The sequence below is a fragment of the Staurois parvus genome, unplaced genomic scaffold, assembly GCF_062004578.1.
Source record: "Staurois parvus isolate SC_StPar_1 unplaced genomic scaffold, SC_StPar_1.0 ptg000232l, whole genome shotgun sequence".
In the NCBI taxonomy this organism is placed as follows: Eukaryota; Metazoa; Chordata; class Amphibia; order Anura; family Ranidae; genus Staurois; species Staurois parvus.
Window position 1 is genome coordinate 6,184,198 of NW_028318028.1, and position 285,733 is coordinate 6,469,930.

The following is a 285,733-nucleotide window of genomic DNA, read 5'->3' on the forward strand; positions in this document are numbered from 1 at the left end:
TTCACAGGTAATGGCACCTCAAACGCAGTAAGCAGACATGTTTCTGAATGTGGAAAAGTGCACAACAATCCTGTCAAAACGCACAAAGTTCAATGCTGAAAAAGCTACACAAACTACTTTGGCGCGTGGGTTGTGCGTAGGGAAGCCCATTGAAGTGAATGGGCTGCCCTATGAGTGTAGTACAAAAATACGCACAAAAAAGGGCTCTTTTTACATGCGTCCGCAAAATGCAGTTTATAGATACAGGATAAAAAAAAATTACAAAGGAAAAAAATCTTTTGCAATTATGAGGGTGGCCACTGGGGTGCAGTATGTTTCATTATTTCTCTGTACTACACTCCCAGCTGCCCACACTATACATGGCAGGAAGGGGGCACTTTACCAGGATAAAGAGATGTGGACTGCTCAGCTCCGCCCACTCACATGCTGGTTTAGCTGCTAATGACAGCTTTGAAACTGCACCCAAAATCGCCATTCACACATGTATTATCAGCCCAGAAGCCATTGGCTGTCCCTCTGGGGTGTTCTGTGGCTACTACTGCTTTGAATTACATCCCCAGCTGCCCACACTGCACCTAGAAGGGAATAGCGAGTAATGACAGCTTTAAAACTGGAAACAAAATCAGCATTCGTACATAAATAATCAGTCCAAAAGCCATGAGATGTCCCTCTGGGGTGTGCGGGTCTGCTCTGATTTACATTCCCGGCTGCCCACACTGTACATAGAAAGGAATGAGTTACTTTACCATAACAAAGATGGCCAGCGGAGTCCTCAGTTCCGCCCACTCAGATGCTGGGTTAGCAACTAATGACAGCTTTGAAACTTGAATCAAAATCAGCATTAAAACATGAATAAACATCACAAAATGCATGAGCTGTCCCTCCAGAGAATACTGTGGCTATTACTACTCTGAATGACATTCACGGCTGCCCACACTGTATATAGAGGAGAATGGGTCACTGTACCATAATAAAGATGGCCATCGCAGTACTCGTCTCCGCCTCTCCTTGGCTCCACCTCTCATATAGCCGAGTCTGTTGTCTCTTCATAACTGCCGGAGGAGGAGCTTCAGCCCAGCAGTCCTCTCCTCTCTAAGAAAAGGCAGTGAATGAATAGTTGCTAGGGACTCCAGAGTGCTTAGCAACCGAGGTTTGCTCCGCCCCCTGCTGTGTGTAACTCCTCCCACTTCCTGGCCCCTGATTGGCTGAAATCTGGGACTTGTCAGGTATAATGGGGGCTGTGATAGGAGCTGTGTTGATCTATGGGGAGGGGGACTGTGATCTCTGGGGGACCTCAGAGGGGATCTAGCTCTGTATACACAAGCATTGCTATAGAATGTCATCTCCTGTACAGGTGATCATGACATCACACTCTGCTTTCTATGGACACTCTGCTACTTTGTTGTCAGAGGTTTTCTATAAAGTGACCCTCCCCCCACTTTGTATCATTGCACTCCTCCCCCTCTGCTGTCACAGATGGACATTTTATTTCATTAATGTATTTATTATTCTAATTTTTTTGGCATTTTTTTTTAACCACTTCCAGACCGGACACTTTTACCCCCTTCCTGACCAGGGCAATTTTCAGCTTTCAGCGCTATCACACTTTGAATGACAATTGCGCGGTCATGCAACACTGTACCCACATGAATTTTTTACCATTTTTTGGAGACAGATAAAGCTTTATTTTGGTGGCATTTATTCACCGCTGGGATTTTTATTTTTTTTGCAATGTAAATGATAAAGTCCAAAAATTTTTTAAAAAGTGTTTTTTTTTTAATTTTGAAAATAAATAATATTTCATCATAAATCTTGGCCAAAATTTATTTCGTTATCTTTTTAGTAAAAAGAAAAAAATCCAAATTAGTTTATAACCAAAAATTATCATTTTTAAACATTTTTTTTTACATTTTATTATATTTTTTTATATTATTATTTTTTATTTTTATTTTTTCTTTCTACATACTGTCACCCTAGCACAGTGGTGGCGAACCTATGGCACGCGTGCCGCAGCTGGCACGCAGGGCCCTCACTGTTGGCACGCCAGAGCCAAGTCACCCCAGCAGCCAAGCATCTGATAATGGCATCATTGAGCATGCTTGGAAAGGAGAAGGACTCCTATAGGACCGTGTATGACTGCAGGGAGGGGCGATCAGTTACAGCGGAGAGAGTGGAGAGCACAAAGCTTGGACCAGAGGGACCATCATCCATCTGATCAGGGGAAGAGGGTCCGGTGATCGGTGACAGTCTGGTAAGTCCTCCTCACCCGGCAGGGCCGCTGATAAGGGGGTACCACCGGGCCTCCTGTAGGGAGCACGGGCCCTGTCACCTAGCAGGGGGGCCCAGGGGAGGGGCTGTGCTCTGACCAACAGTGCACCCATGGATGAGCACATCGGGCCAGCTCCGTCCTTGGGGGGCACTGCTGCCATCACTCGGTATGGTGTATGGTTATCAGATGATAGAAGTCCCTGTATGCAGCCCAGCGGGAAGAGTCTGACAGCTGACCCCCACTCCTGCTCCTGTCTTCTGTCACTATGCAGCGCTGCCACCATCCTCCCCTGCCTCTGTGAAATACACTGCCTCTGTACCTCTGTATCTGTTTTGTCCTACCTCATTGCTCCTTCATCCTGCCACAACTCTTTTTTCCACCACTGCCAGTGCATGCCATCAGGGGGACGGCTACAAGAAGACACAGCGGCCCCTCGATGTAAGTAAACAAGATGGAGGCATGGTGAACAGCTTTCAGCGGAATGCAGCTGGAGAGGCGGTATCATTAGAAAACCCCTCTGCAGTGTAAAGAGCAGGCTCTATGGCAATCCGCATCAAGTGTCTTGGAGCTGCAGCGGCTGGGCTGTAGCCATCAAGTGAACATACAAAAAAACAGCGCAAATAAACACTTTACTTCAAATACAAATGTGAAAGTGATAAAATCAATAAAATGTCCAAATCAAAAAACTTTTGAAAAATTATATATAAAAAAACATAATAAAAAGTCCTTAATTCCCAAGTGATAAAAAAGATAAAAAATCATATGTGAAAAAAATCAGATAGTCCAAACTGGAAAATTGCTTCCACCATTCACCAGTGAGAAAACCAATAACAACCGCACTCACCAGATATAGGTGAGTATTACACCTTTTGGGATATACAGGGATCCCAAGCCCCCTCTAAACCTTCTGGACTCTTTTCCACCATATAAGATATTGGGAAGAAATCTTTCCTGGCTCCAGCAGTGCAAAGGAAAGAAATATAAAATAGTGTAATCCTGCTACTGATATATATTGCTAAAAATCATAGCCAGACCACTCACATTTGTTTGATGAAAAAACAGCCCTTTTTATTGCCTCCATAGGCTCACATAAATTCCAGTGTTTCCAAGCTCCATAGTAGAAACCTCACAGCCTGATCAGCAGGGAATGACAGGATAATCTTCAGACAGTAAACAAAAATGGCCGCTTGGATCGCACCGCACGGCGTGCGTTCCACTCATCGGATGTGACACGGGACGTCAAGACAGCAGAACGGAAGTGCGTCGATGCGTTTCGCCCCACCCACAGGGCGTTCTCAAGACACACACCCACAGCCTCAAGCCGCTTAAATACCAACACCCGATCCCTCCCCTTCTCTCCCATACGTTAATACAGCCAAAAAGGTAAATTAACTAACTGTCAAACCCTGCTGCCATCACGTGAGATTCCTTCACAGACTCAAATAGCACAGATCTCTATCTATTCGTTAGTCACCATACAAACTTTATTGAAATCCTGAACTAACAATAACACATCCCTAAACTACTTTGCGATCTGAGCCATACAGAATAGTGACATTAAGATACATCCATAAATTATATCCATAAAAGAAAAACTCTAAAAAAGATGAAAATCAAAAAAGATATTTAAAAAAAGTATTTTTATAGTAAAACAATATACTATATATATAAATAAATAAATAAATAAAAATACAAATTATATATATATAGAGCAATTCATATCCCAAATGTCTTTTGTTAAAATTAGAAATCCAATCTAATTTGTGCATGTTCCTAGATTGTAAACTCGAAAGAGCAGGGCCCTCAATCCCCTCATGTTTTGCATTGTATTGGTATTGTCCTGTCACATGTTCTGTCCCCCTTTGTAATGTACAGCGCTGAGCGAACCATTGGCGCTTTATAAATACTGTATAATAATAATAATGTATATATACATCCCAATGCAACCAGTAATCAAAAAAAAAAAAGGAAAAAAGTTTGGAAATAAAAAAATTTAAAAAATACGAAAAAATGAAAAAAAAATATATAAATATAAAATTATAAAAAATGAAAAAAATATAAAAAATAAATAGAATCATCATTTCTAAATATATATATATATATATATATATATATATATATATATATAAAACAAATATAAATAAATAGATAAGTAGTTCGCATCTCACATATATACTCTGAATGACATTCACGGCTGCCCACACTGTATATAGAGGAGAATGGGTCACTGTACCATAATAAAGATGGCCATCGCAGTACTCGTCTCCGCCTCTCCTTGGCTCCACCTCTCATATAGCCGAGTCTGTGGTCTCTTCATAACTGCCGGAGGAGGAGCTTCAGCCCAGCAGTCCTCTCCTCTCTAAGAAAAGGCAGTGAATGAATAGTTGCTAGGGACTCCAGAGTGCTTAGCAACCGAGGTTTGCTCCGCCCCCTGCTGTGTGTAACTCCTCCCACTTCCTGGCCCCTGATTGGCTGAAATCTGGGACTTGTCAGGTATAATGGGGGCTGTGATAGGAGCTGTGTTGATCTATGGGGAGGGGGACTGTGATCTCTGGGGGACCTCAGAGGGGATCTAGCTCTGTATACACAAGCATTGCTATAGAATGTCATCTCCTGTACAGGTGATCATGACATCACACTCTGCTTTCTATGGACACTCTGCTACTTTGTTGTCAGAGGTTTTCTATAAAGTGACCCTCCCCCCACTTTGTATCATTGCACTCCTCCCCCTCTGCTGTCACAGATGGACATTTTATTTCATTAATGTATTTATTATTCTAATTTTTTTGGCATTTTTTTTTAACCACTTCCAGACCGGACACTTTTACCCCCTTCCTGACCAGGGCAATTTTCAGCTTTCAGCGCTATCACACTTTGAATGACAATTGCGCGGTCATGCAACACTGTACCCACATGAATTTTTTACCATTTTTTGGAGACAGATAAAGCTTTATTTTGGTGGCATTTATTCACCGCTGGGATTTTTATTTTTTTTGCAATGTAAATGATAAAGTCCAAAAATTTTTTAAAAAGTGTTTTTTTTTTAATTTTGAAAATAAATAATATTTCATCATAAATCTTGGCCAAAATTTATTTCGTTATCTTTTTAGTAAAAAGAAAAAAATCCAAATTAGTTTATAACCAAAAATTATCATTTTTAAACATTTTTTTTTACATTTTATTATATTTTTTTATATTATTATTTTTTATTTTTATTTTTTCTTTCTACATACTGTCACCCTAGCACAGTGGTGGCGAACCTATGGCACGCGTGCCGCAGCTGGCACGCAGGGCCCTCACTGTTGGCACGCCAGAGCCAAGTCACCCCAGCAGCCAAGCATCTGATAATGGCATCATTGAGCATGCTTGGAAAGGAGAAGGACTCCTATAGGACCGTGTATGACTGCAGGGAGGGGCGATCAGTTACAGCGGAGAGAGTGGAGAGCACAAAGCTTGGACCAGAGGGACCATCATCCATCTGATCAGGGGAAGAGGGTCCGGTGATCGGTGACAGTCTGGTAAGTCCTCCTCACCCGGCAGGGCCGCTGATAAGGGGGTACCACCGGGCCTCCTGTAGGGAGCACGGGCCCTGTCACCTAGCAGGGGGGCCCAGGGGAGAGGCTGTGCTCTGACCAACAGTGCACCCATGGATGAGCACATCGGGCCAGCTCCGTCCTTGGGGGGCACTGCTGCCATCACTCGGTATGGTGTATGGTTATCAGATGATAGAAGTCCCTGTATGCAGCCCAGCGGGAAGAGTCTAACAGCTGACCCCCACTCCTGCTCCTGTCTTCTGTCACTATGCAGCGCTGCCACCATCCTCCCCTGCCTCTGTGAAATACACTGCCTCTGTACCTCTGTATCTGTTTTGTCCTACCTCATTGCTCCTTCATCCTGCCACAACTCTTTTTTCCACCACTGCCAGTGTTCGAGCTCACCACTCAACTGCTCATCCCACTCTCTTTTCCCCCTTCTGCTTCTTGTCTCTGCACCCCCATTTCCATCATCACCTTCCATTGCAGCACTTTATGTAATAGTAATAATATATGTTGCTTTCCTAATTTCTTACAGCTGGTACTACCACCAACTGCTCATGTACACTCCGTACCCCTTTTCTGTACATACCACCCACCACCATACACTCCACACTCCTCTCCTGCACATAGTACCCACTGCCATACACTATGTACCCCTCTCCTATACATACTGCCCACCATCATACACTCCGTACCCCTCTCCTGCACATACTATCCACTGCCATATACTATGTACCCCTCTCCTGTACATATCACCCACCACCATACATTACACACTCCTCTCCTGTACATACTGCCCACCATCATACACTCCGTACCCCTCTCCTGCACATACTACCCACAGCTATACACTATGTACCCCTCTCCTGTACATACTGTCCACCACCATACACTGTCCTGTACATATCATCCACCGCCATACTTTTCATACCTCTTTCTTGCACATACTACCCATCGCCATACACTCCGTACCCTTCTCCTGTACATATTGCCCATCACCATACACTCCATATCCCTCTCCTGCACATACTTCCCACTACTATACACTCCTTACTTCTCTCCTGTACATACCATCCACCGCAATGCACTCCATATTGGTGATTAGGTGTACAATAATTGTGCAAAAGAACCCCAAATGCAAAATTTTACCTTTCAATAAAAAGCAGTTTGTATCATTGAAAGCTCTGTTATTGTGTTTTTCTTTTAAAACAAAAGATGGTAGCCTCCCTAGCAGTTTGATTATGTCAGTATTTCTGTGCTCAAAGCGGTACATTTTTGTGCATGGAAATATGTTGTTTTTTTATTGTAGGCCTGTAATTTTTAGGAATAACTCACTGAAATCTGTCCGAACAAGAATCTAGTAAACATTCCGGGTATGATAAAATTTGAAACACGAAATCATAAATTATAATTTAATAAATAATCATAAAAAATAATAAATTTAATTCGATAATGTAATCAAACCAAAAACCCTGAAATTTGAAATACAGCGCCAAGTTCGCACGTCGCTGAGCAAAGTCGCAAAATCGTTTTCAGTGTCTGATGACGAATTTCCCCACAAATCATCACTCAATTCTGCAAGTGGTTCTAATTTTCTATCGCTGTTCTCTAGTCGGTCTAAAACCGATTTTGACCTAAAGGGACGCTTTTGGACGCCATGGACGTTTCTTAGTTTCCAGGCAGAAAGAACAGTATACATGCAGGCAGGGCACAGGACAAAGCACTCGGGACAAAATGTATGTGAAATGCTTTGATACAGGAATGGAATACTATGTGATTTTAGTGTATTTAGCGAATGTCACTTTTTGACATTTTTAAATTTCCCGCCGTTCCGTCCCCCGTACGTCGCAGGGAACCCAGAGGAGATGGCCGGTGACGCTGCAGGGGGGACATTGCGGGAGAAAAGGACAAGGTAAGCGTAGAAGGGATCCCTGAGAAACGCTGCAAGGTATTCCCGAGTGTAGCTCGGGGTTACCGCTTGTGGTGCTGAAACTTTACCCCGAGCTACACTCGGGAATACTGCCAGGGAGGTTAATGTATGAGTATTTTTTTCTAAACTAAAACCTCAGTATTCAGGTTTAATTGCAATGTTGGCACTTCGCGATAAATAAGTGAGTTTTGGGTTGCACTTTGGGCACTCGGTCTCTAAAAGGTTCGCCATCACTGCCCTAGCAGTACAGTGTCACCATGGTGACACTGTACTACTTGTGGGGGGTGATGAAGATGTTTTTTTTTTTTTACACTGATTGCTTTTACACCCATATAGGATGTAAAAGCAATCATTTCTCTTTCTCTCTGTCTGCATTCTTGCAGTCATTGAGAAGTACTGAGTGAGCTGTGATTGGTCACACCTTGTCACATGGTACAAGGCTGTTGTGAATAGCCTTGTACCATGTGACCTCTGTGATCATTCACAGATTTCACACGTAGTAAGCAATGATGTCACAAGTGACATCTTGCTTACTACTTTGCATGTGATCACTGATTGGCCAATCAGTGATCACATGATCGGGACCTCGCACAGAGGTCCCGTCCGACGATCAGCGTTTCACTGTGACCGGAGGACACAGCGGGCTCCGGATCGCGGTGCTGCGCGCTCCCAGGGAGCGCGCACAAGCAGGGTGCGGGGAGGCCATTTATAAGCGGCCACCTGACCCTGCACTGCCACCGTCCCGCCGTTTATATACAACGGCCAGTCGGGAAGTGGTTAAATTTGTTTATTGCTGTAATATCTTTTTTTCTTGTCCCCACCCCTCACTTTTACAGGTGATCATGACATCACACTCTACGTTCTATGGACACTTTGCTACTTTTGTTTGTCAGTTTTCTTTTAAAGTGACCCTCCCCCCTCCCCCCTCCCCCACACACACTTTGTATCATTGCACTCCCCCCCCTCCGCTGTCACAGATGGACATTTCTTTGTATTTCTTTTATGGATTATTCGCCTTTTTTGCATTTCTTTATTGATTTTTGTAATACCATTTTCCTTGTCCCCTCCCACCACTGGCAGGACTCTCCGACAACCTCCTGGAATACTGATGTCATGCATCCCAGGAAGCCTCGGGGTCCTGTACAACGCATGCGCTGCTGTGCATCATCAGGGCTCTGGCTGTCTGTCAAGGATCACCCTGTCACGTATCCACCCACACGCCATGCCTACAGCGACTAGCTAACAGAAGCACGCACGTGCGGCCGCGACAGGGAGGTCAAGAGGGGATAAAGAGGACTTAACTCCAATCCAGCTGGCTGATCACACACACTGGCAGATACGAATCTTACATACAACCTGGTGCACTGATTAGAGTTGAGGAACAGTTTAGTAATTACACACCCTTCTAAGGTCCCGCCAGCTACCTACAGCTTGAACCCCGGGGTTAATCACCCTTCCACTGTCCACATTCCCCCGCACCAGACACACCACAAAGGGTAGCCTGCCACCACCCAACAGTTTATCCGCAGAACGGTCTGTTGAGACTCCACACACACAAAGATTTCCATCTGGCAGATCTTTTACCTTTGCAATCTGTGTACAATCTGCCCACTCGCAGTGCAGCTGCATGCAGATTGGCAATGAGCTTGACCGAGCATTTTAAAGGCACTAAAATACAATCTAATCTCTCTGATCTAGTCTCTCCAATCTAGTCTCTCCAAAGATATGAGCACGTGCTTAAATACACAGAAGTCACTAATTCATTTTAAGATTTAACCAAGTCGGGGATTGGATTTCCGACACCAGCCCAATCGCGACAGTACCAAACACCATCCTGGCTTCCTCCCCAAGCCACAAATATGATTTTTATATGCAAATGCAGCGAACAGCGTGCCCTACAAAAAGGGAGCATGTTCATATCTCTCCAACTAATTTTCCAGCTTTTATGAGAAATTAAACATACTTCTTTGATGAATGAATGAATGAATGAATGAATATACCTATAGGACTTTCCACATCAGGTAGCTGCCCTGTCTGCTGTAATTAGTTCCCAAACTGGTTTTCCCAGCAGGTGATAATCTTATTAACACAAAGGTGTCACCTCCAGGAGGCCTGGCTATAGACTAATTAATGCTAATTGATGCTAAATGATGACCACTGTCTGTAATGTCTATTGAGTTATTTCCCTAATGGACTCAATACACATTCTTAATGAAAAGGGCTGTTCCTGAATACACATTTGTAATGAAAAGGCCTGATCTACAAATAATCTACTCAAACCTGCTATGGCTATGATTCTATATTTCCACCGATCAAATCTTTATCCACTCAAATCTTACATGTCCGTTACATCTCCCCTCTTCCAGAGGACGCATAGCTGAGCCTAAACGGGTCAGATAACATGTCTGCCAGGAAGGTTCCCTAGGTTTGGAGGGGGGGGGAGTTCTCCCAACTAAAGCTTGACACCACTGACAGCTCAGCCCGTCCCCCTGCTGATGGGGAATGGCTTCTGCCCAGCTCTCTGACTGATCCTAAAGGGTTTGGGTCACCACTGGCCAGCAGATCCCCCCGCGGATCCATTTCATCCACTGGCCACTGACTATCGACTGGACGGGTACTGGCAAACCTGTCATTGTGTGCTGTCAGCATTTTCAGCCACTGGCCAGGGTCATCTGGTGGTTCGCCATTGGCTGCGACACCCAGATGCCTGAGCCTGGCATAAGGTTGTTCCTGGGTGATCTGGACCTGGTTCCATGGCTTGGATTCCAGAACCTCTACTCTGACCTGTCTCCCACACTTCTGCTCTTTCTGCTTCAGCCAGAGACTGGTCAGCACAACCCCTGAGTTCCTCCAGCCTGACATCAAACCTATCAGCCGCCAAGAATACAGTGTTGTCAGATACAGTCTCAAACAGCAGATTCTGAGGGGATCAGTGTTCCCCCATCATCCTGTGATCCTTCCTTTGATGTACACAGCAATGAATCCTCATTCATGATACTCATAGCTGTGGGGCCAAAGGATACATCCACAGAAGACTTTATTCCACCAGGGGTCATCCTCTGACCCGTGCCACACCCTTCTACTCTGTCCTCCTCAGTAGAACATCCATCAGCACAACACCTGAGCTCCTCTGGGCCAACCTCAAACCTATCAGCGTTGAAGGACTCAGTGAGGTCAGCTGCAGCTGCTGAGGTGGAAGACACTGCTTGGGCTGAATTTGCTCCACCATCCTGCAGACTTCCCTCTGCAACACACAGAAATGAGTCTGCACTGGCAGCACCCGTGACTGTGGTGACAGAGGGGAAAGTTACAGGAGAAAGGATTTCACTAGGGTTTGTCCTCTGACCCACGTCACACATTTCTACCCCGTCCTCAGCAGAGCATCTGTCGGCACACCTGAGTTCCTCTGGGCTGGCATCAAATGTAACAGCCTCCAGGAACCTCAGTGCCATCAGCCCCAGCTACTGAGGGGGTAGAGTCAGATTGAATCAGACTTAACCCCTTACCCTGTGGTCCCTCCTCTGTGCTCCACAGCCCAGGATTCAAAATGGCATGACTGGTATCTGTGGGGACAGGGGAGCAGAAAAAGAAAACTTCATCCCACAAGGGGATAGAGGCACACAGCACTGGTCTTTACCAAGACTTCCTGAAACACAATGTGCCTTCTCCCCAGGAACTTCAGAAGAACATTCTGTTTCTTTACACATGGGTACAAAACCAAATTCCTCTTGCCCATACAACCCCATCCTGCTATCCACCGCTGGCGGTCCTTCAGCCAGACCCCCGAGATCCTCTGGGCTGCCATCAATTCTCACAGCTCCAGGGGACTCCAAGCTATCTGCCACAGGCGCCAGGTGGACAACAGTCTGAGGAGACCTTAGACCAGCAATGGGCAAACTACGGCCCGGCGGACCTTTTAATCCGGCCCACGGAGCGTGCTAAAAAAAAACACAGCCGGGGCAGGCAAACATTGCCTGTCAGAATGTGTGTAGGCGGGGCAGCATGACGAACGTGAAGGGAGGTAGGCTCCTTTCACAGTCCGCCCTGAAGACCGGAAAGGCGCGGGAACACGGCGAGAGGAACGCGCGGAGCAAAGGTAAGTGAATTGACACAGGGGGGACTTGGCTTACTACTTGGGGGGGAATAGTACTGTGGGGGATGAAATACTATATGAGGGATGAATTAATATGGGGGATGAATTAATATGGGGAATTAATTACTATATGGGGGATGAATTACTATATGGGGGATGAATTACTATGGGGGATGAATTACTATATGGGGGATGAATTACTATATGGGGGATGAATTACTATAGGGGGGATGAATTACTATGGGGGATGAATTACTATATGGGGGATGAATTACTATGGGGGATGAATTACTATATGGGGGATGAATTACTATAGGGGGGATGAATTACTATGGGGGATGAATTACTATGTGGTGGATGAATTACTATGGGGGATGAATTACTATATGGGGGATGAATTACTATGGGGGATGAATTACTATATGAGGGATGAATTACTATGGGGGATGAATTACTATGGGGGATGAATTACTATATGTTGATGTATTTTCAGTTTTAAAAATGTGGCTCTCAAAATAAATTTCAATCGTGGTTTTGGCGAGATTTGGCTCAGTAGAAAAAAAATGTTGCCCACCACTGACCTAAGGCTATGATTGTGATTATGACGATACACTGTGGCCCTGATTAACCCTTTGCTTACTGGGCCCTTAAACCCCCTTCATGACCAGAGCGCTTTTTGCAATATATGCAGTGTCGGATTTGTTTTAAATGTTGCAATGGTTTTGCGGCTCCCAGTCTTTTTTTCCCTCTCGGAAACGGGTCCAAGTGGCTCTTTATGTCTTAAAGGTTGAGAACCCTGGCTTAGGGTGTCTAATTTCCGAAAAGGGGTCATTTGGGGGTGTTTGTACTATCCTGGTATTTTAGCACCTCAAGAAATGTGATGGGCAGTCAGAAAGTAAAAGCTGTGTAAATTCCATTATCTATACCATAGTTTGTAGACGCTATAACTTTCACAAAAAGCAATCAATATACACTTCTTGGGATTTTTTAACCAAAAACATGTAGCAGAATACATTTTGGCCTAAATTTATGATGAAATTTTATTTTTTTAGATATTTTTTTTCAAAAAAAAAATTTTTCCTTTAAAACTATTTCTGGTTATAGCGCCAAAAATAAGTGCACAGGTGATCAAATACCACCAAAAGAATGCTCTATTTGTGTTAAAAAAGGACATAAATTTCATTTATGTGCCATATTGCATGACCGCGCAATTGTCCGTTACATTAGCGCAGCGCTGTATAGCAAAAAAATGGCTTAAATTGCAGTATCTATACCATAGTTTGTCGACGCTATAACTTGCACAAAAAGCAATCAATATACACTTCTTGGGATTTTTTAACCAAAAACATGTAGCAGAATACATTTTGGCCTAAATTTATAACTAACTTTGAGTTAGTAAAAAATATCGTTTTTCTTCAAAATATTTGGTCTTTTTTTGTTTACAGCGTGAAAAATAAAAAGCGCACAGGTGATCAAATACCACCGAAAGAAAGCTCTATTTGTATGAAAAAAGGATGTAAATTTCATTTAGGTGCAGCATTGCATGACTGCGAAATTATCAGTTGAATTAGTGCAGCGCCGAGTAGCAAAAAGAGGCCTTGTCATTAAGGGGGGTAAATCCTCAGGAGCTCAAGTGGTTAAGGATGATGGCAACAGCCATTAGGGGTCCCTCTGGGGTGTATTGCGGCTATTACTGCTCTGTACTACATTCCCTGCTGCCAACACCTGACATTGGAGCAGGGGCGGACTGACAACTCATGGGGCCCCCGGGCAATAGGGGATCATGGGGCCCCTGTGTCCTTGCCCAAACTCAAAAAAGCCTATGAAAAAGGTACCAGGGGCATCTCATGGGGCCCCCTACTGACCCCGGGCCCTTGGGCAGTACCCGAGTTTCCAAATGATCAGTCCGCCCCTGCATCTGAGTGAAAGGGTCACTTTACCATAAAAGAGATGGCCGCTGGAGTGCTCAGCTCCACCTCCCATCATTGGCTCCACCTCTCATCCTTGGCTCCACCTCTCAGGCTCTGTAATCCTTCAAATTTACTGAAAGCTCTTTAGGAAATGGCAGACCTGGATTGTCAGCCCACCAGTCTGCAGCGCTGGATCCCCCCTAACGCCAGCGTACTTAGCAACTTCTTAGCAACCAATGATGTCATGTGTATGCCTTGTCCCCTGTAGCACACCTCCTCCCAGTTCCCGTCAACCCTGTCTGCCCTTCTTCAGGGACATATTGATCAGGCACTGGGCACTGTGATGAGCTTTGCTCATCTATGGGGCTACTCTTATCTATGAGGGAACTCTGATCTATGGGGGGTATTCTGATGACGCAAATGATCTGTGGGGGTACTCTGATGTATGTGGGCACTCTAATCTATGGGGGTCCTCTGATTGGGGCACCTGATCTGTGGGTCTGCTCAGATCTGTAGAGGCACTCTATGGGGGTACTCTGATTGGGGTACCTGATCTGTGGGGGTACTCTGATCTGTAGAGGCACTCTATGGGGGTACTCTGATTGGGGCACTTGATCTGTGGTGGTACTCTGATGAGGGCAACTGATCTGTGGGGGTACTCTGATCTATGGGGGTGCTCTTAATGGGGCACCTACAATTCTGCAGCATAGAGGTGGGTATGTTTTTTTTAGTAACCCCATACATATCAGACTGATGCTGCAGTGTGGCGGGGAGTATGGATGTTTGTTTTTTGAGAACCGCAAAATTATCCTTTAATTGACCTCCTATTTGATGGTGCCTATTTAGTTCCATGTGTGACACCAGACTACAGCATGACATTAGGTAAGGGGTGCATTCTTCCTACTGACCACCAATGTGAGGAACACTTTTGCAATTGACCCCGATTAAACTCGTACGTTGTCCTTGGCTCCACCTGTCACTCAGGCTCCGTTGACCAATACATTTCCTGAAGATTCTTCAATAAAGGGAGACCTAGACTGTCAGCCCGCCAATCAGCAGCAACGGATTCCCGCTAAGCAGCAGTGAATGGTTGCTAGGGGTTTCTTTAGCAATTGATGGTGCCACATTTGCTCCAACCCCTGCGGCGTGCATCTCTCCTCCAGTTCCCGCCCCCCGCCTGGCTGGCTACAGGGACTTGTCAGGTATAATGGGTGCTGTGATAGGAGCTGTGCTGATCTATGGGGAGGGGGACTCTGATCTATGGGGGAACTCAGAGGGAATCTAGCTCTGTATACACAAGCATTTACATGTGATAATGATAATAAATTCTGCTTTCTATGAACAATTTGAAACTTTTTTTAAAAAAAGTTCTGTTTAAAGGGAACCTTCACCCTCCCCAGCCACTTTGTATCATTGCACTCCTAACCCCTCCACTGTCACAATTGAATATTTTTTAATTTCTTCTACTTTTTTTGCATTTTGTATGAACATTTTTTTTGGTAATACCTTTTTCTTGTCCTTTCCCGCCACTGCCAGGTTTCTCCCGCAGCATTCCAGGAACCTTTGGGGTCCTGTACAACGCATGCGCTGCTGCGCATCACCGGGGCTCTGGCTGTCTCTTCCTGGTTCTTGCAGCTGTATCCCTGATGTTACACTGGGGCGAGTGCATGCCATCAGGGGGACGGCTACAAGAACCCGGAAGACACAGCGGCCCCTCGATGTAAGTAAACAAGATGGAGGCATGGTGAACAGCTTTCAGCGGAATGCAGCTGGAGAGGCGGTATCATTAGAAAACCCCTCTGCAGTGTAAAGAGCAGGCTCTATGGCAATCCGCATCAAGTGTCTTGGAGCTGCAGCGGCTGGGCTGTAGCCATCAAGTGAACATACAAAAAAACAGCGCAAATAAACACCTTACTTCAAATACAAATGTGAAAGTGATAAAATCAATAAAATGTCCAAATCAAAAAACTTTTGAAAAATTATATATAAAAAAACATAATAAAAAGTCCTTAATTCCCAAGTGATAAAAAAGATAAAAAATCATATGTGAAAAAAATCAGATAGTCCAAACTGGAAAATTGCTTCCACCATTCACCAGTGAGAAAACCAATAACAACCGCACTCACCAGATATAGGTGAGTATTACACCTTTTGGGATATACAGGGATCCCAAGCCCCCTCTAAACCTTCTGGACTCTTTTCCACCATATAAGATATTGGGAAGAAATCTTTCCTGGCTCCAGCAGTGCAAAGGAAAGAAATAGTGTAATCCTGCTACTGATATATATTGCTAAAAATCATAGCCAGACCACTCACATTTGTTTGATGAAAAAACAGCCCTTTTTATTGCCTCCATAGGCTCACATAAATTCCAGTGTTTCCAAGCTCCATAGTGGAAACCTCACAGCCTGATCAGCAGGGAATGACAGGATAATCTTCAGACAGTAAACAAAAATGGCCGCTTGGATCGCACCGCACGGCGTGCGTTCCACTCATCGGATGTGACACGGGACGTCAAGACAGCAGAACGGAAGTGCGTCGATGCGTTTTGCCCCACCCACAGGGCGTTCTCAAGACACACACCCACAGCCTCAAGCCGCTTAAATACCAACACCCGATCCCTCCCCTTCTCTCCCATACGTTAATACAGCCAAAAAGGTAAATTAACTAACTGTCAAACCCTGCTGCCATCACGTGAGATTCCTTCACAGACTCAAATAGCACAGATCTCTATCTATTCGTTAGTCACCATACAAACTTTATTGAAATCCTGAACTAACAATAACACATCCCTAAACTACTTTGCGATCTGAGCCATACAGAATAGTGACATTAAGATACATCCATAAATTATATCCATAAAAGAAAAACTCTAAAAAAGATGAAAATCAAAAAAGATATTTAAAAAAAGTATTTTTATAGTAAAACAATATACTATATATATAAATAAATAAAAATACAAATTATATATATATAGAGCAATTCATATCCCAAATGTCTTTTGTTAAAATTAGAAATCCAATCTAATTTGTGCATGTTCCTAGATTGTAAACTCGAAAGAGCAGGGCCCTCAATCCCCTCATGTTTTGCATTGTATTGGTATTGTTCTGTCAAATGTTCTGTCCCCCTTTGTAATGTACAGCGCTGAGCGAACCATTGGCGCTTTATAAATACTGTATAATAATAATAATGTATATATACATCCCAATGCAACCAGTAATCAAAAAAAAAAAAGGAAAAAAGTTTGGAAATAAAAAATTAAAAAAATACGAAAAAATGAAAAAAAAAATATATAAATAAAAAATTAAAAAAAAATAAAAAATAAATAGAATCATAATTTCTAAATATATATATATATATATATAAAAAACAAATATAAGTAAATAGATAAGTAGTTCGCATCTCACATATATATACACATGCACATACATGACACTTGCACCCGAACCAAAACTACCAGTTTGATAAGAAACAATTAATGTCAATTTCTGCATTTAACCCTTTTGGGATCAAAGTCCCCATTTGATATATCCACTTAGTTTCACAGCATTGCTAATCATTTTTAATGGCACCTCCATGCGTCACGCTAATGCGTGTACATTAATGTGTGCCAAAACGTATGGTACTTTATTACATTTTAGTGTGGTGCGATTTTTAATAGAGGCCAGGGAATTATTTTGTGCATTTATTGTGCATAGCGCAGTCCATTGAAATTAATGGGCTGCCCAAACATGACACGCAGACTGCGGCCGGCCAGTTCTGGGAGGACGTCATATGACATGCTCTCAGAACGTGTCCTCCCTCACGCCCCCAGGGGCGCGCACTCGGCGATCTACAATCTCAAACTAGATTCACTCATGGCAACCGATACAGAATGGGTTGCCCAAACATGACGCGCAGAAACACACAGAAAGCACAAGTTTCTGTTTAAAATCTATGTATTATACTAATGATGGAGTGGAATCACCACTCTCTTCCAGGGTTACAGAGCCATTAGGATCTTCAGTATCCAGCATATTCAGTAGGCCCCATTCACAACTGAGCGTTTTGTAAACGCACAGAAAATCCCAAGTATGTACGTGCATTTACAAAATGCACATAACATGCATGTTACACTTGTGGTGCCATTCACAGGTAATGGCACCTCAAACGCAGTAAGCAGACATGTTTCTGAATGTGGAAAAGTGCACAACAATCCTGTCAAAACACACAAAGTTCAATGCTGAAAAAGCTACACAAACTACTTTGGCGCGTGGGTTGTGCATAGGGAAGCCCATTGAAGTGAATGGGCTGCCCTATGAGTGTAGTACAAAAATACGCACAAAAAAGTGCTCTTTTTACATGCGTCCGCAAAATGCAGTTTATGGATACAGGATAAAAAAAAATTACAAAGGAAAAAATCTTTTGCAATTATGAGGGTGGCCACTGGGGTGCAGTATGTGTCATTATTTCTCTGTACTGCTCAGCTCTGGCTCCAGTCACTCACATGCTGGCTTAGCTGCTAATGACAGCTGATGACAGCTTTGAAACTGCACCCAAAATCGCCATTCACACATGTATTATCAGCCCAGAAGCCATTGGCTGTCCCTCTGGGGTGTTCTGTGGCTACTACTGCTTTGAATTACATCCCCAGCTGCCCACACTGCACCTAGAAGGGAATAGCGAGTAATGACAGCTTTAAAACTGGAAACAAAATCAGCATTCGTACATAAATAATCAGTGCAAAAGCCATGAGATGTCCCTCTGGGGTGTGTGAGTCTGCTCTGAATTACATTCCCGGCTGCCCACACTGTACATAGAAAGGAATGAGTTACTTTACCATAACAAAGATGGCCAGCGGAGTCCTCAGTTCCGCCCACTCAGATACTGGGTTAGCAACTAATGACAGCTTTGAAACTTGAATCAAAATCAGCATTAAAACATGAATAAACATCACAAAATGCATGAGCTGTCCCTCCAGAGAATACTGTGGCTATTACTACTCTGAATGACATTCACGGCTGCCCACACTGTATATAGAGGAGAATGGGTCACTGTACCATAATAAAGATGGCCATCGCAGTACTCGTCTCCGCCTCTCCTTGGCTCCACCTCTCATATAGCCGAGTCTGTGGTCTCTTCATAACTGACGGAGGAGGAGCTTCAGCCCAGCAGTCCTCTCCTCTCTAAGAAAAGGCAGTGAATGAATAGTTGCTAGGGACTCCAGAGTGCTTAGCAACCGAGGTTTGCTCCGCCCCCTGCTGCTTGTAACTCCTCCCACTTCCTGGCCCCTGATTGGCTGACATCTGGGACTTGTCAGGTATAATGGGGGCTGTGATAGGAGCTGTGTTGATCTATGGGGAGGGGGACTGTGATCTCTGGGGGACCTCAGAGGGGATCTAGCTCTGTATACACAAGCATTGCTATAGAATGTCATCTCCTGTACAGGTGATCATGACATCACACTCTGCTTTCTATGGACACTCTGCTACTTTGTTGTCAGAGGTTTTCTATAAAGTGACCCTTCCCCCTCCCCCCACTTTGTATCATTGCACTCCTCCCCCTCCGCTGTCACAGATGGACATTTTATTTCATTAATGTATTTATTATTCTAATTTTTTTGGCATTTTTTTTTTAACCACTTCCAGACCGGACACTTTTACCCCCTTCCTGACCAGGGCAATTTTCAGCTTTCAGCGCTATCACACTTTGAATGACAATTGCGCGGTCATGCAACACTGTACCCATATGAATTTTTTACCATTTTTTTGAGACAGATAAAGCTTTATTTTGGTGGTATTTATTCACCGCTGGGATTTTTATTTTTTTTGCTATGTAAATGAAAATGTCCAAAAAATTTTTAAAAAGTGTTTTTTTTTTTTTAATTTTGAAAATAAATAATATTTCATCATAAATCTTGTCCAAAATTTATTTCGTTATCTTTTTAGTAAAAAGAAAAAAATCCAAATTAGTTTATAACCAAAAATTATCATTTTTAAACATTTTCTTTTACATTTTATTATATTTTTTTATATTATTATTTTTTAATTTTATTTTTTTTTCTACATACTGTCACCCTAGCAGTACAGTGTCACCATGGTGACACTGTACTACTTGTGGGGGGTGATGAAGATTTTTTTTTTTTTTTTACACTGATTGCTTTTACACCCATATAGGATGTAAAAGCAATCATTTCTCTTTCTCTCTGTCTGCATTCTTGCAGTCATTGAGAAGTACTGAGTGAGCTGTGATTGGTCACACCTTGTCACATGGTACAAGGCTGTTGTGAATAGCCTTGTACCATGTGACCTCTGTGATCATTCACAGATTTCACACGTAGTAAGCAATGATGTCACAAGTGACATCTTGCTTACTACTTTGCATGTGATCACTGATTGGCCAATCAGTGATCACATGATTGGGACCTCGCACAGAGGTCCCGCCCGACGATCAGCGTTTCACTGTGACCGGAGGATCATTGCACTCCTCATTGCACTCCTCCCCCTCTGCTGTCACAGATGGACATTTCTTTGTATTTCTTTTATGGATTATTCGCCTTTTTTGCATTTCTTTATTGATTTTTGTAATACCATTTTCCTTGTCCCCTCCCACCACTGGCAGGACTCTCCGACAACCTCCTGGAATACTGATGTCATTCATCCCAGGAAGCCTCGGGGTCCTGTACAACGCATGCGCTGCTGTGCATCATCAGGGCTCTGGCTGTCTGTCAAGGATCACCCTGTCACGTATCCACCCACATGCCATGCCTACAGCGACTAGCTAACAGAAGCACGCACGTGCGGCCGCGACAGGGAGGTCAAGAGGGGATAAAGGGGAGTTAACTTGAATATCTAAAAACCGTATGTAAGATCAGCCATGATACCTTTTCACAGCCCGCACTACCTGTGGCCACCAGCAGATGGAGACTCCACTCCAATCCAGCTGGCTGATCACACACACTGGCAGATAGGAATCTTACATACAACCTGGTGCACTGATTAGAGTTGAGGAACAGTTTAGTAATTACACACCCTTCTAAGGTCCCGCCAGCTACCTACAGCTTGAACCCCGGGGTTAATCACCCTTCCACTGTCCACATTCCCCCGCACCAGACACACCACAAAGGGTAGCCTGCCACCACCCAACAGTTTATCCGCAGAACGGTCTGTTGAGACTCCACACACACATAGATTTCCATCTGGCAGATATGTTACCTTTGCAATCTGCGTACAATCTGCCCACTCGCAGTGCAGCTGCATGCAGATTGGCAATGAGCTTGACCGAGCATTTTAAAGGCACTAAAATACAATCTAATCTCTCTGATCTAGTCTCTCCAATCTATTCTCTCTGAAGATATGAGCACGTGCTTAAATACACAGAAGTCACTAAATAATTTTAAGATTTAATTTCCCAAAGTGGGCAGTGCATAAAATATGTACAAAATATAAAAAGTTTCAGAAATACAAAAGAAATAAGAAGACACACAAATTACTAATTATTATATAATAAAAAGGGAATAAAAGACAGAATAACACTTTTCCCTACGACTGGAGCAAGCCAGAAAATTAGCAATCCGTTGGTCAATCGAACCAGCTCTGTACGAATCACAAATGTCCGTGTACTCAATTTATTGGGATATGGACGTAGGCGGGACATTAGTCCTCGGCCAATCGACCATGGGGGGCTGCTCCTGCACCCGCTCACAGGATGCTGTGGATGCTGACCGGCCTAAGTTCAATCGGGCCAAGGCCGGCCCGAACACCAAGTCGGGGATTGGATTTCCGACACCAGCCCCATCGCGACAGTACCAAACACCATCCGACTGTCGCAACCCAGCGCCACCTAACCATTCCCTGCATTTTCCTGGCTTCTTCCCCAAGCCACAAATATGATTTTTATATGCAAATGCAGCGAACAGCGTGCCCTACAAAAAGGGAGCATGTTCATATCTCTCCAACTAATTTTCCAGCCTTTATGAGAGATTAAACATACTGCTTTGATGAATGAATGAATGAATGAATGAATATACCTATAGGGCTTTCCACATCAGGTAGCTGCCCTGTCTGCTGTAATTATTTCCCAAACTGGTTTTCCCAGCAGGTGATAATCTTATTAACACAAAGGTGTCACCTCCAGGAGGCCTGGCTATAGACTAATTAATGCTAATTGATGCTAAATGATGACCACTGTCTGTAATGTCTATTGAGTAATTTCCCTAATGGACTCAATACACATTCTTAATGAAAAGGGCTGTTCCTGAATACACATTTGTAATGAAAAGGCCTGATCTACAAATAATCTACTCAAACCTGCTATGGCTATGATTCTATATTTCCACCGATCAAATCTTTATCCACTCAAATCTTACATGTCCGTTACATATCCCCTCTTCCAGACGACGCATAGCTGAGCCTAAACGGGTCGGCTAACATGTCTGCCAGGAAAGTTCCCTAGGTTGGGAGGGGGGGAGTTCTCCCAACTAAAGCTTGACACCACTGACAGCTCAGCCTGTCCCCCTGCCGATGGGGAATGACTTCTGCCCTGCTCTCTGACTGATCCTAAAGGTTTTGGGTCACCACTGGTCAGCAGATACCCCCGCGGATCCATTTCATCCACTGGCCACTAACTATCGACTGGACGGGTACTGGCAAACCTGTCATTGTGTGCTGTCAGCATTTTCAGCCCCTGGCCAGGGTCATCTGGTGGTTCGCCATTGGTTGCGACACCCAGATGCCTGAGCCTGGCATAAGGTTGTTCCTGGGTGATCTGGACCTGGTTCCATGGCTTGGATTTCAGAACCTCTACTCTGACCTGTCTCCCACACTTCTGCTCTTTCTGCTTCAGCCAGAGACTGGTCAGCACAACCCCTGAGTTCCTCCAGCCTGACATCAAACCTATCAGCCGCCGAGAATACAGTGTTGTCAGATACAGTCTCTGAGACAGCAGATTCTGAGGGGGTCAGTGTTCCCCCATCATCCTGTGCTCCTTCCTTTGCTGTACACAGCAATGAATCCTCATTCATGATACTCATAGCTGTGGGGCCAAAGGTTACATCCACAGAAGACTTTATTCCACCAGGGGTCATCCTCTGACCCGTGCCACAAGGGGATAGAGGCACACAGCACTGGTCTTTACCAAGACTTCCTGAAACACAATGTGCCTTCTCCCCAGGAACTTCAGAAGAACATTCTGTTTCTTTACACATGGGTACAAAACCAAATTCCTCTTGCCCATACAACCCCATCCTGCTATCCACCGCTGGCGGTCCTTCAGCCAGACCCCCGAGATCCTCTGGGCTGCCATCAATTCTCACAGCTCCAGGGGACTCCAAGCTATCTGCCACAGGCGCCAGGTGGACAACAGTCTGAGGAGACCTTAGGCCCTCTGGTCCGGGTTCACAAGGATCCAACCCAGCTAGATTGGGCCCTTCCACAGACAGTTCCTCTGTAGCAGTGGGCCATGACTGGTCCAGGGCCACCTGCTGGGCACCCCGAGTCACCACTGCAGCAGAGGGAAGGTCTGCCTTGCACATGTCATTACATTTGTCATCACATAAAACATTATCAGTTGCAGAGTCCTCTGTGACATTAAACTCTTCTCCTGGCCTTGTCTCCAGACATTCACTAGAGCCAGGCCTTAGCACACAATCCTTCACCCCCTGACTCTCCCCAGAATTCCCAGTGTGCACTGAGTCACTCAACAGTACATTACGTGAATCCGAGGCCTCAGGTGGAAATGTAGACTTCAGAGGTGTTGACTTGTTCTGGGTTACCAACCGCCCCAGGTCAGTACCCGATAGTATGTTAGTGGTAGCTGCTACGCCTACTTCTCTTACTTTGCTTATGGATCCTTGGGGCAAAGCAACACAAGCTGCAGGTAGTATGGGGGTAACTCCTCCAACCCCTACAATAACTGTGGATTTCTTTGGGACCACATCCTCATGACTCCTCCATCCGGGAAGAGCTAGGACATCCTTGGGTACCTTGTCTCGGAGTCCAACTGAAACATTGTTGCTTGCGGTAACTGGCTGCAGGCTATCCACATGGCCTCCTTCATTAGTGGGATCTGCTCTGCCCACTTCTTTCACTTGACTTCCAGACTCCTGGTTCAACAAAACACAAGCCATAAGCACAGCAGGGATGGCTCCTCCAACCCCTGTAACAGCCATGGCTTCCACTGGGATCACATCCTCACAGCTCCTCAATTCTGAAAGAGCTATGACATTCTCTGATTCCCGTACCTTGTAGTCTAACTGTAACGCTGTTACTTGCAGTAAATGGTGGCCTCCTCCATTTTCTCCAACAAGAAACACAGTAGAGGGTACATTTTCCACTTTTGCTGGTGGGCTAGATATCCAAAGGTTTGGACAGGAGTAATGTCCCACTTGGTTACAGATAACACACTTCCAGGTCTCCTTGTAGGTCTGGCTCTTGTAGTTCTTGATGCAGATGGAGGAAACAATGCATTACCCTGCTGGATTTGGACCGTCTTGGGTTAGCGCCTTCTCTCAATTTGCTCCATCTCCTGTAGGTACTTTCTCTCAATTTGTATTAACTTGGAAATGAGCCGAAACTGCCCCTCGGGGTCATCACCTCCCAAAAGCTCTAGGTTTGTTCCCAGATCAAGGTTCTGTGTGAGTGCTGATTTCTTGTGCAGAGAGGGTTTGAGAACAGAGTCACACCGATACACGCAGTCATCTGGAGTGGCACAGTTGCAGGGTTCCACCGACATGGTGCGCCTTTCTAACTCCATCTCTATCAGAGCACCTAGGACAGCAATGGGCAAACTAGGGCCCGGCGGACCTTTTAATCCGGCCCGCGGAGCGTGATAAAAAAAAAACACAGCTAGGGCAGGCAAACATTGGCTGTCAGGATGTGTGTAGGCGGGGCAGCGTGACAAACGTGAAGGGAGCTAGGCTCCTCTCACAGTCCGCCCTGAAGACCGGAACGGCGCGGGAACACGGCGAGAGAAACGCGCGGAGCAAAGGTAAGTGAATTGACACAGGGGGGACTTGGCTTACTACTTGGGGGGGAATAGTACTGTGGGGGATGAAATACTATATGAGGGATGAATTAATATGGGGGATGAATTAATATGGGGAATGAATTACTATAGGGGGAATGAATTACTATGGGGGATGAATTACTATATGGGGGATGAATTACTATATGGGGGATTAATTACTATGGGGGATGAATTACTATGGGGGATGAATTACTATATGGGGGATTAATTACTATGGGGGATGAATTACTATGGGGGATGAATTACTATATAGGGGATTAATTACTATGGGGGATGAATTACTATATGGGGGATGAATTACTATGGGGGAGGAATTACTATGGGGGATGAATTACTATATGGGGGATTAATTACTATGGGGGATGAATTACTATGGGGGATGAATTACTATATGGGGGATTAATTACTATGGGGGATGAATTACTATGGGGGATGAATTACTATATGGGGGATGGATTACAATGGGGGATGAATTACTATCTACTCTTGGTCCGGCTCCCGGGTCCAATATATGAACCCATTGCGGCCCTCAAGTCAAAAAGTTTGCCCACCCCTGACCTAGGAGCTGGTACCTCATCTTGCCAACTGTATTGATGTCCTTTAGATCACAGAGGTCAATCACAGTCTCATCGGATTGTCTCAGGTACCAGCGTAATAAATTATCTTCCTGGGATTACCATCTTCACGTTTTGCCAAAATAAAAGATAGAAAAGAAAAACAAAGAAGGGAGGGGGAGCAAATAGCCAAGTATGTCTTCTACAAAACAAAAATTATGCACTGATGAGCTTCTGTAGGTCAGTCACATCTACCAAGCTTCCAACCTTTAGTACACGGGTTAAATGAATAAACCATGCACTAATGTATTAAGCAGATCCCACCACTGCCACCAACTGTCAAGGATCACCTTGTCACGGATCCACCCACACGTCACGCCTACGGTGACTAGCTAACAGAAGCATGCACATGTGGCCGCGACAGGGGGTCAAGAGGGGATAAATATAATATAATGGAAAACCATAAATGAGCACAATAATCACTATGCGAAGGTAACTCAGAATAGAGTTCTATACCACTAGAATGGAATTAACTCATAAAACAGCCAAGTCAGCAATTAGCAGTGCATATAACTATAAACTGCAGTGTGGATAATAATACTACAACTAGTCTAGTGTGTACTGTAGGAAAATGGCTAGGACAGGTTCAATGTCTCCTGAGAAGTACCCCTTAGCATAAGCATATGTAAAGGTCTCTGGTTAGTAGCTGTAAAGGAGCAGTCTTTAGTCTAGCTCCTGAGCAGGCTAGCATTGGGGCCCAGTTGCACAAATATTTCTCCACCTCCCAGCAATCTCCTTTCTGGGTAATGTAGTTCAAAAGCTTTTGATTACACAGTACAGTCTTTCCTCAGGACTACAGTTCCCACAGTGCATTGCTGCATGACTCCGTCTAATGAATTCTTCCAGATCAGCAGCTCCCTCCTGTCATTCTTAGACAAGCACCTGGCTACAGGCTCCCCATTCCAGAAATCTTTGATCTCCAAACAAGGGCAGAGTCCAATGGCATATAATGTCTATAACTTTAGATTAACTGAAATGAACAGCTAGCAGAAAACATCAAAGTTAGCATTTACACAAAACCAAATGATTCACATTAGCATAGGAATTTGAACCTCCCGCCATTTGTCAGAAGAAGTGAAGTTATGTCCATAATTATTATTATTATTATACAGGATTTACATTTACAAAATGGAAGCAGAGAGCCCTACTCGTTAGCTCTTACAATCTAGGAGGAAGGGTTGAGTGATACAAAAGGTAATAGCTTTTGGGGAGATGAGCTGATGGAAGAAATAAATGGCAGTTTACTTGGTAGAAGCAAAGAGGTTTTCAGGGATAGTCTAAAGGTGGATAGATTAGGAGACAGCCGGACAGATTAGGGTAGGGAGTTCCATAGGATGGGAGAAGTTCAGAAGAAGTCCTGGAGGTGAGCATCGGAGGAGGTGACATGGGTACTAGAGAGCAGAAGGTCTTGGGAGAATCGAAGAGAGCGGTTTGGTTGATATTTTGAGACCAGGTTGGTGATGTAGCTGGGGGCAAAGTTGTGGATGGCTTTGTAAGTTGTTAGTATTTTGAATTTTATTCGTTGGGCGAGTGGAAGCCAGTGGAGGGATTGGCAGAGAAGGGTAGCAGACACTGAACGGTTGGCAAGGTGGATGAGCCTGGCAGCAGTATTCATGATGTATATATAAGTAAAGAACCAGCGCCACGGAAATTGTATAAGACAACAGTAAGCTACAAAACCTAGCCTATAAACATATAGGATATACAAAACTTCAAAAAAAATAGGTTGCGCTTAAATACATACAAAAGTGTAACAAAAAAAATAACAAAACAATAAGAAACAATATTTTAAATCAAAATAAAATCCAGCAAAAACGAAAAACTCCAAAAGTTCAAATAATCAAATAATTATTTGAACTTTTGGACTTTTTCATTTTTGCTGGATTTTATTTTGATTTAAAATATTGTTTCTTATTGTTTTGTTATTTTTTTTTTGTTATGTATTTAAACGCAACCTATTTTTTTTTAAGTATTCATGATGGACTGGAGGGAGGATAGCCTATTTAAAGGTAAGCCAATGAGGAGGGAGATGCAGTAGTTGAGGTGAGAGATAACCAGGGAGTGTATTAGGAGCTTTGTGGTATCATTGGTTAAAAAGGGGTGTATTCTGGAGATGTTGCGGATGTCTCACTTAGATGTGCAAGGGGGTGACAAAGACTGATATCTGGTCACTGGACGTTGTCTTTGAGATACAACCTGGGTAGGCCGTGAATGTGGTTGCTGAGGCACACAAACTGCTTCTGCAAGTGGCAATAGCTGATTATAGTGCCAAGTCTTTTATGGACCTGTTCTTCCTTCCAGGTGAATCTGGTATACCGGCAATTTGGGCAACTGACATGGGGCTGAGACTTCCACTTATAAGCTAGTTTATGATTCCCAGGGATACCCAGATTCCTCAACAGCACTCTATTACTAGGCAGTAGGTCCTGCATCCTTACTTTCACATCATTATCTTTTGTTTTGCTGCCCTCAGATGTCTGAGGCAGCCTGGGCTTTCTCGTATGTTGTTTTCAGATTCTTCCTTACACTGTCATTGAAGTTTGGTCTGAGGATGTGCCAAATGCTGGGTCAACTGGCAGTTAGGCATCCCTCCTGAACATGAACTTATAGGAGGAGTACCTTTTGGCATTGTTCTCTATTATACAGTAGGCATGTACGACTTCTAAAATATACTGGCTCCTGTCTTGTTTCATCTCTTCAGGAGTATCCTGAGCATCTACTGAGCATATCTAAAAGCATGTGATCAAATCATTCTGAATGTGGGTTTTCTTGCAGGTGGTAAGGAGTTGTTCTGGACTTCTGAATGTCTAATAGGTCTAACAGTCTCTCAGACATTATTTCTAAGCCCAAGGCAGAGCAGCTTCTACCTCACAGGCCAAATAAGTGTGCAATTGATTTAATTCCTTGTGCTATTGTCTCTGTAGATGGATATACCCCCTCAGCTTTCCTGAGACCAAGGCCATGTCATATTGTGGAAAACCTTGAGAAGGGATTTATCTACAAAATCCACATGCCCCGCCAAAGTGGGGTTCTTCTTTGTTGGGAAGAAAGGTGGTTGGCTTTGCCCCTGCATAGACTATCGAGACCTGATTGCTATCACAATAAAGAATTGTTACATATTGCAACTCACTTCTGAATTGTTTGACTGTCTCTGTGGGGCTCAAATCTTTATGAAATTTGATTTGCAAGGATGGACTCTCCATGGATCCTGAAGAGGTTGCTGCTATGAACAACTGGCCCTTGCCTAGCAGCTTCAAGGCTACCCAGCGCTTCCTAAGTTTCACCAACTGTTATCAGCAGTTTATTCACTTCTGCTTCAATTCATGGCCCCAAGCATAGCTCTTATTTGGAAGAACACCAATACCAAGAACTGGCTACCCGAAGCAGTAGAAGTGTTTCTCGTGTTAAAACAAGCTTTCCTTTATGGCCTGTTCTTTTGAGGCTGGACATTACCAAGCCTTTCTCTATTGAAGTTCTGTAGGAGCTACTTTCTGTAGGAGTTGGAGCAGTCCTTTTTTAGTCCCCTAATGGACTTAAGCACCCATGTGGCTTTTTTCTCGAAGAAGTTTGCCCCAGTAGAGAAAAATGACTTGGCCTGGAAGAATGGCAATATCACTTGGAAGGTTTGCATCAGCAAATCACAATCTATAAGATCATAAGAACCTGCAAACACCTTCAATCTGCACATCACTTCAATCATAGATAGGCCTGTTGGTGCTTATTATTTTTCTGGTTTGATAGTCTCATTACCTTCATGTGCAGGTGCTCTTTCCGTTTATTTGACATGCAAGATTCTGAAACTTTTTTTGAGCCAAAGTTTATTGCTCCATCTATTTGAATCCTATATATGATACTCAACCATAACCTCTATATAACCTCTATATGAGACTCAACCATTCCTCCTGGCAAAACCTTTATACCTGTGGATATACACACCAAACTTTTTTTTTGCTGGGCCCATGTTTCTAAGTTTTCCTAACATCCCAGAGTTCATAGAATATTTATTCTCCTATCTAGTACTGGTGGCCTGGGCTCTGAAAGGATATAGAACAGTATTTTAAAGCTTGTCTGGTCTGTGCCCAGGCCAAATTTTCTCAAGCTCCTGCAGGACCCCTTCTGCCACTGCCTTTTCCAGAAGAACCCTGGTGCCGTATAATCATTTGGGTAGTGGTAAATTCTCCAAGATGGTCCATTTCCCACCTATCCTATCTCTACCTTTTGGCAGCTGCTTTGGTGCCAATATTTATTTGAGATATCTTCAAACTTCATGGGATGCCAACTTCTATAGTGTTTGACTGTGGGGTCCAGTTCACCTTGCACTTCTGTAATCCTTCTGTCTCTGTAAATCCTTGGAGCTACTGTTTCCTTCAGTTTATCATCTGCAATCCAGTGGGCAGACTGAAAGAACAAATCAGTTTCTGGAACAATCCTTCAGAGCTTTTTGTGTCTTCCCATCAGGACAACTGGGTTGGCCTTCTGCCATGGGCATAGTTCATCCATGATAATCATAATACCAGTAATCAAGATTCTTCATTTTTTCATTGTTTATAAAAAAACACCCAAATATCCCTTTGTCCATCCCTTGTGCTCTGGAAGTTCCTGTCCTGGATGCTTTATAGAAGAATACAAATCAGATATATTATCAAGTCCAGAGTCAACTTCCATTATCTACTCCGAGAAACAAAACTGACTGACATCTACAAAAGGATACAGTTATTAAACCCAGGTACATGGTTTGGCTTGCAACAAAACATTTCTGACTTAAAGCTCCCTCTATGAAATTTGGCCTTATGTTATTACCACAAGGATCAATCCAGTTTGTTACAAGCTCCATTTACTTCCAAATTTCAATATTCCCACCTACTTTCATATTTAGCTTCTTACAGTAAATTGTTATTCTTGAACAAGTTTTCCTGTCCTTCATCTCTGATCACTCCTCCTGTAAATCCATCCCAGGAATAAGAAGTCCACCAGATCCTGGATTCCAATCTCCCCTGGGGGAAACTCCTTTACCTCATAGACTGGAAGGCCTTCTGATGAATCCCAGCTTCTGATAACTCTGCTCCCCTCCTGGTCAAAATAATTAATCTCCATTTTCCTTTGAAACCTGGATTTTTGCCAGTGGGGAGGTCCCATAAAAGAGGGGGGGGGGGTAATTTCATGCTCCCCTGTTCCAGGCTACAGTATCAGGTCTTTCCTTCTGGGTGCAGCTGCCTGCATCCTACCAATTTCCCCTTTAGAACCTTCACAGACATTTGCGTTGATTATTCTGATTACTGATATTGCACTGAAATATGGTTGCTTCCATGTTGCCATTACAAAAGATAGAGCTAAAGATAATTTTGCTCTTTTAGGGACTCGCTCTGTTAAGACGTCTGAATGCTATTAGCTAGTCAGATAGAGAATTTGTACTTATACTGTAATGTACTAAAGCTTATAAACAGGAACAGTACTGTGATATTTGCATTACAATGTTACATGTATATAGCCGTTTGTATTTCTTGAGAAGCAAAAGCATTGCTAATTTCACAAACAGAAGACATATTATGAATTCAAAGGGGGAAAGGACCTTAGTATTTCATGCAACTCCTCTGTTGATTGTTTGGAACTATCAGTGCCTTTATGGGACATATGATCATCAATACTACAGTAGATGGACATCATTTCTGTTACACAATTTCATCACTGCTAGATGGACCCTTTTGTTATCCTTGTGATCTTAAAATTGTTGTGAGCTGAATGATGAATATATGAATATACAGATTATATACAGTAAATTATCCTCTCTTAATGTGAGAGTCAAGGTAATAATCTTAGGGAGCTATAGGCAAAGCATAATAACTTAGGCTATGGTTTGTTGACTTTTTAAGGTACTGATGTCATAGTATGATGTTATTCTTGCAGTTCCCCTGCCTTTGCAAATTACATGAGGTAAAATATATTCCCATGTGCAGTTCCAATCTGTATCATATCTTCCTTTCAGTTCCTCCAGAGGTGAACGTGTGGGGTCGTACTCAGTTCGATGAGGTTACAAGACTTTACTGTCTGGCGTACGGATTTGACCCCAGACCTGTGGATGTGAAGTGGATGAGGAATGAGGTAGACCATGTTCCTTCAGATGAAATGAGTCCAATTCTCCCCCATCCTGATGGCATCTATCAGCTCAGAGTCGGCGTGGAAGTGCCAATGAGGAAAGGAAACACTTACTCCTGTCATGTGAACCACAGCAGTCTGGGGACTGAAACTCTCAGTGTGAAATGGGGTGAGTAAAACAGAAAAAACTAACAACATAGCTTTTTCAGTACCTTCTTACTTTTTTATGTATACTGTGATGATTTGGAGTAATTTAGGTTATTGCTAGCACAACAACAGTGAGTTTACTACACATGTTTTCAGGGCCTTTTCTGCTGACTTTTATTTAAAAGTAACACAAAAGCTCACATGCACATTTTCCCACGCAGGGGGTTCTCACCATCAAACCTATAAAGAAAAATTACATTCAGCCAAGGGCTCTTCTTGGCAGCTTTAGTGCTTCAAGTACCTCTTGGTCCTTCTGACCATCAAACACATCCCAGTGTTCATGTACAGACTCTGCACCTCAGTTCTGCATCTTTACTTGCAGCTTCCCAGCTGTTCTGTTCCTCATGGACTCTCTTTCAGGCTCGGGCCTTGGTCTGTCCTGACCTGGACAGTATGGTGCATGCCAGCACCTCTCATGACTCCCTTCGCACACTGACCTCCTTGGGAAGGTGGGGCCCTAAGCTCTGATCCCAGAGTCCAACTCTTCCAACCAGTCCATCCCCCACAGTTACTACCCTTTGTACCACTAGCCCCTCCCTCCTAGATTGTAAGCTCCCAGGGCCCTCAAATCCCTCTTGTATTGAACTGTATTGTTACTGTATTGTCTCCCGTTATATTGTAAAGCGCTGAGCAAACTGTTGGTGCTATAGAAATCCTGTATAATATAATAATAATAAATGTGCTTGCTGCCTACAAAAACTGGCTCAAACTGCCTAATCGCGTGGCATGCCCTTGCCCTACCACAATACTTTGAAATAAACGTTACTGATTTTTTTTTTTTTTTTTATATGAACCTCTGCAGGTTTATGCCATCTTGACAGATTTACCTTTTAAATGAAGCCATCCAGCACTGAGCTGTCATCCCTCCTGGTCCTCCTATTTTCACCCAGTCTTGGGTTCATGCTCTCTGGCCATTTTAATGGCTGAGCCATGATGATGCACACGGAAGTCACGATCACGACATGGCATTCTCTGCATTCAGGGCAAGCTCAGTGTGCCCTGGATACAGAGCACAATGCACATTTGCAGTGATGTCATCAGCTGGAGCAATGTGAATATCTACTAAATGGCACAAGTTTTAGAGATATTCATAATACCTACAGGTAAGACTTATTATAAACTTACCTGCAGGTACAAGTTTTAAGTTACAGTTTACTAACACTTTAAAGTTATCTTTCTGTAAAGGACTTGCTTATACTAATCATATAAATATCTCTCACTTTAGATCATTTGGATTGTATTTATATTTGCTTTGAACTTTTGGCCAAGTGTTGAAGATGCTGTAATGGCTTACAAACATAGTGGATCATTAACCTTTTTTGTTTAAAGTAACTTTTCAGAGAATTTTTTTTTTTTGTGTGTGTGTGTGTGGAATCCTCATACAAGACCAATAGACAGGCCTGGGACAGGCAGCAGGTGTGTGCCCCCCCCCCCCCCCCCAGAACCATACCGGACCACATACTTGAACATCTTGTGGGATTGTAGGAGCAGGTATCTGGTTTTGACAGGTACACCTGCTCTCACGTCCAGTCAGATGTGCCATGGCGATCTGAGCAAAAAAGTTCAGCCCCCTCCTTCCCCCGCTGCCTTCTGGGACTCTTCAAACTTTCCAACACACTGATCATTCACAAAGTGCACTGTGGTTTGCCCATGTGCAGTAGGAAACTGGCTGTTGAGCCACAAGGCTTCACTGTCAATTTCCAGTACTTAAGATGCCAACACCTGCACCCAAAGCCAATTGAAGAATCAGCTTGGGTGAGGACACTGCTGGATCCCTGGACAGGTAAGTGTCCTTATATTAAAAGTCAGCAGCTGCAGGATTTGTTACAAAAACTGTAGCTGCGGACTTTTAATAAACACACACTTACCTGTCCCGGGGTCCAGCAATGTACTCACCCGCGCCATGCCTTCTCTCCTTCTGTCTTCAACGGCTCCGGCATCTCTACTGTAGGCACCAGGCTGCGACAGCTTGCGGCTTCACCCTGGTGCCCACCACGCATGTACGTGCTGGAACTCCACTTTAAGGGATTTCTACATGCTTTGGGAAGGATCTCCAACTCAGTGTCCATGTCTTGGTGAAGAACAGCAGGGTGTGTGTCCAGGCACTCACAGCCTTTTTAATAATCTTAGGCATAGCTCAGGGCTCCCATTCAGAACCTGGTGTTCTCCACTCAGGAGACAGGTCTGCCATGTTGAGGGTACAGGTAAGCTCCACCCAAGAGCCAGGAGGTGTCAGGCTGGGAGACAAGGACAAAGAGTGAGCCCCTGCCGCAGGGTGCTGCAACTAAAAGCTGAGAGCCAGGAGAACCCAGGGAGCCAGGAAAGCTGGGTGAGATGGTCTGAGGGACCAATCAAAAGCCAAAGAGCAAGGTTTGGGGCCTAAGCAGTGGTACTGCTGGAGAGAGAGAGACAGGTGGCTCCATATTATTTTAACTTTGTCTGTTTGATAGTGAATAATCCTGTGTGGTAAACTCCAATGTAATGGCTTTATTTGTAATAGAAGCGGGCCTACAAGTCCTAAAACCACAGTTCACTAAAACTGCTTCTACCATTGAGCTGAATTCCCCACAATATCAATATATAATATATACTATTTAAGAGTACACCAGCTAAATAAAATCAGGATATGCTATTCCTGTACATGTTAATAAAGGGAGCCTGGGGAGTTACCAGGTTGAGCCAGAGAACATTCATTAAAATACCAGCCAACAAGTACGTGTGTGCTACACTACTATATATAACTGTTTACCCAGATTTAACGCCAAGAAAATCTGTTCACTTAAAATGTTTAGTGGAAGGGTGCTGAATGTTCTTTATTTCCATATGAGTCATATTTCCCAGTAATAATTATGTTATCATTTGATTAGAATACCCGTAAGTGTCTTAAGATGTTCCATTCTACTGTGTTTCTGTCTCAGAACCCAACATGAGACCATGGACCATTGTGATTGTTCCTGCCATCATCTGTCTTGTTGTTGCAGCTGTTATTTGTGGAGTATTTGTATACAAGAGTAAAGGGGGCCATAGAGTTGCGAAAAATCCTGCGATTTTTCTGACGACTTTCAACTCCGCCAATAATCTAGTCGTGTATTGGCAATTTTGTCTGCTTTTTTTGTGTTTTTTTGTCTTTTTGAAAATCGTTGTAGCTGGAAATTTTTTAGAAAATGACCGAATTTCCTCCATTGATGGCAATATCCCCCGATTTTCTAAACGACAAATTAATGCGCATGTGCGATGACCTGGAAGTTTCTTAAGGAATTAATTTTCTTATCCGGGAGAAAGGTCAAAAGTTTTAGTGTGTAACCAGAACAGTATGTCATGTCATGTCATGTATTTCTGTGCAGTAAACTTTGTGTTTTATAAACAGAATAACATGCATCCACTATGCTTATTGTGTAGTGCTTAAATACCCCGTAATTAATGTTATGTATTGCATAATTAACACTTATAACACTTTCTGTAAATATATATATAAATATATATATATTTACAGTGAGGAACAGAAGTATGTTCTTTTTTCAAATACAGTGAGCAACAGAAGTATTTGAACACCCTGCGATTTTGCAAGTTCTCCCACTTAGAAATCATGGAGGGGTCTGAAATTCACATTGTAGGTGCATTCCCACTCTGAGAGACAGAATAAAAAAAAAAAATTCAGGAAATCACATTGTATGATTTTTAAAGAATTTATTTGTCTTGCATTGCTGAACATAAGTATTTGAACACCTAAGAAACAGCAAGAATTCTGGCTCTCAAAGACCTGTTACTGTGCCTTTAAAAAGTCCACCTCTACTCCACTCATTAATCTAACTTAGTAACACCTGTCTGAGCTCTTTAAAGACACCTGTCCACCCCACAGTCAGTCAGATGCCAACTACTACCATGGGCAAGAGCAAAGAGCTGTCAAAAGACACCAGAGACAAAATTGTGGACCTCCACAAGGTTGGAAAGGGCTACGGGGCAATTGCCAAGCAGCTTGGTGAAAATAGATCAACTGTTGGAGCAATTGTTAGAAAATGGTAGAGGCTAAAGACGACTGTCAGTCTCCCTCGGACTGGGGCTCCATGCAAGATCTCACCTTGTGGGGTATCACTGATGATAAGAAAGGTGAGGAATCAGCCCAGAACTACAAGGGAGGAGCTGGTCAATGACGGGAAGAGAGCTGGGACCACAGTTTCAAAGGTCACTGTCAGTAGAACATTACGCAGAACGTTTTGGTCTAAACTTCACTCGTCGTGTTTGGAGGAAAAAGAAGGATGAGTTGCATCCCAAGAACACCATCCCTACTGTGAAGCATGGGGGTGGTAACATCATGCTTTGGGGGTGCTTTTCTGCAAAGGGGACAGGACGACTGCACTGTGTTAAGGAGAGGATGAATGGGGCCATTTATTGTGAGATTTTGAGCAACAACCTCCTTCCCTCAGTCAGAGCATTGAAGATGGGTCGTGGCTGGGTCTTCCAACATGACAACGACCCGAAGCACACAGCCAGGATAACCAAGGAGTGGCTCCGTAAGAAGCATATCAAGGTTCTGGAGTGGCCTAGCCAGTCTCCAGACCTAAATCCAATAGAACATCTTTGGAGGGAGCTGAAACTCCGTGTTGCTCAGCGACAGCCCCGAAACCTGACAGATCTAGAGGAGATCTGTGTGGAGGAGTAGGCCAAAATCCCTGTTGCAGTGTGTGCAAACCTGGTCAAGAACTACAGGAAACCTTTGACCTCTGTAATTGCAAACAAAGGCTTCTGTACCAAATATTAACACTGATTTTCTCAGGTGTTCAAATACTTATGTTCAGCAGTGCAAGACAAATACATTCTTTAAAAATCATACAATGTGAATTCCTGAATTTTTTTTTTAATTCTGTCTCTCGGAGTGGGAATACACCTACAATGTGAATTTCAGACCCCTCCATGATTTCTAAGTGGGAGAACGTGCAAAATCGCAGGGTGTTCAAATACTTCTGTTGCTCACTGTATTTGAAAAAAGAACAGCAATATACTTTTAAACCAGCAAAGCTTTATTGACACATGTAGATAGACAGTATCAATAGCATTATTTTTTATTCAGTATGAAAATACCAAAAATTTTAAACTTTTTTTTTTGGAAACAAAAGTGCACTGTACATCTTGTACATTAATGACAATACAAGTATTGTTAATGCTTCCAACCTTCACAAAAGAAGTCATAATAAACCAAACCAATAAAATAAATAATAAAATAAACCAAAAAATTAAAACACAAATGAAAAAAACACATTTTCTTTCACACATATATTTATATAATATCTACCTTCAAATACTCTGTCTTTAGCACGCGTGATATTTTTCTGGGATATGTTTCGGGGATTATACAACCCAAGGACTGTGCGGATATACCAGTTGAAAACTTGAGGTCCTCATAGGATCTTCCGGTTGATAGGTAGTGGAGGGTTGCAATGAGTCTTTCTTCTGCACTGATGGGTTTGTGCATGTAAGTGAATTTTTTCGCAATGTGCGGTGCAACCATGTTTAGGAGCAGCTCAAAAGACTGCTGGGACATTCGCAGATAATTTTTGAAGTCGTTAGGATTATTTTCTTTCAAATTACAAAGCAGGTTCATGTGTGAAAAATGTGCACGTTTAAGAAGCCAGTCTTTGCACCATACTCTGCTCTTCCTTGCTTTCTTTTTTTGTTTGTTTTCCTTCTCCTCCAGTGCTTACACAGCAAGTGCTATAAGGGCCAGTTTTTTTTTGTGGTTCAATTTGGGCATTTTAATACAATAAACAAAGAAAATTCGTAGGATTGAAACGTTGCTGATGTCATGCCAGCAGATTACGAAAAGAGGGAGGGACGAAAAGGTCACCAAACTACATCATTTCTAACGACAAAACTACAGCATTTCCTCCCAAAACACAACAGCATTTCCGCCCAAAAAACGACATCATTTCCTGTAGAGGTGAAAATTACAAAGAATTTATCTGCCGATTTCCGTTCAAATTGGTGTTCTAATTGGCTTTACGACCAACCGATTTTTTGTTTATCGGAAGAAAAATTGAGATTTTTTACAAATCTATGGCCTGCAGAAGTGTAAGAACTGAGCAATCTTTATGATTTTAGAACTGCTTATCTCAGGCCTCCCTATCTATTGGGCATTAATTTTGTCGAACTAGATTTTACCCCAAAATGATCAATTGCACCTTTACTGTAATCTAGCTATAATCGGCCTCTAATTATGCCTTGCGATCAGTTTAGGTGACATTAACCTTATGTAGCACCCTCCTAGGTAGCTAGCGGGATCTAGCTGAATATTTTTAGCTAAAGGCTGAGTAGCACCCTGCAATCAGAGAGGGTAAACGTTTGATCAGGGATGATCTGCAGACCAGCTTTCTGGAACTTTCCCCTTCTTTAAAATTTTGGAGAAAGTTCTAGAAGCAGTGGGAGGGGGTGAGGAGTGGCTGGTCTGCACTATCAAGGGATCCTGGCCAGTCTCCAAACAGGAGGCTTGGCATGGGGTCAGTACAGCCCTTAAGAGTGTTTGAGCCTGCTCAGTAGCAGGAGAGTTTGGATGGAAGATAGAGAGAGAAGGCTGAGAAGCAGGAGCCAGGGAGAGGGCCCAGTTGGAAAGGGACTCACCTCCTGGCAGTGGTGCTGGAGAGGAAGAAAGTTCAGACCTCATTGGCCCCCAGAGCGAGGACCAAATATGCAGCAGGGAAGGAGACAGCCTAAGGGAAGGCCTGAAAGCAGCTACCAACCCACCAGCTCATAGGAACAGGACTGAGTGTACACGCCCTGGAACAGTTAAGGGGAAAGATCATTCTGGTGGAAATCTGAATTATCTCCTTCCCCAGGACTGTTCACCTTAAAGTGGCAGGCACTGGATCCCCTGTCCAGGGATTCCTTCAGACAGCTGGATAGAGGAGGATTATCTGGGTTCTGGGGTGGTACACCAGGAGGGGCTGGATAGCTCTCCAAGAAGAGAATTTTGCTGTGTAAAGACTTGTACATAGTTGCTAGGAAGTTGACCTCAGTTTGCAGTTCCTTTGAGCATCCCATACACCCCTTACCCCATCCAATTTTATTTCCCCTAATAAAACTTACAAACCAAGCTCAAGGACTGTTTTACCATCTCTGGCATGCACGTCTGTGAAAAACGCATGTTGCCTGGCTGTGTAGGACTATAGGATGACCTAAATCTCTAGTGACTCCTAAATGCTACATGTACATCACAGCATATGCAAAATAGGTGATATTACTCTCAGAGAGTCTTAGAGAGTTTCTACAGCTCGGTAAATTTCATGGGTCCTCAGTATGTAATGACAACCTGGGCCAGGAGCCAACCAGCTCTAAAGAAAATTTGTTTTGCTTGTAGCAGCTATGCAGGTATAAAGTGACACTCAACAAGACTCATAATGAACCTTTCTTATCAATGTTGCTTCAATGTTTCTTCACTGCCCGAGGGCCCAGGGTCAGTAGGGGGCCCCATGAGATGCCCCTGGTACCTTTTTCATAGGCTTTTTTGAGTTTGGGCAAGGACACAGGGGCCCCATGATCCCCTATTGCCCGGGGGCCCCATGAGTTGTCAGTCCACCCCTGGCACCAACAGTTTGCTCAACACTTTACAATATAACGGGAGACAATACTGCAACAATACAGTTCAATACAAGAGGGTTAGGAAGGCTCTGCTCCTTGGAGCTTACAATCTAAGAGGGAATTCCCATAGACACACTCGTAAACCTTGTAGACAGGCTCTCCAGAAGAGTTGAAGCTGTTATAGCTGTAAAGGGCGGGCCAACTCAATATTGAACCCTATGAACTAAGACTGGGATGCCATTAAAGCATCCCAATACTTTTGGCAATATAGTGTATGTAGCACTACCCCATTAGGGGTCGCTGAGTTTTGGGTCCCCCTACAGCTCTGCAAAGCCAGGCAACACACAATTTATTTCACATTTGGATGCGGTTGAAGGATGTATGGGATGCCCAAGGGAACTGTGAGCTTTGAGGATGAACTCCTTAGCAACTATATACAAGACTTTAGACAAAAATAGTCTCCTTTAGGAGCATTTCAGCTATCTGATGTACCTCCTCAGACCCCAAATGCATCCTCCTCTCCACTCAGCTGCAGCTGCGGTATTCCCTGGGCAAGGGGGCCCGGAAGCCGCTAATTTAGCCCAGGCAGTCCCAGATGAGGAGCTAGTTGGGTTTCCCATCTGACTGCCCTCTCCCCTTATCCAGCCCAGGGGAAGTAAGAGTACTCACACTGTCCTTCCTGTCAGCTTGGTGGGTTGGTGGCTGCCTTCAGACCTTTTGCTGGGCTGGCTTCTTCCTTGCTGCCTGGGATGTCTTTCCTGGAAGACAGTGGTACAGTGGAGACTCTCATTTCCAGCACCTGCCTGTAGGTAGGCTTCTTCCCTGGCCCCCTCCCAGGCTCCACACTCCAATCTCTCACTCCATCTTCCACCCAACACTGACCACCTTCCTCCCAGGCTCTGCAACACTTAAGGGTTGTCTTGATCACCATGCCCAGCATCCTGCCAGGGGATTAGCCAAGGTCCCTCAAGCATGCATGTCCATACATACATTATTGGACAGGCCAGTGATAAGTCTATTTTACACATCAAATGTCTTTTATTTTCAATAATTTTTATTAGGAATTTTTGAAACATACAAACAACTGAGAACTATGATATAAAGAGGTTCACATTAATACATGTAAAATATGCATAAAAAAGGTTAGTTGACGGCGCCTCACCATCCGGTCGAGGCACAATGCAGAGTCTTGCTTTAGTTACATGAGAGGTATGCTACCTTTGTGAACCAATTGGAACTTTAGGAGGTATATTAAGGGGGAGTGGAAGGGGTAGAGGAAGGGGAGGGGGGGAGGGGAAGGTAATGGCACCGAGTCTTCAAAGTCAGGTAGTATGGAAGAGAGCTATAAAATCATTTTATGGAACATTTGGGATTTTGTAACCATCGAGTCCACTGGGTCTCAAATTTATGATACGAGGAATTGTAGAGCGCCGTTCTTCTCTCCATCTCGCAAAGGAAGTTAAGGTCGGTCAGTAGTCGGGACATAGAAGGAGTGTCAATAGAACGCCACAACCTGGTGATATTTATTTTTGCAGCAGACAAGACGTGAATGGTAATAGTGCGTGAAGCCAGTGGAATTTTGTCTATGCCAATGTGAAGGAGCGCTAAAGCAGGGTTTGGGTAAATTGGGGTTTTCACTATCGAGGATAGTAATTGGAAAACCTGGTTCCAATAGGAAGTGAGGGATTTGCACGCCCACATCAAGTGGAAAAGGGAGCCTCTTTCTCCACAATGTCTCCAGCAAGTTTGGGAATGTTGGGGATAAAACAAAGACAGCTTGACTGGTGTTAAGTACCATTGATGGAGTATTTTCAAGTATGATTCCCAATGCGAGCTGCACTTTGAGGCTTTGAAGGTAATGGTGAAAATTCTCTCCCAGGTGGAGGGAGATATCGGTTGTTGAGTTACGTTTTCCCAGTTTGCTAGGGATGATGTATATGTGGTAAACTGCGAGTCAACCAGCATCGTGTAAAAAGTTGATATACCTTTTTTTGGATAAGTAGATTTTTGAAAGAAGTGATGTGCTGTCGCAGGGATTTTATGCTAAATGGTACATTTGCCTTACGGAGGGCGTGGGTTAAACGTATATAGGTAAAATATTCAGTTGCCGGAATTCGGTATTTGTCCCGAATGGCTTGAAAGGAGTGAAATTTGTTGTTAGTATATAGGTCTTGTATATGGCGTAATCCATGTTCTATCCATAGGTTTAGGTTTAAGTGAGGAGAAAGGAAGTGTAGAGCTGAGAGCGGAGTGGTAATGTGGAGGTTGTCTGTTCGTAATTTGGTATGAGTAAGAAAGTCTTCCCAAGCTGCTAGGGAAGCTCATATGCAGGGATTATATTGCGGGTTTGTAGGTTGTTCCCCGCGGGGTATGAATAGTAAGTCGGACAGGGTGTGCGGTAGGAATAGGGAGGTTTCCATAATAGTCCAGGTCTTGCTAATTGTGGGCTGTCTCCAGAAGAAGAGCTGGTCAAGTATTGCAGCAAGGTAGTATGACTTCACATGTGGGAGACCCGCTCCGCCTCTGGAGGGAGGACGGATTAAAAGATTCGTGACACATCTAGGTTTTTTTGAGTTCCATAGGAACCGATTCAGAATTGTCTGGAGTTTTGTGAAAAAGATATGGGGAACTGGAATAGGGAGTGTTCTAAAGATGTAGAGTATCTTGGGTAAAATACACATTTTGACTGTCGCCGTTCTGCCTAACGTCGAGAGGGTAGTGGTGCGTAGACCTTTAATTTCTTGTGGGATAGTTTCAAGTAATGGTATAAAGTTAGCATTGTATAATTGGCTAGTCCTTGTAGTGAGTCTGATTCCTAGGTAGGGAATGCTAACTTTTTCCCAATGAAAGGGGAAATGCTTAGAGATGAGATTTTGGCTATTTTCAGGTATATGTAGATTCAGTATGGAAGATTTCGGTTCATTAAGCTTGTAGTAAGATACGGATGTGTAGTTTTGGATTTGTTTTCGTATCGCGTTAAGGGAATTATATGGGTTGGTGACCATTAGGATAATGTCATCTGCAAATAGGCTGATCTTGTGTTCTGATTTTAGGAATTTAAATCCCGTAAATTTAGGGTCATTTCTAAGGTTGGTTGCCAGTGGTTCAATAAGAAGAGCAAAAATTATGGGGGATAAAGGGCAACCTTGTCTAGTTCCGTTAGAAATGGAAAAAGGATGAGATAGCGTACCATTGGTTAGCACTCTGGCTGAGGGTCTAGAGTAAAGGAACAATATGGCTGATAACATCCAACCAGATATCCCAAATTTTTGTAGTGTATGCGTCATAAATTGCCAGTGGATTCGGTCAAACGCCTTTTCTGCATCGAGCGATAATAGAAGCGAGGGTTGGGGGTTTAATTCAAGGTGGTGTATCAGGGATAAGATTTGTCTAGTGGCGTCAGGCGCCTGTCTACCAGGAATAAACCCTACTTGGTCTGGATGAATTAGAGTCGGTAGGTAGGGGAGTAGTCTCAGAGCTATTATTTTAGCATAAATCTTCTTTATGTCTGTGTTGAGAAGTGAGATTGGTCTGTAATTTTGTACCAATTGGGGGTCTTTGCCAGGTTTCGGAATGGTGGTAATTATCGATTGTAGCATTTCTTGGGGAAATTCTCCACAAGTAGCTGCATGATTGTATAGGAGTGCTAGGTGTGGAGTAAGGTTGGGAGCAAGTGCTTTATAATATTCATTGGTGAAACCATCATTCCCTGGGGACTTGTTCAGTGGGAGGGTACATATGATTTTCTCTATCTCAGGAGGGGCAATCGGTACAGAAATAGATTCAAGTTGGGTCTGAGTTATGCGTGGAAGATTAGTGCTACTCAAAAAATGTTCGATTGATTGTGTTGTTGGTTGGATTGTATCAGCGTCATCCTTCAAGTTATAAAGTGTCTGGTAGTAGGCCGCAAAAGCATTGGCAATGTCTTGTGGGTTTGTCAGGGTGTCATGTAACGTAGGATGTTGGATTGTGGATATTTTGGTTTTCAGTCGTTTTTGTCTGATAGTCTTGCTAAGGAGCGAGTTTGCTTTGTTACCTAGTGCATAAAATCTAGCTTTTGTTTTTTGCAGATTAGCGTCGTATGTATGTAACAAAATGGTACGTAATTTATTTCTGTCGGAGTTTAGAGTCGCTGTCGTGGTTGGATTTGGGTGTTGTTTATTCAGTATTTCATTTAAGCGGATGGAGGTCATGAGTTGGTCAATTTGTTGAGAACGTTGTCTCTTAACACGGGAATTTAATTGGATGAGGATACCTCTCATGTAGGCCTTGTAAGCTGGCCAAAGCGTGGTAATGGATATATCCGAGGTGGAATTGGTATCAAAAAAAAGTTTATGGGCTTCTTGAATATGCTTCAGGTTTTCCGGTGCTGTTAAAAGTGCAGAGTTAAGTCTCCAGATGGGTGGTAGTGCTGTATTTTGATCATCGACCAAGGATATTTGGATCGGAGCGTGGTTGGACCAGGTTATGGTCCCTATTTTGGATGACGTCACCTGTTGCAGCGTCCACTTATCTGTTATGAACATGTCTATTCGGGAGTATGAAAGATGCGGAGCGGAGTAATAGGTATAATCCCGTTCAGAGCCATGTTGACATCTCCAGATGTCATAGAGGTCGTTGTTATGGAGAAATTGGTTAAAAGTAGGTTTGGTGTATTTGGAAGTGGAGGATGAGTCTATGTCCGATTTCCTATAATGTTGAAATCGCCACCGACGATGAGTTTCCCTTGTTTAAGTCGGGAAATGGTTTTGAAAAGTTTACGGTAGAAACTTATCTGTTTACAATTTGGGCCGTAGATATTCACTAAAGTGTGGGTCTTGTCATTTATTTGGCATACTAATATATGGAAGCGTCCTTATGGGTCCGCTGTCTGTGATAAAATACGGAATGAGAGAGAGTCATTGATGGCCGTGATCACTCCATTCTTCTTTTTGGTGTTGGTTGCCATGAATATTTGAGAAAAGCGATGAAGATATAATTTAGGTGACTTATTAGTAGCGAAATGTGTTTCCTGTATGAAGAGTATGTCTGCTCTTGATTTCCGTGCTTCTTTAGATAGTAGTGATCGTTTATAAGGTGAATTTAAGCCTCGGACGTTTAAGGATGTAAAATTGATCATTGGTATTTATAATTCCAGGATTTTCCGTTGGTTGGAGTGTTATTTGGGAGAATCGTAAGATTATGTACACTTTCAAGAGGATGAGCGTTTGAGCGTAGGTGGGAAGTCTGTGACTCAATTGAAGCGGTAGAGGGAGTATTCCAAGATGTGTCGCAGTAGAAGACGTTGAAGTATTGGGTGGGTGTCCAATGGTGCCAGGGTAAGAAGGGGAAGAGGGTATGGTGAACAATAAAAAACCATTTGCGAAAAATGCAAATATCACGTGTAGCCAACATTGCTACCTCTAAACTTGGGGGTTCAGGAGGGCTTGACCGTTGGATAATGGTCAGGCCAATTGTAAAGAGAACTTTGAGCGAAATTCAAGGGTTTAGGCCAAACGCCAGACAAATTAAGTAAATGATTGGCTCCTGGGAGAGCGTGTGAGTATGCTGTTTAATATAGAAAGGGTATGTCCCGCGGAGGCTATGTTGCCTCCATAGAACTATGCGCAGATTCTTGTGGTTCGGCGGGTATAATATTCCAGGATTTTAGTAGATCCAGTCCAGCTTCCAATGTTTTAATGGTGAAAATCCTACCATGCTGTCTCACCGTTAACTTAGTGGGGAACCCCCATTGGTAGGCTATGCCGTGATTTCTGAGGGCCTTGGTGATTGATATCATACGTTTCCTGTTAAGGAGGGTAGCCTTAGATAAATCCGCATAGAGGCGAAGATTTGTGTGTGATGGTGGGAGAGGAGGCGGGTTTCGGGCCGCTGACATGATTCTGTCTTTCACGTGGTAAAAATGTATGCGTGCTAAGACATCTCTAGGAATAGATGTTGGTAGAAAGGAGGGTTTGGGTAGGCGGTGTGCGCGGTCAATTGCGAGTTCTAAGTCGGATATTGATGGTAGAATGAGTTTGATGTATTGCTGTATGTATGGGAGTAGGTCCTCGTTCGTAACAGATTCGGGGATTCCTCTGAATTTAATATTATTGCGACGTGATCTGTCTTCTAAATATTATTGCTCTATGTCTGATGAGTGAGTTACATGAGCATCGATTAAGTTGTTGTGCGCCGTAATGATGTCTCCCATGTTGTTCTCAATGTGGGTTATTCTGCGTTCCTGTTGTTGTACTATATTTGACAATTGGTTAAGTGATGTGAAAATATCATTATGTAGCGATTGGCGCAAGGATGTGAGCATGCTTCTCATGCATATTTCTGTGAGAGGTACATCTGACGCAGGGAATGCGTCTATATCAGGCATGGCTGAGTGGGGTACATGTGATGCAGGTTCTGAGGCCTGGAGTAATGTGCTGGGGTCCTGCTCTAGCCTAGGTCTGGACTTAGCTGGGCTTAGTGATGTGGGGGACAGTGGGGGTGATGACTCACCAGGGTCCCCGGGGTAGAGCGAGTGCTGCAGCCTGAGATCTCTTTGCTGGGACCTGTAGTCCTCCTGCTGGTCACTGCTCCCCTCTCCCTGCGTGCAGCCGCGGGCGCCATCTTGGATTCCCGGCCCGACGGCCGGGAAGAATTGAGTTAGTTTTCCTGGTTGATCCACCAGTTTCTTTCTTCGTGGCATAGCGGTGGAGGATCGGGCACCTTATAGGAACGGTGCGGTGTCAGTGCTGTGTCCCAGGGCCGGTTTGTGCCGCAGTGAGTCTGGCGGGTGGACGGAGCTGTCTTACTGCACGTCCACCTTCAGAGCCGGCCGCGCATGCGCCCCCCATCAAATGTCTTTTAGCTATGTCAGTTTTATGCAACAGGCAGAAACCTTAGGTCATCTACAAGGGGTTGTATAATGCAGATAAGTCTGGTTAAGCATTTCAGAGTATATTGTTTACATACTTAAGGATAATAAATAATGTGATTTGACTATACAAGATGTATTTATTGATGGTAATTAAACTTGAAGGGGTATTTATGGGAAATGATATAAGGGCGACTTGTTAAACACTTTAGTAACTTATATTGCTATTTACAGTAATGACAAGTGAAGTCTTTTCATGTTAAGATCAAAAGCGTTTTTTTACGGACAATCAGAATCCTTCCTGTTTTGATTACGGGTAGTAAACTGTATATGAAGGAAAGTTTAGCTGTTAAGACTAGATTCATTTATTTATTCAATGTGGAAGCACAGGTATAGATTAGAAAACACATTATCGCATGTATGTAAGCTAGCTAGGTGCATATTACAGACTGGACATGTGCTGGATTGTGTAGTGTCTCTATGCGTGGTATGAAGTATTTTAACCACATGCCGCCCAGCCACCGCATATAAACGGTGGCAAGGCGGCGCTCGTAGGCAAAAGCACGTTTTAAAACGGCTGCCTTTCAAACAGGTAGGGGGCGCGCGCGAGGCGCGCACCCGCCCTGCCTGTCCCGCAGGTGTCAGCAGCGGGTCTCCGCGCCGGGTCACGGCCGGTTTTTACCGGCCGTTTTCCCGCGATGAGCGGTAATCACTGACACAGAGCAGGGCTGCATTGTTTACACACAGCCTGCCGACAAGCTGCAGAGGGAGAGAAGAGTTTCTCTCCCTCGATCAGCTCCCCCCTCCCTCCCCCCGTCTAGTACACACCCCTGCCCCCTAGTAAAACACTCCCCTTACACAGCAAATTCTAAAAATGTTAACCCCTTCCTCCCCAGTGACATTAGTACAGTTTCAGTGTTTTTTTTTCACTGATCACTGTATTGGTGTCACTGGGGATGTCAGTGACCCCAAGTCAGTTCCCCCCCAGTGTCAAAATGTCCGCCGCAGTCCCGCCATAAGTCGCTGGTCGCCGCCATATGTCGCTGATTGCCGCTATATGTCGCTATTCGACGCCATTATTAGTATAAATAAAAATTAAAAATCCCAGTATCTTTCCCGCCATTTGTAAATGCTATAACTTTCACGTAAACCAATTAATTTACACGTATTGTTTTTTTTTTTTAGCAAAGACATGTCGCAGAATGCATTTTGGCAGACATTTATGACTAAATTTGATTTTTGCATTTTTTTTTTACTGGACATGTTTTATAGCAAAAAGTCCAAAATATTGTTTTTTTTTCCTCAAAATTGTCAGCCTTTTTTTTTATAGCGCAAAAAATAAAAACCGCACAGGCGATCAAATACCCCCAAAAGAAAGCTTAATTTGTGGGGAAAAAAAGGATGTAAATTTCATTTATGTACCTATTGCATGACCGCGCAATTGTCCGTTAAACTAGCGCAGCGCTGTATAGCAGAAAAATGGCGTAAATTGCAGTATTTATACCATAGATTGTAGACGCTATAACTTCCACACAAAGCAATCAATATATGGTTGGGATATTGGGATTTTTTTTACCAAAAACATGGAGCAGAATACATTTTGGCCAAAATTTATAACCAACTTTGAGTTTACTATATATTTTTTATAGCAGAAAGTAAAAAATATTGTTTTTCTTCAAAATATTTGGCCTTTTTTTGTTTATAGCGTCAAAAATAAAAAGCGCACAGATGATCAAATTACACCGAAAGAAAGATCTATTTGTGTGAAAAAAAGGACATAAATTTCATTTGGGTGCAGCATTGCATGACCGCGCAATTATCAATTGAATTAGTGCAGCGCCGAGTAGCAAAAAGAGGCCTGGTCATTAAGGGGGGTAAATCCTCAGGAGCTCAAGTGGTTAAATGGGATTCTGAGGGATGCCATTCATTGTAATAATTACAAATATTCTGCTGCATTTTGTCGTCTCTTGCAAGTATCTTGTGGACTGGTCCGTAACCTAATAAATGCAAAGGACAGTCCTGGATTCTGCTATTAAAGAAAAAGTAGGGCCAGAACTTTTGCTCACAAGAGTGCACTTTGTTTCAGCCGATCCAGTCTCTGGAAAGATTCTGACCATATTGTCAGGATTCACCCAGGTGAATGACTAACAGCTGGCTAAATCTCTTAGCATGCCCCTGAGAGCCTGAGCCAGCCATTCCCACTCCCTCCACAGCCTGGAACTGCAATGCCTCCCAGGGGGAGCAGAACAGAGAAGAACAAGCAAATGCTTGTACTCCAGCGCTGGACGATGGACTCCGAAGTGACTGAAACCATGCATGGATAGCCTATGGAATGCACGCCTTGCTGCCCTCAACGGACCAGGGAAATCCAAATGAACTACATGTAAAAAGACAGAGAGAGGGTGCAAAGGCCTAGTGCATTACCTTAATGCATTTTTTTTCTTTTGTGAGTATATCACATTTTATACAATAAACCAACTTTTTAAGGTAATGCACTAGGCCTTTGCACCCTCTCTCTGTCTTTTTGCATGTGGGGCAGAACAGAGAGCCAGAGGCTGACAGTCCATGGCTCTCTACTCACTGTCCAAGAACTGAATGGTCTTGATCACTCAGTTCTCTTATCTGGCTGATGCTACATCCACCTATGGGTCAAGGCACGGCAGAGGAAGACAGCCTGTGGATGATTGCTTCTATTCACTTATTTCCTCTAAAGTTGTTGAAGCATTGTGGATTGATGGAGGGCAATTTCTAAAACTTCTTTTTAATGGCTCATGTGAGCTGATGGGGTCCGGAATGAGTATCGCATGTGTAACTGGTTTTGCATGGGATGGTGGAGCGCAAATAAGTAGAACAAGAAATATCGCTCATATCCGCATCTCAGACAGAGATCAAACATCTTATTTAAAGAGATCAAACATCTTATGTGTAACAAATTTGTGTGTTTTGTGCCACGTGTGATGCTTGATCTTTCTAAGCTGGCTGAGATGTGGGAGTGAACAATATTTCTTTTGCTACTTATTTGCAGCTTATTTCATATAACGAGTGGATAAGCTACAAATTTTATGATCTGTTCAGTCAAGTTGACAGGAAAATCCCAGATGTGCAGGGATGGGTTAGTGGAAGACAAGAAGAAATGCTGGGAACAAGTGTTGCTGCACTGAAAAAGCAGTTGAACTTTAAATAAAACCACACGTAGAAATAAAAACATATAGCTTGACCTACAAACCTGCATGTGTGCTTCTTGTTTTGCTCTGTGATCTTACCTTTGATGCTTATATCAGACCACCAACCAAGACAAGCCAGCAGTTAAAGTATATGTGAACCCTCACCTTGTAAAGCAACCCATTCAGGTTAAAATAGGAATGAGCACCAAAACATTTGTGTGTATGTATATATATATATGTATATATATATACATACACCGTATTTTTCGTTCCATAAGACACACCTAGGTTTTGGAGGAGGAAAACAAGAAAAAAAAATTCTGAACCAATAGACTGCAGACATAGTACAGGAGATCAGGAGATGACCAGAGACTGCAGACATAGTACAGGAGATGACCAGAGACTGCGGACATATTACAGGAGATGACCAGAGACTGCGGACAGTACAGGGGATGACCAGAGACTGCGGACACAGTACAGGAGATGACCAGAGACTGCGGACACAGTACAGGAGACTGTCAGAGACTGCGGACACAGTACAGGAGACTGTCAGAGACTGCGGACAGTACAGGAGATGACCAGAGACTGCGGACACAGTACAGGAGATGACCAGAGACTGCGGACACAGTACAGGAGATGACCAGAGACTGCAGACACAGTACAGGAAATGAACAGAGACTGCGGACATAGTACAGGGGATGACCAGAGACTGTGGATCTTTAGGAAGGGGGGAGCGGTTACCCAAATTTGACAGGTATCCGCTCCCACTTCCTCCCTCCCTGTCTTCTGGGACACATGACAGGTCCCAGAAGACTGCCGGACCATTCACAAAGCGCAACGCTTCTTGCGCATGCGAATTGGGCACCCGGCTGTGAAGCGGCAAGCTGTCACATCCGGGTGCCCACACTAAAGATGCCGGAGAGAAGAAAGTGAGGACAGCGCTGGACCGAGGAACAGGTAAGGTTCTGCTGCAGACAACAACCGAGCGGCTGGCCTGGTATCATGACACAGCGACAGTGGGAATACTGGGCCAGCCACTCCATATTCACTCCATAAGATGCACAGACATTTTCCCCCATTTTTTGGGGAAAAAGTGCATCTTATGGAGTGAAAAATATGGTGTGTGTGTGTGTATATATATATATATATATATATAAATATTTTTCTTTTTTTAGAAGTGATCACATGAACTCTGTTCTCATTTGTGTAAGGGGCTTATAGAGGTGGGGCTGGAGAAACAGCAGTACACTAATCTTCCCAGAGAATGGCTATGCAGGGGGCTCAGGAGCTTCGTGCACGGAGCGCGCTCAGGAGCCTCTGAGTTCCCTGGCTGACTCTTACCAGCCGCCCCCCCCCCCCTCGTCCCCAACACCTCAGAAACCCCACGGAGAGCTGAGACTAACCGTCACTACCGGGACCCGCCGAGTTCCCCCGTGGGGGTAGGGGAAGGGGAATGAAGACGAGCCCGCCTTGCCAGGGCCGAAAGACGCTTCTCGACACCATCGCCTGAATGGTGTGAGGCGGCGGCTTCTCCTCGACAGCACAGCAGCCCACGCCACCATTCGCAGCCTCGGCTGTCAATCACTGGGTCCCGGCCGGTGATTACTTGCCGGCATCCTGTGATTGCCAAGCATCTGCGACGGGGAAGGCGGGGGGGAGAACTGTTAGTAAACAATACAGTTCTCTCCCCTGTCAGCTCCTGACAAATAAATATGTGAATAAATCTATAGATAAAAGAGTGACTTTTAGTGTTTGATGAAATAATCTGACATATAATCAGCAACGTAAATTAAAGTCCAAAATTCTGTGGAATCCGTGCTAGTGATATCCCTGATAGGAACTGGTAATATGATTGCACTCACCAGAAGCGCAATATTAACCACTTGCCGCCCAGCCACCGCATATAAACGGCGGCAAGGCGGCACTCGTAGGCAAAACCACGTTTTAAAAGGTGGCTCTGCAAAACAGGTAGGGGCCGCGGGTGTCAGCAGCGGGTCTCCGCCGCCGGGTCACAGCCGGTTTTTACCGGCCGTTTTCCCTTGATGAGCTGTGATCGCTGACACAGAGCAGAGCTACATTGTTTACACACAGCCCTGCTCTGTGACAGTTCCCCGACAAGCTGAAGAGGGAGAGAAGAGTTTCTCTCCCTCGATCAGCTCCCCCCTTCCTCCCCCCCAGTACACACCCCTGCCCCCTAGTAAAACACTCCCCTCACACAGTGAACACTAAATATGTTAAACCCTTCCTCCCCAGTGACATTAGTACAGTGTCAGTGGGGTTTTTTTGCACTGATCACTGTATTGGTGTCACTGGGGATGTCAGTGACCCCAAGTCAGTTCCCCCCCAGTGTCAAAATGTCCGCCGCAGTCCCACCATAAGTCGCTGATCGCCGCCATATGTTGCTTATTAAGTAATCAAAGGTCCTCCTGCGCTATAAATGGAAATAAAGACTAACTTAAAGCTGCCAACACTCACCAACTGATACCTAAAACAGTGTAAATAACATAAATAAATAGTGTGGCGCTCATAAAAAAAAAATATACTAAAAAATACGTGACCAGTCAATAAATACTAAAAAATATATCAGTGACCAATTCATATAATGATCCAGGGTGATCCTGCAAGCCTGTTGGCCCCTAGGGGTCACTGGGAGGAGGTGAGGAGGCAATCTAGCCACCAATAGGAGAAGATTTTGGCACAATCACGAATTGGTCAATTACCACTACACATTGCATGATTATGTTTATCACTAAAAGGACATATTTTTGATCGAATTTTGAAAGAGTGGTCACTTTTTTGCACTGTTTTGGCACTAGCACTTTAAGATTTATTACAATCTTGTTATTAGCTCATTCAGTAGGAGAGTGAGTATGGTATTTAATTTTTTAGACACTTGGTACCGTATTTTCCGGCATATAAGACGACCCCCTACTTTTCCTGTTAAAATATAGGGTTTGAGCTATACTCGCCGTATAAGACTACCCCTCTTCCAACGCACACCAAATAAAAATGAAAAAACATCAGATTTGATTTCAAGATGGTATGGTATTTCAGTATGGTATTCCAATGATGGGGTGCTATTCCTCCCACTGACACCAATGATGAGGCACTACTCCTCCCACTGACACCAATGATGGGGCACTATTTCATCCACTGACACCAATGATGGGGCACTATTCCTCCCACTGATACCAATGATGGGACACTATTCCTCCCACTGACACCAATGATGGTGCCCCATCATTAGTGTCAGTGTGTGAGGAATAGTGCCCCATCATTAGTCAGTGGGAGGAATAGTGCCCCATCATTAGTCAGTGGGAGGAATAGTGCCCCATCATTGGTGTCAGTGGGAAGACTCGTGCCCCATCATTGGTGTCAGTGGGAGGAATAGTGTCCCATCATTGGTGTCAGTGGGAGGAATAGTGCTCCATCATTGGTGTCAGTGGGAGGAATAGCACCCCATCATTGGTATCAGTGGGAGGAATAGCACCCCATCATTGGTATCAGTGGAAGGAATAGAACCCCATCATTGGTGTCAGTGGGAGGAATAGCACCCCATCATTGGTGTCAGTGGGAGGAATAGCGCCCCATCATTGGTATCAGTGGCAGGAATTGCGCCCCATCATTGGTGTCAGTGGGAGGAATAGCACCCCATCATTCGTATCAGTGGCAGGAATTGCGCCCCATCATTGGTGTCAGTGGCAGGAATTGCGCCCCATCATTGGTGTCAGTGGGAGGAATTGCGCCCCATCATTGGTGTCAGTGGGAGGAATTGCGCCCCATCATTGGTGTCAGTGGGAGGAATTGCGCCCCATCATTGGTATCAGTGGGGAGAATAGTGCCCCATCATTGGTGTCAGTGGGGAGAATAGTGCCCCATCGTTGGTGTCAGTGGGGAGAATAGTGCCCCATCGTTGGTGTCAGTGGGGGAAAAATAGTGCCCCATCGTTGGTGTCAGTGGGGAGAATAGTGCCCCATCGTTGGTGTCAGTGGGGGTGGAATAGTGCCCCATCCTTGGTACCAGTGGAAGGAATAGTGCCCCATCGTTGGTGTCAGTGGGGGAGGAATAGTGCCCCATCGTTGGTATCAGTGGGGAGAACAGTGCCTCATCGTTGGTGTCAGTGGGGGAGGAACAGTGCTTCATCGTTGGTGTCAGTGGGGGAGGAACAGTGCCTCATCGTTGGTGTCAGTGGGGGAGGAACAGTGCCTCATCGTTAGTGTCAGTGGGGGAGGAACAGTGCCTCATCGTTGGTGTCAGTGGGAGAGGAATAGTGCCCCATCGTTAGTGTCAGTGGGGGAGAGGAGCGGCTGCTCCTTCTTCCAGTGCGGCCACTCAATTTTCGCGGGGCCGCTTGGCTCCGCCTCCTCGCCGGTGATTGGTCGCCTGTGTGCCTTTCCAGTGCTGGCGCCCAATCACCGGTGAGGAGGCGGAGCCGAGCGGCCGCGTGACCATCGAGCGGCCGAACTGAAAGAAGGAGCAACCGCGCTTCCTGGACCAGATCGTCGTGGGACCGGAGCCAGGTAAGGTACAGCAGCCCCTCTGTCCACCCCTGTACTTAGTGTCCGTTGGAGGAGGAGGGGGGGCGGCGCCGCGCCGCCCCTCAAAAAAGTGCCGCACTGACACTGGCTCGCACCGGCGTATAAGACGACCCACGACTTTTCAGAAGATTTTCAGGGGTTGAAAAGTCGTCTTATACGCCGGAAAATACGGTATATTAATTTATTTAGAGTGTGAACACGCATGTTCAATATGGAACACATTTATTTATTATAAGTTTGACACTATATATATATTTTTCACTATTGTTATAAAGTATTTGATTGTATGAATTTAGATCATTATATGAATTGGTCACTGATATATTTTTTAGTATTTATTGATTTGTCACGTATTTTTTAGTATTTTTTCTTTTTTATGAGCGCCACACTATTTATTTATGATATGTCGCTGATCGCCACCATTATTAGTATAAAAAAAATTTAAAATCGCAGTATCTTTCCCGCCATTTGTAAACGCTATAACTTTCACGTAAACCAATTAATTTACACGTATTGGTTTTTTTTTAGCAAAGACATGTCGCAGAATGCATTTTGGCAGAAATTTATGACTAAATTTGATTTTTGCATTTTTTTTTACTGGACATGTTTTATAGCAAAAAGTCCAAAATATTGTTTTTTTTTCCTCAAAATTGTCAGCCTTTTTATTTATAGCGCAAAAAATAAAAACCGCACAGGCGATCAAATACCACCAAAAGAAAGCTCAATTTGTGGGAAAAAAAGGATGTAAATTTCATTTATGTACCGTATTGCATGACCGCGCAATTGTCCGTTAAACTAGTGCAGCGCTGTATAGCAGAAAAATGGCGTAAATTGCAGTATCTATACCAGGGGTGGGCAAACTTTTTGACTTGAGGGCCGCAATGGGTTCATATATTGGACCCGGGGGCCGGACCAAGAGTAGATGAATGATGTGTATGTGTCATCCATAGTAAGTATAGTAATATTCCCCCATAGTAAGCATAGTAATTAATCCCCCATATAGTAATTCATCCCCCATATAGTAATTCATCCCCCATAGTAATTCATCCCCCATATAGTAATTCATCCCCCATAGTAAGTCATCCCCCATATAGTAATTCATCCCCCATAGTAATTCATCCCCCATAGTAATTCATCCCCCATATAGTAATTCATCCCCCATAGTAATTCATCCCCCATATAGTAATTCATCCCCCATATAGTAATTCATCCCCCATAGTAATTCATCCCCCATATAGTAATTCATCCCCCATAGTAATTCATCCCCCATATAGTAATTCATCCCCCATATAGTAATTCATCCCCCATAGTAATTCATCCCCCATATAGTAATTCATCCCCCATAATAATTCATCCCCCATATAGTAATTCATCCCCCATATAGTAATTCATCCCCCATATAGTAATTCATCCCCCATAGTAATTAATCCCCCATATAGTAATTCATCCCCCATATAGTAATTCATCCCCCATATAGTAATTCATCCCCCATAGTAATTCATCCCCCATATAGTAATTCATCCCCCATAATAATTCATCCCCCATATAGTAATTCATCCCCCATAGTAATTCATCCCCCATATAGTAATTCATCCCCCATAATAATACATCCCCCATATAGTAATTCATCCCCCATAGTAATTCATCCCCCATAGTAATTCATCCCCCATAGTAATTCATCCCCCATGTTTTGTTATATATCCCCCACGGTACTATTCCCCCCCAAGTAGTAAGCCAAGTCCCCCCTGTGTCAATTCACTTACCTTTGCTCCGCGCGTTCCTCTCGCCGTGTTCCCGTGCCGTTCCGGTCTTCAGGGCGGACTGTGAGAGGAGCCTAGCTCCCCTCACGTTCGTCACGCTGCCCCGCCTACACACATCCTGACAGCCAATGTATCACGCTCCGCGGGCCGAATTAAAAGGTCCGCCGGGCCGTATACAGCCCGCGGGCCATAGTTTGCCCATTGCTGATCTATACCATAGTTTGTAGACGCTATAACTTTCACACAAAGCAATCAATATACACTTATTGGGATTTTTTTTAACAAAAACATGTAGCAGAATACATTTTGGCCTAAATTTATAACCAACTTTGAATTTACTATATATTTTTTATAGCTGAAAGTAAAAAATATTGTTTTTCTTCAAAATTTTTGGTATTTTTTTGTTTACGGCGTGAAAAATAAAAAGCGCACAGGTGATCAAATTACACCAAAAGAAAGCTCTATTTGTGTGAAAAAAAGGACGCAAAATTATCAGTTGAATTAGCGCAGCGCCGAGTAGCAAAAAGAGGCCTGGTCATTGGGGGGGTAAATCCTCTGGAGCTCAAGTGGTTAAAGCGCATGTATACATTTTGGCCTAAATTTATGACGAAATGTGATTTTTAATTTTTTTTTACTGGATTTGTCTTATAGCAAAAATATTGTTTTTTTTCTCAAAATTGTCAGTCTTTTTTTTTTTATAGAGCAAAAAATAAAAAACGCACAGGTGATCAAATACCACCGAACGAAAGTTCAATTTGTGGGAAAGAAACAACGTAAATTTCATTTGGGTGCAGTGTTGCATGACTGCGCAATTGTCAGTTAAAATAACGCAGCGCCGTATCACAAAAAAAAGGCCTGGTCAGGAAGTGGGGGAATCCTCTGGAGGGCAAGGGGTTAAAAAATATGATGATACATCAGCTGCAGGTCTGAACTACTCACTTGTCTGACAACTGCTGATTATTTTTAGCAATGTTTTTCAATTGGACAGAGACTAAGATCTCATCCAATCAGCACAGAGATCTGTTATACTTATCTATCGTGTTTGTGATTTTCTGAGACACGCTTACTTTCGATTTATACTTTTCTAAAGTTTTGGGTGTTTTTTTTCTTGTCATCCACAAGATATCTCACCAGGAAGATGAAAATACCAGCTTTTATTCTTCTCTTTCTGGATTTGTCAGGAGTGTGTCCTGGTAAGTAAATTGGTGAAATATTATTTACTAGCAAAACCTGTTTACTTTGTTCCAGAGCGTTATCTGCTTTCGCCCTGGTTCACACTGATGAAAACTGTCATGTGATTTGACCGTTCAAATAACATCCAATGATTGGCAGTGGAACTGTTCTAATAAGTGCGACTCTGACTAAGGCTGGCCATACATTATACAATTTTCTTGAGATTTTTGGTTTAGATTTACCAAAAACCATATAGTAGGAGGTCAAACCTAAACAACATTTTCAATTGTATCCAATTAAGCAGGCTCTTGCACTACATAGTTGAAGGCAAATCTAAAGGAAATTGGGCAGAAAATTGTAGTGTATGGCCCGCCTTAGTCAGAGTCTCACTGATTTGAAAAGTGGTTCCTGCACTACTCCCACAGAAGCAGGAGGAGAAAACACTGGGGGCCTTGTGATTAGTGACTAGGATCAGAAAGAAAGGACGCTGGGGGGGGGTCGTATAATCAGTTAGGGAAACAACTAATGTTCAGAACATAAAAAGTTAGGAAGATTAAGAATACAATATATAAAATATAATTTATAATATTGTGTTCCTGTATTATCCCCAATTACGATAGTGGTTAACAACAGGAGTACCGGCAGGCAACTCGTTGCACATCTTGCGCCATGTACACATTCCTTGAACAACCATTTGTAGGTGAATACTGCTGCACAAAGTGTGAGCAGGTTGTTTCCCTGAAAACCCAGATCCTGAATCTAGGACAACAACTGGCAACACTTCATAGCACTGTCAACCTGAAAGAGAGTTTAGACCAGCAATGGGCAAACTACGGCCCGCGGGTCGGCCGATCGGCCGATTTTCGCGGCAATTAGTGGGCAAATCGGCCGATTTTTTGCCAATAAAAAATCTGCGCATGAGCAGTGACCTGCAAGAGGAAGACAAAAAGAAGAAAAAGAAGAAGAGGAAGAGGATGAAGAAGAGGATGAAGAAGAAGAAGAAGAAGAGGAAGAAGAAGAGGATGAAGAAGAGGATGAGGAAGAAGAAGAAGAGGAGGATGAGGAGGAAGAAGAAGAAGAAGAAGAGGATGAGGATGAAGAAGAAGAAGAAGAAGAGGATGATGAAGAAGAAGAAGAAGAAGAAGAGGATGAGGATGAGGAAGAAGAACAAGAAGAACAAGAAGAGGATGAGGATGTAGAAGAAGAGGATGAGGATGAAGAAGAAGAAGAAGAAGAGGATGAGGAAGAAGAAGAAGAAGAAGAAGAAGAGGATGAGGATGAAGAAGAAGAAGAGGATGAGGATGAAGAAGAAGAAGAGGATGAGGATGAAGAGGATGAGGATGAAGAAGAGGATGAGGATGAAGAAGAAGAAGAGGATGAGGATGATGATGATGATGAAGAAGAGGATGAGGATGATGAAGAAGAAGAAGAAGAAGAATGAAAATAAGAAGAATTCCAGTCTAGCAAAAAGTGTCTCTGCAGAGAGCTCCGCTATTTCTGACAGTTCTCTGACAGTTCTTTGACATTTACAGCGGTTGCAACAATGTATCTATTTGTTTCCGAATAAAAACATCTGTATCCTAAATGGAAACAAATAGATACAATGTTTCAACCGCTGTAAATGTGAAGGAACTGTCAGAGAACTGTCAGAAATAGCGGAGCTCTCTGCAGGGACACTTTTTGCCGGCTGTAGAAGGGATGAAAATCGGCCGTTTTTTTTTACCATTGATGGTAACGTCGGCTGCTTGAACGACTGAATTTTCGTTTTTTAAAAGAAAAATCTGCCGTTTTTCTCCCCATCTATGGCCTGCATTAGTCTTAAAATATAAGCACAGCTTAGTGACCGCAATGGTACCAGATGACTAGCAAAAAGCTAACATGATACCCATATTCAAAAAAGGACTAAGATATACAGTGGGGCAAAAAAGTATTTAGTCAGCCACCAATTGTGCAATTTTCCCACTTAAAAAGATGAGAGAGGCCTGTAATTGGCATCATAGGTAGACCTCAACTATGAGAGACAAAATGAGAAAACAAATCCAGACAATCACATTGGCTGATTTGGAAAGAATTTATTTGCAAATTATGGTGGAAAATAAGTATTTGGTCACCTACAAACAAGCAAGATTTCTGGCTCTCACAGACCTGTACCTTCTTCTTTAAGAGGCTCCTCTGTCCTGCACTCATTACCTGTATCAATGCCACCTGTTTCAACTTGTTATCAGTATAAAAGACACCTGTCCACAACCTCAAACAGTCACACTCCAAACTCCACTATGGTGAAGACCAAAGAGGTGTTGAAGGAGACCAGAAACAAAATTGTAGATCTGCACCAGGCTGGGAAGACTGAATCTGCAATAGGCAAGCAGCTTGGTGTGAACAAATCAACTGTGGGAGCAATAATTAGAAAATGGAAGACATACAAGACCACTGATAATCTCCCTCGATCTGGGGCTCCACACAATATCTTACCCCGTGGGGTCAAAATTATCACAAAAACGGTGAACAAAAATCCCAGGACCACACGGGGAGACTTAGTGAATGATCTACAGAGAGCTGGGACCAAGGTAAAAAAAAGGCTACCATCAGTAACACACTACGCCGCCAGGGACTCAGATCCTGCGGTGCCAGACGTGTCCCCCTGCTTAAGCCAGTACATGTCCGGGCCCGTCTGAAGTTTGCTAGAGAGCATTTGGATGATCCAGAAGAGGATTGGGAGAATGTCATATGGTCAGATGAAACCATAATAGAACTGTTTGGTAGAAACACAACTCGTCGTGTTTGGAGGAGAGAGAATGCTGAGTTGCATCCAAAGAACACCATACCTACTGTGAAGCATGGGGGTGGCAACATCATGCTTTGGGGCTGTTTCTCCGCAAAGGGACCAGGATGACTGATCCATGTACAGGACAGAATGAATGAGGCCATGTATCGTGAGATTTTGAGTGCAAACCTCCTTCCATCAGCAAGGGCATTGAAGATGAAACATGGCTCGGTCTTCCAACATGACAATGATCCCAAACATACCGCCCGGGCAACGAAGGAGTGGCTTCGTAAGAAGCATTTCAAGGTCTTGGAGTGGCCTAGCCAGTCTCCAGATCTCAACCCCATAGAAAACCTTTGGAGGGAGTTGAAAGTCCGTGTTGCCCAGCGACAGCCCCAAAACATCACTGCTCTAGAGGAGATCTGCATGGAGGAATGGGCCAACATACCAGCAACAGTGTGTGCCAACCTTGTGAAGACTTACAGGAAACGTTTGACCTCTGTCATTGCCAACAAAGGATATATAACAAAGTATTGAGATGAACTTTTCATATTGACCAAATACTTATTTTCCACCATAATTTGCAAATAAATTCTTTCCAAATCAGCCAATGTGATTGTCTGGATTTTTTTTCTCATTTTGTCTCTCATAGTTGAGGTCTACCTATGATGCCAATTACAGGCCTCTCTCATCTTTTTAAGTGGGAGAACTTGCACAATTGGTGGCTGACTAAATACTTTTTTGCACCACTGTAGTATACCTTTACTTTTTTCAGGCTACTCTAACATTTGAGGGCATTACTGAACAGCATATATGGATAAATATTTTATTTTCTTATTTTGTACATTGAAATTAAACCATAAAACAAACACTGAATAAATTGTAACTTATAACTTTTTGGATGTGGAGGCTGCATTGGTTTTCCTTTTTTTTCACCTGGTGATTAACCAGTAAGTCAGTTATTTTTCAGCTTCCTTTACTATACCAAGCTGCCCAGACAAAGTGGCGGTTACAGAGTTGAGACAAACCATTTACTACTGACAGGAGTGCTTACAACTGTCAGTTTTTTGTATGTATTTTTGTAAAACCTTTAGGGCCAGGTCACACTATAGAAATGCAGTCCAGATGTGTTCAGGTGCATTTTTTTGACATTTTTTGTACTTCAATGTTTTTATTAATTTATAAACAGTTTAACCACTTTTACCCCCTTCCTGTCCAGGCCAATTTTCAGCTTTCAGTGCTATCACACTTTGAATGACAATTGCGCTGTCATGCAATATGAATTTTTTAGCACTTTTTTTAGACAGGTAAAGCTTTATTTTGGTGGTATTTATTCGCCACTGGGATTTTTATTTTTTTTGCTATGTAAATGAAAAAGTCAAAAAAATTTGAAAAAAAGTGTTTTTCTTATAAAAGTTTGCAAATAAATAATATTTCATCATAAATCTTGGCCAAAATGTATTCTGTTATCTTTTTAGTAAAAAAAAAACCCCAAATTAGTTTATAACCAAAAATTATAATTTTTAAACATTTTTTTTATTTTTTTAAATCATTTGTTTTTTTTATTTTTTTTTACATACTGTCAGCCTAGCAGTACAGTGACACTGTACTACTTGTGGGGGGTGATGAAGATTTTTTTTTTTTTTACACTGATTGCTTTTATACCCTTAAAGGCGGTCATTTAAAAGCAATCATTTCTCCTTCTTTCTGGCTGCATTTTTGCAGGCATTGAGAACTACTGTGTGAGCTGTGATTAGTCACAGCTTTTCACATGGTACAAGGCTGTTGTGAATAGCCTTGTACCATGTGATCTCTGTGATTTCACATGTAGTAAGCAATGATGTCACAAGTGACATCTTGCTTACTACTCTGCATGTGATCACTGATTGGCCAATCAGTGATCACATGATCGGGACCTCGCACAGAGGTCCCGTCCGACGATCGGTGTTCCACTGTGTCCCAGGGAGCGCGCATAAGCAGGGTGCAGGGAGGCCGTTTATGCGCCGTGGCTAGGCCCACCTTTCCCTGACATTCAGGCCCTCCTAACCCTCTTGTATCCTTGCTATATTGTCTCCCTTTATATTGTAAAGCGCTGAGCAAACTGTTGGCGCTATATAAATCCTGTATTATTATACAGTAATAATAATAATAGGTGTTTTTTTGGCAGGGGCGTTTTTGGGGCTGGAAAAAAAACTCAGAACTAGTGGGTTTCTAGAGGAGTTTTTTAGTTGTAAAAACACAACGCTGAAAAAAGTAATAAAACGCGGAAAACCGGCATTTTTGGACTTTTTTGAGCAAAGAAAAAACATTTTTTTAATTAAAAAAATCAAACATGGAAAAATGCGCCTAAATGCTAATACAAACAAGCTAAAAATCGCTCAAAAACCTGCGTTTTTAACTTGACTTTACACAGCTAATGCTACCAGCATTATTACAAATGCCCCGTGTGCATGGAGCTTAAGAATTAGTAAGCTGCAATATAAAAAATTTTAGCTTTTTGGGTTTAATACCACGTTAATGTGTCAGAATAGTAAAGCTCAAACATTTTGTGTTTTACTGCAGGAGAGCTTTATTCCTCTTTTATATCAGCATTTTGTAACACGTAATGACGTGGCTCTGTTCTCTGTGGAATTCTCCTGTGAACCCAGGATGGGGAGGGGGGGGGGGGTGAAGTCTGGAAATGCCAGGCTCACAGGAAGCTGGCTGGTGCTGGGTGTAACCAGGTAGGGGATGGTGCCACCTCTCTGGATTGGTGAGTAGGTGAGTATGAGGATGACAGAATTGAATATCAGATGATTATACTGTATTATTACTGTATGGATTGTTTTATTTAAATGGTCATTGTAGTTAGGTGAACTAATGCAGGCCATACATGGTTCGAATTCTGAACAATTTTCGTACAAAAATTGGTCGATTTTCGCTCTATTAGTGGGGCAATGGCATCTGCCAATTTTCGTGGCATTTATTGGGCATGCTGGAAAATTCGTGAAAAATGACCTATTTTCGAAATAATTTGTGGCATCATTGGATTACAGAACGAAGGACGTTTCAATTTTCGAACGAAAAATCATTTGGAATTCGAACCATGTATGGCCTACATTAGCCTTATTATTTGTTAAAACAATGTTCTATATGAATTGGAAAACCAGAATCAACATAGCACAAGTAATGTCGCTCACAGTGTGCGGTGATATGTAACAGTCTGCATTTCTCACGCAGAGAGTCACACTTTGCGGTATTATCACACAGTACTCTCACATAAAAGATCAGCTCAGCCAGAATTCTTTGTATCTGGATACCTGGATGATAAAGAAATTGTAAATTACAACAGTGAGTCTCATATGGCTCTTCCTGTGGCTCTGTGGATGGAGGAGAATGAAGGACCCGAATACTGGGAAAGAGAGACACTGGATTTTAAAGGCATGGAACCTGTATGTAAGTACAGTGTGAAGGCTACAATGAGTCACCTGAACCAGACCCGAGGTGAGAATCTGGCTAAATATGATGATATATTCATATAACCCTGTGCTATTGTATGTTTTATCGTTTTGTTTATGTGCTTGTGATTTAGAAACAGAGCACAGGAGATATGCCTGGTGCTTTCAAACTGTATATTCATTATTCAACAGAACTAACATGGACCCAGTCCCCCCTAAGTGACAACTATAATAGTGAATTCAAATAGGAATGGAGAGCTGTTGGAGCGATGTACTACTCCAGCAGCTGTCCATTCCTCCTCTGATGAAGTGCGTGCGCATGTAACGCATAAGGAGGGGTCAGGACGTCGTGACGCTACGCCGCCGGAGCCATGTGGAGGCCCGGGGCCATCTTTGATTTCCTACGGTTAGTTTCACTTCTATACCCTGATGCTTTTTTTAGCTCCTGCTTGTTTGCAAACATACTCTTAACCAATAAACATAATATTTTCAATACTACACTATGGGCATCCTTCCCTGACTCCCGGAGAGGAGTATTTATTCACAGAGTCCTTGCCAAGAGGAGGAAGACTCTCTGTTAGTAAACAGCTTCATCCATCCTATAAATAGGGACCTCTTACTACTTGGATCTGAATAATCCTGACTTCTGGGCACCTGACGATGACTACTCTGAGGGAGGATTACCAGATTAGACCAGACCTATACCTGATGAGGATACCTCTGGATATAATACATAATGCGTATTATTATACTTCTGGTGAGTGCGCAATTCAACTATTACTCACGGAGCACCACCATTGAGTCTACCAGTCACTTGGCACTTTACAACTGCACAGACTGTTCATATTGTATCATATTTCAGTCATTGCAAATACTTATTGTCAGTTTTTAGCGCTGCTCTATTTTATTCTAGCTGTCCATTCCTGGCTGCAGTAGGGAGCAGTGTGGTGTGCAATTCAATGCATCACATGGCTTCTTTTTTTTTTTCAGTTGTGTACAAACTTTATTTGAAGTGTATGTAGTGCTCACCCCCTTGAGGACCGCTGGATTTTGTTTGGGCAAAACACATTTTCCACATGTTTGCATGGAGTCAGTAAAACAGTCCGTGAGCTTGTTTTTGTTGTTTTTATTAACCCCTTCCCGCCGGCGCCTCCCGGCCCTTTAAGAGTTTCAGAAGCCGGGAGGCAGGACGAGCGGGGTGAGGTTTGGGTATCTTGTGACCGCCGTGATGCGTCGTCATGGCGGTCACATTATCGGGAAAGGTCCTGATCGAAACAGCAGACCGGGACCTTTCCGTGAGTACCAGACATGTGTGCTGGGAGTGAGCAGGGTGCGCGCTCTCAGAATGTATGTTTTTTGTTAAATGCATGCAAATGTGCGGCTGCTCGGCGTCTAGGCCCAGACGCCGGGAGGCCGCACATTTGTGTGCGGCCGGCGTGAAGGGGTTAAGGGTTAATAACTTGTATGGGTCTAGGGGTATATGGGATGCCCAAGGAACTGTAAAACTTGAGCACAACGTCTTATCAAACACTTTACAAAATGATCTCTGGAATGGCCCGCAACATCTGTTCCACCTATCAGTAATAGGACACACTTTCCACTTACTAATGCATGCTAGCAGTCCTTTTTATACCTATAAAATTAAAAGTCCCAGTTTGACTTGAACATCCCTCGTATAATCAATCATGGTATCCAGCAATGCAGAGGCACGTTAATCAAGATTCCTGACCCCCGCAAAAAGGAAAAAAAAAGCATTGATTTTGATTTCTGGAACTTTGTTGAACTTTCTTTTAATAAAAGTGGGCAGGAAAAGGCCTAAAATGAAGATTACGGAAGTGGCTGTGCCCTTAAAGCTCTATCGCTTGAAACTAGTTCCAACATAAGGTGAAGAATTGTATCAGGTAGAATTGGAGGTCCCGCAAAGAAGTGAGTTCATTTGTTAAATGAACTGTGTTTCTGTCCATGTGCTTGCATGAGCTGCTTTCCATGGCGAGGAGAATCTGCAAGAGGAAAGAAGTTTTTAAAGAGACAGTGCTCCATTTTACTGAACTGTGCAACAGTGCTGTGGAGTGATTGTGAAGATGAGGCAAGTGCGCTGTCCGAGATGCAGTGAGCCAAGGCATGTGGTATTCAAGTTTCCATTTGACCCTGCTTACAGTGCAGAGTAGCATGGTCAAGCAGAGATATGTGCCTACAGTTGAGAAGTCCATTCTGAGTGCCAAGAGGGAGCAAGAGGCTGACCAAGAGCACATGTGGAGTGCAATTGCCTGTAGGAATGACATCAGGCCTGTGGACTGTATGAGAAGGGGGATGCCTACAGAAGATTGCAACACCACAAGGATATGAGCTGGGAGAGTGCCATCTCCTCCAGCAATGGGAGAAAGTGTGTCAACAGGAAGGAGGAGCTGCAGGAAAGATGTGGTTGAGCTTCACCGTCAGTGAGCTTCTGAGTCACCAGGAAGGAAACTCCCTGGAAAAAAATTGTCCAGTACCATGTTTAGAATGTGGTCATTTGGTGCATGGTATGATGACTTGTCCCAGGTTCTGGAATACCATTGGAGTTAACATTGATGGGCAAAAGACTTTACCTGAAAGCCCATTTGCCATTTTAAAAGTGTTTACAGTCAACCCTGGCAACAGTAAAGAAGTTCCTGTTGAGCCTGCTGAGGGTGCTAAAAAGATGGAGATGCCTGTTGTAAGTTCATCCAATGTCCACGGGAGGTAGTGGGTCAGTAAAAGTCCAACAGAGGAGATTCAACATACTCAAGTGAAGATGGCAACACCTAGGGTTGCCACCTCATCCCTTTAAAATCGAACACATATTAATTACACAGGTTCTGTGGCTGATTAAGGTGGCAATTAAACTCACTTAGGCTCAGTTCACACCTATGCAGTTTGTGTTTGATCCATTTCTGCAGTGATTTTTTTGTGTTTTTGCACATGTGTTTTTGATGCATTTTGGGGGGTTTTTTCAGCTTTTTGCTGGGCAGAAAAAAAGTGTCAAAATGCATCAAAACCACACTACATACTTTTCTGTAGTGTCTCCATTGAATTCTATAGAATCAAAAACGCAACGTTAGCATTTCAAACAGTCCCTGACCCTTTCCAAAAAAATGCACCGGGTGAACACACAGAGGTGAGGATGAAGAAGAAGAAGAGGATGAAGAAGAAGAGGATGAGGATGAAGAAGAGGATGAAGAAGATGAAGAAGAGGATGAAGAAGAGGAAGAAGAAGAAGAAGAGGATGAAGAAGGGGATGAAGAAGAGGATGAGGATGAAGAAGAGGATGGTGAAGAAGAGGATGAAGAAGAGGATGATGAAGAAGAGATTGAAGAAGATGAAGAAGAGGATGAAGAAGAGGAAGAAGAAAAAGAGGATGAAGAAGGGGGTGAAGAGGATGAAGAAGAGGAAGAAGTAGAAGAAGAGGATGAAGAAGGGGATGAAGAAGAAGAAGAAGAGGATGAAGAAGAGGACGAGGAAGAGGAAGAAAAAGAGGATGAGGATGAAGAAGAGGATGAGGATGAAGAAGAGGATGAAGAGGAAGAAGAGGATGAGGATGAAGAAGAGGATGAAGAAGAAAAAGAAGATGATGAAGAAGAGGATGAAGAAGAGGAAGAAGAGGATGAAGAAGGGGATGAAGAGGAAGAAGAAGAGGATGAGGATGAAGAAGAACAAGAGGATGATGAAGAAGAGGATGATGAAGAAGAGATTGAAGAAGAGGATGAAGAAGAGGAAGAAGAAAGAGGATGAAGAAGGGGGTGAAGAAGAAGAGGATGAAGAAGAGGAAGAAGAAGAGGATGAAGAAGGGGATGATGAAGAAGAAGAGGATGAGGGTGATGAAGAAGAAAAAGATGAAGAAGAAGAGGATGAAGAAGAGGATGAGGACGAAGAAGAGGATGATGAAGAAGAAAAAGATGAAGAAGAAGAGGATGAAGAAGAGGAAGAAGAAGAAGAGGATGAAGAACCGGATGAGGATGAAGAAGAGGATGAGGATGAAGAAGAGGATGAAGAAGAAGAGGAAGAAGAAGAGGATGAAGAAGAAGAGGATGAAGAAGAGGAAGAAGAAGAAGAGGATGAAGAAGAAGAGGAATTCCAGTCCGGAAAAAAGTGTCCCTGCAGAGAGCACCACTATTTCTTTGACATTTATAGCGGTTGCAACAATGTATCTATTTGTTTCCGAAAAAAACATCTGCATCCGAAATGGATACAAATAAACACATTGTTGCAACCGCTATAAATGTCAAAGCACTGTCAAAGAAATAGCAGAGCTCTCTGCAGGGACACTTTTTGCCGACTGTAGACGGGATGAAAATCAGCCGATTTTTTTTTACCATTGCTGGTAACGTCGGCCGCTTGAATGACCAATGCATGTGTCCCTTCTTCCATCCCTTCTTCTGAGGGGCAGTGCTGCCCCCCCCCCTGAAAAATGCCGCCCTAGGCAAATGCCTTGTTTGCCTTGTGGTAAATACACCTCTGGTGCCCTGTCCAAGGGGAGGGCAAGTGTTAAAACTGAATGTGATGCTTACTAAGGAATATGACAATACTCTATTGTGTTGGCTAATGATGATGGTGACGTTGGTAATGGGCTAGTGCAACTCACTAGAGATAAAAAATGTTGCTATGAATATAGTTAAAAATGCATTAAAGATCTCCCTTAGCAATGGTATCAAAGGTCATAGAGGTGTCCCTAGAAACCTCCGGGGAGTTCTGTGTGTTGAAGCTGGAGGTTGCCCAGGACCACTGTGAAGCCCCTCTGGTGAGACAAGGGGGCTTACACTTTATAATAAGAGTGTATTGGTACAGTCTGCTGACACTGAAAATACTCTTGGTAATAATGCCAAGGCTGAACATGCAAAGGTTTATGTGGTAAATGAAGCGCCTCCAGTTAAGGATGGTGAGAGTGTGAAATTGCAACCTAATGTCTCACAGTATGATATGGATAAAGGTGACATGTAATGATCAATAGTGTCACAAGACTAGGCCCTGTACAGGTTAAGGAGCATAGTTTGGGGAAAGATTTTCCACAGTTCAAGAATCGCCAGGGAGTGGAAACTTTGAATAGCTTATCTGCCCAGAAAGAAAGTTTGGAAAAAAGGCTGAAATCTTTAACAGTGGCACCTGACTTAAAAACCTCTGAATGGTAAGACAATCTGTCTGTCCTTCAGAAAGAGACGAGTATGTTCCTGCAGTCATATGGGAATGTTTGTGATGAAACTGACAGAATGAAACAAGCAAGTGTACAAAAAAAGAGAAGCGAAGCAGGTCACAAAATTGGAGAGTAAAAGGGTTCCCATACATAGACTGCAAAGAGAGATCAGTGTAACCCCAATAATAGAGCTCACACATATTTTGTTCAAAAACATGAGCCCCTCAAAGGTAAAGAGAAAAGGGTTAGAGAAAACTCAATGGGATTGATTTACTAAAGGCAAATAGACTGTGCACTTTGCAATGTGGACAAGCCCTCTGCAAGTGCAGTTACTCCAGAGCTTAGTAAATGAGATAAGGCTTCACTTTTCAAAGGATACCCAATCACGTGCAAGGAAAATTAAAAAAAAACATTTTTCTTGCACACAATTGGCTGATGAATGTCAGCAGGGCTTCTGCTCATTAACTAAACTGTGGAGCAACTGCTCTTGCAAAGTGCAACTGTACTTTGCAAAGTACACAGTCTATTTGCCTTTAGTATATCAACTCTAATGAGTACTTGGTAACTTTAATGGTAAAATGATTAGAGTGATCCCAAGAAAAGGAAGCAGATAGCACTTTTGGAAACACGCCCATAAAAAGTTATGGGGTGCCTTTATAGATCCAAACTCAATGTAGCAGGGGTGCACAGGGAAAGCCATCTGATGAGATAGGAAGTAGTTTCCCTTTGATGAAAGTGATGAGAGACCTGAGTGAGCCCATGTGAGCGATGGCTAGCACAAAGTTACCAAACTGAGGAGCTTAGGCTTGTGTGTTCTCTCTCCTTCTTGCCCACTTTGTTTTAATAACAGAGGGCAAGAAAAGTCCTAAAAAGAATATTAAGAGAATGGCTGGGTCCTTCAAAACATTGTCATTTATTAGTTCACTCATATATAGTATATACTGTATTTATTTATTTCAGGTACTTATATAGCGCTGTCCATTTACGCAGCTCTTTACACATACAGGTGAAACTCGAAAAATTAGAATATCGTGCAAAAGTTCATTTATTTCAATAATGCAACTTAAAAGGTGAAACTAATATATGAGATAGACTCATTACATGCAAAGCAAGATAGTTCAAGCCGTGATTTGTCATCATTGTGATGATTATGGCTTACAGCTCATGAAAACCCCAAATCCACAATCTCAGAAAATGAGAATATTGTGAAAAGGTGCAATATTCTCGGCTCAAAGTGTCCCACTCTAATCAGCTAATTAAGCCATAACACCTGCAAAGGGTTCCTGAGTTTTTAAATGGTCTCTCAGTCTGGTTCAGTAGGAATCACAATCATGGGAAAGACTGCTGACCTGACAGTTGTGCAGAAAACCATTATTGACACCCTCCATAAAGGAGGGAAAGCTTTAAAAGGTAATTGCAAAAGAAGTTGGATGTTCCCAAAGTGCTGTATCAAAGCACATTAATAGAAAGCTATGTGGAAGGGAAAAGTGTGGAAGAAAAAGGTGCACAAGCAGCAGGGATGACCGCAGCCTGGAGAGGATTGTCAGGAAAAGGCCATTCAAAAGTGTTGGGGACTTTCACAAGGAGTGGACTGAGGCTGGAGTCAGTGCATCAAGAGCCACCACACACAGACGGATCCTGGACATGGGCTTCAAATGTTGTATTCCTCTTGTCAAGCCGCTCCTGAATAACAAACAACGTCAGAAGCGTCTTACCTGGGCTAAAGAAAACCAGACCTGGTCTGCTGCTCAGTGGTCCAAAGTCCTCTTTTCTGATGAGGGCAACTTTTGCATCTCATTTGGAAACCAAGGACCCCGAGTATGGAGGAAGAATGGAGAGGCACACACTGCAAGATGCTTAAAGTCCAGTGTGAAGTTTCCACAGTCTGTGTTGATTTGGGGAGCCATGTCATCTGCTGGTGTTGGTCCACTGTCTACCAGGAGATTTTGGAGCACTTCATGCTTCCTCCCGCAGATGAACTTTATGGGGATGCTGATTTCATTTTCCAGCAGGACTTGGCACCTGCCCACACTGCCAAAAACACCAAAACCTGGTTCAATGACCGTGGGATTACTGTGCTTGATTGGCCAGCAAACTTGCCTGACCTGAACCCCATAGAGAATCTATGGGGCACTGCCAAGAGAAAGATGAGAGACATGAGACCAAACAATGCAGAAGAGCTGAAGGCCGCTATTGAAGCATCCTGGTCTTCCATAACACCTCAGCAGTGCCACAGGCTGATTGCTTCCATGCCACGCCGCATTGAGGCAGTAATTGCTGCAAAAGGGGCCCAAACCAAGTACTGAGTACATATGCATGCTTATACTTTTCAGAGGTCCGATATTGTTCTATGTACAATCCTTGTTTTATTGATTGCATGTAACATTCTCATTTTCTGAGATTGTGGATTTGGGGTTTTCATGAGCTGTAAGCCATAATCATCACAATTATGACAAATCACAGCTTGAACTATCTTACTTTGCATGTAATGAGTCTATCTCATATATTAGTTTCACCTTTTAAGTTGCATTACTGAAATAAATGAACTTTTGCACGATATTCTAATTTTTCGAGTTTCACCTGAATATATTGAACATTCAAATCAGTCCCTAACCCTCAAGGAGTGTACAATCTAAGGTCCCTAACTTACATTCGTACATACACATATTAGGGCCAATTTAGACAGGATCCAATTAACCTACCAGCATGTCTTTGGAATGTGGGAGGAAACCGGACCACCCGGAGGAAACCCACGCAAGCACAGGGAGAACATGCAAACTCCATGCAGGAGGCGCCATGGTCGAGAATTGAAACCATGACCCATTTACTGCAAGGCAGACGTGCTAACCACTAAGCCACTGTGCCGCCCATACTGTATAAATATGTATGTAAAATAAAATAAAAATATACAGTATATAAATGAAACAAGTATACATTAAAATCTAATAGGCAAAATTATCAGTCCTCTAAACCAGAGATCCTAAAAAAAGGTAAATAGTGATACAATAAACTCAAAAAACCTACAGAAGATAAAATAGGTTTGTGACCACACATAAAAATATTTAAAGTAGTAACAAAATGAAACATCAATATCTCTTTACAACATGGGGGAAAATAGAATGATTGGCAGCTATCCACATAACTAAATAGATGCAAAACAAAATTTGGGATTAAATAATCATGGTGAGCACCTACTTATAACACAATTACAAATGAAACACTAATAATAATAATAATAATAATAATAATAAAATAAAACAAAAATAGCTAGTAAAATACCAAAAGGACTATAGTATTTCATAAATAAATTAACCCACCTAAAAAAAAAAATCTACCCAGAATAGCAATAACATAACCTGACAATATACCTTAGCCCCACCTATTTTAGAAATTGCTGATAAAAAAACAATTCAGGTCAAAATTGATATTCAACTCAGGGTTTAGTATGACAATTCCACCAATTTAGATACATTTAAAGCAGAGGCCCTAGAGCAGGGGTGTCATACTCAATTTCATCACGGGCCCCATCCCGATTACGGTTGCCTCCAAAGGGCCATTTGTATCTGTAAGACCAGATGTCCTGGGCACCCCACCCTCCATTACATCAGATGTCAAGAGTGCCCCACCCTCCCTTACATCATAGTTACTTTGTCCAGCTGCCAGGAAGAAGCCGGGGGACAAGCTGGGAGGGAGAAAGTCCAGGGTCTGGAGGAGGACCAGAGGAGGTCTGGCGTCAGCTGCTAGAGTTTGCTGAATGCAACGTGGGGCGCTGAGGCTGCACAGAGAAGCACAGGATCTGACGTGGGAAGTTCTGTTCTCTCTCCTTCTGAATGCTGATGAGGCAGAGACGAGTGGGGTACAGCTGCAGGAGAGGTGCAAGAGCCAAATTTAATAGAGAATAAATTGGGAGTTTTGCACTCTTATGAATTTTATTGAAAAAGAACACAATACATAACCCATTTTTTATTTACGCCATGTAAATGGATACCAAACATCTCACACATTAAAATTGGGCACGCCTGCGCAATAGCGACAAACATGTAAAATTTAACTATTAATTAGCGACACTTTAAAGCCTTTACAGGTCACCACTTTAGATTTAGTGCCTGATCATACCAGTGTGATTTTGAGTGCAATTTGAGAATCGCATCTAATGGATGTGAATGTCAGTGTCTTAACATGTGCAATTTGCTGCGATTTCTAAAGTAGTTCTTGCATGTCTTTTTCTGCAGTTTTGTTGCGATTTCACATATATAGAATATAATGGAAATCACACTGCAAATTGCAGGAAATCATTGTAAATCTGCACAAGCAGCAATGAAGTCTTCAGAAATCGCACCTTTGTGCGTGAGCACAGGGGGGAAGGGTCAGTTAAATTTTCTTTCCTTAAATATTAATTTTTTTTTTACACTGTCACTTTAATTTTTTAATCACTTTTTTTACTGTCACAAGGAACTTAACCACTTCCTGTCCGGACACTTTTACCCCCTTCCTATCCAGGGCAATTTTCAGCTTTCAGCGCTATCGCACTTTGAATGACAATTGCACGGTCATGCAACACTGTACCATTTTTTTGAGACAGATAAAGCTTTATTTTGGTGGTATTTATTCACCACTGGGATTTTTATTTTTTTTGCTATGTAAATGAAAAAGTCCAAAGATTTGAAAAAAGTGTTTTTGTTATAACATTTTGCAAATAAATAATATTTCATCATAAATCTAGGCCAACATTTATTCTGTTATCTTTTAAGTAAAAAAAAAATAAGCCAAGTTAGTTTATAACCAAAAATGATAATTTTTAAACTTTTTTTTACATTTTTACTTTATTTTTTTAATATTATTATTTTTTTTTTTACATACTGTCATCCTAGCAGTACAGTGTCACAATGGTGACACTGTACTACTTGTGGGGGGTGATGAGGATTTTTTTTTTTTACACTGATTGCTTTTACACCTATAGGATGTAAAATCAATCATTTCTCTTTCTCTCTGTCTGCATTCTTGCAGCCATTGAAAACTACTGAGCGAGCTGTGATTGGTCACAGCTTGTCACATGGTAAAAGGCTGTTGTGAATAGCCTTGTACCATGTGACCTCTATGATCATTCACAGATTTCACACGTAGTAAGCAATGATGTCACAAGTGACATCTTGCTTACTACTTTGCATGTGATCACTGACTGGCCAATCAGTGATCACATAATAGGGATCTCGTACAGAGGTCCCGTCCGACGATTGGTGTTCCACTGTGTCCGAAGGATTGCGCGCACAAGCAGGGTGCAGGGAGGCCGTTTATAAACAGCCACTCGACCCTGCAGTGCCACCGTCCGGCCGTTTATATACAACGGCCGGGCGGGAGGTGGTTAAACATCCCTATGACAGCAATAGACACCTGACAAGTATTTTCTGTGGAAAAATCTGGGGCCTATAAAACCCCAAATCCTTCCTCTGCATTTGAAAGCATTCAAAACACCAAGATCAGTGTTTCTAAGTGCTTTCAAATTTTTAAAAATGGTGCCAAAAGTTTCCAAGTAAACTGGAAGTGATACCAGGCCATCGCTTCTGGTTTACAATAAAGGAGAGCCAATCAAGGCCGCTTCCTGCTTCGTTCGGCTGTCAGGCAATATTTATGGCAATATTTTATTTTGAGATATTGAGGTCAGTAAATGAACTTTTAGGAATGTCGGTGGGTGTATGATGGCACCACATCCCTACACATACTCAAGAAATAATATAAGAAGGTATAAGAAGGTATAAGGAACTTTCTAGGTGCCATACAACAATCTCAAAGTAATAAATCATATAAAAGTTATATTTATTGCATATAAAAAAATCATATGATAAAATAGTTACATAGTTAGTCTGGCTGAAAAAAGACAAAAGTCCATCCAGTTTAACCATAGAAAAAAGTTGATCCAGAGGAAGGAAAAAAAAAACCCATCGAAGCACGATCCAATTTGCTCCTGCTGGGAAAAAAATTCCTTCCTTAAATCACCACTTAAATCACACAATAACATAAACACAAATGGGGCTTATATCGCATATATAAAGATGATTGTGGCTTTCTCCTGTGGACAGTGTAGGAAGGCAAGGAACTAGACATCTTAGCAGAGGATAACTACTTAAAGTGTTACTAAACCCAGGACCCTGCATTCACTATGTCTGGTCTCCCCGGACCCTGCATTCACTATATCCGGTCTCCCTGGACGCTGCATTCACTATGTCTGGTCTCCCCGGACCCTGCATTCACTATATCCGGTCTCCCCGGACCCGGCATTCACTATATCTGGTCTCCCCGGAACGTGCATTCACTATATCTGGTCTCCCCGGACCCGGCATTCACTATATCTGGTCTCCCCGGAACCTGCATTCACTATATCTGGTCTCCCCGAACCCTGCATTCACTATATCTGGTCTCCCCGGACCCTGCATTCACTATATCCAGTCTCCCCGGACCCTGGATTCACTATGTCTGGTCTCCCCGGACCCTGCATTCACTATATCCGGTCTCTCCGGACCCGGCATTCACTATATCTGGTCTCCCACAGTACACAAAAGATGGATCTGCAATTATTTTAGTAAATATAAACTGCTAAATACCTTTTTTCATCAGCAGTTAGAGCAGTCTTGTGACTTTTATCAGTGTTCAGCAGAGCACTGGTTAAAGCTTGTAAGAGGAGTTTTCATTCTACTCTAGGAGGTTGCAGAACCCCTGACCTCTGTCTGAACAGTGCTGATTAACCCAGTGCTGATCACATTCACCTTCCCAAGAAAAAAAAGCTTCTATAGCAATACACACCAAATTGAGCATGTGCAGAAGGGCTTCGGGTTCAGTCTGTCTTATCAGCTAGGACATTTGAACAAGAGGAGGGGCAGAGAAGAAACGATCAAATAGCCTTTTCACACAGTGCAGAGGATTAACCCCTTGCGTTCACAGTGAGTATAACAAGCATGCTTTACTGCATATACAGACTGATTTTTACTGTTGTGGGTTTAGTAACACTTTAAGTTTGACTTACATATTGTCTGTAGCATTGGCTTAATAAATCTTTGTTGGGGCACATATTATATTATACTACTCTGGGTGCGATCTATGGCATGTGTTCAATTTCTTGCTTAATTAATGTATTTGTTGACACTTGTATATTGGGAACACAGTGACCATTTTTAAAGGACACATGAAGCAGCACCCCCAGGTTATTTGGGTTGGATGGGCAGAACATAGATATGGCCTGTCCATCTACTATGGGAACTTTTCATTTGTGATCTATATTATTGGTGTCATTCTTTCCTGAACTAGCCAATTAAATATGAAGATTTTTTTGTCTCCACTGGGTGATTGAAAATCAGTTATGTTGGTTTATGTTATATTTTATTAGTTACTATTTACAGGCTACCTCTTTCTTGCAAAGGGGTGCCTGCAATCTTGATTTATACCATGTGACAGAATGGTGGTTTGATTCCTGTGGCATATCAAAGTACAATTAAGTTGATGTTCAGTAAGTTAAAATAGTTAAAGGTCCAGCAAATAAATACAAGTTTTATATGATATTTTGTGTTGCTGATTATTGGATGTCATCAAGAAAGTCCTTTGTATCATCTCGTAGTATCTACTGAGGTCTGTAAGCAACAGTCTTTTACAACAGAGAGGCAAATCGATAGACATGGGAAAAGGAACCTAAAGATCATCTTGCTGACCCAAAATGAGAATACAAAATGTAATATGTGTAATATGTAACATTTTATTTATTTATTTATTTTTTTTTTTTTTTTAATCAAGTTTTATTTTATTGTGAAATATTGGATTTAGAAAAAAATATACAAAATGCCAACAGTAAGATGTGCAAGTATAGTATCCCAATAATCTATACAGGTGAAAAAGCTGACTGCGTCATGTTGACACTGCATATCTGGACAAATATACATAATGTAGGTAGGAACAAAGCATATTCACAAACTCTGAATGCACAAACAGATCTCACTGGGTAATATCACTAAACATCTGAAAATATCCCGGGAGTAAAGCACAATACAGTACATCTTATCTGAGCCACATGAAAAGAAAATTCATTCATTTCACTACAGACCCAAGACCAAGAATATCATTCAAATAGTTTTTTTTCATTCTTTTTTTATACATTTTTTAAGTTAGAAAATGAGGTTAATATAGTCATATTTAATGTGGACTAATACTGTGAAGCCCCTAAAACAAAAGCAAACAAGATATTAAAGCCTTACTCCACCTTTTTTTTTTTTGGACATTAAACAGTGTAAAAGCAGGACAGCAAAATCAACTTTGTGAATAGCATACATCAGTTATCCTGGTCAGTTATGTTTGTACTGGCTTTTGTATTTTCTACTGTTCAAAAAAAAATTTTTTTGTTTGCAGAAATGGAGGCAGTTGTAGACCTATGTGCCATGACAACAAGCAAAACTGAGCAATTCTCACTGTATACAAAAGGAAAATTCCCGACACCATACAGACAGAACTAACCAGGTGAGCTAACACAATTTATTACGTTGGTTTCACTCTCCTATCTACCAATATCAAGACATAAAAAGATGGAGTAATGCAATAAAATCAATAGATACCTGATGAAAATATATATTTAGAAAAGGTCTTTTTTTTTTTTTTTTTAAACCTTCCTTTACCCTCTTGACCTACAGATCATTATCCAACCACCAAGTGATAAAGGAAACACATAGAAAAAAAAATCTAACATCTTAAGTTAGTCTTCAATAAAATATACATATGTATATAGAATATACACATTTAAAATGTACTGCAGTTTTGAATTCTCTTAAATAAGCTAAATATAATAATAATTCAGACAAATCCAGTTTACCACTAAGATTAATAACCGCATAAAATGGCAGATTTGCTTCCAAGGTTGCAATCAAAATATACTTTGATTTTGACTCTGGCTTTACTAACATAAATGTGAAGTAAAGGCTAAAATCAGGCAATATTAAAGGGATTAGTTAGAAGAGAAAAAAAAGAAAAGAAAAAAAAAGACAAAAGCTAAAATGGAAATGGCTGCTGGCAGTTGATTTGGGTGGGCGTGTTGCAATGAAAATATAGCAGGTTTTCATCTGGATAATCAGATCGATTCAAGCCAAGTGATTCAATATTTAAAGAATGCAACTCCAAACTATTCAAGTCAAGGAAGAAGGACAGGTTGGATTTTACGCAGCACAAAATACTGCAACATGCTGTGGAGCAGAGCTGAAAGTCATTTTGTGACATTTCAATAAAGTTGGAAGGAAAAAAAACAACCGTAAACAGTACAAAGCTTTGTACTTTATAGCTTTGGATATAAATATCAGGGCTTTCAAGATAAATCATTTTATACACAACTTAACGATCACCCTCTACCCAATACAAATGTAACAGGTTTGCTTTGCAGGAAACAAGAACAAACGGAGGAAAAGTTTTGAATATTGTTCCGTCATGAACGATTTTGCAGAAAAGGTTGGGGTTAAAAAGATGTTCTATAAAATAAACGTCATTAAAATACAGGGGAGGAGGGGAAAGTGTCTTTTTCAGACCCTCACTGTCTACTCTGTGAATCTCTTCAGTGATCATCACTGTACATATGGCACAATCAAAAGCATCAGGGACTGTAGGGGGGGCACCTACAGAAGTGATCCCTCAGGTTGACATCTTCTAAGAGGAAGCATAGCTCCTAGAAGATTCAGAGGAAAGCCAGGACCACTGAACCCTACTACAGGGGAACAGACCACCAATGTGTTCTCAACTAGCAGACGTGAAAGCTTAGTGAATGACAAGTTCAAGGGTAATGATTATTGGAAAGTCAATGATATTCCTCCATCTATGGTCAGCTTTATATTCATATATGGCTTTATGACCAATTCTACTCGGTACAAAAGATATAGTGTAGGATCTTTTTTTTTTTTTTATAACCCTTCTGAAAGTCCCAAGGAGATGAGAAATGTCAGGACACATTTACCAGTGTTGAGTTATTAATACAAAATGCTGCTAACATCATTAATCTTGGCAAGTGGAGAAAAGCTCTTTACGTAACATTAAAACATTTGACCTAACTTGTCTGCAAAAAAACCTAAAAATATCCCTGTTTTTGTCAAAGTAAACCGTACTGATCAGTCATGAGAAATGTACGAGGGGCCCAGAGGAACCTGCATGAAGGTATACCGCTCAAAGAACTCTCTGAAGAGCAAGTTTCAGCCAGCTTTTGAGATAGATAGCTAGGACCCATCTGCTCCCACTTTTCATTGGTCATCTCCACCCATTGCTTTAAAGCAGGGTTTCTGAACCAGGGTTCTATGGAACCCTAGGGCAGGGTTAGACAGCTACCTGTAAGGGGGCAATCCTTCCCAACGACAAGTGTAAGGAGCATTCTTCCCACTGACCATCAAAACGAATGCATCATGAGTTGTAGATATAGGAATTATCAGACGGGAAAGAAATTTCAAGTGTTCTTCTGTTAAAAAGGTTGAGAAACGCTGGTTAAAAGTGTATGCATGGTCAAAACTTAAAATCATATATTCATGTCCACACTGAACTTCAATTATTTCTCCTCTTGCCAATCTGAAATATCTTGAAGTTTGTAAACCTATTTTCTGAAAATTCACACATTTACAGTGACACATGTTCGCTATGCCCAGAGAATCTGTACTGCTGTGTCTCACATTTCAACTACAGAGATTCTGAGACCTTTCAGAAGGCAGAGTCAATGCAGGAAAGAGAACCAACCAATGACTGCAGCAACAAGGTACCCTGGGATATCTAGTCCTTAGAAGTGGAAAGTGAACTAAAGGAACGAACAGAGAAGCTTCTGAAAAACATGCAGAGAATCCAGCAGTTGTGGAAAGAGATGACCAGCAGACAGGCAGCACTCAAGGCAAGAAAAGAGAATTTCTTATGATGGACTGTCAAAATACCTATTGTTTGTATTGCTATTACAATGCTGAGGTTATACCCAACGCAAGTATATGTCGTGACCACAGATTTCCTGCAAGGTTCGTACATCTCTTGTTTTAGCATTTCTGGGAACCCTCTTATAAACTATGTGACTAATCATCCAGCTACCTCTGATTGCCTGCTGTACATGTCCAGTGACAGCTTAGAATGGTTGAAGCAAACACAGGTTATAGCTTTTCAACAGTCTCTCATGATTTGCATATGTCGTCATGTGAGAAGCTGTCTATAGTGATAGGATAATCAACACCATGCTAAATGAAAAAAAAATAAAAAATTCTGCAACAGTAAACAGGTAATACCTTTGTTGGGTCAGTCACCATGCTATTACCCTAGAAGAAAAAAAAAAAAACACACAAAGAATTCTCAGTCTAGGTTCACACCTGTGTGGCCATGCGAGACGTGATTTGCGCGGACACAAGAGCCCATTCATTTGAATGGGCTGCTGTGCCCAGGGAACACACAGAAAAGAAGTCCCAGCACTATTTTTTTTAAATTGCAGGCTGCACGGGAAAAGAATTTCCCAGAACAGCTGCGATATCCAGTGCGGGCGGCGTTAGGATTAATGGCACCCACCTGCGGGTCCGCATTCCTCTGTGGGGGTGTAACATTTTATTTTGAGAAAAATTAAACATATACTTTTTTGTTTTTAGTCTCGACCATAATAATAATAAGAAAGAAAATGTACATTAAACCACAATGTATTCCCTTTAAATGTGGAAATTTACTGGTACCTCTCCATGTCTGAACTAGAACACATTACATGTGTATACATGTGTATACATGCAGTGGTGTATTTATGTTTCATGCTGCCCTAGGCAACACAAAAATTGGCGCCCCCCCCACAGAGAGAGCCTGACATTGACCAACAACACCCCTGCCTCCCACCTGAGAGAGTCTTCAACTACAACTGCCCTCCATAAACCAGCCACCATCCCCCTTGGCGAGAGACAGAAAGACACTCACCTTCACAGCTCCGGACATCCCCGGGAATGAGAGTCGGGCTGTGCATACACCGTCATGAACACCACAGCCTCTCTCGAAACCCACCAGGTTCCCTATGCCGAGTGTGTCCCTTCTTCTGAGGGGCAGTGCTGCCCCCCCTGAAAAATGTTGCCCTAGGCAAATGCCTTGTTTGCTTTGTGGTAAATACACCCCTGTATACATGTCATGTCAGTCATTACGCAACCTATTCTGTGCCTGTGTAACATTTTTTTTTATTGAATTATGCAGGAGTCCATTGCTTCCAGGTGACTTTTGGCTGTGAGCTGAATGATGATGGCAGCACTAATGGGTATTGCCACATTGGGTATGATGGGAGAGATTTTGCCTACCTGGACACACAGAGATGGATCTATATCCCGACCATGCCCAAGGCTGAGATCACTACACAAGAATGGAACAGCCCTGGAAGCAGAGCTGGGGAGAGAAGGAAGAATTATCTGGAGAATATCTGTATTCCAAAGTTGAGACAATATATCCAATATGGAAGAAAAGAGCTGGAGAAAAAAGGTAATTATACATTATATTCACAATAAAACACAACCCCTCTGTGAAGTGTCTTTGACCCATTCTGAAAAGTACAGTATATCTGTAGAAACAACAAATTCAGATTTCAGTCTGTGAACACAATCTGGCATTACCTAGATTAGAACCTGGCCCACTACAAAGACAACAAGCCTGCTAAATTCTTCCTGATTCCAGTATAACTCCATTTATTTTGAAAACTCAACTCAAAAAGAAAAAACTAAAATATTGCAACTTATAGTCTGTGTAGTGGTGTGGTGTCTGCATTAGGTTTTTTTCAAGCTAAGAACATTTTCAGCAAATACATAAAATACCTGTTGATCTTCCCAAGGAATGCAGTGTTCTTGTCACTTCCTGTGAGCTTAATCAAAGAATATCCTTCTTTCTAGCTACACTATATTGCCAAAAGTATTGGGCCAGCTCTCCATATCATTGGATTCAGATGTTCCAATCACCTCCACGGCCACAGGTAAATAAAATCAAGCACCTAGGCATGCAGACTGCTTCTACAAACCTTTTGTGAAAGAATGGGTCGCTCTCAGGAGCTCAGTGAATTCCAGCGTGGTACCGTGATAGGTTGCCCCCTGTGCAATAAGTCCATCCGTGACATTTCCTGGCTACTAAATATTCCACGCTCAACTGTTAGTGGTGTTATAACAAAGTGGAAGCACCTGGGAGCAGCAACTTAGCCACGAAGTGGTAGGCCAAGTAAAATGACAGAGTGGGGTCAGCACATACTGAAGCACACAGTACGCAGAAGTCACCAACTGTCTACAGAGTCAGTAGCTAAAGAACTCCAAACTTTGTGTGGCCTTCAGATTAGCACAACAACAGTGAGCTTCATGGAATGGGTTTCCATGGCCGGGCAGCTGCATCCAAGCCTTATATCACCAAGTTCAATGCACCTTTGTGGGAACAGTTTGGGTTGGCCCCTTCCTGTGCACAAAGCAAAGTCCATAAAGACATGGATGAGTGAGTTTGGGGTGGAGGAACTTGACTGGCCTGTACCTCAACCAGACAGAACACCTTTGGGATAAATTAAAGCGGAGACTGCGAGCCAGGCCTTCTCGTCAGACATCAGTACCTGACCTCACAAATGCACTTCTGGAAGAATGGTCAAACCTTCCCATAGACACCCTCCTAAACCTTGTGGAAAGCTTTCCCATAAGAATTGAAGCTGTTATAGCTGCAAAGGGTGGGACAACTCAATGTTGAAACATACTAAGACTGAGGTGCCATTAAAGTTCATGTGTGTGTAAAGGCAGGCGTCCCAATACTTTTGCCAATTTAATGAATCTAGCTAAAACTACCAATTACCATGGTCTCCATGTAGAGGAAATTAAGAGATAGACATGTTTGCAGTTTATATCAGGAGTGCAGCATAGGGTGATAATCATAGCATCCCCCATAGTTACAGTAAATGAGTGATATAATTGCCAAGTAAAAATAAAGCAAAGAATCTTGAAAAAAAGAAAACAAATGTAGCCATCACATCTAAGACTAGTAGTCTGCAGCATAATACATTTTTGGTTTTGGGTTTAGATATACTTCAAAGGATAAGTTTCCCTTTAACAAAAAAATAAGAACTGCACATTTTTTTTGTGGAGCCAGTGAAGCCAGGTGTTTGAGATCCCTCATGGTGTGGAACATCTGATAACCAAATGAGCTGTGGCCCCTAGGGGTCGAGTTAAGGAGGCACTCTAGTCACTTAAGGATAGATACACTAGAGTGTCACCAGAGCACATATCAAGCTTGGAGTGGAGAAGTGAAGCACTTTATTTGCATATTTGCACACCAATATTATTTGCACACATTGGTTTGCACTTTATTGTGGACGGCATCTCTGTGAATATATTTATGCTGTATATCTTGAGCACTTGTCACTTTGTTTTGAATTAGATTTAGTAACACACCACTGGTTTATCCCACAAATTGGTCTGGTTAGTCGTTTGATTGGCATATCAGTTATATAATTGATTAAGTGTTTACACATTATCACAAGTGTGGGTTTATCAACACTTTATCACTGTGATATTATATTCATCTATTACCTCTGTGTTATTTATTTATTCTTATTGCACTTGTTTATATCATGATTTAATTCATTTTTACAATATATTTATATGAATTATTTTCTATTTTTATCTGATCTGGTCTGAGGTATGTGGACCTTAGTCTAGTCAGTACTGTGAGTGGCACATTATTTATGGAATTGGGAACAGCAGTTTTTGCACATTATCAATAGTGTGGGATTATCAGCAATATATACATTTTCGATATTTATTTATTCATTTATTGCACTTTATTATCACATTTTTTGTTTATGATCATTTCCAAGCATAGCGCTTCACCATTATGATTTTTTTAACATATTTTTTGCAGCTTAAAAAAATTAGCATTTTTTTTTTAAACTGGAGTTTGTAAAGTATTTCACCTATGATCAGCATATTACAGGTGCACTTTCAGGCTCCTGCACCCCTTCCCTCCAGCTTTCAGCCTGTACCGCTGTACGGTCTGTCAGTTTGCAATCTGGAGGGAGTGTGAATGGACTACGAGGGAGCTCATCAATGCCCTCACAATTCAATGAAAACTACAAGTCATCTGCTGCAGTGACAGACTTGTAGTTTTCTCATTCACAAGTTTCTGTGAATGACTGACGAAGCTATGTGGGTGGAGCCCTGCACATCCACATTGATTTTAAAATGTTCCAGCGGGTGCAGGGTTAAAAGACCCCTGTCACAGGGAAGGGGGGTTGGGGGTGCAGGGGGAGGTTGCTGAACATGTTACACCCTAAACATGGGTGGGACATCTAACGTGTTCAGAAGGTGAACTTAGCCTTTAAGCCAGAACTTTAGAAAGTGGCTATGAGTTTTGCACCACTGACAGGATTTGATTTTTTCTGAGAACGTCAGTCTATTTTCATTCATCCAAACCTTTGTTGATTAGTATTGGTCTGTGTATGACATTGTTCTTCTTCTGTGTAGGTGTGGTTTGTCTTATTATAAGGAAAAATTTAAACAAAAAACAAAATGGAAGAGAAGCCTAAACATAGATATTTTTTTAAAAACTCCCTCCCCCTCCTCCTACCTATCCTGCCCACCATGTATTAAAAAAAGATCTATATACTTCCCTATTTTTAATCCAGTCTGGTCATGTGATCCCTAAGCTTTGGCTTCCCTGTGTAAGTGAGCAGCTGCTATAGGGGAGAGGAGGGAGCGCCAACAACAGCTGGGTCATGTGAGCCTATGGGTGACATCACAGATCCCAGGAATTTAGAGCCATTGTAAAGACCACCTTACACAGATCTGCAGGATCACATGACTGGACCCAATACAGTATACAGATCCTTTTTATACAGGATAGGCAGAAGGAGGGAATATGTTTAATGATAGGTATAGTCAGCTGGGGCGGCAGATTAAATCAAACTAAGCAACCTATTTGTAAAAAAGATTGTGGACGGGGCCACACAACTGGTACTTGAGGTGGAGGAAAGACACTCAGAGACCAAGTAATTGGCGCGGTTGTGATTAGATCAACAGAACAGCAATTACATGTGCCAAGGAAATGGCAGAAGCTTACTCAGCAATCCCAGAATTGTGGCAGCAGAACCTTATTCATACGCAGTTCACTTATATCAGGACTAGGGGTAATGTGATAGAGCCAACTATTGGTATCTAACTTACTGCTGCTTACTGAACCGGCAATAGCCTCTGAATGAAGAGGGTGGCTGTTACTCAAAGTAGCGGTGCGGCACATCTGCAGACTGGCAGAAGTCTTCAGGTCACTCAAGTCCCAGATCAGTGGAGCAGCAGCAGATCTCCTACTTTGTCTCTCCTCCACAGGATACTTTCCCTAGCGCTGCTGCACTCTCCCTATCCAGTGATGAACCTGTCCCTACACTATCTACCTCGCAACTGCATGCAAAGTGAGCCAGTGCTATTCATTGCCCTCAATAAAGATGGCATCCAAGGTTGCAGCATCCAATCAGACAGCTCGTTTCGCCCCTGCATAGACTATTGAGGACTGAACGCCATCACAATAAAGAGCCATCACCAATTGCCCCTCATTTCTGAATTGTTTGACTATCTCCATGGGGCTCAAATGTTATTAAAATAAATTTGCAGGGTTCTCACAGTCTGATTCACATAAAAGAAGGAGATGAGTGGAAAACTGCATTCAACACTAGGGACAATCACTTTGAATATCTTGTATTGCCCTTTGTGCAAAACCCCTGCAGTTTTCCAGCATTTTGTGAATGAGTTCTTTCAGGACTTTCTATTTGTGTGGCCATCTATTTGGATGATATACTCTTTTGTTTTCTCCAAATCTTTCTGTGCACAGACAGCATGTCCACCTCACACCCAGCATCTTCAGGACAAATGGGCTCTATGTTAAAGAAGAAGAGTGTTCCCTTAAACTCACTCAAGTGCCCTTTTTAGTTGTCTTCAAGGATGGACTCTTCGTGGACCCTGAAATGGCTGCCACTATTACCAACTGACCCTTGCCTAGCAACCTAAATGCTATCTAGAACTCCTTGGGCTTCACCAACTAATATAAGCAGCTTCTTGACCTCTACTTCATGCCATGACCCCAATAAAAGCCCATACTTGGAAAAACAATGATCCCAAGAACTGGTTGCACAAATCAGTAGAAGCATTTTACTCACTAAAACAAGCTTTCCTTTCTGGCCCTGCTATATCTGTGTGCTATCAGACATTACCAAACCTTTCCCCACTGAAGATGATGCCTCCTCTGCAGGAGTTGGAGCAGTCCTTTTTCAGTACCTTAGTGGAACTAGGCAGCCACCTGCTGTTTTTCTCAAAGTTATTTTCCCCAGCAGAGAAAAACTACTTCATCAGAAATTGAGAATTGCTGTAAAACTGGACCTAGAAGAATAGCAATGCATCCTTGAAGGTTCACCTGATTAAATCACAATATATACGAACTATAAGAACCTGCAATACCTTCAGTCTACACCTTGCTTGTATCCTAGACAGGCTTGTTAGTCCTTATTCCTTTTTCAGTTTGGTTTTGCCTTTTCTGTCAAACCATGGACAGCCAATTCTCATGCAGATAGTCTTTCCTGTTCATTTGACATGCAAGATTAGAAACCTTTAATTAAGCCAGAGTTTATTATTCTACCTACTTGAGTCCTGGCCCAGACCTCTATCCCAGCCATTTCCCAGCCATTTCTCCTGGCAAAACTTTTGTACCCGTTGAGTACACACCAAAATTTTATGCTGGGCCCATGTTTCTAAGTTTTCTGGACACCCCGTGATCCATAGAACCTTTTTACTCCTCTCTCTCACGTGGCCTGGTAGCCTGGACACAGACCAAATCTGTGCACAGACCAAGTCTCCTACTCAAGCTTCTGCAGGGACATTTCTACCACTGCCTTTTCCAGAATAACCTTGGTGCTATATGGCTATGGACTTTATTACAGATCTGTCTCCATCTGAGGATTGTACCATAATTTGGATAGACGTAGATAGATTCGCCATCTTGGAGAATCATACCACTTCATACATCTTCTATTTCTTCCTTTGGCAGCTGCTTTTAGTGCTAATCCTTATTCGAGAGATTTTAAAACTTCATGGAATGCCAACTACCCTAGTGTCCGACCATGGGGTCCAACTCACCTTGCGCTTTTGGAGAGGTCTCTGTGAATCCCTGGGGGTAATCATACATTTCCTTCAGCTTCATATGCAATCCAATGCAGAGATTGAAAGAACAAATTAGGCAAACCTAAAGAGGTGGAGATCTATCTGAAAAACATGGGAGAAGATCACTGGGCACAGTGTTGACCAATGTCACCTACTCACACCTGATTTAAGTCTCTAATTGCCGTACTACCGTGCCGCATTGCACGGCAGTCATGGGTTTAAATTAGGTGCTGAGGAGGCAACATATCGCCTCCTCACCACCTGTCAAACACATTCATATCACTTCACAGAGGAGCAGCAGTGCCTGCTGCACTTGTGAATGAGCCCTTAGTTGCATTTGGCAGTAGCACCCTTAGGGCTTGTTAACATGTAAAGTTGGGAGTGGGCAACCCTGCAGTTGAGTCACAGTTTTGCTGCCCCCAATCCCTACTCCCTTTAGCTGCTGAGCCAGCAGCCACAGGTGTACACATGCTGCAGCAGTAATTACACCCCCTGTTGCTTTTGGTGGGTGCTAACGCCTGTCAATTGAGACCTATACAGTGTAATGGGGCCACTCTGCAAGTGCGCCGCAACTGCATGCTTCTGTGGGGTTCAAGGGGTGAAAGCAGGTGGTAAGAAAGCAACACACCACTGCCTGTTTAAACCCCTTGTTTGCTGTACTGTACAAGGTAGCAGGGCACTTGCGGATTGGCCTCATTCACTTGAATGGGTCATGCTTGGCAGGTGCTACGCCCACCAAGACAGGGCATAGGATCCAGCACTACGGAGGAGATCTCAACTTATGTGGCTCTTGCTCCCTACTACAAATCCAGCTTTACAAGTAGTCCCCCTGCATTGCACTCTGTTTGATGCTTTGGGATGGCAGGTCAGCAAGTCCTGACCGTGATCTACCAGTCACCTGACCAAGATCTACAGGTAGATCACAATCTACTGGTTGCTGACCCCCTGGTTTATGGTAAACAGCCACATATCCTCTTGCTGATACCTTGTGCTCTGGAAGTTCCTGCACTGGATGATTTGCAGAAGAATATGAAGCAGATCTGGTCTCAAGTTCAGAGTGATCTTAAATTATCAGCTGCAAAACACAAAAGATTCACTTATCAGCACTGATGAAAGGCTCCACTTCTTCAACTGAAGGACAAGGTTTGGCATGCAACAAAACATATCCAAAATGTATTACTTTGTGATTCCTGTGCTACTAGTTTCTCTTGTGATCCCTAATGTTTGCATTGCCTTTGTGCTCCTCCTCATCTAGTCTTGTGTACCCCTTCTTGTGATCCTATGCTTGTGTATCTTGTGTACCTTTGTTTCCTACCTTGTTACCCTGTGCAGTCCTCACAGCATCTTGTCTTTCTTTCCCTTTTTTCACTTCACTTGCTTCTGTTTGTCTACACCAGTCTGTATGTTCTCTTGTTATGCGGTGTACCCACTAACCCAGCACTGCAACAGTGTCTTACATACTCTCAGTTTCGACTTGCTTGGGTGAGTTGGAGGACCACAACCTGGACATTATCTGCAGCAGAACATCTCCACCTCTAGGAGCTCTTGTGAAGACCAGGCAGTGTATTTAATTGTCTCCTCCTCTAAGTGAGCAGCTGGCCAAGCACTCTGTGTCCTCCCCGTGGCTTTCATCAATATAAGCTCGACTGCCACACAAAATCCTGGTCAGCCTCTCTACCCCTAGTGGGAGTGGGTTTTCTAATCCATGACAATAACACAGAATCATAAAGCAAAGAGAGAAGCAAAACACACAGAGTAATATAGTCATTCCAATGTAGCTGGAGTTTTGAAAAAAAAATGAGGATCTTTAGAGTGTTACCAAACCCACAACAGGAAAATCGGCCTGTATATGCAGTAAACCATGCTTGTTATACTCACTGTGGAACCTAAGGGGTTAATCCTTTGCATTGTGTAAAAAAAAAAACGGATCCTGTCTTCTCTGATCCTCCCCTTCTTCCACAGTCCCCAATCCATCTGCTGATAGTACAGAGTCCTAGTAGTCACTCTGCACATGCTCATTTTGGTGTGTATTGCCAGATAGTTTTTTTCCCCCCTTTGGGAGAGTGCATGTGATTAGCAAAGGGCCAATCAGCACTGTCCAGAGAGAGGGTCAAGGGACATGCAGCCTCTAGGGCAGTCGAAGGAGAATGAAAACTCCCTCTTACATCTTACAAGCTTTAGCCAGTGCTCAGCTGGACACTGATAGAATCACAAGACTACCATATACTACTGATGAGGAAAGGTATTTAGCAGTCTATATTTACTAAAATGATTATGTTTACATGTTCTGTGTACTGTGGGAGACCAGATATAGTGAATACTGGGTTCAGTAACACTTTAACAAACATCACATCTCTGAGTCTTTCAATCTCAGGAATAGAAAGAGACAGGAACTTGTACTTTCAAAAGACCCAACACCCAAACACAAGCAAAGTAACTTTGTATATGCAGTGCAGTGCAGTGAGGAATGCAAATAATTTTCCTGACACTCATTAGAACTGAAGAATTGGCTTGGATAAGCTACAAAATGTCTTTAACATTACAGAACATGTCCAGTTAAATATAACTAACAAACAATGTGATTAGCAATGGTCAGCTCAAATATAAAAAATGACTCTTCTGGATGACTGTGATACTTAAATTGTCGAAACCCAGGAAAAAAATAAAATTTCCCTAATGGAACCTTCAGACATTTGGGTTGGCAATTCTAAAATCACATTGATATATGTGTAGCACCCTCCTAGTTATCTAGGGGGAGCTATAGTTCCATTGTAAGCTAGTAAGGCTGAGTAGCAGCCTGGGTGTGATAGCTAGCAGGGGTCAAATTTGGGTCATAGCTGAGAAGCTCTGAAGACAAGTCCTTTGGAATTTCCACGTTCTAGAACTTTGGAGAAAGATCTAGAAGCAGTAGTTAGATTTGAGGAGTGGCTGGTCTATACTCTTATAGGATCCTGGCCAATCCCCAACAGGAGGCTTGGCAGGGGGCCAGGACAGCTTTTAGGAGTAACTGAGTCTGCTCAACTGCAGGAGAGTTGGAGGAGAGTTCAGATCAGGGGCAGACTGACAACTCATGGGGCCCCCGGGCAATAGGGGATCATGGGGCCCCTGTGTCCTTGCCCAAACTCAAAAAAGCCTATCAAAAGGGTACCAGGCAGTGCCCGAGTTTCCAAATAGTCCGTCCTCCCCTGGTTCAGATAGAAGATAGAGAGGATGTGAGGTTAGAGGCAGGAGCCTATGAGGGGGCCCAGATGGAGAGGGGCTCACTAAAAGCAGAGGAAATTAGAAGGGGGAAAGTGTGGGACTTCACCAGCCCCCTGAGAGAGAACCACCTGTGAGGCAGGGAAGGAACGGCCCAGCTAAAAGGCCTGGTAGCAGCCACCAACCCATTAGCAACACTCGAGAAGGACTGAGTGAGTAGACCTGCACCCCATGGGCCACATAGGGGAAGGAGCACTCTAGTGGGAAACCAGATTAGCCACCACCCGGGACTGTCTTGTTAATTAAAGTGACAGCTACTGGATCCCCTGCTCAGGGATTCCTCTATGCAGCCAGAGGAACATTGGGGTCAGGGGTGGTACTACAGGAGATGCTGGCTAGCTCTCCAGAAAAGACTGTGCTGCACTCACTTGTACAAAGATCAGGGAGTTGTCCCAGTCCCTCAGTTCTTTTGGGCATCCCGTACACCCCTTACCCCATCCAAGTTCAATTCTCCTAATAACATTACAAAAATAAACCTCAAGGACTGATTACTGACTCCTGGATGCACGTTTGTGAAAATGCATGTTGCCTGGCTGTGCAGGACTGTAGGGAGATCCAAAAATTCAGCATATCCTAAGGGAGTAGTGCTACATTTGGTTGCTTCCCTGTTGCCATTACAAAGGATAGAGCTACATATCATATATTTTTGATATTTTAGAGATTTGCTCTACTAAAAGACTTTTGCACGCTAATAGCAAGTCAAATTGAGAAATTGTACTTACTGTACACTGTACTGTACTAAAGCTTCTAACTAGGAACAGTAGTGTGGTATTTCCAATACAATGTTACATATATACAGCCACAGTTTTTTTTTTTTTTTTTCTTGAGAAGCATAACCATTGCTAATTCCACAAACTGATGACATACAGTATCTCACAGAAGTGAGTACATCCCTCACATTTTTGTAAATATTTTATTATATCTTTTCATGTGACAACACTGAAGAAATGACACTTTGCTACAATGTGACGTAGTCAGTGTACAGCTTGTATAACAGTGTAAATTTGCTTTCCCCTCAAAATAACTCAACACACAGCCATTAATGTCTAATCCGCTGGCAACAAAAGTGAGTACACCCCTAAGTGAAAATGTCCAAATTGGGCCCATTTAGCCATTTTCCCTCCCCGGTGTCATGTGATTCATTAGTGTTAAAAGGTCTCAGGTGTGAATGGGGAGCAGTTGTGTTAAATTTTGTGTTTTCACTCTCACTCTCTCATACTGGTCACTGGAAGTTCAGCATGGCACCTCATGGCAAATAACTCTCTGAGTATCTGAAAAAAAGAATTGTTGCTCTACATAAAGATGACCTAGGCTATAAAAAGACTGCCAAGACCCTGAAACTGAGCTGCAGCACAGTGGCCAAGACCATAGAGCGGTGTAACAGGACAGGTTCCGTTCAGAACAGGCTTCGCCATGGTCAACCAAAGAAGTTGAGTGCTCAGCGTCATATCCAGAAGTTGTCTTTGAGAATAGACGTATGAGTGCTGCCAGCATTGCTGCAGAGGTTGAAGGGGTGGGGGAGTCAGACTGTCAGTGCTCAGACCGTACACCGCACACTGCATCAAATTGGTCTTCATGGCTGTCGTCCCAGAAGGAAGCCTCTTCTAAAGATGATGCACAAGAAAGCCCACAGTTTGCTGAAGACAAGCAGACTAAGGACATGGATTACTGGAACCATGTCCTGTGGTCTGATGAGACCAAGATAAACTGATTTGGTTCAGATGGTAGCAAGCATGTGTAATGGCAATCAGGTGAGGAGTACAAAGACAAGTGTGTCTTGCCTACAGTCAAGCATGGTGGTGGGAGTGTCATGGTCTGGCACTGCATGAGTGCTGCCAGCATTGTAGGAACCATGAATGCCAACATGTACTGTGATATACTGAAGCAGAGCATGATCCCCTCAGGGCTGCAGGGCAGTATTCCAACATAACGATCCCAAACACACCTCCAAGACGACCACTGCCTTGCTAAAGAAGCTGAGGGTAAAGGTGATGGACTGGCCAAGCATTTCTCCAGACCTAAACCCTATTGAGCATCTGTGGGTCATACTCAAACGGAATGCGGAGGAGTGCAAGGTCTCTAACATCCACCAGCTCCGTGATGAAGTCATGGAGGAGTGGAAGAGGACTCCAGTGGCAACCTGTGAAGCTCTGGTGAACTCCATGCCCAAGAGGGTTAAGGCAGTGCTGGAAAATAATGGTGGCCACACAAAATATTGACACTTTGGGCCCAATTTGGACCTTGTCACTTAGGGGTGGACTCACTTTTGTTGCCAGCGGTTTAGACATTAATGGCTGTGTGTTGAGTTATTTTGAGGGGACAGCAAATTTACATGTTATACAAGCTGTACACTCACTGCTTTACATTGTAGCAAATTGTAATTTCTTCAGTGTTGTCACATGAAAAGATATAAAATATTTTCAAAAATGTGAGAGGTGTACTCACTTCCTTGAGATACTGTATTATGGATTCAAAGGGGGGAAAGGAACGTGTAGCACTACCCTCTTAGGATTTGCTGAAGTTTTGGGTCCTCCTATAGTTCTGCACAGTCAGGCAAAATGCATCTTCCACACAGACATGCATCCAGGAGACAGCAATCAGTCCTTGAGCTTGTTTTTTTTTTATTTTTTATTAGGGGATGAATAACTTGAATGGGGTAAGGGGTGTATGGAATGCCCAAGAGAACAGCAGCTGAGAACATTCTTCCTGGAACCATGTACAAATCTCTTTAAACAGCAAAGTTCTCTTCTGGAGAGCTAGCAAAGTTCTTCTAGTGTATCACCCCAGATACTCCTCTATCCAGCTGTCTGAAGGATTTCCTGGGCAGGGGATCCAGTGCATGCCACTTTAAATGTAAGCTAGTCCTGGGTAGAAAGTTAATACAGTTTCCCATTAGAGTGCTCTTACCCCTTAATGGACCAGGGGGTGTAGGGCTACTCACTCAGTCCTCCTGAGCAGCTGGGTCGGTGGCTGCTTCCAGGCCGTCCTCTGGGCAGCTCCTTCCTTGGTATATAGGTGGTCCTCGCTCTGAGAACCGATGAGGTCCTGAGCTTTCTTCTTTTCCAGCTCCACTGCCTGGAGGTGAGCCCCTTCTCAACTGGTCACATTCCCAGGCTCCTGCTCTTCAGCCTCTCTCTCACTTCATCTTCCACTCAAACTCTCCTACTACTGAGCAGGCTCCACCACATGTGAAGGCTGCCCTGACCTCATGCCAAGCCTCCTGCTTGGGGATTAGCTAAGGTCCTCCAAGTGTGCAGGCCAGCCCTTCCTCACCCCTGCCCACTGATTCTAGAATCTTCTCCAAGATTCAAGAGCAGGGGGAGGTATCTAGGAACTGACCTGCAGAGCCTCTCAGCTTTGACCAAAACTCGACCCGACTAACCATCACTCCCAGGCTGCTATTCAGCCCTCTTAACTGAAAATTGAACTTCCCCTGACTATCTAGAGGGGCGCTACACATGGTATTTCATACAACCTCTTTGCTGATTATTTTTATAATAACAATGTCTTTATGGGACATATGATCATCAATAGTGGATGGACGGTGCTTTCTGTTCCATTTTTTCATCACTGCTAGATGGACCCTTTTTGTTGTCCTTAATGAGAACATTTTCTTTTGTGATCTTGAAATTGTTGTGTGCTGAGAGATGAATATTCGGATGAATATATGAATACACAGATAATACAAATCTTCCTCTCTCAATGTGTGAACCAAAGGAATAATATTAAGGAGCTATAGTATGATGTTATTCCTTCATTTGCCTGTCTTTGAGAATCTGCAAATTAGATTAGACAAAATATATGTCCATGTATTGTTTTCTTATATTTCTCTATCATACCTTATTTCTCTCTCTCAGTGCGCCCAGAGGTGAAGGTGTGGGGCCGTCGTCAGTCCGATGGTGTGACCAGACTTCAGTGCCTGGTGTACGGGTTTCACCCCCGACCTGTGGATGTGAAGTGGAAGAGGAATGGGGAGGACCATGTTCCTTCAGATGAAATGACTCCAATTCTCCCCCATCCTGATGGCACCTATCAGATCAGAGTCAGTGTGGAAGTGCCAACCAAGGAGGGAGAGACTTACTCCTGTCATGTGGACCACAGCAGTCTGGGGGATGAGACTCTCAGTGTGAAATGGGGTAAGTGAAACAGAAAAAGCTAACAACATAGCATTTCAAGTAGCTCTTTGCCTTTCTGATGCATACATTGAAATGACTTAAAGTTACTTTTCTGTGAATGAGTTACTTATAATATAAAAATGCTTTGAAGTTTTGGCTAAGTGTTGTAGATGAGCTTCAATGACTTACATACCTGGTGAACTATTACCCTTTTCCTGACAGACTCCATTGCAGCAGACATACAGATGAAACTCAAAAAATTAGAATATCATGCAAAAGTTCATTTATTTCAGTAATGCAACTTAAAAGGTGAAACTAATATATGAGATAGACTCATTACATGCAAAGCAAGATAATTCAAGTCGTGATTTGTCATAATTGTGATGATTATGGCTTACAGCTCATGAAAACCCCAAATCCACTATCTCAGAAAATTAGAATATTACATGCAATCAATAAAACAAGGATTGTACATAGAACAATATCAGACCTCTGAAAAGTAGAAGCATGCATATGTACTCGGTACTGGGTTTGGGCCCTTTTTGCAGCAATTACTGCCTCAATGCGGCGTGGTATGGAAGCTATCAGCCTGTGGCACTGCTGAGGTGTTATGGAAGACCAGAATGCTTCAATAGCGGCCTTCAGCTCTTCTGCATTGTTCGGTCTCAGTGGGTTTTTTTTTCACTGATCACTGTATTAGTGTCACTGGGGATGTCAGTGACCCCAAGTCAGTTTCCCCCCAGTGTCAGAATATCCACCGCAGTCCCGCATTCCCACCACAAGTCGCTGATTGCCGCCATAAGTCACTGATCGCCGCCATAAGTCGCTGCTCGCTGCCATTATTAGTATAAATTTTTTTTTTAAATCCCAGTATCTTTCCCGCCATTTGTAAACACTGTAACTTTCACGTAAACCAATTAATTTACAAGTAAAATTTTACAAGAAATTTATGACTGAATTTTATTTTTTTATTTTTTTTTTACTGGACATGTTTTATAGCAAAAAGTCCAAAATATTGTTTTTTTTCCTCAAAATTGTCAGCCATTTTTTTTATAGCGAAAAAAATAAAAACGCACAGGAGATCAAATACCACCGAAAAAAGGATGTAAATTTCATTTATGTACCGTATTGCATGACCGCGCAATTGTCCGTTAAACTAGCGCAGCGCTGTATAGCAAAAAAATGGCGTAAATTGCAGTATCTATACCATAGTTTGTAGACGCTATAACGTTCACAAAAAGCAATCAATATACACTTATTGGGATTTTTTTTACCAAAAACATGGAGCAGAATACATTTTGGCCTAAATTTATAACTAACTTTGAGTTTACTATATATTTTTTATAGCTGAAAGTAAAAAATATAGTTTTTCTTCAAAATTTTTGGTCTTTTTTTGTTTATAACGTGAAAACTAAAAAGCGCACAGGTGATCAAATACCACCAAAAGAAAGCTCAATTTGTGTGAAAAAAAGGACATAAATTTCGTTTGGGTGCAGCATTGCATGACCGCGCAATTATCAGTTGAATTAGTGCAGTGCCGAGCAGCAAAAAGAGGCCTGGTCATTAAGGGGGGTAAATCCTCAGGAGGGCAAGTGGTTAATATTGTTTTTATATGTGAGTGTAATGGGCACATATTAAAGGTAGTCATTTTTAAAAGGATAAGACACTATGTCTTTATTTCTTCTTATACTGAGGGATATACCAAGGAGGAGTGCTCCAGTGTATTAAGAGAGCGAGAGATCTTTGTGGGGATAGTGGCAGGAGAGGAGAGCCACGATTGAAGGAGTAACCACCATTACTGCTCCGCTGTTCAGGAGCAACCACCATTTCTGCTACAGTGCAATTCAAGGATATAGTCCCATTTGGGGAACACAAGCGTTTTTAGCCTATTCATAGGCTTTGTATGAGGTGAGTGCATAATAAAATCATTATTCAAGTCACTGGGAATTGAAGTTCACATCACCTGGGATTTTTCACGAGTATCACCAGAGACTGATTTATTTATCACTCATTTATCATCAATCATGCTTATATTTATTTTTTTGCACATTGAATATTGATTGTTATTTTCACTGTATTATCACTTTATGGGTGCACTTCATTTTTTATATATATATTGTGTTTACACTATTATATGGATTTAATTTAACTACTTGAGCTCCTGAGGATTTACCCCCCTTAATAACCAGGCCTCTTTTTGCTACTCGGCGCTGCACTAATTCAACTGATAATTGCGCGGTCATGCAATGCTGCACCCAAACAAAATTTACGCCCTTTTTTTCACACAAATAGAGCTTTCTTTTGGTGTAATTTGATCACCTGTGTGCTTTTTATTTTTCACGCTATAAACAAAAAAAGGCCAAAACTTTTGAAGAAAAACAATATTTTTTACTTTCAGCTATAAAAAATATATAGTAAACTCAAAGTTGGTTATAAATTTAGGCCAAAATGTATTCTGCTCCATGTTTTTGGTAAAAAAAATCCCAATAAGTGTATATTGATTGCGCTTGCGTGGAAGTTATAGCATCTACAAACTATGGTATAAATACTGCAATTTACGCCATTTTTCTGCTATACAGCGCTGCGCTAGTTTAACGGACAATTGCGCGGTCATGCAATACGGTACATAAATGAAATTTACATCCTTTTTTTCCCCACAAATTGAGCTTTCTTTCGGTGGTATTTGATTGCCTGTGTGTTTATTTTTTGCGCTATAAAAAAAAAGGCTGACAATTTTGAGGAAAAAAAAACAATATTTTGGACTTTTTGCTATAAAACATGTCCAGTAAAAAAAAAATGCAGAAATCAAATTTAGTCATAAATTTCTGCCAAAATGCATTCTGCAGCATGTCTTTGCTAAAAAAAATCCCAATACATGTAAATTAATTGGTTTACGTGAAAGTTATAGCATTTACAAATGGCGGGAAAGATACTGGGATTTTTAATTTTTATTTATACTAATAATGGCGCCGATCAGCGGCATATGGCGGCAATCAGCGACATATGGCGGCGACCAGCGACTTATGGCGGGACTGCGGGACTGCGGCAGACATTTTGACACTGGGGGGGGAACTGACTTGGGGTCACTGACATCCCCAGTGACACCAATGCAGTGATCAGTGAAAAAACCACTGAAACTGTACTAATGTCACTGGGGAGGAAGGGGTTAACATTTTTAGAATTTGCTGTGTAAGGAGAGTGTTTTACTAGGGGGCGGGGGTGTGTACTGGACGGGGGGAGGGAGGGGGGAGCTGATCGAGGGAGAGAAACTCTGCAGCTTGTCACGAGCTGTCAGAGAACTGACACAGAACAGGGCTGTGTGTAAACAATGCAGCCCTGCTCTGTGTCAGCGATCACCGTCAATCGCGGGAAAAATCGCGTGACCCGGCGGCTGATACCCGCTGCTGACACCCGCGGTACAGTTAGGGCGCCCCCTACCTGTTTTGCAGAACCACGTTTTAAAACGTGGTTTTGCCTACGAGTCCCGCCCTGCCGCCGTTTATATGCGGTGGTTGGGTGGCAAGTGGTTAAAATAATTTTTTATGATATTTAATTAATAACAATTAAGAGCGCGGCACCATTGTGATATTTATTGGTAGGAATTGTGCCCCAACATTGGTGTTAGAGATGAGCGAATCGAAGTATCCGAAGTGGAATTCGAGTCGAATATCGGAAAAATTTCGATTCGTGCCGAATCCGAAAAATAGCCTAATTCGGACGCGCGAATCGAAATTTTTCAGAAAATGGCGGCTGACATGTGCGGCGACGGAGCGGGGATGTCTGGGAAGGCGCGCAGACAAGGCGCGCTGACCCATAATGCATTCCTCAACTACATGTGATCGCATCAGCCAATCAGCAGCCAGCCAGCCAGCACTGTGTAATGGTCGAGCTATAAATAGCGGCCATTTTGGAATTCTTCATTTGCCTGCAGTTATTGAACAGAGGCAGACCGCTCTGTACTAGGGACAGGGACAGAGTTAGGGCCACAGAAACGATAATTGGGGACAGAGAAAAGTTACTTAGGGACAGAGAACCATTACTCAGGGACACAGACTTGTTAATGAGGGCCACAGAATCGTTATTTAGGGACAAAGAAACGCTAGTTAGGGCCACAGAATTCATAATCAGGGACAGACAGAATTGTTACTCAGTGCCAGAGAATTGTTACTTAGGGCCACAGAAACGTTATTAGGGCCACAGAATTTTTACTCAGGGACAGACAGAATTGTTACTGAGTGCCAGAGAATTGTTACTCAGGGACAGACAGAATTGTTACTGAGTGCCAGAGAATTGTTACTTAGGGCCACAGAAACTTTAATTAGGGCCACAGAATTTTTACTCAGGGACAGACAGAATTGTTACTGAGTGCCAGAGAATTGTTACTCAGGGACAGACAGAATTGTTACTGAGTGCCAGAGAATTGTTACTTAGGGCCACAGAAACTTTACTTAGGGCCACAGAATTTTTACTCAGGGACAGACAGAATTGTTACTGAGTGCCAGAGAATTGTTACTCAGGGACAGACAGAATTGTTACTGAGTGCCAGAGAATTGTTACTCAGGGCCCCAGAAACTTTACTTAGGGCCACAGAATTTTTACTCAGGGACAGACAGAATTGTTACTGAGTGCCAGAGAATTGTTACTCAGGGACAGACAGAATTGTTACTGAGTGCCAGAGAATTGTTACTTAGGGCCACAGAAACTTTACTTAGGGCCACAGAATTGTTACTCGCACAGACACAGAATTGTTACTCGCACAGACACAGAATTGTTACTGAAGGCCACAGAACTGTTACTTAGGGCCACAGAATTGTTACTCGCACAGACACAGAATTGTTACTCGCACAGACACAGAACTGTTACTGAGGGCCACAGAACTGTTACTTAGGGCCACAGAATTGTTACTCGCACAGACACAGAATTGTTACTCAGGGCCACAGAACTGTTACTTAGGGACAAAGAAACGCTAGTTAGGGCCACAGAATTCATACTCAGGGACAGACAGAATTGTTACGGAGTGCCAGAGAATTGTTACTCTGGGCCACAGAAACTTTACTTAGGGCCACAGAATTTTTACTCAGGGACAGACAGAATTGTTACTGAGTGCCAGAGAATTGTTACTCAGGGACAGACAGAATTGTTACGGAGTGCCAGAGAATTGTTACTCAGGGCCACAGAAACTTTACTTAGGGCCACAGAATTTTTACTCAGGGACAGACAGAATTGTTACTGAGTGCCAGAGAATTGTTACTCAGGGACAGACAGAATTGTTACTGATTGCCAGAGAATTGTTACTTAGGGCCACAGAAACTTTACTTAGGGCCACAGAATTGTTACTCGCACAGACACAGAATTGTTACTCGCACAGACACAGAACTGTTACTGAGGGCCACAGAAACTTTACTTAGGGCCACAGAATTGTTACTCGCACAGACACAGAATTGTTACTCGCACAGACACAGAACTGTTACTGAGGGCCACAGAACTGTTACTTAGGGCCACAGAATTGTTACTCGCACAGACACAGAATTGTTACTCAGGGCCACAGAACTGTTACTTAGGGACAAAGAAACGCTAGTTAGGGCCACAGAATTCATACTCAGGGACAGACAGAATTGTTACGGAGTGCCAGAGAATTGTTACTCAGGGCCACAGAAACTTTACTTAGGGCCACAGAATTTTTACTCAGGGACAGACAGAATTGTTACTGAGTGCCAGAGAATTGTTACTCAGGGACAGACAGAATTGTTACGGAGTGCCAGAGAATTGTTACTCAGGGACAGACAGAATTGTTACTGAGTGCCAGAGAATTGTTACTTAGGGCCACAGAAACTTTAATTAGGGCCACAGAATTTTTACTCAGGGACAGACAGAATTGTTACTGAGTGCCAGAGAATTGTTACTCAGGGACAGACAGAATTGTTACGGAGTGCCAGAGAATTGTTACTCAGGGCCACAGAAACTTTACTTAGGGCCACAGAATTTTTACTCAGGGACAGACAGAATTGTTACTGAGTGCCAGAGAATTGTTACTCAGGGACAGACAGAATTGTTACGGAGTGCCAGAGAATTGTTACTCACGGCCACAGAAACTTTACTTAGGGCCACAGAATTTTTACTCAGGGACAGACAGAATTGTTACTGAGTGCCAGAGAATTGTTACTCAGGGACAGACAGAATTGTTACGGAGTGCCAGAGAATTGTTACTCAGGGACAGACAGAATTGTTACTGAGTGCCAGAGAATTGTTACTTAGGGCCACAGAAACGTTATTAGGGCCACAGAATTGTTACTCAGGGACAGACAGAATTGTTACTGAGTGCCAGAGAATTGTTACTTAGGGCCACAGAAACTTTAGTTAGGGCCACAGAATTGTTACTCAGGGACAGACACAGAATTGTTACTGAGGGCCACAGAACTGTTACTTAGGGCCACAGAATTGTTACTCGCACAGACACAGAATTGTTACTGAGGACCACAGAACTGTTACTTAGGGCCACAGAATTGTTACTCGCACAGACACAGAATTGTTACTCAGGGCCACAGAACTGTTACTTAGGGACAAAGAAACGCTAGTTAGGGCCACAGAATTCATACTCAGGGACAGACAGAATTGTTACGGAGTGCCAGAGAATTGTTACTCAGGGCCACAGAAACTTTACTTAGGGCCACAGAATTTTTACTCAGGGACAGACAGAATTGTTACTGAGTGCCAGAGAATTGTTACTCAGGGACAGACAGAATTGTTACGGAGTGCCAGAGAATTGTTACTCAGGGACAGACAGAATTGTTACTGAGTGCCAGAGAATTGTTACTTAGGGCCACAGAAACTTTAATTAGGGCCACAGAATTTTTACTCAGGGACAGACAGAATTGTTACTGAGTGCCAGAGAATTGTTACTCAGGGACAGACAGAATTGTTACGGAGTGCCAGAGAATTGTTACTCAGGGCCACAGAAACTTTACTTAGGGCCACAGAATTTTTACTCAGGGACAGACAGAATTGTTACTGAGTGCCAGAGAATTGTTACTCAGGGACAGACAGAATTGTTACGGAGTGCCAGAGAATTGTTACTCACGGCCACAGAAACTTTACTTAGGGCCACAGAATTTTTACTCAGGGACAGACAGAATTGTTACTGAGTGCCAGAGAATTGTTACTCAGGGACAGACAGAATTGTTACGGAGTGCCAGAGAATTGTTACTCAGGGACAGACAGAATTGTTACTGAGTGCCAGAGAATTGTTACTTAGGGCCACAGAAACGTTATTAGGGCCACAGAATTGTTACTCAGGGACAGACAGAATTGTTACTGAGTGCCAGAGAATTGTTACTTAGGGCCACAGAAACTTTAGTTAGGGCCACAGAATTGTTACTCAGGGACAGACACAGAATTGTTACTGAGGGCCACAGAACTGTTACTTAGGGCCACAGAATTGTTACTCGCACAGACACAGAATTGTTACTGAGGACCACAGAACTGTTACTTAGGGCCACAGAATTGTTACTCGCACAGACACAGAATTGTTACACAGGGACACAGAACTGTTACTGAGGGCCACAGAACCGTTACTTAGGGCCACAGAATTGTTACTCGCACAGACACAGAATTGTTACTCAGGGACACAGAATTGTTACTCAGGGACACATAATCGTTTAATTAAAGAGTATGTCAGACAACATGCAGAGGAGTGGCAGAGGAGGCAATGTTTTAGGAGCAAGCAGACGTGGCAGCAGAGGAAGGGGTCGAGGCAGCACTATTCGCAGCCAGAGGCCAGTGCTCCCGGTGTCATCCAGCGGTCGTGTCTCCACCGACAACCCTGCCGTCATCGATTGGTTGGCTCGGTCGTCTTCCTCTTCCCAGGTCACCTCTGACACCTACAGCCAACGGTCGGTGGGTACGTCAGACACAACCGTTAGTTGGCATGGCCCGGGACCAAGCCCACTGAAATCACGTGTCCTCTACCTGCCCCTGTCCTTTGGTGTTCCCTCACCAAGCGAAGTATCGCCCCACTGTACAGTGAGGAAGAGCTAACAGAGGGCGGTCAGGAACGGGGGGAGACATCCGCCTTTTCAGCAGCTAGGCGAAGAAGTAGTGGCGAGGAGAGTGGCCCGGTAGCCGGTCTAGAGACAGGTCTGTCTCCTGACCCAGACGCAGCCGAGGGGGCTAGTAGTGAGGCGGAGACCCTACTTGATGATGAGGAGGTTGATCGCACTTGGCAGCCTCGTCGTCATCAGGCAATTTCTTCCGCATCATCAGGAGAAGAGGGTGGCAGCTTGGCAGTGAGCGAAACAGTCGGTGGGTTGCCCAGGAGACAGCAGCAGGATCGCAGCAGTGTCAGTGGAAGCAGTGTCAGTGGAGCCAAACGGCCACGGAGTAGAGCACCAGCTCCACTGCAGCCTACCACCACGGCCAGTAGTGGTGCCGGTGTGCACGGAGGAAGCAGCAGTCAGCCAGTGAGGAGTATCGGGGGCAAAGTTTCCTACTCGGCGGTGTGGCAATTTTTCGTCAAGCCGCCCGAGGAAGTAAACGTAGCCGTATGTCGACTATGTGGCCAGAAAGTCAAGCGTGGCCAGGGGGCCCATGTTGGGACTATTTGGGCCATGTTGGGACAATGGGAGACCTCCCATTGCTGCTGTCTCCATCGCCACACTCTGCCATGTGCCACTTTCAGGTCTCCTCACACACTGCTGGTGTGTTGAATTTTTTGACATAGGGTGCTGGCAGATTACGGGCCTCCCATAGCTGCTGCCAGGCCCCTAATCTGCCATAGGCCCCTATATACCGCCTCCTCATGCTGCTGCCAGGTCCAGAGTCTCTCATGGGTCCCTGTACGGCCTCCCATTGCTGCTGTCTCCATCGCCACACTCTGCCATGTGCCACTTTCAGGTCTCCTCACACTGCTGGTGTGTAGAATTTTTTGACATAGGGTGCTGGCAGATTACGGGCCTCCCATAGCTGCTGCCAGGCCCCTAATCTGCCATAGGCCCCTATATACCGCCTCCTCATGCTGCTGCCAAGTCCAGAGTCTGTCATGGGTCCCTGTACGGCCTCCCATTGCTGCTGTCTCCATCGCCACACTCTGCCATGTGCCACTTTCAGGTCTCCTCACACACTGCTGGTGTGTTGAATTTTTTGACATAGGGTGCTGGCAGATTACGGGCCTCCCATAGCTGCTGCCAGGCCCCTAATCTGCCATGAGCCCCTATATACCGCCTCCTCATGCTGCTGCCAGGTCCACAGTGTCTCATGCCATGTGCCACTTTCAGGTCTCCTCACACTGCTGGTGTGTTGAATTTTTTGACATAGGGTGCTGGCAGATTATGGGCCTCCTATAGCTGCTGCCAGGCCCCTAATCTGCCATAGGCCCCTATATACCGCCTCCTCATGCTGCTGCCAGGTCCAGAGTCTCTCATGGGTCCCTGTACGGCCTCCCATTGCTGCTGTCTCCATCGCCACACTCTGCCATGTGCCACTTTCAGGTCTCCTCACACACTGCTGGTGTGTAGAATTTTTTGACATAGGGTGCTGGCAGATTACGGGCCTCCTATAGCTGCTGCCAGGCCCCTAATCTGCCATAGGCCCCTATATACCGCCTCCTCATGCTGCTGCCAGGTCCAGAGTCTCTCATGGGTCCCTGTACGGCCTCCCATTGCTGCTGTCTCCATCGCCACACTCTGCCATGTGCCACTTTCAGGTCTCCTCACACTGTTGGTGTGTAGAATTTTTTGACATAGGGTGCTGGCAGATTACGGGCCTCCCATAGCTGCTGCCAGGCCCCTAATCTGCCATAGGCCCCTATATACCGCCTCCTCATGCTGCTGCCAGGTCCAGAGTCTCTCATGGGTCCCTGTACGGCCTCCCATTGCTGCTGTCTCCATCGCCACACTCTGCCATGTGCCACTTTCAGGTCTCCTCACACTGCTGGTGTGTAGAATTTTTTGACATAGGGTGCTGGCAGATTACGGGCCTCCCATAGCTGCTGCCAGGCCCCTAATCTGCCATAGGCCCCTATATACCGCCTCCTCATGCTGCTGCCAGGACCAGAGTCTCTCATGGGTCCCTGTACGGCCTCCCATTGCTGCTGTCTCCATCGCCACACTCTGCCATGTGCCACTTTCAGGTCTCCTCACACACTGCTGGTGTGTAGAATTTTTTGACATAGGGTGCTGGCAGATTACGGGCCTCCCATAGCTGCTGCCAGGCCCCTAATCTGCCATAGGCCCCTATATACCGCCTCCTCATGCTGCTGCCAAGTCCAGAGTCTGTCATGGGTCCCTGTACGGCCTCCCATTGCTGCTGTCTCCATCGCCACACTCTGCCATGTGCCACTTTCAGGTCTCCTCACACACTGCTGGTGTGTTGAATTTTTTGACATAGGGTGCTGGCAGATTATGGGCCTCCTATAGCTGCTGCCAGGCCCCTAATCTGCCATAGGCCCCTATATACCGCCTCCTCATGCTGCTGCCAGGTCCAGAGTCTCTCATGGGTCCCTGTACGGCCTCCCATTGCTGCTGTCTCCATCGCCACACTCTGCCATGTGCCACTTTCAGGTCTCCTCACACACTGCTGGTGTGTAGAATTTTTTGACATAGGGTGCTGGCAGATTACGGGCCTCCTATAGCTGCTGCCAGGCCCCTAATCTGCCATAGGCCTCTATATACCGCCTCCTCATGCTGCTGCCAGGTCCAGAGTCTGTCATGGGTCCCTGTACGGCCTCCCATTGCTGCTGTCTCCATCGCCACACTCTGCCATGTGCCACTTTCAGGTCTCCTCACACTGCTGGTGTGTTGAATTTTTTGACATAGGGTGCTGGCAGATTACGGGCCTCCCATAGCTGCTGCCAGGCCCCTAATCTGCCATAGGCCCCTATATACCGCCTCCTCATGCTGCTGCCAGGTCCAGAGTCTCTCATGGGTCCCTGTACGGCCTCCCATTGCTGCTGTCTCCATCGCCACACTCTGCCATGTGCCACTTTCAGGTCTCCTCACACTGCTGGTGTGTAGAATTTTTTGACATAGGGTGCTGGCAGATTACGGGCCTCCCATAGCTGCTGCCAGGCCCCTAATCTGCCATAGGCCCCTATATACCGCCTTCTCATGCTGCTGCCAGGTCCAGAGTCTGTCATGGGTCCCTGTACGGCCTCCCATTGCTGCTGTCTCCATCGCCACACTCTGCCATGTGCCACTTTCAGGTCTCCTCACACTGCTGGTGTGTAGAATTTTTTGACATAGGGTGCTGGCAGATTACGGGCCTCCCATAGCTGCTGCCAGGCCCCTAATCTGCCATAGGCCCCTATATACCGCCTCCTCATGCTGCTGCCAGGTCCAGAGTCTCTCATGGGTCCCTGTACGGCCTCCCATTGCTGCTGTCTCCATCGCCACACTCTGCCATGTGCCACTTTCAGGTCTCCTCACACTGCTGGTGTGTAGAATTTTTTGACATAGGGTGCTGGCAGATTACGGGCCTCCCATAGCTGCTGCCAGGCCCCTAATCTGCCATAGGCCCCTATATACCGCCTCCTCATGCTGCTGCCAGGTCCAGAGTCTCTCATGGGTCCCTGTACGGCCTCCCATTGCTGCTGTCTCCATCGCCACACTCTGCCATGTGCCACTTTCAGGTCTCCTCACACTGCTGGTGTGTAGAATTTTTTGACATAGGGTGCTGGCAGATTACGGGCCTCCCATAGCTGCTGCCAGGCCCCTAATCTGCCATAGGCCCCTATATACCGCCTCCTCATGCTGCTGCCAGGTCCAGAGTCTCTCATGGGTCCCTGTACGGCCTCCCATTGCTGCTGTCTCCATCGCCACACTCTGCCATGTGCCACTTTCAGGTCTCCTCACACACTGCTGGTGTGTAGAATTTTTTGACATAGGGTGCTGGCAGATTACGGGCCTCCCATAGCTGCTGCCAGGCCCCTAATCTGCCATAGGCCCCTATATACCGCCTCCTCATGCTGCTGCCAGGTCCAGAGTCTCTCATGGGTCCCTTTACGGCCTCCCATTGCTGCTGTCTCCATCGCCACACTCTGCCATGTGCCACTTTCAGGTCTCCTCACACTGCTGGTGTGTAGAATTTTTTGACATAGGGTGCTGGCAGATTACGGGCCTCCCATTGCTGCTGCCAGGCCCCTAATCTGCCATGGGCCCCTATACCGCCTCCTCATGCTGCTGCCAAGTCCAGAGTGTGTCATGGGTCCCTGTACGGCCTCCCATTGCTGCTGTCTCCATAGCCACACTCTGCCATGTGCCACTTTCAGGTCTCCTCACACTGCTGGTGTGTTGAATTTTTTGACATAGGGTGCTGGCAGATTACGGGCCTCCCATTGCTGCTGCCAGGCGCGTAATCTGCCATGGGCCCCCGTACCGACTCCTCATGCTGTGACGTTGCAACAAGGTGGAATTCAACCCTACATATGTTAGACCGCCTTTACGAACAGCGAAAGGCCATCACCGATTTCCTGATGTTAAAAGCGGATAAAGGTACTCCCTGTGTAACTTAGATGTCAGCCATTGGCAGCTCATGCGTGACACCTGCGCTTGCTCAGGCCCTTTGAGGAGGCCACGCTATTCGTGAGTCGCCAGGACTATGGGATGAACGACGTCATTCCTCTGTTGCACGTCCTGGAACAAATGCTGTTAACAATGGCTGGTCAGGGTGCGGTAGACGTGGCGCACAGATCTCAACGCCACATGACCCCTGTGGGGGCAGGACAGGAAGAAGAGGAGGAGGTAGAGGAGGACATTGGTGCTCAGGAATTATTGAGTGAAATGGGTGGTTTTTCCACTCAGCGGACAGGAGTGGAGGAGCAGGAGCATCTGGTAGAGGAGGAGGAGGAGGAGGAGACAGAGGACCCAGACGCACCGTGGCAGTATGCTGTGGAGATGGAGGCAGGGAGTCCCTCGCATTCCTTGGCACAAATGGCCCATAGCATGCTCGGTTGCTTGCGTAGCGACAGCCGAATAATAACCATCAGACAGAGGGATGACTTTTGGCTGTCCACCTTGTTGGACCCTCGCTACCGTTCAAAAATGGTGGCCTTTTTCACACCTGCTGAGAGGGAGGCCAAAATAACGTACTATAAAAACCACCTATGTAGTCAGCTGGTCTCTGCCTGTCTGCGCCAACGTCCATCCTCAGACACTGTGGGCCCTGTGCGCTCGCGTTCCGCTGCCATGGCAGCAGGGGAGGGGTGGGGTGGTAGGAGCAGTGGCAGCTCCACCAGCAGAGGCTGCCTCAGTCTGCAGTCGATGATGAGTAGCTTTCTTCACCAGCGCAGTGAGGAAACTACTAACCAGGCGCAGCAGCAGCAGCAGCAGCAGCATCAGGTGGACCTGGAGCAGGACCTCAAACAACAGGCTTGGGCCTACTTGGACAGCACCCTGCCAACCGAGGTAGACAATCCCCTTGACTACTGGGCAACGAAACTTGACCTTTGGCCCCAACTAGCTGAATTTGCCCTTGAAAGGCTGTCATGCCCGGCCAGTAGCGTGGCATCGGAGCGCGTGTTTAGTGCGGCAGGAGGTATTGCAACTCCGCGGAGGACACGACTGTCCACCCAAAGTGTGGAGAGACTGACGTTTGTGAAAATGAATCAGGCGTGGATTAGTCTGGATTTCAAACCACCAGTTCCTGACACAACTGACTAAATCCGCCATGAATCATGCCCCAAACATGTTCCACTTTCAGGTCTCCTCACACTGCTGGTGTGTTCCATTTTTTGTCATAGGGTGCTGGCAGATTACGGGCCTCCCATAGCTGCTGCCAGGCCCCTAATCTGCCATGGGCCCCTATACCGCCTCCTCATGCTGCTGCCAAGTCCAGAGTCTCTCATGGGTCCCTGTACGGCCTCCCATTGCTGCTGTCTCCATCGCCACACTCTGCCATGTGCCACTTTCAGGTCTCCTCACACTGCTGGTGTATTCCATTTTTTGTCATAGGGTGCTGGCAGATTACGGGCCTCCCATAGCTGCTGCCAGGCCCCTAATCTGCCATGGGCCCCTATACCGCCTCCTCATGCTGCTGCCAGGTCCAGAGTCTGTCATGGGTCCCTGTACGGCCTCCCATTGCTGCTGTCTCCATCGCCACACTCTGCCATGTGCCACTTTCAGGTCTCCTCACACTGCTGGTGGGTTCCATTTTTTGTCATAGGGTGCTGGCAGATTACGGGCCTCCCATAGCTGCTGCCAGGCCCCTAATCTGCCATGGGCCCCCGTACCGACTCCTCATGCTGCTGCCAGGCCCGTAATCTGTCATGGGCCCCTGTTGTCGCTTGTTGGCATATTCCGCTCGTTCAGATGCTCCTTCTCCTGCTACTCCTCTTCACGTATTCCGTCAGCAGTCTTTCTTGGAATCCGTTTCCAAGAGACAACAGTTTGCGAGCACGCACCAGACGGTGCAGAAACTGAACGTCCTCCTGTCCAAGTTGCTGCTGCCAGGCTCGTAATCTGTCATGCGCCCCTGTACCGCCTCCTCATGCTGCTGCCAGGTCCAGAGTGTGTCATGGGCCCCCGTACCGACTCCAAATGCTGCTGCCAGGCCCGTAATCTGTCATGGGCCCCTGTACCGCCTCCCCATGCTGCTGCCAGGTCCAGATTGTGTCATGGGTCCCTGTACGGCCTCCCATTGCTGCTGCCAGGCCTGTAATCTGCCATGGGCCCCCGTACCGACTCCTCATGCTGCTGCCAGGCCCGTAATCTGCCATGGGCCCCTGTACTGCCTCCTCATGCTGCTGCCAGGTCCAGAGTGTGTCATGGGTCCCTGTACGGCCTCCCATTGCTGCTGTCTCTATCGCCACACTCTGCCATGTGCCACTTTCAGGTCTCCTCACACTGCTGGTGGTTTCCATTTTTGTCATAGGGTGCTGTATGGCCTCCCATTGCTGCTGCCTCCACCGCCACACTGTGGCTCCACACTCTGGTTTTGGCCCCGTGACTGGCCAAATGAGTGAAGTGTGCGGTGATTCTAAGATCGACGGCACTCATCTGCATGTCATACTGCCTGACAGTATTATTTCTCTTCCCCAGCAGACTCCAAGGGCATTTAAATTAAAGGTACAGTGTTCAGCACTAATATTAAGTCTCTCTGAAGCCTAGAAACACCCTTTTTTAAGTTAAATTCACAGCGAATATATTCGACTCGAATCGAAATTTTTCCACGAATTCGCCGAATCAGTCGAATCGAATTTTTGAATACTTCGCTCATCTCTAATTGGTGTCATTGGGCACCATTGTTGGTGTCAATGTGAGGAATTGTGCCCCATCACTAGTGCCATTGGAAAGAATATGCCCCGTCTCTGGTGTTATTGGGCCTCATTGTTGTGTCATTGGGAGGAACTGTGCCCCATCTTTGGTGTCATTGGGAGGAATTGTATCCCATCGTTGTTGTCATTGGGAGCAATTGTGCCCCTACGTTGGTGTCAGTGAATGAAGTAGTGCTCCAAGGGCCAGATAAAAGCAAGCAAAAGGCCATCCGCAGTTTGGAGACCACTGCACTAGAGAGACAGCATTCTGTGAATGAAGGCACACTAAAGCTGGATACACTTGGGTAAAATATAGCCAGGACAGAAGGGACCAGGCAAATTTCAATTTGTATGTAGCCCTTCTTGTTTGACAGAAGCCAATCAGATTCTGATCAGATTCTGCTGAACAGTCCTGACGAAAAACCTTCTTCGATCAGCAGCTTGCAGCCAATTGGCTGCGGTGTTGATCAGTGTATTTTGACAGTGGCGTGGGGGATTCCTGTATCTATCTTGCTGGTGTGGGTGCAGGAATCTGTTGTCTTTTGTCCGTTTAGCCCACTGGCTGAATGAAAAAAAAACTGCCAGTGTGAACCCAGTTTTAGGCCTCTTTCAGATGCTAGCACCCGTTCTGCATGCAGGAGATGTGTGTTTTATCTGCTCCCGGCTGTGTGCTAGCAACCAATGGAAGCCTCAGGGGCATATCAAAATTCAACAGCTGTGTAGAGCACAGCCCCCATAGGACTGCAATATAGAAGACACCATGGGGTTTATTTACTAAAGCTGGAGAGTCCAAAATCAGACTCCCTTCTGCATAGAAACCAATCAGCTTCCAAGTTTCATTGCCAAATCTTCATTGAACAAGCTGAGGTTAGAAGCTGATTGGTTTCTATGCAGAAGGGAGTCTGATTTTGGACTCTCCAGCTTTAGTAAATAAACCCCCATGTGTGCATAACCACTAGCAGTTTTGCATGCAATGCATTTTCTGTAATGCTATGGGCTAAAATACACTGCAGCTGTGGCTCCCAGACACCAAAACAGATGTATAAGGAGCATTCAAGTCAGATCAGGACTTTCCATTTTACAGGTATAAAAAGGGATGCTAGCGTAGCGGTACTACATGCAGTAATAAGTGGAAAGTGTGTCCTATTACTGATACATGCCGCAGGCCAGTCCAGAGACCATTAATCAAGATGGCAGACAACAGTGTTGGTGCGTGCATGGAACAGCATGTGGTGATGAAGTTTCTTGTGAACGAAGGTGTAAAACCGACAGATATCTACAGAAGACTTCAAGCACAGTACAGTGATGAGACGCTCAGCTGCAGTACAGGGGCGGACGTACCATTTGGAAACTGGGGCACTGCCTGAGGGCCCGGGGTCAGTAGGGGGCCCCATTAGATGCCCCTGGTATCTTTTTCATAGGCTTTTTTGAGTGTGGGCAAGGACACAGGGGCCCCATGATCCCCTATTACCCGGGGGCCCCATGAGTTGTCAGTCCGCCCCTGCTGCAGTAATACATTTAAATGGTGTAAATGTTTCAAGGATGGCCGTATGTCTGTCAGTGAGGATCCCAGGCCGTGATGGTTCCCAGCCCACAGCAGTCATTCCTGTGAACATTCAGCATGTGGAACACCTGATCCAATTATATGGATATACAACGCATAGCCTGTCGTGAAATTGCACAAGAGACAAATCTTTCTGTGGGAACGGTAAACACAATGATGACGAAGTGAAGCCGGCTGTCCTAGGATGGTTCAGGCATACTGTCAAATATTTCTATGTAAAAGATTTCCAGGCATTAGTTAACCATTTCAATACCGTGCAATTTTACACCTTCCTGCCCAGGCCATTTTTCAGGTTTCAGCGCTCTCACACTTTGAATGACAATTGTGCGGTCATACAACACTGTACCCAAACTAAAATTTTATCATTTTCTTCACACAACTAGAGCTTTCTTTTGGTGGTATTTAATCACCGCTGGGGTTTTTATTTTTTGCTAACGTAACAAAAAAAGTCCAAAAATTTTGAAAAAAAAACACATTTTTCTTTGTTTCTGTTATAAAAGTTTACAAATAAATAATTGTTCTTCATAAATTTAGGCCGAGATGTATTCTGCTACATGTCTTTGGTGAAAATAACTCAAATTAGGATGTATTATTTAGTTTGTAGGAAAGTTATAGAGTTCACAAACTATGGTATAGATCTGAATATTGATCAATCCTGATTCATGCCATCCATTGTATACTAGTGCCTAGCTGTGAATGGTCACAGCGATCACATGCACATGTCATGTGATTAGCTGTGGCCAAATCACAGCTAAGCACCAAAAAAAAAAAAAAACCTGAATGAATCGATGTCATTCCCCAAAGTAGTACAATGTTACTATGGTAACATTGTACTACATTGGTCATAGTGAAATATGAAAAAAAAATCTTAAAAAAAGAAAAAAAATTTAATAAAAAATAATAAAAAAATGAAAAAAAAATATTTTTTTTTCATACTGTCACCAGTCAGTGTCCCTGATCACCGCCATGCCAGTTATATGATGACGCTGTACTGCACTGGTGACAGTATGTAAAAAAAAAATAGTGAAACTAATTTCTTTAATTTTTTCATTTTCCGAAAAATTATGACAAAAAAAAATACAACTTCAAAAAACTCGCCATGCCTCTTATGAAGTACATCGGACTGTCTACTCTGCAAAAAGGGGTCATTTGGGGGATATCTGTACTGTTCTGACATTCGTGGACCTCAAGATATTAGATTGGCTGTCAGTACTTCAGGATTGATCAATATTCAGATCTATACCATAGTTTGTGAACTCTATAACCTTCCTACAAACTAAAAAATACATCCTAATTTGGGTTATTTTCACCAAAGACATGTAGCAGAATACATCTTGGCCTAAATGTATGAAGAACAATTATTTATTTGCAAACTTTTATAACAGAAACAAAGAAAAACGTGTTTTTTTTCAAAATTTTTGGTCTTTTTTTGTTAATTTAGCAAAAAATAAAAACCCCAGCGGTGATTAAATACCACCAAAAGAAAGCTCTAGTTGTGTGAAGAAAATGATAAAATTTTAGTTTGGGTACAATGTTGTATGACCGCGCAATTGTCATTCAAAGTATGAGAGCGCTGAAACCTGAAAACTGGCCTGGGCAGGAAGTTGTAAAATTGCCCGGTATTGAAATGGTTAAATAAGGCATGTTTTTGTAGAAACAGACTACTTGTGAGATAAAAATCACATGAGATATTTTGCAACAAAAATTCATACACTATTTATCTCTTAATGAATTTACCCTCACAGACACAATTGGAAGAGTTCTTTATAAAAAAAATATATTGTTCCCTGATGTAAATGTAATATTAATTACACGATCCAGAGATGTAGATACACCACGAAGATCCTCTCCCACTGATACTGTACCCATTCTACAAATCAAAACAAAATACCAAAAGTAAAACATAAAATTATATTATAATTATATATATTATATATATATATATAATTATATTAAATTACTTTTGCACAGTAACATCCTACAGGTGCATGTTTGCTGTGTCTCCCACGTGGCTTCTCGCGAAATGCAAACAGGACTTTCTTATGGCTTTCTTCCAACAATGGCTTTCTTCTTGCCACTCTTCCATAAAGGCCAGATTTGTGGAGCACGACTAATAGTTGTCCTGTGGACAGATTCTCCCACCTGAGCTGTGGATCTCTGCAGCTCCTCCAGAGTTACCATGGACCTCTTGGCTGCTTCTCTGATTAATGCTCTCCTTGCCCGGGCTGTCAGTTTAGGTGGACGGCCATGTCTTGGTAGGTTTGCAGTTGTGCCATACTCTTTCCATTTTCGGATGATGGATTGAACAGTGCTCCGTGAGATGTTCAAAGCTTGGCATATTTTTTTATAACCTAACCCTAAACTTCTCCACAGCTTTATCCCTGACCTGTCTGATGTGTTCCTTCATGATGCCATTTGTTTACTAATGTTCTCTAACAAACCTCTGAGGGCTTCACAGAACAGCTGTATTTATACTGAGATTAAATTACACACAGGTGGACTCTATTTACTAATTAGGTGACTTCTGAAGGCAATTGGTTCCACTAGATTTTTGTTAGGGGTATCAGAGTAGAGGGGACTGAATACAAATGCACGCCACACTTTTCAGATATTTGTAAAAAAAATTTAAAAACTTTTATCATTTTCATTCCACTTCACAATTATGTGCCACTTTGTGTTGGTCTATCACATATAATTCCAATAAAATAAATTTACGTTTTTGGTTGTAACATGACAAAATGTGGAGAATTTCAAGGGGTATGAATACTTTTTCAAGACACTATATATCCATATTATTAACTGATGGAGTGCTGTAATTTTGTTCACATAGTTATCAAATGTTAATGCCTTTTCTGGAAAACAAAGCATGTTTACTGAGCTCAGTAGCTCAAGCTCCAATTCACACACAGCTAAATGATTCAGGGGAGTGGTTCTCTAACCCTGCATTCTCTCCCTGCCATCCCTGTAACTGACAGCTGCACCATGTATGATATGTTTATTTGTAACATAAAGATTATATATACATTGATAAAAGATAAATAAAATATCAGTTTAAAACATACCATAGAAATTTTTTTTTAAACGACCTGAAACCATTACATTTTGCTTTATATATTTGAATATTTGCTAAGGGATAATGATATCATAAGGGATTGTTGCTTTGTAATTAAACCAGTTAAGATAAATATGTATTTCATGTGAAAACTTTTACCATAAATGGCCAGCCTTAATTTTTAATTTTTTTTGTAATATATGAGATGCTGTATTAAAAATATGTATTCTCTGTGCAACCTTGATAATTATAACTTTTGTTGTGTTAATCCTTCCAGTGTTTTAAAGTTGCTGCAGTGCACGGAAGGTGACCTCACAAACAAAAAACTTAATAAAAAAAACAGTGCTGCGCTTTATTAATGTATCAAAAATTATAATAAATAACATATCCTAAACCAGTGACACTAGTATAGTGAGAAACATTCAACATGTGCATAGCTGAATCTTAAATTACATATATATCATATGACCGAATTAAAAAAAAACAATTAACTTTTAGAGACTGTCACCACCCCTGTGATGTTGCTACGTAATGAAAAATTAGACTACAGAATCATCAAAACATATGTATAATGTGATTGTGTCTATATTGTGACACACAAAATTTGCAAAATAAACTATAGTTTATTCAAAAGACATGCTTGTAAGTTAATTGGATCCTGTCTAAATTGGCCCTAATATGTGTATGTATGAATGTGAGTTAGGGACCTTAGATTGTACACCCCTTGAGGTGGTTAGGGACTGATGTGAATGTATAATATATATGTGTAAAGTGCTGTGTAAATTGACAGTGCTATATAACTACCAGAAATAAATAAATAAATAAAAATAAATAAATAGTGCTGCCACTAGAGGGTTCCACCACCTCTGTGATAATAACCATGTCTAGTGTTAGACTAAGAATTCACCCAGTCCAAGTCCACATCTTCAAATATAACAGTCCCAATGTGTATACAAATACAAATGATGTTTCTTCAGTGATGCCCACCACCGTTCACTCTTTGCTCTCACCTTAATTTAAAACCTACAGTGAGGAACAGAAGTATTTGAACACCCTGCGATTTTGCAAGTTCTCCCACTTAGAAATCATGGAGGGGTCTGAAATTCACATTGTAGGTGCATTCCCACTCTGAGACAGAATTAAAAAAAATTCAGGAAATCACATTGTATGATTTTTAAAGAATTTATTTGTCTTGCATTGCTGAACATAAGTATTTGAACACCTGAGAAAATCCGTGTTAATATTTGGTACAGAAGCCTTTGTTTGCAATTACAGAGGTCAAACGTTTCCTGTAGTTCTTTACCAGGTTTGCACACACTGCAACAGGGATTTTGGCCCACTCCTACACACAGATCTCCTCTAGATCTGTCAGGTTTCGGGGCTATCGCTGAGCAACACGGAGTTTCAGCTCCCTCCAAAGATGTTCTATTGGATTTAGGTCTGGGGACTGGCTAGGCCACTCCAGAACCTTGATATGCTTCTTACGAAGCCACTCCTTGGTTATCCTGGCTGTGTGCTTTGGGTCGTTGTCATGTTGGAAGACCCAGCCACGACCCATCTTCAATGCTTTGACTGAGGGAAGGAGGTTGTTGCTCAAAATCTCACAATAAATGGCCCCATTCATCCTCTCCTTAATACAGTGCAGTTGTCCTGTCCCCTTCGCAGAAAAGCACCCCCAAAGTATGATGTTACCACCCCCATGCTTCACAGTAGGGATGGTGTTCTTGGGATGCAACTCATCCTTCTTTATCCTCCAAACACGACGAGTGAAGTTTAGACCAAAAAAATCTAATTTGGTCTCATCTGAACACATGACTTTCTCCCATGCCTCCTCTGGATCATCCAGATGGTCATTGGCAAACTTCAGACGGGCCTGGACATGTGATGACTTGAGCAGGGGAACCTTCCGTGCAATGCATGATTTGAAACCATGACGGCGTAGTGTTCTACCGACAGTGACCTTTGAAACTGTGGTCCCAGCTCTCTTCATTTCATTGACCAGCTCCTCCCTTGTAGTACTGGGCTGATTTCTCACCTTTCTTATCATCAGTGATACCCCACGAGGTGACATCTTGCATGGAGCCCCAGTCTGAGGGAGACTGACAGTCATCTTTAGCCTCTTCCATTTTCTAACAGTTGCTCCAACAGTTGATCTATTTTCACCAAGCAGCTTGGCAATTGCCCCATAGCCCTTTCCAGCCTTGTGGAGATGCACAATTTTGTCTCTGGTGTCTTTTGACAGCTCATTGGTCTTGCCCATGGTAGTAGTTGGCGTTTGACTGACTGTGGGGTGGACAGGTGTCTTTAAAGAGCTCAGACAGATGCTACTAAATTAGATTAATGAGTGGAGTAGAGGTGGACTTTTTAAAGGCACAGTAACAGGTCTTTGAGAGCCAGAATTCTTGCTGTTTCTTAGGTGTTCAAATACTTATGTTCAGCAGTGCAAGACAAATAAATTCTTTAAAAATCATACAATGTGATTTCCTGAATTTTTTTTTAAATTCTGTCTCTCAGAGTGGGAATGCACCTACAATGTGAATTTCAGACCCCTCCATGATTTCTAAGTGGGAGAACTTGCAAAATCGCAGGGTGTTCAAATACTTCTGTTCCTCTCTGTATATGAAGGTCACTAAGCTCTAAATAGTTGCGCAAAATATCCTTCCTTCAATTCTTCCTTGCAGGTACATCCATGGAACCAGACCGCCCAGAATATATCTCTCCACCATAGTCACAGATAAGACAAAAACTGCACATACTGTTTTACCATGTAGAAGCACCATAAACCATTTATTAAACCAATGAAAATGCGCTCACAAAACAAATGGACTATTAAACAGTAGTGCATCACTTTAAGAAGGGAATAGCTGTATAATCAAATAGTATCCCCTTTAAGAATAAGATAGTAGGATCACCAAGCCCTCATCTCTGTGTAAAACACTCTTCCTAGTAGCGTGATGGCTCCACCCTGATGTGTTTAGTCGCTTCTTGTGACTTCTTCCAAATGGAAAAAAACTTGAGGAAAACTTCAATGAGGAAGGAAAGCCATACACCACACAAAACCCTCATGTAAGTGGAAGTAGCCTCAGTCTAGACTCTGTCCAGGCCACACCCCTAATACGTTTCACTCCGCCCATGTGGCTTAGCCATGGGAATAGAGATTCGACCAATGGAGAGATAAACACCTCATTGACTGCTGCTCAACTGAGAAAAAGACCAATATCTGGTGAATGTTGGCAGATATGCGGCTCCTGGGACTTCTTTCCTTCCTGATGTTGGTAATCCCTTGCAAAAGCAAAAAAAGTGAATCCCAAAAAAAATTTAATAGTACAGTGTTAAAAAAATTAAAGAAAGTAAATAATAAAATAAAAAAAAGTTTTAAAGTGCTCTCATTCCCCTGTGCTCACGCACAAAGGTGAACACGAGCATCAGTCAAACATGCATGTGTAAATGGCGATTGCACCACACATATGAGGTATTTCTGAAAACATAAGAGTTAGAGCAATAACTCTAGCTACAGACCTCCTGTGAAATTCTAAACCTGTTACCTGTAAAGGCTTTTAAAGCATTGCCTATGGAGATTTTTAGGTACTGCAATTTAGTGCCATTCCACGGGCATATACAAATGTAAAGCGTGACATGTTAGGTATCTATGTACTTGGCCTAACATCATCTTGTTTGTTTTACCAAAAAATTGGGTATTATATTGTTTTTGTGTTCACTGTGACTCAGTAAAGTGTATTAATTCATGAAAATTTGAGTTTGATAAACCGCTGCTCAAGTATCCTGCAACATAAAAAAAAACTGCAACAACAACCAAACAGCCAGTTTATTCTCTAGGGCAGTGGTTCTTAACCTGGGTTCGATCGAACCCCAGGGGTTCGGTGAGTCAGTCTCGCGGGTTCGGCGGAGGTGAAGACCCACACCCGACTCATATGATTCGTGCAGTAAATATTCATTATTATGTTTTTGTTTTTGTGTGAAAATCATGTTTTAATGGTTTTGTTCTTTGTTCTTAACGGTTTTGTTCATTTTGTGCACCTATGTATAAATATATACCTAAATATATACCTATGTTTTGAATTTTAAAAATCATATTTTATTTTTCCAATTAAGAAGGGTTCGGTGAATGCACAATTGAAACTGGTGGGGTTCAGTACCTCCAACAAGGTTAAGAACCACTGCTCTAGGGTCTTTGTTTAAAAAAAAAAAAAAAAAAAAAAAATATATATATATATATATATATATATATATATATATATATATATATATTTTATAAATGTTTGGGGGTTTTAAGTCATTTTCTAGCAAAAGCGCTACTTTTTCCATGTATGAGAGAAATGTCAAAATTAGCCTGGATGGGAACTAGTCAAATAAAATGCTACAGTTTTTCATTTTAATTTGCATTCTGTTTGCATTCTATTTTGCATTCAGGGTATGCTATATCCCCCATTAGTTGTACACTTCTATAATATATCTTGATCTCAACTTTTTTTTTACAGATGGGAAGCTTAGCATCGTCTGGAGACATTGTAGTTATATCATGGGAAAATCTCTCAAGTTTGATCATCCATCTTTTTGCATCATCTATGTTGCAGCAAATTTATACGTCCTATGGATGCTCTGTACTGGCAACTGTTACTACATTTTACATACGACCAGTATACAACTATAAGTATCAGAGCTTATGTATCCATTTGTGGAGGAAAGCCTATGGGGCATGATTATACCTTTCTATGGCATGCATTTAATTTTTATCAAACTTAATTATTTATCATTTATAATTATTTATTATATATAATTTTTATTATTGTCCGTAAATACTTATCATGATTTCTGCCCTACTAATCACATATTGTTAGCTATTGATTATAAATGGATGGCAATTTAAATTACATTGTTAACCATTTTGAAGGTGAACTCCAGGCAGATATAAAACTTTTTATATGAGGTGCACTGCTGCATATACAGTATATGACTGCTTGCCTGGATTTGACTTACATTTAAATCAGTTTACATAAAGTTGATGGTGGAAGGGTCCTGTGTGTTCTTAGGTTTACATCACCGGGGGCTGCGTTCTGTGTGTAACACAGCTCATTAACTTCAGTGGGCTGCCCTACCTGCAGAAACACAGGGAAAAAAAAGTCCTTGACCCATTTTTTGTGGTTTTGCGCACAAAAATTTGTGTGTTTTGCCAATGCTTGGAGGAGCCATTAAAGGCTAAGCTCACCTTTAGTAACGTGTTACATGTTATACCCATATTTAGGGTATAACATCTTACCAGGCTGCGCCCCCCTGCTCAGCCCTCCATCCCACACTGTGACAACGTGCAGGGGTCCTTCTCCCCACACCCACTGTCACCCTGACAGATGGACTTGTAGTCTGAACTGCGAGCGCACCGATCAGCATGCCCATACTTCAGTCACACTGCCTACAGCTCAGGAACCATCTGCCTGTACAGAGGTATGGGCAGAGAGTTCTAGGCAGGAGCCTGATAGTGCACCCATGATCCAATGATGGCAAGTGCAGTGCTCTGCAGGCTTCTAAGAAGAAAAAGTTAAAGCGGAGTTCTACTCACTCTGTAAAAAAATAAAAGTCAGCAGCTACAAAAACTGTAGCTGCTGACTTTTAAAAAACAGCCACTCACCTGTCCCACGATCCTGCAAGCCCATTTCACTGACCGTCCTGTATTCCAGATGCCGGCATCTTCAGTGTGTGCACCAGGCTGTGCCAGCTTGTGGCTTCACAGCCGGGTGCCCAACGGGTGCCCCGTTGTCTTCTGGGACCTGTCACGTTTCCTACTAGATTTCGGGAAGGGAGTGTAGAAGGGCAACTTCCGTTTCCGATCGCCTAGGCATTCGCAGCGGAAGTGGGTACTTGTCAAATTCGGGTTCCCGTTCCCCTGCTCCACAAAGGTGCCAATTCTTAATGGGGAGTGGGGGACCAACCTTTAAAGCAGAACTTCCCCTTTTGGGTGGAGCTCCACTTTACATGCACCTTTTTTCACCTGCTAAATGATATACATTTATATTTTTTTTTCAAAAGGTAAACTTAGCCTTTAAAAATGCCCCCCCCCCCCGTACATTTGCTAAAGAGCAGCACAAGTTCTTGTGAACTTAGGCTAATAGCATATCAATCAAATTTTCCATTAATGAGCATGTTATCATTTGATTAGAATGTCTGTAGGTGTCTTATGATCTTTTCCTTACATTGCCTTTTTCTTTCAGAACCCGACATGAGACCATGGACCATTGTGATTGTTCCTGCCATCATCTGTCTTCTTGTTGCTGTAGCTGTTATTTGTGGAGTATTTCTGTACAAGAGTAAGTGTTAGAACTGAACAATCTTTGCTTTTAGAACTGATTATCTCAGGCCTTACTGTCTACTGTGGACAAATTTTGTCAAACTTGTTTTTGTCTTTCTTTAGTAAGGGATCATCTTCTCTCTGTTCTCAGCTGTATAAGAAGCTCAGGGAGGAGACACAGCAGCACACTGGTCTTCCCAGTGAATGGCTGTGCAGGAGGGGTGTCAGCACAAGTCTGATTATTGGAGGAGAGAAGGGTGAGATCTCAGCACAGCTAGAGAACTGACCACGCTGTGCTCTTGTGCCTAGTGTGGTCCATTTTTAATAGGAAAGCAAAGGGACTTGCAGGAACACCAGGGATTTCACACAAAGGAAGCAATACAAAATACGAGTTTATGGTACAGCAGGCACATATCAAGAATATAAAATGTTGGGTTTAAATATTTTTCAATTTTCAAGCCATATGATACCATATAAGCCACTCCTAGCCATGGATCAGTGAATGGCCATCCTTCTCCCCTTATTTTGTATAGTTACTGGCTTCATTCACTAGGCTCCAAGTATTGTCAGTGGTACTCTCATGTCACATGGATTGTAAAGATTGCCTGTTTGTTGCCTGGGCATTGTAAGAAGTGCCTTTATGTTGATCAAGTATTGTAACAAATACCAGTTGGTTGTCAAATATTGTAACAAATGCCCACTTGTCAGCCAAGTATTGTAATAAGTTCCAGTTGGTTGTCCAATATTGTAATGAGTGCCCACGTGTCATCCAAGTATTGTAATAGGTGCCAGTTGGTTGTCCAACATTGTACTGAGTGCCTATTTGTCAGCCAACTATTGAAATAAATGACGGTTGATTGGCCAATAATTGTAATGAGTGCCCACTTGTCAGCCATGTATTGTAATAAATGCCAGTTGGTTGTTCAATATTGTAACGAGTGCCCACTTGTCAGCCAAATATTGTATTAAATGGCAGTTGGTTGTCCAATATTGTAACGAGTGCCTACTTGTCAGCCAAATATTGTATTAAATGGCAGTTGGTTGTCCAATATTGTAACGAGTGCCTACTTGTCAAACATGTATTGTAATAAATGCTGGTTGGTTGTCCAACATTGTAATGAGTGCCCACTTGTCAGCCATGTTTTGTAATTATTTATCTATTTATTTCAGGTACTTATATAGTGCCGTCCATTTATGCAGCGCTTTACATATATATTGTACATTCACATCAGTCCCTAACCCTCAAGGGGTGTACAATCTAAGGTCCCCAACTCACATTCATACATACACATACTAGGGACAATTTAGACAGGAGCCAATTCACCTACCAGCATGTCTTTGGAGTGTGGGAGGAAACCCACACAGGCACAGAGAGGACATGCAAACTCCAGGCAGGAGGTGCCCTGGCTGGGATTTGAACCAACGACCCTAGTACTGCCAGGCGGAAGTCGTAACCATTTAGCCACTGTGTTGCCCTATAAATCCCAGTTGGTTGTCCAATATTGTAATGAGTGCCCACTTGTCAGCCAAGTATTGTAATAAATGCCAGTTGGTCGCTAAATATTGTAATGAATGCCCACTTGTCAGCCATGTATTGTAATAAGTTCTCCTTTTTTTAATCACATATTGTAATGAATGCTCACTTGTCAGCCATGTATTGTAATAAGTGCCCCTTTTTTATCATATTGTAATAAGTGCTCCTTTTTTTATCATATTGTAATGAGTGCTCATTTGGCATCCACATAGTATAACGATTGCTTGATTGTTGTACATTGGAAATATCGCCCAGTTATTGTTCACATCTTGCCACAACTAAATGCTGTTATCCACATACAGTAACTATTGCACACCAGTATTTTCTGATCATCCATATAGGTGCTGTGCCAGGTGCTACTTCTGTCTATCTTGTGGAAATTGTGTGAAATATGAAAAAGATATTCTAATTGATCCAGTTGTGGTTTGTTCTTCCAGAATAACTGGAACACTTCTGCCTGTGCCAGTCTATCCAGCTATTTCCTGTCTTTTTGCCTGCTGCCAATGAACTATATATTTTTTTAGTGGCTACTGTGGGCTAGGTCTTCCTAGGGTAGTGCAGATGAATTCCTCTTCCTGCTGCCAACTGCCATTCAATTTCTGTTCAATGCCATCTACAAAATCCTAAGGTGTCGGTATTCCCCATCCTAAATGCTATGGTTAAAACCTTCTTGGGTGGTTAGGGTTGGTCCAGAGTATAGTGATTAAGATGGAGACTTGGCACTATTTGAAAGCCACTTCTCCATTCCTGAATGAATCATCCATGGACACAACAAGTGAGGTGAAGATACTGTCCATTAACAGTAGGAAAGGACTACCTCAACTCTTCTGTACCATTTGTTCATCAGCTTCTCAGAAAATCAGGTGATAGTATTACGTAATACCTATAGTGTCCATTTCTGTTCCTTAAAATAACATCAGCAAAGAAGGTGAAAATAGGTCCATCTCTGCTCCTCACTGTCTAATGTTTCCTGCTAATGAAGGACTTAATTTTGGCTCAAGAGCTTCTGTAAACCAGGCAAGAGCCATTTTATTGTGTCCTTCAAAAGTACTAAAAACGACCAGAACTTGCCCTTCCTCCATGACTCCAAAGCATTTAGTTGAAATGGTGAATTTTGATGACATGTCCTAGTTCTTTTTTTGAGCAAAAGCAAATTTCAACACAGCAAAAACTCTTTATGTTGTTCTTTTACTTTCCGTCTATCTTTTATGGGCAATTAATTGTCCATGCTTTGTATATACAATTAGAATACCATACGGAAAATGCAGCTTTTTAACCGATCGTACAATAATCCGATCATTAGTACACAGCAATCCTCCGAAAAAGCACGAAAATTTTTAATACAGGATCGAACGATTTTCGTTTATCCAGTACAGTAGTCGTCCGAAAATACAATACAAATACATTACATTCTTCAGAATTTTTATTCCGTCGTTCAAGAATTTTCATAACTTTAGTAGCCTCTTCACTTTTGATATGACACTAGCATGCTGAAAAAAATGGACAATCATTCATCCGATATTCTGATCGTGTATACGAGGCTTAAATCTAACGTTCTTAATAACAGTATTTACATTTACTATCTACAAATGCTAGATAGCAATTTTTTTTTCATTAGGTTGAAAACTATGACTCCACTGGCCAACTAAAGGTTTATTTACACAGTTAAATATAGTTGTAGATGAGGCAGATAAAAGTATATCTATAGCCAAAACGTTTTTAGTTGTAGAAAGTAGGAAGGAATTAAAAGCCCTGTTAAAGTATTACTAAACCCCAGACCTTGCATTCACTATATCTGGTCTCCCAGGACCCTGCATTCACTATAGCTGCTGTCCCACAGTACACACAACATGGAAATGCCATTATTTTAGTAAATATAAACTGCTAAATACCTTTTCTCATCAGCAGTATATAGCAGTCTTGTGACTTCTATCAGTGTCCAGCAGAGCACTGGCTAGAGCTTGTAGGTGGAGTTTTCATTCTCCTATAGGAGGATGTAGAACCTCTGACTTCTGTCTGGACAGCGCTGATTGGCCCTGTGCTGATCACACACTCTCCCAAGAAACAAAAAACTTCTCTAACAATACATACCACACTGAGCATGCGCAGAGTGACGTCACACGATAAGTCTTATCAGAATATAAGAGGGGGACACTGGAAGAAGGGGAGGGTCAGAGAAGACAGGATCAAACAGCCTTTTTACACAATGCAGAGGATTAACCCCTTAGGTTTCACAGTGAGTATATCAAGCATACTTTATTGCATGTACAGACTGATTTTACTGTTGTGGGTTTAGTAACACTTTAAGCTGGCCATACGTTATACAATTCCCTGCCATGTTCCTTTAGATTTACCAAAAACCATATAATATGATGTCAAGCCTAAACAAAATTCAATTTGAATGCTATCAGGCAAGCATGATTTAGCTGAAGACAAATCTAAAGGAGATTGTACAGAAATTGTACAAGAAAATTGTATAGTGTATGGCCAGCCTTAGGTTTTATTGCTATCTACAGTAGTTCTGTTTCAAATGCCACGTTATGCACTGACATAACTTCTTCGACACAGTCAGTCTGGACAGGTGGTCACCTGCTGACTTGGCATCATCCAGAGACAGTATAACTCTTCAATAAGACACGGAAGTTGTACCAAATTAAATTTTACTTCAGCTAATTACACTACAGAGGATGTTTTTCCAGCTGTTTGAATTGTAAAATGACAATGACTTTCCTAAGCCCAGTCTTTGCAAAATACTAACACTGATGGAACATGGAAGAAATGAGGAAGGTCTAACTAGGACTAAATTAACAAGCACTAAGCAGGAAGGGAGGACAGAGGAGAAATCAAAATCACATAGTAAACAAATTGTGGTGGCCAGAAACTGCCACTTTATATTAGCATACTATAAAATATTAACAACCTCATGAACTTGTAGTTTTTATCTTCATGTTTCCAATTCCATCTCTTATTTATTTTAGAGAGGAAGAATGGCTACAAGACCACCAGTAGTAAGTATTCCATCATGACCTATCCCTTGTGTTATTTTAGAGGTTTGTTTATTTAACCCCTTCATTCCTCAGGGTAAACCTAATCGTAAAGCGTACCTAAAATGTTACAACGTTAGTGTCAGGGCAGGAGCCGAGGAACGGACAGGCAGGCCTAACAATGTAACGCACTGGCTGACGACAACCACCACCCACAGACCGAAGCCCCTCAGGGCGCGGAGTCTAAGTCCCAGGCTGCCCTTCACCAGGGCCCCTGATGATGGGGATGGACTTGACGCAGCCAGGAACCAGGTCGCGGCCCCCGAGACACCTCAGCTGCGGTAATGGCCGCCGCCAATGGCGTGTAGCTGGTGGAAGAGACAAAAGAGTAGTCAGACAGGCCGGGGTCAACAACAACAGGACAAAACAGTACAGGACAGCAGACGAGAATCACAGGTCACGAGCCGGGTTCAGCAACAGAGGGTCAGATCAAAGGAGAATACAAAGAATAGTCAAGTCACAAGCCAAATCAGATACCAGGAGAGTCAGAACAGAGTAATAGCGACACAAAGACACAAGACACAAGTTCAAAGAGCATGTGCGGGCCACAGGCTTATATGTCATCAGCCACGCCCCTCTGGGGGTGGACCTCAGAGACCTGAAGGCATAAAAGGATTCCCACCATGCACAGCAGAATCCAAGATGGACGCCAGCACATGGAGTAACATAACCTCAGGGAAAAGGTAGGACCTTGACAGTTAGTAAAATTGTACATATCATCACAACTACTTTGTACATCCAGGTGGATTATACTGCATTTTTTCAGGACAAATTGGGCTTTTATTTGGTGGTAAATGGTAATGGATATCTCCTGATTTTTTTTATCAAAGGAAAACCTTTTTTTTTTTTATTTAGCTGTTTCTTGTTACTACCATAACCTACCACCAAAAAACAATCCAAAATACATTCCCCAGCTCTTGACGATTGCAGCGATACCATATATGTGTATGTTATTTGTTGTTTGTACCCGTGGTACAGCCCAGAAACAATAGTGCGCATTAGGTTTTTTTGGTTTTTTTACCCAGAACACACTGAAATTTTAAAATCTTGACCTTTGACCCTGACCTTGACCCAAACACTATCCCTGGCACTGAACTAGATCAAACCTTGATCTAGGTATTTTTTATTTTATTTTTTTTATATTTATTTTATTTATTTTTACAAACAGTTGTTTTTTTTTCTCTCTCTCTGAAAGGAGAGAGAGAGATACAATGAATCTCTCTCCTCCATTCAGAGAGAAAAAAAAAACAAGAGGGGCGGGCTTCACAGTGACTGATCACTGTGATAGCCAATCAGAGGCTATCACAGCGATCATGTGACCTGGAATCGGGAGTTCCGGGTCCCGATCATTAAAACGGGACCCGGGGCTCTAAATGACACTCCGGTGTTTGTGCTAGGTGTGCGCTGTGCGGTGCGCTCCCAGCACAAAGACAGGTACGCAAATATGCTGCCCCCTTAAAAAAGCCCAGTTCTGTAAGGCCGCATATTTGTGTGACGCCGGTGTCAAGCAGTTAAAAAAATTGCCATGTAGATGTCTTTATTATTTGCACATGCATAACTAGTAACCGCCATATTGTTTGTCATATCATTATCTCCTCTGATTGTCAACTCCATCCAATGACCACAATGCAGTGTTTTTTATTGATGTATTTTGGGAAAATAATGTATTATGACCACTAGATGGAGCTGAGGATCATAGGTGATAATCGTGTTATATTTTTATACACAGACTCCATAAATTGTGGTGTGTATTAGTATGACTGGAGGAAATGAGAATTCCAGGAGATAGTATTAACCACATGCCTATAAACGGCGGCAGGGCGGCACTCGTAGGCAAAACGACATTTTAAAACGGACCTCAGGGCGGGCGCGCGCGTGAGGCGCGCGCCCGCCCTGCCTGTCCCGCGGGTGTCCGCAGCGGGTGTCAGTCGCCGGGTCACGGCCGGTTTTTACCGGCCGTTTTCCCGCGATGAGCTGTTATCACTGACACAGAGCAGAGCTGCATTGTTTACACACAGCCTGCTCTGTGACAGTTCGCGGACAAGCTGCAGAGGGAGAGAAGAATTTCTCTCCCTTGATCAGCTCCCCCCTCCCTCCCCCCGTCCAGTACACACCCCCGCCCCCTAGTAAAACACTCCCCTTACACAGTAAACTCTAAATATGTTAACCCCTTCCTCCCCAGTGACATTAGTACAGTATCAGTGGGGTTTTTTTCACTGATCGCTGTATTGGTGTCACTGGGGATGTCAGTGACCCCAAGTCAGTTCCACCCCAGTGTCAAAATGTCCGCCACAGTCCCGCAGTCCCGCCATAAGTCGCTGATCGCCGCCATAAGTCCCTGATCGCTGCCATTATTAGTATAAAAAAAATTAAAAATCCCAGTATCTTTCCCGCCATTTGTAAACGCTATAACTTTCACGTAAACCAATTAATTTACACATATTGGGTTTTTTTTTAGCAAAGACATGTCGCAGAATGTATTTTGGCAGAAATTTATGACTAAATTTGATTTTTGCATTTTTTTTTACTGGACATGTTTTATAGCAAAAAGTCCAAAATATTGTTTTTTTTTCCTCAAAATTGTCAGCCTTTTTTTTATAGCGCAAAAAATAAAAACCGCACAGGCGATCAAATACCACCGAAAGAAAGCTCAATTTGTGGGGAAAAAAAGGATGTAAATTTCATTTATGTACCATATTGCATGACCGCGTAATTGTCCGTTAAACTAGCGCAGCGCTGTATAGCAGAAAAATGGAGTAAATTGCAGTATTTATACCATAGTTTGTAGACGCTATAACTTCCACACAAAGCAATCAATATACACTTATTGGGATTTTTTTTACCAAAAACATGTAGCAGAATACATTTTGGCCTAAATTTATAACCAACTTTGAACTTACTATATATTTTTTATAGCTGAAAATTAAAAAATATTGTTTTTCTTCAAAATTTTGGGTCTTTTTTTGTTTATAACGTGAAAAATAAAAAGCACACAGATGATCAAATTACACCAAAAGAAAGCTCTATTTGTGTGAAAAAAAGGGCGTAAATTTCGTTTGGGTGTAGCATTGCATGACCGCGCAATTATCGGTTGAATTAGTGCAGCGCCGAGTAGCAAAAAGAGGCCTGGTAATTAAGGGGGGTAAATCCTCAGGAGCTCAAGTGGTTAATACATTGTACATGTAACACTGCTGTTATCTATGTTTTTATACCAGTAGAAATGCCTTGCGCTCGGGGGACAAAAGCACACCCCCTAAGTGCACTTCTTTGTGTTGGTGTTTTGCACTTGCACGTTTGTGTTCACTTACAGGTTTTAGTTTTTTCACACCTCCGTGGATAAAAAAATAAAAAAAATTTACCAGTAGAAATATCCAACCACTACCTATTAGCAGCTACTGGGGCAAATGCACTGTGCATAGTGTGTGTGTTGTTTCTATATGATGTATGCAGTGAGATCATACACCATATACAATAATTATTTCTAACATCACTTTCCTGCCCTCTGAATAACTTCACTCTTTTTCCAGCTTCAGATAGAAGTTCTGACTCATCCAACCCAAGAGACTGAGTATGTGTGAAGATTCCATTTCTATGTACCAAACACCAAAAATGAAACAAACAATTTGCCTAATTATGTTTGTATTTTGCTTTTTTATGTATAGAGTTTATTTATATGTATATGACATGAATCCCATTGTCTTTAAAATCTTGACATGGGGAACCAGGGAGTTCCTGTTATGAAAAGTTTGACATGTTTAAAAAAAAAAAAAAAAAATAGTGAAAATAATTATTTCAAAATATACCATCTTCCAAATTTAAAGTGGTTGTAAACCCTTCCATATACCTAGTGAAGTGACTGCCCTCAGGCGATACAGAGAGATGAAAAAAATTCTCCTATATAAGTTGTCCCTGTTTATCTGCAGTCTTCTCTACAGCCCTTCAAAGTGCACAATTTATAAAGCTTGTCTGAGATTTTTTAAAAAAGGGGGAAGAGAGCTGGAATAACACACTGCAGAGCTTAGCGAGGAGAGTTTTAAGAGCTGATTGGAGACCCCCCCCCCTCCCACACACACACACACACACACACTGGTGTCAGGAAAAGTTTGCTCATACAGATAGCAGAGGAATGAAGCAGCAGGCAAAAATGACATTAGTGCCCTGGATTGAGACAAGTACACAATGTAGAGAAATAGAAACATAGAAAAGTGACGGCACAAAAAAGACCAAGTGGTTCATTGAGTCGGCCTGTTTTTTTTTTTTATACATGTTTTGTTTTGTTTTTTGTTTTTTTTTTGTTACCTTTAGATCTATGCATATTCTATAGAATATGCTTTGTTCATATTTCATGTCTGAGGTTTACAACCATTTTAATGGAAACATTATCACTAAAATTTTAAACAAGCTTTAATATTCTGGAATTTATTAAAGCGGAGCTCCACCCAAAAGGGGAAGTTCCACTTTAAGGCTTTGTTCCCCACTTCCCATTAAGAATTAGCATCTTTGGTTATTGGGGGGTACCCAAATTTGACAGATGCCCGCTCCCACGTCGTCCCAAGGCGATCGGAGGCAGAAGTTGTCCACCCCCTTCCCTCCCCGTAGTCTTCTGCGACACGTGACAGGTCCCAGAAAACTACAGGACCATTCACAAAGCGCATGCGCAGTGGACACCCATCTGTGAAGCTGCAAGCTGTCACAACCGGGTGCTCACACTGAAGATGCCGGCGCCAGGGAGAGAAGATGACCGGTGAAACCAGCAGTGGTGAGGACACCGCTGCACCGAGGGACAGGTAAGTGTCTGTATTTTAAAAGTCAGGAGCTACAGATTTTGTAGCTGCTGACTTTTATTATTTTTTTTATTCAACTGGAACTCCGATTTAATGAGTAATTTTCAATCTCTTTAAAATTACAGATAGGCAGGGATTACTTTGTTGCTCCTTTAAACACTTCCCACCCAGCTTATTTCAAAATGATGGATGGGTGGGACTGTCCTCATTCTGGGTGGACGTCATATGACGTCACCCCAGAATGTGCCTCGCGGGTGTGATCTGTCACTGGCTGTGTCCACCGAATGCAGTTGATGACAGATGACTGTACTGGCCATGTGATTGCTGTGACTAATCACAGCAGATTACATGACAGTTGTAAACAATGAATGGCTTCCATTCGATGTATACAATTGTGTTGCTAGCTGTGATTGGTCACAGTGATCACATGGTACAGACAGGGCCAATCATGGCCCACTGTACCATGTGATTAGCTGTGGCCAATCACTGCTAATCACAACAATACATACTGAATGAATCAATTTCATTCAGTAAAATGCTTGCTTATATCAGTGAAATTCACTACTATAAGCAATCATAATGTGTAAAAAAAAAAAATCTTGATCACTTCCCCAGAGTAGTACAATGTTATATTGCTCTGGTCAGTGTGTTAAAAAAAATTGTAAAAGAAAAAAAGCAATAAAAAAAAAAAAAAAAAAATGTTATGTATTGCCATCAGTCAGTATACCGATCACCACCACAGCAGCTTTATAATGACACTGTACTGCACTGGTGACAGTATGTGGAAAAAACTTGTGAATTTTGTTTTAAATTTTTTCATTTTCCAAAACATTATGACAAAAAAGTATAACTTCAAAAAACTTTCCATGTCTCTTACTAAATACCTGACTGTCTACTTTCCAAAAAGGGGTTATTTGGGGGATATTTGTATGATCCTGGCATTTGGGATATGGGATAGGCAGTACATCAGGATTGATCGATTTATAGATATATACCATATTTTGTGGACTCGATAGCTTTCCTACAGACTAAATAATATACACTGATTTGGGTTATTCTCACCAAAGAAATATAGCAAAATACATTTTGTCCTGAATTTATGAAGAACAATTATTTATATTTATATTAAAATGTTTTCAGGATGTTCGGTTTTATTTAGCAAAAAAAAAAACAGTGGTGATGAAATACAACCAAAAGAAAACTCTATTTGTGTGAAAAAAAATATAAAAATGGAATTTGGGTATAGTGCTGTATAAAAGCACAATTGTCTTTCAAAGTGCGACCGTGCTGAAAGCCAAAAATTGGCCTCGGCAGGAAAGGGGTGAAAGTGCCCGATGTTGAAGTAGTTAAAAATCTTTCCAGGAAGGAAAATGAGTACATTTCCACCTGGCAGGATCATATATGGAGCTTAGTTCTGGGCAGTCCAGCCTGGCTAGTGGGAAGGTAAGAACCATAAGAAGTGATGCATTTAGAGTCTTTCCTTCCTTCACAACCCAGGATATGGACATCCCTGCTATTGGGCACACTGAGGTACACCACTATCTGGGAGAGAACTCAGGGCAGGAGCGGACTGACCATTTGGAAACTCGGGTCAGTAGGGGGCCCCATGAGATGCCCATGGTACCTTTTTCATAGGCTTTTTTGAGTTTGGGCAAGGACACAGGGGCCCCATGATCCCCTATTGCCCAGGGGCCCCATGAATTGTCAGTTCGCCCTTGACTCAGGGCCATCTTTTTAGCATCATGGTCCCCTGGGCAAAGTAATGCACTGGGACCCCTACGAGCCTACCCCAATTTATTCACCTACTCTCAAAAATAAAGTATAAATAGTTGATAGATTTGAACATATATTTCTTGAGTACTTTCAATAAAATTGATTTTAAAACAATAGGAAAACATACCATAAATCAAGGACTAATCAAATCAAATATCGAAACAATATAATAGGTTTTGGAGAACAAAAATGTCAGCCAATACACAATATGTTGTTGTACTATACAAATAAAGATGGTTCAAGAGAATTACTGTGAATTTGTTATTTTTAATAAAGTATTTAGCACAAACTTTTGCAAGTTTTCTTTACAGAAAGTTATTTTATTAGTCCTTACTATTCATATTATATTTGCATAAAAGAAAATCATTATAAATATCTTTATCTATTAACAGAAACTTTGCAAATATTTTCATGAAAAATTGTTTCATTGTTACTGCAAAATCAATAGTCTTCAATACATCACTTTCAATACATATCAATGAAAGCCAGTTCAAACGCTGCTGTCTCATTGTGCTGCAAATCTGATTGAGGGGGTGCGCGCCGTCAATGGCGGATTCAGCAGTCGATCATCGGGTCCCGGCTGGTGACTCCCCGCTGGCACCCGGTCGATCACCGAGTATCACTGACGGGGGAGAGGTCTGTGTGTAAACAATACAGATCTCTCCCCTGTCAGCTCCAGCAGACTGCTTTGTATTGCTCTGCATAGCAGAGCAATACAAAGCAGCGTGCTTACACTGTAAAACACACACAGCACATAATGTGAAAAAGCACACAGTAAACCCTTCGATCACCCCAGATGTTAACCCCTTCCTGCCCAGTATCAATAGTACAGTGTCAGTGCTATTTATTAGCATCGATTGCTGTATTAGTGTCAGTGGCAGTTAATTAGTTCCCCCCAGTGTCAGAATGCCCGCCGCAGTTCCACAGTCGCTGATCGCCACCATTACTACTATAAAAAAAAATCCCAGTATATATCCCACCATTGTAAACATTATAACTTTCACGTAAACCAAATAATTTACACGTATTGGGATTTTTTTTCCCGGCACAGTGACCAAGCTGTCAAAGAGTGTTACCGGTCTCTAGTAATGATCAGGAGCTGGTGAAATTGGTCATATGATTGGGCAGGCCTTCCTGTCCCCCAGGAATAAAGCCTAGTTAAAGCAGAAGTAAATAGCGCTTGGTGACTTGTACCTACAGATAACCTTATAAAAAAGCTAACCTGTAGGCACAATGAATATCTCCTAAATGTGCACTCTTTAGGAGATATTCAATATTTCTGCAGCTGGTGACGTTACGTGCAGGAGTTACATCATCGCGGTTCGGCCATTCAAATGGCCAAAGCCTGCAAACCCGGATGGAAGACCAGGTGACGATGGAAGCCCTATCAGTGGTGACAACACACTGCTGGAGGGCTTAGTTTTAAGGTAAGTCTTTCATAATGTGCTAGTATGTGATGCATACTAGCACATTATGACATTAAGGGGAAAGTTTAATTTTTCTAACCAGATTTTAATACTATATATAAAACCTTTTCTTCAAGCTACTTAGTCCCCTTCTTTTAAATACAAAATAACCTAAATCAATTCCAAATAGTCCACCACAAGTCCACGCTATTTTTAGGTCTTCAAGCGTTGAAAATTGTCCCATTCATCACTTCAAATCCAAGAAACCTCAAAAGAAATAAACTAAATATAGTGCATTAACTTTTAACAACAATCAAATATTGTGATACCATGCAAGAAAACACTCATGAGGAAAAAAAGAAGAGAAAAAAAAAAATTAAAAAAAAATTATTTAGAATAAATAAATCACTACTTTTGGTGAATCTCACGTGTAAAAATTACTAAAAGCAAATAAATGAATAAGGTGAATACACCTACACAACCCACTTGTGGGGTGAAATCCACAGCAAATGACTAAGCTTGTGATATATGTGTAAAAGTGCCAGGACTCTAACAAACAGATACACAGCAAATGCTCAACTTGTGAGTATATACTGATCCACAATCCACATAAGTGCCACCACTCTGGTAGGGTTAAATACTATTACCCTCTTTCAGCTCAGATAGGCATTTCAAATATTCCGGGGTACAACAGCTTTCCCCTTGCAGATAACTCAATCCATTGTTCCCCAATCCTCATAGGGCAAAGAAGAGCAAGATTCAGTGGGGTGTACAAGTAATATAACAGATTTATTGCTGCTTACATTCAAAAACACGAGCGTCCATCCTGTCCCAGCATAGACATGGCTAAAACCAACAACAAAGATGGCCGCACTGCTCCTTCCGGTTTTGCGTCTGACGTCACAACACTGACGCGTTTCGTCACTTCCGACTTCGTCTCGAGGGATCTCGAGGGTAGTTTGAAGAAAAGGTTTTATATATTTGTACTTTCGAGGGTGAAAGGTTTACTTTTCTTTGGGGATATTTAGAGAATTTGGTTGATGATATTACAGATTTTAATACTGCTTTATATATCTTATTACTGCTATATAGAGAAAGGATGGGTGGAAATAGGTTAATATTCATATGTTTATACACTGTATTATGTGAGTATATTTCCATAGCTCTGCATTGATTTATGTTTATTTTATTTGGGTGATATATTTATTTCAGAAGCTGTTGGCTTACCATTTAAAAGGTTAATTAGGGGCCCTGGTGGTTCTCATTAGATAAATATTTTTTTATCGAAGTTCTCTATTTATGCTGTCAATATGAGGAAGCTACAGTTGTCTATTATGTCCTTTGCACGCCACATTCTTCATATACACCAGCCTGGTCATGTGAGGTAAACCATCTACACACAGGCTTTCTATCAGAACAGATCGTGACCCAAAATGAGTAAAAGTGAAGTGGTTTAACGAAAAAGCTTACAGTTACTAGTTTACCAAAACACAAGACTTAAACCAAATGTCTATGGGAAGCAAGAATTTCAAAATGGATAGGACTGTATAAACCAGTCATTGTCAGCCAGGGTTCCTCCAGAGGTTGCTATGGGTTCCTTGAACTGTGAAAGACTGACTTTTTTGTCTGATGGTGCCTACATAGTTCTGGGTCTAGCGCCACTTGCAGAGCCAGCAAGATGACACCAATGATTTTTGGCCATCTGTAAGTAGGGCATTCTGACCACCACTGTAAGGGGCATTTTCCCAATGACCCTCAAGGGGTTCCCTGAGACTTGAACACTTTTTATAGGTTCCTTTGGGCTTGAAAGGTTGGGAAAGGCTGGCAAAAAAAACCCCCAAAACAATAAATTAATAGGCTAATAACAATTATGTTCCTTTATCTAATCTTAACTTGATTTTAAAAGGTAGCTTCAACAGGGAGCAATACTTGGGCTTGAAGAATAGACCCTGGCAACTCTACCACAAACCAGGCAATGGCCTTCACTGAGGAATCCAGTGAAATCATATTGTTATTAATAATAGCAATAGATGTGTGTGAAAAAAAATCAAACTGCTAAATCAGCTAAATACATAGTGTGCCATGTCTTAAGGCCTGTTCATACCAACTGACACACATAATGCTCCATTGAATGTACAGCAGGTTGTGTAGGGGCAGAGTGATACATTGTTACAGCGTATCATACTATTTACTTTTTCATTTCAAATGTACAATCTTCTGCTGAATTTGTATGGGTCCTCTTGCGCTGCTCCAGTGATGACCTACCCTGTTCCTGGACTAAGATAACCATTCGTCCCCTTTTGCTGGGGACAGTCACCATTTTACAGGGTCTGTCCCCAGCATAGAAATGTCTTCAGTGTAGTTCCCTCCATCTTTCTTTCTTACATACAGTATGCCACTAAGTCTTTATCACCAGCTGCTTGTTTTTGCCCTGCCCCGGCAGATGCAAATAGCAGAAGAACACAGATGACATAAAAACATAGACGTGACACTTTGACCATTGCATATACAGGCCATAACATAGCTTGGTATACAGGAAAGCATTACTGAAGCTATCCCTGAGAAAATAACTCTGTAATTGCATGGAATCAAAGTACATATAGAATGGCATTTGACTCTTATTATACCCTTGCCTTCAACCGGGGATGGCAGTCCCAGTGGGAGATCACCCTTTGAAGCACACCGGCCAAATTATCAAATGGCAGCAATGATGACTCTGGTGGGACTTCCATCCCACAAAGCCGAAAATAACTCTGTAACCCACTGGCATGGAATCAAGCTACATTTAGAATGGCATTTGACTCTTATTATACTCTTGCCTTTAACCGGGGGAGGGGGGCTGTCCCAGTGGGAGATCATTCTTTGGAGCACACCAGACAAATTATCAAATGGCAGCAATGATGACTCTGGTGGGACTTCCATCCCACAAAGCCGAATATGACCTCTGAGCGTCCTGAAGAAGAAACTTTTGAGCTCAAAAGAGTAGGGAAGAGAGGAGAGGAGGCCTTCCTCTTGCAAAGCCAAATATGATCTGTGTGTATCGAAAGGGAAAGGAAAGGAAAGGGAAGGAAAAGGGAAAGGAAAGGGAAGGAAAAGGGAAGGGAAAAGGAAGGGAAAGTAAAGGGAAGGGAAGGAAAAGGGAAAGGGAAGAGAAAGGGAAAGGAAAGGGAAGGAAAAGGAAAGGGAAGGGAAAAGGAAAGGAAAGGGAAGGAAAAGGGAAGGGAAAAGGAAGGGAAAGGAAAAGGAAAGGGAAAGGAATTGTGGGGTTTGGGAGGGGGTAGGAAAAATACTAGGGTATGGTTCCCAGTTAAAGTATAAGTTCCCCTTTGGGAACATATTTTATGTCACGCCTGTAGTAGCTGTCACTTTTTAAAAATAGTGTGGCAGTGCGGGGCTCCGCCCACAGGGCCGCGTCATTCATTCACAGAGTCCTGTGAATGAATGAACAACTTAGCGGCTATCAGCTTGTAGTTCTCAATGAAATGCCACAGTGCTGTGGAGCGCTGTGGTAGTTCATTCATTCTTCCTGTCAGTATATCTGCTTCCCCATACATCCCATACAGACAAGCAGATATACTGACAGGTCTGCAGGAGACCTGCATGGCATCAGTGATCGGCTGATCGCTGGTGCAATGCTTTTCAGGCTCTTGCAGACAAAAATAATAAATGCACATTTTTATACCTGCAAAAAATTGTGCATTTATTATTTTTTGTCAAAAGGTGACCTTATCCTTTAGCCTTACAGAGTGCCCTAAAGAGTGTCTTTATTGAAACTGTTCCCAGCTCTAGCTCTGTTCCAGCAGAGAAGAGGTCTTATGAATTACTAACAAAAGCTCGCTATTTTGATGTGAATGTGAAGTAATTCCAGTAAAACCATATTTTACAGAATTGTTCCCCTTTGTGGTTCACTGAGGCAACAACATCTTCCTTTGTTATTAGCTCATTTCTTTTGCTAAGACATACACTAACTGAGGGGGAGGGGGGGAGTTGCTATTTGTTTCCTAGAGTGGAATACTGTACATGTTTTGCCTGCGTTCAGCATTCGTGTTTCAATGGCAGTGGTGTAAGTTGGAAGAGGAAAGATGATGAATCAGGATCTTGATTTTTTTATCTGTATCATTATGTGTTAAAGTAGAGCTAAAGGCAAAATTTTTTTTTTATTTTGGATAGAGTTTGGGAGGGCTATGACTCATGTCAGTTTTTTTTTGCCATCTGTGTCCCATTGGGAGTGATTTCACTTCACTTCCTGTCCCATAGCCAAAACAGGAAGTGGGGGGAAGTCTCTCCAAAGTGAGTAAATCCCTGGTTGTCACCAGAAACTAGTGTCCCCATGGAAGATTTCCCCTCTATTAGTGACAACCCAAAATTAGTGATTTTCTTTTACTTTCTTTTGGTGATATGATACATAGGACAAATGTGGTGAAATAGGGCGAGTCTCCTTAATGGGGGCACAGACAACGGTAAGACACTTACCTAGGTATTCTAATCCTTCACTCTATCCAAAACTAAAAGTTTAAGGTTGCATTTAGTTATACTTTAACCACTTCAAGTCCGGACACTTTCACCCCCTTCCTGCCCAGGCAAATCTTTAGCTTTCAGTGCTATCACACTTTGAATGACAATTGCGCAGTCATGCAACACTGTACCATATGAATTTTTTAGCAATTTTTGAGACAGATAAAACTTTATTTTGGTGGTATTTATTCACAAGTGGGATTTTTATTTATTTATTTTTGCTATATAAATGAAAAAGTTCAAAAATTTTGAAAAAAAATATTTTTCTTATAAACTTTTGCAAATAAATAATCTTTCTTCATAAATCCTGGCCAACATGTATTCAGCTATCTCTTTAGTAAAAAAAAATAATTCAAATTAGTTTAAAACCAAAAATTATAATTAATTTTAATTTTTTTTTAGATTATTATTTTTTTGTTTACATTCTGTCACCCCAGCAGTACACCATAATGACACTGTACTACTTGTGGGGGGTGATGAAGGTTTTTTTTTCCTTTTTTTACACTGATTGCTTTTACACTCATAAAGGCTGTAAAAGCAATCATTTCTCCTCTCTGCCTGCATTCCTGCAGCCACTGAGAAATACTGTGAGAGCTGTGATTGGTCACAGCTTGTCACATGGTACAAGGGAGTTGTGAATAGCCTCGTACCATGTGACCTCTGTGATCATTCACAGATTTCACACGCAGTAAGCAATGATGTCAGAAGTGACATCTTGCTTACTACTATTCATGTGATCACTGATCGGCCAATCAGCGATCACATGATCGGGACCTCACACAGAGGTCTCGTACAGCAATTGGTGTTCCGCTGTGTCCTCCGGACACAGTGGGCACCAGACCACTGTGCCGCGCACTCCCAGGGAGCGTGCACAGGCTGCAAATGTGGGTGCCATTTATGAACTGCTGCACTGCTCCCGTACGTCCATTTATATACATGGTTCGGATGGGAAGTGGTTAAAGTGGTATTAAACCAAAAGCAAACAGTTATTATGTTGCAGCTTGCCAATTAATGGATGTGATGCCTGCATTTGTTTTCCTTTGCCACAAGACCCTGTGGCGCAACACGTAGGGGAGGAGCTTGTGACGTCATGACGTTTGCAATCATTGGAGGACGGAGATATGGACATACGAGTAGGATGTATGGATCCATGTAATGGTTTACAATGCTGAATTTATGTGGTGCGATGGAGCACCTTTTTATGTGAGTGGGCACTTTTACATTTTAATAAATGAATGCTTTATAAGGAAAAAGCACTATCGGTCTTTTTTTTATGCTGAGCAGAGGAGAAAAGAGGAGAAGGAGGTGCTAAGAGGAGGTGATCTATTTATCTTAAAAGAAGATTCCTTTCCAAGGATCATCACCTAGTCCATATAAAGGAACACAGGCACTGTTTGACCAAGCATTTTATGTGAGGTCAAAATATTCAGGTGAGGGCACAACTGAGGTGTTTGGTGAAGGAGCACGGATATTGGCTTGTGAAGATTATGACATATATAGAAGACCACGGATATGATGATGTTATAATTTATAAAAAGAGATTATTTTTGTGATATTTTAAAAAGAACTGAGAGGACTGACGACACATTTGAAACACTGTTTTATTTATTATATGTGTTGTTCACATTAATTGTTTTTGTTGATGTTGAGAAGTGCGACACTATAATACATTTTTGGTTTTAGCTTTAATTAACCATTCTAAACAGCAGTACAGAAATATAGTCCATTTAGCTCATGTGTGCATGAAACATTGCTAAATCTGTATAAATTGAACACTATGTAGTCACCAATAATCCTTTATATGTATAAAGTGATAATATTCTGAGCATGCCAGCTGAAATTTGAATTTTGTGAATTATGCAGATGCTGGCTTCTGTCCCTGTCAGCCTGCCAACTGTCAAACCTGTAGCACAGAGCCGAGTAGGTGGACAGATACAGGAGCTGTCAGCTGCGTAATCCACAAACAGAAGCAAAAAAACAATGGCAGTCAGTGTTAGAAACAGGGCACTCACCAACAGATACAGAAAGAAAAAGTGCCATAAATTAGGGGTGTATCCACCCATCAAAAAGCATTTCCCCGACTCACCATAATTGAGGTGTGGATTCCAAACCAAAAAGCTTATAAGAAAAAAATTAGCAGACCTGCCAAAAAGACGGTATATTTTGAATCCTTTGTGGAGTAAATATTCACTATGAGAAGTGGATGCAAATATTTTTATTGAGATCATGAAAAGGTAGGTATTTGAATCATGGTGAACACACTGTCAATCATGAAAATTAAATCAATACATAAAAACAAAAAAAAACACGTGTTCTGCGTTTTCACTCAGCTGCATCTATGGCTGGAAAGGCCAAAATTGGTATTGGGCAAAAAAACTTCTATAATTGTGTATAGGAAGTCCATAACAGTTGAATCCAAGTTTAGGCAAATCTTCATAATTTAGATTTCTTATTCTTTCTCTTCTATCTTTGAAGTGTCAAAAATATTTCCTTCAAATATTCATCAATCAGAATAGCAGATACAACACAATGCCAGGTTCTGGCAAGCACAGTTGAAGGAGGGAGTTAGGATTTGTACTGGGGGTGTCAAGGGGAGTAGATGGATTTTATTTGGGGGGGGAAAATTTTTGCCTAACAGGGTCTTTCTACACACCATGTGTTATTTACTCCTGACCCCTGTACTCTGTGTTACTTACTCCTGACCCATGCATTACTTACACCTGACTCCTGTGTTACTTACTCCTGAAACCTGCACTCTGCATTACTTACCCCTGCACTCTGCGCTACTTACTCCTGACCCCTGCACTCGGCCCTATTTACTCCTGTACTCTGTTACTTACTCCTGATCCCTGCATTCTGCGTTACTTACCCCTGCACTCTGCTCTACTTACTCCTGCTCTCTGTGCTACTTACTCCTCACCCCTGCATTCTGCCCTATTTACTCCTGTACTCTATGTTACTTACTCCTGACCCCTGCACTCTGCATTACTTGCTCTTGCACTAGACGCTACTTATTCCTGGCCCCTGCGCTACATACTCCTGACCCCTGCACTCTGCATTACTTGCTCCTGCACTCTACGCTACTTATTCCTGGCCCCTGCACTCTGAGCTACTTACTCCTGACCCCTGCACTCTGTGGTTAATCCTTAACCCAGAACTCTACGTTACTTACTCCTGACCCCTGCACTACTTGCTACTGACCCCTGCATTCTGTGCTACTTAATCCTTACACAAGCACTCTGCTCTACTTACTCCTGACCCCAGCACTCTGCTCTACTTACTCCTGACACCAGCACTCTGTGCATTACTTACTCTTGACCCCTGCACTCTGTTTGGTTGACTTATGAAGGGTCCTTATACAGTGATCAGTTTTTATTTAATTTTTGCTTAAAAAAACCAGAAGAAAAATGTATGACCATTAAATCCTACGAAGCTCTTCATACCAGTTGCTTTTTTGAAAGTCCTGCATGCTGCATTTTTGGTGTGGTAAAAAAGCACACCAAAAACGCACCTCCCCATTGAAATGAATAGAAAGTGCATACAAAATGTGGCAAAAACACAACCACAGGTGTTTTGTTTTTTACACTTAGCTAATTTCCCTGGATGCGGATGAAAGAGAAAAACTGATCAAAGATTGCAATGAAGGATTGTTCGAATGGTGGATAAAGAACCTCGATCACCTTCCAGACAAATTCAAGCTGACCTTCAGGCCCAGGGTACACCTGTGTCAGCTCGCACTATACGTCTCCATCTGAATGAAAAGGGACGCTATGGTAAGAGACTCAGGAGGACCCCACTGCTGACACAGAAACATAAAAAAGCCAGATTGGAGTTTGCCAAAGCTTACCTGAGGAAGCCAAAATCCTTTTGGGGGAATGTATTGTGGACAGACGAAACAAAATTACAGCTTTTTGGTAAAGCTCATCATTCTACTGTTTTCACAAAAAGCAATGAGGCCTTTAAAGAAAAGAATCCAGTCCCTAAAGTCAAACATGGTGGAGGTTCACTGATGTTTTGGGGTTGCTTTGCTGCTTCAGGCACTGGATGTCTGGACCGTGTGCATGGCACTATGAAATCTGAAGACAACCAAAGAATTGTGGGGTGCAATGTAGGGCCCAGTGTCAGAAAGTTGGGTCTCCATCAGAGTCATGGGTCTTACAGCAGGACAATGACCCAAAGCACACATCAGAAAGCCCCCAGAAATGGTTTCAGACAAAGCGCTGGAGAGGACTGAACTGGCCAGCAATGAGTCCAGATCTCAATCCCATAGAGCTCCTGTGGAGAGATCTCAAAACAGCAGTTGGGAAAAGGAACCCTTCCAATCTGAGAGACCTGGAGCAGTTGGTGAAAGAAGAGTGGTCCAACATTCCAGTAGAGAGGTGGAAGAAACTCATTGATGGTTACAGGAAGCCATTGATTTCAGTTATTTTTTTCCAACGGGTGGGCTACCAAAAATTACATTGAGGGTGCCAATCATTTTTTCCAGTCCATTTTTGGGGTTTCGTGTGGAATGTGTCAGATTTGGCTTTTTATTTTTCCACGTTTTGTGTCATACCAATACAAACAAAGAAATAAATATGAGAATGCCTAAGCATTTGTAGTTGCAACAATTTTATGGGCGAACTGGTACATTATCTGACAGAAATGCAGGGGGGACAAGATTTTTGGTCATGACTGTATGCACTAGGGTTGCCACCTCATCCCTTTATAACCGAACATGTATTATTTACACGGGTTCTGATGTTAATGTAATGCAGATAAATTGCTAAGTGAGTTTAAAGTGTTACTAAACCCACAACAGTAAAATCAGTTTGTATATTATTATTATTATTATTATTATTATTACATCGAGTTTATATAGTGCCAAAGGGTTTGCTCAGCGCTGTACAATAGGGGGGACAATACATGGCGCAGTACAACAAAAACAGACAGCGTACAGGGGGTAAGAGGGCCCTATTCTTTCAAGCTTACAATCTAGGACTGTATATGCAGTAAAGCATGCTTGTTATACTCACTGTGGAACCTAAGGGGTTAATCCTAAACATTGTGTAAAAAGGCTGCTTGATCCTGTCTTCTCTGCCCTTCCTCTTGTCGAAATGACCACCTGATACAGACTAAACATGCGCATGCTCAATTTAGTGTGTATTGCTAGAGAGGTTTTTTTTTTTCTTGGGAGGGTGCATGTGATCAGCACAGGGCCAATCAGCACTGCCCAGGCTGATACCAGGAGTTCTGCATCCTCCTAGAGCAGAAAGAAAACTCCTCCTTCAAGCTTTAACATGTGCTCTGCTTGACACTGACAGAAGCCACGAGACTGCTATATACTGGTGATGAGAAAAGATATTGAGCAGTTTATATTTACTAAAATAACTGCATTTCCATGTTCTGTGTACTGTGGGAAACCAGATATAGTGACTGCAGGGTCCTGGGAGACCAGATATAGTGAATGCAGGGTCCGGGGAGACCGGATATAGTGAATGCAGGGTCCAAGGAGACTGGATATAGTGAATGCAGGGTCCAGGGAGACCAGATATAGTGAATGCAGGGTCCGGGGAGACCAGATATAGTGAATGCAGGGTCCGGGGAGAGCAGATATAGTGAATGCAGGGCCTGGGGAGAGCAGATGTAGTGAATGCAGGGTCCGGGGAGAGCAGATATAGTAATGCAGGGTCCTGGGAGACCAGATATAGTGAATGCAGGGTCCAGAGAAAGCAGATATAGTGAATGCAGGGCCCTGGGAGACCAGATATAGTGAATGCAGGGTCCTGGGAGACCAGATATAATGAATGCAGGGTCCGGGGTTTAGTAACACTTTAATTACTCCTTACCGCCGGGGGCATCTCCCAGAACCCTGGCCCCCCACCTCCCCACTCCCCCTCTCGGCACCCGCCTGCTCCCGCGAGCCGCCGTAACCCCCTCAACCTTACACCCGTCCCCCTCCTCCCAACATCCACACCTCCTCTCTCGGTTGCACTCCTGAACGCCCGTTCGGTTTGCAACAAGCTCACCGCCATCCATGACCTCTTTGTCTCCCGCTCCCTCAACCTCCTAGCGGTCACTGAAACCTGGATCCAAGCCACTGACTCCACTTCCGCTGCAGCACTCACCTATGGAGGCCTCGTCTGGAACCACTCACCCAGACCGAGTGGTCACAGAGGTGGTGGGGCCGGCATGCTTCTGCCACCGCTGAGCACCTTCCAGGTCCTCCCTAACCCCCCCTCCCTATCCTTCTCCTCCTTCAAAGCCCACTGCATCCGGCTCTTCTCTCCCACCTCCCTGTGGATTGCAGTAATCTATCGGCCTCCTGGATCCGTATCCCTCTTCCTGGACGACTTGGCCGCCTGGCTTCCCTTCTTCCTCTCCTCCGAGCTACCGACCATCATCCTCGGGGATTTCAACATTCCCATCAACGTCAACAACCCGGCTACTTCCCAACTCCTCCTAACCTCCTCTTTCGCGCTCACACAGCACACACAGTCCTCCACCCACACCGATGGGAACACCCTGGACCTCATTTTCTCCCACCTCTGCACCCTCCACAACTTCACTAACACCCCCTTCCCCTTCTCTGACCACCACCTCCTCACGTTTTCCATCTCCCCCTCCTCTAACTCCAAAGCGTCAAACCATCACCAACCGTAACCTCCGCAACCTGAACCCGGCCCATCTCCACTCAGCAGCTGACCATCTGTACGCCAGTATCCTTCCACTGTCATGCCCTGACCTGGCCTCTACTGCGTACAACGACTCACTGTCAGCTGCCCTCGACTCCCTGGCACCCCTAACCACGCGTAACATCAGACCCTGACCGCTTCATCTCTGGCAGAACGACCATACAAAATGTCTCAAATGACGCAGTCGCGCGCTGGAGCGATTATGGCGAAAAACCAGATCCCCTCGTGCGTTCTCCCTCTACAAATCCGCCTTCCTCACCTACACCTCCTCCCTCCATGCCGCCAAGCAAGCCTATTTCGTAACCATCAACACCCTCTCCACCTGTCCTCGCCGGCTCTTCTCCACTTTCAAATCCCTGCTCTCTCCCCCCCACCCCCACCCAGTACCTCACTCACTGCCCACGAGATTGCCAATCACTTCCAAAACAAGATTGACGCAATCCGTAAGGACATTGTCAATTCACAATCTACCTCTCCACCTAGCCCCCCTCCCTCCATCACCCCCTCAACTCTCCCCTCCTCTGACCTCATAACTGCACTGCCCCCCACCATACCTAACGCCCCGCACACTATCACCTACCCAACACTCCACTCCTTCAGCCCTGCTACCACTGAGGAGGTCACTAAGGTCTTCACTGAAGCCCGCCTCACCACTTGCCCCCTGGACCCTATCCCCTCCAGTCACCCCCCTCCTCCATCATTCGTTCCCTCACCCACATCTTCAATCTCTTCCTCTCTACTGGCGCATTCCCCTCCCCCCTAAAGCACGCGCACATCACCCCCATACTCAAAAAACCCTCCCTTGACCCCACTGACCTAAACAACCTTAGACCCATCTCCCTGCTACCATTCACTTCCAAGCTCCTTGAGCGCTTAGCCTACAATCGCCTAAGCGCCCACCTCACTGATAACCTCCTTGATCTACTACAGTCTGGCTTCCGTCCCCTACACTCCACCGAAACCGCCCTACCTAAAATCACTAATGACCTGCTAACCGCCAAAGCTAATGGCCACTACTCAGTCCTCCTGCTCCTCGACCTCTCCGCGGCCTTCGACACAGTCGACCACCCCCTCCTCCTTACCAAACTGCACTCCTTTGGCATCAGACTCCGCTCTCTCCTGGTTCTCCTCTACCTTTCCCAACGCTCCTTTAGCGTCACCTATAACGCTGCCACCTCCCCCTCTCTGTTGGAGTCCCCCAAGGCTCTGTCCTCGGACCCCTCCTCTTCTCCATCTACACCTCCTCCCTCGGCAAACTGATACACTCCCACGGCTTCAACTATCACCTCTATTCTGACGACACTCAAATTTACCTCTCCACTCCTCACCTCACCCCCTCACTCTCCGCCCGCATCGCCCACCTACTGAATGACATATCAGACTGGATGTCGCTCCATTTCCTCAAGTTAAGCCTTTCCAAAACCGAGCTCCTGGTCTTCCCCCCCATCCTCTCCATCACGACTAGCAACGCCACCATCAATCCCACCCCACACGCCAAAGTCCTGGATGTCACCCTGGATGTCACCCTGGACTCAAACCTTTCCTTCCAACCTCACGTCCAATTACTATCAAGATCATGCAGGCTCCACCTCCGCAACATCTCCAAGATACCTACATTCTTCACCCCAGACACTACTAAACAACTCGTTCACTCCCTCATCATCTCACGCCTGGACTACTGCAACTCCCTTCTCACTGGCCTACCCAAACGAACGCTATCCCCACTCCAGTCTATCCTGAACTCAGCGGCCAGACTCATCCACCTCACCAACCGCTCCACATCTGCCTCCCCCCTCTGTCATTTCCTCCACTGGCTCCCGATTGCCCAATGCAGCAATGGGCAAACTACGGCCCGCGGGCCGTATACGGCCTGGCGGACCTTTTAATCCGGCCCGCGGAGCTAGGCTCCCACTAGGCTCCTCTCACAGTCCGCCCTGAAGACTGGTGTAGCATGAAAATCTGTCTCCTATGAGGATCTGTCCCCCTCGACGTATCTGCGCATGTCCCGGAGATCGCCGATCGGCTGCTAATGCCTGAAACTGGCACATGCGCAGATACGTCGAGGGGGACAGATCCACATAGGAGACGGATTTTCATGCTACACCGAAACGGCGAGAGGAACGCGCGGAGCAAAGGTAAGTGAATTGACACAGGGGGGACTTGGGGACTTAATATGGGGGATGAATTAATATGGGAAAGGAATTACTATATGGGGGATGAATTAATATGGGGAATGAATTACTATATGGGGGATGAATTACTGTATGGGGGATGAATTACTATGGGGGATGAATTACTATATGGGGGATGAATTACTATATGGGGGATGAATTACTATGGGGGATGAATTACTATGGGGGATGAATTACTATGGGGGATGAATTACTATATGGGGGATGAATTACTATATGGGGGATGAATTACTATAGGGGGGATGAATTACTATATGGGGGATGAATTACTATGGGGGAGCAGAGCACTGATCTGTAGCAGAACACATAAACACTAACTGAATATAACTATACCCTACTTTTTATTTTTAGATTATGACAAATCATGAATTTTTCACCCCACATGAATAACTTATTTGTCTTTAAAAATGTACCTCTCTAGACAGTAGGTTCAATGTCCCTCTTTCTCAGCAAGTCTTCGTTATGGGCCAGTACACACTCATCTTTTATATATTCTTGAAAATCAGATAAGGGCAGGCAGTTAACATAGTGAAATGTTTATACAAAGCAAGGTTTTAACAGCACACTTCCTGTGATTATGTCACTTCCAAAAAAAGAGTACAAAGAATGTGTAAAGATAACTGCCAATTGTCCAACCAAGTTGTATTATTCTGTAATAGTAAATGCTACTCCTGGCCATACAAAGGATGGGACAACTTGGAATTCAGCTTCACTGGTCTGACCTTTACCAGATTGGATTATACATGTACAAAGGCATATTTTATTATTTCAGTCACTTGGCTCTCTTGCAATATGTTAGGGTCATGTAGGAATCACAGTTTCAGCTCACTGTACTAATGGGCAGGTATGATCAAAGTGAAGCTGAGAAACTTGATTCTAAGGATAAAGTCGTTGAAAGTGAACTATTATTTCTCCATATTCCATACTGACATATATTTGAATAATATCTTTTTAGCATATTTTCAGTATTTTCCTTATTTTCATTTATCTATCCTAAATTCTATACAGTCTGCTTTTTACTTTTTCCATTCTAATTTTTTAGTTCTGCCAGTTTTTGTAGGAGGTTGCCATGTTAAAGTGTAACTAAAGGCAAAGCTTATTTTTATAGTTAACAGATAGATTAGAGTGAGATTAGAACCCCTGTTAGATTTTTTTGCTGTCTGTGCCCCTGATAAGGAGTTTCATTCTCTTTATTTGTCCTGTTTATCATTATCATTGAAATTGAAAGTAAAAGAAAATCCCAAATGTTGGGTTGTTCCCAGAAAAGTAATAGAGGGGAAATCTTCCAATGGGGACACTGGTTCTGGTGACACTCCAGGATTCCCTCACTTTGAGGTAGCAGTAGTGTGCTCACCTTCCACTCAGGGGCTCCTGCACTTTAGATAATCCTCATAATTATCATACATTTGTATGTACTTGTGTCTGATATTTTTAAACTGTGCTATCCTGCATTGTTATCATTTAGTGATTCATTACTGCACCAGCTATCTTAACTACCCATTTCCTGTTTCAGAGTTTGGTTTTTTCGATAAAGCCCAAACTGTTACAGGTGTGTCAGTGTCACTCAGGTTCGAGTACAGTCTTGGTCATCACTTTAGCAGAGCAGACACACAATCCAGTGGCTCTTCTGGAGGTAGTGCTACAATGTGCCAGTTATCACCCAATCAGGCATGAAGGTGTACAGATTTATTGATATGCCATGGGAACCCTAACTAATATTGGTACTCCGGTGGCTTCATGGATAGCACAGCAGGTAAGCATTAGCTGTGTTACTTTTTTTCAGGCACTGTGTTGTTTTGAGTTTTTTTTTTTGTTTGGGGGGGGGGGTTTTTAGGTGAAAAGGTTGCCAATCCATTCATTTTAACAACAAAAAACCCTTAAGATGTGCATTTAACACAGTTTATGTATGTTATTTACCTGTAAAAGTATCCCTTTTGTAGACATTTCAAAGGTCTGAGACTACTGCTGGATGCTGCCATCTTGGATTTTATGTCTGCCACCCCAGCAGCCTCAGAGCTGTCACTCAAGTGTCACATATATACAGTATTCTCCTTTGCTTCTCCCCCTGCTGCCCGTGTGATCTCCACTAGTCAGTCTTTGTGCTGTCATAAGAAAGCCAGAATGAATCAACCTCAGGTACCAAATAATATCTACCTTAGGCTCCAAGGCCAACCAATCCATTACCAGAAGAAAATCAGAGGCTGGCTTTCATGCAGTGACAACACAATAAAAGGAACAATGCTGGATCTTACACTCCCTTCCTGCGATGCACTGCTTTCATTCTGCTCTGATCTAGTGATATTTATATTCATGCCAGTAACAATGTGGCATACAGTCTGGCATACATTGGCATCTGCTTTTCCAGTTTTTAGAGTCGTGGCTTAAAATGTACTGGCCAGAAGAGAGGAGGGATGGAGGTGGCGTTGACAAGGATGAAGAGAAGGGCTTTTTTATGAAATGGACCTCCTGTAGACAAAATTTCCTAGCAAGTTTACATTTTTTTTACATTGGTGACAGGGTCTTTTTGAAAGCAAGTATCTGAAACCACTGATTTTCCACTGCTGAGATAATGTAGGGGCAGAAGCCAAAAAAAAGTGTAGCGCTACTCCCGAAGGGATTGCTTGATAATACTTGTCCCCAGTGGTTTCCCTGACCTTGCGACCCTCCCAACATCTCTGACACTCTGAGTTCAGACATATTTCCACAGTAGAGAATAATAATGCAAGAGGCACATTTTTTTTTCTTGTAAAACCTCAATATTAGACTTGTTCAAAAGAGTAGATTATAGGAAAAAAAGGGGTTTAGGATACACAATCCCAGTTAACTCCTAAAAGCAGAATACTGGTAACATAGAAACAATCAAGTAGCAATGTTTAACAGATTATATAGTCATAAGTAGCTTCAACTATTTAATTGTAACACAGGCAGTAAGAGGGGGAAGAAAAGGCTTTTTGTCTTACCAGCTCATTCTGGGCTGCCGACGCTACAACGAGGCATGGAAAGAATTAAGTACATGTATGCTCTGGCATAAATAGATGTAAATATCCTAGCTTGAGTAACAATGGCCCTAGAAAGGAAGAGACCACTTTAACAAGTGGTTGCAAATTGAAGTTCCTGGTATGGTGGTATCCACTGTCTTCTGATAGCAATGGTGGGGCCCTTAAACATTAGTGAATACTGGTAGTTCAATGAATTCAATAAACAGGCTGTGGTGCTGCTCAAAGCAAAGGTCTCCTGGTAACTGAGGTATAACGGTGTCTGCATGCAGTGTCTCTAGAGTGATGACAGAAAGTGGTTGGGCATCCACCTGCTCACCAATCCTATGGATAGCATGGCCTCCTAGGAAAAAGAGTTATTGTAAAGACTGTTGACTGTTTACAGAGATGTGCAGAGTTACCACCTGACAGCATGTGAGCGCAGTGAGCAGAGATGTCTGTGTGAGGTCCAGATGATGACAGTCTCCATAAAGGGAAACTGATGTGATCCCGATGTGGTGATCGGTGACACTGCTGTGCTAAATTGCAAAGTCTCGCAACAGAAGACATGCAGTCAGTCACTGTAGGAGAACCTGTGTCTGGTTCTCCTGGACAAGCTTCTTCTCATCTGACTATGACATTTTCCTATTCAGTGAATGTCAAACAAATTGAGGTCTGCTATCAAGACCCCTTGCAGTCTAATAGTTTTAATAGAATATACAGCTGTTTTTTGATATTTCTCTTTTCTTTTGTTACTTTGAACGAAAAAAGAGAAGTTTTGCAACCCAACCTCAAGATGTTAAAACTAACGCTTATTCACATATAAATGATTTCAGTCGTGCTTCCTCTTTTCTCATTTTAGCACGCAGAAATTGTAAAATCTTTTGTAATATGTGAAATAGTCATTGTACATCTTTACACAATAATCAAAAAAGTAAGGTCAGCTAGCCTGAATCCATCTGTTAATGACAGATAATTTGTAATTAGAACTGAAGGGTGGGCATAGATATAAGATTGTGGTCAGTAATTATGTCCAGTCTTCACTCCAGAACCACTGAGCTACAACAAAAAGCCCAGCTGTACCAGGTAATGGTTAATGTTTATGCCCTTGGCACACATCTCTGCAAAGTGACAGTGATTATCTGAAAAAATAATGCTAGGTGACTGATTGTCCCATCATTAGACTCAAGTGGAACTGAACTGGTTTGGGGAACCCCTTAAAAATATAATTTTTTCCTGACCTAGATAAAATGTCAGGACTTGTGTCATCACCTGGGTCACCTGCTGGTATCACTGATGTTCCCAGAGTCAAAGAACCCAGATCCGGTGGTCACCAGCGGGTGTCTCCCAGCAGCTGGACTGTCCGAAAAATTTGGCCGCACCTGATGTAGGCTGCTAGGAGTTATATAAGCCATAACTGAGGTTCAGTGCTTTTGAATTCCTCCTGCAAGTCATGTCCTTGCCTGAGCCTGATCCTTGTATCTGACCCTGAGACCTGCTCCTCTGACCTGTATCCTGCATCCTGCTCCCAGTACCTGGCTCCCTGCTCCCCTTGTCTCCTGTACCTATTCTGATCTTATCTTGTTTGTGTGTGTTCCCTTCATTTTGTATACAGCTTGTTAGGTTTGATTTGGGGTTTTTCACTGTCACGTTTATATATCACTTACATTGTTTATGGCTTACTGGTGTTGATGTTGGAAGCAGGGTCGGACTGACAACTCTTGGGGCCCTCGGGCAATAGGGGATCATGGGGCCCCTGTGTCCTTGCCCAAACTCAAAAAAGCCTATGAAAAAGGTACCAGGGGCATCTCATGGGGCCCCCTACTGACCCTGGGCCCTCGGGCAGTGCCCGAGTTTCCAAATGGTCAGTCCACCCCTGATTGGAAGTGTGTCACTTATTTAATCAACTTTAATACTAATACTTTAACCATATTCAGTCTGATTCCTGATTCCCTAAGGTACAGCCCACTGATCTGATCACCCTTGGTGGATGCCTGTGGTATCCCCGACATGAAGGCTGAACAAAGCTGGTGCCAGCCTTCAGGAGAGAAAGAGAGATGTGGATATTAGTATAAGTATGCATGAACTTTAAAGTTGAAAGAATAACTTTAAGTTTCACACACACATTACATAGCATACATGATGAAATATGTCTGAGCCTACATCTGTTTTAATAGTGCTCATCTGTCATAACAATAATGCAGTAATAAACATGTATGTACATATAATGTGAAAATGAGGTGCAATTAGCAATTATGTTTTCAATGGTTCTTAACTGTTCCAATGGGACTAATTATGATAACAAGCCACATTACATATACCTGCATTCAGGAATTGGATCCCATATAGAACCTGTCAGTTATATGAAGGGTCAGATGAGTTTACATTTTTCTTTGAAGTGCCACCTGAGAATGGACTAATAAATCCTTCTGAAGAAGTAAGTGAAAATGTGTTTTCCCAGAGAATAGGGCTGTCCTATGTACGTATGTTTATGCAAAACCCTCTACCCCAAAATTAATAATATTTTCCATTTCTTTTTTTTGTTTTTATGTAAAGCACGGTTTGCAGCTAATTATGGTGTATTTCATGGGGATAGCTGTTTAACCAGCTGTGGACATTGCTCATTCCACACACCCCCAAATATAAATTAACGCGTATAATATGCTCTGTTCTTCTGCCCCACTGTAGTTCCCTGACAAATGCAGGCAATCTCAATCTATCATTTTTTTAATTACTGTATAAATACAGTAGCTATTACAGCAGTTGCTGTCACAAAGCAGAGTTTCTGACACAGTGTTTATAAACAATGTTCAGACAGACGATAGGTGCAAAGTAACATTGTTACTATGTTTCATTCATCTATGGATCAAAAGTATGATCAGCATACGATGTTAGTAAAATCAACCTGACAACATTTTTTTAATAAAAATTTCTTCTGATTATCTCTTTATTAATTCTTAGTTTACTTTTAATCAGCCCTAATAAACTTCTTCCCGAAGCTATAATACCCTGCTGAAATTTTGTTTTTTTATTTATATGTTTCTAACCATTTTTGTATTTATTCATTTTCTTTATTAATTAAAATTTTTTTTTAAAAAAAACAACCTTTATTTAATTTGTACTAACAATTTAATGCATTGTACCAGAATAATAAATGAAACAGGACAAATTACAGAATTAATTGTATATGCTTCAGCTACAGTAGGACCACTCACATTAGAGTATACTTTGATTGTTTTTGTTTTTTTTTTGTTTATGGATTGCATAAAAAATTAAGTTGTTTATCCTAAATATATATATATATATATTTTATTTTTTTTTACACACACACACTAAATTTTACTTTGTTATATTCTGTAATGGCACGGTTATTCCTGAAAAAAACAGGCCTATGGCAGAAATTTAAAAACTGAGCTGGTCCATATAGGGTATCAAGATGTGAAAGTGGTTAAAGGATATAGATTACATTAATAAATATGATGTTATTTGTAATTTAGAATTTTTATTTTGTACGCAGGCATATAATAATTACTGTTTTGATTTCATTTCAGTTCTGATGGATTTCATAAACTATATACCTAATTACTGATCATATCCATATATGGATTCTATATCAGGAAGTAGAATTTTGTGAATATGTATGTAAACCAGACAGCAATCAAATATTTCATCATTAAGGGGATTTCAGATGTCCCACAGATTCAAATTACTATATTCTTTCTGGTTCTGCTCATTTATCTCATTACTCTTGCTGGAAACATGACAATTTTTCTGCTTATCTGCCTGGACCATCATCTCCAGACTCCAATGTACTACTTCCTGGGCAACTTGTCCATAGTAGACATGTCATGTTCCACCATCACTCTGCATAAGATTCTCACTAGCTTTATTACACATGATAAAACTGTTTCCTACCTTGCTTGCATGGCACAAATGTACATGTTTGGTTCACTAACAGGTCAGGAACTCTTGATATTAACAGCCATGAGCTATGATCGCTATGTAGCAATTTGTAATCCTTTACGGTATCACATGGTTATGGATACTAAAACATGTGCCCTGTTGGCATCTGCTTGTTGGTTGGTTGGGTTTTTACAAGTTATTCCCCCTTTTGGGATTCTATATAGTTTTTCTTGTTATTCAACAACGGAAGTCAACCACTTCTTCTGTGACATTGTCCCCTTGATGAAGATTTCCTGCAATGATACTTCATTTCTGGAAATGTTATTTTTCATAGAAGGCTTGCTCCTCTTGAATTTTACTCCATTTGTTCTCACTTTTATCTCTTACATTTTTATTATTGTTGCCATCATGAAGATACATTCCAGTCATGGCAGACGTAAGGCCTTCTACACATGTTCATCTCACCTCACAGTTGTCATATTGCTTTACACAACTCTTGTAAGCCAGTATCTGACACCAAACTTAAATAGCACTTTGGACTCCAAAAAGCTTTTTGCTCTGTTTAACACAGCTGCTGTTCCGATGCTCAATCCAATAATCTACAGCCTAAAAAATAAGGATGTGAAAGTTGCGCTTAGGAGAAGCTTAGGAAAATTCAGATTGATGCCTTGAAGACAATGGGTTTGATTAAAAAAGGAAAATAGGCTGTTCACTTTCTAAGGGAATTTTAGCCTTTCATAGCTTAGTGAATGAGGCGATGCACTATTAAATTACACCATCCAATCATGTTCAAGCAAAATATGTTTATTTTATTTTCCTTGCCTGTGTTTGGGTATTATTTGCAAGGCTAATTTTTACCACATTCACTAAGTTAGGGAAAAATTCACTTGCTAAGTAGGCAGCCTATTTGTCTTTAGTAAATAAACCCCAATATATTTTAAATAAGCTATTTGTTTTAAAAAAATATTATTTGTTTTAATAAATGTAATTAACTAACATGTCAGGCTTCATATATGAGCTCATAGATGGACTAGTGAATGATCTAATCAATGGGTACTTATTTTGATGGATATTACGGAATAGTCATCATCAGTTTCAAGTTTGAACAGTTAATATTAATTATTTTGTTGTTCCAGGGTCCATACCAAATTTCTACTTGAAATTTCATCTGGAATTTTTCTGTTACCAAAAGAGGTTTTCTCATTGCAGGTAGAGTTTCATATAGAAATTGAATCGGAATAACCCCAGACTGGAGTAAATGGACTATCTTGGTATCCATTAACAACACAAAAACAAAAAAGTTATATATTACATATGTATAAAACTAAAAACTTCTTTGACATGTACATGAGTTCATATTTAAGACCACATAAGTTGACAGCATAATACAATAAAGTACATGAGTCTCAGATACTGTAACTTCACACCCCTGAAGTGATAGAAACCTGGGGGTGGTGCTTGCTCCTCTACATGTTTCACTGAGTTTTATGTTATATTCAATTACATTTTTGTTCTCACTTATGAACATTCTAATGGGACAATGTTGAAATTAAAAATAAAATGTGTATTACATGAGTGATAGTAAAATGTATGTTTAACATACTTTTGTGTCTTGCCTTCCTTTTATTCTTTTTTTACTTTTCAGTTTCTTAGTATACAAAACCAAAAAAAAATATTATAGCTAAAGAAACAGAATGATTTAGCGCTCTTGTTTTATTGCCTGACCCTTAAATGGATTTTTTTTCTTTAGAACAGCGGTTCTCAACCTGTGGGTCACGACCCCTTTGGGGGTCGAAAGACCCTTTCACAGGGGTCGCCTAAGACCATCAGAAAACACATATTTCCAATGGTCTTGGGAACCGAGCCACCGCTCCTCTATCCGTCTCCAGGCAGGTCCGCCCACATGCAGATACGCCCACATACGAGTACCCGGCGTGATGACATCATCATGCCAACCCCATCACATACACCCCGTACAAATACAGGTGTATGTGACAGGGTTGGTTCCATAATGTACTTATGTGGACATGTGTAAAGAGCAGATACTGTGTAGAAAGCAGCTGCTGTGTTGAAAGCAGCTACTCTGTTAAAAGCAGCTACTGTGTTGAAAGCAGCAGTATTGGAGGTAAAACGACACTTCATGAATTACAATTACTGGGTAAATGTAAAATCATGTACTGTAAAATCATCAACTACTGCAAAAAAAATATTTGTGATTACTCACTGTGCTTTAATTATGTTCAATTTGTAACAATGAAAATACATCCTGCATATCAGATATTTACATTACGATTCATAATAGTAGCAAAATTACAGTTATGAAGTAGCAACGAAAATCATTTTATGGTTGGGGGTCACCACAACATGAGGAACTGTATTAAAGGGTCGCAGCATTAGGAAGGTTGAGAACCACTGCCCTAGAAGATGTGAGTTTCTTCTTCAAGAGACTGGTTGGGTTATTTATTTTTTAAACATGCTGGTTTATGTTTCACTGAATATATACAGAAAAATGCATAACAATATTATCATAATGGTGGACTGCATTTCATGGGAACCAATGCTGATTATAGTGACCATGTATGAATCCAGGAACCTGCAGTCACTAAATCCACAGTACGCAGAATATTAAAATGCAATTATTTTAGTAAATATAAGCTGCTAAATACCTTTTCTCATTAGCAATATACAGTTGTGTCCAAAATTATTCAACCCCCACTGAAATTGAGTGTTTTGGCCAGTTTGACATTGCTTTTGATCATTCAGTCATCTTGCTTACATTTACATTAAAGAGGCACTTGTAGGTCAGACAAATATAACATAACAGTTATAATGAAATAACCACAAATGTCTTTTCTGTGCTCACAGCATTATCAGTTTTATTCAACCCCCAAGTGACATTCAATCTTAGTACTTAGTACAGCATCCTTTTACAGTTATAACAGCTTTTAAACGTGAAGCATAGCTTGACACAAGTGTCTTGCAGCGATCTACGGGTATCTTCGCCCATTCTTCATGGGCAAAGGCCTCCAGTTCAGTCACATTCTTAGGCTTGCGCACTGCAACTGCTTTCTTTAAGTCCCACCAGAGGTTCTCAATCGGATTTAAGTCTGGTGACTGCGATGGCCACTCCAAAATGTTCCAGCCTTTCCTCTGCAACCATGCTCTAGTGGACTTGGAGGTATGCTTGGGATCATTGTCCTGTTGAAAGGTCCAACGTCTCCCAAGCCTCAGGTGTGTGACGGACTGCATCACGTTTCCATCCAATATCTCCTGGTACTGAAGAGAATTCATGGTACCTTGCACACGCTGAAGCTTCCCTGTACCTGCAGAAGCAAAACAGCCCCAAAGCATGATTGACCCTCCACCATGCTTCACAGTAGGCAAGGTGTTCTTTTCATCATAGGCCTTGTTCTTCCTCCTCCAAACATAGCGTTGATCCATGGGCCCAAACAGTTCTAATTTTGTTTCATCAGTCCACAGAACACTATCCCACAACTTTTGTGGTTTGTCCACATGGCTTTTGGCATACTGCAGTCGACTCTTCTTATTCTTTGGAGACAGCAAGGGGGTACGCCTGGGAGTTCTGGCACGGAGGCCTTCATTACGCAGTGTGCGTCTTATTGTCTGGGCTGAAACTTCTGTACCCACATCTGACAAATCTTTTCTCAGTTCCTCAGCAGTCACACGGGGACTTCTCTCCACTCTACGCTTCAGGTAGCGCACAGCAGTCGAAGTCAGCATCTTCTTTCTGCCACGACCAGGTAGCGTTTCAACAGTGCCCTTTGCCTTGAATTTGCGAATGATGCTTCCTAAGGTGTCTCTTGGTATGTTTAACATCTTTGCAATCTTCTTATAGCCATTGCCCTTCCTGTGAAGAGAAATCACCTCTTCTCTTGTCTTCCTGGACCATTCTCTTGCCTTCACCATGTTTGTAACCACACCAGTAAATGTCTAGAAGGAGCTGAGTATCACAGTCATTTTAAAGCTGCCTAATTGGTGCTTATTATGCTTGATTGCTGCTCGGTGACATCCACAGGTGTTTTCAATACCTGATGGAAAGCACCTGTATGAACCTCTGTTCTTCAGAGTGGTAGTCTTTAAGGGGTTGAATAATTGTGGCAATGAAGAAACCACATAAGAACCATTTACTACTGTATTACATAAACAATTGATGTCATTTTAGTTGCATTTGGGTAGTTACAACGTCCTTGTAGGATTTGATTCTGAATACAATTCCAAATGTACACTATAGTCCCTAAACCCCTTTACAGCATTGGGGGTTGAATAATTTTGGACACAACTGTATAGCAGTCTTGTGACATCTATTAGTGTCCAGCTGGGCACTGGTTAAACGTAGAGTGTGGTACACAAATGTCCTGCTTTACTCTAATAGGCTTAAGACCAAATGAGGACACCCATGGATCCAGCTCCAATCAAAAGTGCACCGCCACCACAACAAAGATCACACTAACCTTATCCCTGACCTATATATAAAACAGGTCAAATGCACTTGATATTGCCATTCATCTCTGATCATCCATCAGATTCAGGATCAATATGGACCACTTCCAAAGAAAAGGTGTATGTTCCCTTTAAATCTCACTCATACAAAGTGGTACAGCTGAGGTATATTCAAAGAGAGAGAGGACTTCCCATGATGTAGTACATTTACTAAACTGTGACTCTTTTTAGTCCTGTGAGTGTAATTTTTACATATTTTAAACACAGACTCTTAAACAGCATTCAATGTATACATAGAACACTACTTTCTGTAATGGCTCTGGACCGGCAGTGCCATCACCCAGCTTCCATTCCTAAACCTTGCGTCACGAGGTGACATGACTTCTTTAGGGAGAAGAAGCTGACAGTCGATATTCCTGATTTTTAAAGATACTTACTGACTGTAATGGAACCCACTGATTGGCATAGAGGAAATCAGCCTGCCCGACATCAATAGTATGTAAGGTATTTGAGGGAATGGTAAGGGAGTAATGTGAAAAAAAAATGGCAATATAAGGAAAAACCACCATAACTACAGAATTTACTTTTCTGCTCAGACCAACCTGTTATCTCTCTGTGAGGAAGTTAATGAAAATTTAAATAGTAGGACATGGAACATAGTTTATTTGTATTTTGCCAGAGCATTCAATACCACACCTCATAAATGCTTACTTTACAAATTAAAGACCATTGAAGAATCTGTATTTAGAAGAATAGAAAACCTGTTCAGTTTTGGTCACCATTCCACAGGAATGATGCTTTTAGGGTTAGGGGAACTTGAAAGATTTCAGTAAAGGATAACCACATTAATAATTGGAATGGTGGACTTCAGTTATACAATTACAAAAATTATAGTTATTTACCCTGGAGAAGAGAGAGATGCTTAAAAAAAAGATATTATCACCATGTACAAATTTATCAATGCTGTAGTAACAGTAATAAACCATTTGCTCCTTAGTGGAATTCCAGGTTGCCAAAATATTAGATTAGACAAAAGGAGGTTTAATCTTAAATTGTGTAAGGTTATTTTCACTGATAGAGCTGTGAAGATGTGTAATTTCCTCGACCAGGTAGTGGTATCAGATAAGAGTGTTGATAAATTAAAAACAACTTTTAGATGTCTTCCTCTGAGCAGAAGGGCTATGAGAATGACAACTGTGAATCTAGCACACATCAGCAACTGACATAGAGCATGGGAACAACTGCAATCATCATATAACATTAACCATAAGCAAATCTACAGCTCACCAGCAACTGATGGTGACAACTGTGAATCTACAACACACCAACAACTGACTGTGAAAACTGTTAAGCTACAGCTCAGCAACTGATGTTAATACCCATTAATCTACATCACACTAGCAACTGACAATGACAACCGTGAATCTACCACTCACCAGCAGCTGACAGTGAGAACCGAACATCCATCAAACACTAGAAACTGATGGTGACAACCGTGAATCTACAGCTCATCAGCAACTGACGGTGACAAACGTGAATCTACAACACACCAGCAACAGATGGTAACAGCCATGAATCTACAGCTCACCTGGCATGAACTGTGCAGTCCTTCACCAGTTTGCGACCACATGGCCTCTTCCTTGCCCATACACCCATATAGAAGAAAAATATATTTGAAATATAAGTCAATATATTTGGGAAGGATATTTTTAGAATATATTTGAAATACTACAATTTTGGCCATATTCAATATATTTCAAAATATATTTCAATATATATTTATATATATATATATATATATACGTATATATATTTTATATATATATATATATATATATATATATATATACTGTATGTTGAAATGTGTTTTTATTACAAAATATGTGAAAAGTATTTTTAAAAATACATTTTCAAATATACTGTATGTCTTAAAAAATACAAATCTGCATCTGTGGAATGCATTTACAAATATATTTAAAATATGTTAAATAAAAAAAATATATATATATATATTAAAAAACATCTGAAGAATATATTTAAAAAATATGTATTTTTAAAAATATATTTCATTTATTTTGTAATATATAAAAAATGCATTTCAGCATTTCCATGTGGGCAGTTATGTTGTATTTTTTACTATGTTAAATTTCAGTGCAGTAATATGGTGTCGTGTAGTATAGCAGCTTTGCACATATTTTTTTTATTTGTTATAGCCAAGTACGGTATGTATTTTTAAGTCAGGTTAATATGATGTACAGTATTGCATATTTACATGTTGAATTCTTCTTTGAGCCAGCAGGTGAAGCTGGTCAGATTGGGCTGCTGTGTTGGAGAGCTGCCTTCTGAAGTGATTGCTGTGGTGTGAGAGAGAGATGGAGACTGAGAGATCGGTATTGCTGGGTCCTGAGTACCACCATCACCAGCACCAGATGCCAGAGAGTGGGGGAAGGCCTAGTCACACACTGCTTGGTGGTGAGATGCCACTGGCAGGGGCAGACTGACCAATTGGGCACTGCCCGAGGGCCCGGGGTCAGTAGGGAGCCCCATGAGATGCCCCTGGTACCTTTCATAGGCTTTTTTGGGTGTCGTTTGAGTGTGGGCAAGGACACAGTGGCCCCATGATTTCCTATTGCCCAGGGGCCCCATGAGTTGTGAGTCCGCCCCTGGCCACTGGCCACAACGTTCTTGCCCACTTCTTAAAGGGACAGTGTCACTTTAACTTAGGATATAATTTGGATACTTACACCCTGTACTCTGGGATCCCTTTAACCACTTGCCCTCTGGAAGATTTACCCCCTTTCATGACCAGGACACTTTTTGCTATATGGCGCTGCGCTACTTTAAGAAGAAGGTACAGGTCTGTGAGAGCCATAAATCTTGCTTGTTTGTAGGTGACCAATTACTTATTTTCCACCATAATTTGCAAATAAATTTTTTCCAAATCAGCCAATGTGACTGTCTGGGTTTTTTTTCTCATTTTGTCTCTCATAGTTGAGGTCTACCTATGATGCCAATTACAGGCCTCTCTCATCTTTTTAAGTGGGAGAACTTGCACAATTGGTGGCTGACTAAATACTTTTTTGCCCCACTGTATATATATATATATATATATATATATATATATATATATACATGATTCTGCACAGAGCGACCACCCTGTAGTAGTAAAGCTGCTATAGGGCGGCCGAAAAGCAGTTAACCCTGTGAACTTTGGGCCTAAATGATTAAACTACACTTACCAGTGAGAGGGGTTTAGAAAGACTGAAGGGCCTTTATGTCACATACCTTGGTTGAGGCTGAAGTGACGAGAGTGCTTCCCCTTACAGTTCTGGTCTGAGCACCCCTAAGTGTGGAAACAGGGCACAGAGCAAAAACAAGCACAGGTGCTGGTAACCAGGTAGCATCTAGTTGTAGCCTCTGGATGGCAGTCAGCAGTTGTACAGGTACACCGGAAGAGAACCAAGGATGGCAGTCAGGAACTGGACCTCGGAAGCTTTTTACAGAGGCTGCAAGGACACACAGTCAGAGGCAGCTGCAGGTACCCATTGGGATTAGGGATGTGGTCGGATGGCAAGCCAGGGTCAGTATGGATGGACAGTGAGAATGTAGTCAGTAGCCAAGCCAGAGTCATACTCAAAGAGCAGGAGTAGCATAGTCAAGCAGCAGGCCAAGTTCAATACCAAGAAGACAGCAGAGCATGGTCAGAGGCAAGCCAAGGTCAGAGTCCAGAACTCACAAAGCAAGGCCAGGAGCAGACTGGTCCAGCAATAGGAGATCAGACAGCAAGAGCAGGAACACAGGTCAAGGACAGCTGAAGAACATCCAGCAATGAGCACACATCTGGGCCTCCTTTAAATAGGCAGCTTGGCGCCGTTCCCAGGATTGGACGTGCTCAAGTATGTGCCAATGCGCAATACAATTTCTTAATTGAAGAATTTTGTTTTGTCATATTTTTTATGTTGTACAGATTCCTCTTTTTTAATTTGCTTTGTATCTTCAGCATTCAATTTGTATATTTGTTGGTCCGAGTGGATTCAAAAAACTACATCGAAACTATTTGAATTAGTTAGATAGCATAACAAATTATCCAAATTAATTGTAAAATAATACATATAGCTGGTTTTGAAGGAGCGGAAGCCGCGCTGACAGCAGAATGCAAACAAAACAAGTGTAGGCATTAAATTTTTTTTAGTAAAACAGTATGGTATGTATTTCAACAGCAGGCTATGTGCACAGAGCATCTAGCTCCTTCTACAGGCCTGTAGAAGGAGCTAGAGGCTCCGAGCGCGTAGCCTGCTGTTTCTGCTTCTGTTCTCTGTGTATCTGGACATCTGACCCTCCTAGACTTCCAGTGACGTCACTTCCGCCGGTGCATTCCACACTGCTGGTCGTGGGGCCATTTCCAGCTTCCCCCAGGGACGGACACTGTCAGCACCACCATCCTCCCACACATTCCAGGAAGACTGCACACTGCACCCAAGGCTTTTACCATCCTGCTGTTAACCCCTAAAACACTGGCGATATCCTACAGGACGGATTCAGAATGGTTTTACATCCATAACACAGATGAGCTTTATGTATTTCTTACTCTTGTGAGTGTTTTTATTACCACTATTAAACATTTCCTGTTACATACTGCACTTAACCTATCACAGTACCACGCTTGAATTCCCTGAGCTCCTGAGAGCAACCCATTCTTTCACATGTTTGTAGAAGCAGTCTTCATGCCTAGGTGTCACGTACCTGATGGGCGACAGATGGGAGACTTGTGTCACTAGCCCTGACCCCACTGGAGTAGGAACAGAGGGACTCTAGGGACCAGGGGGACAAGAGCGCCAGTAGATGTTGTTTGCAGCTCTTGCAGATGATGACCTTGTAAGACTGATAATCTTCTGATTCAGGCACAGTAGTAACAAGCAGAGCGGGTTTTGTAGATCGTTAGGCGTGCACCAGAGCAAGGCAGGTAGTGAGGGTGAGAGACAGGAGCAGTGTCATGGAATAGCCAGGGTCATCAACGGGCGGACAGCATGGTACAGAATCAGAAGCAAAGCCAAGGTCAGGAGCAGAGCCGAAGTCAGGAATCAGTATCAATCAGGAGAGCAATCAGAGTCAGGTCAGGAAAAAGCCGGGTCAGCAACAAAGGAATCACACAGGAACAAGCAGGACACGGGGGAGCTGAAGACCAGTCAGCACCTAACATGGGCAGAGACACTCTTTAAATAGCCCGTCTGGAGCCAATCTTCACCGTGTGTGTGCGCGTGCTTGTGCGCGATCGTGCATTTCCGCACGCATGCACACAACCGACCACTCTTCTCTGGATGTTTCTATGCGCATGCGCATTTCTATTCACAATTTGTCTCATCGGAAATCCCTTACACTAGGTGCTTGATTTTATACACCTGTGGCCATGAAGGTGATTGGAACACCTAAATCCAATGATTTGGAGGGGTGTCCCAATACTTTTTGCAATATAGTGTAGCTTATGACAGCTTGACGAGTTATCATTTGGTAGGAGTACCATTAGTATAAGTCAGGGGTGGGCAAGCTTTTTGACTTGAGGGCCGCAATGGGTTCATATATTGGACCCGGGGGCCGGACCAAGAGTAGATGAATGATGTGTATGTGTCATCCATAGTAAGCATAGTAATTAATCCCCCATATAGTAATTCATCCCCCATAGTAATTCATCCCCCATATAGTAATTCATCCCCCATATAGTAATTCGTCCCCCATATAGTAATTCATCCCCCCTATAGTAATTCATCCCCCATAGTAATTCATCCCCCATAGTAATTCATCCCCCCTATAGTAATTCATCCCCCATATAGTAATTCATCCCCCATATAGTAATTCATCCCCCATAGTAATTCATCCCCCCTATAGTAATTCATCCCCCATATAGTAATTCATCCCCCCTATAGTAATTCATCCCCCATATAGTAATTCATCCCCCATAGTAATTCATCCCCCATATAGTAATTCATCCCCCATATAGTAATTCATCCCCCATAGTAATTCATCCCCCATATAGTAATTCATCCCCCCTATAGTAATTCATCCCCCCTATAGTAATTCATCCCCCATAGTAATTCATCCCCCATATAGTAATTCATCCCCCATATAGTAATTCATCCCCCATAGTAATTCATCCCCCATATAGTAATTCATCCCCCATATAGTAATTCATTCCCCATATTGTAATTCATCCCCCATATAGTAATACATCCCCCATATAGTAATTCATTCCCCATATTGTAATTCATCCCCCATATAGTAATTCATCCCCCATATAGTAATTCATTCCCCATATTAATTCATCCCCCATATAGTAATTCATTCCCCATATTAATTCATCCCCCATATTAAGTCCCCAAGTCCCCCCTGTGTCAATTCACTTACCTTTGCTCCGCGCGTTCCTCTCGCCGTTTCGGTGTAGCATGAAAATCCGTCTCCTATGAGGATCTGTCCCCCGCGACGTATCTGCGCATGTGCCAGTTTCAGGCATTAGCAGCCGATCGGCGATCTCCGGCACATGCGCAGATACGTCGAGGGGGACAGATCCTCATAGGAGACAGATTTTCATGTTACACCGGTCTTCAGGGCGGACTGTGAGAGGAGCCTAGCGGGAGCCTAGCTCCGCGGGCCGGATTAAAAGGTCCGCCGGGCCGTATATGGCCCTCGGGCCGTAGTTTGCCCATTGCTGGTATAGGTCATGTGTGTCTAGTCCATCAGGTTTTTATGAGTTTTTATTTGGGAGAGTTGGTGAGTGGCGGGTATCATGATTGATGATGGATGACTTTTTGGGGATTTTTATTTTTTAATTTAAGACTTTTTACATGTTTGGGTGTCCTTATTTCTAGGTTACTTTTTTTCTTAAGTACGATTAAGGGCATTAACCTTGCCCATTTATTTTCAGATTCTGATACCCAAACAATCAGCAGATCAGTTGTGGGGAAGAGGCCCTTGTCCTTATCTACATGGGGACAAAGTTCTTTTCCAGGAGGCTTCCCACTGGCATTGTATCCCAATGTTGGGAGCATGTGGCCTGGTATGGATTGGGGGGTTGACCCTTCCTCCCTTTCCTAACCAACCAGGCTGCATGCCCAGAGAAAGGGTCTAGATTTTTAAGAGGGCCTCACACATTTTTTGTTTTTTTTTTGCATTGGGATCCCACTTAAAAGCAATACGTGACTGAAAAGGGTCTAGCTGGCATTTTGGGGGGACTCATTCTGACTGTAGGATATGGAAAAGTGGCATTTACAAGGAAAAAGTGATACCGTTTAAATTGCTGGAAAAACAGCAGAAAGAGACCTCCAAAAGACCCCCAAAATACATACTAGACTGTTATATTTTGGGAGACCTTTGGAGGGGTCTGTGTGATATTATTTTTATCTTTGTTTGCATTGGTGCCCAACCCCCATGCAATTCTTTTTTCACAACCATTTGCCTATCAGCACAACCATTTGCCTATCAGAAAATTGAAATCAATGGGAGCTGAATCTATCAAATCACAAATGACAAAGGGCTTCAGATTTGGCAATCAAACTTCTCTGACAACAGCCATCCAAACTTCTATTACAACTGGCTGATACTGAGTCAAAATCAGATATACACACAAGTTGCTTATGAAAATAAATTTCATTATTTTATTAATAAATAATTAGGTTATCTGTTAGTGTTGTGTCTGTCTGTCAGCAGTTTCAAACTCAATTATATCTATTACTGCTTACTTTAAAGGGAACCCACTTTCTCTAAATTGCCTAATAGAAATAGATTTGTATACATGTACCCAAACAGAATATGTAGTTAAGGCTTAATTACCAATTAATTTGTATGCAGTAGGCTGTTTGAAAGTGTGCCAAAGGGATTAATTATGATAACAAGCTATATATATATATATATATATATATATATATATTATTAGGAACCACAATGGAACTACATGATGATAGACACCCTCTACTTATAGTTTTAAGAACAGAGCACCGAACCTTCCTGATCATTTAAGCGTCAGGGCTGTCAGTCTGTCTAATCACCGGTTCACTATCCGCTTTACATCAGAACCATTGTCTAGTATATTTGTTAATTAATTGCCAGCATTCAAGCACTGGTAAAGGGAAATTTTTGGGTCCCAATAACATGTTGGCTTTTTGGCTCTCTGCGATAAATTGGACTAATTGGATAATATTGGACTTATTCAACCTTTGGTGCTCCCATCTATTTCAATACACTCCTAATAAGTTAAAATGGCACGTTGTGTTTTACCACTGACTAGAACGGTGTACATCCTGCAGTCTTAACATTGGAATACTTTTTTTCCCCAGATATTTTTGTTTATATTTTCAGTTTAAAAACTTCATTGTCTTGCTAATTGCCCTTTTGAAATCATATACATAGAAGCCACTGAGGGTTCTACATAAAAAGCAGCCGTATGACTGCACAGAGATGTGTTTGCAAATGTGTATTGTGCCCTGCTACATTTAGGGTGCAAACTTGATGGAGAATAAAACAGAAAAAAGAGCTAGGAGGTAAGCCCAGTCACTTGACTGACTCTTCTCCTGTCACTGCTCTGGTGTGTTTAATAGAGATAACTCTGGGGGGGACTGCAGGCTCCACACTGCGGTCTGCATTTTATGAATGGGTTGTACATTGCAGGCTGTGGCGTGTGTTATTTGATAGAATATAATGGAGAGCAGGTAGCAATATCTGCTCTCCATTGTAAATTGGCCCTGCATGCATTTTCTTCCTTCACATACATTCTAGGAATTTTAAAGGAAATAAGTAACTTAGCACTTCAATTTTTTAAATGATAATTTATATTCATTTTTAAACAAGCATACAATCACAATAGGTTACATCTCTATTACAAATAAGAACATGCAAATGTAAGCAGTGGTATACAGTACATTCTACATATACATCAGTCATTTGGTACTGTAATACAAACAAAAATACATAAATGGAGAAAACAGAGTTTTATAGCTCAGTTTGTTTTTGGTCGTGGAGAATGCAGATATAATGCAGTCTTTGGTACTTATAGCTGAACTCCAGGCAAACAACAAAATTCACGATTGAAAAACATATTGTGCTACTTTGCCATCAAAGGATTTGCATTTCTGCCCATCCAGTCCAGAGATTTGCACAGCTCTTTCAGACAGCACAGTCAGGTTGATGCCAACCTTTCTCTACCACAGTTAAGAAATACAGTCAGGTTTACTCTCTGCCCCATCTTGTTATTAGACAATTAAATAGTATTATTTTTATTATAATACAGGATTTATATAGCGCCGACAGTTTGCTCAGCGCTTTACAATATAACGAGAGACAATACAGCAACAATACAGTTCAATACAAGAGGGAAAGGAGGGCCCTGCTCCCTGGAGCTTATAATCTAGGAGGGAGGGGCTAGTGGTACAAAAGGTAATAACTGTGGGGGATGGACTGGTAGGAAGAGTAGAAAATTACATTATTAGCTGAGGGCAGGATAGGCTTCCCTGAAGAGATAGGTTTTCAGAGATCACCTAAAAGTGAGCAGAGTAGGCGATAGTCTGATAAATTAGGGTAGAGAGTTCCAGAGGATGGGGGAAGCTCTGGAAAAGTCCTGGAGACGAACATGGGAGGAGGAGACGAGGGAGCTAGAGAGTAGGAGGTCTTGCGAGGAGCGGAGAGTACGGTTTGGGTGATATTTAGAGACAAGATCGTTGATGTAATTTGGGGCAGAGTTATAAATGGATTTATATGTTATTGTTAATGTTTTGAATTTTATCCATTGGGCAATGGCAAGCCAGTGGAGGGATTGGCAGAGAGGGGTGGCAGATACAGAACGGTTAGTAAGGTGGATAAGTCTGGCAGCAGCATTCATGATAGACTGAAGAGGGGATAGCCTGCGATTCGGTAGGCCAATGAGGAGGGAGTTGCAATAGTCAAGGCGAGATATAACAAGGGAGTGAATAAGTTGCTTAGTGGTTTCCGAGGTTAGGAACGGGCGTATCTTGGAGATGTTGCGGAGGTGAAGCCTACAAGATTTGGACAGCGATTGGATTTGGGGGTGAAAGGACAGATGGGAGTCTAGGATTACACCTAGTACCCTGGCATGAGGAGAGGGACTGATGATTGTGTTATTGATCTCGATGGAGAAGTCAGGGGAGGGGGCATGGGCTGGGGGGAATACCAATAGCTCAGTTTTGGAAAGATTGAGTTTGAGGAAGTGGAGTAACATCCATGCCGATACGTCGCTTAGTAGGTTAGTAGCACTAATCTACTCTTCTCACTCTGCTCTCTTCTCCTGTCAGCATGCTCCTTGTCACCTCTACATTTCAGCACAATTGACTGAATGGGGTTGATTTACTTAAACTGGAGAGTTCAAAATCTGGTGCAGCCAATTGACTTCTAACTGCAGCTTGTTCAATTAAGCTTTGATGAAAAAACATGGAAGTTGATTTGTTTCTATACAGAGCTACACCAGATATTGCACTCTCCACTTTTAATAAATAACCCCTGTGTGTTGCCTCTTCTCTCCAACTTGTATCATTTAGTAATGTTTTTTTTTTCTTTATATCCGCATTACAAACATTTAACAATTTTAATTGAAACAAATTAGATTAATATCTATCCATGGGTTTTATCTTAGGTCTTACAATGTTGTAGACATGTATACCAATCAAACAGTTATCAAGTATTTCATACTCAGAGGATTTTCAGATGCTCCTGAGGATCAGATTATTGTCTTCTGGCTGGTCCTTCTCATTTATCTAATCACTCTTTGTGGTAACATGACCATTTTTCTACTTATATGCTTGGACCCTCATCTCCACACTCCAATGTACTGGTTTCTTGCTAACTTGTCCATAGTGGACATGTCATCCTCCTTCAACACTTTGTTAAAGATCCTAACTATTTTTATTACTCGTGATAAAACCATATCCTACCTTTCTTGTATGACACAAACATACATTTTGGGTTCTTTAATAGGACATGAGCTCTTGATACTAACAGCCATGAGCTATGACCGTTACGTAGCTATCTGCAACCCTTTGAGATATCACATGAATATGAATATTAAAACCTGTGCTCTGTTGACATCTGCTTGCTGGTTGGTGGGGTTTTTACAAACTATTCCAGTAGTGAGTATACTATGTAGCTTTTCTTGTTATTCATCAATTGAAATCAATCACTTTTTCTGTGACATTACTGCCTTGATGAAGATTTCCTGTGATGATACCTCATTTTTGGAAATGTTGTTTTTCATAGAAGGCATTTTCCTCTTAAATCTAACTCCATTTCTTCTTACGCTCATCCCTTATATTTTTATTGTTGTTGCCATTTTGAAGATCCGGACTAGTCAAGGCAGGCGTAAGGCCTTCTACACATGTTCATCGCATATCACAGTTGTTATATTACTCTATACAACACTGGTGAGCCAGTATTTGACACCAAACCTAAGCAGCAATTTGGACTCCAAAAAATATTTTGCTTTGTTCAACACGGCTGCTGTCCCAATGCTCAATCCAATAATCTATAGTCTTAAAAATAGAGATGTAAAATTAGCTATCAGGAGAAGCCTGAACAGGTTCAAACTGATGACTTGAAGTCATATCTTATAAATGCTTCTTTGCATAAAAATATGTCAAGCCTCAAGCAACATGGATTGGATGAACAAATTGGTAATTATTTTTCTTAAAAGGTTGTAGCAAACTAGCTACAATATCATGGTCTAAATAACTAAATTAAAAAGCAACTGTATTAAAAATCAATTTGTCTGCAGTATGGAGACAATATACTGGCAATTATAATTAAAGTGGTTCTAAAGGCTTAAGGTTTTTTACCTTCATGCATTCTATTCATAAAGGTAAAAACCTTCAGTGTGCAGCTCTCACATCAGCTCCCCCTAATACTTACCTGAGCCCGATCTCGATCCAGCGATGTGCATGAGAGCATCAGCTCTCCTGGGTCTCTCCCTCCTCATTGACTGAGACACAGCAGCAGGATCAGCTTGCTCTGGGGGCATAAAGCATGGGGGAGGAGCCAGGAACATCAGTGGGGAACCTGAGAAGAGGAGGATCAGGGCTGCTCTGTGCAAAACCATTACACAGAGCAGATAAGTATGTTTGTTATTTTAAAAAAAATCTTAATCTTTAGTATCACATGAAACAGTAGATGTTTACGATGTAGAACTGTTGGACTGTACAGGGCAAAGGAAGAATTGATTTTCTCTAACACAGTTTTTTTTTTTAACTTGAGCTCTGTGAAACCCTAGGGTTCCTCCAGAGGTTGCTAGGGACCACTTGAGCTGTGTAATGGGTTATTTCTCCACTGTCCACCAATGTAAATGGGTATTTCTCCCCCTACCACTAATGTCAGTAGCATTTCTCCACTGACCACCTCTGGACTGGGGTAATTCTTCACTGACCACTAATATGAGGATGCCCGCTCCCATTGACCACCCATATAATAGGTCCCTTCTCCACTGACTACCATTTATGGAGGCATAACTCCACTGATCAACAATGTAAGGAGCCCTTCTTCATTAATTACCAGTGTAGGTGGACACTTCTCCATTGACCAATAATGTAAAGATGTCCATCTCCACTGACCACCAATATAATAGGTCCCTGCTCCACTGATCACCAATGTTTGGGGGCATTTCTTCACTGATCAGCAATGTAAGGAACCCTTCACCACTGACCACTAGTGTAAGGAGGTACTGCCATGACCATGGGCTTTATGTTCGAGTCGAACGTAAGTTTGACTTGAACATAGGCCGTTCGTGTGTTCACCCGCCATGCCCCACAGGTCATAGAACTGTCATTGAAGTTCAGCTGTCAGACGGCCAAGAGCTAGCATCGAGAGTGGATCTTGTTTTTTTCCGGGATAGCGGTGGTGGCGGGCATCATGATTGACATTGGATCTACTTCGGGGGACATTTTTTTCATTTTTGTTTTTAATAGACTTGTTAAAGACTGTCTCCTGTCATTTTTTAGTACATTTTTATTTTTTTTATGAATGGGTAGCGGTAGCATGTACCCCATATTCATACGCATAAGGGGAGCTGGGATCTGGGGGTCCCTTTTTAAAGGTGGCTTCCAGATTCCAATAATCCGCCCAACCTGCAGACCCTCACAATAACTGGCCAGGGTTGTCGAGAAGAGGCCCTTGTCCCCATCAACATGGGTACAAGGTGCTTTGGGGGGGAGCCCCCCAAAGCACCCCCCGTGTTGAGGGCATGTGGCTTGTAAAGGCTCAGGGGGGGCACTCACTCATCCCCTCCTCTCCTTTCCTGAACTGCTGGGCTGCTGCATGCTTGGATAAGGGTCTGGTATGGATTTTGGGGGGACCTCCACTTCATTATCTTTGACATTTTGGAGTGGGGGTTCCCCTCAAAATCCATACCAGACCCGAAGGACTTGGTATGGATGGGTGGGGGGACCCCACGCAGTTTTTTTAAAATATTTTAATTGTCAGGCAATGCCAACAATTCTTTTGAGATTCAGCTGTCAGCTGAAACATTAAAGATTGTTTCACTACTAAAATACCGCATGGAGGGGAATAATGCTGCGCTACCCCTATACCAAAAATAAGATAAATGAAATGAATAGAAGGATAAAAATGCTGCAAATATACAAATAAATAAGTGGATTATGAATATACCTCAATCTCGTGAATATAGCGCTACCTCAAAATGTGCACAATAATATTGTTTTTTGGTCACATTGTTGTTTATTCAAACATGGTGTTCTATGTCATGCAATTTCATATGATTTAGTTAGTACCTTTATCTTTTATTTATTAGGTCACGAGTGCTTTTATATTCACTGCATTGAGCTCATTTATTTATATATTTTTTTTTGTTCACTTGTTGCCATTTCCCTGATGGGTTCATTTTTTCACTTAATACATTTTGAGGTAGCGCTATATTCACAAGATTGAGGTATATTCATGATCCACTTATTTATTTGTCTACTTGCTGCATTTTTATCATTCTATTAATTTCATTTATGTTATATTTGGTATTGGGGTAGCACAGCACCATTCCCCTCCTATATATTATTGTATCACTATTTTGGTAATTTAGGTGCTAGCAGCCACCCAGAGTTTGCTTTGGTTCCAGGATTGGCAGCGCAGGAAGTTTTCTGTCTGTTAAAATACCACATGACTTAACAATGTAGCTCATGCAGTATTTTAGTAGCTGAGCTGTATCTTACCGCATACCAAGATGCGGTAAGGTACCGCTCAGTAAATTATCCCTGTTCGAAGTTAATGGTCGAACTTTAGGTAGGTTTGAATGTTCGACCACAAACTGAACAGGGTGGTGTTCGGCCCATCACTACTGACCATCAATGTAAAGAGGAGCTACACTTTCACTTTTTGCATTATTTGTCTGGTTACTACTATTATTTGTTTCATTTTAAATTCATGAAAATAGTTTAGTCAAATAGATTTTAAAAAACAATCATCCTTGGGTGCAAAATACACCAAGTGTGCCACGTTAATAATTTATCAGTATAATAATAATGTACTGATGACACTAGTGTACCATGAACTGTAAATATCATAATTTTAGCAGTTCTCTGATAGTTGAGAATGATATCAAGGGTTCCTCTGGGGTAAAAAGGCTAAGAATGGATTCTAAAAACAATATAAACAGCGCAAATCAAAACCCTACGCTGTTGTTTTACCATTGCGTTGTTTATATTGTTTTTATTATTTGGTGTATTATTTGGTGTATTACACTTGTGTACAGCAGCAGTTCTTACTCTTATATTTTGAGGGTGTGTTATTTCTGTGGCGCTAGGGTTTGTGATTTATAAGAATGGATTCTATTTTTTTTTTAATCAGATAGTTTGTTATTTGAAAACCAAAAAGTTTAGATTTTTGTTTTATCTCTTCATTTACAAAAAACACAGTCAAAAAGAAACAAAAGATAAAAAACAGAGGTAAAACACAATCTGACAATAAAAGACCATTAAAGTGTCTGTCACACAGGACTTAAACATTAGAGCATTCACTGACCAAGTGAAGCATTTACATGTATGTACAATTGCCATAATTCAAGTTATCAGACAATTAGTGGACAGATGTTGAACACAAGTAAGAACCTATCTAAACTACGTAATGTCTAATATTGGCAATTAGTAGTGTCATTTGCCCTCAAGGGATATCAGGTGCATGGAACAGCATGTGAAGGATAGTGCTAAGCGTCTCAGGGAGGATAGGGTCATAATTCGATTGGGAGAAAGGGTGAAACTATACAAGGCCAGAGGACACTCCTCCACTCAACACACTATCCTTCACAAAGTGGAAGGGTGTCAGGTCGGGAGTAGCTAGCCAGGCCTCCCATAATTTCATAAATTTGCTGGTGCTACCTTTGCGTTGATAGACTAAATTCTGAAAATGGCTTTTCTAGTATCTAGCATCTCTCTGAGGAGGGGACAGGATAGGCACATAATGTAGAGAAGAACAGGGGTAAGGTCTGTAGTAATTTACCCATTATTCACTATGAGCCATCTTGACAGAGATCCCATCCCCTTCAACATTCAACACTGCCCTTACCCTCAATATTATAAGGACAGCCAGACTATAATAACACAGAACCAGCCTTGTTGCACACAAACAACTGAAAATGGGAGTCTTTCACATGGTTACGGCCACTTCTTTCATATCAACTGCCCATTGGAGCTGTCCATTCCCCAAGAAAAGTACAGATAGTCTTTTATATTTATAATTAAGTAGGATAAGGGTCTGGCATAGATGAAGGTAATATCCAGTCATTTGTTACAAACAGATGTAAGCATCCCAGAGATATCATTTACCAGCAATTTAAACAGCGTTTTTTTTCTTTGTAAATGTCAATGTTGTTGTAGTAGTTTGTACAAATTGTAAAGTGGTACATGTATACTGACAGGTTAAGGGCATGTTATTTGAATTAATTTTGCATTTTAAATGTTACCCTTAACCGCTTTACAGCTGCCCTATAGCAGGAATACTGCTACAGGGTGGCAGGGGTGCGCAAAATCACATATGTATATATACGTGATTTTGCATTTCCGGGCAAGCAGCGTGCGAGTCGTGTATGTGCCCTACCCGCACCGCTATTCATGGCCTCGGCAAGTCCTGGACGGTGATTACTCGCTGGCACCCAGTGATCACTGAGTATTAGCGACGGGGGGAGAGAACTGTATGTAAACAATTCAGTTCTCTCCCCTGTCAGTTCCAGCACACTGCTTTGTATGACTCTGCATAGCAAAGCCATACAAAGCAGTGTGCTTACAGTTGAAAGCACACACACAGCTCAGAGTAAAACAGTGCACAGCACACAGTTAACTCTTTGATCGCCCCAGATGTTGATCCCTTCCTGCCTAGTGCCATTAGTACAGTGTCAGTGCTTTTTATTAGCACTTACCACTGTATTGGTGTTACTGGGGATATCAGTGACACCAAGTAGGTCCCCCCCAGTGTCAGAATGCCACAGTCCCGCTATAAGTCGCTGCTCATAGCCATTACTAGTAAAAAAAAAAAAAATTTAAATTCTGTATCTATACCGCCATTTGTAAACGCTATAACTTTCACGTAAACCAATTAATTTACACATATTGGGATTTTTTTTAGCAAAGAAATGTAGCAGAATACATTTTGGCCTAAATTTATAATGAAATTTGATTTTGTAAATTTTTTTTACTGGACATGTTTAATAGAAAAAAGTCAAAAATAGTGTTTTTCTCTCAAAATTGTCGGCCTTTTTTTATAGCGTAAATAATAAAAATGCACAGGCGATCAAATACCACCAAAAGAAAGCTCTATTTGTGGGAAAAAAACAACATAAATTTAATTTGGGTTCAGCGTTGCATGACCGCGTGGCGCAATTGTCAGTAAAAGTAACGCTGAGCCATAATGCAAAAAATGGCCTGGTCAGGAAGGGGGGGGGGGGAATCCTGTGGAGGGCAAGTGGTTAAAGCATTAATAACATTTAACATTAATAACTGTTCCTTGCCAACCAGAATTATTTTTTTTTTGTTCTTTGGTACAATGCCAGCCTCCCATGCCTTTTGTTTGACAACCCCTTTCCTAATAGCCTAGAAAATGGATTTCTAGATGGATGGAAATATACCCAGCACTAGGACTTTGTAAAGAGTCTGAGAGCAAGTTGAGATAAGGGACCTTTTTAATGCCTTTTGAAACTGTGTATTGGGGATACATCTGTCAAACCGCCCTCCACATCCTACAAATTACTGCTGGAGCAAGCCTCTCGAACCACTCCATGCTATATTAAAGAATTAGAGAGGGAATTAGGAAAACAATTACTGTAGAATATGAGGTACTAAATTAATAAATTTCTAAATTAGTTCTCACATCTTCCATTCATTCCAAATCATAGGAATCCTGCTATGAATCCTTAGTGAGATGGTATAGGGTTCCAGAGAGGTTGTCAAAAACATATTCCTTGGTGTCAGAGAACTGCTGGAGAGGTTGTGGACAGTTGGGGGCCTATTCTGCATGGAGATCTGAAGCGTATTTGAACAGATTACACATCACGCATTGCTTGCTGACCCTTTGCCAGTGTTTTTTCTTGGTACACATACCTCTATAGGCAAATACAAGAGATCATTTATGCCCCACCTCCTAAATGTGGGGAAATGTTTGATACCCCCGGGATGGATATCATTTAACATCCCCACAGCAAGAGGATGGGTGTTAAGGGATCAAGAGATCAAGGAAATTGAATCATGAAGGAATAAATGCAATATTAAATATGAACTATTTTACCAGTTATGGACATTATGCATAAACTTTACATCCTCTGATAGCTTTAAACAAATGTCTACACAAAATTAAAACCTACTGGTTATACCAGGGAGTGCAGACATGTCTACTACCGTAAGTGAAAGCTGGAGATGAGGTGGGAGAGGGCTCAACAAGAACTGTTAATTAATGTGTTTTCTATCTTCTCCCCTTTTATTTATATCTACAGTTAAACATTCTCCTTTGCCTTTCTCAACACTCTCTAAACCCAGGTTCAAAATGAGAACTTTACTACTTTATGAATTAGACACAAATACAAGGGCTGGACAAGAAGCCTCTTTATAAGCCTAATGACAAGTTATTGGGCAGAGATGGAACTGTTGTTGGGTTTGGGATATACTGATCTTTTAACTTTTATTGATTTATCGGTGTATGTTTTGCTCTGATGTGTATTGAAAATGCAAAATAAAGATTTATAAATAAAAAAAATGTAACGTGCTTGGTAAGAACCACACACCAGTTTTTATGAAGTTCTGTAAGGATGATGCAGCACTTTGTGTGACTATAAGATGTTATCTTACTGTCTCTAAAGTCTCCACATCTATCTAAATGCCAACATCTGTTTTGCTACTGTAACACAAATAAAATGTTATTCTATCGTGGGATGTTATTTCAGATCAGTATAAATTTAACCCCTTCGCGCCGGCGCCTCCCAGCCCTTTAAGGGTTTCAGAAGCCGAGAGGTGAGGTTTAGGGTCATGTGACCACCGTGACACGCCATCACGGCGGTGACATGATCGGGAAAGGTTCCAATCGAAAGAGGAGGTTGGGACCTTTCCATAAGTACTGGACATGTGTGCTGGGAGCACACAGGGCACGCACTCTCTGCAAATATGTTCTTTTTTAATAGAACGCAAATGTGTGGCCGCTCGGCGTCTAAGCCTAGACTCTGGGAGGCCGCACATTTGCGTTCAGCCAGCGTGAAGAGGTTAACTAGTATAAAACCTGAACCTCATGTACTTGAAGTAGTATTAATATTAGTGTTATTTTTATTTTTTTATTGGATTATGTGAAATTACCTAAACTTTTAAATAAACAACAAATAACAGTGAACTCCAGGCTTTAGTAAGGCTTCCTCTACACGAGCAGCTACTAAAAACGAGTTTTACGAGCTTTTGGCATTTTTTTTCCAAAGCTCCTAAACTCAACTCCATAAAAAATTAGTAACTCTGGCGCACAGGAGTAGAGTAGTGTAAGGGTGAAAAGGATAAAAATTATAAAGTAAAAGATGATAATGGAAATATTGGCATACAAGTACTTAAAACAGGGTATGTAAATGCGTTGGTGTACAATAAGTCCTTATAAGAGTCTCTCAGGCAATCTTCCTGGAATCTTTTTAGCACAAAAAGACGGCAGCCATCCTCAGAGCAAGCCATCTCTGTATGCAGGGACAGAAGAAAAGAGACAGGAGGCGCCCGTCTGAGTGTAGTAATAACACTGTATTTAATAGCAAAGGATTAAAAACACTCACAAGGGGCGGAGGGAGGAGCCTGACCATGGTGGCTGAGGAGGGCTCGATGTAGGAGCTCTCGGAGGAGCTCCACTGTTTGACCTCCCCAGGAACCCCTGAGATGAGGGAGATCGGAGAGGTGGGACCTACCTCTGAGAGACGGAGCCGGGCTTGTATGGGGCCCAGCGGAGTCAGTGAATCGGGTTGCCAGGAGATGGAGAGGCGCGGCATGACCACGTGACCACGTGGTCGGCCGAAGAGGAGTGCTGGGAAGCAAGAAAGCCGGCCGGCGTCCTGTGGAGAGAAGGAGGCACCGGTCTGCTCGTGGGTCCGTTCCCCGGAAAGCTGCCCGACCTGTATTCAGGGACAAGGAGGAATTATCCAGTGATAACCGGAAAATACCCGGAGGAGTCCCCCAGGAGATATGACCTGTTGAGCCAATGAAAGGACTGCTATATGGGGCTGCAGCCGTCTCGCAAGAAGAGAAGCATGTGGAGGGTGAGTGAGACGAGCTGAAGCTTGATATGTGGCAAATGATATACGGTGTTGTGTGAGAAGGCAGAGGTGGAAGGAGAAAAAGGGGGATTCCCAGGGTATACGAAGGAGAGGAAAGGAGAAGAGGATTGTTGAAAGGAAAATTAAAGGACAATTAGCCTGATAAGGTTGAATCCTGTATAGAAATATATTTAATCCTCATCTATTCCGAGTATATAAAGGAGCATAAGATCTACAGAAGATATGAAAAATAAAAGCGCAAAAGGAAGTGGGCTTAAAGGGTCCCAAACTGGCACAATAAAAAAATATACGTCCCAAGGAAATGTGACTCCAGAAAGGTCCCAAGGCATAAATGGAAAAGGGGAAGTAGATTTTAGTCTGGAAAATAGTCCTAGACTATCATTGGGCCTGAATACTAGCAATCATCAAACATCAGGAACTGTGGAGACCAATAAAGAACTACAAGTACCGAATAAAAAAGAGATGGCAGTAATGTTCAAAGATCTAGAGAAAACAATAACGCAAGAAATGATTAATATTCGAAATGATCTTGGGCAGTTGTTAATGAGAGTGGAAGAAACAAAGGATAAAGTTAAAAATCAGGCCCAGGACATCTCCAAATTAGAAAAGAAGATAGCTAACATGGGGAAAACTCAGACAAAATTGCTTTATAAGGTGGAAATACAAGAAAATAGAGACCAGAGGAGAAATAACAGGATACAAAGGAAGTAATAAAATAAGCTCATCTGTGTATATAATATCCCGTACAGTGTTATTACTACACTCAGACTGGCGCCTCCTGTCTCTTTTCTTCTTTTCAACTCCATAAATCCTATGTGTCCATGTACACATAGGCTTTTATCAGAGTTTAGGAGCTTCCGCGTTTAGGTGAGGTTAAACTTTCCTCTGCAGAACGTGGAAGAATCGCGTTCAGGATAGGAACGTTTTGACTGTCAACGGCGGAAAAATACAAAACATGTCAAAACCACTGCAAAATCGCGGTTTTACCATGATTTGCGTTTTACCACAGCCGGTGGTCAGGGTAGGCTCGTGTACATGGAGCCTTAATGTTACCCTTGCAGCGGGGACCCCTCCGCATTGCAAGGATTCAATGCTCTCTTTTAGAAAATAGGGATAGAAATAAAGTGTAGCTGCCTTCTACTGTTAGCTGCTAATATCACAGTGTTAGGTATAATTATATATTAACATTTCCTGTCTCTGGAAGAGGCTTTGACAACCCAGGAAGGAAGAAGTGAAGAAAGAGACAGAGAACTGAGACACATTGGGGTTGATTACTAAAACTGGAAAGTGAAAAATCTGGTGCAGCTGTGCCTGGTAGCCAATCAGCTTCTAACTGCAGCTTGTTCAAATAAGCTTTGACAATAAAACCTGGAAGCTGATTGGTTTCTATGCAAAGCTGCACCAGATTTTTAACTCTCTAGTTTTAGTACATCAATCTAATTGCCTTATACTGACAGGGGCTGCTACTACTGCTGTGTTTTCAACCAGATCAGACGCAGAGACTATTATGCAAGTATTCTTATTTTCCAATAGTTGAACTGCAGCTGCCCATAGATTCTTGAGTGTATTTCTGAATCCTAGTGACAGATGAGTTTCTGTCCTATTGTTATTATCTCATGTGTAAAGTGCCAGATAGTTAGGTCTGTGTTACGCAGGGGCAGACTGACAACTCACGGGGCCCCCGGGCAATAGGGGATCATGGGGCCCCTGTGTCCTTGCCCAAACTCAAAAAAGCCTATGAAAAAGGTACCAGGGGCATCTCATGGGCCGCCTACTGACCCCCGGCCCTCCGGCAGTGCCCAAGTTTCGAAATGGTCAGTCCACCCCTGGTGTTACTGTATGTGTGTTGTGGTCACCTGCCAGTATATTATTAGGTGAACCTGTTATTGCATTATAGTTTGTATGCAGCTCATGTTATTCTAATTAACCCTGTCCCTTCTGCCTTGGGATTCTTTAGCTAGTTTTAACTTAGGGCTCAATAACCAACAAAGGCTATGCCAGTGCCACAAAACGGTTCCTGCTGGTGAGAGGTTCCATTCTAAGCTGGTTGGACAACAGTTGGAGAATACCCTCACAGATGCCGCATCATCTTCAGGGGCCCCTGCAACTGGACTTTGCTGCAGCATTCATTTGGAAGTATCTCTATTAATAACCATATATACCTAGGTATATGTGGACAATTTTACCAGGACTCCTGTGGGGCCCTTTGCTGATAATACCTGTTTTGTATATTGGATGTATGTACTATTATTAATCTTTTCCCTATATAAAGCTTGTATCATTTCCATACTGGTGTGCATCTATATATTTATGGTTAATGTTATATGCGGATTGAAGTAGATCCTCTGCTTCTAATTGCTTTGTAAAGATTACTAATTAATTTCCCAGAACAGGAATCCCCGGAGGCCCCGTCCTGGGTGGAGGCATTGCCAACTTCAATAGCAAATCCACTCTTTCACTTAGAGAAGGTTCTGGTTCTCTTGTTTATCTACAGGTTTATCACAATATCCTGTATGGTGAGAGCCATTTCTCATCAACTCCTCCCTCTCCAAAAGAGGACTACAAAAGTAAAATACTTTTTTTTCTTGCTCCCACAGGCTTCCTCTTCTTTGTAAGACTGGTGCCTTAAAGCCACATCTCTTTGCTACCTGGCCACTCACAGCTTGCTAATGTCATAGCCTGCATTGCAGCGCCAGTTCCACTGTTATTCACTATGACCAGGCAGGCTTTTTATTGAAATAGAGACGCTCAATGTCTCATCTGCAATAAAACACATCTCTCTGCCTGATCACAGTTATCCTCGGCATGTAAACTGAGCTGTGCATATGCAGCTCAGTTTACAACAGCTGACCCAATCCCAGTGTGCCAAAATTACTAGCTCCTGCGAGTGCTCAGGAGTGACATCATCTCTCACCAGCCAATGAAGATTGCCAAAATCAGGCACACAGAAGATTTAAGCTGTGGTTTCTGTTGCCTCTAGGTGAGCTGCACTACCTTTCCATTCAGTGTGCCTTTTTTGTACAGTGATTTATCAGTTACACCAGTCCATACACAGTTTGTACCCCTTTTCAACTTTTTTCTTTAATTTTGTTGCACCCTCGTAGTCAGGTGCTAGGATGTGTGTAGTTAAGTTAAGCATAGCTGTGTTTCTCTGCTCACCAGAGAGGTTGTCAGGTAATTTCAGTGTGGTATTCTGCTTAACAGAGTGCTGTGATTGATTAGTTACGTCTGCTCATGCTGCTCTGGTGCTTGGAGTTGGTATGAGCTCTTCTGGCCTTCAGGAAGCTATGAAAGCCTTCCAGAACATGGGAAAGGGCTAGGCAAATGAACAGCATGGATATGGATACAGCCCTGGCCAATTGCAAGGGAAGGTAGTCCCATTGCATGCTGGGAGTGGCATTTATAGTCTGAGAGCTCTTGGGTTCAGTGTTTTTCCCGGGAGTGGATTGCACCAGCCAGGCAGGAGGCAGGCTAATTCGCCTAGCACTTGTTGCCATGTGGCCTCAGGTAAGTTGTCCTGAGGGCCTGAAGTTAGAGAGAGTGACCCTGGTTCTTCAGTAAGCTGACTGAGGGGAGCTGTCTGCCAAAGATCGGTCTGGTATCACTGGAGAGAGTCGCTTGGAAGGAGGTAACCATTCTGTCTTTGGACTTGTTAGTACAGACTCTGAGAGATCTTGGGGTCTCTGTGTGATTTGCTACCCCTCTGGTGCTTGATAGTCAGTGTGGGTCTGGAACAAGGGAACACTGGCTAGTGTTCTGAAAAGCGTATCCAATTGTTGCTACTGCAAAGGACTTTGCTCAGTTACATCACCTCTGGGCTGTCACGTCTGTCCTAACTGGCTTATACCTGAGGAGCTCAACCTTGTAACTACTACTACTGCAAAAAGGGACTTTGCTCACTCCTAAAGTACTTGCTGCTATATGTTTTTAGGAAGTCTGCTATCTACTGCCAGCCAAGACTTCATAAGTACTAAACTAAGAGATCATCTAGATGTCCTCAGTGTGAGTAGTTCGAATTTTGGAGTATCCTACTACAAGTTCCCATCCTCAGTTCTACAATAAACTCCAAAACAAAACATCCCCTAGACTGGTCGCTGAAGACAACAAACGGAAGTGTATGTGAGTGTATTTGGCTGCAGAAATACACTGTGCCTGGCTACAGGGCGAAGCAAGGGGAGCCTGTGGAAAACATGGATACAAGGGGTTCTTTTGGGGGTAGCACTACATTGTCATAATGTTTTATATAACTCTTGTGAGCTAGCAACTCCACCAAAAGTTATACTTTGGACTAAAAAAAATGGTTTGCTCTGTTTGCCCCAATGCTAAATCTGATGATCTACAGCCTGACAAAGAATACACACAATTGGTATGCACACACAGTGTGTACAGCTTACTTAGCTCTCTTTACAATGGTGTAAATGTCCATGAGCTTATAAACAGGTACCATCCTATGTTAAGAAAGGATGGATGGATGTGTCCAAAAGCCTTCTGCAGCTCCTTAAGAAAGATTTGGGATGGCTCCCCTCACAGTGCATGAAAAGAAGCTGTTAGGAATCAGCAGGAGAGATGGACAAATCTGCATAGCTACACTTAAAAAATGAGACTACTATACATATAGTCAAGTAAAACAAGACATCAACACACCAGCAAACAGGAAACAAGCAAATGTGAAGATACAAGTGAACTACAATCATATTACCAATATTACCAAGCAAATGTGAAGATACAAGTGAACTACAATCATATTACCAATATTACCAAAATCTAAGTTACAGGAAACCTACCAACTATATACAGTATGTGCAATAAATACAAGATGAGGAGCACAAGTCACGGGAGTACTGGAGATGCAAGGAAGGGGGGAACCAGGACTGTGATCAGGAACAAGGAGGGCAGATATAATGCAGCAGGGTGCAGGGTACAGGGGTAACAGCAAGATCAGGAGCAGGATAAAAGGCAGCAGCATCTGACTTAGCACAGCAAAAGCAAAACACAGACACAAAGTATAATAGTGAAGGAGAAACTATATACTCTCCAAGCAACCAGCATCAAATGGAGACTGATTAATGGAATCTGCTGGCTGATGGGAGACACCTGCTGGTGGACACTGGAACTGCAACCTCCTGCTCTGGGAAGTATAGTGCCACCAGCAGGTGATCTAGATCCTGACAGGGCGCTGGAGTTAGTAGAATCTAAAGAGAGATTTTAACCTGTCAGTGTGCTTTGTTAAATAAAATGTTTCTAAGTCCAGTCTGGAAAGGTTGTTTGACAAAGTGCCCCTGCAATGCATTGTAGCCTGCCCACAAGCCAATGTCACCTCTCCTTTTGACAGCTTACTGCCTTGGTTGCAGCCACAGACACCACCGGCCTGTCTTTTCTCCCATCATTTTTTTGGCACTTGATACATGCTGCTGTTTGATATGCCTGCTGACATACCATCTGCCTGATGTTTTTATCTTTGACTACCTTTCAGAGATTTTAACCTGTAAGTGTGCTTTGTTGAATAAAATGCTGCTCTTTTGATCCTACTAACTCCAGCACCCTGTTCTTGTGCTTCTTTCAAGACTGTATAAGGACGTGAAAATTGTTCTCAGGAGATGCCTAGGTAAGTGAAAACTAATGACTACCTATCTATCTATAAAATAATCTATCTATAAAATGATATCAATCTTCTTAGGTAGTAGGAAATGATAAGTGGACGAGTAGTTATAATTTTTAACAGCTTAGCCAAGAACATATCAATGATTACTATGAGCAGCTTCTTCACAATACACAGAGACTGCTTGCTGCATTTTCATCTTTCTACTGGAAACAGAAGTAAATAGTCCGCAGAAGTGGGATTAGTACAATTCCAGAAATACGAAATTACCTGAAATCCAGAAATGCATACCACCTTATGGGCTTATCTCTTTAATTTACATTTTTACTGAGTACTGGGAGCATATCTATCACTATACTTCTGTGCTCCAAAACTGGACCTTAGGGACTTATGCCGAAGCACTGCCCACTCTTACCCTCCTTTTGTCCACTCACAGAGTGATTTGTATAATGTAAACCCATTCACAACATACAAATCCTCTTGTGAATGGACAGCAGAGTAGAGGATGGGTAGAGCAGCTGCTGTATGAGAAAGCAGCATTGCTTCTGTCAGAGCTCCTGTGGTATAGTGATAGCTGTACTGCTGGTGATCAGTAAAATTAGAGAGATAAGTCCATTGAGGTGGTATACACCTCATTGAACCTAATTCATAGTAAGCCAGCACATTTTAGAAATTGGCTGAATTCCTTGAGTTCAGCTTCCACAGGCCATGTTGACAGTAACTGTCTGGAAAGGAAATATTAGTCCAGTAAAGTGGAAGGAGAGAGAATTGCGGTACTCATGATTATGTTACATGTCTTCACTTAATCTTGAAATTCCATTCAAGGGTCACAGTTTTTTAAAAAAGAAGTTTGGGGTAGATAAAAAACAAACACTAATTTTCACCTCCATGCTGCAGCATTGATCTGATGCTGCGGTTGTCCACTTCTGACTCTAAGCCCAAGAACTGAGCAATCACATGACCTCTGATTTCTCAGTCCTTGGTCCACTCGGAGCTGAGAGCTGTGACTGTCAGTCACCGCTCTCTAATCTGCCCTACCAGAGCTCAATGTAGTGCCAGGCTGGAGAGGGAGTGGGATCAGCCGGCTCAGGCTCTCAGCCTCATGCTGAGAGGCTGAGCCAGCTGCTAATCAGGCATCTGAGTGGATCGCAGCAATCTGGTCAGTATCCTTCCAGAGCCTGGAGCTGTTCTGTGATATCATCCAACATAAGGCTTTAGTCCTCTGTTACCAAATTCTGGTTCATAGGAGAGGAAAAGTAAGTGCATTCCTGTGATCCAGATGAGAACAATGACCAAAAAAAGCTTTGGCCATACTTCTCTTTTAACTAGGCCTGCCGTAAAGGGGAGAGAGCCACAGCAACAGTGCTACATTTTCAGATCTCTGCAGGCCACTCCACTCCTGTAATCCCAACATATCCCTTATCTATGGCGGATCCCTCACTCTCCACCAACAAGGCAAGTTGTACAGTTAAATGGGTAGTAACCCTTGCCTATATACCTGTAGCATGCCCCCAGTCTCCTACTCCTGGAGTAATTCCATATTCCTCAACCACATTAGTAGTATGTTCACAGTCTCTGACCATCTCCTGGAGTATGTCCCTAGTTTATGACCATCTCCTGAGCATATCTCAGGCTCCAACCACCACTATAACATGTCTGACCATCTCCTGTAGTATGTCAACAGTGAATCTTCTGTTGCATTACTTATACTGAATATTATATCTGGCTCTCTGGGGAGAGGTTGCAGTTGAAGTGCCCTATGTCTATAGAGTAGATCACATATTTTCTAACCTTTCCCAGTTCTGTCCAAAGCTAAAAAGAACTCTTAACTGAAGTTCCTCTTTTTTTCTAAGCAGTATTAATAATACATAATTATGCTTGTTGCACCTCATGCTGGTTTAATTGTTTCTCAAAGGATATAATGTACATAACATTTTATAATAATAGAAATAATAATAACAACAATATGAATACCTTAAAGTAAGAAATGGAACAGTAACACAATCCTTATGGGACTAAAAATGATCAAATTATCCTTATGGGACTAAAAATGACATATCCAGGGGGATTAATTATGACTGCAGTCTGCAGTATATATACGGTACTCACATGTCTACCAGAAGCTGTTTTCTACAGAACAATTTCACATACCTGCTCACCAATGATAGGGCCTAACATTTGACTTGACAAAAGGGCCCCTTGGAAAAACACACTTTCTTTATAACAGGCTAGTTTCACTAAATGAGGTGACTCATTATTTCCCAATTCAGTTTAAAGGAAACCCCAATCAACATAGCATTTTTAATACTCATATAGCATTGGATTGTGCATGATTTATTTATTTTGAGCTAGGTTTCAGGTTCACCATGTGTTGCATTTCCATGTGTTGCAGTCCCTGAATGTTTTAATATAGAAACGTGGAAAATGTGCTTTGATGGAATAAACTGTATTTTGTACAATGGCTAGTTTGCATTCAAAATACACAGAAAAACCATTGTAGCATAATCCTGTACCCAAAACATAGTAATGCATTACTTTGTCTTTATATCACAGCATCCAAAAAGCTGACATTGGTAAGTAGCTAGCCAAATTCATATTTGTTACTGCATAGCGAAGTGGACACTATGTTCTCATGACACTACAAGGTGATGGTACTACTGCATAAATGTATGTAGGTTTAAATAAAAGCTACAGGGTCATAGATCAACATCCATAGAGAGTTACAAAATTTCCCAAAAGATGAGGGTCAATGTGTTGGTAACTATGGGGTATACAATAATGGGCAAATTCACATATGCAGTTTATATTTTCTATCTAAAGCACATTTTCATGTATTTTTCTGGTGTTGTACTGCATTTTTTTTTTCAATAGCTTTTCATAGGGTTCCCACTGTAAATAAATAACATAATAGAAGGTTAGGTACCATTAAAGAGCAATCTCTAGCTACATACTCAACACACGTAAGTAATCACACACGGGGTTGATTTACTAAAGGCAAATAGGCTTTGCACTGCAAGTACACTGCAAGTACACTTGGAAGTGCACTGAAAGTGCACTTGCTCGAGTTCTGAGGGAAACATAACAGGAACTTATAAAAACAGCATTTGTTTTTGCACATGATTGGATAAAAGAAATTGGCAGAGCTTCGCCTCATTTCAGAGCTTCGCCTCATTTCAGAGCTTCCCCTTGGATCTAAAGCAACTGCACTTGCAGTGCACAGTATATTATTTACCTTTAGTAAATCAACCCCATTGTGTTTCCAGCAACAGGCATGCAAACTATAAGGAGACTGAGGTGAAGAGCAAATGCATTGCATAGCTAATCTGAAATAATTTTACCCAAACATTTCTGATAAAGATTAAGAAGCATTGTATTGCATGTTAAATCATTTGTTTTGTTTTATTTTTATAGGTTGTGTATGTTTTCTGTATTCATTTTCAATAAGGAGGGTTCTTTTTATGTGTTACATACAAATATAATGCACAAACTGTGAATTTTACACACATTAATTTTTGATGTAACAAAAGATGAGCTTGCTCAAAACTGCAACTAAAGTGTCGCTTTAAAGATGGTATTTAATAAGATACACAAGAACTGGCCCAATATAAGCAATATTACAAAGATTGGCATATGGTATTATATGTGGATTTAGATGCTGGAATGTGAACCTAAAGTGCAAAAGTGTGAAAGGTCCATTTTCCATACTAGAGCTATCAGTTCTCTGCAGAATTCTTATTGGGATCTAGTCCACCTATAAAGGCCCATGAGGCTCCCTTCTAATGGACCTCACCCTTTAGGCTCCTATATAGATTTACAGGTTTGCAAAGACTGTATATCCACCTCTAAGTGTACATAATAATAGTTATAGTGTTGCTACAACTACAGCCCCATGGGAGCTTGCTAAAACCTCTTGCAGTTGTTGGAAAAACTGATCAGTCATACAAGAAGTGTTAGAGGCAGGACAGTGGTCATGTTTCCTTGATGTCAACCTACTCGAGGTGAACGAGCCTGGAAACACGACTCTTGGTATGGCATAACATCATATCTAACATTATATCATGTGTTCTTGGAGGAAAAATGAAATGACCTGGAGATAGACAAAGAATAACTTTGGTAATGCTTTTCTTAAAGTTACATCAACATTGTACTAGTGAATAAGGTAGCAGCATCATATATTGAAGATTGTCTTGTCTATTCTCAGATTCCTTTGTTCGAAAAATGTATGTAAATGAAACATTTATTGACTATTTCATCATTAAAGGGATATCAGATGACCCTCACCTTCAGCTTCCCATCTTCCTTGTGGTTCTTGTCATTTATCTCATCACCCTGTGTGGTAACCTAACCATTCTTATCGCTTGCCGGGACCCCCAGCTCCATAAGCCTATGTATTTCTTCCTGGGAAACTTGTCTGTAGTAGATATCGCGTGCACTACAGTGACTCTTCATAAGATTCTCATGAATTTTATCACTGGTTACAAGGTAGTCTCCTTTTTGGCCTGCATGGCACAGATGTACATGTTTGGCTCCTTGCAGTCTGTTGAGCTGGTCATACTAACGGCCATGAGTTATGATCGATATGTTGCCATTTGTAAACCTTTGCATTATCACAACATTATGAATCCAAAAAATTGTGTTTTGTTGGCTGCTTTCTGCTGGTTATTTGCATTTTTGGAAGTCCTTCCCCCAGTCGGGGTAGTATGCAGCTTTTCTTGTTATACAACTATTGAAGTCAACCACTTCTTTTGTGATATTGTCCCTTTGATGCAGATTTCTTGCAATGACACTAGACCATTGGAAATCCTGTTCTTAGCAGAAGGATTGGGTCCCATGATTGTCACCCCATTCCTTCTAACATTTGTTTCTTATGTCTTCATTATAGTTGCAATATTGAAAATACCTTCTAGTGCTGGTCGACAAAAGGCCTTCTACACATGTTCCTCTCACCTCACAGTTGTCACACTGCTGTACACTACACTATTCAGCCAATATCTGACACCAAATCTAAGCAGCACCTTGGATGCCAAAAAAATTTTTGCTCTTTTTAACACAGCTGGTGTCCCAATGCTTAATCCACTGATCTATAGCTTGAAAAATAAAGAAGTCAAGGCAGCTCTCAGGAGAAGCAAAGGAAAAATCAAAATGGACCTTTAAATCTTTTTTAGTGTTTAAAAAACCTTTACATTATGAGTGCAGCTCTCGACAGACTGGAAATCTTTCCTACTCCTGGCACAGTTGTGACTGATCAGGCCCAACTTTTCAGCCAGCCTTCTGGTGTCCTCTGCTAAATCTCTCAATATATGGCTTCTGCTTGTGGACATTGATATACAGCTACTCTATAGCTACAGAGCTTCAAACTGGTCAACATTACAACATTATCCGGTTTTGTCTCCTTGAATAGGATAAAAAGATACATTAATGCACTAATAGATAATTTATATACATATTAAACATTCTTCTACAAAAAATGTTTCTGAGTATATGAGGCAAGTCAGAATACTGAATTACTAAATTGTAAAACCTAAACCTGTCATATCTGTATAGTTTAAATCGTATATTCAGCCCAAACTTTTTTGTTTTGAATATAATAAGAAAGTATTGGAACCCCTGTTGGGGTTTGCTACTATTTGGAGTGCCATTGGAGTGATTTCCCCTCACTTACTGTCCCAGTGACAACAATTTTAGCAGACAGGAAATATGGGAACATTTTTAAGAGCTTGTTCACACCAGGGAGCTGCACTGATTGCACAATGTTGGATTTTTAGACACATATAATACTGCTTCTAGTGTCTTGAGGCGATTATGAATGAAAGAGCCATTGTAATAAAAAATGAAGTGTGATTTTATTCTATCACACAATGGTGTCCAATAAACAATGTAAAGCGTATTATGAACAGTTCCATCTAGATGAAACTACTGTAAAACTGACAAGCGAAAGTTCAAAGAAAAAGTCACCATTATCTGTCATGGCTGTTCTTGCCATGTGCGATTCTCATGTCCTTGTCCAACTCAAAGTCCGAGAGAGAAGACGGATGTGACTAAATTGTAGCTGGAAGTGATCTCAGTATGCACCTGTTGCAGCTTCTCAGACGTGTGTATGCAGGAATCATGTAGCTTGTGTGTATCAGAGAGAGTGTGTGTGAGCGTGAGTGTGTGTGTCCCTTGTCCGTTCCGATGGTCTTTTATGAGGCAAATGTACGTCATAGTTAGTGATCATAATACCTTCTATGGAAAGTATTACTGCTTAGCAAAGCCAATTCATAAAAGGGAAAGATGCTATACATATGATGTTTGATGGACAGGAACATATGTATGCTGATGTACCAATGATGTAACCCTTAGCTATATATTTAAAAGATAGTATAGCTTAAGAACATATCAATGTATAATCACTAAACTATATATGTATCAGTGTTAGAGACGTATACTAAATATACACAGAAAATACGTAATGTAATAGTAAGTCACTTCTAATAACCTTGACATAACTACCAAATACTTTTAACCAACTATCTCTAAATATAGTCTACTCAACTTTCAACTGGTATATACTATTTCAGCTTAACTTGTATATCTTTTGGTCTCAGCTATAATTGAAGAATAGTAAATACTACCATTTGTCAAAGACCATTCACACATATTAATATTAATTATGACTAATCATAAAAACCAAATATTTTGCAAGCTTGCCATCAATATAAATGCCGAATCATAATTTAGATTTAACACACAACCACTGGTGTGTGCTGAGAGACAGTGCCAATGAGCTGATCTTAGCACATTGCACTGTTTACTTTTTTCATATAAATTTATTTGAAATGTCATGCATGACATTTCCATACATTATCATTCATCAGAGTGAAGAGGGAAAGTGTTTTTCCCCTGAAATGAATTGTGTGAATTGTGAATCATTAAAGCAGTTTTGGTTTCCTTTATAAATTTGGTCTGGTGCAACTACTTTCAGTTTAAGCTTTGATTGATGTTTTTGGGTGTCCATTGGAGGGTAGCTCTGGTTGATGTGAGCTGTCTAACCTCAGCTAGTAAAGTTTTTGAATGATTGTCATCCTTTCTTTTAATACTCTGTATCAATAAGTATTGAAATTCTACTGGTTTTTGGATCTCCTTGAACATAGGAAACAAGGCATTTTTTTATGTCTATGCATTGGGACTGCGTTGAAAATAGCTGCCAGAATAGCCCCAATGCATCTACTTTTTAATAGTCAAGGCAATAGGGAAAGGCTAGAACACCTGCCAACTGTTTATTGCTGTTTGTGTCCATGTTTGGACACCCTGACAGTAAGTGAAAACCCAACAAGGGTTTTAATCCTTCCCAATTCTATCCAAAACCACGTTTTAGCTGGATATACACTGTAAAAGATAAAACACCTTCCCACCCCAAAAAATATCATTTTCAGTTTCGCAAGGAAAAACAAAATACAATCCCATGTCTTGCAATTCTTGAAAGGACTGATGATAGTGCCCTATACAGATGGTGCGGTAGGTAAACTGGATACAAGTGTCAGGATCAGTGGTGGACTTACCATTTTTTCCTATAGGCAGTCATTCCATAGGCTCAGTTTCTCTTGCTCAGGGATGATGTCAGCATTATATAACTGCATTGGAATGCAAAACTCATTAACAACCTGCCAGACCCAAGCAAACTCAATAGTAGTTACAAAGCATTGGATGAATATGTGAACAAGTACTATACCTGAGGGCAAGATTATACAAACTTGGGCGTCCCACTTCCACTACAAAAGTCCCATCTGAGTGGAGGCACTGCCACAGACTGTACTATGGTCTAACACTCCTACCCTTCTGGATGTCCATCCTTTGGGTTACTATACAGCATTGTGTTTTGGTAACCTGAGAAGAAAAACATATAGGAATATTTACCAATAGGGCTACACAGGCATGCAGACTAGGACAGTAATATATAACAAAAATAAAAACATTTTTAGTTTGAATTTATGATAGTGGTAACACCCCTCTCGTGTTCTTCTCCCTTATTTGCCCCATTGTGGAGATTTTCCTTCACTTCCTGCCCATAGACACAACTGGAAGTGAGAGGAATACTCAGTTATCATGTGCTCATTACTTAACCTCTTCGCATCGAGAGTACTCAAATGTGTGGCCTCTCAGCGGGCGAGCCTTGACGCCCATAATAATTTTGGGTTTTTAGGTACCCTTCACACTTGTTTGGTCATTTAGATGGAATATTTCTTTGTACTGTATGCAGGGGCGGATTGACTATTTGGAAACTCGGGCACTGCCCGAGGGCCCGGGGTCAGTAGGAGGCCCCATGAGATGCCCCTGGTAACTTTTTCATAGGCTTTTTTGAGTTTGGGCAAGGACACAGGGGCCCCATGATCCCCTATTGCCCAGGGGCCCCATGAGTTGCCAGTCCGCCCCTGACTGTATGTATTTAATTTTGTGAGGTTAGCATTATCATTTTTTGGGGTGCAGGATTATGTCACTATGACATCACTAGGGGGTGGGTATTTAGTTCTGCTTGCTGAATGTTCATACATGTTTCATCTCATTGCGATTTGTCACTATGTCACCTAGAGAAAGGAACCCTGCACAGCCCTGAAATGTTGGCTTATTTGACTAATATGAAATTGCATTAATAAATGACTGTATATGTTTGCAATATAGTGCTGGTTATGTCCAATTATTTTACTCTGATTTACGGTGAGATCACTTGTTGACTTGTTGAAAGTCTATTTTTGTGCTGTACATAGATAGAAGTCACAAGACCGCTCTAACTGCTGATGAGAAAAGGGATTTAGCAGTTTATATTTACTAAAATAATTGCATGTCCATGTTCTGTGTACTGTGGGAGACCAGATATAGTGAATCCAGGGTCCTGGGTTTAGTAACACTTTAATCAGTAGAGGCTTGGATCCAGGATCTGGACTATACACCAGTCAGACCTCCAGATGTTGATGGAGTAGTGGGGGGCCTGTTTCACGAGATTTACCACCATTACCCTATTCTTTTTATGTCTTGAAAGTGGGTCCAGAAGCAAGGATGCACTAACTTCTGATAAGAAAAGGTATTTAGCAGTTTATATTTACTAAAATAATTGCACTTTCATGTTCTGTGTACTGCGGGGGACCAGATATAGCGAATGCCGGGTCCTGGGTTTAGTAACACTTTAAATCCAAACTTCAACTTTGCTTTGTTGCATTTTTTTATTTATGCATAATAAATAAAAGTATTTGCAGCCAGGGAGCTGTGGAGGATGAAGAAGAGCAGGGAGTAGGATATACGTCTTATGTACTTAAAGTTTTTACGACACATGCTGTCTGCCCTATGTCCACAATTGAATAAAGTAGAATGCTAGCCAAAATCAGGACAGGAAGGGATGGATGATTTCTGCAACAGGTACACATACACACTGATGTGGGGCACAGTAATAACCACTATCAGGTATTTATTGCTGTTTCCATATTTGGGGGGATTTAATTCCACTCCCTGTATAGTCACCAGGATAGAGAGTGAGACAAAATGGGGGAAAAGACAGCAAAGAAAACAGAGTATCTAGCCATTCCCTGCGTTGTCCAAAGCTAACAAAACAATATAGCTGGAGTCAAGGCCATGGATAAGGGGGTACCACCAGTCCTCCTGTATGGGGCCCAGGCCAGCAGGGGGGCCCAGGGAGCTGGGTGAATCAGATGTGGGCAGGGAGGGTGATCAGCACAGAGAGGAGGGGAATAACTCCTGGAACCTATCCCCTGTATGGTTCTCTCTGCAGCAGCTGAAAGCTGGCTTCTTCTCCTCTCCCTCCTGCTGGTTTACATCTGCTGCAAAGAGAGCCCTACAGGGGATCGGTTCCACTAATTGACCCCCCCCCTTGGTGAACCCCCAGTCACCCTCCCTGTTCACCATATGTGTCTCACTGCTGCCCAGGCCCCCTGTGTGCCCCCACCCCTGCAGTGCTGCCGGCTTCCCTCCTCTCCTTCCCACTGGCCACTGCAAGCATACAATAGGATCCCTGAGGATGGAGAGTGGGGGAAGGGTCCGGTAAATATGTCACATTTACCAGTCCCTTTCTTTCCTTCATAACTAAAGCATAGTAAATTGTGGTTTTTTTTTTGGGGGGGGGGCTGTCAGGTTGGCTGTATGGGGCCCAGTGGTTTCTAACAGCTGCCCTGGCTGAAGTTTCATTTTAAGGTGGACCTTTCAGTAACCTTACAAGTCTGCATCATTAGTTTCCTGACATGTCACAATGTATAGCAACAGTGTCATTATTTTTAACCACTTCCCATCCGGCCCATGTACATAAATGGCCAGAATGGAGCAGTGCAGCAGCGGGTTGCCGTTCATAAACGGCGCCCGAATTTTGAGACTGTGCGAGCTCCCTGGGAGTGTGCTGCACCGTGATCCGGTGCCCGTTGTGTCCGGACACTAATCGCTGTACGGGACCTCTGTGTGAGGTCCCGATCATGTGATCACTGATTGGCCAATCAGTGATCATATGAATAGTAGTAAGCAAGATAGCACTTCTGACATCATTGCTTACTATTTGTGAAATCTGTGAATGATCACAGAGGTCACATGGTACAAGGCTATTCACAACAGCCTTGTACCAGGGGCGGACTGACCATTTGGAAACTTGGGCACTGACCGAGGGCCCGGGGTCAGTAGGGGGCCCCATGAGATGCCCCTGGTACCTTTTTCATAGGCTTTTTTGAGTTTGGGCAAGGACACAGGGGCCCCATGATCGCCTATTGCCCGGGGGCCCCATGAGTTGTCAGTCCGCCCCTGCCTTGTACCATGTGACAAGCTGTGACCAATAACAGCTCTCACGGTATTTCTTAATGGTTGCATGAATGCAACCAGAGAGAAGGAGAACTGATTGCTTTTACAGCCTTTATGGGTATAAAAGCAATAAGTGTAAAAAAAAAAAATCTTCATCACCCCCCCACAAGTAGTACAGTGTCACTGTGGTTATACTGTACTGCTAGGGTGACAGCATGTTAGAAAAAAAAACATAAATATTAATATAAAAAAAGAAAAATTTAAAAAATTTTTAGAAAAATTACAATTTCTGGTTATAAACTAATGTGGGTTTTTTTTTTACTAAAAAGATAATGGAATAAATTTTGGCCAAGATATATGAAAAAAGATTATTTATTTGCAAAATGTTATAAGAAAAACACTTATTTTCAAAATATTTGGACGTTTTCATTTATATAGCAAAAAAAAAAAAAAAATCCAAGTGGTGAATAAATACAACCAAAATAAAGTTTTATCGGTCTCAAAAAAATGCTAAAAAATTCATATGGATACAGTGTTGCATGACTGCGCAATTGTCATTCAAAGTGTGATAGCGCTGAAAGCTGAAATTGGCCTGGATAGGAAGGGGGTAAAAGTGTCCGGACTTGAAGTGGTTAATAAAAGCACCATTGAGTTCTAGTTCAGTGACTTTGCCTAGGCTGAAATGATGTAAGCAGTCTGCTGTAGGCAGGCAGAAGCAATACCTCAGTCTCCTCTCCTCCAGAGCAATGACAACATTGTAAATTTGTAGCAAGTCATGGGATGAAAGGCTGTAGCAGGGAGTTGATCCGTGTCATGCATTTGTGAACATACTGTATCTAAAAACAACACACACCACAGGAATAACATGATTTTGTCATCTCTGGGCTAGCATTTCAGTCCTGGAAATGGATGCCGTTTACCCTGGATGATTAAATAAATACTCCTGCTCCACAAAATATCTATAGCCCCAGGTATAAGATGCTGCTGTGCAGTAGTGTAAACACCAAAACATCAAAAACAAAATTAACCAGCGCAAATAATACCTATACCAATCACTTAAATCATACTAAATACATAAATGTGAAGAAAATTACCCATAATTTTGACACTCTTAAAAAATGTATATACAATGATAATAACAAATGTGAATGTGCCCAAAGCACTTTAGTGCATAAAGTTTATATATAAAGGAATTTAAAAAGTCCAAAACCTTTTCCCAGCCTTCACAGTGTATAGATAAAAGAAAAAAGAAAGAAAAAAATCTTCTGTACAAATGTGCTTCCACCTTCCACCAGTGCAAACCAACATGAACCGCACTCACCAGATAATGGTGAGTAGTAAGCCTTTTTAGGAATTTCAGGGATCCTACACCCCCTCTATAACCTCCGGACCAACATTCCACCGTACAGGGCCAGCGTTGTCCTTCCACTCCCCTCTAAATCAGGACCTTCAAACCAGCTCCAGCGTTGTGTCAAAGAGAAAATATCATATAGTGTAATATTGCCAAACTATCACCAACCCTTAGAAATGTATATCAAACCACTCACATTTTCCAAATAGAATAAAAGCATGTTTTATTATCCTCCAAGCCTAAAAAGGCTTACTACTCACCATTATCTGGTGAGTGCTGTTCATGTTGGTTTGCACTGGTGGAAGGTGGAAGCACATTTGTACAGAAGATTTTTTTCTTTCTTTTTTCTTTTTTCTATACACTGTGAAGGCTGGGAAAAGGTTTTGTGGACTTTTTAAATTCCTTTATATATAATCTTTATGCACTAAAGTGCTTTGGGCACATTCACATTTGTTATTATCATTGTATATACATTTTTTAAGAGTGTCACAATTATGGGTAATTTTCTTCACATTTATGTATTTAGTGTGATTTAAGTGATTGGTATAGGTATTATTTGCGCTGGTTAATTTTGTTTTTACCCTGGATGATGCCTGCACCAAGATGGTGCTGTCCTTCTGGAGAGAGAACTAGATGAAGGTATTGTCAGGGAGATCAAACACTTGGAAGTGCTGCACTCACACATTACTTAGCAGGCATGCACTTAACATAACATTGCTTTTGCTTGATGCCAGCGTTCATCATACTGACTTTTAACTGTTGGCTAACCGGTTCTGTGCCGCCCTATAGCAGAAATACTGATACAGGGCGGCACGGGTGCGCAACTATCTGTTGCCTAAAGTTGTGCCTCATGCTGGCTACATTGTCTACAAAACATTTTATAATAATAATGAAATAAATAATAGGAAACAAAAATAAGGTATGCAAAAGTAACACACGCCACATCATAAATACAAATCAAATTGTTCCTATGAGACTAAAAACTGCAGATCTAGGGGGACTAATTATCACCGCAGGCTATATATACAGTACTCACACATCTACCAGCAGCTGCATTCTACAGGACAATTTTATGTACCTGCCCACCAATGATAGGGCCTGATGTTTGACTTGAGAAAATAGCCCCTTGGAAAGCTGCATTTTCTTTAGAACAGGCTAGTTTCACTTAATGAGGTGACTCACCATTTCACATTAAAGGAAAATCCCACTCAAGAGAAACTTTTCTAATACTCATATAACATCAGACTATACATTTTTTTAACGAGGTTTCAAGTACACCATATGTTGCATTTATATTTTATAGATGAAAAGGGTGCTTTGATGGACTGACCTGTTTTTTGTACAATGGCTAGTTTGCATTCACAACACACAGAAATAGCATTGTACCCTAATTCTGTGCCCAAAGCATTGCCAAGCATTACTTCTTTAATTTCAAAACATCCAAAAGGCTGGTATTGGTAAGTAGCTAGTCACATGCATATTTATTACTGCATAACGAAGTGGCCAATATCTGCTGAGCACACTACAAAGTGATAGCGGGCTGTTTACATCTTTACACCCACTGGTCCATAGGGATACATGAACCATCCAATTAGGTCTGCCTGAAAAACTGACAGGCGAATTTGATTGGAATGCCTGTGTGATCGGGGCCTATATGTACAGAGGTATAACTAAAAGTTACAGGGCCATGCACCATTAACTACAAAAAAAACTTAGGGTAAGTGGGTTGGTAATTATTTATATAATACTACTACTACCACTACTGCTACTAATAATAATACATGTATACATTTTTTATTAATATTGGTATTATTATGTGCAAATTCATTCAAGTATTTTTATATTTTCTATCTAAAGCTCATTTTTATCTATTTTTTTGTTGTTGCATTGCATTTTAAAGCATTTATTTTGTTTTTTTTATATAGATTGAATATGTTTCTGTATGTAATTTCAACAAGGATGGTTCTTGTTGTGTGTAGTTGCATGTGTTAAATACAAATATAAAGCACATATTGGGAATTTTACATATGGTAACTTTTGTTGTAATAATAGACGAGCTTGCTGGATACTGCAAATGAAGTGTAGCTTTAGGTACTGCATGAGATGCAAATACAAAAACTGGACCGTTATAAGCAGTGGTACAAAGATCAGCACATGGGTTTATATGTAGGTTTAGATGCTGGAATGTGAACTTAAAATGCAGAAGTGTGAAAGAGACCTTAGCTTTTTAAAAAACAGTGTCTGGTACCACTATTATCATAACTAACTGCAACATTACCAGTATCAGAGGTCTAATTCCCACACAAGAGCTATCAGGTCTGTGCAGCCTGCTATAGAGTCCCATTTGGTCTACCATGATGTGCCGTTCTAATAGACCTCAAAATTTTAGGCTTCTATGTAGATTTTTAGGTTTGTAAAGGCTGTATGTCCACCCCTGAGTAGTACGGTAGTTAAATTATTGTACAACTACTGAGATGAGCCAGCAAACACCCAAACTTTTGTCCATCTGGCCTCCTGTTTGGTGGGAGCCATGCATCATATATAGAAGTGGTATTTTTAGTGCTTATATATACAGTATATAACAGCTTCCCACTGTCACTGGTTCCTAAGGAAGCCGCAGCATCCCTAAGAACCACTGACATCATGGGGAACCCCCACCCCTTTTAAGTAAAGGGATAGTGATAACAGTGATATCACTGCTCAAATATGGCCACTGCAAGGCCCCCTCCCAAATTTTGAGGGCATGTGGCCTGGTATGGTTCAGGAGGGGGGATGTGTACACTTGCTCCTCCCCTTTTGTAGCCAGTCAGACTGCATGATTGGATTTAGGGCCTGGTATGAATTCTTAGGGGGACTTACACTTTTTATTATAAATTTCCCCTTAAAATATATACCAGATCCCAAGGGTCTGATATGGATTTCCTGGGGGAACTCATGCATTTTTCTGGGTGAAGCACCCCCTTAAAATGCATACCAGACTCGAGTCTGTCATGTATTTTGGGGGGGACTCATCACTATTACATACCCATGGGAGTTTGCTAAAACCTCTTTTAACTGTTGGAAAAACTGATCAGCCATATAAGAAGGGTCAGAGGCAGGACAGTGGTCATGTTTCCTTGATGCTCACCTATTCTAGGGAACGAGCCTGGAAACAGGAACCCTTGTATGGCATATCATTATATCCCTCATTATATCATGTGTTCTGGGAAGCAAAATGAAAGTGACCTGGAGATAGACATAATTTTGGTAAAGCTCTTCTTAAAGTAATGTCAATATTGTACTAGTGAATAAGGTAGTCATATCATATATTAAAGACTGTTGTCTGTTCTCAGATTCTAAGCCTTTACCTGAAAAATGTATGTAAATGAAACATTTTTTGACTATTTCATCATTAAAGGGATATCAGATGACCCTCACCTTCAGCTTCCCATCTTCCTTGTGGTTCTTGTCATTTATCTCATCACCCTGTGTGGTAACCTAACCATTCTTATTGCTTGCCGGGACCCCCAGCTCCAAAAACCCATGTATTTCTTCCTGGGTAATTTGTCTGTAGTAGACATCACATGCACTACAGTGACTCTTCATAAGATTCTCATGAATTTTATCACTGGTTACAAGGTAGTGTCCTTTTTGGCCTGCATGGCACAGATGTATATGTTTGGCTCCTTGCAATGTGTTGAGCTGGTGATACTGACGGCTATGAGTTATGATCGATATGTGGCCATCTGTAAACCTTTGCATTATCACAATATTATGAATCCAAGAACATGTGTTTTGTTGGCTGCTTTCTGCTGGTTATTTGCATTTTTGGGAGTGCTTCCCCCAGTCGGGGTAGTATACAGCTTTTCTTGCTATAAGACTATTGAAGTCAATCACTTCTTCTGTGATATTGTCCCTTTGATGCAGATTTCTTGCAATGACACTAGACTTTTGGAAATCCTGTTCTTAATAGAAGGATTGGGTCCCATGATTGTCACCCCATTCCTTCTAACATTTGTTTCTTATGTTTACATTATAGTTGCAATATTGAAGATTCCTTCTAGTACTGGCCGGCAAAAAGCCTTCTACACATGTTCCTCTCACCTCACAGTTGTCACACTGCTGTACACTATGTTATTTAGCCAATATCTGACACCAAACTTAAACAGCACCTTGGATGCCAAAAAAATGTTTGCTCTGTTTAACACGGCTGGTGTCCCAATGCTTAATCCACTGATCTATAGCTTGAAAAATAAAGAAGTCAAGGCAGCTCTCAGGAGAAGCAAAGGAAAAATCAAAATGGACTTTTTGAACTCCATTAGTGTTTAGCAACCTTTCCATCACGAGTGGAGCTCATGGCCTGAAAATCTGTACTACCACTGGCACAGATGTGACTGATCAGGCTCAATTTCTCTTAGCCTTCTGGTATCATCTACTGATCCTCTCAATATGTAGTTTCTGCTGCATTTAGACAGGTTGCCTATATTAGTTAATTAGTAGTGGCTGACCCAGGCAGGGGACGGGGTCAGGTTGTTTCTGCACTGTTTCCCAGCCCTTTTGGACCCAGCCTAACCACCCTGTTATGCATATATAAGAGGGAAAGCCGGGTACCAGGGGCCACTGCTCTAATTTTGTTTGCTAAAGATGCTGTGACACCATGATACAGAGGGGGACTGCTAGGCCCTGTAATTCCCCAGAAGACATTGGCCGATTGGAAAACTGCTACACTATGGATTTTTGCCAGTTATTGACTCTCTCCTTTTCAAGGTATGCCTGGGCAGCCACAATCTAGACTAGTTAGTTAGGGATGGAATGCACTAGACTGCAATTTTCGTGTTATGTACCTTTACTACAAAGTTCAGTAAAGTTTTTTAAACTGTTTTCTGATCCTGGTCTGAAGTTACTTTAAAGGGGTGCATGAAGGTTAAAGGCAACTAAAAATATTTGGGTCAATTAAAGCACATTCAGTGTATGTAGTAAGTCCTTTATCAAGGGTTAACTTGGCAGGAAGAGTAGTTGCCATGGGTAATGGTAACCAAGGACTGTCGTGGAGTGAATTGAAGCCTTTCAAGTGTGGTACCTGGGCAAGGTGTGGTTTGCTCCAGTAGTGAGGAGTCGGTGCTCTGACCGCCTCCCCCCCCCTTAGCAGTCAGTTTCCCATAGCAACAGGGACCAAACCCACGTTACGGACCCCAAACCTAGCCACTTGGTACCACAAGAGAGAGTGAGGAGTTAATAAAGAGCATGCACGAGGTCAGTACAGGGCATAGGTCTAAATACAACAGTTCACAATCAAGGAGTGCAGTGACATGGAACAACATGCTCTACTGGGACTCAGTACATACATTCATTGCACTCGATGCACAGCTCATCTCTGAATCTGGGTGCCACCATAAAGTTGATGTCACCTGAACGCTGCCATTGCCTTGTCCTGGGACATTGATGAGCGGGAGTAAAGGTTCCCCATGTACAGGAAGAGTGACCCTGCCCACTGCTCGGCATAGCCCAAGAACCCCGTGGGCTTACAGCTAGGAAAACTGGCCCAGTCCATATGCTCATTGACAATGACTTATAGTGACACTAAGCTCTAGTTACAAAGTAAAAACTTCTATTCGGGTACTCTTAACTTTAAAAATCACTCTCTCAGCCTTCTCCAAATCCTTCAATTCCTTGGAGGATGTTATAAGGTGGCAGAAAAAAACACAGTAAGAAATGATTTCATGTAAAATAGATTACAGGCAATTAAGTAATGTTTGTGTAAGGATTATTCTTGGAAAATAATTGTATTGTTTAGTGTTGTTTTAAAGCTACTTTACAACTATAGGAGTATCAAACTCATTATTATCATGTGTCATCCAGTAGGCTGAAAAGATGGATTATTGGATTAGTAGATCATATAAACATTTATTTTAGAACAATATTTAACTCCTTCCTGCTGGTCCTTCCTGGCCCTTTAAGAGGTTTCAGAGGCCAGGAGGTGGAGGTGGGCATTTTGGTCATGTGACTGCCCTGATTGGCTACAATGGTCACATGATCAGAAAGTTCCTGATCACAAGTAGAGATCAAAAGCTTTCTGTCACCTAATGGTAAGTGTGCTGGGAATGCGTAGAGCTTGCACTCTTGGCACAGCATTGTTTACATTTTTGTACGCATATATTCGACCACTCAGCGTTAAGACCCACCCGCCAAGAGGTTACATTTATGTTTACAGCCAGTGGGAAGAAATTAAAATTATTATCAGAGTACACAAGGGAAGTCATAGTACTAAATTACTAAGGTGTAAATCTTAAAACATGTCATATCTGCATAGCTTTTCTTTTTTCTTTGCTTTGGATAGAGAAGGAAAGGATTGGAACCCATGTTACAGTTTTCTGCTGTTTAGGGCACCACTGGCGATATTTCCCCACACTTGTTGCCCCAATAACAACAATTTTAACAGACAGGAATTGTGGAGAAATCTTTAAGAGTTATTTCTCACCAGTGATTCACACCACTGGTATGTGTTGGGAGAAACAGTACTGATACCAGTCCTGGTACATCGCACTAATTAATTTTTTCACAGAATTTTATTGAAATATCCTGATGGTGCAATAGGGAAGCTGAAGACAGATGGTAGGATCAGTGGGGAACCAGCCATTTTTTCCTATAAGAAAGGATTTCACAGGCTTTGCCTCTGGTTTCAGAGATGATGTCAGCACCCTTTAATTGCATAGGAATGCAAGAGTCATTAACAATATGCCAGGTCCAAGCAAGCTGAACAGCAATTACAAAGTATGAGTCGTATAACTGAGTAATTACTATGCCTAGGAACAAGGTTAAACACAACTGGGAGTCCCACTTACACTACAATTCTCAACTCAGTGGAGGTGTTGGAATGCAATGTTCATGTATTTTTGTACAACAACTACATCAGTATCAGTATTCAGTAGAGATATATTCTTCAACCAGTAGATAGCAGTGTTTATATGTTTGTAGCTGCACCCGTGGTTAAACTTTATGTCTTTTCTCTATAATAAAGTTCCTGTTTCCTGTTAGCAGAGAAGCAGCAGAAAGAAAATTGCATGTGGAATGTGCACAGTCTGCTCTGTAGGGCTATATACAGAATCTCCAAAAGGCCCAGTCACAACCCAGTAATTGCCTTCTACAGCAAAGAATTGCAAGATATAGCAACACAAAGAAGACTGCAAGAGAATAAGAGAAAATGGCCAGTAACGCAGCTGCAACAAAGCTTTCATTTGCAATACTAACAAACAAGATCCACCAGTCTTGGAAATTCAAGATAAAAGTGATGTGAATAAGAGAAGGTATTTGGAAATGTATATATTAAGTCAGGCCAGAATACCCTTCATATGAGTGGATAGAGAAATGTCAGAAAGCTCAAAGCACAATCTCTTAGCATAGACCATGACCAAATAATACAAACAGTATATGTAAGTGTGAAACTGCTAAAGACATGTGGGAAGGATTACAAAAGGTGCATGAAAGAGCTAATCTCAGCAATAAACTGTATTTGATTAGAAAGCCATACCAAGCCAAGCTGATGAAATGTCAGGATATGCAGGATTACATACGGCACACCTTGGAAATAGTTGAATGCCTCAGAGGTATAGGAGAAGAAATAAAAGATTTTAATGTTGCAGCACTATTGCATATTGGTTTACCAGAAAGTTATAAAACACTTGTCAAAGCACTTGATGCACATTCAGATGATATACTGGCAGTGGAATATGTGAAGGGCGAGCTTGTGGATGAATATAAGTGTAAAACAGAAAGCATTACTAGTGAAGGTACCTCTGTCACAGAGTCTACTTTAAAGGTTGAGAATAGGAATAAAAACAGTAACATGCAACAAGAAACATGTGAATGCTTTGTGTGCAAGAAACAAGGCCATTTAAAATCAGATTGCAGAATCTGGAAAGCTAGAATGCAAAACCAAACTAAACTACAAAACACTACAAAAGGTGTGAAGGAAGAAACAGATTTTACTTCAGATAATAAATATGTGTTTCAATCCAAAATCTGAACCTCATCTTTGCAGGCATGGTGTGTTGATTCAGGAGCTACGAGTCACATGACAAAAGACAGAAATGTCTTTATGCGCCTTGACCAGAGTAAAACAGAAAAAGATCACCACAGCAAATGGGCAAATAGTGGAATCAGAAGGAATAGGAGACGGTTTCTTCATTGTCCTATTTCCCAGAGTGACACGTAAAAAATGTCCTGTATGTTCTTGAATCTAATCTTTAATCAGTGAAGCTCACAAAACAAGGCAATGAAGTGACCTATCAAGATGACAGTTGTGCCATCACAAAAGGGATATCTTACTTGCAAAGGCTAAAATTACAGATGAACTGTATCAGCTGAACTGCAATGAGGTAGTTAGTACTGCCAAAGAGGAAAAACATTTAAACTGCATTCACACATGGCACAGATGAGTTGGGCATAGACACTCCTGACATAATAAAGAAATTAATGAAGGATAACTATGAAAGTAGAATAACAATTACTCCATATGATCAAACCATGAAATGCACCAGCTCTATAAAAGGAAAATGACAAGAAAAGCCTTTCCAAAGCAACAGCAGAGCTACAAAAAACCTCTGGACTTAATTAATTCAGCACTCATGCACATTTGGTGGGACTGCCCACTGCTGCAGCCTTTTTGGGGGAGAGTTCAATCCACAATTACATGCGTGACCACGTATAGCCTGGAGCTCACCCCTGCACAATTTCTACTGCATCACTCCTCACTCCCATTCCAGACTTACCGTAAATCACTCGTCATGCATATGGTTAACGCTGCTAAACAGTGTGTCCCAGTCCACTGGCGCTCGACAAATATTCCCACTATCCGTGAATGGTTTGCGAGGATCAGTAGAATTGAAGAAATGGAGGAATTGATCTCTGTTGCCAAGGAACATCCCGAGAGATTCACGGGAACTTGGGCCTGTTGGAGGCATTTTAAAACCACTCCTACCTACCACCTACTAATGCAGCAATGATTGACCAGACATATCCTGCAACTGGGGATTGTCCTCTTTTCTAAGATACCTCTCGATATATGCCTAGATATACCTTAGTCTTGCACCAAGGCTTACTCCCTCAGAACCGCATATTACCCTGTTGACTGTCTTGATACGCACCACGTCTTCAGCTATAAGTAGGTGTTTTTACTGTGGCTCATTTCACATGTTGTGAGCCACCTATCCGCAAACATACACCCCTCCTTTCCGTTTTACCTCACCCTAAGCCCTTCCATCCCAATCCATTCCCTCCTTCCCCCTTTTTTTTTTTTCCCTTCTTCCTTTCTATATACCTAACTTTATCACCTCATTATTCTACTTACTAACCTTCTCTCTACCTGATCTTTAGCTCCCATCTATATTCTACTCCTATCTTCGTTTTTATACCATAACCGATACTGAACGTTGTCCTTCAAACAGACGTACTACGCCCCATATCACTCACACATCCAATTCTTAGACACGTGAAATAGATCTAAAGCTTTAGCATGTGCTGTTCATATTCAATATCACACACTTCACACTCCCCTGACAGAAAATCCTGCTCAAAGGCCAAAAGACAATATATCTCTCTTTGCTGTTTTTTATATGCAGTACATTTCCTGAAATGTAATATTACGTTGACACAATGTTTTACAACGTTATGTTTTGTATTGTCTGTTATGCTGTGACCCGTCTGCGACACGGGAAGCGCCACACAGTGATATGTCCGACTTTGGATTTACGTCTGCACATGTATTGCTATGTCGACTTTCTTCTAATAAAAATCTTTTTTTGGAAAAAAAAAAAAAATCATTCAGATCTTTGCAGTCCAATGGAAAAATTGACTCTAGGAAATAAGTATTTTCTCACTTTTATAGATGATTACTCTAGGTATACTACACTATATCTGTTATACAACAAAAGGGAAGTACCAGAGAAACTTGAATAGTATTTGGCTCAAGTAAGCAACAAATTGCCAAGTGTATTGAGCACAGACAATGGAACTGAATATACAGGTGATTCTCAAAAGTGATACAGAATTCTACACCAAGACACAAACATGGTAACCATCAGTAGAAGTGTAATAGTCAATGAAACTTCAGTTTGTTCAAAACTTCATGAACTAGTACAAATACTTCAAACTGAAGGAATTTCCACATCGGCATCACATGAAAATAAGTGACACAAACACTATAAAAGAAGAAATCAGGCCACAAGAGGCTTCAATGAGGAAATCCACAAGAAGCCATAAAGGCATCCCAGCCAAACTTAAGTCCTGTATTGCTCAATATGGACATAATGTCGACTCGAACATTGGCCATTCATGTGCTCGGCGAACACACGAAAGGTAAGGGCTTTCTGCGGGCTGTTCACCCGCCGTGTCCCACAATGCACTGCACCCTGACAGTGCATTGTGATTGGCCAAAGCATTGCACCTGACCACAAGTCAGGTGTAATGTTTTAGCCAATCACAGCGCATGATGATGTCATCACAGTATTTAAGAACTGTCATCCCGGCACAGCTATCAGACGGCGGTAGCCAGTGTCGAGAGTGAAGCAGTGTTATTTTTTTTTTTTTTTGGGTCAGTGATGGCAGCGGGCATCGTGATTGACGTTGGATCTACTTCAGGTACATTTTTTTATTTTTGTTTTTAATAAAGGACTTGTCAAAAACTGTAATTTCTTACATTATACTTTTTTTTGTGAATAAGTAGCTGTACCATGTACCCCATACTCATTCACATAGAGAGGGTGGGATCTGGGAACCCCCTTGTTAATGGGGACTTCCAGATTCTAATAAGCCTCCGCCCACAGACCCCCACAACCACCGGCCATGGTTGTGAGGAAGAGGACCCTTGTCCTTATCAACAAGGAGACAAGGTGCTTTAGGGGGGCTGCCCTACCCTAAAGAACCTCCCCATGTTGAAGGCATGTGACCTGGTATGGTTTGAGGGGGGGCCCTCACTCTTCCCCCCCTTTACCTGACCTTCCGGGCTACATGCTCAGATAAGGGTCTGGTATGGATTTTTGGGGGGGGACCCATGCCATTTTTAAAAAAAATTGGCATGAGGTTACCCTCAAAATTCATACCAGATCTGAAGGGCTTGGTATGAATGGAGAGGGACCCCATGCTTTTTTTTTTTTAATTGCCGGGCAATACAAGCAGCTCTTTTTACATCCAGCGGTCAGCAGGAAACCTCGCTGACATGAAACATGAAAGAATGTTTTCACTACTAAAATACCACATGACTTAATATAGTTCATGCAGTATTTTAGTAGCTGTGCGGTATCTTATCACATACTCAGGTGCAGTAAGATACCGTTTGGTGAACTGTCCCCTCTGTTCAAAGTTCACGGACAAACTTTCGTTAGGTTTGAATGTTCAACCGCAAACAGAACAGGGGGTGTTCGGCCCATCACTGTTGCTCAAATAGCATTATAACCAGAGCCAGATTCATGGGATGAAATGCAAAGACTTTCAACCCACGAGCAACAAAAGTGGATCTGAGCTGCTAATGAAGAAATTACATCTCTTAGTGAACTGAAACATATTAGCCCCATTTTCGATCTCAGTTCTATAAATCTAAGGATTAGTTGTTGAGTGGGGGTGTTAAAGTACAATGTTCATGTATTTTTGTACAACAACTATATCAGTATGACTATTTTTTATTATTAAAAATAATAGTAATACAAACAACTTTATTTTATATAGCACCTTTAAAGGTAGCTTCTCCAAGCGCTTTACCAAGAAAACACAAGAAAACACAGGGTAAAATAAGGGAAAAAATGGGACAATTACATAAAAGCTTGTCTAAACAAAAAGTTTTTAGATTCGATTTAAATGAGTTTAGAGAAGATGACTCTCTGATATTCTTTGGAAGTGAATTCCAGAGTTTTAGAGAATAGCAGGTGTGTGGGTGAGTAGGTGACACACAACAAAAGTTCAGAGAGATAATAGGGTGCCAAGCCATGAAGAGCCTTATAGATGAGCAAGATGATTTTAAAGTCTATGCAAAACCTGACGTCGAGCCAGTGGAAGGACTCCAGGATATGGGTAATGTAGTCACTGACCTAGTCAGTATTCTGGCTGCAGAATGTTGTACATATTAAAGTGGATTAATAGTGGATTTAGTTACACCAGCGAGTAGAGCATTGCAGTAGTCAAGTCACTAGAACACAAATGTATGTATCAACTTTTCAGCTATAGTGTATGATAGCATGGGATGCAGCCGAGCAATGTTTATCAAGTGGAAAAAAAAAATTAACTGATAACATTTTGTACATGTGGATCAAAGGTTAAGTTAGCATCAAATATCACCCCTAGATTTTCCAATTTAGACTGACGCTCAAGTACAGTGCCATCGATAGGTAGGCTACCAGCACTGGCCTTACACAATTGATGGGGGGTGACAATAAGCATAACTTCAATCTTGACACAATTTAATTGAAAGAAATTGTGTGTCATCCAAGTTTTTATACCACAAATACAGTTAGATAGGAGAGAAGCAGCCAAAGTAGAATCCGGTTTAGTGTGAATGTACTGTATATCTGAATATCTGAGCAGTGAAAACATGTAAATACTAAAAAGTAAGGGACTGAAGATTGAGCACTAAGGAACACTATACTTGACTGGACCAACATCAAACTGGAATCCGCCAAGAGAAACAAGTTGAAGATTCACTCACAAGAGTCATTAAGTTGTTGCCAACATCCTAAATATATACAAAGATAAAAAAAGAACCCCCAATGATAATATGGGGCTTTCAAAACAACTTAGTGAAGAACTGAGGGAAAATACAAAAGATCTTTATTAAAACATAGTAAAATCATACAACTTGACAAAATCGTCTAAAAGAGCAAATCATGACGACTACATCTTCAAAAGCAAAGGACATGAACTTGATGTGTGTAACTTGATCCACTTTATCCCATTAGAACTTCTTCAGTGGGCTACCAGACACGTTTCAGACCACTATCTTTCATCGGGGTAAATTGCATAGAAGGATTGTAAGAATGGATTCTATAATACAATAAATAACAGTAAGGAATTGTGCATTGTCAAACTTTGTATACAGTTCATATATTATACAGTGGAATACATACCATCCAATATACCTACACTTTTATCAAAAGAAGCCATATCACAATTAAAACCAGTCTATCATCATTTGCCAGCACCCAGACAGGCCGCCAAGTGCGTGTACTCCCCAGCCAGTCCAGAAGGTTCACACTGAGGCTGCCCCAAGCCAGCCCCAGCCGAGCTAGAACATTGGAGGAACACTTGATATAACATGCATTCCTATAAAGTAAAACAAACCAAATTTGCAAACAGTATCTGTATAAAAGAAAGATATATAGAAATACCTAGAGGACCAGCTGAGAGAAACAAAGCGATAGCGATAAAAGTTCCGTTTCATTCCTGCCCCCCCCGCTGTGTGCTCCTCAGTGCCCAGTCCCTCCCCCGTTCCTCCGCACCAAAAGGAGAAGAAGGGAGAGAGGCAGGATCTGCTCTGCCTCCCCCTGTGTCCGCCCACACACCAGTCCATGCAGTTTCTGAGAAGGAGATGTGTGGATAGGAAATTGTACACAGAGCAGCCGACAGCTCTGATGCTTCTGACTGAGCATGTGAGTCTGATCTCCCTTCCTTCCACCCCTCCCTTCCTTCCTTCCACCCACGCCTCCCATCCTACTACCCCTCCCTTCCATCCACCCCTCCCTTCCTTCCTTTCTCCCACCCCTCCTGTCCTACCACCCATCCCTTCCTCCCTTCCTTCCACCCACCTCCCCCTCCCTACCTTCCTTCCACGCCTCCCTCCCTCCCTTGATTCCTTCTCCCTCCCTCCCTTTGTTCCACCCCTCCCTCCCTTCCTTCCACCCTTCCCTCCCTTCCTCCCTCCCTTCTTTCCACCCCTCCCTTCCTTCCTTACATCCTTCCTTCCCTTACTCCACCCCTTCCTCTTCCTTCCACCCCTCCTTCCCTTCCTTCCACCCCTCCCTCCCTTTCTCCCTTCCTTCCACCCCTCCCTCCCTTCCCTCCACCCCTCCCTTTCTCCCTTTCTTCCTTCCACTCCTCCCATCTTTCCTTCCACCCTTCCCTCCCTGGGCTACAGTATCAAGGGCAGAACTAAGATCCAGTATAATAAGAATAGTTGGTAAGCCAGAATCAGAAGCTAGCAGATGGTCATTAGTGACTTTGACCAAGGTGGTTTCTGTGCCTTGCAGTTGCCAAAAACCAGATTCAGTAGAGGTATATTCTTCAACCAGCAGATGGCAGTGTTTAACCATAGATGCAGATACAAACTTATAAACTCTATGTCTTTTCTGTATAATAAAGTTCCTGTTTCCTGTTAGCAGAGAAGCCTCAGAAAGAAAAAAACACATGTGGACTGTGCACTGTAGGGCTATATACAAAATCTCTAACAGGAGGCACTGCCAGAGACTGTATAACGAACCCATGTCCCCACCGTTGTGGAGGTTCAGCCTTTAGTATACATTACAGGTGCATTGTGTCTTAGTAGCCTGAATCGAGAAACATCTAGGGCTACACAGATATACAGACTAGGACAGTAAATGGCATTAATTGAAGTATAACTAATTTTTTTAAAAATCTTTAATTTTAGACAGCTTAGTCAATGGTTAACACCCTTTGTGTTCTTCTGCCTTCTTCCCCACTGGGGAAATGTACCTTCACTTCTGGTTCTGCAGACACAAGTGGAAATGAGAGCAACTCTCTCCAAAATGAGAGAAATCCTCAGTAGTCACTGGAAGAGGTATCAATGCAGGAAGATTTCCTTCTCCAGTTACAACCAAAAATTAAGCATTTTTCTCTCACTTTCAATCTCATTGACAAGGACCACTTGAACAAACCAAGAGGATGTTTCTCCACAGCAGTGACAAAAGCAAGAAAAACCTGACTGAACCTTCACCACTCTATCTTCAATTAAATAAAAATTTTTGGTTTTAGGAACACTTTAATCCATACAGAAACAGAGTTATAATGCATACATTTATTGGCACTGGTGGTCCACCGCTAGGCCTGGAGGTTCCATGACAGCTACACCATTTACCTAATGACTAAGTGTTTCAGGCAATATTATCTGCTCATATTCAGCCAAATGCTTCACAACTCATTGGACGCCACTTCACAGTGCAGACGGACAATGACCCAAAGTATACTGCAAAAGCAACCAAAGAGTTTTTTAAGGGAAAGAAGTGGAATGTTCTGCAATGGCCAAGTCAATCACCTGACCTGAATCCGATTGAGCATGCATTTCACTTGCTGAAGACAAAACTGAAGGGAAAATGCCCCAAGAACAAGCAGGAACTGAAGACAGTTGCAGTAGAGGCCTGGTAGAGCATCACCAGGAATGAAACCCAGCATCTGGTGATGTCTATGCGTTCCAGACTTCAAGCTGTAATTGACTGCAAAGGATTTGCAACCAAGTATTAAAAAGTGAAAGTTTGGTTTATGATTATTATTCTGTCCCATTACTTTTGGTCCCTTAACAAGTGGGAGGCACATATGCAAACTGTTGTAATTCTTACACCGTTAATCTGAATTGGATGTAAATGCCCCTCAAATTAAAGCTGATAGTCTACAGTTAAAGCACATCTTGTTCATTTAATTTCAAATCCATTGTGGTGGTGTATAGAGTCAAAAATGTTAGAATTGTGACGATGTCCCAATATTTATGGACCTGACTGTAGGTAAAAGCCCCAGAGCTAGCATTCCTTTAACCAAACCAATACCAGGCACTTTCAGCCCCTTCCTGCCCAGGCCAATTTTCAGCATTCAGAACTGTCACACTTTGAATGGCAATTGCACGATTATGCAACACTGTACCCATATTAAATATTTTTACCTTTTTTTTTACAAAAATAAAGCTTTCTTTAGAAAAGTGTTTTTCTTCATTTCTGCTGTAATGTTTTGCAAATGAATAATCTTTCCTTATAAATTTAGGCCAAACTGTATTCTGCTACACTTGGTAAAACTTTGGTAAAAATAACTCAAATCAGTGTTTATAACTTTCCTACAGACTAGATAATAGAGTCCACAAACTATGGTATATAGAATATATGTGAAAATCAATCAATTCTGATGTACTGATGGCATATCTCATTTCTTCAGGTCTGAAAACTCCAGGACAGTACAAATACCACCCAAATGACCCCTTTTTGGAAAGTAGACAGTCCAAGGTATTTAGTAAGAGGCACGTTTTTGAAGTTGTAATTTTTTTGTCAAAATTTTTGAGAAAATGAAGAAATTGAAAAAAAGTATTTTTAAAACATTTTTTTTACATGCTGTCACCAGTGTAGTACAGCATCATCATAAAGCTGGTGTGGTGGTGATCAGGGACACTAAATGCTGGCAGTATGTAAAAAAAAATGTAATTTAATTTTAAAATGTTTCTCTTTTTTGTTACTTTATTCTTTTTCTTTTACAATTTTTTTAACACACTGTGACAGAGCAATACAGTGTTACCATAGTAGGGTAGGGTTTTAGTAGCTATACTTTTGTTTTTAACTTGAGTTTGAGTGTCTTTATACTTTCCATGTAATAGAATTTATTTGTTATATAATAAACAGCAGGGCTTTTTTTTCTCAGAAAATTGGTGCAGGAACTCCCCTCTTTTGAGTCACTTCTTGTCTCCACCTTCTACCCACCTCCAAGCACTGCCCCTTGGTTCAAACCTCTACCCACCTCCCAGTACTGCTCCTTTTAGAGAATACAGAGCCAAGTATCACTTTGTGGTACAAACTAATTTGTATGAAATTTGTTAATGATACCAATAAAAGCAGTAAATAGATCTCCTGGCCAGCAGCAATAACCCCCCCCCCCAGAAATAATAGATTCCCCCAGTAAAAATGGACCTCTGCAACAAAATACCAACCGAGCAACAATAGACCCCTGGCAGAAACAACAGATCTCCCAGCAGCCAGCATCACTAGACTCTCCAGCAGCCTGCAACAACAGACCCCTCCCTCAACAGTCGAACTCTCCCAGCAACAATTGACCCCTCAGCAGGGGCGGACTGATCATTTGGAAACTCGGGCACTGCCCGAGGGCCCGGGGTCAGTAGGGGGCCCCATGAGATGCCCCTGGTACCTTTTTCATAGGCTTTTTTGAGTTTGGGCAAGGACACAAGGGCCCCATGAGTTGTCAGTCCACCCCTGCCCCTCAGCAACAACAGATCCCCCACCAGCAACAAAAGACCACCACACAAAAATAGATCCCCTCCAGTGACAATAGATCCCCAATAGTCAGCCTCAATAGACCTTCTAGCACACCCCAGCACACCCTGGAAATGCCTAAGTGCCGGAACTGCGTTCCCCCACATTCCTGCTGAAAAAAATCCCTGGTTAGTGGCATACGAGTCAGATTTTCTTTTTTCATTATTGTTTTCTATAAATTCACAATATATCAGAATTTCCATTGAAGCCCTACAAAAGTACAATTTTTTTTAAAGAAGTGGTGATAGATAGATAGATAGATAGATAGATAGATAGATAGATAGATAGATAGTGTTCCATTGATTGATCTATCTTTTTGTTTCTGATGCCAATTAAATTGTCTCTCAAAGGATAAATTTTACATTTGATTAGAATATAACAAGTCCTAATTACAAATTAAATTGTTCTTAAGAGACCAAAAACAGCAGGGATTGTTGTCACTGCAGGCTATATATACCCACACATCTAGCAGCAGGTGTATTCTACAGGAGAATTGTATGTACCTGCTCATTGATGAGAAGTGATTCCTGTCATTTCATATGTAAAAGGACTCATTGGAAAATCAATTTGATTTAACAATACATTTTTGTTTTACTTAATATTAAAGGAAAGGCCCCAATTAAGATACAGATTGGCAGTTCTAATATAACATCATCTTCCACAGTATTTATGTATGTATGTAAGTTTGTTTGTTTGTATGTATATATGTAGGTATTTGTTTTATTTATATATGTGAACTAAGTTATAGGTGCACAATGATTTGCACTTAGGCAAGTCCCTAAATGTTTTACAGATGGAAGACATTTAGATTCATCGAAATACACTTTGTGCAATGCCTAGTTTGTGCTCAAAATACATAAAATGTAATTGTCCTGTAACTCTATGCCCAAAACCTTGTTGGCAAAACTGTTTTGTCATTGGTAAGTAGCTATCCATGTGCAGAGCAGCCAATACGTCATTGCTGATCATATTGCAAAGTGACTGCAGAGCTGTATGAATGTGTAGAAATGCAACAAACAGTCATAGGACCATAAAAAAAACATTTTAGAGGAACATGAACAAATTTCAGGAATCTGTTCAGTCCACTGGCTGTATTTGTTTTATAAGATGGGGTATACACATGCATTCGCTTTATGTTGGAATTTGAATTTAGGTGCATGCATAAGGTTTTGTGGTGTATTTTAAAGCATTGCTTTTTTCTTTGCTTTGTTTAAATTAAGTTCTCTGTTTTCTGTATGCTATTTTTTTGTATGCAGCTGCATATGGTAAAAAGCAAATAAAGTGCATAGACTGTGAGTTATCAAGACATTATGGGGTTTATTTACTAAAGCTGGAGAGTCCAAAATCAGACTCCCTTCTGCATAGAAACCAATCAGCTTCCAGGTTTCATTGCCAAAGCTTCATTGAACAAGCTGAGGTTAGAAGCTGATTGGTTTCTATGCAGAAGGGAGTCTGATTTTGGACTCTCCAGCTTTATTAAATAAACCCCTATATGTTGTTAGAGAAAATGTGCTGGAAACTGGAAGTAAAGTGTAGCAAGCAGGATTTTTCATAAAATGAAAACTGCAAGAAAGGTGATTTTAAAGAATATGTAAACCTAACATTTCATATTCCTGATATGTACCCGCTGTACCATGTACTTGTATGAAAAAGTATCCTGTTCTCTTTGTATTGCTTCCTTTGTGTAAACTCCCTGGTGTTTCTGTCAAACCCTCTACTTTCCTGTTTAAAAGACGGACCACACTAGGCAGGAGAACACAGCATTGTAAGTTCTCCAGCTGTGCTAGAAATTCAGAGTGCTTTCTTCCAATGATCATACTTCTGCTGATACCCCCCCCCCCCCCACACACACACAGCCTATCACTGGGAAAATCAGTGTTCTACTGTTTCTCCTCCCCAGCTCTTATGCAGCTGAGAACAGAGGGTATGTGATCACCTATAAAAAAAGGGAAAAATGTGTATAAAATATGTTTATATCTAGACTCAAATGTTTTGCCTTTTATTTCTATTTTAAACTGCTTGGGTTGATTTACTAGGTGAGGGTTTACAATCACTTTAAAAACAATAATGCAGATGCCAACATGTGATTTATGTGCAGGTTTTGTGAAATTAACCTTAAGTACAGACATGTGAATGGGTCCTTAGTCCCTTAATAACCAGCAAGCATCCCGTAAATTTACCGGTAGAAAAAATCTCACATTCTTTAGGTCTTTAGGTCTGGGCAACATCCTTATTAGAGACTGGTACCTCCATACAGGCACATTTGGTCAGACAAGATGACCCCCCTCTCCCTTTCTGATGGACCCCACTGTTCTTTTCTGCTCCTTTATATGCTTAATGTAAACCATAAAAGAGTGCAGCGCTGCGGTAAAAATGAAAAACAAACATATGTAAAAGATGAAAGTGACAATTAAAAAAATCCCTCACATATACTCCACATACAGGATAAATCATCTTTTACCCATTATGCGTACGAAACTCAACAACCATACCAAATAAAGCAGTAAAGTTCATAAAATGGTCTATTCTTGAAATGTGTGGTACTTCTGGTCATCCACATGCGTATTAATCCCACACTGTTGTGAATCACATAATACTGCTTCAGAATACTATATGCTCCCTCCAGGCACCCAGAACTCTCACCTCTAATACATATAAATCGTGCTGTATGATCAAATCCTCCAGAGCACCACTTCTGCCTCCATCCACAGGGGTCTTCCTTGGGTCACCATTTCACATCTCCTAGAGAGGTACTGTGCCTTTAAGATGATATATATATATATATATATATATATCCATGGGGCCAAGATTAGGGCACTCAACAAAGTAAACACAAATAAAGGGCTCCCATAGTGTAGTAATAACATAAAGCCAGCAAATTTATTAAATAATTGCACAATGTACCATGTTAAAAATGTTATAAAAACCATATATTGAAACTGGATAATGGACTTCTGGTCCATGCTGCCACTGCTCACAATTTTTATTTTGCTTTATTTGTGGGAACACAAATTGATGTTTAGCGGTAGCTGGAAGTCACTTTATTAGTATATTTTGTTGTCATATTTGGTTTTTATATATTGGTAGTGCAGGAGGGTCACAACATTATCTTTATATAGGTTTGTAGAGGTTAAAGGCTAAGTTCACCTTTTAGAGCTTGTTACACGTTACAAACATACAGTATTTAGATAGTAATGGGTAACGTGCTACAACACCTCTCCTGACATACCCTCCCACTGACAACAGGTTAGGAATCCTCTCCACGCACACACGGCAGATTTCAAAAACAGTGTGGCTGTGCAGGGCTCCGCCTGCACAGTTGCGTCTTTCATTCACAGAAATCTGTGAATGAATGAACTACAAGCACCATCTGCCACCGAAGTTCAACTGCAAGGGCGCTGGTGAATGCTTTTATAGTTCATTGACGCTTCCTTTTGCTTTCAAACAGAAAGGCCATACAGAGATACTGTATAGCCAGAAAGCTGTAGTGAGTGTCTGCAGGAGCCTGACATTGAACCCATAATCCACTGATTGTGAGCGCAATGCTATGCAGGCTCCTGAGGAAAAAAATAAATGCACATTTTTTTTTATCTGAAAAAACATGTGCATTTGTTTATTTGTTTGTTTTTCAAAAAGGGTAACTTAGCCTTTAAATGTCAAGTTTAAAATGACTTCTACTCTTACAGACCAATGGAAACTTGCTGAAACCTGCTGGAGCTGTTGGAAAAGATGATCAGTCATACTATAAGAATATATGTTTCGAATTGGATATGGTTCGAATTCTGTTATTTCATCCTACTCAAACAGCAAGCCTGGAAACAGGACCTTTGGTATGGCAGGTCATCAAGTACAACATTACATCATATGTACTGGGAGGCACATTCAAATTTGCTTACCTGGGGATAGGCAAAAAATAAATTCGGTCTTCCTAAAGCTAAACTCTAAGCAGATATTAAAAAACACACAGAATATAAGCTCTATATTCTTTAATACATCATAAAATGTGTTTTCTTTTTATTGCAAGCAGTATATGCAGGGGCGGACTTACAACTCATGAGGCCCCCGGGGTACAGGGGATCATGGGGCCCCTGTGTCCTTGCCCAAACTCAAAAAAGCCTATGAAAAAGGTACCAGGGGCATCTCATGGGGCCCCCTACTGACCCCGGGCCCTCGGGCAGTGCCCAAGTTTCCAAATGGTCAGTCCGCCCCTGAGTATATGAGTAACTGAATTTGATCTGGTATCAGCCTCTTGAAATCCATTTTACAGGAAATCTCAGACTGGGAGAGGAAAAAGCAGGACAAGCAGCCAATCTGTTGTGTTTCAGTAACAAGGAACATGCTCTTAAGACAGATGGAGAGAGATATGAGCTCATCAGTCTGCTGCTTCTTCTTTCACTGTCCAATTAAAGGATAGATGAAGCATGATTAAACTCCAATAAAAGAAATTTAGGTCTCCTTCTCTGCCAGATAGTGCTGCAAAGTGTTGTATTGATATATAAATCTCAGGACTGGATGAACAGAAATACAAATCTTTTGCCAGGTACGACAGTTCTCATATGTTGTCTTTTGTTTGTGTATTTAGCAGTTTACCCAGAGTTCAGCTTCAGAATTATACCAACCCTGTACAGGTATCACATTTTGATTGTTTTATGTTTTTCAGGTTCCAAACGTTTGCCTGAAATATGTACGTAAATCACACATTTATAGACTATTTCATCATTAAAGGGATATCAGATGACCCACACATTCAGCTTCTCATCTTCCTTGTGGTCCTCATCATTTATCTCATCACCCTGTGTGGTAACCTAACCATTCTTGTTGCTTGCCGAGACCCCCAGCTTCATACTCCCATGTATTTCTTCCTGGGAAACCTGTCTGTAGTAGACATTTCTTGTACTACCGTGTCTCAGCACAGGATCTTCACGCATTTTATCACAGGTCATAAGATGGTCTCCTTTTTTACCTGCATGGCAGAGACCTATATGTTTGGCTCACTACAGATTCTTGAGCTGGTTATACTGACAGCCATGAGTTATGATCGATATGTGGCCATCTGTAAACGTTTACATTATCACATTATTATGAATAAAAGAACGTGTGTTTTGTTGGCTGCTTTCTGCTGGTTGTTTGCCTTTATGGAAGTCCTTCCCCCAGTCAGCGTAGTATACGGATTTTCTTGCTATAAAACTAATGAAATCAATCACTTCTTTTGTGATATTGTCCCAATGACCAAGATTACTTGCAATGACACTAAACTTGTGGAAACTCTGTTTTTCATAGAAGTCATGGGTCCTATGATGTTCATCCCATTTCTTCTCACGATTGCTTCTTATGTTTTTATAATAGCTTCCATACTGAAGATCCGATCTAGTTCTGGGCGACTTAAGGCCTTCTACACATGTTCCTCCCACCTTACAGTTGTCATAGTGCTGTACACTATGCTATTCAGTCAATATCTGACACCTGACCTAGGTGGAAACTTGGAGGCCACAAAGATTTTTTCTCTGTTTAATACTGCTGCTGTACCAATGCTTAACCCTCTTATTTATAGTTTGAAAAATAAAGATGTCAAGGCAACTCTCATGAGAATCAAAGGACAGATCAAAAGGAACCAATAAATTTTTTGCAAATGTTTAAAAAGCTTTGCGTTGGTTGGAACAGGACAAGCTGAAATTAATTTCTCACTATAGGAACTCATAGACAATGACTTGAAGCTACTGCACTGTGGTGCATGAAAAAAAACCCATCAAACTGAGTAGCATTATCATATGTCAGAGGGAATATAAAAGCTTCTAAAGGAATAATAAATAAGATAATTACTATTGCATACCTACATCTCAAAATTTTGTATACTTATCCCTATTTACTTTTTTGCTATAAAATAGCATAATCATTACTGATTTAATGGATGGAGAAGATAGAATGGTAGACATATAAATAATAGAATAATTTATTTTAGAACAATGGATGAATTCTATATTAGACTTGTGTACCATTTTCCAAGCAAAACAAATTACATAAGCATTCAACTCACTAAATACAGGGGGCTTCCACTGTGGTCCCTGACAACATTAACCACTTGCCCTCCAGAGGATTTACCCCTTTCCTGACCAGGCCATCTTTTGCAATACGGTGCTGCGTTACTTTAACTGACAATTGCGCGGTCATGCAATGCTACACCCAGATGAAATTTATGTCCTTTTTTCCCACAAATACAGCTTTCTTATGGTGGTATCTGATCACCTGAGTATTTTTTATTTTTTTGCACTATAAAAAAAAGGCTGACAATTTTGAGAAAATAACAATATTTTTTGATTTTTTGCTATTAAACATGGCCAGTAAAAAAAATTTGAAAAATCAAATTTCATCATAAATTTAGGCCAAAATGTATTCTGCTACATGTCATTGCTAAAAAAAAAATCCCAATACGTGTAAATTAATTGGTTTATGTGAAAGTTACAAATGGCAGTATATATACTGGAATTTTTTTTTTTTTACTGGTAATGGGACTGCGGCGGGCATTCTGACACTGGGGGGGAACTAACTTGGTATCACTGACATCCCCAGTGACACCAATACAGTGATCAGTGCTAATAAAATGCACTGATACTGTACTAGTGGCACTGGGCAGGACGGGGTTAACATCTGGGGCGATCAAAGGGTTAACTGTGTGCTGTGTGTGGTTTATTATGAGGCTTTGTCTGTGCTTTCCACTGTAAGCACACTGCTTTGTATGGCTCTGTTATGCAGGACCATACAAAGCAGCATGCAGGAGCTGACAGGGAAGAGAACTGCGTTGTTTACATACAGTTCTCTCCCCCCGTCAGTAATACTCGGCAATCACCGGGTGCCTGCGTGTAATCACCGGCCTGGACCTGGTGATTGACATCCAAGGCCGTGAATGGCGGTCCCTACCCGGAACTACAAAATCACGTATATCTACATGATTTTGCACACCCGTGCCACCCTGTAGTAGTATTTCTGCTATAGGGTGGACGGGAAGAGGTTAAAATGGCTGAACATAATATTCTGTATATGTAATACTACTAAATACAGTCAGAGATTGCAGGAGATGGAACACGAAAAGCAAAAGGATCCAAACCAGGAAAAAGCCACATCACTGTTTAATGTAACATGAAAAATGTTGTTATTTTTATATTTATATTATTTATATAATTTATGATTGTACAGTCATGGCCAAAAATATTGGCATTTCTGTCAGATAATGTACCACTTCACCTAGAAAAATTGTTGCAATTACAACTGGTTAGGCATTCTTATGTTTATTGCTTTTGTTTGTATTGGTATGACACAAAAAAATGGATAAACAAAAAGACAAATCTGACACATTCCACGCAAAACCCCAAAAATGGACTGGACAAAATTATTGGCATGCTTAATTTATAAATTGGTAGCACACCCCTTGGATAGAAATGATAGAAATCAGTTGCTTCCTGTAACCATCAATAGGTTTCTTACACCTCTCTAATGGAATTGTGGACCACTCTTTCGCCAACTTCCCCAGGTTTCTCAGACTGGAACGGTTCGTTTTCCCAGCTGCTGTTTCGAGATCTCTCCACAGTTTCTCTATGGGAGTGAGATCTGGACTCGTTGCTGGCCAGTTCAGTACTCTCCAGAACTTTGTCTTAAACCATTTCTGGGTGCTGTTTGATGTGTGCTTTGGGTCATTGTCCTGCTGTAAGTCCCATGTCCTCTGATGGAGACCCAACTTTCTGACACTGGGCACTACATTGCACCAAAGAATTCTTTAGTAGTCTTCAGATTTCATAATACCATGTCAAGACATCCAGTGCCTCGTGCAGCAAAGAAACCCCGAAACATCAGTGAACCTCCATCATATTTGACTGTAGGGACTGTATTCTTTTATTTAAAGGCCTCATTGCTTTTTCTGAAAGCAATAGAATGATGGTCTTTACCAAAAAGCTGTCCGTAGCACATTCTCCCAAAAGGATTTTGGCTTCCTCAGGTAAGTTTTGGCAGACCCCAATCTGGATTTTTTATGTTTCTGTGCCAGCAGTGGGGTCCTCCTGGGTCTCCTACCATAGCGTCCCTTTTCATTCAGATGGCAATGCATAATGTAAGGTGACACAATTGTACCCAGTACCTGAAGGTCAGCTTAAACTTGTCTGAAAGTTGATCGAGGTTCTGTATCCACCATTCACACAAGTCTTTGTTGCATTCTTTGATAATTTTTTTCTCTTTTGTCCATGTCCAGGGAGATTAGCCACAGTGTCATGGGCTGTAAACGTTTTAACAATGTTGTGCACAGTGGACACAGGAACATTAAGATCTCCGAAAATGGACTTGTAAGCTTGAGATTGTCCATGCTTTTCCACAATTTGTTTCTCAAATCCTCAGACAATTATCTGCTGCTCTTTCTTTTCTCTGTTCTCCGTATGGCACACAAAGACACACAAAAGAAAGGTTGAGTCAATTTTTCACCATTTTAACTGGTTGCCAGTGTGATTTCTATATTGTTAGCACCTGTTAATTGATACAAGTGAGTTTAATTACAAATACCAGGAACATCACAAACTTGAAATGCAATTACTTCTTACAATTTTGAGAAGGTACCAATAATTTTGCCCAGTCCATTTTTGGGGTTTTGTGTGAAATGTGTCAGATTTAGTTTTTTGTCACACCAATAACAAAACAAAATAAATAAACATGAGAATGCCTAAACATTTGCAATTGCAACAATTTTCTGGGCAACGTGGTGCATTATCTGACAGAGATGCAGGAGTGCCAATATTTTTGGCCATGACTGTATATATACAGAGTACAAGGGAATGATGAATGCATTCTGTGGGATATATGTATATTTTTTAGATCTTTTTATGGGCCCAACTGGGTTTTACACTATAATAAAATTTAAAAAAAAATTATGTTACATTGAATCATGGTGCAGATTTGTCTTTAGTGTTTGCCTTTAGTGTTCTGTTTCAGTGATATTTTGGAATGAAACCAGCACACTGAGTAGTGGCTGATGTTGTTCATACTATAGGAGATGGTTAGAGACTTCGGATATAACTGAGGTGTGGTTAAAAATTGAACATATGGTACAAAAGACAGCAAAGACTGGAGATATTTTACATGAGAATGCTAGATCACTGCCATTACAGCCTCTCAAAAATCTATGCCCTAGTACTGGTTTATGGGGCCCAGAAAGTTAGAAAGTTATATAATGAATGTATAGGATCAAAAAGTTTTGCTGTATTTGCTTCCTCAGGATGCACGCTTGAGGTGAACTGCTAGAATAAATAAGAGATACAATAGTAATATACAACATCAAAAAACAAAATTATATTTCAAACATACAAGTATAAAAAAAATGGCAAAGACAAAATGGGGGATGGTAGAAGAAAAAACACTAATATCCCACTTACTCTAAAAACTCTCTCTCTAACCATGTGTTCAAATGAAGATGAAATCTCCAGCATATAAAGCAATCCATAGGAGGACTGATAAGGAGTCAGGGCTGGAAACCAAACCAGACACAGGCAACAATATAAACAATAATATGGCACGACCATTCCAAACCAACTCCCTAGGTGTTATCCAAGAGCATTAAATCAATATGTATCATTAAAAGGATATAAACATTAATACCCCAAGAACTTAAAGACAATATCACCAAATATAGCAAGCAATAAAACCATGTTGGGCAAAGTCTGCAGCCTGCATTACTCACCAAACCATCAACTGTAATTAACAAGATTGCATAGGCCACAGGATTTTAAAGTATCCCACCATTATATTTCCTTTTTATATTGTACCAGCTGGTCCTCCCCCATGTACCACTAAAAAGAGCCTCCCCCACATCATTTGGCATGGAAATGGCAGCGGGACTCTCTACATATTCACCAGTAGCAGAGGAAACCAATATGGCAACGTCATCGGCATCACTTCCAGTGATGTCATCTCCAGAAACAACCAAAAGCCATACAGATGCCATCTTAGAACACCCAGAAGATGCGGGAAGTATCACAGGCAACATCTTAGAGTACCTGCAGAAACAGTCCAGTATTACCCCCCAAAATGGGATACCTGCCAAAATAGCTTAGAACCTGCAAAGGTTTCGGATCGGAAATACCACATTTACTCCTTCAAATAAACACCAAGCCAAAAATAAATCCACCAAAAAATACCTGGGAATCCTCAAAGCATTAAAAAACAACAGTCCCATTCAGGCCATGATGAAGTCATCTGACCTATAATTCAAACTAAATATGCAGACATGGATCAACCATTATCCAGAGTAAAACCCCCACATCTCTGACACAAATGGGAGAGAGGGAGAAAGAAGGACCCCCCAGTTGCAGGTTGGCATATGATGGGGCACACTTGCTCCCTATCACTACCCCCTGCACTTGATCATAGTGGGAGCCATTGAACATAAAAATTATATGTGTGAGGATAAATTTCAAAAGTTGCAGGATTAACCCCTTATACAAATGCTGGTCCATCCCACGTTCATTCTGTAGCACTACCCCCTTAGGAGTCACTAGAGATGTTCCACATAAAACGACATTTATTACCACATTTAACAATAAGTTTGAGAATATTGTAAAAATAATGACAATGCTTCACCATCAGCTAAACTATGCCAATGCCTTAAGTGAATTTGTGGATGAGGTTCCCAGGATTACTGTTCAGAAGAATAGATCCATCAAAGACATGGTGGTAAAAAGTCACTATGAAACACAACGTGGAGGAGACCCATTTGCGGGACTCCCGTTTGTTTTGCAAGTTTGTGGAAAAAAGTTTGGAAAGCACTTTACCAAATGGCATACGATGGAAAAGTAGACAATTTGTGTCTTGCCAGACTGTTGGATATGTTTATTCGCTAAGATGCCCATGTAATGCTTTCTATATTGGTAAAACTAAAAAAAGCTTTTGGGAACGCATTCATGATCATGTCAATGATGTATGTGGATTGGATCTTGTAAGCGCGGTAGCAAGGCACTTTGCCAAAGAACATGACTACAACCCCATAGCCATGTGTTTTTAGCTCTTGAAAGAATTCACCCCCACCCTAGAGGTGGAGATTTTGATAATACAATTCTACAAAGAGAATGTAGATGGATTTACAGCCTAAAGGCCTGTAGGAAACCAGGTTTAAATGGAAAAATTTAGATATTCCCCTTTCTTATAACAAGGCATGATTTATAGTCATATTCCGGGGAATTAAATATCTGCTCTGAAGACCATTTGTAGGATAGATTTTTTTTTTAATATATATCTGTATTATGATTAATATTTATCTTTGGTTGTTTTGTTATATGGTAATAGACAAATTTGAAGGTTTGGCAGATTTGAGGAATGTGGGTTTTTTTCCTTCTCTCTCCCATTTGTCTCAGAGATGTGGGGGTTTTACTCTGGATAATGGGTGATCCATGTCTGCACATTTGGTTTGAATTATAGGTCAGTTGTATTGATTATGGCTTGAATGGGTCTGTTATGTTTTATTGTGTTGAGGATTCTCAGGTATTTTTTAGTGGATTTAAGTTTGGCTTGATGTTTATTAGATGGAGTAAATATGGTGTTTCTGGTCCAGCACCTTTGCAGAGTCTAAGCTTTTTTGGCTGCAATCCTATGTTGTGGATTATGCCAGACTGTTTCTACGGGCACTCTGAGATGGCACCAGTGGCCTCTTCTGGGTGTTCTAAGATGGCGTCTGTATGTCTTCCGGTTGTTTCCAAACATGACATCACCATATTGGTTCCCCTTGCTATTAGTGAATATTATAAATATTGTATATTACTATTGTGTCTATTTTTGATTCTAGTGGTTCATCTTAAGAGTGAAAGAGTTCATCTTAAGAGTGAAACTCGTTGATCCTATAAGCTCAATATATACTACCATAATATCCACAGACTGTATGATACTGCTGGATTTTGATATCATATGTTTTTAAGAGAGATGATTCTTTTTAATTGGATGAGCCAATAAATACATTATTTTATATATGTTTGTGTTATATATTTTTCCCATGTTAGGCACATGTAAAGTCCCCTCTGTCTTGAGCGGGATTCCCCATCTAGTAATAGGCATGGTTATTCGCTCATTTCTGCATTTTCTAAGTAATGCTTTTGATATCCTGACTACCTATCACATTTTATGAGATCCTAAAGTACCATAATAGGAGATTCACCCAGAAGATGACCCCATTTTGCAAAGTAGACCCTCCAACATATTTAATTAGAGGCATGGTGGGTCTTTTGAGGATCACATTTTTTTGCCACAAGTTTTTTGGAAAATGAAAAAATAAAATAAAATTTTATTTTATTTACACCCAGTTGTCAATTAATAGTACATTTCTCACACACACCATGGAAACTCAAAAACATATTCTGCTATTCCTCTTAAGTATGGGGATATCACATATGAGAGATTGTTTTGCATCATAGTGGCATATTGGGGCCCAAATCCAAGGAGCAGCTTCAAGCTTTCAAGGGACATAAACAAGGCATCTAATTTCCTAACTACCTACAACATGTTTGGAGGCCCTTGAGTATCAGTACCAGAACAGAAACACCCACAAAATGACCACATTTTGAGTGGAACACTGGATTGCAAAAAAACAAAAAACAAACAGAAATTACAACATGATCAGAAATAGTAATGAGGATATGCCATCACGACAAGAGCCCCAGTCACACACATGATGGGGCACTGCACAGAGAGTCTCTGACCCATAGAACAGGGGATACAGTAGCACACTTCGCAACAGTAGCATCCAACAGTCCATTGACCTCTCCAGCAGGTACGAGACGGGACACCACAGAATCTGAACTCCATGACCAGTCATGATGGCTGCTGTCCTCTGTCTTTAACTCTGATAGGCCAGCCTCAATCCTGATAGCTGTGGAGGAAGCAGCCAAGGCTACACTTGCCTCACCGTGGCTCTCGGCACACTTAGGGCGTCAAAGTACATGCACTCCATGGAGGTCCAGCAGAGTAGTTTGGAGTCATAGTCAGTGTGGTTTCTACCACTTGATACACGATTACCACACTCTGCTAGGAAGGGGTTTTTGAGACTTCCTAAGCCACTTTGCATGTAGGCATTGGCTCAAACAGAAAGGTCCTGCAAACAGAGCATCTGGCCCACAGCTTCACTTCCTCCAGTACAGTTCTACACAGCTGCACAGTGGTAGTAGAGAATACACTCAAGACCCATGATATAGTGCAAGGTCAATCACTGTATCAGCTTGGGAGACACAGTATCAGTCCTCTCCATGGCAACAGCCACAGCAGTAAACTTGCTTCTAGCAAGATGGCTTCTCCACGTGATGCGCCTCTCACTTTGCATGACTTCATAGTTCTTAAAGGTTCTAGACCTCTTATTCCCATCCTCCTAGTCACTACACAGTTAACCCCTTCTTGCCTGAAATACTCACAGACATGGGCCCATGTTTGACACATGGTTCGGACAGAGGCTAAAGGAATCCAGCCAACCATTTGGGGTCCATGCGATGTGGGGGCCAAGACCTCCTGAAGCATGCTACACTTGCCTCTTATCATCAGCAGGATACACCTTTTCCTCCATCACCACCAACTCCAGCATCAGCCAGACGTGCAGCAGTAAAGCACATAACTCACGCCACACGTCTTAAGGCCTTCTACACATGTTCCTCCCACCTCACTATGCTTTTCAGCCAATATCTGAAACAAAACATGGGAAGAAACTTGGATGCTAAAAAGGTCTTTACAGTATTTAACACAACTGCTGTGCCGATGATTAATCCTTGATATATAGGTTAAAAAATAAAGATGTCAAGGCAGCACTCAGGAGAAACAGAAATAAGGTTAAAAAGCTGAAACAATTTGACATATATTATGTACAGAGCCAGGTGCATAGATAGTTATTCCACTGGGACAGTGGGATAGCAACAGTCATCAAACACAAGTAAAGCGCCCAATTGAACACCCCAAAATGATGACAATAAGTACTGGGCTCTGAATAATCCATGTGTGAAGATAGTTCAGGTGTTCCTCTGTCACTCACACAAGGCAAGCAGCTTCCAGGGTAAAACAAATTTTTTTTTTTTTGGAAAATAACAAACATGTCTATACTTACCTGCTGCATGCAGTGGATTTGCACAGAGTAGCCTGGATTCTCCTCTTCTCAGGTCCCCAGCAGGCTCTCCTAGCCCCTCCCTCCTGTTGGGTGCCCCCACAGCAAGCAGCATGCTATGGGGCACCCACTGCTACATGTGTTCATTCACACACAGAGCCATGGCTTTGCCCCGTCCCCTCTCTCCCCTCATTAGCTGACTGTCCGTAATTGACAGCAGCAGGAGCCAATGGCTCCCACTTGCTGTCCCAGCCAATGAGGAGGCAGAGACCCGAAACAGCCGAGGCTGTCATTCACATCGCTGGATCGCAATGGGGCTCAGGTAAGTATTGGGGGGCTGGGGAGAAAAACATTTCATGTTAATTCAGAGTCCACTGCTTATTGTCACTACTTTGGGGATTTCATTGGAGTGCTTTACTTGTGTTTAATGACTACATATAAGATTTAAACTGACATTATTATTATCATAAAAGCATTTACATATTCTTAACAAACAGCAAAAAAAAACTTTTTAAAAAAGCCCACACTAACCTCTCTCAAGTAATTTATCTTTAAAAATCACAACAGAGATTATGAAGAAATCTTTCCCCCCCAGTTGTTGTTTCCCCCAAAAAATGTTCTTCTGAGCTCAAGCTCCGTATCAAAAAACAAAGTCATACTTTGTCAGCATAGAAAATCAAGATGATGCTGTGGCTGAGTTGCCATTGTCCCCTATAAGCAAGTATTATGCAGGCTCCGCCCCTGAGGTGCAGATGCAAAAGGTATGGCTTGGCAGAGGATAAATATTTGGGAGGACCTGGTCAGACTGTCTCTCAGCGCTGGGATTTTCCCAAAAATGGGGCCTGTGTGTGGGAGGATGCTATTTGCATTATGCCTCAGTATATCCTATGGGTGTGGGGTCCGTGGAAGAAAAACCTGTGGAAACTGAGCTGGTGAAGAGTGTTGCAGAAAAGCTGGGCAGTTGCTACTGCCTGGACATTGGGAAAAGGGTTCATAGCCTATAGTTTCAGGTACTGTGGAACTGTTGATCCAGGGACAGAGGTCATAGGATGCTTTAGTTGTACTGTGACTGCTCCTACAGAGTCATAGATACCTGGCTGCTCCCTTATCACCAGTGCTACTTTGCTAAAGGGCCCGTAGCTGCTCAATTTCTCAATTCTCAAGAAGCTGTCTTCTGTATCGGGTTTCCTGTATTCGAAACCCTGGACTGGAACCTGTTTGTCAGTGAGGTAATGTGACTGGTAATAGGGCAGGCAGCCAAGGGATGGGTAGAGGGACCCAATTATTTCCTGCTGCTCCCTAGGTAGTAGCACTACACTCATATACCACTAATACATAAGCATATTTATGAAGGATTAACCAGCAACTTAATCAGTGAATATTTTATAACATATGACATTTCGTGCCCACAATCACTCTACATTACATGACCAACTTGTGGACACCTGACCATCACACCTATATGAGCTTGCTGGACTTCCGTTTTCAAAACCATGAGCATTAATTTGGAGTTACAGTATCCTACATTTTCAGCTATAACAACCTCCACTCTACTTGGAGTGTATCAATATCAATTTATGCCCTTTCAGCCAAATGAGAATTAGTGTGGCCAGGTACTGATTAGGAGACTTGGCTTGCAATTGGCATTCCGATTCATGTCTAGCAACTTGAGTGGCCAGCACAGCTCCTGACTAGAGATGAGCGAATCGAACCAGGCGAACCGGAATTCGAGTCGAATTTCAGGAAATATTCGATTCGCGGCGAAACCGAAATTTTGCCTACTTCGGGTGCGCGAATCGAACATTTCCCGATCAGCCGGCAAAAGTGTCCCTGCAGTGAGCTCCGCTATTTCTGACAGTTCTCTGACAGAAGGAACACATGTTTAGCGGTTGAAACATTGTATCTATTAGTTTACATTTAGGATACAGATGTTTCAACCACTGTTCATGTGAAGAAGCTGTGAGAGAACTGTCAGAAATAGAGGAACTCTGCACATACACTTTTTGCCGGCTTGGAATTATTCTTCTTTTCATCCTACTTCTTCTTCTTCTTCATCTTCATCCTCAGAAGAAGAGGATGAGGATGAGGATGAAGAAGAAGAAGAAGAAGTAGGATGAAAAGAAGAATAATTCCAAGCCGGCAAAAAGTGTATGTGCAGAGTTCCTCTATTTCTGACAGTTCTCTCACAGCTTCTTCACATGTACAGCGGTTGAAACATCTGTATCCTAAATGGAAACTAATAGATACAATTTGTATCTATTAGTTTCCATTTAGGATACATATGTTTCAACCGCTGTACATGTGAAGAAGCTGTGAGAGAACTGTCAGAAATAGAGGAACTCTGCACATACACTTTTTTCCGGCTTGGAATTATTCTTCTTTTCATCCTACTTCTTCTTCTTCTTCTTCATCCTCATCCTCATCCTCTTCTTCTGAGGATGAAGATGAAGAAGAAGAAGAAGTAGGATGAAAAGAAGAATAATTCCAAGCCGGCAAAAAGTGTATGTGCAGAGTTCCTCTATTCTGCAGATACACTTAGAGGAGCTCTGCACATACACTTTTTGCCTGTTTGGAATTAATCTTATTTTCATCCTACTTCTTCTTCTTCTTCTTCTTCTTTATCCTCATCCTCAGAAGAAGAAGAAGAGGATGAAGAAGAAGAAGAAGAAGTAGGATGAAAATAAGAATAATTGCAAGCCGGCAAAAAGTGTATGTGCAGAGTTCCTCTATTCTGCAGATACACTTAGAGGAGCTCTGCACATACACTTTTTGCCGGCTTGGAATTAATTTTATTTTCATCCTACTTCTTCTTCTTCTTCTTCTTCTTCATCCTCATCCTCATCCTCAGAAGAAGAAGAAGAGGATGAGGATGAGGATGAAGAAGAAGAAGAAGAAGTAGGATGAAAATAAGAATAATTCCAAGCCGGCAAAAAGTGTATGTGCAGAGCTCCTCTAAGTGTATCTGCAGAGCTCCTCTAAGTGTATCTGCAGAATAGAGGAACTCTGCACATACACTTTTTGCCGGAAACCGCTGTATGGAGGGAATGTCATGGAACTGTCAGAAATAGACTATTAATGACAGTTCTGGGACTGTCCTTCCATACAGCGGTTGAAACATTGTATGTATTTGTTTCCATAAATGGATCCATTTATGGAAACAAATACATACAATGTTTCAACCGCTGTATGGAAGGACAGTCCCAGAACTGTCATAAATAGTCTATTTCTGACAGTTCTATGACATTCCCTCCATACAGCGGTTGAAACAGCTGTATGGAGTGAATGTCCCAGAACTGTCAGAAATAGACTATTTCTGACAGTTCTGGGACATTCACTCCATACAGCGGTTGAAACATTGTATCTATTTTTTTCCATAAATGACATTCTGCAGATACACTTAGAGGAGCGCTGCAGATACACTTTTTGCCGGCTTGGAATTATTCTTATTTTCATCCTACTTCTTCTTTTTCTTCTTATGAGGATGAGGATGAAGAAGAAGAAGTAGGATGAAAATAAGATTAATTCCAAGCCGGCAAAAAGTGTATCTGCAGCGCTCCTCTAAGTGTATCTGCAGAATGTCATTTATGGAAAAAAATAGATACAATGTTTCAACCGCTGTATGGAGTGAATGTCCCAGAACTGTCATAAATAGTCTATTTCTGACAGTTCTGGGACATTCACTCCATACAGCTGTTTCAACCGCTGTATGGAGGGAATGTCATAGAACTGTCAGAAATAGACTATTTATGACAGTTCTGGGACTGTCCTTCCATACAGCGGTTGAAACATTGTATGTATTTGTTTCCATAAATGGATCCATTTATGGAAACAAATACATACAATGTTTCAACCGCTGTATGGAAGGACAGTCCCAGAACTGTCATTAATAGTCTATTTCTGACAGTTCTATGACATTCCCTCCATACAGCGGTTGAAACAGCTGTATGGAGTGAATGTCCCAGAACTGTCGGAAATAGACTATTTATGACAGTTCTGGGACTGTCCTTCCATACAGCGGTTGAAACATTGTATCTATTTTTTTCCATAAATGACATTCTGCAAATACACTTAGAGGAGCGCTGCAGATACACTTTTTGCCGGCTTGGAATTAATCTTATTTTCATCCTACTTCTTCTTCTTCATCCTCATCCTCATAAGAAGAAAAAGAAGAAGTAGGATGAAAATAAGAATAATTCCAAGCCGGCAAAAAGTGTATCTGCAGCGCTCCTCTAAGTGTATCTGCAGAATGTCATTTATGGAAAAAAATAGATACAATGTTTCAACCGCTGTATGGAGTGAATGTCCCAGAACTGTCATAAATAGTCTATTTCTGACAGTTCTGGGACATTCACTCCATACAGCTGTTTCAACCGCTGTATGGAGGGAATGTCATAGAACTGTCAGAAATAGACTATTAATGACAGTTCTGGGACTGTCCTTCCATACAGCGGTTGAAACATTGTATCTATTTGTTTCCATAAATGGATCCATTTATGGAAACAAATACATACAATGTTTCAACCGCTGCATGGAAGGACAGTCCCAGAACTGTCATTAATAGTCTATTTCTGACAGTTCCATGACATTCCCTCCATACAGCGGTTGAAACAGCTGTATGGAGTGAATGTCCCAGAACTGTCAGAAATAGACAGAAACTGTCACAGAACTGTCCTTCTTCTCATCCTTCTTCTTCTCATCCTTCTTCTTCTCATCCTTCTTCTCATCCTTCTCCTTCTTCTCATCCTTCTCCTTCTTCTCATCCTTCTCCTTCTCCTTCTTCTCATCCTTCTTCTCCTTCTTCTCATCCTTCTCCTTCTTCTCATCCTTCTCCTTCTCCTTCTTCTCATCCTTCTCCTTCTCCTTCTTCTCATCCTTCTCCTTCTCCTTCTTCTCATCCTTCTCCTTCTCCTTCTTCTCATCCTTCTCCTTCTCCTCATCCTTCTCCTTCTCCTTCTCCTCATCCTTCTCCTTCTCCTTCTTCTCATCCTTCTCCTTCTCCTTCTTCTCATCCTTCTCCTTCTCCATCTTCTCATCCTTCTCCTTTTCCTTCTTCTCATCCTTCTCCTTCTCCTTCTCCTTCTTCTCATCCTTCTCCTTCTTCTCATCCTTCTCCTTCTTCTCATCCTTCTCCTTCTCCTTCTTCTCATCCTTCTCCTTCTTCTCATCCTTCTCCTTCTTCTCATCCTTCTTCTTCTCATCCTTCTCCTTCTCCTCATCCTTCTCCTTCTCCTCATCCTTCTCCTTCTCCTCATCCTTCTCCTTCTCCTCATCCTTCTCCTTCTTCTCATCCTTCTCCTTCTCCTTCTTCTCATCCTTCTCCTTCTCCTTCTTCTCATCCTTCTCCTTCTCCATCTTCTCATCCTTCTCCTTCTCCTTCTTCTCATCCTTCTCCTTCTCCTTCTTCTCATCCTTCTCCTTCTTCTCATCCTTCTCCTTCTTCTCATCCTTCTCCTTCTCCTTCTTCTCATCCTTCTCCTTCTCCTTCTTCTCATCCTTCTCCTTCTTCTCATCCTTCTCCTTCTTCTCATCCTTCTCCTTCTCCTTCTCCTTCTCTTTCCTCATCTCCAAGGGCATTTAAATTAAAGGTACAGTGTTCTGCACTAATTTAAAGGCTCTCTGAAGCCTAGAAACCCTTTTTATAAGTCATCTTCGTAGCGAAGAAATTCGCATCGAATCGAATTTCACACTGGAATTCGCCGAATCAGCCGAATCGAATTTTTGAGAAATTCGCTCATCTCTACTCCTGACCCAACTGAACACCATTATAATCAAACTCCTAGAACCATGTCTGTATGGAGCTGACTGTACATGGGCACAGTCATTCTAGAACAGTAAGGCTAGGTTCACTCCTATGCATGTTGCGTTTGAACCATTTCTTCATTGCGTTTTCCATTTTTTTCACCTGCATTTTTGCCGCATTTTTTATGCGTTTTGCTTTGTTTTTTGTTTTTTTTTTCTTGTTGCTAGGCAGATTTAAAACACAAAACACATCAAAAATGCTGCAAAATCACCGCAAAAATGCAATATATGTTTTTCTGCAGCATTTCCATTGAAGTCTATAGAACCAGAAATTCTACTTTTTGTGTTCAAAAAAGTCCCTGACCCTTTCCAAAAAATGCACCAGGTGAAAACGCACAGATGTGAACATGTCCCATAGGAAATAATGTTAAATGGACTGTACTGCGTTTCTGCAAAACAGAAAATGCTTAGGTGTGAGCCTAGGGTAAAGGGACTCAAACTGTTGCCAAACTGTTGCAACAAGGCTGGAAATGCACAATTGTCTAAAATATCTTTGTGTACTGAAGTATTAACAGCATCCTTCACTGGAAATATCTGATCTCAATCATTTAGAGGTTTTTCCTTTTACTTTTGCATACCAGAACAATGTGAACACTCAGTGAATGCAACCTTTGCAGTGAACTGTAAAAATAGCTGTTAATCGGTATAATAGATTTACCCCCTTACATGATCTGGCCATTTTTTGCTATATGGAGCTGCGCTACTTTAACTGAAATTGTGCGGACATGCAACATTGTATACAAATGAAATTTATATCATTTTTTTCACACAAATAGAGCTTTCTTTTGGTGGTATCTGATCACCACTGAGGTAACATCTGGGGAGATTAAAGTGTTAACTGTGTGCTATTTTACTAGGGGTACTATGTGCCATGTGCTGTTATTCTAGGGGATGTGCTGGTTTTTATTCCCTGCTTTGCAGGGAGATAAAACCCAACACATACGCACTGACAGGGGAGAAATCTGTGCTGTTTACAAACATTGATCTCGCTCCTGTCACTCGTTCCGTCAATTGCCAGATCCCGGCCATGAATTTCTGGCCAGGAGCTGGTGATTGGCATGTAAGGGAACCAATGACAGTATGGCTGGCTAACCGGAAAAACAGAATCACATATACAGTCAGGTCCATAAATATTGGGACATCAACACAATTCTAACATTTTTGGCTCTATACACCACCACAATGTATTTGAAATGAAACGAACAAGATGTGCTTTAACTGCAGACTCTCAGCTTTAATTTGAGGGTATTTACATCCAAATCAGGTGAACGGTGTAGGAATTACAACAGTTTGCATATGTGCCTCCCACTTATTAAGGGGCCAAAAGTAATGGGACAATTGGCTTCTCAGCTCTTCCATGGCCAGGTGTGTGTTATTCCCTCATTATCCCAATTACAATGAGCAGATAAAAGGTCCAGAGTTCATTTCAAGTGTGCTATTTGCATTTGGAATCTGTTGCTGTCAACTCTCAAGATGAGATCCAAAGAGCTGTCACTATCAGTGAAGCAAGCCATCATTAGGCTGAAAAAACAAAACAAACCCATCAGAGAGATAGCAAAAACATTAGGCATGGCCAAAACAACTGTTTGGAACATTCTTAAAAAGAAGGAACGCACGGGTGAGCTCAGCAACACCAAAAGACCCGGAAGACCACGGAAAACAAGTGTGGTGGATGACCAAAGAATTCTTTCCCTGGTGAAGAAAATACCCTTCACAACAGTTGGCCAGATCAAGAACACTCACCAGGAGGTAGGTGTATGTGTGTCAAAGTCAACAATCAAGAGAACACTTCACCAGAGTGAATACAGAGGGTTCACCACAAGATGTAAACCATTGGTGAGCCTCAAAAACAGGAAGGCCAGATTAGAATTTGCCAAACGACATCTAAAAAAGCCTTCACAGTTCTGGAACAACATCCTATGGACAGATGAGACCAAGATCAACTTGTACCAGAGTGATGGGAAGAGAAGAGTATGGAGAAGGAAAGGAACTGCTCATGATCCTAAGCATACCACCTCATCAGTGAAGCATGATGGTGGTAGTGTCATGGCGCGGGCATGTGTGGCTGCCAATGGAACTGGTTCTCTTGTATTTATTGATGATGTGACTGCTGACAAAAGCAGCAGGATGAATTCTGAAGTGTTTCGGGCAATATTATCTGCTCATATTCAGCCAAATGCTTCACAACTCATTGGACGCCGCTTCACAGTGCAGATGGACAATGACCCAAAGCATACTGCAAAAGCAACCAAAGTGTTTTTCAAATTAAAGCTGAAAGTCTGCAGTTAAAGCACATCTTGTTCGTTTCATTTCAAATCCATTGTGGTGTTGTATAGAGCCAAAAATGTTAGAATTGTGTAGATGTCCCAATATTTATGGACCTGACTGTATAAGTGCTTCTGTGTAGCCAGCCCACACTATAGCAGTAAAGCTACAGTGTACAGTCAGGAACTGATTAAAGTATATTTTTATTTTTGCTGCCTAATTGGCATAGCACTTGCTTTATATTTGTTACATGTTCTCATTCACAATGCATAACGTTTTTATATACAAACATATTGAAAAAACACAGCTTAGCTTATTAAGAGGCTCTATTCTGGATCCTTCAGCACTGTAAAATCCTACTAGTTATCTTTGTTTATGAGGGGGCTGGGCAGCTGTATAGTATAATTAACTCTGTTCTGTGCTGGCAGATCTTCCTTATCGGTTGTATCTATATCTGTCCTAAAAAAGGGTTACCGGTTTAGGCCTAGTTCGCACTAGAGCAATCTCAGATGCGACTTGAGTCATTCAGAATATCATGACAATGAAAATCACATTGTTTTCAATGGTTCCATTCACATCAATGTAGCACAGCACAGCATATATTTGGAAAATGTTCTCTTGCTACTTTGGTGCATTTGCAGCATGATTTTGGCCCCACAGACTTAAATAGATACGTAACAAAAATGCTTTTCCATTAATTTGTTGTGCTTTTTGCCTGCATATTGTGTTGGCTGGCATCCAAAAAACAGAGTGGGGGTCCCTCTACAATCCATACCAGGCTGCTCAGGCCCTTATCTGAGCGTGCAGCCTGGCAGGTCAGGAAAGGGTGCCCTCCCATCCTGAACCATACCAAGTCACATGCCCTCAACATGGGAGACCTCCTCAGCAAAGCATATTGCCCCTATGTTCATGAGAACAGGGGCCTCTTCCCAACAACCCTTTCCCAGTTGTTGCGAGGGTCTTATCAGAATTTGGAAGCTCCCTTTAAAAATAAAGGGGCCACCAGATATAGGTTCAGTAATCACCTTTCATTTTTCAAAGCATGTGGCAAAAAGATGGTGGGTGTCCAGTGTAGTCCAGTGTATATATCGGATCGTGCATATTAATGATACTACACCATGTCAGGTGTTGTAGTGATTGGGCCAATCAGGAAGGAGGCGGTTCTTTAAGACCGCTCTCGATGCACTGTTGACCACTCCCTCAGAAGAAGTCATCTGAGGAAACGCGTTAGGGTGTGGCTTATCGGTGACGTCATCACACACGCTGACTCACGTGTCCTGACCACGTGATTGCACCATCGCCATCTTGTTTGCAGGCAGGCGGGTGAGACGCTGGAGACAGAGCCTGAGGCTCTAATACTAACCAATGCTATACATTTTTTTAATCATTGTGAGTGCGGTTTTATGGGGGGTTTTGTTACCTTAATAAATTTGCTGGATGATATTGCACTATGGCGAGTATCTTCTTTATTCACATGTACAAATTGGATATGTGAGGATTTCTTTAAAGCTGGAGCTTAGTGGTGAATTGCTGGATATTTACAGATACGCTGGTTTATCACCAGCACATGGTAAGTGTGCATTTTGATGGGGTGTTCTGAGCACTGGATATCACATTGGTGAAGGAGGATCTTATTACTTCATTGATTGAGGATCATTAATATATGGACTTTTCTGAATGGAATATATGTAGACTTCCTATATATGACTTAGCATCGATTCATTTATTTGCACATATTTGGTGGTGGATATATGAATTTATATATTAAGTAATTATTTACTCAATTATTAATTGGTGTAGGGTTGCGCTATCATTTGTGGTTGTTTGGCATCACATTTTTTTTTATTATTATTTATGTGTGAGAATAACCTTGTTAAAATGAAAAAGATATAGTAAGGTATTTTTGAGGGAGTTAGGCAGCATGGATGAATTATATGCCCATTTTCATTCAGTTTATTATGAAGCCACTAATAATGAGTTTTGAGGGTCAATCAATGAGTAAAGGAAATAGAGAAATGGTTTTGAAACCTGTTATTTTTGAATATATTCATCTCAAGGGAACAAAAATGTGAGAACAATTATGAGATCCAAGTACAATATAAGAAAGGAAAAAGTCTATTGCCTACAGTTCTAAGTACAATTATGACTTATAATATACACTTATTGGCCACTTTATTAGGTACACCTGTTCAATTGCTTGGCAACACAAATTGCTAATCAGCCAATCATATGGCAGCAACTCAATGCATTTTGGCATCTAGACATGGTGAAGATGACTTGCTGAAGTTCAAACTGAGCATCAGAATGGGGATGAAAGGGGATTTAAATGACTTTGAACATGGCATGGTTGTTGGTGCCAGACGGGCTGGTCTGAGTATTTCAAAAACTGCTGATCTACTGGGATTTTTATGCAGAACCATCTCTAAGGTTTACAGAGAATGGTCTGAAAAAGAGAAAATATCCAGTGAACGGCAGTTGTGTGGATGAAAATGCCTTGTTGATGTCAGAGGTTAGAGGAGAATGGGCAGACTGGTTGGGAATTATGGAAAGACAACAGTAACTCAAATAACCACTCGTTACAACCAAGGTATGCACAATACCATCTCTGAATGCACAACACGTCGAACATTGAAGCAGATGGGCTACAACAACATAAGACCACTCCAGGTGCCACTCCTGTCATCAAAGAACAGGAAACAGAGGATGCAGTTCACACAGGCTCACTAAAATTGGACAGTAGAAGATTGGAAAAACATTCCCTGGTCTGATGAGTCTCAATTTCAGCTGCAGCATTCAGAAGGTAGGGTCAGAATTTGGCGTAAACAACATGAAAGCATGGATCCATCCTGCCTTGTATCAACAATTAATGGATGTGCAGCCAACAAATCTGCAGCAACTGCGTGATGCTATCATGTCAATATGGACTATGGACCAAAATCTCTGAGGAATGTTTCCAACACCTTGTTGAATCTATGTCATGAAAAATTATGTGAGTTCTGAAGGCAAAAAGGTATCTAATAAAGTGGCTGGTGAGTGTATATTGTTGTTGAATTAGTTCTAGGGAAAACCTTTATATAAACCAGGGATGATATATATTAAATATTATGGTAATTTTAGTCTGCCCAATTATTTTGTGAGGATTGCCTTGTTGTACCATTCTATAAAGCAAAATGTTGACATAAATTGTGATATCTCAGAATTAAATATTAGAGTGCTTTCCATAAAGAGTTGCCATTTTTTAAAGACGAGTGGCGTTGGGCCAAGTGTTTGAGTCACAGTGTAAAATTTCTCAATATACACTGCTGCTTTAAGGTGATTTTTCACCATTGAAATTCTTGGAGGAGTATAGACTGTCCCGAATTTTAAGATAACCTTTCGTGCTGATAATAAACATATTCATGTCCAGTTAGAGATGAAATATTTATTAGTTGGATTATCAACCTGTCCAAGGAGGCATATCAGGGGGGGGGGTTTAGCTATAGGTAAGTAATCCCAAAGATGTAGTTAAGCACTGGGCAATCCCAAAAGCGATGAAGAAGTGAAGATCGGAAGGAACCACACCAGGAACATGAAGAAATAAAAGGATCTGACTTATTAAATAAGAAAGGTATAAATGTTGTATGTATAAATTTAAATTGGCAATAAAGCATCCTTTCATAAATGTTGTCAAATGCTTATGGAAGGGTTCATGAGAAATTGGTAGACTGAAGTCTGTTGAGATTTCATAAAAGGATTTAAATTAAGTTGAGTCAGGTTTGAAGATGTCTGATATCTTCATTAGGCACTTAGAACTCCATAATTCTCAATCCTCAACACTCATATTTGTGAAGAACTTGAGATTGGTTTGTAAAGTCAGTTGATTGGATATAGTAGCTAAATGTCCAAATGTTCTCACAGAGCACCAGGCAATAAATGTATCTTTGATTTGCAGAGTGTGTTGTAAATTTGGGGACAGGTTGTTAAATTTACTGTGCAAAATTATTGGAAGACTAAGGAAGTACAAATTTTAAATCCAATATATTACTTGTGTAAGTAGAACAACCAATCAATACCTAGTCTAAGCAGACAGACTAGATTATAAACTCTAATATTTGGTACACCAGCTCCTCCTCCACTCTTTGGGAGATAGAATTTTGCTAGTGCAATTCTTGTTTTCTTTTTATTTCCACGGAAAAGAATTCAAAGCTTTGTTTAGAGCATTTATATCTGTTAGAGAAAAAATGGAATTGTCTGTAAAGGACAAAGTAATCTAGCAAAAGATATAATTTTGAGTAGATGACATCTCCCAAACAGTGATATTGGGCAAATTCATCCCACTCTCAACTCTAAATTTTAGCAAAAAGTAGAGGATTGTTTAAATAATATAGTGACACAGGTTCTTTACCTAATTTTATACCCAGGTAAGTAATGAAGTGATTGTCTACACTAAAAGGAGAAATGGGGATCCAGTTTTTGACTTTGTCGAATTTAGAGATAGTACTTCACTTTTAGAAAAATTAATTCTAAGGCCCAATACTGTTTTAAAATTATTACACACCTGTTTTGGGTTTACTGGTTTCAAGAAGCACTGTCTGATGTGAACCATGCCTCGCAGAAAAGAGCTCTCAGAAGACCTACGATCAAGAATTGTTGACTTGCATGAAGCTGGAAAGGGTTACAAAATTATCTCCAAAAGCCTTGATGTTCATGTGTCTACGGTAAGACAGACTGTCTACAAATGGAGAAAGTTTAGCACTGTTGCTACTCTCCCTAGGCGTGGTCGTCCTGTAAAAATGACTGCAAGAGCACAGTGCAGTATGCTGCATGAGGTAAAGAAGAATCCCACAGTGTCAGCTAAAGACCTACAGAAATCTCTGGCACATGCTAACATTTTTGTTGACACATCTACAATAAGGAAAACATTAAACAAGAATGGAGTACATGGGAGGACACCACGGAGGAAGCCATTGCTGTCCAAAAAGAATATTGCAGCACGTTTTAAGTTTGCAAAAGAGCACCTGGATGTTCCACAGCACTACTGGCAAAATATACTGTGGACAGATGAAACCAAGATTGAGTTGTTTGGGAAGAACACACAACACTATGTGTGGAGAAAAAAAGGCACAGCACACCAACATCAAAACCTCATCCCCACTGTAAAACATGGTGGAGGGAGCATCATGGTTTGGGGCTGCTTTGCTGCCTCAGTGTCAAGGTCCTACCTTTTCTCAGAGGTTATGTTACTCCATGTGCTGGCATCCATCTTGGATTTCTGCAGAGCATGGTGGGAATCCTTTATGCCTTCAGGTCTCTGAGGTCCATCCCCCAGAGGGGTGTGGCTGATTACATATAAGCCTGTGGTCTGCATATGCTCTTTGCACTTGTGTCTTGGTGTTGCTATAACTCTGTTCTGACTCTCGTGACTCTCCTAGAATCTGACTCGGCTTGTGACTCGACCATTCTTTGTATTCTCCTCTGATCTGACTCTCCGTTGCTGAGCCCGGCCTGTGATTCTCGTCTGCTGTCCTGTACCGTTTTGTCCCGTTGTTGTCGACCTGGCCCGCTCGACTACTCTATTGTCCTTTCCACCAGCTACACGCCATTGGCGGCGGCCATTACCGCAACTGGGGTGTCTCGGGGGCCGCGACCTGGTTCCTGGCTGCGTCAAGTCCATCCCCACCATCAGGGGCCCTGGTGAAGGGCAGCCTGGGACTTAGACTCCGCGCCCTGAAGGACTTCGGTCTGTGGGTGGTGGTTGTCATCGGTCAGTGCGTTACATTGTTAATAGGCCTGCCTGTCCATTCCAGCGTTCCTGTCCTGACACTCAGGGCCTGGACGGATTGTTGTCATTGATGGGAAAATGAATTCCAGAGTTTATCAAGACATTTTGCAGGAAAACGTACGACCATCTGTCCGCCAACTGAAGCTCCGCAGAGGATGGGTGATGCAACAGGACAATGACCCAAAGCATACAAGTAATTCAACGAAACAATGGCTGCAACAGCACAGAATACGCTTTCTGGAGTGGCCCAGTCAGAGTCCTGACCTCAACCCGATTGAAATGCTGTGGCATGACCTTAAGAGAGCGATTCACACCAGACATCCCAAGAATATTGCTACACTGAAACAGTTTTGTGAAGAGGAGTGGTCCAAAATTACTCCAGATCATTGTGCAGGTCTGATCTGCAACTACAGGAAACGTTTGGTTGAGGTTATTGCTGCCAAAGGAGGGTCAACCAGTTATTAAGTCCAAAGATTCACATAATTTTTCCTCCCTGCACTGTGAATGTTTACATGTTATGTGCAATTAAACCATGGCAATTAAACCAATTAAACCAATTAAACCATGGCAACATCTAATGTTTGTGTAGTATTATGTTCAGCAGACTGTGTTCTTCTATTGTTGTGACTTAGATGACGTTCAGAGCACATTTTATGCCCAATTCATGCAAAACTCCACGTAATCCCATACTTTTTCACATACTTTTTCTTGCAACTGTAGTTGTATTTCCTGTTTTAATGCCTGAGAGAATGGGGATGTTGTTTATATATCTGGATAATGGTTCTATTGCTAAATTTAATATTAGATGTGTATAAGGGGGCTTCCCTGATGAGTTCCTTTTGAAAGTTGTATGATCTCCAAAACATAACCTGAAACATATAATCATGCAGTTGGGGAAGAATATGTATTCCTAATTAGATCTGTTATGGGGCCTGTAAAGCGAATTTTTTGTAGTACTATGAATAACCATTGTACACTGATATTGTCAAAAGCCTTTTCGATGTCTAAAGAAAATATGTCTTTGTCTGGGTGAGCTTTGGCAAATTCCAAAGCCATAATAGTATTTCTAGTGTTTAAAGTAGCTGTCAGGGACCTCGAGCTTCGCCACGGCGCGCGATTCTGCGCATGCGCGGATCGCCCAGGCACATCAATATGGGGGCATTAGGACCTGGGCGTCTGCGGCGGCAATTGCGGCCGCGCATGCGCACTCGAGCAAGCGGGTGCGCGCCTGACACCAATGACGGTGCAGGGCATGCTATTTAAACTGGCCAGGCAATGTTCTCATTGCCGCAAGGTCTAGTTCCTGTTACCTCTGTTCCTGTAGTGCGTTCCTTGTTGCCGACCCTGCCTGTTCTGATCCATGCTGACCTTCTCCTGCTCTGACCCCCGGCTCGTCCCTGACCATTCCTCTGCCTGTCGTTACTGTTATTTGGACCCCCTGTTACTGAACCCGGCGTGTGACCTGACTACTCTTTGTCTGCTGCTTTGTACCGCGCCTGTCCCCACTGTTAACGACTCGGCTAGTCTGACCACGCTCACTCCTGGCGGTCATCCATCCATCCCGCTCGGACCTGGACCTGTCAACCCCTTCACAGAAGGCTCATCCCTGGCATATACCCTCAGCGGGACCCCTCTACCATAGTTGGATGCACCCAGGGGTCGCGACCTGGTTTCAGTCTTGCACCAAGTCCATCCCCACCATCAGGGGCCCTGGTGAAAAGACAGACTGGGACTTAGACTCCGCGTCCCGGGGAATCCCGTTCTGTGGACCACTAGAGATCCCGTTGGGCAGAGCCTGACAGTAGCTGATGTTCCCTTAACAAAGCCTGCTTGTGCTGGATGAATGATATTTGGCAGTATCATTGCAAGCTTGGATGCAACTATTTAGATAGAATAGATAGATTTATTAAAGATATAGGCCTATATGAAGCTGGATTGGTTGGGTCTTTCCCTTTGTTTTCTATCAATTTGATATACTGTTGGAAGATAAGGTCCTCCTTCCCAAATTTCCTGATATATCCTTATTCACGTATCAGAGATATATTCTTGAGAAATTAAAAAAAAAATCTTCTGTATACCCATCTTATTATTTCTGAGTGTTTTATAGTAGTTGTTCAGTTGTTAAATTTGGAAGTTGTATACTATCTAAAACTGTAGATGTGGCAGATTTGTCTATAGGATTTTCAGTGTATAGGTCTCTGTAATAAGCAATTAGTATTTTATTAATTTCTAGTGGGGAATTAGTCAGGGATGGAGCAGATGGATTTTATTTAAAGATAAAATATGCGTGGGTTGAAAAGGGCCTTTAAAAATGTATCTAGTAATTTGGATAACTTGTTACCATATTTATGAAAATATAGCAAGGTATATGACATTTCGACTTGTTCTTGTTGCTCAGCCCATGTATCAAATTGCCTTTTTGCCTCATGCCATTGTTTTTTATTTTCTATGTTATTTAAGTTAAGCAACCCTGATGGGGCCTTGCGTAAATTACTGCTAGCTAAGTGATATTGCTCCACTGTGTGTTTTTTAAATCTAGAAACAGAAGCTAAAATTTTCCCTCTCAAGAAAGATTTCCCAGTATAAATTTGAATTTAAAATATGAGCTGAGTTGGTCAATTCATATTCGCTCCAAGCATTTTTTAAATGATGTTGAAAATCCTCATTATTAATCAGATGTGATGGGAATCTCCAGAGAATGAGATCTGGAGTGGCTTGTCATAAAGCCGTCCATTTAATCTCCAATGCCAGCGAAAGACAAGCTATGTGAGAAAAGGCAAACTTGTGGCTTGAAAGAAGTGCCTTTCAGTTGAGCTCAGTGTGAGCTGTACAGATTACCTCCTCTCCATGTGTTGCAGGAACCAGAAGTTTTCCAAACAATTTTGTCAAAAAAAATTACAACTTCAAAAAATCACTATGCCTCTTAATAAATACCTCAAACTGTCTATTTTCCAAAAGGTCATTTGTGGGGTATTTGTTCTGACCTTACATTTTCTGGACCTTGAAAAATTATATAGGCAGGCAGAACATAAGGACTGATCAATTTTTAAATAAATATACCATAGTTTGTGGACTCTATACCTTATTATTATTTGGATTGCGTGAAAGTTATAGCATCTACAAACTATGGCATATGTACTGAAATATTTATTTATTTATTTATTTTATACTTGTAATAGCGGCAATCAGCTACTTAAAGTGGGACTATAAGAGTGTGGAGGGAAATTCAACTCTAGGTGGCTGGGGGGTACACTAACTGACTAACTGACATCAATAGTAATACTAATAAAGTGATCAGTGCTAATACTATACACTTTCACTACACTAATGACACCGGCTGGGAAGGGGTTAACATCTAGGGTCGATCAAGTGGTTAACTGTGTGCCTAACAATGTGTTATGTGTGTAATATGTGCTGCTTTTACTAAGCAATCTTGTTGCTTTTTTCCCTGCTTTGCAGGGAGTTTAAAAAAATGGAGTAAAAAAACAGAGCTCTCTTCCGTGAATCACTGGGCCGATCAGTGGGTCCCCATGATCAATCATTGGGTGGGACCTGCTGATCAACTTGTGCTGTAATGAATTAGATACCAGATCCGTGATCCAGCGCAGAGCGGCCACCCTGCATAGGGTAGTTGGGAAGCAGTTAAACACCACCAAAATAAAGAACTATCTGTCTAAAAAAAGATATAAAATTAATTAGGTTGCAGTGTGGCATGAGTAATTGTCATTCAAATTGTGGTAGTGCTGAAATCTGAAAAATGTCTTTGACTGGAAGGGGGTGAAACAGTGCAGCTAATTGCATTTCTGTACTCTCAGGGTCTTCAAAGGGATAACACTTAAAGAAATGCGCAACCATTACAGAGATCTACTGTGTATGTTTTTTTGTTTATTTTTGTTTTGTTTTGTTTTTTATGCCTTGACATTCACTTCAACATGAAAAATCTACCTGATGATAGGTCCACTTTAAACTCAGTTGCTATTTTTCCTTAGCATAGTAGTCCACTAGTTGATTTTATTTTTAGGTTATAATGCTGAATAAATTGTCTTTCAAATGATACATGTTACATTTGATTAGATTGTATGCAACAGTCCAAGTCATAACTACAAATCAAATTTCTCTTAAGGGACCAAAAACAACAAGCAGTTGTTATGGGGATTATTATCACTACAGCCTATATATACTCACACATCTGCCAGGAGCTGCATTCTACCGGAGAATGTCATGTAGCTGCTCACAGATGATAAGTTATTCCTATTATCTCATCTGTAAAAGGACTCCTTGAAAAACACTTTCCACATTTTTCCTAGCTAATATTAACGGAAAACCCCAAATTAAGATATAAACTGGCAGTTTTAATATAACATCATCGTATGTATGTATTTATTTATGTATGTATTTATATATGTATGTATTTATGTTGGATATAATGTATTTTTCCATTAATGCACCCAAAAGCTCTCACCATGAAAATCTGCCAATAGTTTATCTGCTGACCACATTGCAAAGTGAATACAGAGCTGCATGAATGTGTAGAGGTATAACAAAAAGTCATAGGGCCATGAAGTAAATTCCTGAGAGAAGCATATTTTCCAAGCAATTTTAAGGTCTTGTTTAGTCCATTGGCTGTAATTTTGGGGGTATGCACATGCATGCATGTTATGTATGAATTTGAAAGCAAATGTATATGCAGGTTTCTGTAGTGCATTTTAAAGCAATGATTTTTCAACTTAGGTTTATTATGTTTTCTGTATGCATTTTCCATAACGTGGAATACTTGGTGTATCTGTAGGTATCTGCATATGGTAAAAATCAAATAAAGTGTATATACTGTGAGTTACCCATTCATTATTTGTTGTTCGACAAAATGTAAATAGGAAACACAATGGGGGCGCCACTAAGTGTAGTATTAGCATGTGGTTTATAAGCAAAGGTACATTTCACACACAAGAGGGTAGAACAGTGATCGCTTGTCTTTAGTAATGCACAGGTACAGTGCAGCCCAACGTCCAGGGAGGAGTCCCGCTGTCAAGGAGGGTGACATCACTTCCACCCACAGATGCGTTCCATGCTGGTTCCTACACTTCTGGTCGGCGTTTTCTTGCCAGGACTGCGGTGATGGCTTACTTCACCCTTTGTACTCCTCCCTGGACGTTGGCCTGCACTGTACCTGTACATTACTAAAGACAAGTGATCACTGTTCTACCCTCTTGTGAGTGAAACTTACCTTTACTTATAAACTGCATACTAATACTACACTTAATGGCGCCTCCCTTGTGTTTCCTATTTTCTTTTCATACAGAGCCTGCATACTATGAGGAGCGGCTGCCACAATGGATGGGGGTACCCACCCTCCACACATATGGACTCATATACTGCACCCTGGACTTTGCCATCCATCCTAGTGTTTATTCCTCTACGTCCCATCACTTGTAATTCCACATGTTGCACCTCTGCCCACCCTGTTAGAAAAAATGTGCTTACTGGAAACTGCAACTAAAGTATAGCAAGCAGGATTTTTCTTAAAATTGAGGGAATGATGATACTGAAAACAATACAGAGGCCACCATGTGGTATAAGTGCAGGTTTTTTGATGCAAACCTACAGTGCAGAAGTTGGAATGAGACCTTATTCTCTTAAAGTAATAGTAAAGGTTCTTTTTTTTTTGTTTAAAATAACAAACATGTCATACTTACATACTTTGTACAATGGCTTTGCACAGAGCATTCCTGACCCTCCATGGGCACTGCTGGCTCCCCCCCCCCCTCCGCTGAATGCCCCCACAGCAATCTGCTTGCTCTGGTGGCATTCATGTGTCCTGCTCTGTGGCCATAAGACAAATTGAGCAGGGCTGGCCCTAGCCCCTGCTCCTTGTCACTGGCTCTGATTGACAACAGTGGAAGCAAATGGCTCCTGCTGCTGTATCTGAGCCACTGAGAAGTGAGATGCACGAGAGAGCCTCAGCTCTCGTGCACATCGCAGGTTTGAGATCAGGCTCAGGTATGTATTGGGGGGGGGGGGGGGGCTGTGGGAGAAGCTACATGCAGAATATTTTTTACTTTACTGCATAGAATGTGCTGGGTAAAAAAAACCTTTTGCCTATACAACCACTTTAATAACTATCCAGTGCCCAGTCCTACCACTAGCAGTCCTTCTTGTAACATTATCGGTGCCAGTAGGATAAATCCCATGCTAGAGTCTTTAGGTCTGTGCAGAATCCTTATAGAGCTGGTCCCTCCCTAAAGACCCATTTGGCCAGCCAAATGTTCCTGTCTACCCTTCTGATGAACCTGTTTTTTGGGGCTTCTTTACAGGTTTACAGATTTGCAGATTTCCAGAACTTAAATGTCCATTAAGTGTAATAGTTAAAATTACTGCCAATCTAATAGACCTACTTACAGAAACTTGCTGAAACCTACTGGAATAGATGGAAATGCTAATCAGTCATTATAACATAAGGATGAGAGGCAGGACTATAGTTATAATTCCACGATCTTATCCTACTCAGACAGTGGGACTGAAAACAGAGCCCTTGATATGGCATGTCAACCTATACAATATCACATCATGTGTCCTGGGAAGCACAATCAAACTGGCTTGCCTGCTGATAGACAAATAATAAATTTGGTCTTGGTCTTTTTAAAGCTGAAATCCAAGCAGATATTACAAAAACACAAATTCTGAGCACTATATTCATTAAAACATCATTAATGAATTTTCTTTTTAATGCAAGCAGTGCGCAAGTACCTGAATTTGCCCTGCCAGCAGCCTTTCACCTGGTATTGTGGTGATATATAAATGTTGGTACTTGATGAACAGAAATACAACTCCTTTGCCATATATGACAGCTTTTTTAAAATGTATAAATGTTTGTATGAATAACAATTTTGTCAGGTACAGTACAATGAAATCAGATAAGTACAGCCAAAAGAATCTTAAAAACATCACATTTACCAAAACATGGAGCAGCATAGACTAAAAATATAGTTTAGGCAAGAGGTAAAGTTAAGAATGTACATGGCCATGTACACAAAATTGTAATGACAGCTCTCTTATACAGTATGTCTTTTGTCTGTGTATTTCGTTGTTTGCTTGGAGCTCAGATTTAAAGTTACGTCAACCCTGTACAGATGTTCTATCATGTTTTAATTTCTTTTGTTTTCTACTTTCAGGTTCTGAACTTTGGCCTGAAAATGTACGTAAATCACACATTTATAGACTATTTCATCATTAAAGGGATATCAGATGACCCACTCCTTAAGCTTCTCATCTTCATTGTGGTCCTCATCATTTATCTCATCACCCTGTCTGGTAACCTTATCATTCTTATTGCTTGCCGAGACCCCCAGCTTCATACAGCCATGTATTTCTTCCTAGGAAATTTGTCTGTAGTAGACGTTTCTTGTACTACCGTGTCTCAACACAAAATCCTCATCCATTTTATCACAGGTCACAAAACGGTCTCCTTTTTTACCTGCATGGCACAGATGTATATGTTTGGCTCATTACAGATTCTTGAGCTGGTTATACTGACAGCCATGAGTTATGATCGATATGTGGCCATCTGTAAACCTTTACATTATCACATTATTATGAATCCAAGAACATGTGTTTTGCTGGCTGCTTTCTGCTGGTTGTTTGCCTTTATGGAAGTCCTTCCGCCAGTAGGGGTAGTATACAACTTTTCTTGCTATACAACTAATGAAATCAATCACTTCTTTTGTGATATTGTCCCTCTGACCCAGATTACTTGCAATGACACTAGACTTGTGGAAACCCTGTTCTTCATAGAAGTCTTGGGTCCTATGATGTTCATCCCATTTCTCCTCACGTTTGCTTCTTATGTTTTTATAATAGCTTCCATACTGAAGATCCGATCTAGTTCTGGCCGACTTAAGGCCTTCTACACATGTTCTTCCCACCTCACAGTTGTCATACTGCTGTACACTACACTGTTCAGTCAATATCTGTCACCAACCCTAGGTAAAAATTTGGATGCCAAGAAGGTTTTTGCTCTGTTTAATACTGCTGCTGTCCCAATGCTTAATCCTCTGATTTACAGTTTGAAAAATAAAGATGTCAATGCAGCTCTCAAGAGAAGCAAATCTCAGAACAAAAGGGACCATTAAACTTTTTAAGTGTTTAAAAATCTTTGCGTTATGAGTGGAGCAGGACAAGGTATGATTCCCTGGTTGTCCAAGAGCTGACATTGGAAAATGTTATCTAACCCCTGGTACAGCTGAAAAAAATCATTGGCAACCTTTCAGTCTTCGGGTATTATCTGTCAAAGTGGGTCTCATTATACATACTCATAGACAATTATTCAAAGCTACTGTACTGTTGTATATCAAAAACATCTAATTGAGTAACATTATCATGATATGTCACAGGTAATATAAAAGCTTCAAATGAAATGCTATAGATATTTACTACTGTATATCCACATCCCGAAATTTGTATACTTATCCTTATTCACAAAATACACTATTTACCTCTTCTCTATATAATATTATAATCATTATTAATTTAAAAGCTGGAGAAGATAGACTGAGATATAATAACAGATAATAGCATAATTTATTTTGAACAATGGATTGTTGAATTTTACATTAGGTTCAGTGTACACTTGGTGTAGGAGCAGTGGCATAGCGTGGGATGCCTGGGGCAAGGCAAGTAATTTGCCTTCCTAGCCCATGGACTTTTAGCACTCCCTGGGTCCCTTCCAGTAGTACAGTATTAAACCCCTTATGGTAAATTTTAGGATTATTCATATATATATGTGGTCTTTGTAGTTTATTTAATAAATATACAATATATTTATTATTATTTCATGAATATACTAAGAGCAGAATATATATTATACTGGAGACCCTTATCTAAGAATGGGGGCCCAGGGACTGCTTTACCTGCTCTGCTGCTGTGTACTTGCTGTGGCCATGGAAATGCAAAGGGTTCCTCCACTCACAGCCTGAGCCTCTGATTGGGTGCCCACAGCTTTTAGGTAGGGGGGAATTAAAGAAGAGACACCCGGGGATGGGAGGAGGGGAGGGGTATCCCTTTTTCCTTCTTATTTTTTTACTCCCTCATCTGGAGCCATGAGGAATAGGGGGGCTCACGCTATGAATGGAGAGGACTGGAACCCTTAATAATCTGTACAGCAGGGCAGCCAGCTCTGGCTGTTCTGCTGCAATGGATTATTAAGGGCTCCTTATTATTCACAGCCTTAGCTTCTGATTGGCTGCCTGAATCCCCTCAGCCTTTTATTATTGTTTGAGTCTGAGATAGCTCTTTGACTAGGTTAGTCAAAGAGCTATCTCAGATTCAACCAATAATAAAAGGCTGCAGGCTGCAGGCAGCTAATCAGAGACTCCAGCTGTGAATAATGAGGAGCCCTTACTAATCCGTACTAACCGCGTTATGTCAGGGTTATTGGTTTGCCACTCTGCTGTAAGTGAGGAGACTCCCCTAATAGGGGCGCAGGAGGAATAAAAGATGGGGGGCAATAAGGATCATCACCCCCCACCTCCATCCACCTTCCTGTGTCCTCCTAGCCAGGCAGGAAATATGGTGACCAGAGTGAGAAAACAAGGTGGTGAGAGCTCAGCACACAACTGGGGAGCGAGACACCAAGGGAAGCTTTGCTGCTGTTTTTCTGCACTTTCCCCCACTTTGAGACTCCTGGCACCACTGTCTCCTGTTACCCAGGGGTGTGAGGGGCAGTATGATACAGGTGAGGGGGGCACTGGGTGGGAAGACCAGGAGACTTCATCGAATAAAGGTGGCCTGAGTGTGAGTGGAGGAAGAGATGGGAGAGGAAGAAGCCACTCATCCCTGCTGCTCTCAAAACTTTGTACTGGAAGCAGAGGTGGCTGCAGACGGGAAGCCCCCCCCCCCCCCAGCCAGCCTAAGACTGGGGCCATAGGTTTTCTGGGGGCTTGGGGATCCGGGAGTGGGACAAGAAAACTTACCTTCCCCGCTACTGAAGAGAGTGCACAGGCTGAAAAATAGCTGGTATGTCCTAGAGAGCCGCTCACTCACCACCCGGCGACCAATCAGGAACAATGTAAGTATGCAGCTGACTTACTCAGTACACTGCCGGGAAACAATGCTTTAGATAAAAGTTATAGCTGTAGTAGCAGTATGAATAAAATTAATAATAATAATAGCCATTATGACATTTTGTATTCTGAGAAAAAAATGATTGATGTTCTTACACATAATTACACTATAACTAATTAAAACTAATTAAAACATTTTAAACTTTTTTGAAGCTACAAACCTCTGTTGTCCTATAAGGTTTTAGCAGATAAGAAACTCAGAAAAGTGTGACTGCATCAAGCATGAAGGGTTACATTCAATCAGTAGCATATGTCCAGATGACAATAAATCTTCACCATTATGACAGATAAGCAAATGCTTCATGATCTCTGACTAAGGTGATCCTGAGGTTTGACTTTAGCCCTTTTATCCTGGAAATTTCATAGTTTAGTTTTCTTAACAGCCTCCCTAATGGAGTCCCCCCTTCTTACACAAGGCCACATAGTAGTCACGTGGACAGGGCCTTGTCACCCTATAACAGAAAGTGCCTGAACAAGAACTTTCATGACAGGATTACCAGGTATTATTTTAATGAAAGCTACAGATTTAAAAATGTTGACAATGAGTTTTGAAATTACATTACATTATATTTTTAAACTGTACTATTGTGCTTTCAATAAAGGTTATTTTGTACAATTCAAGATTTTCCCAAGTTCTGCTTATTATGTTCCTTTCTCATTTCTGTTAGCATTGTTTTGGACTGTAAATCTCGCACAGGCTTTTAGTAGATTTGACATTTGTGTATTTTGGAGTTAATCTTTTTGCCATTCTGATGCTATAGGTACAGTATATAATTTTGCAAATTCTTAAGTTGTCAGAAAGCTTTTTCTTCATATGGTTTTAAGTGCACCGACAGATGGAAAATTAAGAACTTACAATGTCTTCTTGGTCTATGTACAGTCATGTTCCCCTTTCAGCCCTTAGAGCACAGCCATCTGTGTGCATTTCTATTGGTACCTGTTCCCAAGAGCAGTGCCCACCCATGCTATTTCTTCTACTACCTTGCCTGTTAGCCCAGAAACAGGGCATTTTTATTTTGCTGCCATTTATCTCACTGGTAATCAGGTTTGGCATTTGAACTTCTTTGAAGTTCACTGAACCCCTATGGAACCAAACCCAAATGCCACCATCTGTCTTTCAATGAATAATAACATCCCTGTAGTTAAAATCCAGCCATCATTTACTTTATTCCTCCATGAAAAAGTAGAGATAAGCTAATCAATTTGTGGGTTCTGGGTTATATTTAGAGTAAGCTGATTTATTCAGCACAGATTCTCAGACTTTTCCAAGTCTGCACTAAAAAGTTTCTCTGACATTTGTTTCCCTACTCTTCTTTTCTGACTGTTTTTCACTAGTTTTGCATTTGGCTAGGGTGAGTGTCACTACTGGTAGCATTAGGCAATACCTGGACCATACAGAGGTTGCACAGGCAGTCCAACTCCTCCAGGATGGCACATCAATAGGTGCCATTGCCAGAAGGCTTGAGGTGTCCCCCAGCACAGTTTCAAGAGCATGGAGGAGATTCCAGGAGACAGGCAGTTACTCTACGAGAGCTGGACAGGCACGTAGAAGGTCCTTAACTCATTAGCAGGACTGGTATCTGTTCCTTTGTGCAAGGAGGAACAGGATGAGCACTGCCAGAGCCCTACAAAATGACCTCCAGCAGGCCACTGGTGTGAATGTCTCTGATCAAACAATCAGAAAAAGACTTCATGAGGGTGTTTTGAGGGCCCGACATCCTCTAGTAAGCCCTGTGCTCACTGCCCGGCACTATAGAGCTCGATTGGCATTATCCATTGAACACCAGAATTGGCAGGTCCACCACTGGCGCCCTCTGCTTTTCACAGATGAGAGCAGGTTCACCCTGAGCGCATGTGACAGATGAGAAGCCGTGGAGAATGTTATGCTGCCTGTAACATCATTCAGCATGACCGTTTTGGTGGTGGGTCAGTGATGGTCTGGGGAGGCATATCCATGGAGGGATGCAGAGACCTCTACAAGCTAGACAATGGCATCCTGACTGCCATTAGGTATCGGGATTAAATCCTTGGACCCATTGTCAGACCCTACACTGGTGCAGTGGGTCCTGGGTTAATCCTGGTGCAGAACAATGCCCAGCCTCATGTGGCGAGAGTATGCAGGCAGTTTCTGGAGGATGAAGGAATTGATACCATTGAATGGCCCCACACTCGTCTGACCTAAATCCAATAGAACACCTCTGGGATATCATGTTTCAGTCCATCCAATGTCGCCAGGTTGCAACTCAGACTGTCCAGAAGCTCAGTGATGCCCTGGTCCAGATCTGGGAGGAAATACCCCAGGAAACCATCCATCGTCTCATTAGGAGCATACCCCAACATTGTCAGGCATACATACAAGCATGTGGGTGCCATACAAACTACTGAATACCATTTTAAGTTGCTGCATGAAATGAAATTTCAGCAAAATGGACTAGCCTGCTGCATCATTTTTTCACTTTGATTTTCGGGGTATCTTTGAATTCAGTCCTCTGTAGACTGATAATTTTCATTTCCATCAAATGATGGGGCATCCTTACGTTCCTAACACATTACCCAGTCCATATCAGTATAGATATCCAGTGGGGGATAGTTTTCCCCATTGAGATCTGATGTGTTTTCAAAGTGTTCCTTTAATTCTTTTGAGCAGTGTAGAACCTGTTTCAGTGCAATGTTGCTACTTAGATGCTACACCACTTGTCACTTTATTCATTGTTATTACTCAGCATAGTTCTTAGTACCAGAGCACGTCACTATTTTCATCACCTTTTTTGAAGGAATTTTTTGCATATTTGCCATACAGCCACTTACAGTCATTTTCCATTTGTGATTTGTTTCCCTGAGGGTTGTTGGCAGATTTATGTAGGATATTCCTCATCTAACCAAATGTCTCTGCACAATCCCCTTTGACCCCAAATCATCACACTTCATTTCCATCTCCAATCTTGCTCTTTGGGCTTCTAAGGGTATGGAGTACCCTGGTCATATATGCTAAAATCACATCCTGATGACATTTGACAAATTTAAAAAGCAATATGATCTCTTTAATTCAAACTTGTTCATATAATTGCAACTTCATCATGCCACCATACCAATCCTAGTTTGGGGCAGGGCCTTTCAAGTTAAAATCCTTAAGATCGAGTCTTATCTTGAGGAACAAATACTAACTAAACCTTTGTCCACTATCTATAAGGTATTACAACCAAATGTTCATGAGGGCTTAGAAAATTTGCACTGTATGTGAGAAATAGGTATCTCAGAGCTTGATACTGAGCATTGGAGAGATATGCGAGACTGCCCACTCCTTCAATTGGTTTCTTCCAGAGACAAATTAATATATTTGAAGATACTTCATATGATTTACCTAACTCAACAACAGTGATCTAAGATATACCATTCTACCCCTGCACATTATTGGAGAAGTCTTCATGACTCTGTGGATTATTTTCATATGTTCTGGGATAGCCCTGTCGTTCAATCATTCTGGTCTGATGTAGCTATATTTAAGAGGATGAAATGTATTACATGTTTACTGGTTCGGAACCATTAGCCCCCAGTAGTGTAACCAGAACATTTTTAGGCCTTCTTCTACTGGAACCATTAGCCCCCAGTAGTGCAGCCAGAACATTTTTAGGCTTTCTCCTACTCTACACTAGGAATGCTATTGTAATAAAATTAAAGTCTGCCACATAACACCCGTCTCCACTCTCCATTGAGAATATAAAAGAATGCTAGCTGCACTTCACTTAATTCTTCTTGCAGTATTCCCCTATCTTTGTAAAACAGCTAGGAGTGGTGGAACTCATCAAGAAGGTTGGTTTTTAGGGGACGATATCAATGCATGCAGTCAATTCATTGATTATTTAAAAGTACTGCAAGAAGAGCTAAGTGGAGTGCAGCTGACTTTCTTTCATACCCCCCCAATGGTCTGCTATGTATTTTGGGGGATGTTTAAGCTGACCATACACGTGTAGATTTTCATATAAGAATATTCCAAGGAAGGCTTGTACGTAAATTCTGTGAACATTCGATGAATGGACGAATGTTGTTTGAATATTGTCTTTTGCTTTTAACATTTGATCTTAAAATGAATGTAATTTCTGAACAATAATCACATACACTGGCCTAAAATTCATTTGATAAAGAAAAGTTTTCCTTCCTGCCGCTTCGAATTCTCCCATCACTGCTATCGAAAAAGAACATCAACTTGACAGATTAGAAAATCAAATGAATATTATTGAAACGCAAATTCTCAAAAAAAAAGCTGGCTATACAAATATAGATTTTTGTCCAAGTGTCAGAGTTTTTCTGATGCTAAATTATAATGAATATAGTATATTCCCAATCATTTATGCAGATGATGAACTCACCACCACAGGTGTAGAAGTTTGAAGACTCTCAGAATTTGCTGTGTAAGGAAACGTGTACAATCAGGGCTATTTTCCCAGTCAAAGGAGAAATGGGTTATATCTGAACTACAAACAAACCTAAATAATAAAAAACTCATTCCTAATTAAAAAAAACTTTAATCTGTTTTGGAAAATAAATATATATAAAAGGTTAAAACACAATTCAATCTATGTTTATACCAGACACCAAACTATCCAAAAGACTCTATGATCATGACAAAAGATATCACATAATATACTGTATGTATGAGGTGATACTTAAAATAGGAATGTGTTATGTTTTCACAATATATGTTTTCAGAAGTAAAATGGGAATGTGTTATGTTTTCACAATATATGTTTTCAGAAGTAAAATGGAAAATGGTGCAAGATGCTCAGTATACAGAGATCCTTTGATTTCTGGATAAATCACCCCTCTATTACAAACATCACATGATTAAAATTATAGTACATTAAAGTGTGATATCAGAAGTATAATAATATACTTATACATCCTGTTAGTAAGATGACATGACATATCTAGATTAATCCAGGGACGAAAATATTATATCCCATATACGACTGGACTGAATAAAATCCAATGTTATTCTCAGAAGACCTAATATAGGGATTCCTAGTCTTTGAGTGTCATCTAGTAGACCGATGAAACCACTGACCAAGTAAACACCTACTTAATTGATAATATTACTCCCCAATCAAGTGTAAGTAACTATTTTAGAATACACCCTCTAGGCTAGTCTTTAGATCAGGGTATTTGGGAAATAAAAAGGAAAATTCCGAGAGAAAATGGTATTGATCTTTCTTGTGAACATCAGCCCTCCACAGATCATAGGTCTACTGATTATCATCATTCTCTTCTGATCATCATCAGCATCCCTTCACCGATCTCACTCTCACAACCTTCAGAGCATCAGGACACACACTCTACAGATGATCCCATAAGCAGCTTTACTCAGGTATGGCTCCAAACTCAGCACAAATTACCTGATTTGTAAAGTATCATTTGATTAATACTTTGAGAAACTTCCCTCCTACTGTTATTAATTGTATGATAGAATATTATGTTAGAAAAAAATATATTTACAGTATTATAACCCCCAGGTATTAGCTTAAAAAAACTATACTGTAATAATACAGCCTTTAGCACAGACCTGACCTCTTCATTTTTCTGTAGAAGAATCTGAGGTGCAGACCTGGTTGCCCACTAGTTTAGTCCAATCGATTATATTCTGTACAGTGGTGGTGATACTTGTGAGTGATAATCAAATATCCAACTCATCCTAGTTCCTAGGCATATACCTTTAGCCATATTTATTATTGATTTAGTATCAAGATATTAATTTTCCCCTGTTTATATCATACAATTATGTATACTGATAAACATGATTCCCCAAAAAATCCCTTCCTTTGTAATGTGTGCCAACAACGACTCTTTCCTTATTTGCATTCCTTCTCCTAAAGCATATATATATATATATATAAATATATATATATATATAATAATTGTTCCTTTAAATTTCCCATAGTATCTCACCATATATACATCTGGCCCTGGGCTCTTCCCTGCGACTATACTCCTTAGTGCAACTTATTTCTTCTTGTGAGATTGGTCTTTCTAGCATTGCCAGTCTTTCTTCCTCTAATCTAGGTAATGCAACTGCTTTTAAATATGTCTGAAATTTTATCTCCCTCCAACTCTTTTTGGTTCTTGGGTTTGACCGCGTATAAGGAACTGTAATATTTTTTAAATACACTAGCAATTATTTTAGTTGGATAGACTAATTCTCCTGTTTTGTTTTCTAATTTTCTCTATTAAATGTACTGATTTATTTTTCCTAACCGTCCTTGCCAGATGTTTTCTTGGTCTATTCACCCATTGATATCTTTCTCTCAATACCATGTTAAAGGCCCTATTTGTTTCCTGTTCCATTAAACTACTTAGTTTTTCTCTCTTTAGTATTATCTTGTGTTGCACTTCAGTTTCTATTCTCTTTTTATGTAATTTTTCTAATTCATATAATTCCTCTGTTAATAACCTTATCTTTTCCAAATGTTTTTTCTTTTTTCCTTCCCAATGGTAATAAAGCTTTATGAGCTTCCCATACCGTGGTCACTGAGACACCCTCCATTTCATTTGACAAAAAGTATTGCTCTATTTCTTTTCGTATTCTTACTTCCGTCTCCTGATCCTGTATGAGTGTCTCATTTAATTTCCAAGCATATGTTTTACTCAAAGTTATCAATTAATAAGATATTTCTAATAAAGAATACGCATACTTAGAATTAAACCCAAAAACACATTCTGATACTCCTCCAGAGTATGGAGATACCACATGTGTGAGACTTCGTCACAGCCTAGTCACATAGAGGGGCCTAAAATCCAAGGAGCGCCTTTAGGCATCCCAGGGGCATAAATTGCACATCCTGACAAGTTGCTGACTAACAATCACACATTTGAAGGCCCTGGAGAACCAGGACAGTGGAAACACCCAAAAAATGATCACATTTTGAAAAGCAAACACCCCAGTGGTGGTGAGACTTTTAAAGACTTCATTTTTCGGCACACGTTTTTGAAAAATGTGGAATGAAAATGTCTTTGTTTACTCTAATTTGTCAATTAACAACTTGCTAGCCAGCCACAATACAAATACAGTTCAGCACCTGCAGGCAAAATCACATACATGTACGTCATTTGCCTGCTCAGGTTAAGGGGGGTGCTGCATGCCCTCTCCGAAATTAGCGGATTGCGCTATGCAATTACATGATCACAATGTCAACAAAGCAGTTATGAATTAATTCATTTATAACAGCTGTGTTGGCTATTCTGTGTCTGGCCCACAGCTATCACATGGTACCTGGGCCAATCCCAGCACCCTGTACCATATGATTAGCTGTAGCCAATCACAGATCATTAGTTATCACAATTGTCATGAATTGTTAACCCATGATCTTCATTGTAACAGCGTAGTATTCATCAGAGTAGTACAGTGTACTATGGTGACTACTCTGATGAAAGTATGTAAAAAAATATATATATAATATATATATGTATAATTTAAGAATAATGTTAAAAAATAAAAAAGGTTAAAAAAATGTAACAAAAAATGATATATATTTTTTCAAATACTGTCAACAGTCAGTGTCCCTGATCACCACCACATCAGTAATGTGATGATGCTGTACTGCACTGGTGACAGTATGTAAAAAAAATTGTAAAAGAAAAAACAAATTGCATTTATATACATGATAAATTTGTGATGTGGCGCCTAATGGTGCCGTGGCTCCACCCACCATTTGTTTACAGACAAAACATTCAAACTACATGAAGAACATTGTTCATGAGACTTTGAATGAGGCACAACATTACGTAAAAAGATTTATTAAACAATAGATTAAATTCTTGTACATAAATAATAGAATTAGTAAAAAGGCAAGCTGATTTGTTATCACCATATATCAGCATTCAAGCTACATTGTATTCATATGATAATACATGTATAAATTACACTCTTCCAATTTTTTGACAAAACATATTGATGGGTACATCCTGTTGCTCAGTATGTTTTGTGGAAATAGCTTAACTTCTTCAGGAGAAGATCCAAATGTAATGTATGTAAAGCAGAAAACAATTTCATACAAAATATTCAAAAACTCCCTCAGAGCAGGGGGAGGGTAAAAAAGGTGCATTGTTTGTGCATATAGATGTCTATTTATAGAACAATACTTACAAATCAGCTCACAATTTCATTTTGTATATGACTGTTTTCAGGTGTAAGACACCATTTTTCTTTGTGATCTAGTGCCTAGTTGACTATTGACAACATATGTACCTGGGCTACTTAGCAGCATATATTGTAATATTTTAGGTAATGATATGATCAATATGATGTAGCAGTCAGGAATTATAGCTTAGTGTAGCCAGGAAATACAGAGGCTAAAGAAAGGAATAACAAGAGAGTTCTGTGGTTCCAGGAGTGCAGTAATTTGCAGAGAATGGCTGGGCCTGGTGTCTCACAGGAACATAGTGGGATGTGTAGATAGGTCAACTCAAGAGGCAGGCAGAGACATGGTCAGCAAACAGGCAAAGAATCGGTTCAGGCAGCAGGCAGAAACGTGGTCAATAAACAGGGCAGGGTCAGTACAGACAGCGGCAGCACTGCACTGGTGTGGCGGTGATCAGGAAAACTGTTGCTGGCTGCATTGGTCTGGTGTGGTGGCAATCAGGAACACTGATTCTAGTTACACTGGTCTTGCTGCACTATAAAAGTTTATTTATGGGAAGTGGTAAAAACATGCGATTGAGCTGCAGTTTTACTGCTCCTTAACTCCTACCCACTTTAGTTGAAAGCACAGCTCTCCCAGAAGAGAATGGCTGCGTAAATGGAAGCCTTTGTTTCTTACTGCTTATTGTGATCGATGTGATTGGTCACCACGATCGCATGGTACAGGGCCAATTTAGTTTGTGATCGTACCCATATGTCCTCCGAGAACGACACTTGTCCTGCCCTGCAGTGGGCAGGAAGTGGTTAAAGTGTACCACTTTTTCTTTGTAATTGTCACTTTTGCAGTACCTTTTGAGTCTGATGTGGATTTTAAAGAGGGCTCAAAAAACGAGTGAGGTCTCCCTAAAAATCCATACCAGACCTTTAATCCGAGCATTCAGCCTGACTGTCCAGGAAAGGGGTGATGAACATGCATCCCACCCTCCGTATCCAAACCTGGATGCCCCCTTTAGCAATAAGTGGGCACCCAGATACTGCCCCCATGTAAATAATTATGGGATACATAGTACCCCTACTCATTCACACAAAAAAAGTTGTAACCCTAGAAATAAAGGCACTAAAACATTTGACAAGTACTTTTTTAAAAAATAAAAAATCCCCAAAAAGTCCCTAACTGTAAATCCATCATCTATCACACCATCCAGTGATGAAGATCCACATCAATCATGATGCTTGACAGCCGACGACCCACTGAAAGGTATAAAAACACTGTCATCAAGACGCGTAGTGCTCATTCGCACATCGTCGGCCAAATGAAAAGCAGATAACAGCTGATACATACAAGGGGTGAGGTCTCCTGGCAATGGCATTGATCATACAGTATATGGACATGATCATACATGGTTTATAATGTCACTGGCTGTTAAGGACTTGGCAGTGACTGTACCTGCTGGAATCCTTAATGCCCCATTCTCTTACATGGCTGGGGATTCTTGGCCATGTAAGTGAATGGGACCAGTGACTTCATGGTTGTTAAGGACTTAATGACATCTGTACCCAGTGGCCTTAACAACCACTGACAGCGGGAAGTTGTCATAAATTATAGCAGTAAAAATATCTCTATAGTACGTGACGTTTGCCTCCTATGGTAAATGTTTGGGCATTCATCTAAAAGCCTGAACAGCTGAAGTTTGGTCTGAGCCTATGTTTGGATGAAAGCTCATCCCTAGTCATCATTGTGAGTGGCAGAAAGACCCATCTATAAAGCAGATCCTATATAGGTGACACCAGGGTCTATTAATAAAGCAGTGGCAGGTTAACCAAACATTCTCTGGTGGAAAATCGGTCACTGTAATTTAAAACCCATGGACCAGGAAGATTCACCTGCAAGAAGTGTTTGTTGAATGTCAAAATATCTGCTTTATATATATGTCCAGGCTGGTTTTGGACATCATGCAATTTATTTTTTTATTTTTGGCATGTTGCTGTTACCCAAATGGGCATCAAGCTCTTTTCCTAGATAACTCAACTGCTTTCCCTCTGAAACATCAGGTTATTTTCTGTTCCAGGTTTTTCTCCTCTAAGTTCCTCTAAGTTCCCTATCATTTCTTTCCCCACATAAAATTCAGACATCATTTTTGTAATCAAAATAATAGATACTATTGAACAAGTACTCTATTAATGAATACGAAAAGGTTTTGGCACAACTCCCTGCTCATGTCTTATTCAACACCTTGTTGAAATACACAAATCGCTTTCAATTGTTATTGCACAATACCAATCCAAGATGTATTTGTGTTACAATTCAATGATGGTGGAAGACCAGCTGAGCAATAAACTTTACTAATTTTGTTGAGATTTCCACTTCTTCAGGAATAGGTGGTGACCAAAAAAAATTGTATAAATGAGGCACAACCTATTTACAACCAGTGTTTATGGGTATTACCAACACCAGCATGAAGAGCACTGGGGAAGGAAGGGGGGGGGGGCGTGGAGAAATGTAACAATTCATCCTTCACAGAGGCAATTAAGAAGTATATTTATTTATTTTATTATAGGTACTTATATAGCGCCAACAATTTGAAACTGAGCTTTACATAAATATTGTACATTCACATCAGGCCTTGTTTAAATACATAAATGATTCATACAGTAAATTTGGTCAAAAGTTGTAAGCCTTAAGGTCACTGTAAAAGAGACAAGGGCGCTATTTGCAATTATGGTTAAAGAGCCTTAACCTTTGAATATAGAAAGGATTTTTTACTATAATAGTTTCCCACATGAGTTGTTTTTGATCTAAAGAGTTATGTGATTAGCTTTTAGGCATTGGAAAGGATATTTGTTTGTGTTGGAGCAATTTAGAAAAGGAATTTTCTTTACTCTGGATCAACTAGGGTTTCAGATTATCTTTAATTAACTTAATGTGATTTGTACAACCTATGTAAATTTGTAACAATATATTATTACCTGTATCAGCCTTCCCATATTTAAATATTTGTAAATTATGACAGCATAATAAATGCTGTTGTTACACTATGTAAAATCTAATTGCCTGTTAATTTATAATTCCCTAGATTCTAGTCCTAATTCCCAGATGGTATGCGCCTGTGAGGAAGCAAAAGCATATAAAAGCTATATATAAAGTATATACGTACATATACTGCATATATACCGGTATATATTATATATATATATATACATACACACATTCATACTCATCATTTCTATATTGCTGCAGACAGATAGATTTTGACTCTTTGGTAAGCATTAATACAGCAAGTACAATCATACTGAAAGGAAAGTACAACTTCTATGTAATTTTGGGTTATTTTTGTTTAATTTTCCTGCCAATATTTGAAAGTTATGAAAAACAGCCTTTACAATTATATATTATGAAAATGGATTAATTTCTAAAAAGATAGACATTTCCAAAAATAGTTAAAATGTTTTAGTTAAAATGACTTTTTCTCTTCCAAAAAAGGCTTCTGAAAATGAAAACCTCTGATTTCATATCTCTTTGACGGGGAGCAAGTCTGTCGTCTACAGGTAAAGCCACCCCTGCAATCTTGCAAGTGTGTCAGTTGCTTGGTTTCCCATTGTGCTGAATGTTATCTCCTACTGGCCCCTGTGCTGCTACTGTGCCCTGTATTGATGCAGGGTCAGTAGATGCAGACATAAAGCCTGGGGGGGACAGACGCATTCAACTCCACCAAAAATACAGAATGATGTTGATCCTTCTGAAGGCAGAAGTGCTTGAAGACAGCAGAGTTCAGCATTTATTCAAAAGGCAAAAGGCAGTGGATTTTTTTTGTATTCAGTTATATTGTTTGTGACACAATGTTAAATTTCAGATTGAATGGCTTAAGAAGTTCTAAACAACTGTCAAAATGCTTGTAAATCAGACCACTCAAAAAAGTGACTTTCTTTTTTTTTAATGTCAGATTTACTATAAATTCTATAGAAACATCATGGGATAGGATGTAATATATTCTACTAATAAATGTCTTCTTGGTTTCTTCCATATCCTAGAACACAGCTTTCAAGATGCTTGTAAATCAGACAACTGTCAAATATTTCATCATTAAAGGGATCTCTGATAACCCCAAGCTGCAATTTCTAATTTTCCTTCTGGTACTTCTTATGTATCTTATAACTCTAAGTGGTAACCTGACCATTCTTGTTGCTTGTCAACACCCGCTGCTTCGTACTCCTATGTACTTCTTCCTGGGTAACTTGTCTGTGATAGACATCTCTTGTTGTACCATTTCATTACATAAGCTTCTTATAAACTTTATTACTGGTGATAAAACTGTTCCTTTTCTTCCGTGCATGATACAAATGTACTTCTTTGGCTCCTTTGCTGGTAATGAAATATTGATCTTGACCTCCATGAGTTATGATCGGTATGTAGCAATCTGTAAGCCTTTGCATTACCACCGGATCATGAATGCTAAAATATCCACTCTGCTGGCCTCATTTAGCTGGATATTAGGATTTTGCCAAGTGATTCCTCCTTGTAGTATAGTATTCAGCTATACTTGCTATACCTCAATTGAAATCAACCACTTCTTCTGTGACATTGTCCCCTTAATGAAAATTTCCTGCAATGACACAACTGTTTTGGAACTTCTTTTCTTCATAGAAGAGTTGTTTCTTATGATGTTTACCCCCTTTGTCCTCACCTTTCTTCCTTACATTTTTATAATAAATGCTATTTTGAAAATCTCTACAAGTACTGGAAGATGGAAGGCCTTCTACACATGTTCCTCCCACCTTATAGCTGTGACCTTGCTCTACACAACCCTCACTAGTCAATATTTGACTCCAAACCTGTCTAGTACCTTGGAGTTTAAAAAACTTTTATCTTTATTTAATACTGCAGCTATCCCTATGCTAAATCCTTTCATATACAGCTTAAAAAATAAAGATGTTAAAAGAGCTTTAAAAAGGATCTTAGGCTGATTAACCCACACACACACAATTAGCCACCATCTGTTTTCTTTTGGAGAATATATAAAGTTTGTACATTTATTATGTTAAGAACTCCTGTTATGTCATCCAGTAGGTGGAGAACTCAAGCCCCTTCTTTTCTACTTCACGAGTCATGAGTCATTTACTATGATTCTAAAATGGTATGTAATTTGATTCCCTGCTATTAGAAATGCATCAAGTGAAACAGAAGATGGACTCAGACCCTTCCTTTGATCTTTACCCAATATGGTCTTGTATGGAGGTTCAGTTGGATACAGACAGTCAAAAGGTCAGCTGCTGCTACTACTGGGCTTTCTTAGTAAAAAGAAAAGCCCAGTATGTTCTACAACATCTGTATAACAGAAGTACACTGTTTTAAATATTTGCTTGTAAAATACAGATTTAATAAAAATTATGATTAGATTATATACAAAACCAGTTTACAAACTAAACATTCAAAACATTAAACAACAAAAGAAGACCAAATAGAAAACATAGCAATTGTCACTCCTAGTAGAATTTACTAAAAATTTCTATAGCAATAGATCATCGATCCCTATAGTTAAGTGAGATGGATGATGAGAATGTGACAGATACAAGTTGTACTTTAATGTCCTCTATCTGTAATATCTGTCTTTTCATGGAACACATGGGAACAATTGTCCTTTATGTATACACTGATCCACTTAACCTCTGGTTATAGACCCTACGCACTATACATTTTTTGTATGAAATAAAATACAATGCTGTATGTTATTTTTGTAGGAATCTGCTGCCCTCTACTATCTGTGTACTATCTGTATTTGTAAATAACTGAGCTGCTTGATATCACAGAATTAATTATGTATAGTAATTGTTTTGACAGGGTAAGTAGGTGGAAACCCAGGAGGGAGGAAATGAAGACAGAGAGGGTCTGGGACTACACATCCTTTCATATAAGAACATCTGCTGATCCAGACCAGAATCAGGGGTTATTAGGCAAGTGCTCCTATGTTTAATAGTTTTCTATTGTTGCCCATAGCTTCTGGGTATATAAAGACAGGTGTCAGAAGTACTGTATATCTGTCCCTTTGGTATCTTATATGCGCTATACCAGATAACTAAGTTTGTGATACGATGTGCATATGTAGTGGTCACTTTGCTGGATGTTAGTAGGTGAAACTGTTTATTGCAATAGAGTTTATATGCAGCTCCTAGAATTTTATTAACCCTGTCCCTTCTGGTCTGGGATTCTACTGCTAGTTTTAGCTCAGGGCTTGATAAGCAGACTGGTTGGACATAGGTTGGAAAATCTCCCCATCATTGCTGATCTTGTCTTCAGGTCTTCAACACCAATACAAATGCCACATCCTCATCCTCAGGGGCCCCTGCAACTGGACTTTGCTGTAACATTCATCCTAAGGTATCTTTGTTAATTACTATAATGTATATTCGGGGGTATATGTGCACATTTCCACCAGGGTTCCTGTTGAGCCCTTTGCTGATGTCACCTGTTTGTACATGAGATGTGTGTACTATTTTTATATTTTATTAAATAAACCTCATATTCAATTACTTTGATTAAATTAGTGGTTATTTTCCCAGGAAGGGAATCCCCTCTGCTGGGTTGAGGCACGGACAATTTTTCTATAAAACCTACTAATTCCTTTAGCGAAGGTTCTAGATCTCTTTTTTACTTACAGTACATGTTTAGTGCAATATCCTGTTTGGGGAATGTAATTTCTCAAGAACGGCTACATTTTATAACAACGTTTGTTTAGTTATTCTTTGCAGAGCTGTAAATATGTCAGTCAAGGTGTAATAGAAGTGTGGTTTATTATCATGACACCTTAAATATATTATACCTGAAATGTATTGTAATTGTACTGTCTCCCTTATATTGTAAAGCGCTGCGCAAACTGTTGGCGCTATATAAATCCTGTATAATAATAATACCTTTTGATTGTTTTTTATAAATAACTAAGTAAAAAAACTCTTGACATAAGGCATGATAAAGTGTTGTGACCTGTTATCACTATATATAATGATATACCTTGTAAGATTTGTTAAAAGTTCATCATTTCTCTTGTGTTAAACATGTATGCTAAGAGGAAGAGATGTAGAGAAACTGCATTTCTGGGGTAGTATGGAGACCCCAGATATCATATGCCATGCATAAATGTTGAAAAGCACATCTATAGTTCTTCATTTCTGAATTGATGTTATGAAAATTCAAGACAAGCTTAAAGTGTTACTAAACCCACAACAGTAAAATCAGCCTGTATATGCAGTAAAGCATGCTTGTTATACTCACTGTGGAACCTAAGGAGTTAATTCACTGCATTGTGTAAAAGTGCTGTTTGATATTTTCTTCTCTGCCCCTCCTCTTGTTCAAATGCCCACTCTGATAAACCCGTGCCCTTCTGTACATGCTCAGTTTAGTGTGTATTACTAGAGAGGTTTTTTCTTGGAAGTGTGCATGTGATCAGCACAGAGCCAATCAGCATTGTCCAGACAGAGGTCAGGGGATTTCCATCCTCCTAGAGAAAACTCCTCCAACAAGCTTTAACCTCCCTGGCGGTATGATTATTTCAGATTTTTGGTGCTGAAAGAGGTACCATTATTTTGCATGGAAATATGTATTTTTTTTATTGTAGACCTGTAATTTTTAGGAATAACTCACTGAAATCTGTCAGAACAAGAGTCTAGTAAACATTCCGGATGTGATAAAACTTGAAACTTGAAATTGAAGGGAAATGTATGTCTTTTAGGTCTGTCATTTTGTTTTCCCCTCCACTCCATTCTATATTTTGTACTAACATGTTGATTAATTGTTTTGTATTATACCCAGAATGAGTTAATGAAAATATTCTTCTTCTAGCTTAGCCTTGGTAGAGGAGATAGTATCCAATTATTTCTTTGTATTAACAGCACCTGTTTCTGTTATGATATAATTAAAAGTCAAATACTTCTGTCCCATGGGAAAATAATTGTTGGATACTTGTAACTGATTTCAAGGCCTGAGAAAGTCATGTTCACAGCCTTGACAAGTATCTAGCGAGATTCTATTGTATGTAGTAGATAAGTGTTTTAAAACAATGTAGAAACTTTCTTTATTGTTGGGAAAATGAAACTCCGCTTCTCATCACTTTTTAGAATTGACGTCAATGTTGTCTTTTTGTATTCAGCCAATCAATTACTGACAACTCAGCTTTTTGATACTCTGTGCCCCCACCTTTCTTTTTTCTGTTATATTAATTTTCTTCCCACTAATAAACTTGAGAGATTGATTTTACCTATCACTGTGTGTATGTGTATGTCTGTCTTTTCTGAGATGAAGTCAATCTCCCCGACGCGTCCGTACCTGAAACCGACTATAAAGACTGATAGCCAGGGGCTATGGACAACCTTTCAATTGGAGGTCCCACCGAGATCGGGAGGTCAACCCATTTGCGGTCACCCGGTAAGATATACAAAATCTGTCTGTCCGGCTGTCCGTGGGCTCTGACTTAACTCTCGATCTCTGAACTGTGACAGGAGTATTCCGGGAATACTTCATTGAGTCTCCGGGAGACTCAGATAAGGAAAGGTGATTTATGTAGACGGGGTCTACATTTGAAATATCTAGACGGGGTCTAGGTATAATTACAGAGTCTTGACTAGTCTGTTGAGGGTAACCAACTTTCTTTTCTTTGCTTCTACTATCAAATGCATATAGTATAAGATAATTTGTTTATGCAAATAAGTGAACCCGGTTGGTAAGTGAACGGGACAAAGTTATTGAAATAGAGTCAATATTTAAGTTCTTATTGTCTACCTTTTGTTGAGAGTGATAAGTGGTTATGTGTTACTAGACCCGCTCCGTACTGTCAGCTCCATACTGTCAGAATATATTTTTCCTTCTCCAAAGAGGACGTGAATTTTTTATTGCAGCACAGCAGCAAATCCAACCCACAGCCCCATCCCTGTCCCAGTCCAGGATGCAGTGGAAGATCAACCTGAACCCCCACCCAAGGAATTCCTGATTCCACACAGGATGAGGGAACTTTTCTGCTGAAGGATTAAAAGAGATATCAGGGTCCCTATTAGTAGATTTGGCAAATAAAGCAGGAATAGATAAAATTTTCAGTCCTGGAAGGGCAGGTAGAACCAAACACAGTCCAAGCAATATCCATTTCTCACTGTAGGAGACACGTTATTAATTAAATGTTTGGAAATAGAGGACATTGACTGTGTTACAAAACATTGTTCTGTTGGTGCTTGACATTCCATCTTTTTTTACAGCCATACCGTCTGATGCTGAATGTTTTTTAGTAATTGATTTAGCAAATGCATTTTTTAGCGTCCTTGTTGATGCAGAGACACAGCCCATTTTTGCTTTCTGTTTAATGTCTCAGAGTTTTTGTAGATTTTTCTTTAGTCTACTCAACTGTTCTCCAGGCCACTCTGAGGGGGTGGACACCGGACTATGGGTCAGTCCTGCTGCAGTACGCGGATATCATCTGCCTCTGCAGTCTCACTAAGGGGGCCGGCCTGAGGGATGGGGAGAGTTTGTTGAAATGTTTTTTTGAAAGTGAATACAAAGTGTCAAAGAAAAAACTACAATGGTGTAAAACAAGTGTTGAATATCTTGGTTTTGTGCTTAGAAAAGGAGGAAAGGAAAGTCAGTCCAAAGAGAGCTGTGGCTCTCCTGAAACTTGCCCGCCCACAAACCAAGAAAGATATGCTCTCCTTTCTTGGAGCCATTGGTTACTGCCGCCAGTGGATACCTGACTGTTCCTATTATAATAAGTCACAACCCCAGCAAATGTCAGAAATTGTTAAGTGGTCAAATGACATGGTTGATGTATATTTTTATTTGAAAATGCAATGGTAACTGCCCCAGGCCTTAGCCTTCCTGATTATGTAAAAATGTTTCATGTGTATGCAAGGCACAATTGTAAGACCATGGCTGGTGTACTCGCCCAGGAGCACGGAGGCAGACTTCGCCCTGTAGCTTTTTTCTCAAAAATGGTGCCAGTTCAGGTCCAAGGCATGCCTGCGTGTCTCAAAGTGTTGGCATTTTACGCTATGACTGTGGAAATGTCTATGTCATTCACCTTAGGACACCCTATGATATTGCACACTACACATAATGTAGCTATTTTACTAAGAAATATACACACTCAGCACATGTCCTCCCAATGATTCAGCGGATATGAGGTTATCTTGATGAGCAACCCCATGTTGCATATCAAGTATAACAACTCAGGTCTAGCAATGATTTTAAACGCACTGTTGGGTCTCAAATTGTCAAACGATCTAGGATCCGAGGCTCATGACTGCTTCAAATCCATTGAGGCTAATATTTCACCCAGACTAGATTTATAAAAGATTCCAATCCCACATGCTGATGTTGTTTTCATAGATAGCTCCTGCACTAGGCCAAATGACAAATCCCTTTTCAATCAGCCAAGGCTGCTGAATTGATTGTTTTCACTAAAGCATGTGAATTGTACAAAGATCAGTCTGTCACTATTTACACGGATTCTAATATGTCTATGGAACAGTGTATGACCATGGTGTATTATGGTTTCTCAGAGGCTACATAGGAGCTGATGGAAAAAGATTGCCCATTCCCAACTAATAGCCAATTTGTTCAAGGTTCTCACACTTCCCAAGGAACTTGCTGTCATACACTGCAGAGCACATACCAAAGGGGACGATGATATAACAAAAGGTAACGCTCTAGCAGATTATGCCCCATCCTCCCAGATGATTTTCAATTGATCACAACTTTGTAGCAGTCAGTTTCCACAAAGGAGCTCAAAGACTGGTGCTACCCTATTTTACAGAAGAATCCAAAGACTGGATTAATCTGCAAAGAGGGGAAACCATGCATCCCACGGTGTAGCGCCCTGATATACATTGCACAATACCATAGGATAGGACATATAGGATGGAAGGCAACCCTAAAACAACTCCAAAAGATTTTTATATCACAGGAATGGCGGAGTTAGTACAAGATTTTGTGAAAAGATGCATCACATGTATCAGGAGTAACCCAAACAACCCAAATAAAGCCATGCATCAACACCTGCCTTACCCCAAAACAAAAGGGAGGACAACAACCAGCTTGTGTGGTCACAGATGTGTGTTTTCCCGATGGCTAGAAATGTACGCCACAAACTGAGAACGATGTTATCCGCAAGTTTCCGTTTTTTTTACAGGAAAATACCCACCCATTCCAGGCCGGAGATCGTATTGTGGTGAAACAGCTGACGAGAAACAAGAAACAGCAGGATTTCGTCCATGGACCAGAAACTACGGTTGTAGCAGTAACCAGAACAGCAGTCCTCACTGAACATAGTTCCACCTGGATCCATGCTTCCAGAGCGAAGCTGGTCGAGAAAGGCCCAGGACCAGACCCAAGGAAAACAGGAAAGGAGGTACTAACGGGGGCAGAAAGCCCTGACCTCGAACAGGACAATCAAGGAAAGGGGGTATTAAAGGGGTAGAAAACCCTGACCCTGAAGAAGATGAACTGCTTCCCCAATTTTAGGCCATGGTTCTGCCACTTTCTCCTGATTATACTGATTTTGTTGGCACCTAGCCATGGTGAAGTGGTGATAATACAGGACTCAGGCCACACCATATTGTAGTATAATTCATCAAATGCTGAGGTTGCCGCCTTTATTATTAATTACTGCCAAAGTGTACAATGTTCCCATAACTCCCACTTACTCTGGTTGTATAATATGTATCATACTGCACATGATGTTAGCTATGTATATATAGATACCATAGGGGTACCAAGAGGGGTTCCAGATGAATTCAAGGCCAAAAACCAAGCAGCAGCAGGATTTGAGTCTAAATTTTTCATTGTCACCGTAAATAAGAACGTTGATAGGATAAATTATATTTATTAAAATCAACAAAGATTTGTTAATTATACTAGGGATGCCCTAAAGGAAACTGCTGAACAATTAGAAGCCATTTCACAGATGACATTCCAGAACAGGATAGCCCTAGATATGATTCTAGCTGAGAAGAGTGGTACATGCAAAATACATAGACATGTTAGACATTTGTTGCACTTACATTCTAGACAACACAGGCCCAAATGGCAAAGTCACATTAGCCATAAAGAAATTTTTGGGATCAGTATTTTGAGTGGTTCACTAGCTGGAAACACACTAGTGCAGCTTGCTATTGTTATTCTGATTATATTAGTTACCATAGGTTTTGTGGTTTGATGCATCCTCCCGTGTATAAAGAAGCTTATGAACAAAGGTATAGGTATGACTATGTATGCAGAAGAGATCTAAGAGCAAACTGCCCCACTGAACCCAAAACCTGAAGAGTACCACAGTTATCTAGCCAAATACAAAAAGAAGCAGAAAAAGAACTATGTTGTATAAGGGGGAATAAAAATCATATACAGTCAGGTCCATAAATATTGGGACATCGACACAATTCTAACATTTTTGGCTCTATACACCACCACAATGGATTTGAAATGAAACAAACAAGATGTGCTTTAACTGCAGACTGTCAGCTTTAATTTGAGGGTATTTACATCCACATCAGATGAACGGTGTAGGAATTACAACAGTTTGCATATGTGCCTCCCACTTCTTAAGGGACCAAAAGTAATGGGACAGAATAATAATCATAAATCAAACTTTCACTTTTTAATACTTGGTTGCAAATCCTTTGCAGTCAATTACAGCCTGAAGTCTGGAACGCATAGACATCACCAGACGCTGGGTTTCATCCCTGGTGATGCTCTGCCAGGCCTCTACTGCAACTGTCTTCAGTTCCTGCTTGTTCTTGGGGCATTTTCCCTTCAGTTTTGTCTTCAGCAAGTGAAATGCATGCTCAATCAGATTCAGGTCAGGTGATTGACTTGGCCATTGCATAACATTCCACTTCTTTCCCTTAAAAAACTCTTTGGTTGCTTTTGCAGTATGCTTTGGGTCATTGTCCATCTGCACTGTGAAGCGGCATCCAATGAGTTCTAAAGCATTTGGCTGAATATGAGCAGATAATATTGCCCGGAACACTTCAGAATTCATCCTGCTGCTTTTGTCAGCAGTCACATCATCAATAAATACAAGAGAACCAGTTCCATTGGCAGCCATACATGCCCACGCCATGACACTACCACCACCATGCTTCACTGATGAGGTGGTATGCTTAGGATCATGAGCAGTTCCTTTCCTTCTCCATACTCTTCTCTTCCCATCACTCTGGTACAAGTTGATCTTGGTCTCATCTGTCCATAGGATGTTGTTCCAGAACTGTGAAGGCTTTTTTAGATGTCGTTTGGCAAACTCTAATCTGGCCTTCCTGTTTTTGAGGCTCACCAATGGTTTACATCTTGTGGTGAACCCTCTGTATTCACTCTGGTGAAGTCTTCTCTTGATTGTTGACTTTGACACACATACACCTACCTCCTGGAGAGTGTTCCTGATCTGGCCAACTGTTGTGAAGGGTGTTTTCTTCATCAGGGAAAGAATTCTTCGGTCATCCACCACAGTTGTTTTCCGTGGTCTTCCGGGTCTTTTGGTGTTGCTGAGCTCACTGGTGCGTTCCTTCTTTTTAAGAATGTTCCAAACAGTTGTTTTGGCCACGCCTAATGTTTTTGCTATCTCTCTGATGGGTTTGTTTTGTTTTTTCAGCCTAATGATGGCTTGCTTCACTGATGGTGACAGCACTTTGGATCTCATCTTGAGAGTTGACAGCAACAGATTCCAAATGCAAATAGCACACTTGAAATGAACTCTGGACCTTTTATCTGCTCATTGTAATTGGGATAATGAGGAAATAACACACACTTGGCCATGGAACAGCTAAGAAGCCAATTGTCCCATTACTTTTGGTCCCTTAAAAAGTGGGAGGCACATATGCAAACTGTTGTAATTCCTACACCGTTCACCTGATTTGGATGTAAATACCCTCAAATTAAAGCTGACAGTCTGCAGTTAAATTACATCTTGTTCGTTTAATTTCAAATCCATTGTGGTGATGTATAGAGCCAAAAATGTTAGAATTGTGTCGATGTCCCAATATTTATGGACCTGACTGTATGTAAATAATGATTTTAAGAGGGGATTGAAGGGAAATGTATGTCTTTTAGGTCTGTCATTTTGTTTCCCCCTCCACTCCATTCTATATTTTGTACTAACATGTTGATTAATTGTTTTGTATTATACCCAGAATGAGTTAATGAAAATATTCTTCTTCTAGCTTAGCCTTGGTAGAGGAGATAGTATCCAATTATTTCTTTGTATTAACAGCACCTGTTTCTGTTATGATATAATTAGAAGTCAAATACTTCTGTCCCATGGGAAAATAATTGTTGGATACTTGTAACTGATTTCAAGGCCTGAGAAAGTCATGTTCACAGCCTTGACAAGTATCTAGCGAGATTCTATTGTATGTAGTAGATAAGTGTTTTAAAACAATGTAGAAACTTTCTTTATTGTTGGGAAAATGAAACTCCGCTTCCCATCACTTTTTAGAATTGACGTCAATGTTGTCTTTTTGTATTCAGCCAATCAATTACTGACAACTCAGCTTTTTGATACTCTGTGCCCCCACCTTTCTTTTTTCTGTTATATTAATTTTCTTCCCACTAATAAACTTGAGAGATTGATTTTACCTATCACTGTGTGTATGTGTATGTCTGTCTTTTCTGAGATGAAGTCAATCTCCCCGACGCGTCCGTACCTGAAACCGACTATAAAGACTGATAGCCAGGGGCTATGGACAACCTTTCAGAAATCATAAATTATAATTTATTAAATAATCATAAAAAGTAATAATATAATAATAATAAATTTAATTCAATAATATAATCAAACCAAAAACACTGAAATTTGAAATATAGCGCCAAGTTCACACATCACTGAGCAAAGTCGCAGAATCGTTTTCAGTGTCTGATGACGAATTTCCCCACAAATCATTATCACTCAATTCTGCAAGTGGTTCTTATTTACTATCGCTCTTCTCTAGCTGGTCTAAAACCGATTTTGACCTAAAGGGACACTTTTTGGACGCCATGGACGTTTCTCAGTTTCCAGGCAGAAAGATCAGTCAAAATGCAGGCAGGGCACAGGACAAAGCACTCGGGCAAAATGTATGTGAAATGGTTTGAAACAGCAGTGTTTTACTATGTAATATTCGTTTACAAAAAAATGAAATTTGCCGCCGGTTACGGCCGCCATACGTCCCGACGTTACAGGGACCAGAACACGGAAGCAGGATGCCGGCATTGGCCGGAGGAGATGGCCGAGGATGCTGCAGGGGACGCATCGCGGGAGCGAAGGACAAGGTAAGCGCTGCAGGGACTCCCTGAGCAACGCCGCATGGTAAGCCCGAGTGTAGCTCGGGGTTACGGCTTTTGGTACTGAAATTTTACCCCGAGCTACACTCCAGAATACCGCCAAGGAGGTTAAGCAGTGCTCAGCTGAAGTCACAAGACTGCTCTAACTGCTGATGAGAAAAGGCATTTGGCAGTTTATATTTACTAAAATAATTGCACTTCCATGTTCTGTGTACTGTGGGAGAGCAGATATAGTGAATGCAGCGTCCTGGGTTTAGTAACACTTTAAACTCTATTTCTTGATTAGCACATTCTGCAGTTCTCAAAAAGGGTAGATGCGGAGTTCAGAATCATAATACGTAGCAGCAGTCGTATCCTTGCAGTGCTTGACACTTTGATTTTTGATTCATTTATCAGATCTTGGCAAGATCCTCACATGCCTGGCACTGTTCATTCTAAGAATTAATTTGCAGCAACCACAAGGAAACTGATTATATACAAGTAAAAGGAATGAGAAATAACATTTACCCAACTTATACCAAATGGCAGGTTGCAGAAAATAGCAGTCTCAGGTTTTGCTCTCAATTTCCATCCATTGTAGCAGGGATGCCCAATCTGCAGACATCTGGAACTACAGGCTGCTGAGTGGTTATATTGGCATTTTTCCCTTCCATTAAAGAGCCCCTAACCATCAATACAACTGTGTTAGTTAAATGCTGCAAAAATTGACAACTCATCATTTTCCTCTCAGTCTTCCAAATTTGGGAGGCAATCAAGGAGCTTAATATATCCCCGGGCTGATTGGTCAGAAAAGCTACTGTTAACTGTGTTTCTCTGTTTCGTAGTTCTCCTTGAATTATATTTCTTGTTTTTACAGTTCCACCTTAATAGTTCAATGAATAGTAGATATTAATCTAGCATAACAGCCCATATGAACTGTGAAAAGTCATTTTAGCCTGGATTACGTATATGGATTATTTGAATCCCATTTAAAGGGACTCTGTTCTGTGAGACTCATGAATACTGCCAATGTTTACATTTACATTTGGAAATTCTAGTTCTAAAGCTGCAACAGACCTTAATGATTTTTGAGTCACTAACCCAGAACAATCACAGAGATAAGGACTTCAGATGCTTGTTCTAGGTTTGTGACTTAAAAGTGCTTAAACCAGCAAAGGCAGCACCCAAACTTACCTCGTGCTTTTGTGACATTTAGCAGTTACAGTGTTTCCTATGTAGTGTCAGTCAACGTTATCTAACATACTTCAGTTTTGTTTCTAACAATGCCCCAAAGCACATTTTCTAAGGGTTCAACCACTGAATAAAGCATTTCTACTACCAAACTGTAAAGCCAAACATCGCTGTGTTTTGTGAGTACAGATTAAATAAAGCATCTTTTATTCTGAACCATTTAGTCTGCAATGTATTTATCAAACAGTTGTCCCATTTCATTGGAGCAGTGCAGTTGCTTTTTCCTTGATCTATTAATCCCTAAGCAAGTCATTGTTACCTAGTTAATTAGGATTAAAAAGCCATACTGCATGTTCATCAAGTTTAACCCAAAAAAATTGGGAAGCAATAACCCTTCTTTCTGCATTAACAAGGTATGGGAGGGTGAAGGCTTTCAATACAGAAGGATTAGTGGTAGATGGGAGCATTGCTTGGCCTGGAATAAACTGATACTTTTAAATGCCCAATGATGTGAAATCTACAATTAGGTAAAGATTAGCACAGGCCGTATGAGGTGACAACTTTATATTTGTCATTCACATAGTGCTTTGATTTCTGTATGTATTTTAGGTGCACCTATGGATAGAAATTGCGAATTCATAAGTCACTATAGTGTTTGCTGAGTTTGTTTATGTATATAGTTAATAGTTTAGTCCAGGCAAAACTATATCCAATGTAATCATGGTCTTGAGTACTGCTATACCCCTCCTTCCAGCTTCAGCCAACTGTATGAGACAGATAGGTCTACAATCTAGAGCTATAGGTGGGAGAATCTGGATACGAGGAATCTGGAGTTGAGGAATGCAATGTTCCTAGTGAAGCAGCTCCCAACACACAAAGGTGTCACAGGGGGGTACTTTGAACAAAATCCTACAAGAAGATGCGTATTATTCTTTTTTAAAGCTATAATCTAGGCAGGGTTTAGATGTGTTTCAACTTGAACAATTCTTAATGTCATATAGCTCTCCAAACAACCCAACAATGGGCCTTAGAAAAATTTTGCAACAGGTCATTTTAACCTCCCTGGTGGTATTCCCGAGTGTAGCTCGGGGTAAAGTTTCAGTACCACAAGCGGTAACCCCGAGCTACACTCGGGCTTACCATGCGGCGCTGCTCCGCGATCCCTCGATCACTTACCTTGTCCTGCGCTCCCGCAATGTCCCTCCTGCAGTGTCCCCGGCAATGTAATCCGGCGGATGCCGGCATCTGTCATCTGGGTTCCGTCCCCTGCAAGCGTCCGGATGTACAGGGGATGGAACTGGCGAGAAATTTGAAAATGACAAAAAGTGACATTCACTAAAATCACATAGTAAAACATTACTGTATCAAACCATTTCACATACATTTTGTTCTAGTGCTTTGTTCTGTGCCCTGCCTGCATTTTTACTGTTCTTTCTGCCTGGAAACTGAGAACATCCATGGAGTCCAAAAAGCGTCCCTTTAGGTCAAAATTGGTTTTAGACCAGCTAGAGAACAGCGATAGTAAATTAGAACTACTTGCAGAATTGAGTGATAATGATTCTTGGGGAAGTTCGTCATCAGACACTGAAAACGATTCTGCGACTTTGCTCAGTGATGTGTGAGCAAATTTCAAATTTCAGTGGTTTTGGTTTGATTATGTTATTGAATTAAATGTATTATTATTATTATATTATTATTTTTTATAATTATTTATTAAATTATAATTTATGATTTCGTGTTTCAAGCTTTATCCTACCCGGGATGGTTACTAGACTCTTGTTCATACAGATTTCAGTGAGTTATTCCTAAAAATTACAGGCCTACAATAAAAAAAATACACATTTCCATGCAAAAAAATGTACCGCTTTGAGCACAGAAATATGGACATAATCAGACCGCTAGGGAGGTTAATACCTTCCCCTTTTTTAAGTTCTGAGCATCAGTAGTCTTATGCTTCTGTTAAAACAGATCCAAGGAGAAATAAGAAAATTAATTTGCCAGATTCAGGGCTATAATTGGATCAGGTCAATTCAATGGATACAGATATTAACAAATCTTTACAAGTCTGCACCTCAAGTTTTACACCATTTTGACACTCTTATGAATGACTGTAGGACAGGACAGTCACCAAAGGCTGTACCATTAGACACAATCCCTATTTATAGTCATAGCAGGAGTACACATTCACCAGTTTCTAGATGTATAGGATATAGATCAGTGAAGCATCACTGCAGCTTTCAATTAATCATGGTATTTCTCATTCCTACTAAGTAGTATGGATGAGCTTACATTTCAGTCGGAGCACAACATTCACCATTCAGCAGTGAACATAATGTATAATAACGGTATTACGTCCGCTATTATATATGACAGCTCTTACCCTGATGAGTGCTTCCCCTCTTCTGACAACTCCAGTTGATGATAGCTGATATAATGAGGTGGGGATCCACATCATTGACCATGTTTTGAGATAACCATATTTGGTCAATGACGTCAAAATGAATTCTTTTTTATGTTTTTTGCTTTGGTACATGTGCCCTAGGACACAGCCCAGTTCCACATGCCATTTGGTTTAACAATCCCTTGCCTATTAGCCTAGAAAATGGGCAGAACTAATTTTGACCATTCAGCTTCTATTGACTTAAATGGGGTTCATATTCAGTACCTAACCTTTACTCGTGTTCAACTGAACCCGCGTATGTTCAGCTCATCATCACAAAGCAGCTTTTTTAGTACATCAACAGTGCACCTTTTACTATAGCTTTCACTACTTTTTATGAATTTATGTGAAATATACTGGCAGGCACCACCTATTCACCTCTTACTTATTTCAAAGGCTCAAAGTAGTGATAGTACCAGGCCATTGCCCCATACACAGACAACTCAGGTAGGCAGATCCACTTACTGTATATGGTGTAGCAGAGTAATATGAGTTAACATAACTTTTGAAGTGGGAACGTTTATTAATTTTCATTAACTGAAGGACTTCCACATTACCCTCTCTAATGCCCTCCCTATCTAACACAAATAGCAGCTGTAAAACATCTCTTAAAGATTTTAAACTAGAATATATCTTTATAAATATTTAAGCAAATAAAAGTGCAATGTGCAAATAAAACTGAAATTTCATATAGATATTAACTTTAACTGAGAGGCAGCTGGTCAAATGCTCTTGCTTAATTATGCCTCCAGATATTCATTCTTCAGAAGATTTAAGGGGGGATATGATTACATTGTATATATACATATAACTGGTCCCTATAGAAAATCAATGGAAAGCTGTTCACTTAAAGCACAACACAAAAGACACGTGGCACCTCTTGCAATGGAGTGAAAGAGGGTTACCAATTGACTAGGGTGTCTTAGTTGGTCAAAGCCTGTTACATGTAGTCAACTCCAAACTGCATTCTTTTCCACCTAATATGACATCTATTCTACAAATAAAACATTGCAATTTACTACCATAATAGCCTTTCATAAAGAATGTGCATGAGGTACAAAAACAAAGAAAATAGAAACTACATATAACAACAAAGAAATGTATTAACTATGCCCTGACTTTGGCTAGGTTCTTTAAAGGTACCGATAGATATAATAATCTATCTGCTACCCATTACAATAACTGGAAAACGCCCAGCCATACTTCGGTACCTTGGGATTCATAGGACACATAATGAAGAGGGCTTCATACCTGCTACTCAGTACCAATTGAAAACTATGCTTTGACATCAAGGATTCTACAGTAACCAACCTCCCAGGCTGTTTGAGTTTATGAGGTAACAAAAACCAGAAAAAGGAAAAATTAGGTCTAAGTCATTTTTTCCCCATGACCTGAATAGCAAGAAGGTGGTAATGATGATCTGGTTCCAACAGAAGCAGACTGGAAGTGAAAGACCTTTCTCACATCCCAGAACTTCAACTTCAATTCTGACCAGAAACAGCACCCACCAATCAGGTAAGCAGATATCCAAAACTCCGCCACCTACCCAAATTAACCTCTCAAGCCACAAACACATATCATGCACAAGTATAGCTAGAAATACAGATGGGACCACCTCCAAATCCACCATACTCTTCAGATGATGTCATGGGGAGACCTCAAAGCATCTAAGAATGGCTAAAATGTTTTTCCTCAGAGGCTCTTAGGAAGAGGGCTAGACCCTCGAAATGCATTAGCAATTCTTAGGCACTATGAGGTCTTCCCATGCCATCAGTCGAGCATGGTTGATTTGGAGGCAATCTGTATTTCAAAATATACTTGTGCATGACACGCATTTGTGAGTAATTGTTATACAGGATTCATCTAGCGCCAACAGTTTGTATATAATATAAACAGCAGCTAATATTGTTCAAAAAGGATCACAGCCTTGCATGAAAGAAGTGAGAGAGTGTAGAAGAGGATAGTAATTGGCTGAAAATAAGGAATCACAATGATGGGTAAACGTCACTCCCAAGTAGATTAAAGTATTATGGGACCACTGGTAAGGGAAATTAGATTAAATGAGATGTACTGACTTAGGGAAAAGTGATATATTGAGATGGGAATAATGGTATATAGTAAGCGCTCATAAAGAATGCAAGCAGCTGAACATATAGGAAAACACATAAAAGTCCCAAAATACATAAACAAAAGAAATGCAGCGCTCTTGAGAAAAATGATAATAAACACAGTCCAATAAAAAAACAGTGCTCCTTGTTTCCCAGTGTAAATGGTAGAATTTTGCACTAACCAGAACGCTCATAGGTAATGCGCATATGTGTATATATCCTGAAGATCCTTTCTCCACTTGAGTCTGGTCAGATATACAGCTTGGAAGAATGGAGATCCTACGCCCTCATGTGGTGGAAAGTGATCCAGCAGGTCAGAGCAATAACGATCTAGGTGAGCCTCCAAAAGGAACTGGCACAGGAATTCCCAGGGCTACAAGGATGGAAGAAGCTCCTCATAGGAGACACAGGGGAGCACTCATAGTGTAGTAATTAAAACTTTATTTGAAAACAGCACAGAGGTGGAACATAGGGCTGCCGTGACCGTTTGATCGTACCTAAATACCGTATTTCGCGCATGCGCACTGATGCGGCGCCATCTTGCCGAAGTCCGTGCGTCCGCAATACCCAAGTGCGCATGCGCGGATGCCATTTCCCCATAGGCCAGGAGAGAACACGAATCACTAAAGAGCGGCTCCATATAAGTGGAGTTCGGATGTCCGATATAGGCTCAGAGCGCATGCGCGGATGCCATTATCTTGTGCATACATAGTTCAATCTTACTGGCACAGAGAAGGATGAATCTCTGATGGTAAATAGCTGCAAAAACACGGTGTTGGAAAATAGAGCAATATTAAATAGAGAACCCACCCAAGGGCGTCCCATACACAATAATGCACATAAGAGAAGAATGATATAAGAAAACCAGATCAAAAGGTTAACAGGGAGCTGGTAACAGTGCTGATATAATAAAAGCCATTAACTCCATATGCCCCAAACAAATGAAGCGGGGTTAATGGTTAGATGTTAAACCAATTGTAAATCAATTGTAATGTCAAGTCCCCACCGCAGGGAGAATTACCTATATATAAGGTTAAAAACACCATGGTGAAATGGCAAAATAGTAAAATTACTAAAATAACGCATGGGGATTGGTCAACAGAAATTCGATCAAGACCCATATATGACAAAATGACATACATAAAACGTGCAAAATAAAATTCCAAAACATGGAATAAAATAGTAGATAAAATCAAATAAAGAGACGAAGTGCAGTTGGCACCAGCACAATAAAGGACTAATGAGGGTCAAAATGGAAGTCATATAAGCGCATATAAAAAATGACAGAATTAATGAATAATCCTATGTCAATGCGCAATAAGGGCCTGAAAACATGATGTAAACCGGTCGTTTAATTGGCCTAAGTGTGTAAGTTGGCAATAGAGAATGGATAACAATATATCTAATGTCCGAAGGTAATGAACAAATCCACAAACTGTTAGTCAAGTACCGCAGGGTTAACTGTTGTCAATGTAGCAATTGACATCCAGTTCGATATTCAAACCTGCAGGGTATAAAGTATCTAGTTCAAAGATGTGTTTAGTCTCTAGTTGTGAGACGGCCCTAGTTTTACAAGTTCCTCTCCAATGTGGAGTCACAATATCAATGCCCGCAAATCTCAAGCTGGTAGGGTCTCTATGATGATGTTTCCTATAGTGGAGGGACAATGAGTGTTCCTTATATCCCTTCTTTATGTTGTTAACGTGTTCTCGAAGGCGGTCCCTAAGGCGCCTAGTTGTCCTACCTATGTATTGCTTGAGACAGGGGCATTCCAGTAAATACACAACAAATCTGCTATTACAGCAAATAAATTTATCGATGTTATACGACCTATTAGTTTGGTTGGAGGTATAGGTGTCTATCTTTCTTTTCCTCATACCATTACATTTACAGGCGATGCATTTGTTGCATGGGTAGAAGCCCGTATAGTCAAACAAAGTGGAAGGTGATTTAGGCATGGTGACAACATTAGGGGCTATTTTATCCCGCAAGGTGGATGATTTACGGAAGATAACCTCGGCTTTCTCCGGAAGTATCTTAGCAAGAGTGGTATCAGCCTTCAAAATCCCCCAGTTCTTAGTAATTATATGTTTTATGGATCTATATTGGGCAGAGAATGTTGTAATAAATGGACATACCAAATTTTTTGGTGGTTTCGTCTGGGTACTTAATAGATCATGCCTATCCATGTTGGTTATTAGTTCCATAGTTTCATTCAAAACCTTCCCATCATATCCTTTCTCAAGGAATCGTTCTTTAAGGATATTAGCCTGCGTGTGGTAAGTGTCAATGTTGGTACAGTTTCTTCTCAATCTGAGGAATTGTCCCTTCGGTATACCTGCCAGCCAACTAGGGTGATGACAGCTCCCTAGTGGGATGAAACTGTTTCGGTCAGTGGTTTTGAAAAAAGATTTGGTAGTAATGTGTCCACCGGTGTTAATTAGAGTGAGGTCTAAGAAATCAATTTCAATGTTACTAAACTTATATGACAATTTAATATTCACAGAATTGTTGTTAAGGGTAGTGAAAAAATTAGTAAGGGATTGTTCCGTGCCATTCCAAAACAGGAGCACGTCATCAATATACCGCTTATAATACAGCAATTCAGGCCAATCCATAGCATAAATGTTGTCCTCCTCCCAATAGGACATGAACAAATTTGCCAGGCTGGGGGCAAACTTTGCCCCCATGGCAACTCCCTTGACTTGCAGGTAGTAATTGCTGTCAAACCACATATAATTCTTTGACATGGCAAAATTCAGAAGTTCCAGTATGAAATCAATATGCGGAGGGAGTAATGAGCTCTCATGCGTAAGATAATGTTTGGCGACTGTCATCCCATCTCTATGGTCAATGTTGCTGTACAACGCCTCAACATCCGCTGTTACCAAAAAAGAGGATGGAGGAATAGAGATATCTTTGATGGAATTTAGGACATGCTTCGTGTCCCTTAAATAGGAGGGGGTATGCAGTACTAATGGTTGGAGATGATGATCGATATAAGCTCCTATCCTCGAGCAGAGTGAATCGATCCCACTCACTATTGGTCTGCCCGGAGGTTTTAGTGGATTTTTATGTACTTTGGGCAAAATATACAAGACCGGTAAACGAGGGGCCTTGGGGCACAGGAATTCCTTCTCTTTTTTATTAACAATTGATTTATCATAACCGTTTTTGATAATATTTTTGAGAGTACGTTTATAATCTGATAGGGGGTCTTTGTGAAGCAGTTGGTATGTGGACGTATCTCCGAGAATATTATATACCTCTGCTGTGTAATCACTCTTATTTAAAATGACTACCCCTCCCCCCTTATCCGCAGGTCTTACTACGAGATCTTTCTTCTCTAGAAGGGATTTGATTGCTGTGTCTATTTTAGGATCTTTATATATTTTCTTAGTGGGAAGATTTTTTAGATCTTTCAATACTTGATCTTTGAATAAACTAACAGCTGAATTACTTTGTGGTGGGGGATTGAAAGTAGAAGCATTAGAAAGAGAAGTATATTGGCAAGAGGGATGTTTAGTGATAGGGTTATTCAGAAAATATCTTTTGATGGATAACCTTCTTGCGAATTTCTGAATATCAATAAAGGCCTGGAATTTATTCATGGGCCTAGCTGGAGCGAATTTTAACCCTTTATCCAATAGACTTAATTCATTATCAGAAAGCGAGGTTGTACTAAGGTTGAAAATACCCTTCCCAATCATGTTCTCCTTCGCTTTGTTGGATCTATTGATTCTCCTCCCTCCCCTCTTGCCTCTATATTGTCGCTTCTTTTCCGTACCCTGCCCCTCTCTAAAAAATGGTGGCTATTATTAGAGCGGATGTCAGGGGTTCTGGGAGTAGGGGGTGCATAATAATCATCATATGGTGGTCTCCAATATTGATTTTGATAATCGTTTGAATAATGATCTCTATAATACCCTTGTTGTGGAGGGTTATGATGGTAATAATCTCTCAGATTATGAGAAGGATGTCTCTGGGTATGTATAGGGCCCTGGTAGTTGTTTTTATAATGAGCCTTGCGTTTATTAGGCTTAGAATGGGTATTATGCGAATTGAGGTTTCCAGGTTTAGGATGGACATTAGGATGCCATCTGTTGTCCCTGGAACCAATATTCCTATCCGTTAATTCCGATAATGGATGGAATTGGTTTTGGGTAGTAATGTTATGTCTGGTTTGATTAGAGATAGGAGGTCTAGCTTTACCCTGAGAGTTCGTGGGGTGTTGCTGACCTATTTTATGAGCTGGGGTAGAAGGTGGGTAGGGTCCATTGCTACCTGCTACATTGCTAGTGTCCAAAGCTTGCCATTTGAACACCTGTTGTGTTTGATAATCAGTGAGATCTCTATTATATTTTTTTCTTTTTTTGTTTTTTTGCTCCAGATCAACATTTTCTAAATGTTTTTTTAACTTATTGGATTCCGTGATGTAATCATCATTAGTCTTATAAGGGGTGAGTTTCTCTTTCACCAAGTTGATCTCTTTATCTAAATAAGTAAGTTTTTTCTTTTTCCTGGCAATTATAAATTTGAGCATATCAATGCCAACTGTATTGAAATAGTGATACCATTCCAATAATGATGAAGTGTCATCGGTGTCAGGGGAAATGTCCCATCTAAGCGATCTGGGGACCATTTGTTCTTTGACATATTTCTCCAGAAAGGAAATGTCCCAGATGGTTTTAATTTCAGAAGTAGTGAGATTGTGCAGATGAATGAACAATCCCCTGAGATCTTCCATCTCATTAATTTGTGTAAATACATCGTCTGGTATTAGAGACCTCGAAGCTCTAATGTCAAAAATATCTCCCATGATGAGAGAAATACTGTAGAGCTGCTATACTAGTAAATATGGTTAAACAGAAATGGGAATAATGGTATATAGTAAGCGCTCATAAAGAATGCAAGCAGCTGAACATATAGGAAAACACATAGAAGTCTCAAAATACATAAACAAAAGAAATGCAACGCTCTTGAGAAAAATGATAATAAACACAGTCCAATAAAAAAACATTTAACATTTCACTATCATTAAATAAAATAAATTTTTTTACATCACTCATATTTTCAATATCAATGCCAAAATTTCACAATTTCTGCCAGGGTATGAAAATTTTTTGTATATATACAGTATATATGCACAAGGGTACACATGCGTGCACAGTAGCCTCCCTGGCGGTATTCCCGAGTGTAGCTCGGGGTATAGTTTTAGTACCACAAGCGGTAACCCCGAGCTACACTCGGGCTTACCATGCGGCGCTGCTCCGGGATCTGTTCTTCTCTTACCTTGTCCTGCGCTCCTGCGATGTCCCTCCTGCAGTGTCCCCTGTAATGTCCTCCAGCGGATGCCGGCATCTGTCTTCTGGGTTCCGTTCCCTGCGACGTCGAGACGTACGGGGACGGAACAACGGGAAATTTGAAAATGACAAAAAGTGACATTCACTAAATTCACTAAAATCACATAGTAAAACATTACTGTATCAATGCATTTCACATACATTTTGTCCCTAGTGCTTTGTCCTGTGCCCTGCCTGCATTTTTACCGTTCTTTCTGCCTGGAAACTGAGAAACGTCCATGGCGTCCAAAACGCGTTTCTTTAGGTCAAAATTGGTTTTAGACCAGCTAGAGAACAGTGATAGTAAATTAGAACTACTTGCAAAATTGAGTGATAATGATTCGTGGGGAAATTCGTCATCAGACACTGAAAACTATTTTGCGACTAAGATCAGTGATGTGCGAACTTGGAGCTATATTTCAAATTTCAGTATTTTTGGTTTGATTTCAGCACACTGTTTCTCACTTGCTGCAAGAAAATGTGTAAGAATTCCTATTATATGATGTTGAGGGAGAAATCACCAGGAACAAAGGATATCAGTCAGGGAGCAGCAATTGCTGGTGATTTTTCTGCAGATATAGCTTACTGCCAAGTAATTTCCAGAAATGAGGAGGATGAGGATGATGAGGTGGAATACCGTACGTGGGAGCCAGAGGAGAGGACTTTGAGAAAGAGGAAGAACAACAGCAAGGGAGGATTTCTTCCAGGGGCAGCTTGCAGTGGACATCTTATTCCAACAGATTGCACTGGCCCATAAGTACGCATCACTGCTATAGTATCTCTAGGGTCAGTCTACAGGGCTCTGTAGTAAGGTTCTTTTTCCACATATGTGGCAGGGTTCTACAACTATCAGCCATGGTAAAATGTCCATTCAGGTGCCGTGTGCATTGAAGAATTAATATTAGTAGTCAATTGTACATTATTTAGTTGAAGGGCCTGGTATGAATTATGGGTTACTCTATACCATTTCCCCAGGGCGGTGCTTACACCTCATGCCATTTGTTTGATAATGCCAAGCATATCAATCTAGATTGCCATTTTCTGTTTTATACTGACACTAGCGTTCAAATTCAGCTTCCAAACTTTAATCATGATTGCCAAACCTGCCCCAAACCAAACCCGGGTACATTTAGCCCATCAATACTAGCAACCACCTAATATGTGATACACCCATATGATGGATCTCATTGTTAGCCATGCTGTAGCAGGTACATTAGCAGCAGTAGATCAAAGACAAGTATCAGTGCAAGTATGGGAAGAGGACAGGCTCTATGGGGCTAGGGTTCCACAAAGGGGTGGCGGTGGACGGTTTCTTCACAGTAAGAGCTGTGAAAATATGGTATAGACTCCCTCAAGAGTTGGTTCTGGCCAGCTCAGTGGATTGCTTTAAAAAAGGCCTGGATTCTTTCTTGGATAAACAGAATATAACTGGATACTAACATTTATAGGTAAATGTGACCCAGGGGATATCCTAATGCCTCTCAGGGCATCAGGAAGGAATTTTTCCCCTGCAGGAGTAAATTGGATCATGGTT

At 41.5% G+C, this 285,733-nt stretch overlaps 8 protein-coding genes across 10 annotated transcripts; all 8 read left to right on the forward strand.

The window, feature by feature from the left end:
• The first annotated feature begins 5,643 nt into the window (after positions 1 to 5,643).
• LOC149460293 (major histocompatibility complex class I-related protein 1-like) lies at positions 5,644 to 131,161 on the forward strand. 3 transcript variants are annotated; one of them, XR_016313087.1, is made up of 9 exons: positions 5,644 to 5,787; positions 31,340 to 31,618; positions 56,660 to 56,730; positions 62,694 to 62,957; positions 80,250 to 80,528; positions 93,322 to 93,600; positions 117,936 to 119,756; positions 124,250 to 124,279; positions 127,843 to 127,946. XR_016313087.1 is itself a non-coding variant. In XM_089679827.1 (9 exons), exons 2-9 carry the CDS (start codon positions 31,614 to 31,616, stop codon positions 127,881 to 127,883), a joined length of 1,065 nt encoding a protein of 354 aa, XP_089535953.1. In that variant the 5' UTR covers positions 5,645 to 5,787; positions 31,340 to 31,613; the 3' UTR covers positions 127,884 to 131,161. The 3 variants fall into 3 exon arrangements, 2 of the variants coding, with proteins under 2 accessions (XP_089535953.1, XP_089535954.1); XM_089679827.1 differs by having other exon boundaries at positions 5,645 to 5,787; positions 119,661 to 119,756; positions 127,843 to 131,161; XM_089679828.1 differs by lacking the exons at positions 117,936 to 119,756; positions 124,250 to 124,279; positions 127,843 to 127,946 and having other exon boundaries at positions 5,646 to 5,787; positions 93,322 to 93,608.
• A 21,109-nt stretch (positions 131,162 to 152,270) lies between these two features.
• On the forward strand, positions 152,271 to 153,209 carry LOC149460294 (olfactory receptor 6C74-like). Its single transcript, XM_089679832.1, has one exon. The coding sequence runs from the start codon at positions 152,271 to 152,273 to the stop codon at positions 153,207 to 153,209; it is 939 nt and encodes a 312-aa protein (XP_089535958.1).
• A 14,438-nt stretch (positions 153,210 to 167,647) lies between these two features.
• LOC149460295 (olfactory receptor 2A7-like) lies at positions 167,648 to 168,586 on the forward strand. Its single transcript, XM_089679897.1, has one exon. It carries the CDS (start codon positions 167,648 to 167,650, stop codon positions 168,584 to 168,586), a length of 939 nt encoding a protein of 312 aa, XP_089536023.1.
• A 17,991-nt stretch (positions 168,587 to 186,577) lies between these two features.
• Positions 186,578 to 187,513, forward strand: LOC149460296 (olfactory receptor 5AR1-like). The gene has a single exon (XM_089679834.1). It carries the CDS (start codon positions 186,578 to 186,580, stop codon positions 187,511 to 187,513), a length of 936 nt encoding a protein of 311 aa, XP_089535960.1.
• A 10,318-nt stretch (positions 187,514 to 197,831) lies between these two features.
• LOC149460297 (olfactory receptor 6C74-like) lies at positions 197,832 to 198,785 on the forward strand. Its single transcript, XM_089679898.1, has one exon. It carries the CDS (start codon positions 197,832 to 197,834, stop codon positions 198,783 to 198,785), a length of 954 nt encoding a protein of 317 aa, XP_089536024.1.
• Positions 198,786 to 216,375: 17,590 nt separating this feature from the next.
• Positions 216,376 to 217,311, forward strand: LOC149460298 (olfactory receptor 5AR1-like). Its single transcript, XM_089679899.1, has one exon. The coding sequence runs from the start codon at positions 216,376 to 216,378 to the stop codon at positions 217,309 to 217,311; it is 936 nt and encodes a 311-aa protein (XP_089536025.1).
• Positions 217,312 to 246,806: 29,495 nt separating this feature from the next.
• On the forward strand, positions 246,807 to 247,742 carry LOC149460299 (olfactory receptor 5AR1-like). Its single transcript, XM_089679901.1, has one exon. The coding sequence runs from the start codon at positions 246,807 to 246,809 to the stop codon at positions 247,740 to 247,742; it is 936 nt and encodes a 311-aa protein (XP_089536027.1).
• A 14,161-nt stretch (positions 247,743 to 261,903) lies between these two features.
• LOC149460300 (olfactory receptor 6C1-like) lies at positions 261,904 to 262,821 on the forward strand. The gene has a single exon (XM_089679836.1). The coding sequence runs from the start codon at positions 261,904 to 261,906 to the stop codon at positions 262,819 to 262,821; it is 918 nt and encodes a 305-aa protein (XP_089535962.1).
• The last annotated feature ends 22,912 nt before the right edge of the window (positions 262,822 to 285,733 follow it).

What these genes read in the sequence shown, in the direction of transcription:
- LOC149460297 (XM_089679898.1), top strand. Translation starts at nt 197,832, where the DNA reads ATGTATGTAAATGAAACATTTTTTGACTATTTCATCATTAAAGGGATA.
- LOC149460296 (XM_089679834.1), top strand. Translation starts at nt 186,578, where the DNA reads ATGTATGTAAATGAAACATTTATTGACTATTTCATCATTAAAGGGATA.
- LOC149460293 (XM_089679827.1), top strand. An exon ending in TTTGTCAGGAGTGTGTCCTG is followed by an intron (nt 56,731 to 62,693) that starts GTAAGTAAATTG and finishes TTTCTCACGCAG; the next exon opens with AGAGTCACACTTTGCGGTAT. An exon ending in TCACCTGAACCAGACCCGAG is followed by an intron (nt 62,958 to 80,249) that starts GTGAGAATCTGG and finishes TGAATTATGCAG; the next exon opens with GAGTCCATTGCTTCCAGGTG.
- LOC149460298 (XM_089679899.1), top strand. Translation starts at nt 216,376, where the DNA reads ATGTACGTAAATCACACATTTATAGACTATTTCATCATTAAAGGGATA.
- LOC149460294 (XM_089679832.1), top strand. Translation starts at nt 152,271, where the DNA reads ATGTATGTAAACCAGACAGCAATCAAATATTTCATCATTAAGGGGATT.
- LOC149460300 (XM_089679836.1), top strand. Translation starts at nt 261,904, where the DNA reads ATGCTTGTAAATCAGACAACTGTCAAATATTTCATCATTAAAGGGATC.
- LOC149460299 (XM_089679901.1), top strand. Translation starts at nt 246,807, where the DNA reads ATGTACGTAAATCACACATTTATAGACTATTTCATCATTAAAGGGATA.
- LOC149460295 (XM_089679897.1), top strand. Translation starts at nt 167,648, where the DNA reads ATGTATACCAATCAAACAGTTATCAAGTATTTCATACTCAGAGGATTT.